This window comes from Leptidea sinapis, chromosome Z, assembly GCF_905404315.1.
Source record: "Leptidea sinapis chromosome Z, ilLepSina1.1, whole genome shotgun sequence".
Classification (NCBI taxonomy): Eukaryota; Metazoa; Arthropoda; class Insecta; order Lepidoptera; family Pieridae; genus Leptidea; species Leptidea sinapis.
The window spans coordinates 2,340,334-2,596,703 of NC_066312.1; the positions used below are offsets into that span (position 1 = coordinate 2,340,334).

Below are 256,370 nucleotides of genomic sequence, written 5' to 3' on the forward strand. Positions count from 1 at the left end.
TATTATGAATATAATATGTTACTATGTTATTAATTTATATTACTATCAACTATTGTTCGATCCGCGTATTGAGTATTGAGACCTTCAAGTTGACTCTTGAATAATAATTTAGTCGAAATATTTCAAGTGCTATATTATTCACCCATGAAAAAATTAATAGCGGAAAGCATTTAGTTGCTTGGGCAAGGTCTAACTAATACGGAGCATGTCGGAAGGTTTCTCAATATACTGAATGGGTGGTAGTTATTAACATTCAAGTGATTTTAAATCCTTATTTGAATAATAATATTTGAATATGAACCTACGTACTGCAGTGTTAAAATGGTTTCTCGAGCCTTGTGATACCTCTGGTTATCATGAAGCAATAATATAGTAGACCCATTGGGGCTGTATTTCTGAGAGTTTTGTCATATCGTTGTCCCAGGTTGAGTAAAATAGACACATGCTGTTATTGCTGGACTGGATATAAGGAAAATGTAGTGAACTACACTATGAAGTGCACCATTCAGTTACCATCACTTTTCTATAGAGATGCTTCGCTTAAGGCATTGATAAGGTATGATGAGTCACTTTTTAATACACGTCACAATTCTCCCCAAAAACCCTTCATTTCTGTGTAGATTCAACTTGGCAAGGTAGAACGACAGGCCAGGTTTATTACTTTAGTGTGCTGTCTTAAACTCCGCGAAACGTCAGTAAATATGTTTTAGTGTGCGTGTGTTCCTGAAATAAATTATCTCAGGGGCGAATATTGTTTTTTCGTGCCGCAATTTTTATTTTATGTTTTATATTGTATAATTTATTTAATAAAACAAGTTATTTTGCCTCTGACACTTTTACTTCCCATAAAGTAAGACTACTTTTCAGAAGTCAGATTACCCTTAGGTTAAGTATTGTTCTCCGCTGCGCTCCAACTACATGCAGCAAGCTTAGTCGCAAAATGCGGCAACAAATACGAAGCCCAAGCGGGCGCTTAGAGCCAGTCTCGAACAACATGAGACGTTGACATGTTCTGTTAAGCTTTGCTAATGGTTGCGTAGTAAAACTTTGTAAAAATACACACTAAAAATACTAACTAACACATAATAATACACTTTAAGAAATAAAAAAGACACTGGGGTCACATATCATCAGTAAGTATTTTGTTTTTTTTTTTTAAATAACTCGAAGTGTATGTTACAAAATTTAAAGGATGCCATCATGTGTCCGGATGCTACGCCCACAAGCATTTAATAGTTGCCGTAGTAAAAAAGCTATCGTTCTTAGGTAGGAGCCCAGTGGAGTGCAATCCTTAGTCTAATCTATTCCGTTATTATTACTAATTATGCCAAAAAGGATAAAAAGCATTGGCAGGAAAATTTTGCTATCCGCTCATTATGTTAGTGAAAGGAGAATGACTAACAAAGCTCCACCAATTGAAAATGATCGTACACGTATAGCCGCCATGTAAGTCAAATGGGGTTACCCAGAATCGATTTTTCCCAGTATCAGGTAGTCTGCAGGGTCAAAGTATCGTTCAAACTTCAAACTACCGACGACTGGAATTGTTGAGTTTTCAAGTTATCAGTTAATCAAGCACCACCATGATCTGCTATTAAAATGAATTCCTACCACTTCATAAATTAAACACTAATTATTATTTTTAATTTATAAGTAAATAATGTGAGGTTTAGTAAGCTTCTTTCGAAGGTTTATAAGAATCATCATTTAATTTTATTAATTCAGCAATAGCACTAATGCGCGAGGATGCATCAACCGAGACAAAATAAGTATAACTTCGAAAACATATACCAGTATAAATATAAAAAGCATAAAGTGAAAAAAAGGTTTTCATCACATTTCATGGAATTCAAAATACCATTGTATTGCAATTTCTAGATAAAGTGTCATCTACCGAACCTATACAACATTAAAATGTTCTTCACGTAAGCAAAGAATTTTATACGAACAATTAAATAAACCACGCCACAGATGTCGCTGCTTCATTAAATAAAGTTTAATTCACTATGACTTTGACCATGTCTTCCTGGATTGCTTCGATTCACAATAATTTATCAGTAATTAGTAATTTATTAGTCCTGGGGAGATAATATCTACTTTCCTGCTTTCTGAGCCAAGTATTATATTCTTTTTATATATTCTCAAAGTCTATTCTATTTTATTTCATATTTCAAACAATCGTATGAAACGAGCCCTGGTCATAAATATTGTTGCAACTTAAAAACTACACATTTAAATTTGGTACGCGATTATCATCAGAGACTGAGAACATTAAATAAAACTGAATTGCTGTGATTCCATTGCGCAAAGTGGGTAGGGTATAATATATTATCATTACTAGAAAACCCACCAAACGTTGTTTTGCAAGGTTTTGACGTACAGACCCACCAAATATATCGTACATAATACAGGGTGGCGCAATAGAACGTGCATATTTAAAATATTGATTAAAAAATAAATACAAAAGGTATAGTTAAAATAAAACTGAGGTATTATTAAGAAATAACTGAAGTTTATTTTTTAATAATAACATCGTCTAAATGATGACCTCTCGACGACGACACTCCTCTAATCGCAAACGGAAGTTATTGAAAACTTTCTTCAGTAATGCTGGTGTAATTGCTGCCATTTCACCACGGATATTCTCCTTGAGCTGATCGATGTTTTTCGGATTATTGCTGTAGACTTTGTTCTTGAGGTATCCCCACAAAAAAAAGTCAGGAGGCGTCACGTCTGGACTACGTGGCGGCCATGGGATATCACCTCTTTTCGAAATCAGTCTGCCAGGGAACATCTGTTTCACAATCGCCATGGAGTCATTTGATGTGTGACAGGTAGCTCCGTCTTGTTGAAACCAAGTCCTAGAATTCACTATTCTTGAATTTTCAAGCTCTGGAGCCAAAAAACCTTCCAACATCGCAACATAGCGTTCGGTATTAACAGTGACTTTTTGCCCCCGCGCATTTTCAAAGAAAAACGGTCCAATTATTCCTCTACCAGAGATTGCTGCCCATACTGTCACTTTAGGACTAGTGGTTTCTGGTGCTTGAGTTTGGGATTCTCACTGTTTCAGCAACGACAATTTTTACGGTTTACGAACCCATTGATATGGAAGTGGGCCTCATCTGAGAAAAGGATATTGTCAAAATTGGAAAATCGATTAAGCATTTCATTAGTAAATGCGAGCCTTGCTCCGAAGTCAGACTCTTTCAATTCTTGTGTTAACTGTAGCTTGTAAGGATGCAGTTTAAGATCCCAGTTTAAAATTCGTTGCAAACTTCGTCTCGATAAGTGTAAGACAGACGATCTCTTGCGAGTAGACATTTGTGGATCTCCTCGTACAGACTGCATAACTCTCTCAATATTGTCGTCGGTCCTAGATGTTCTTGGACGACCTTTTGCTTGTGGTTTAAAAGTTGAACCAGTCTCTTCAAAACGCTGTACCCATATTTTAATTAAATTAGCACTCGGAGCTTCACTAATTTGCCGTAGTCCAAATTCGGAACAATATAAACGCCTAGTAACGATGTATGAACGAGAGTTCTCGTAAAATGCGCGAACGCAAAATGCGCGACGCTTCCCGTCAAAGTGACTCATAGTGACTAAAACTCCATGAGCCCGCCTACCCAACGATGCAGACTCCCCCCGCCCGCGCACTTTCTACCCTGCGAAAAAAGATGATGCAATATGCACGTTCTATTGCGCCACCCTGTATTTATTTAAAATTATTGTATTCGTCGACATCTTGCAATCCTATTGCGGATCTATGGATGGAACAGAACTCTTTTAGACAACTCGAGCCGATTTTCCCGATTGAGCTTGCGGATCAGAATTTCAAAGCACCTCTAATAACTTTCTCTTCAAAATATGATTAAAATGAAAAAAAAAACATGCAGATTTCAGAGACACAGAAGAAAGTTACATAACGCTTATTTCTTGGCATATAGATAAATATTTATTCAGAAAATCCAAATCAAATTGTATTCGAAGCTAAGGCTATCCTTAACCTAGCTTGAGGAACATCTTATGTCTCAAGGTCCTGCACTCAGATCATAAAAAAAAAATCGTTCGAGGTTCTACAACATTTTTACATTCAAAACTTTATTTTCACATTCAATACTGTCAGAATTCCGATTTAGAAAGAATATAATAAACGCAGCTTGGTGAAAGTTGAATTTCTAAATAGAGATGTTCCATGTAAAACTTATAAATGAATGTTTGAAACATCGTTTTTCTCGATGTCGGTCAAATTCCCGAGCAGTGTAGAGGCCGGTTGTGAATATGTCAGAGTGAGAAACTGAGAACATAATCAGTTTACTCTGCAATTTGCTTTGCAATTGGTGTACGGATTACAGTTGGTTATTGCCAATTGGTTAGTTAATATAATAATTTAGTAGCCGCTTTGTTCGCGAGAGTAAAAGACGCGAGTTGAAGAACTTTTGAAACAAATACACGATGAAATACAACAATCTCGGTACGACCGGGCTAAAAGTGTCCCACATTAGTTTAGGTGGTGCTGCATTTAGTAACATATATGGGTATGTGTACGAATCACAGTTAAATGATTTTTTTTTAGTATAGTGCAGATTATCAATTATTTTGTCGAAAGTCGTATTTATCGTACATTAAATATATGTATGCGCATGATGTTTTTATCTAATATTGCTTTTGTTTACGTAAGTATTCGTTTGTTATCATATTTGAGAAAATCGTAAACATTATTATAAAAACACATTAGTAATTTGATCAAATGATATAAGTAAAGAAATCTTTCACATTGAAAAAAAATATCAACTACGTGGATATAAACAAACATTGAGAACACTCAATTTATGAAATAATTCCGCTAATATAAGTTTTTACGTTTTTTTGTTGTTTTTACGTTTTTTAAAAAAAACCGCTGAGTTTCTTGCGCCCATTCTTCTCAGGTCTGAGGCAGTCTCTTTTGAAGGGGTGGTAGTTTTTGACGTTCAATAAGTGATTTTAAATCCTATTTTGAATTAAAATATTTTAATTTGAATTTGAATTACGACAATCGCGATAATCTTGGATTATTTGTGGAAGTCTAGAGATGGACTAAAGTGTGAATAAATATGAAAATGCTCAGAATTAATTAAAAACAACAATTTTGTTTGTCGTTCAGAAATTAAATTGAAAGAATAGTTTAAAATAAATAACTAATTAGAATTTATATGTTTCTAACTTTCTCAGGAGATAGAAAATAATCTTAATTTTGTATACAAAACAATGTCTGTCGGGTCAGCTCGTAATTAATAATTTTTTCTCCAATGTAGAGCTCTCTCGAGTTCCGACAAATCTTTGTAATGATCGTACTCACTTGATGTTAGTACCTGTATGAATAAGCGTAGAAATAAGTTATAGCCAGGTAATTGAATTCAAATTCAAATAGTTTTATTCAAAATAGGATGTAAAATCACTTATTGAACATCTAACACTACCATCCATTCGAAAATGCTTCAGACCTGAGAAGAACGGGCGCAAGATACAAAGTCATGTGTGTTATAGTATAACACCGCCTCGCTGGGAGAATTTTAAAAGGAAATAAAAATAAACAATAAAAAAAGAAGCCATAAACCATCTAGGATAAATTTCGCACCGAAATGTGGTAGTTTCATGTTGATACAATCAGTGGTTTAGACGTGATTGAGCCTCAAACAAAGACCATTTTCATTATATATATAGATTTACCACAAACATTTTTTAACAATTCTTTTGAATATCGTAACACTTTTTTATGTACATTCTCGGGGGTAATATTGTAAAAGTAAATACTAAGAACTGAAAGTTATCTAAAATGACACAAATACATGGAACAATGCAATAACTTTGGAAGGTCTTCAATGACAAATTAATCTTATACGTCAGCAAGTTAATAATTGTTAGGACGCAGTAGAAACTGTTATTACCCAACTGTTATGTTATTTTCAACCGGCTTTCAAAAAAGGAAGAATTTCTCAATTCAACTGTATTTTTTGTTTGATTGTCACCTCGTATCTCCGCCGTTTATGTAGAGCTTTTAAAGGAGACTCGGCAAAATATATAGATATACAAATTTTTGAAGTGAAAACTTCCTTAGCCGCGATGGGCATTTTATGGTAGGGCAAAATCTTATGGGTTCGCGTCACCGACATGCTCATGACGAGCACGCGATAAATAAATAATTAAAAAACAAATATAAATATATTTAGTAAGACACTTTTTGATTGCTGAAATCTCGTGATTTCGCGTCACCGAAATGCTTATAGCAGTGTATCTGTAGCTATACAGCTGACGTATTGTGCGACATTATTGCTGTGTAGGTATATCTTATAAGTGAAATTGAATGGATTTAGTGAAAAGTTGAAGTTACCAAAACTCCTCCTAAACGGGTGAACCAATTTGTATAAAATTTTATGTGCAGATCGGGTTAGTCTGAGAATCGGCCAACATGTATTTTTCATCTCCCTAAATGATAAAGGTCCGCCCCTAAATATATTTTTTTTTTTATTTGACTTTTTTTTATTTTATTATGATTCAGCATTGAGAAATACATACAACTCAACTTTTCGCCGTTCTACGAACTACAACTATTTTTGTATCGCGGTTTTTATATTATTCTGTTCCATCCACAAAATATCCACAAGATGGCAATCGAATACAATCATTGTAGAACGACCTACCAAGGTCTGAGAATCGCTTGCATGTATTTTTAAACCCCAATTTTTTTTTAAATTACTTTATAATTATATATGTTACTCAGTACATATACATTTGCTGGGTAGACTAGTCTACTTACTTAGTAACTATATTATTCTGTTCGACTAGGCAACAACAATGCTTAAAAACTATACTTACAATACTATGATTACATTAAATTAAAACTGTCGTTACGGGAAGTGTACTAAGATTACTGGTAGCGCTTCCGCATTGGATAGCCAGACTGATCTGTTGACCGAAATTGGGTTGAGTTTCCAGTAGCAAAAATAATTTATTAAAAACTTTGGTATTTTTGGTTTAAAGAAATAATAGGGCTATTGACTTGAGCATAATCTGATTAGTTTATCGCACACATTGATAATTGTATTGATTACCTTGGACCAACACACTTTTACTTATCACGTACTAATGTGTTTTCAGTTTACCGAATTTATATTATGTACATGTAAAGCGATAACAGATAACGATTTAATTCCGATGCAGTTCAGTCAAGGTACCTAAACTGAATCGCTAAAGTTCGTACCATGAGGTGCCTATAAGTGAATGCCAGAATCACTTATGGTGGAATGAACGAAAGTAATTTGTCTGTGGTCCGCGGTGTGAGATAGAGATGCCTCTGTACAGTCGTTACCTCATGGTACGATTCGATTTCCGACATGATTTGAAGTCAACCTAAATTGGATAGCTCTAATGACGTCGTGATATGACATAGCAAAGCAGGTCATTTTAGGTCGTCAATTGAATCGCAATAACAGTTCATAGTAGGCCCTCAGGCCCCGACTGCATTCAACTCGCGCGATATCTGTACGTTTATTTAACGCTTTTACGGTGAACAGTAACATCGTGAGGAAACCACACACACTTGCTAATATAATATTAAAAGGTAGTATCACATTGGGTGTTTATCACGCCGTGGCTTAGGTACCTACAAGAACCCTCGAGGTAGATAAGCGGTCGATTGTCAAATGAAACATTAAACCCTTTTTGAACATAGACAATTCCTTATTCTGTAAGTTAGTTTGTATTTGTCAGTTTTGTCCTCAATTTTGCACCCACAAGTAAAGGAAACTTTTACCTTTAGCAATACTGACTGCCATTAAATTAATAAAATTCTCGTATTGCTATTGTGTATGTATCTAAAATATAACAAAAAAATGTGTGTTGAAAATTCAATGCATTTAACTTTCCAGAAAATTCGACCAAGAAAAAGGAGTAGAGCTTGTGCGAGAAACATTAATGCGTGGTGTCACTTACCTGGAAACAGGTCCATGGTATGGACAGGGCAGTTCAGAAAGGACCATTGGAAAGGTACTTTAAACTAAGATACCCTATCACAACCTTTACCGACAAATTTAAGATTTCTACGTAAGGAACAGAAACTAGCATACCTAACGGTCACCTGGTGGTGTGTAATCACCGCGATCTTTACTCTTTCAGGTAACACCAGAGGAATTACGTAATTTACGTTACGTTTTGAAGAATTCTTTTTGTTCAGCACAGCCTCATTGTAGCATCAACTCCCAGCTATCGTACTCCTGAAAATATACTACTTAAAGACCTTCAAGCCACTTATCCCAACCTTAAGGGCCGGCAATGCATCGCTTCACCTCAGGTGTTGAGGAAGTCCAGTGTGGCTGTTTATTCACTTCCATTGCGCCCTCTCATATAATAATTTTTCACATTTTTCTAGGCATTAAAATCCATTCCAAGGGAATCGTATTACATTGGAAGTAAAGTTGGGAGATACGAGAAGGATACAGCAGGAATGTTTGATTTCTCCGCCGAGAAAACTGAGGCAGGATTAGATAATACCCTTAATCTGCTCGGTTTGGAGTACGTTGATCTAATTCAGGTAAGATAAATAAAGCAATGTTGGTGTTACAAGCGAGTATGATCTGCTTACAGCTTTCCTTTCCTTACACTCGTTTGTTTTTGTCACTGTTTTACAGGTTATATCATTCAGCGCACTGACCTGTAAAAATAAAATAAATGCCACTGGACACGCTGTTCCATATATTTGACAGCAAATTTTGTGTGCCTATTTGAAGCGCCACTCGCAAGCGACCAGAGAACTAATTTTGACGTATAATACAAATGGCTGCGAAGGAACGTACAATACTCTGAAGTATTTTTGGAAATATTATTAAAGAGACTGTCTACAATGACAAGGAATATCCGCTGTATGATAGAAGAACGTGAGCAGTGTGTGTGTATTATTTGTAAAGTATCAAAACAAATAAAAACTGCTGTCCATAGTAACTACTCGTCCGCGTGGATATTGTTTTTTGATTTTGTGGACTCATCGATGAAATAGTATATAGTTACTACTCCTACGGCCTTACAAAGAAACTTGGTATAAAGTTATAACTGATGATAAAGAAAGAAAAATGCAAAATGTTTACAATATCGTTCACAAAACTGTCAATACAATCATAATTCTGAAGTTTTCCTAATGACAAGCTGCCTAGCAAATAAACGCGGGAAACGTTATACAACCGAACAAACCATTCGTAAGCAAAATGTCTATTTGTAAACATTTTACATATTCCTGGTTTATGCTTAGTTATAACTTTATGCCAATTTTATTTGTGAGTTTTATAACTATATGGGAGGACACATTGTATAAAAGAGAAGTGTACGGTACTTGCTTATTTTATTAGGAATCATGAGGGTAGTTGTAAGTGCTCCGTTAGCCGATAACACAAACCCCGCTTGGGTTGACAAGCGTACAGAGGCTGACCACATCCTGTGTTTAACTCGAGTGATATCCTGTGGTCATCAAGTCTACCACAAGCTTCGTGACTCTCCACCACTGTTGACGTTCAATGCTAGTGTCTTTACGTTATTATTCGTACAAACTTTGAAAGCTTGCGATCGCCAGTGTGACGTTCACCTCGGAATACCAGAGTCAGGACCGTTGGAGCTGCTTCGAGTGGAGGTTGGTGGAGTGCATATTACTTCATTCCTCATGATTCTTGGTTGATTGAAAGTGCCTACATAAATACATTCATTAAACTAGAAAAAAACCAGGGACCCTATAGGAACGTTATTACAGGCCCAGAAGAAGAAGTATTAGCCAATAATTTACAGTTTTAAATTTATCAACCAGGTCCATGATCCTACGTTCGCCCCTGACTTATCTGTAGTGTTAAAAGAAACTTTGCCAACCTTGGAGCGTGCGGTGAAAGACGGAAAAGCGCGTTTCATTGGCATAGCCGATTATGACATTGACTTGATGAAGGAAATCGTTGAAGAGTCTGACGTGAAGATCTCAACTATATTGTCCTACGCTAAATCGACGCTTTGTGACAATCGTCTTCAAAACTACACCAAATATTTCAAGGTGAGTGAATTTTAACAAGTCGTACTTAAATATAGGTTTAAAAGAATTTGTTGCTATTCTTCTTTTTTGTCTGTTCCTGCCATAAAAGTGCAGGCTTTTCTTTGCTTTTTTATGGTAGCGGCAGGAGATGTTACATGATCACCGTCGTCCACACAATTCGACAAAACTAGAGTATTTTCGGTTTTCGAATTCATAATATGTACGTTTGTTTGTACGACGCTTTAAAAGGTAGGCTACGTTCCTGTGATTCCGTTGATGTTACTCCAAAGTATGGGCTGCGGTGATCACTTACCATCAGTTGATGATCCGTAAGCTTATTTGTCCTCCTCTTCCATAAAAAAGCTATACATTAGGCCGAGTCGTATCGTCATAATATATTTACCACTAAATGTCCGTTATACTATTTTGACTTGATCTTGATTTTAATGTAAATTTTGTGGTACGTATCATAATGAAAAATTTCGCTCTAATGTTTATTATGGTTCAAATATTTAGTAAAAGATATTTAATGATGATCTTGGCTACATGTCGAATATAGGCAACCGTTCAATGACTCCAGCGCAATAAACATTAATAATATAATTCATATCAAAATTTAGGACAGTTAACTCACTTGGCGACGACGGTTTGGTAACATCGCCAATTTAGAACCTTAGTCACCTCCGCGTCAGCGCGCTGTGTGGTGTCTGGAGACTTGGAGTTGGCGACGTCGCCAGTAAAATATTCACGAGCAAGCTGCGTTCACTCTGCCAAGAGTTTCGCTTAAGTTCACTTAAGACCCACATTGGTTTGACATATTTAGCTATCTTCGCGCCTCAATAAGGCTACTGGAAACCCAAGCGTTGGCAGCTATCTCGGTCAACGGATCAGCCTAGCTATCCAACGCGGAAATGCTGCCAGTATTCTTGATACGCTTCCACGTAATGATAGTCTTAATTTTATGTAATCATAGTACTCGTATTGCAAATATAGTTATAAGATTTGTTTTGTTTGAATAAATATACTTTAGCTATGATTACAAATCGAATGAATTGTTCGGTGCCTAAACATCATACCATACAGAAATTAAAAATATGACGGTTGATAATTATGACAGATGGATACCATCTCTATCTCTCCAACATGGGTCAACAGGGGAATCACTGAATGAAAAGTTATCATTCTATCAGGAATGAACTAAATAACTATAATTTGAAAATATCAAGATCACATTCAATATAATATTATATTATTTACACGGAGTAACCGTGGCATCAACAAAAGTATATGCTATCACCGTCAATTGTGTCGCAACAAGTGATAATATAGTCACATATCGCGATTGAGAGCGGCTTCAACTAAGTTGGCGCGACTCAGGACGAAAGTGTGGCTACCTCGACTTATGTACCTACAATCTGGAGGGCAAAGCCAAGTTGGCTTCGAAGAAGCTGGGGGTCATCAATAGAGCACGGCAATACTTCAAGCTTGCCCACATTCTAGCACTCTACAAAGCGCAGGTCCGGCCACACATGGAGTATTGCTGTCATCTCTGGTCTGGCGCACCCCAGTATCTGCTCGATCCATTTGACCGCGTGCAACGCAGAGCAGCTCGAATTGTCAGGGACCCAGTGCTCTGTGAACGGCTGGATCACTTGGCATTGCGTAGATACGTCGCTTCATTGTGTGTCTTCTACCGCATTTATCACGGGGAGTGTTCCGAAGAGCTGTTTAACCTAATTCCTGCCGCCGAATTCCACCTTCGCACGACACGCCACAAATTAGGATATCATCCCCACCATCTGGATGTGTGGCGGTCCTTCACAGTGCGGTTTTCAAGGAGCTTTCTTCCTCGTTCTACTAAGCTGTGGAATGAGCTTCATTGTGCGGTGTTTCCGGGACGATACGACATGGGTACCTCAAAAATAGCGCGTACACCTTCCTTAAAGGCCGGCAACGCTCTTGTGATTCCTCTGGTGATGCAAGAGAATGTGGGCGGCGGTGATCACTTAACACCAGGTGACCCGTATACAGTAATGATGATGTAACAGCGATGAAACGAGACAATCGTGTGTGGCGTTCCATCGCTCATATTCGGCACAAATACGACACAGCAGATTCTTGTTACCAGTGAAAATTAACCAGTCTTGTGTCTTATAACTTGAAATTAATTTGGAATGAATTTAAACGAGAACTTATCAACTCAAAAAAGCATGTTCATAAAAATAACAATTGAGCCAATTTGAATCCTTTTACGAGAATTGGCTATTGAGAGATAGCAATCAAATAAAATCAAATCAAATCAGAATTATTGAATTAGTCAAAAATTACAACTAAGAATATCAAAAATTATATATTTTAGCATTCATCACCTTTTTGAAGAGGTTGATCTTTAATGAGAAGAAACAGCAAGGATCTTGTTACCACTCTATATTACATTCTCTTCATAAAATTTACGTGTAGCGATGCAACAATAAAAAAAAAAATTTACAATAGAACAACCGAATTCAAAAACACTTCCAAAACAATAGATCCAAATATGCACTAAAAAGTATTAAAATAATTGCGTATTTTTATACAATACGATTCGGTATTGGCCGACAAAAAAGTTTGATGGGCTACACGATTGCCTTCAAACTGAACCGTCAGCAAACTATCGGCCGACTGTTAAATCAGTACAGCGCTCTTCTAGGCGCGCACACCACCGATTGTTTAGTCGGCCAGACTCATCAATAGCCGATTTAAAACTAATAGCGAATCGTCCCTAAAACTGTCGGCCGATAGTTGTCTAGTATGCGCACTCATCACAGACCCAACTGTTTAGTCGGGCCAGTGTGCGCACTTAACAGCCGAACTCAACCAAACTATCGGCCGATCGAAAGTCTGCAGTTTGCGGGGTCTCTAAATATGTGTAGATATACTATATTTTTCAATGCAGCAATCAACGTAAGCGCTTAATTGAAGAGTTCCGTTACTTTGCTATGGATTCCGTTATCAGAACCTATCCAAACTCTCACCAAACTATCTTTGAAGTATATCCTTTCCAATAAAAAATCATCGAAATCGGTTGGCGCGATATTGAGTTATTCGTAAATTTAACATCCACTTTGCTATACGTATGTATAGCAAATTTAAGAGTTTTATGGTTTTCTCATGGATGCCATTGTCAGATCTGGACCAAATTACAATGCCAAACCAGCTTTCAAATAAAAAAAGAATTATCAAAATCGGTTCACCGAGTCGAAAGTTTAGAGGTAACAAACATAAAAAAAACATACCGACGAATTGAAAACCTCCTCCTTTTTTGAAGTCGGTTAAAAATACTCAAACTTCATTATTACACTTACACGAAGAGTAAATTATTTATTTAATTGTATATCTGTAAATTCTAAATAAATTTTTAACTATTGAGTTCAGTAAATGCATAAATCAATCACACACACTGTATATAAATAAAGGTATTATGGGAATATTATTACATTATCAAAATATTATATTATTATTATAATCATCATCATTTCAGCCGGAAGACGTCCACAGCCGGAAAAAGGCCTCCCCAAAGATCGCCATGACGATCGCTCCTGCGCTGCCCTCATCCACACTATTCCGGCGATCTTGACCAGATCTTCGGTCCATCTTTTGGAGGGTAGGCCCTCCAAAAGATGGACCGTTGAACAATGTACCCTGCCCACTGCCACTTAAATAAATAAATATAGATAATTGTGATAAATAAAAAGGTGGTAATTCATTGCAGAATAAAGGCATAGGTGTTATTAATGCAGCTGCAACCGGTATGGGCCTGCTGTCAAACCACGGCCCTCAACCTTGGCACCCTGCTAGTGACGACATCAAGGCTATCTGTAAACAAGCCTCCGAATTTTGCAAGGTATGAGAAGTAAGATTTGATGAACTAGCTATATAAAACATAATTATACCTATGTTAACATACTGTTCTGTGGTGTAACGCATGTTTGTCCAAAGAACATTGTTATTTTTGGAGTACTACATACGGTAGGTGAGATGTGCTTGACTCATGTGAGGGCCGATATCGATTCCAAAAACTAGAACTATCATAACTATCACAACTAGAATTAGATTTATTAATGGGATTGTATAAAAATACACAATTATTTTTTTTTACTTTTTAGTGCACATTATATCTATTGTTGTGAAATAGTGTTTTTGAAGTCGGTTGTTTTTTTGTTATTTTGTTACAACTGAAGCAATCTATTGGTGCGATTTATATACTTAGCTAACGTGTTATACATAACGTACAGCAAGCACATCTATCATTTATATTTGGCGATACTTCGATCCAGTTACATGGATATAGGATAATCAACACGGTGGGATCTGACTTGATAGTATCCAATGAGCATACACACTAAACACATGTCCTTAGCCATAGTGAGGAACTTGTGATTATATCAGCACATATCCCTCAGTCCTCTATTGTCCATGTAACAGTAAGTTTATGGATCGTATTCAGGTTTATGCGCAAATTCCCTTAGCGTTAATAAAAGATGTCGAATTTTTATACGTTTCTATCACATGTGAAAGAAATGATTCCGAAATGCTATTTGTGTTGACTCTGACCACCGATTATTTGAATCACATAACGTCACCCTTCATCGCTACTCACTACTTAAATTCTTCGATGCAGAACTCAATAATATAAAAGACTTCGTATTTTCCTGACGCTTGAACAATGTTCTTGTCAGAATTTTGCAAGAAATCGTGGGTAGGGGTGATAACTTTTGTTCTGTTAGACTAATTGCTAGCTCATTGGTTTTTCTATTTCATTAGAAAATCATGAAAGACGGCCTTGGTTATGTATTTTGTTAGAACAAGGAGGTCCGCATCTCCAATGATAAGATCTGAAACATCTGGGCCACTACACAAAATAAAAATGTGTGGCAATTTTAATCATTACTTGTATTCGAAGTAAAATGTACATCCAATCTACTAAATACTGTCAAATAATATGTTTCGTTCTAGTTCGTGGGTGGATGATAAAATAAATTTCACCTGAGTCACTCCACCTAAATCGAATCAAAGAGACTAACAGTCAGCATTTTTTTTATGAAAATAAGGGACGAGACGATCAAGACGTCAAACTGATGGTAACTGATACGCCTTGCTCATTACAATGCAGTGCCGCTCAGGATTCTTGAAAAACCTAAAATTTCTGCGCGGCACTACAATTGTGCTCGTCACCTTGAGACATTAAATGTCTTGTCTTGAGACATAAAAGTCTGATTTGCCTAGTAATTTTACTAGCTACGGCGCCCTTCAGCCCGACACATAGTAATATTTGCTGCCACGACAAAAATAGACGCTGTTGTGGTACCCATAATGTAGCTGGCATCCTGTGCAACGGAGCCTCCCACTGGTGTGCATTGGGTAACCCTGAATAATTGAATTAACTTTCAGGAAAGGAATGTAGAATTAGCGCGAATAGCTACTTGGTATTCGCTGAATCAACCAGGAATCGACACGAACGTTTGCGGCTTCTACAACACACATCAGATGTTGGATACGCTTGATGTTTTGGATAAGGGACTAACAGATAAGGAACAGGAAGTACTCGCCGAGGTCCAGGCGAGGTGTGTAATAACATTATGAAAAAGCAATAATACTACATTATTCACTAAGGGGAGAAAGTTAGCGATTCCAACGACGGTATCATTTAAGGGCACGAGTTCAGCAGATTATCCTCGATGAACCCGAGTATTCGCACCTTGAGTGATACATATACTACACTACACCTACCACGAAACAATAGAAAAACTGTTATGATTTTAGGAAATAAATTGAAAAATCAATTTTGTCGACAATGTTTTAGCTGATATGCTTTTCATTGCTCATTCTCATAAAAATATTATATTTCAACTAATATTTTCTTTCCATGATGATGCTTTGGTTTGTACTGAAATACGAAGAGATAGATGTGTGTCGGAACGTCAAGTTTGTGGCTTGTGCGTCTTCTACCTTGAAGACTCTCTTGTTGTAAGAGAACATGGGCGAACGTGAATCAGGTTTTTACGGTTTTCCGATAATTCTGGTGTGTGCAAAATGACAAGAAGTGTGAAAGATTCAATTTAAATACAAGTGCTCTGGATAATGGTCTGATTTATTCAGTCCAGACCTTTACAGGTTAACCGATATTGTAACTGAGTAGTAATAAATGCTATGTAGCCCACTTTATACCTGGGGCAAACATAATAAAAAATAATTAGTACAAATAAAAACAGGCCATACAACGCTTCTAGGTACTTTACATCCATTTTCATTTTTTACTAGTAACAAATCGATTGGTTTATATTTTGTTTGACTTACATTTTTATCATAATTCTGCTGAATTTAAGAAGTTTTCTTTTACATCCCTGCTGTAATCTATATTTTAATCCCGAGTTATAATTATCTGGATTGTACAATGTTTGTATGCCAGGAGATTTTCTTCTAAGCATTTCATATCTTTTACCGAAATTAATAACCGTATATTCTTGTGGAAGTAGTACCATTGGTAGGCTCCTTTGCACGTGATGCCGGCTAGATTATGGTTACCACAACGGCGCCTATTTCTGCCGTGAAGCAGTTTTGTGTAAACAATATTGTGTTTCGGTCTGAAGGGCGCCGTAGCTAGTGAAATTACTGGGCAAATGAGACTTAACAAATGATGTCTCAAGGTGACGAGCGCAATTGTAGTGCCGCTCAGAATTTTTGGGTATTACAAGAATCCTGAGCGACACTGTATTGTAATGGAAAGGTCGTATCAATTACCATCATCAGCTCAACGTCCTGCTCGTCTCGTCCCTTATTTTCGCAAAAATAAGCAGATTTTTATGTATGTTTAAACGGTAGAACTTTTTTCTATGTTAAGCAATTTACCTACCTCCTCCAATGTCCGCAGATGACTTTTGGGATCCCGTACCTTAAAATGAAATTATTCACGACACTTTTGTATAATTAAAGTAAGGTACTATACAAACCGATTGACAAACCGTGGCTTAATTTTCTCTTAGAATCAAGGATCGAATTCTCTTATCGAACTCAGTGTGTTTTGAATACCATATTATTAATGTTATTATCTTTTAAATCGATAGATTCTAGGCCAGCTGCGTCTAGATAAACTTTTTCTAAGGTAGTCCTTGTTGTGGTTGTAATAACCATATTATTATTTTTCAGGTTCATTTATATACTATCTTGAATGCTTCATTTTTGACATTTTTACAATTTCAACCATATTAGAACGCTTATAATGTGCTTTAAAAAGTTTACATAATAATAAATAATCGTTTTTTATTGTTAATAAGTGTGAAACATTTAGATTTGATCTGTTTCTTCTCTTTGATTTTTTTCAGTTGAACTGCTCCACTCGGTATAAAAGTATTTTCACAACTTTTGATTTGATAAGGCCAATCGTTTGACTCTATATTTGATATATCGTTTCTGAACTTCCTAGCAAGCGCACTTGTTGCTACTGCCATTAATCTTTTTTTATTCTTGGGAACCTTATGACTTTGACTTACTCGCAGTATAGGGCCTGCTGTCACCTCAACTGTTCTTCTTACATATACCATTTTATCATTTATCATATCTTTCTAATGCTTATCGAATCGCTTATGGTCTGTCATTATAGTAAAAGTGTATTGATATGGTCAGAAATTATGGTATTAATGAGTTATATACAGAAGTATTACTGAGTTATTTATTCAGCCTTATTAAATGTATGGATCACTCTGTAATATTATTTTTATCGAAAAATCGTGGTATTGTAGAATGGGTTATTAAAGAATTAAAAAAAAGTATTTTTTTAACATTGTTAAGTCCAATTATAACCACACCACACCGTCCTATGAGACGGACATCCAAATATCTCTGGTACGCCCGAGGAAGTACCACTTAAAACAGTCGTCAAAAATCAGCTATGCCATTGTATTTCATTTACTACCTCTGAAATGACACATTACACTATAGATTTCAAAAAGACTGCTCCAGGACGGTACCAGACAAAGCATTCTGGACAATACAGATTTACAGAGACAGCCCTGGATGTCCGAAATCAGGTCCTGATTGTAGAAGACATCTAGGGACATCCTGTACCTGATCATGGATGCCCGGTCTACTCGGCGTACTCCGGAAGGGAATACCGAGTAACAGTCTCAAACCTACACATTTTTTTTGCATTACTAATTGGTCGTCTCCAACATGTATTGTTATGCGGATTACGTAGAGGCAGTATTAGAGATGCCGTATACACCGGCATGCAGTTCTCCCTCGGAAAATCTTCAACCAGTACCGGAAGAAACTCGTGTCTTCTATCGAGTCCTCTTTTAGGTCGCCGAAGGTCGTAAAATGAACCAATTTTTACCAGTAAAGAACCCCATTTGTCGTATCACCGCTCTTCGACAACACTTCCCTTAATGCATCGCCTAGCATTGGAATACTGGGTCTCGAAATCTCGAGCGATTGCCGATCCCGTCGATATCTGGAAGGCAAAGCCAAATAGGCTTCGAAGAAGCTGGGCGTCATTAATAGAGCACGGCAATACTTCAAGCCGGCCCACATTCTAGCGCTCGACAAAACGCAGGGTTGGCCACACATGGAATATTGCTGTCATATCTGGTCTGGCGCACCCCAGTATCAGCTCGATCCTTTTATCCTTTTGACCACGTGCAACGCAGAGCAGCTCGAATTGTCGGGGAACCAGTGCTCTGTGAACGGCTGGATCACTTGGCGTTGCGTAGAGATGTCGCTTAATTTTATGTCTTCTACCGGGGATTTTGGACCTTTATCACGGGGAGTGTTCCGAAGAGCTGCTTAACCTGATTCCTGCCGCTGAATTCCACCTTCGCAAGACACGCCACAAGTTAGGATATCATCGCCATGATGTGTGGCGGTCCTCCACAGTACGGTTTAAAGGAGCTTTCTTCCTCGTACTACAAAGCTGTGGAATGAGCTTCATTGTGCGGTGTTTCCGGGACGATACGACATGGGTACCTCCTGTGATTTCTCTGGTGTTGCAAGAGATTGTGGGCGGCGGTGATCACTTAACACCAGGTGACCCGTACGCTCGTTTGTCCTCCTATTACATAAAAAATATATTTTTATATTTTTCTTACCTTTTTTAAAACATTGGGTATATTTATTAAATTTTGATACATCAACTATTTTTATGTTAGTATTAAATGTAGTAAATAAAACAACAACCATTTTTTCAATTTAATAACATTAAAATAAATATAATATATTACAGGAATAATTACTTATATACAGTAATATTAACACCATGTGAAAGATATTGTGGTAAATTTAAATTTGGATATTTTAATTAAAGAATGTATCGTCGAGTTATCTAAATCTTCTCATCGTATTGTCGTTACCACTGTTTCCCCTGCTGCATTTCGTGTGAGCAATACCTCCTTATCTTCTGTTTTTTTATTAAATAATTTCCACATTGTCCGTATTACATTTGTAGTTTTCGTTTTCCTGTATTACAAGCTGTTGCCCTCAACTTCAGTTCATCAGTGTAACCATATTAGTTGGTTCTAAAATGCTACATAAATACAAAACAATAATATATCTCTCATCGTTAACGCAGCGTACGTTTTTCATTTGACTATTTTTTTCTCTGACTAACGTTGCAAATCCGAGTATCACAAAAATGACTTTTCATTTTTCAAATAATGTAGCTTTCCATTGGTAACAGAACTTTCATAATCGGTCCAGTAGATCATGAGATTTCCTCTTATATCCTCAAAAACTTTACCTCTTTATAATATTGGTACAGATAATTTATTATTTTTATTACACTGTATCATTTATTTCACTGCACAAGTTAAAAGTGTTCTAAATCTGGCACCGAGGCACACAGGAATCCGCTGCGTTGCGAGATTTGCCGATCACCCAATACTCGGTGACATCACGACATGGCGGGGTGCGGGGAGATTTAGTTGACACACTTAATTCATCAAACTATTTACTATACAGAACCTAATACATTACAAATTAACCTCTATACTAACTATACATAAATATGTGCTATGTATGTAATGTGGTGGTAACATATACATAAATTATATACTTAAAAGTATGTTATTTTAATATTAAAAATACAGCTTTTTACTCAGTGCCTATCGTGAATGCTTGTTATGTTTCCGCCCTAACGTCAAAATTTATAATTTCAGGTTTTTCGACAAAATTACTCTGCACTGGGATGATGTTGAACTGCCGGCATATAAAGCCAAGCTAAATGAACTTCAGAACCAAAATTGATGGTGAATTGAAAATTTTCAACTTCAATCTTCAAATATTTTATCGTGCATAAACTGTTACTGTATAATGTGTTTATTAAACTTACTGAAATCTAGCCTCTATTCTTTTCATTTCTTGATTCTGCTGTGGTTAGATTTTTTTATAAAAATAAGGGCCGAGACGAGCAGGACGTTAAGCTGATGGTAATTGATACGCCCTACCCATTACAATGCAGGCCGTTCAAGATTATTGAAAAACCAAAAAATTCTGAGCGGCACTTCAATTGCACTCGTCACCTTGAGACATCAGATGTTAAGTCTCATTTGCCCAGTAATTTCACTAGCTACGACGCCCTTCAGACCGAAACACAGAAATGTTTACGCATAACTGCTTCACGGCAGAAATAAGGGCCGTTGTGGTACGAATAATCTAGCCGGCATCCTATGCAAAGGAGCCTCCCACTGGTGAACTTTGATAAAAACAATGTACTTTTTTTGTAGCAATAGTTTAAGGAAACTGTCAAAAAATGGTCAAAGAATTATAGCCTCATATAAATTATAAACATGTCACTGTGTTTAGAATGGTCGAACTCAAAGACTTACAATATACTAGCGTATATACAACCTGGCAGCCCGATAGTAAGTGACCAAATTTGATTTTATCAATGTGTGCGTTAGTTGATCAATATGCAAAATACTAAGGAGCGCATTCCAAGCATGGCTGACTGTTTACGACTTGTCAATCAAAATCGGTTACAGTTATTATAGATTTCCATTTCTATCTTGACGTATCTCCGTTAGAGATGTTCTTCTCTCCTGTGTCTACGCTTCGACTTCGTTTCGTACTGCTTTAGTGTTTTCGGTATAGCCTATAGCGTAACTGTTATTGTACCTACTTCAAATGATAATTCAGATTGAATTGGCCTCATAATTTAATATTTAGTTCCAGCAACTGATTTCAAATAGACATTGTTAGGAGCATCTATTTTATTTTTAAAATAATATATTGTTTTCGGCTGTCGGCACTTTAGTGATAACGCCAAGGAGATGAAGATATTTTTCCAAAACTATAATCTTTCATAGAAATGGTGCATTGTTATATTGAAATATAAATTGTTTTCGCACGAATACCAAAAGGCAGGTTAAATATTGTAAAAAACTCATTTAGCTAATTATTTGACTTGTTCATAGGTATGTAGTTGATGAACATCTAACTTATAACCATTTAAAAACAGTTAAATAACGTAATACATAAAGTTCTAAGAATGGAAAAAAAACAAAAAAATACCGGGATATAATATTCCTGTATCACTGCCAACGTGGATGTACAATTTCATGACAGTTTTGGGTACCACAACGGCGCCTATTTCTGCCGTGAAGTAATAATGTACAAGCATTACTGTTTAGGTCTGAAGGACGCCGTTGCTAGCGAAATTACTGGGCAAATTAGACTTAACATCTTATGTCTCAAGGTGATAAGCGCAGGTGTAGTGTCGCTCAGAATTTTTGGGGGTTATCAAGAATCCTGAGCGGCACTGCATTGTAATGGGCAGGGCGCATCAATTACCATCAGATGAACGTCCTGCTCGGCTCATCCATTATTTTCATTAAAAAAAAACATACGCAAGTGCACATTTATCATAACGTTAGTCTGCAAATAACAAATAAGTTATCTGTGTGTGCTCGTGGTCATCACAATAAATAAAATTCAACATCAAACAGCTCATAATTTGTGTTATCACATACTCTTACCAAAAACAAACTTTTATCACAATCGGACGAGGCATTAATTAATTATAAAAGGTCACACAGACCCACCTACAGATAAATTATAGTATATTTTGAATTAATATATAATTAAATCAAATAAAAAGCGGCCAAGTGCGAGTCGTACTCGCCCATGAAGGGTTCCGTATCAGCAAGTAACAGAATATAACAGTTCATATAGTTTCAATTAAGTTATTGATAATACGATTTATGACGTAGTAAAAAAAACTACTTACTCAATCTCGTTCAAATCAATTTTCGGTGGAAGTTTGCATAGTAATATATATATTTTTTAGTTTTAGCATTCTCTTATTTTAGAAGTTACAGGGGGTAGGACACACATTTAACACTTTGGAAGTGTCTCTCGCGCAAACTATTCAGTTTATAAATAAAAATATATAAGAAACCTCAATACACGTACACTAATGAAAAAAAAAATTGAGTTTCAGTTCTCGGTGTGAAAATCTTAATGCGGTTTTCAGAATACATCTACTAACCAAGTTTCAACAGTATAGTTCTTATAGTTTCGGAAAAAAGTGGCTGTGACATATGGACGGACAGAGGGGTAAGGGAATAAGGGTTCCGTTCTTTGCCATTTGCCTACGGAACCTTAAAAACATATTAACCTTGTATAGGAGAAGTCAGTGGGTTTTCAGAGTCACAAGAAATAAAAAATACATCTGTCCAATAATATATATTTATTATTCACTGTAAGCGTAAAGTATTTATCGAGAATGAACAGCTAAAAATGTACTCTTAAGTACTTAAGCAACGAAAATGTATTTCCTTTACAAAAGATTGTAAAATTTACCAAATCACACACTGTTAGATAATAATTTTTCGTATTTCTGAAAGCCGTTTTGAAAAATTCAATATAAAGGCAACTTACAAGCTTCAAAATATTGATATGTAAGTGGTGAATTGGTAAACTTTAGTTTAACAATCATTTAGTATATTATATTTTAATATCAGATCTGAAACTATCTAATGCGACAGGTTTGTATCGATACTGAAATTGAGATTATTTATCAAATGATATTTCGTAGAATGATATAATGTATAACCTAGTTTATCAAATAAATTCATTGAAGTACTTCATTTATATTACAAATTGTGTTTACTAATTGTACATTTACTATTTGCTATTGAAGTTGGTCAATATTTCGTCCAAAAGTATTTACGGAATATGCGCTCTTAGTTTGAGGGTCTCTTTGTTTGGTATAAAAATAATAACTTATCTATTAGCACCCGTATATATTATAAATTTTATTAGCAATTTACGTTAAGCAATTCAATTTGAGTTAGAAAGTCATGGTAAATGTTTTTGATTGGCTAAAGTTACGATGGCGTAACACGTCTGTAATATGTAAATATATATATATATAGGTTATTTTACAAAAACATGAGTAAGATAAAAAAGAAAACAAATACAAGAAGAGGCACGGGGGCGGCTCTTATTGTCGTTATTTTTATTAAATGATTTGTTCCATACTCAAAATAAGTTAAACATTCCTACAACAGCTTGATTAAGCATTTAAAACTAAAAATAGTTTTAACCACAAACTATTGACAATAATTTGTTTAATTTTTTTTATCTTCTTATTTTATTTTATTATTTATTTTATTTTATAGTTAACTGGTGTGTAATAGTTATTATTGCAAATGTTGTGTAATAAGGGGTATTAAAACACGAATGTGGGTTTATCAGATGAGTGTTTTAATACCTAATTATCAACAGTTGCATACATGACTTTATATACACGCATAATATGAATCCTCAATAAAATATTCTGAAACTGTTTACTGCTAACATTAAAAATGCCAGTCCTAGTAACCATAATATCATCCAAAGGATTGTTATTATGAAAACGGATGATATAATGTTGTACTGAATTTCATTACAACACTCGTTTGGATGATGTAATGGTTATTAGGACATAGGGTGTTTTAATGTTTGCAATAAGCTAACTGTTTTAGAATCTTTAATAGAGGATTTAAAGCATGGGTGTAGATAAAATATAATAATATGTATATGTTATAAGGACTTCATTCACCTTGTAGCTGCAGAACCTAAAACTACTTATACCATACTCAAAATATCAAGCATATACTTTTTATTAGGTACAAAGATATCACACGATAATATAATTAATAGTTAAAAATTTCTTGTTTTAAGATTACATTGATATCGGAACTTGCATTAGATCACTTTTTAAATAATCTCATTATAAGTAACGATACAAAGTCATTCACCGTGCAACCAAATAAGAACTACATCAAATGACTAGGTATGGAGATTTATAGAAATTTATCACATAATCATAGTATTATTATATTATATTGTTATATATCTATCTAACTCACACTGGACTTCACTGTGTATTAACGAATACATATATTATAGGTATATTAACATAGAAATCTAAACAAGAAGGTATTCAAACTTTAAGATTTGTTTTAATTTATTTATTGGCATGAGATGCAAGTCCATAGGCCAAAGTAATTTATGTTCTAGAAGAGTATTGCCAAGTCAGAGTTTTAAATGTTGTTTTTATGATGACCAATATAGCCGAATGGTTAGTGACCCTGACTGCTAAGCTAGAGGTCCCAGGTTCGAATCCCGGTAGGTGCAATAATTTATATGATTAATATGGATGTTTGTTTCCGAGTCATTAATGTTTATTGATCGGCATCCTAGTATATATTTATGTATCTTTAAGTAAGTATATTGAATTAAATATATCGTCGTCTTGTACCCATAGTACAAGCTATGCCTATTTTGGGGTAAGACATTAATTTGTGTAAAAATTGTGTCTGTATTATTATTATAGCAAGACTTAGTATCATTACCATTAATCAACTAAGTGGCCTATTAATTTTATTACTTTCTCATTTAGATTTCTATGGTTACAATTGTAATTATACTAACTACTGACTTACTCAATAGGAAACTGTTCAACTAAGATGACATATAACATAATAAATCTAGGCCAGATAGATGAATGAAATAACCTAGCTATAAATAACAAATTACCATAATTATTAATAAACCCATACCAATAGTGAGATACCATGAGTTCATCAAAGTATTGGATTTTATGATACCTATGGTGCAATACATCTGTGATAAATTTTGAATTTCAAAGATAATCAATAAAAATTTCAGCTGCTCAATTAGGTTAGCTTCATCTTAACAAGGACTTAGTGTTCTAACCGCCAGTTTACCATTCATAGGCTTTTTTTCTGTAGTAAACCAGCACTGTGCAGAGATTATTGTGTTAGAAGGGCGACGAAGCTAGTGAAATTACTGAGCTGATGAGCAATAGCATCTAATGTCACAAAGTGACGACCGCACTTTTTTTATGCCAATACGGGACGAGACGAGCAGGACGTTCAACTGATGGTATTTGATACGCCCAGCCCTTTACAATGCAGTGCCGCTCAGGATTCTTGAAACCCAAAAACTCTCAGCGGCACTACAACTGCGCTCGTCACCTCGAGACATAAGATGTTAAGTGTCATTTGCCCAGTAATTTCACCAGCTACGACGCCCTTCAGACCTAAACACAATTATGTTTACACATTACTGCTTAACGGTAGAAATAGGCGCCGTTGTGGTACCCATAATCTAGCTGGCAACCTGTGCCTCCCACTCCACTCCGAGATGTCGCTCATAATTTTGAGTTTTTCACAACCCTAAGCGACACTGCAATCTGCAGGTCATATCACTGACCATCAGGTGAAGATCGCTAGTCTCGTCACCGTTTCTGATGTGGAAACATCGCGCAAGTTCAATCAATCTGACATGAATAAGTGATTAATTTAAAAATTGTTTCTAATTTCATCGAAACCAAAAAAATTATTCAATACGATGCAAAATAATTTATTATATATTTAGTTCGATATATTTTTAATGATATTAATAAATATTAGTTATGCATCCGTTTTTGGATTCCGAGAAGGATGCAGTCCGATTCAGTGATTATTTACAATATGTTGTCTTTAGTTTAGTGGTTTAGCTAGTTGATATGATAATTTAAAATAAAAAAATGTAAAAGGCATAAATGATTTGCATGTTAATGAGTATCTTTAATGTACCAACTGTAGCATCAATAGTAACTTTTTAATTTCAATATTTGTATTATTATAGTAGTGAGTATATAGTATGATACCGCTGTTTTTCTTCAAATAACGTTAGATGCCAACCGGCGATGGGGCCCCCCATATAGACAACTTATCGAACGGACTTAGTTCTGCTGCATACACAGTAAAAAAGATTCCTTCTCTAACGAACATTGAATCTGCAAGATTCTATTTTAGTTACTTTCAAAGCATTATGTCAAATGTTACTGATATTGATTCTATTGCTGATATTGATTCTATTTTGCAGAAAAAAGCTTTTCAAGCAATTTATAGTATGAGACTAAGAGAGTCGCTTAGATCTAAATTAATAATCGTTGTGCTCGTGAACTGGCACAACTTATGGTAGAAGGAAAATCTTGTCTACCAAACACTCTGCTTCTGCTTTTAAAGTGAAAGTTTACATAACGTTTACATATACTTGTTAATATTTTCATTTTCTTTTTGATTGCTGATATAATGTTCACGTATTTTATTTATTTACAGTGTGGGTGGATTACTGTAGCCAATAACTCTTGTGTTACATTTAAATGTACTTTTTTGACTTACTCGTGTAAGGCATTGACTATTTGACGTTAGAGTATTTTGATGCATCACTTTACATATTATACTTTCTTGACAATTTGCTATAAATATATCATGCATTTTATCACTAAAATTATAATTTTGAAGGAGTTTAGTACTGTACCTTTGGCTACATGTAACCAAAAACCCTTCATTCGGTTCAATCATGCATCATTCATTCGTGAAATAATAAACTTGCGCGCCATTTCCCATAATTTTCATATTTTGTTTGAACGATTTATGCAATACATATTTGCTTTTCCATGCAAGTGTGTCGAAAATGTGCTTTTGACACTCATGAGCAAGTTGTTTATAATAACAAATTACATAAATACAAATAAAACATAATTACACAAATTAAATAAAACAATTTATATTATAATAACAGATGTACAATGTACAATTTTCATTTATTTAGTTTCATTTAAAGAAGAAGCAAGACCCAATGGTAAGTAATGCATCCAACTACAGCGAATACAGAATTAATTTGTAATAATAAAGCTATAGCTTCGAACGAAATAGTTTAATAAAATAATGTCCTTTTAATTACATTCTAAATAATATTATAAATACATTTTTTTTTGAAAATACGGGACAAGACGAGCAGGACGTTCAGCCAGTGGCGTGCATTGGTTTTATAGTAAGGTAAGCACTGTAGATCTAACTAGTCGTAGAACCGCGCTCTAGTCTGACAGTACTAGGTTTTGAAACCTACATACTGGAGTTGTTTGTGTTTCGCATGTAGTTTCCGTACCATATGGTCAACCTGATAGTTTAGTTTGTGTCATTCGAGGAACAAGTATACCTTAAACTGCTTTCTTATTTTATCTCAATAGCCTAAGCATGCGTTTTTATTTAACAAAAATTATTTGTTATTAAAATTCTAAGATTACACATATTTTCAATTTTACCGCCATCTAGCGGTAAACACCCATACTGCAATCATTTACTGTCAAACCTAAAATTTCATGCGTTTATTGATAATATTTATACCTTTAATTACCTATTATTTAAAACTCTAAATAAAGTAATATTATTTTGAAACGTTTGTGGCTTCGAAAAATAACTTTAAACTCAAATCACAGAGGACCTTTGTATAAAGCCTCAAATTATATAATTTTTTTGAACTTATGACCTCAAAATAGCACAGCGCTGTCGGCTTCATAATTCATATTATAATTATTTTAGCTTTTCTAGATAATATTATTATACCTACTTGATATATATATATATAAATTCTCTTATCACTTCTTTTGCCGGTTTTTTCGGGCTGTAACTTGTTTTGATTACATAATAATATATAATAACAATACCATTAGTTATGGGCCGGACGGCACGAACACAAATATGTCAAAAATGCTTAAACATTACCTACTCGTAAAAGTACGGGTCTATTAAAAGAAACAATTTTTATTTTATTTATTATTGAAACCTGTACCTATATCATAACCGGCACACTAATTTAATTTCTCTATTACTTATATTTTTAAAACCCAATACCTATTTTAAACACAAATCACACATCAACTTTTTATCACAGTAAAACTTAACACAGGTCACGGATGACGGAGTGAACTATAATTAAAATAAAATACTATTTATTAATAAATGAATATACCTATTTACTCCAATGATTCTCACGAAGACAAAAAACCGAAATAGCCATAAACTCCTAATATGGAGGGAGTGAGACAGATGTGGGGTAATCGGTTTATCTCGCTACACATCGTAAATAGGCATGCCTACCTAGCCGCCCATACATTGCTGAATATCGTTTAACTGTGACCAATACTTTTCTAAATACGATCTACGAAATACCTACTCGTTGTGTCGTATAGGCATTTTTGGTACTGCCTTCCGTACGAATGTAGTATGTATATAGCGTAAGGAAATATTGAATGAGTCGGTGTTCAATAAAAGTTTGGTTATAGAATAACGGAAGCAAATTAAACTTAATCAACTTTACTATTTAATATTTTATTTTTATTATATATTGAGTAACTGTATTTATTTATTTTTTATAATACTTTCATAACGAGGTAGGCAATGCCTAAAGACATATATGGAATGCACGCCCCTGGGTAAGCTGATGGTAATTGATACGCCCTGCCCATTACGATGAAGTGCCGCTCAGGATTCATGAAAATCCCAAAAATACTGAGCGGCACTACAACTGTGCTCGTCACCTCGAGACATAAGATGTTAAACTCATTTGCCCAGTAATTTCACTGCGGCCTTCAGACCGAAACACAGGAAGGCAGAAAAATAGGCGGCGTTGAAGAAGCTGACTGGTAAATATAAGACGTGTGATCGCCCCTGAAGAATGTCAAGGTAACGGAGTGTATTCATAATGATAAAATATCGGGAATATTATATAACGTTATGTGGCGGTGTGTAATTGATTATCTACTAATTTACTATCTAAAGCAGTAATTACATAATATTGAAAATATGTTTGGCAAAAGCTACTGCACTTGTAGTTTATCAAAGAGTATTTTTTTTATCATAAAACAAGATAGTAATATTATATTGCTAGCAAATTACTAAAAAAAAAAAAAATCTAATGTTTGTATATGGTTATATACATATTGTTCTTTTTACTTATTGTCATTGTGTTAATATGTACATATTGTACCCTTTTTAAGGGCCACTAGGCTTAGGTTTTTGTTTAGGTAAATACCAGTTAGACAGAGAATTATAGAAAGACAACTGGCCACCAAGTCAGGACCTATAAATATCTATATTGTCCACTATATTTATATAAATTAAAACAATCTCCACACTGTCCTTCAATCAACGATAGTACTAGATGTTACTAGCTGCTAGTTTTATTTCAACGGACATGCAAAATGTTCATTTGTTAGGTGATTCATATTTAGCGAGGTATAAAAAGCCTTCACTGTATTTATAATCGCGAATGGTAGCTCATTTTATACATTAAATTATTGTATGATGTAAGTATCTAGCTGGAATCGAACCTGCGACCCGGTTAGATAGACACAAACCGTTTGGAATGATTTTATTAAAAAGAAGGACAAACGAATCATATGATGTTAGGTGATCACCGCCGCTCATGGTAGTTGCAACACCACAGGAATGTATCCATATCGTATATTCCTCCATATAAACAAAATAATAAGGAACAATGATTATAATATTTATATATTAAATATATCTTATGGCTAGCTGTAATGAGTACTTTCGTCGATTAAAGGATTATTGCATTTGGATTTGCAATAAACCATAAAATAATTTGTTCTTAAACTTAAACATACAATAGATAATTAAACTTTAAATTCATATTAAGTCAAATCTTTGTCATCATATTGCAATCAAAAACATTGCTAATTTAAGTTTTACAATAACTAACAATCTATATTATGAGATGTGTTTGTCGTGGAATATGATATACAACTGTTTGAGTCATTCTACATACAATATTTTAAAGTACATAGAATAAAGAATTTCATCAATAAAAAATCATCTAATAAATAACGATTATCATAGATAATAAAGAAGTTTATAGGATTTATGAAAACATTTTACAGGTACAATGTGAAAAAAAATTGTAACTCTGTTTACCTATTAGCGTATAACATAAACTTAATATACTGGCGTAATAGACAAACACTCTCCTCATTACGGCGAGACTAAATTTAAAATGTTCATGTGTGCTAGTTTTACAGATGTGTTAGTGAATTGTGTAGTATTTTGCTTTTAGACAATCCCTATGACAAATATTGATAAACGGCGTCATATTCACGGATACAATATTTTATTATCTTACACATATTTTTTAAAATTAATATAATCTTTACAAAATAGAGTAGGTATTTACTCCGTATTTAAAATGTAATCCAAATATTTAAGTGAATATGTTCTACGTAAATAAACACCACGAAAGTAGTATGTAAGAATCATTATTTTCCTGTGAAATGTTTCTTTATTTGGATTGTTGCTGTATATAACAACACAATCTATTACACACACGGTCCAATTCGCCAGGAGACTAATGGACACTAAATTGTTTAAAAACGGTTTGATGGTCTTTATGTAAGGATAGTTATCTCACTTTCAAACAGGGTCTATTAAGCTAGTATAGTAACTTTATGGCTTACAACATCTAAATTAAAATATTATTATGTTACAATTTATGTACTTTTACATTTAATAATACATAATGTGATGTACTGTTTTTCTCAGAGAAAGTATTTAAATACCCATAAAAGATTGCTCTATGTAGGTATATGTCTTAACTTAAAATTGTATCTAATTACAAGCAATTCAAAATAATTGAAAATCAATATTATTATAGACCTGCTAAGGTTTCATATGATTTACGATTACGAGTTATATATGTCTTGGTTCCATCCGTTTCACTCAGATTTGCCATACCAAGATTGCAAGTTTCTTTGAGTAGATTTGCAAAATTTTTGTATGAAGAATACCTATCTAATTTTTGTATATCTAACCTTAAAACCGGCTTCTTATATTTAACAGTTTTTGTATGCCAAACTAGTACCTTGGAACAATTGGATGCCAGTGGTTCAATATCTTCTAATTTGAGTCCTAGGCTTATTAAGAATCTGTCTTCTTCATGGCCTGCAATGTAAGGCATACTAGCTGATGGCTTCAGGAACTCTATGTTCACAGCAAACCCAGCCATGTCTACAGGAAACAGTCTGGAACCGGGCCATGAATCAAAGAAACCCACAACCTAGAACACATTATAAAATGGTGTTAAATCTTATTATTATTTACTTACTACGGACTCTAATGAGCAGAAATTCAAAAAATAATTTGTAATAATTTATTGTAATCTTTGACAAATATATGTTTTTGTCACCCACTATATATAAATATAAGTAGTTGGTAAATAAATATATTTATATTTCTCATTATTCTTTAAAACCTGTGTTCCTTTTTATTGCTCACTAGACTTTAAATATTAAATATTATTCCTGATATACAAAGTAATGTACATGATTATTTTTTTTAAGCAAATGTGTAACATTAATAAACTGTAATGGTTAATTATTTAAAACAGACAAACTGAGACAAAAAGCCCAAAATGTCACTTTGCACTCTTCAAATTGCAACTCCAATACTTCTTGGACCATTTGGAAGTAGTAAAAGAATATAGGTGGTACCACAAGGTATCTTGTGATGATACACGTCAAACCATGACAATATCATTGAAACATTTCATATTTACATGCTGGTTAAAGCGTAAATGAATTTATTCTACTTTTTCTTCTGAATCAATAAAATCAGTGCTGCTGAGTGCAGCTGCATAAATATTGTCAAAGCTGCTTGGAATAAGTGAAAAATATGCAAGTGATCACTGATCACAGTTTGAATAATATCAAAGAAAGTAAATACATATTCATTTAGGGATGAGTGAATGCCTTAAAAAAATACTATTAATGAATTTAAACAGTTATCCACTCAAAAGAGTAGATAATTTTAAAGACAATACAGACATTGAGAAGGGACACAGAGTGTTGTTGACAAATGCTAAAAAATATTTTAACAAAAAAAACAATCAACTTCAAAAACACTATTCCAAAACTACAATTAATATGCACTTAAAAATAAAAAATAATTGTGTGTTTTTATACAATCTAATTAATTAATTGAATTCTAGTTACTATTATAGTAATTTTGCCAAGAAATGTTTGTAACTATATACATATTTATAGGTGAGATGTGTTTGAGTAGTGAGGAGGCAAGAGGAGAGAGTGGGTCGCGGCAGAATGACATTGAATAATATGTAGTAATAAAATGATAAAGATTATTTAAATTTTTTGTGTAAAGAGCTTTTACATTACAACTTTATATTAAAATTGATATAGTATGTTATTCTTAAGAAATAGACATATGCCATCACAGATTTTTCTTATAAGATACACAATTTTACCATAAATTTCTTTGTTATATCTCAAAGGGTTTAGACAGTGTTCTCGTTGAAACCTTCCAGATGTCTGTTGATGTTATTTTTTACGACACCTTCAACATGGTTAAGGTTAATGTATACAAAAACTTAACAAATCATATACTAAAAACCTTTCTTGAAAAGCACACTACGTTTTTTAGTTTATTGCAAACAGACAGACAGACACTAACTTGATGGAGGACTTTGTTTTATAATATGTAGTATTTAGTGTTTTATTTTTAGTCCTACCTTTCCGTCCTTGACAATAGGAGATGATATTCCGTAATCACCAATTAAGCCTACTGGGAACATGGATACTTTTTTTGTAGCTCTTATCTCAGCAAACAGTTGCAAGTCAACAGTATTATCATCATCTCCAAAGTACAAAACACCATCAGCTACATTTTCCTGCAGCCACTTCAATGCAGCCCGGCGGTTTGCAACACCTCGTGGAAAATTGGTATTTTTATAGATATATGGCTTAGGACTGGATATGTGAGTATATGGTAGTCCAGTACGCCTGTAATTGAAAACAATTAAAGTGACAATGGCTGTTACAAAACAATATAACCTCAGTCAATACATATAATACAAAAGCACACTAAAATTATATGGCAATAAACCAGATGGTATATTGTGTGTTTATAGACCTGGAAAAGGCTTAAGAGAGGGTGAATAGAAAGCGCTATGTATGGGGTGGATAATTTTCTGATGACAGCTCTGAAATCTCTGTATAGGAATTATAGAGCCTATGTTCGGATTAATGATGCCTATATTGACTGGTTTTATATCCCTTAAGGTGTGAGACAAGGTTGTGTAGCCTCACCTTGGTTGTTGCGTAGTACATGTGGAGTGAGACTGATTGACAGAATTCCAAAAGCAGTAATATATATGAGCGTGTTGTGGCCGGAACTAATATATAGTGACATGGATTTAGAAAGAAATGCTGAAATTGTTTTGACATTGTGGGGCAAATGAGTGAATAAAGACTGACAAACAAAATGCATAAGGCAAGTGTGTATGGGACATTGTTCGCTGAACACCTCATATACCAAATTGGGGATGTATTGCAAAATAGTAAAGGTTCAAAACACTTGAAACCGGCAAGCACATATGAAAAGAGTAATGAATGTAGAGGAAGCGCCTGAGGTTTGTAAGGAAGCAAGTGGTGCTCTATTGTCTCCTACGCTGACGGGTAAAAGTTGTGAGTGTATGTATGTATTTTTACACACTCTAATTTTATGGTATAAATCAAATTAAAAGTAGTGTTGTTAGGTCATGTTGTGAATTTCATATACACACCTTTGTTGCCACACTGTGTTGTGTAACTGGCTCATACACAGCTACATAATATAATTGTTGCTATTTCATACAAGTCTGTCATGAAGTTATTTCTGTCCCTCCTTATGTTGTAACATAAATATATAACAAGGAACAAGTTTCTAAGTACATTATTTAAATTATAATGGTGATACACAAATACTAGTTTGAATTAACTATTTTTTCTTTAAATTTTGGGCTATGCAACCAATTATATCCATGGACACAACAAGATATTTCAGATTGATTGTTTCCTTGGCAATTTTACCCACACAGCTTTACCTGCCAGGTCCATTGCTTCTATGAAACTGACAATAGCTTTGAGGGTTGGAGTAAAATAATAAATAAATCAGATCATTAGTTGGTATTTGAGATAATATTTCAAATCAGCTATAGCAATAATAACAGCAAACAACAATTTACAAATGTAAAGACTTTTAAGTGTGATGAGCGTTTTTCAGACTCTGTTTGTGAATCTGCACATTATTCACTTCACTTTATAATTTGATATTATGGTACATTATAATTCAAATGAAAAGAAAAATCAATTGTTTATTTCTTGCCTATTCAACACATAACAAGACTTACACCTAGTAATTAATATTTATATATTGTGTTAGTTGAGATACTACAGAAAACTGCTGGTAACACTGAATTTATTGCATATAATTTTCAACTTAGCACACATGATTGAGAGGATTATTCAGTTGGCTAAGTAGAAAACATAAATTATTATAAGCAATGTTATGTAACATAATTATACCTTAGAATGTTAGCCACTTCTTCAGTGCACAGTGGTTGATCATCAGCAACTATCCAGTGCAATCGGGGCACATGCATTAATGTATGAGCCAATCTTGTTAACTCCGGAATTTGTTCTGGTCTCGGATAAGTTGGAGTGACATAATAGATCATTTTTAGGTCAGTATCATTATTAAGGTGCACCCTTTCATCTTTGTGATTAACATGGCAAAGCTTATTTTTCACTGTGATTGGAATCTTTCGAGGATCAAGAGAAGCTAAGCTAAAATGAAATATTTAAATAAGTAGCTATATTTTCATTCCATCTCTATCTCAAACATTATTGATTTTTGATAACCTTTATATAATATGTATATTTATTACATATTTATGATTATAATAAGCTTACCCAAAAAAACCAACATCACCCCATATAAATAATAACCACAAAATACTAAGCGCGATAACCATTGCGTAAATATTTCTTAACATTCTGAAGTACATCATCACTCATAACTGCAATACTTATTACTTCACTTCTAAAATCTGATTATTATTCATGTACTTCAGCTTACATAAAATTTAGTAACTATGCTAGTTAGATCTGAGTTCCGACGTAAAACTGATTTTTGTAGTTTCCAATTTTACAAATAAACAGAATGCCAGTTTCGACGGATGAGGGATTCGGTTAATGTCAATTGCCAATAAACGTCAATGAGGTTTGACAAGGCTTCTTTGACATTTTGCCGTTCCATCGCTTGATGGTAGTTCATAAAGTTAGTTTTCCAATTACAGAGCATAATGCGACTCAGTGACGCACAATGCCGAATTGCGCTGATCTAGATCTGGAACATTAATTAGTTGTAAAATGCACCAGCAGAGTGCGTGTGTACTAAGTTCAGTGTTGAAAAAAAATATTCATAGAGGCAGCAATCTAATAAGAAAATAAAATGTTGTCTTATTCATTTTGATAAAAATGTCTATTTCCACGAAAACATTTATGATGTCTGCTCATTAAATGATTCGATCAAGCCATTGCAATGTTGAAAAAAGTATATTTCTGTTCAATAAATTTGTACATACTTTAGAATTCTAAAATGAAATTGTATTCATATTTTAAATATGCTATAAAAAATTAAATAGTCAATGTTTGTACCTTCATTAGTTTTAGTTTTATTTATTTAGAGTATTGGTAACAAGACCATCAGCTCAAACCAAAATACAATAAACGAAGAATATTTTAATCATTTTCGATAAATTTGTACCTTTATCCAAACTTACATTTTTTTTAACATAGTCTGAATTAAGTTTAATTAATTCTAAAAAACTACGACGATACGAAAACTTTCTAATTTTTTTCAACAATAAGCAATATTTCTACCGATAGTAAATAAAATTTGGATCAATGCCAACTTATAGAAAACATACACGTTAATTTTCTACCACTGAGTTCTATCTATTCTACGCATCATGCGAAAGCAGTACTTTTGAGTGCTCGATTGTGCAAAGCATTGCTGCAGTTGGAACACTCAACGTTGAGTATTATGCCGCATAATGCGCTCTATTGCTGTATTTTGAAAACAGTCAAAGCTATGTACATACATTATAATATTATGTACTGTGAATATGTAGATACATGGTTACTAATGATAGATTAAAACAATAAATTGTAAAATATAGTACGTGGTTAGCGTTCTTAGATTAGACAGCTCAAATTGTTAATTCGGCAATTGTAAGTAGTAGACGAACTTTATTTAATTTTTTATTAATACATGTTATGATGTTAACATATTATCAAGTTCACTGCTTAAGACGTATTGTATACAGGAAATCGAATTATAGACGTAACTAGTTATATACAATTTTGGTTTTATTATTTAGTTTTGATCACGATTCTTCATTGTGGCTTAGCCGTATGTAGTTACTGGTCGAAACAGTCCTTTAAAAGGTTGCTTTTGTTGGTAAGTTTAAATACTTTTATCTCAAAAATATTTAAAGTTTAAGAATTAATATTTTACATGTTGAATAAGCCCCGATTTCACCAATGATATTTACTGTGATACAATGATAAAACTGAGTTAAATAAAACTCAGTTTTACGTAAACGAGTTGAAATCCCAGTCTTGATCTCGATTAATACAAAGCGATTTCACAAATACCTTTTGAGCGTGTTGACGTAAATTAAGTTTACACGTCATAAACAAAAGAATGTTTCAAATACCTGTCAAAAATGTCATCGATAAGTATGAACAAAATCAAAATTGTAAATTATGTTAATTTTTCTATTACGATAAGGACAGTGACAATGACTCTCGAACCGTTGGGTGATTATCAAAGAGTATAATAATATATGGGGAAAAGAGAGCCCTCTCTACGCATTATGAGCTGTCTATTTGAAAGCTGGCGCCATCTGGAGATTGGCCCCGAAAATAACTATATATAAACTCGAAATTATAAAATTCATTTTAATGTTCTGACGCAATTAAATAACTAACTCTACTTTTTAATGTAGGTATTGCAATTTTTTACTATGTTGAAATTTCACGTAGAGTTTGTTATCTAATTTTGTCACAAAATGGAACATAAAGGATAGATTTAAAAAAAAGGCATAAAAAGACATTTATTTTCTCAAAATTGATTCCTTTAGAATTCTTTTTGATGTCATTTCTTATACTACTAGATACTACTACCGCTTCGGAAACAAATGGCGCTCTGAGAGAGAAGAAGCGGCGCAAGAAACTCTCATTATTTTAAATATAAATTTGAAAATTTAGTAGTGTAAATATGCAAAATGGAACACGAGAGCTACATACATGTGCAAACGCTAGGCGTAGCCGCCATTTTATGACCAGTGGCCAGTAACACAAATAAAGAAAAGTTGAAAGGTTTCAAAGCGAGTGACAGCTGCCAAAGCTTTCATTTTCGGGCCAACTAACAGATCTGGCACTACAGTCTTCTGAAAACGTCACTTTAAGGCGTCTGTCCCACCCCTGGTGATTATTAATGATTGCTATAATCGAATGACGATACTAATTAGTATTACTAATCCGATTGTAAAAACTATTGTTGTGGTATTTTTAATAATGAAGAGAATTTGTACTCATTGAATTATTTAGTTGTGTACCTTAGGTTAGACTGAAATCCCAACACTCATCATGAAAACCATATTTTTAAAGTATTATAATGATATATCTGTTCGTTGCAGCTTACGTGTATAATATAATTTTAAAAAAGTCAGCTGCAACATTATTGTATTATTATAGTAGGTAGTAGATACAGTGTTGTGACGATATTATTTTGTGCGAACGCCGTTAGCGTGGGGCATACTGTTATCCCCTTCCTTTCCACGGTATGCTACTGCCACAACAGATGACTTGACCGACGCGACACGGGTTGACCCGACCAACCATCATGCTTAGTCGCTTTGATCTGCACTCGCGGACATAGTTACCTACTAAATCAGTAACTACTAATTTTTTTAATCGATATGTCACGAGACATTTTTATCCGATCTTGAACGCGATTAAATATGTTGAACCATCGCATCGCAGTTTTGGTGGAATCGCTTTGTGGTTCTATCTCAATAAAATGTTTAATATGAGAATAATCATGAGTATGTATGTACATGCAGGACATGCCTGTCAGCCATTAAGTTGGCATATCGACATCCCATTCAGCACGGACGCACGCTAAGTTAGGGAAGATATTAGTAGGATTATAATTGTAAGGTTTCGGTACTTTGACAATCTTTAAGATTATATTCAAATTCAAATATTTTTATTCAAAATAGGATTTAAAATCACTTATTGAACGTGAAAAACTACCATATATTATATACAACCATTTTAACAACATTTTTTGCCATATACTTACGTACCGGGATTGATTTTAATATTCTTCTTTTATTGAAGGTATTTTGGTTTGAGCAGATGATCTCGCTATCAATGATCAAAGTAAATAAAAAAAAATTACCTTGACAATCATGACGTCATATATTAAATGAAGAGTTTAATTTTTTTTTTGTTTTTTCGGTCAATTATAAAATAATACTAAGGTAGGTAAGTACTTACAACACTTCATCTCTATCATAATTGATAGTCTCCAGTTTATCGTTAAATAAAATATTTAAGAGCTCATGTTTTAATAAATAATGCTTGGGTACTTATTTTTTTTTAGATTATTGTAGACCTATCAGGTATAAGATTTTTCCGTTTGAATTGTTGTATAGGAAGGGACCAGTCATATTGATTTTTTTAATGTATAAAAGTAAATATGACAAAAGACAGGTTGAAGTCAAATAGGGACCGGGACGGATATGATTAATTCATTTAATCGCTTTAGTGTTCAACTATGTTCATGATGTGTTCTTTCAATTTAGATGGATTGATAGGTTAACAAAAAATTAAGCTAATTTTTAAATGTAGGAAGGAAGAGGGTAGTTGAAATTCAGTAATATACAAGGATTCTGAATTTATTATAAAAACACAAGATATAATAGGTATAATTTATTCTTAAATATTTAAAAGAATAACATTTTGCAAAATTAGTAAAACATTTTACAATAAGAGGATTATAACTGTTACTGAAAATATAAAATCAATACGGGGAATGGTATAGGCATGCGTGAAATAGAAAAATTAGATGTCGGTGTCCGTGAACGTGAAGTCCGTCGTCGTGACGGTTTCTCTATCTGATAATGTGGAGAATTAATTATTTTGATCAGGATGAGCTAGATTTTTGTGTGTGATTCTATAAAAACTGAACTGCTGTGGTGAAATAATTGGATTTAGGAGTAGATACGGTACATAATTTAATTCATTTTTTTTATGTAGGTACATTCAGATTATGTTGCTTGTATTGATTTCGTCTGTCAACAACTTCAGAGTGGTGGTGCGGTAGTAATAGGTTCTGCGCGTAGTGTTATTGTTTTGTTGAAATAATTGTGAAATCTAACTAAACGGTGGTATATTAAACATAAACTATAACGTTTTTATCATTCATATTAAATATTAATCGCTTTTTGTGTGGAATATGTCACTCTTCAACGAGGTAAGTAACAATAATAAGCTATATCAACATCGGTCTAGGGCGGTGCATTTTCGTACAAAATTCTATTGTTTCACTGTAACATGTGTATTTTATAAAAAAAATAGCCGTATATGATGAAAAAACATAACAACTTATGTTAAGTTACTCATTTGCACGAAGATATACTGCTTTGATCCACTTCGATATTTTTTGGTGTAAGCCATCCTCCATATTTTACTGCTACGTGCATGGTACCAACTACATATATATAACTGTCTATAGGTACAAAAAATTTGATTTTGCTTTTAATTGCAAAAGATTTAAGTTTTTACGACATTATATTATTACATTTGATATATTTTTACTTATAATTTCACTTTTATATAACAGTTTGTTTAGGGGTACTGTTCGATAAACCAGAAATTTTCCGCGCGTGCCATACAGGAATGCAGGGTTGAACAGGTACCTTCGTACAATTTTTGAAAGTATTACAGAGAAATCGATATTATCAAACCATTTTTTTTTTAGAATTTACTTATCCTACTTATTTCTTTCATCATTTTTCATTCTAAAGGTCATTGACCACCAGACATAATTTTAATCATTTAGCTTAAAAATTATTAAAATATTTTTTATATGCCTTATATAGTCTTAACTTGTGTTTAAATTTGTGACAGAATCTTTCACCATAATTTTTTAAATTTTTCATGTATCAAGCACCCGACAACAATTATTTTAATAACTTTCACCTGCTATCCTAACCAGATCAATAAAAACATGTCAACACAAATACAATATAAGAAGAAATTGATTCTGTTAATTATTAGAACTGTTTAGTTGATAAAATAAACTTAATTAAAAAAATTTGTAAAATATGAGAAAAAATATTTTAATTAGGAATTAACCATGGTCGCTATTTCTTTCCATTTCATTTTGACCTGCTTATTATTCCACTTTGGTCACAATGATCTGTGTAACAGAGGTGGAGTATGTGCTCCATTCTTTTGTGGTTATTTTAATTAGGTACTTACTACTTCTAGTGCACCCAACTAAGCTGTTTGGCTGCAGTGATTGTACAGGATGGATGCTTCAATGAGTACAGGAGAAACATATAAATATAGATTATGTACATATATATTTACTGCAATTTTTGGTTGAACCTGCATGACAGAATTTCTTGTATGCATGTTTATGGTGATTATGATTTGTACCTAATTAAAAAGTTTTAAATGTGTATGTTATTTTGTTACCTACTTTGTATAAATTACATAATATGTTTATCATTTTAAATAAAATACATACCTAATTTGCTATGTTAACTTTTTCTAAGTGTTAAAAACAAATAAATTTAACCACCTTGAAAAATAAAAACTGAGGGCTTAAGACCACACAACACAAGTGAACTCAGTGTATACTTATATATTATGTCAGCATTAGAAATAAAGTGTGACGGCTAAGTCTAACTTAATAATATGAAGTAAAATATAAAAAAATATCAGTATATCACTGGTGTGGCCTGATCTTGAAGACTTGGATGATCCTATAATGGTTTTTTCATTTGGACATATGAAACCCTTATTGATATTGACATGATGTAATGAATTTTTTTTAATATACTATAATAATTTAGGATCTAATTTTAACACTAAGCTTATGAGGATTTAGAGTGGCGGCCATCTTGGATTTAAATATTATCATTCATCATTATATTCATTCTCTGCAACCCTGAGAAACTTTGAAACAATATTTATATTGTTAAATTATCATAATTTTAGTATAATATATATAAGTATATAAAGAACATTATATTTGGTTTTCTTCTACCTTAAACTACATTTTTACAGATTTTAAATTACTTATAAAGGTTTGTTAATATAAACTGGTTAAGAACTGTATCAATTCAAGCAAAATTTCAATTTGAGAGTTAATTTATAATCACTTGACCACATGAGACAAGTGCATGACAATGTGCATCTTTGTTTGTTACTTGTCTCATATTGACTCTTACAGAACACTTTCCTATTGATAAAACATTCCTTTGAAATACTCAGAAAGAAATGGGGCTGAACCTTGATTAAATGTTTAATTTAAAACTGGTTCCAAGCTTTACATCTTCTTTCAAATCAGGGTCCTAGACATGAGGCCACATAATCAATAGTGAATGTTGGCCAGATAATTTGATCAATAGTGTATAAAAATGATTATTCATTTTTGTAAATAATAAATATATGTGATAATTAAGGCATTGTATTCTTTATTTATTCAAAACAATGGATTTACAGCCGATCTTCACACTGGCCCCAACAATTTGATAACAGCTCCAATATTTTTTAAGGTTGATGACATTTTCATAATATTCTAGTCAATATTTAATATCTGTCTAGAATACAATTTGAGCTAATGTTTCGGACTGATTATCCAGTCAGTCCTGTGATGCACTCATCCAACACATTCTGACTATCGGTCAGTTTGTCCATCTTGTGGGGTGCCTACCAACACAGCATTTTCCATTATGTGGTCCCCATTCAAGGACCTTACTACCCCAATAGCCGTCTGCCCATCAAACTATGTGCCCTGCCCACTGCCACTTAACAATCACTTGGGCTATGTTGGTAACTTTGGTTCTCCTATGGATCTCCTCATTTCTGATTTGATATCTCAGGGAAACTCCAAGTATAGCCCTCTCCATTGCCCTCTGAGCGACCATGAGCTTTCTCATAAGGCCCATAGTGTTATGGGAAAAGCTCATAGTTCTCGTTAGGCGTGTCGTGCGAAGGTGGAATTCGGCGGCAGGAATCAGGTTAAACAGCTCTTCGGAACACTCCCCGTGATAAATGCGGTAGAAGACACACAATGAAGCGACGTCTCTACGCAACGCCAAGTGATCCAGCCGTTCACAGAGCACTGGGTCCCCGACAATTCGAGCTGATCTGCGTTGCACGCGGTCAAATGGATCGAGCTGATACTGGGGTGCGCCAGACCAGAGATGACAGCAATACTCCATGTGTGGCCGGACTTGCGCTTTGTAGAGCGCTAGAATGTGGGCCGACTTGAAGTATTGACGTGCTTTATTGATGACGCCCAGGTTCTTCGAAGCCAATTTGGCTTTGCCCTCCAGATGGCCACGGAATTGGCAATCGCTCGAGATTTCGAGACCCAGCATTCCGATACTAGGCGAGGCTTTAAAGGAAGTGTTGTCGAAGAGCAGTGATACGAAATATAAATTACTTGTAGAAATATAAATTACTTGTAGTACATGATATGTATATGGATATTACAATCTGTACAATCTTACAATGGCAAATTTAGTTTCGTGGACCTGATTATGAAGTAACAGTATATTATTTACTTAATGTTCATTCAATATAAGTAACTTTGAAGATCCCGTACTGTCAGAGGTTCAAGGTCAATTTATTTTTAGCGAGTACGTATGCTTAATTTGATAAGAGAAATTTTCCTTAGTTATTGTTGTATAAATAACGTTCATATTCTCGAGAATGCATCTGATTACGTAACAAAAGATGAAATAATATATTGTAGTCAATGCATTCATAATTATTGTGCATAAAAAAGAACTTGACAATATTATTGAGACATCATCTGGATTATCAGGTGAGTCGGTTTAAATAAAGATAAATGAGTCAGTTTCTGTTTTGATGGGATCATAATTTATTACGGATGATTAAAGACTAATCACACAACTTGATGACAGTGAGTACTTACTATATAGCAAGAGATTTTTTTTTTATATTCGTTACAACAAACTTCTATTTCATTTGTCTTCACAATAAGTTTTACTAGTAGAGACGCAATATACATCGAATAACAGCCAGAAACACGACAAATATATTCTATACTGAAAGGTTAAAAGATCGTGGAGATATGTAACCTAGTTGTCAGAATAGAATTAATCTTATATACTTAGACGAGCAATTCTACCACATGCATATATATATTTGTATAGACGATTTGGATGAAATTTATTGGACACGGGATTTTGTGGGGGAGGTGATAAAACCATCTAGCTGGGTTTGTCTTTATCCCCTAGTGAATGTTTATTAGTAAAAAGTTAAATCAGACAATATGTGATCTACCTCAACTTAAATAATACATCATTCCAATTATCCGCTCCCTGTATACTGAGACCCGGCCGGGATTATAAACAGGCAGTAATTGGTGTTTGCTGATAAAATAAACTCATACATATTATATTATAGAGCTCAGTTAGTCACCGAATTTTCGTCGAGAAATAAATGTGACACTCAGCCACATCCTGAATCAATGTAGTCCATTCAACAGGAGCCGGCCTATTATGGTTTCACAATAACGCCCTCAACTGAGGACATAATCAACTTCATTGAATCTCTTGGTCTGAGCATATAGGGATGGGGAACAGTTGTTTTCCAGTCTGGCAAAGATAATATGAAAAAAATAATACATTCCCGACAGTTGACTTTATCAGTCACATGTCACAATGAGAACGGGGCCGTTCATTAAGCATTATGCATGCTGTAAAACAAATGCGATGTTAGCGCGTTTCCTATAGAGGCTTACTATATATTAACCTCACTGCTTTCCACACGTGGCTTCGGAAGGATATTTGTTGGTCGCTTTGCTTGCTATAGGTAACTGTAGCAAGTAAATAACAGCAAATATTAGCAACAAAACACAGTGGACAAAATATATAATTTGCCCAGTTTAACATGTTAACTAGGCACGTTATTTAACTAATTCAGAATATGTTTCTAAGTTTAGGAATATAGATATTAATTTTGGGCCGTGAGATTAGAAAAAAATATTTGATTTATCAGTGGACTGGCCTCGTGGCATCTTCCCAGTGCTAGAAGTGTAAATGATAACTTATCATCATTTTATATAATGGGTTATCACATATCATAAAATAAGTGCCGTACTCATCCCTAGCCATATGACAAAAAAGTTAATAAGTGACATAGACTTAAAATATACCAGACAGTCTTATAACTCGTGACCCATTTTGATTGGTTAATGTGTCTGTTAGCTAGTTTAATATTCAAAATAATAATGAGCTAATGCCAATCGTGGTTGACTGTTTACGACTTGTCAATTAAAATCGATCAGAAACAATAGCTTCGCTTTCCTTGTCTATCCTGCTGTATCTTCGTCAGGGATGTTCTTCCGTCTCGCACGCTGTGCTTGTCTATAAGCTATTGTAAGTCTATGGTGAGTAATGTTTCATCATCATTAATTTCGTCGTCAACTTTGGTATTAAATAAATCCAAAAACAACGCAGTAGTAGCACAAGTAGGTGCAATACGACGCAGCAGACGGGATAGTTTTTTTGTGGACCACTTACGAATTGTTGTGGTATTGGCCAATCAAGTGCCATCGGTACCTATTATTTGCTCGTGGAAACTTCCAGAATAGTCTACACATAACCAGTTGTTTTTTTACTTTTGTTTACTTTTGTATTGTGCATATATGGTATACCGGTCTGCGTTGGGTATTTTCCAAAACTACGCGGCTATCTACCATGACCTTTGTTATGCTTAAAGATAAATTTGGATTCTGCAATAACAAACGCGCTCGGTGTATTGAAATAATGCAAAACGTTTATAACTGTTGCTTGCATGACAAGGTACGTCTTACACTTGCGATACGTATGTCACTTTGTTACAATGTGCGTGAGTGTCTGAAAATAGAGGCCCACAGTTAGCCTCTATTTTTACCGACGTGTTCACAGCTGCCACAGTCTATCTTGACGCATAAATCATCCTAGATCATGACAATAAAATGATTGGTGCGATAAATTTCAAACTGTGAAATTAAATCATATTATACAACGCCGTGTTACATATAATTTTTCACCAATTGCAATCTAATCAAATATGAATATGCATTTGTTTAGGTGATATGAAGCGCACCGGCTACCAGATAGTATTATAATGTATAATTGTAGTTAATACTTACTCTTATCGGCACTTCGCATTATCGTCCGTTTGGGCGCTATAACAATTGAAAGAGCTACCAATAGAATTAGCAATAAACCGACCGCAAAAACATGAGATCTTTCGAAATGTTGTACATTTTTTTTTACTTTTTAGTTACCTTGTTACACGGTTTTGATATTAGCTTCACCTGTATGTATGTTTGTTTATAACCGACTCAATTGGGCGCGATTTCGACCCACGTTAAAAGGCCAGATTTCGTTCAAACTTCGTAGATTTATCGAGGACCGATGACATTACATTAATTTGATAAAAATTATTTTATTTATCAATTTGCAAAATATTTTTTTTTTGTTAATTTGTACAAATTTTTCATCTTCGATAAGGCAGGAATTGATGTTCATTTTAAATTTCAAACATTGTCTTTTCAACCAAAGCGTATTTTTTAGTTTTTCTTAAACTATTTCTATTTTATATTATATGGTTGTCTGAAGTCAGTTTGTGTAAAAAGAATAATTCATGTTTCAATATATCCAAACCTCGTAGGTAAACTATACACGTGTTTGTGTAAGCATTTAACAAGTCACAAAATATTGTATTTCACAAATGAGCAAAAACGACTACCTAATTATTTCAATGTATTTAGCAAAATATTATGTTTATTATTTAATTTTATTTCTGAGCGTTTATTATTATATCTATTACATGTTGCTATCGGGCAGTGTTGTAAAGTGTGCCACCTAATCTAATCCTCGAAATCAAACCAAACAGTAATATAAGCTAACAATGGAAATTCGAAAAGCGAACAAATATTAACATTACAATAAATTATTATTTATTTATAATGTCAACACACCAAAAAGGTTTTTTATGCATATTTTTGTTTAAGATGTATATTATAATTTTAAAATATCTAATTTTCATCAATAGCGTGAAGCGGATGACTTAAAAAAATCAATGCAGTAGTTTTTTATTTATGAGAGTTATCTGTGACTCAAATTATTGATACGAACTAAGGGTGTGGTGTTAAGAGTCTAGTGCGCATGTTAGAAAACAAGATGGCTGAAATCAAAATGGAGTCATGATGAAATTCCGCGGCTGAACTGAAATTTAAAGAGCAACACTTTTCTTTTACTTATAACTAAAATCAACAAAATACAGTAATGATAATCAGATATAGATCGACTTCGTAAAGTTTTTGACCCAGATTATGAGTCTCAGTCTATATTATGAATTTTTTTTAATTAGTACGATTTAATTTAAATGTATTGCGTAAATTAAAAAAAATACATGAATTAAATCCGTATTTACCGAAGAAGATTGTTTAAAACTTACACTTTAAATGCATTTGAGTGATAATATTAAAGTAGGGTGTTTATGAGATTATGAATAGGTATAAATAATAATATCAATAATAGCTGAAAGAACATAACTAGGTTAAAGCATTGATATACATTTTGAAATTAAATAAAATAAAATTTAAGTAAAATTATAATAATAATGAGAATTAATAATTTTCATGGGGAATGATGATAAGTATTTTAGTAAAATTATTTAAAGGTTATCAATTTTGATCGACATATGGCTACTTAAAAATAAATTATTTCTGAAACGCAATAAGAACATGTTCTCATAGAGCTATTTTAATTGATCAACTGGTTTGCGATTTGAACCGTCAGAACAGAATTTCAACAGCATCCGAACGATACAAAATAATATGTTCGGCAAAAGTTTGAAATATTTCGACGTTTACCGTATTCACCGCCTTCAATTTATATATGTTTATTTAAACCTATATTCTAAACACTAATGGTGTTATTACAAAAAAAAATATTTAACCATGGTTCAACCACAACCACAACGGCGCCTACTTCTGCCGTGAAGCAGTAATGCTTACTACTTTGTTAGGGCTCCGTGGCTAGTGAAATTACTAGGCAAATGAGACTTGACATCTTATGTCTCAAGGTGACAAGGCAATTGTAGTGCCGTTCACAATTTTTAGGTTTTTTAGGTTATTTTTAGGCAGGGCGTATCAATTACCATCAGCTGAACGTCCTGCTCGTCTCGTCCATTAATTTCGTAAAAAAAGTCTTACGTTTAATTTATCTGATTACTGATTAACATAGTCCAGATCACTTCTTGATGACCCAATGCGGTTGACACTATTTATTTTATTTATTTGTTAAATTGTTATTGGTAAAGTACACCACATCATATACAATACAATTATCCACATCGTAATACGTAACAAATTGTTGTTCTAAAATTTGTGACAATTATGGCGAACATAAAAATTACAAAAAAGAAACAAAAGAACAAAGAAAAGCACTAATTATTATAAACTTAACCTATTAATTAAAAAAATTACTTATTTGTCTAGTGCAGATGGAGTACCAGCCAGTTAGGTGGTTAACAACACTTCTTTAAACCTAACCAGCCCACTACCGAATATGACTAAATGTTGCAACAAATCAACGCTATTCAAATTAGTTAAACCACGACCTCTGAAAAGATACAAACTCAGCCCGGCTACAGAATAGTAACAGAAATTCGTAGCTGGTTGAAAATTTTAGGTTCAGAAGTTTTTTCTGTATTATTTAGTTTGAAACTTTTAGCTCGGTTTGAAATATACTTCTACTTTACGTGTAATTAACACTGATGTAATTTATACTTTAAACATCCCCATTGTTGGCACCAATAAGCACCTTTATCTAGGTAGTGATAGTTAAGATAAAATAGTTAAAAACTATAATCTAATATATAAAATTCTCATGTCGCGGTGTTTTGTAGTTAAACTCCTTCGAAACGGCTTGACCGATTCCCATGAAATTTTGAGTGCATATTGGGTAGGTCTGAGAATCGGACAACATCTATTTTTCATCCCCCCTAAATGTTAAGGCTGGTCCACGCCAAAACTTTTTTTTTTAATTTTTTGACGCATTAAACAAGCATTAAAATATACATACAACTTCAAATTTTCACCCATCTACGATCAACAGTTACTTTTGTATCGCGATTTTAATATCGGCAATACGACGTTTGCTGGGTCAGCTAATAATAATATAATTATTATAATAACAATGCATTTGCCACAGACAAAAACAAAATTTAACCGTAAGTTGTTGGTAGCTGTATCTCTCTATACCCTCCATTGATGAACAATTGGTTAAAATACTGTTATTAATTATTTATTATTTTAGAAAGAGTTTAAAAAAGGGTTCGTAGGAAATTATTGCTGAGGGTAGCGAGTAAGATCCGTTTTTCGTTTATAGGAAGAGGATATTGGTAATGAAATCTTTCCACATCAGTATGTGAGGAACACTTGCCGTATCAATATAAATTGTGATTCAAGAAGCACGGAGTTCGCGAACATCATAAAAATATTTACTATAGATCTTTTAATTTCAAGAAAAAATCAACAGATATATTATGTACTTAGTAAGCAGGAGAATAGTTTTTATTGCAGTTCTAAACGTTTTTAATTATTTTTATAGACATGATTTTGTATTTTAACGTATATGCAGGTAGACATATATTTATTTGATAACGGTACACAAACAAACGAATAATAATATTTCTACTTACGTGTGTGTATATTTGAAATAATAACAGTCGATGTATGTAAAATTGTAAAGCTTGTTTCATATAAGATCTACAGTATGATATCAATAAACACCCATACATACATATACACCCTTATAAGTTGAAAAAATAATGAATTAGTAAATAAAATATTCTATTAAATTGAATATGTATATAAATCTGTCGAGGCTAACAAACACTTAAATACACCACCGATAAATGAAAGTAAGACTGTTCAACTCTTTAACTTGTTACAGATTACGGCGACAAACATGATCTGTAACAAGTTCATAATAAAACTTAATTGATAATCACAATACCCATATCAAACCTGCAAATGTCGCCGTTCTAAATTTCTAAAGGATTATAGGAATCAATTTGAATATTGTACGGTGTAAAAGGTTACTTACGTTATAGCTGGAAGGTTGTGTCGTCATTCCATCCCATCACATAATACACTCTCACGTCACTAGGTTTTCGGCAATATAGGGGAGCTTTTGCTATTATGTAACGCGAATGAAAAGGACTTGCGTCCATCACAAAGCGAATAAGAGTCTCGAGTGTAGAGGTGAGACCGTTATAATTTTGAAATGCTAATATTAAATATTCACTGTATTCTAACACAAGTACTTTACGAGGTCGCATAATATCACTAGACAACTCTGACGTTCGAATACGAAACGAATACGAACGTATTTAGTTTAGTCGAGTGTCCTATATGGAATTTATTCTGTACAATTCGAATAAATAATCTGTGCTCTTGTGTTGTCTTTCTGTCAACTGTTGAAAACTTCAAAATTGACACAGAACAAACCTGCTACTTATTTGATATATAATTAGCGAGCCGTGCCCGCAACTTCGTTCATGTTATTTAGGGTGCATTTGTATGAATGCCTTTGTAATTACTACTAATACAACCAATTAAGCGTTCCGAACAAAAATTTTGTTTTTCGTTCATCGATTTCGATCAAATACAGCCGAAATGATGTTCCAGTCTACGCTGAAGGCATTCGTGAATGTTTCAATAGTCTGTCCAGTACTTCCAGATATTAGCTTTTAAAGAATCACAGACATACTTTATAAATTTTAATTTTTGTGTTTAACTTAACTCCCTCTATCACATACATACATAACAGTGGGAGGCTCCTTTGGACAGGATGCCGGCTAGATTATGGGTACCACAACGGCGCCTATTTCTGCCGTGAAGCAGTTATGTGTAAGCATTACTGTGTTTCGGTCTGTAGCCGTATCTAGTGAAATTACTGGGAAAATGAGACTTAACATCTTATGGTTCAATTTTTGGGGTTTTTCAATAATCCTGACCGGCACTGCATTGTAATGGACAGGGCGTAGCAATTACCATCAGCTGGACGTCCTGCTCGTCTCGTCCCTTATTTTCATAAAAAAAATATCGAATGTACATCACGTCGACATTACAGTTTTATTATAATATTGATTTTTAGAATATATACGTTATGTGAACCCGAACAGAAAGCTTGAAACAGCGTTTTTCAGCGTTAACGATTAAAGAGGTCCTTGAGTTATTTCTATCTGCTAGTAAGCATTGAAAACCTCATGTGTTCTTACATTTTTTATGAGCTGTGGCTAAATTGCTACCTACAGGTATCGCTTAGAAACATTTCAAAAGGGTTTAAAGAAGAAGTTAAAAAAATTATTTCCATATAATCCAAAGTACTTCACTTGTTGTAGCAGATGAAGTTTCAGTAGAACATTATTTAGATGAATCTCAATATACAAACGTGTTGCCCAAAGGTGAGAATAATTATTAATTTATATTATTTAATAATGGAATATATTCATATGAGTTAGCACTGGAAAATATTACTATTAACTTATCCCTAGTTAAAAGACAATTTAATACCTGTTTTAATAGGCGCCCTCTCGCGCCCTTATTTCGTCGTTTATATATTTTATACTTATTGTAATGCTCGCCAATGCGCTTCGAACGCAGGGGGCCTACCCCTAAAATCGATATTCAATATTTCGTGGCATTAGTCGTGTCGAATCCTACTCTTAGTTACATCGTATTCAATGTTGAAACGATGATTGAACGAACGAAACATTTTTTCGATATTATCGGTCTAGCCCTACTCTTAGTTGAAAATGTCAGAGACGAATATTCGAATTCGATAAACAATAATTTGCGCATAATTCATTCACTCTAACATCGTAAAAAAAATCAAAATATTAGTCTATGGTTACGATGTTGTTACGATAAACGATATGGAATACGAACATTTGTTAGAGTAGGGTAGGTGCGATATATTCGTGTTATTATCGTATCGTTCCGAATGTATCGTTGTCGATTTTGCGAGTAGACCTCCAGGGTTCGATCCGCGCATGTCGTAATTCAAATTCAACGGCATCGCTCAAGATCCTCGGTCACATAGCCACAAAATAATCTATTTTATCGATCTGGACGTATTTTAATTTTGTGTGTTGGATTAGTAGGAATTAAAAAGATAATGTAGATTTTGGTCGAAACAAGGGTTGTTAAATTACATTTTTTAGAATTATTATTATGAAAACATACAAATACAAATGTATATAAAAGAAAAAACAAACAATAAAAACAGTAAATAAGGTCAAAGGTAAAATAACAAAAGACAGAGTAGACTAAACGTCTTAAGAGAAAAAGTTGAGTTGAAAATATAATTTTACTTTACCTACAGGTCGCCAAAAGGCCGCAGTTAGAAGACAGTTTATAAATTTTTCAAGTTATAACATATTTGGTCAATAACGCATAACCACTTTAAAGCCCGGTATCCATTTAAGCGGAGAGGAGAGGCATTTTAGTAACCAATCAGATTTCGTTATATCCACATCACCTCTCCGCTTATCTTCGATGGAAATGGATCAAGTGGAGAGAAGATATCTCAATTTTCTATAGACTTTAGTGCCGTGTAGAGCTATCAAGCGGCGTGGATGAGTGGAGATGCGTGTAGGCGGGTGGCATAGTTTAAATATTGAATAATTAATTGTGTTTCTTCACCCTCCAATTCCTCTTCCTCAAGCAAGTTAAAATATAACTTTTGTAACGACTTGACTTCTTCCTTGACTGATTTCGGGCTCTTACAGCTCACAGCTCATATCTCTCCGTTTTGTGGGAAATAACCTGACAGCTTATCTCCTCTCGTCTCCTCTCCTCTCTTGGACAGCAATACTAGAACTAAACAATGATTGAATCATATAATTTTAATACAATCTTGTTATTATGTTATACGTCATAGCTTAACTGGGACACGGGCGATTCGAGGCCCAGCCCAGGCGTTCGCAAAACAAGCATCTTGCATCGAAGCTCTAAGGATGACACTCGTACCACTCTGCCAATGCGCTCGTTAGCGGCTTGATAGAGTTATGTAGCTAGCACATCGTATTCGTACATATAATGTTTACTGCGTAAAGCCGGAAATCTAAAAAGGAATTTAGTTTGAATTTGAATGTGGACTCGTCTAAAGTCAATACTACATGGCCACTTAATCTCTGGACCTCGTTGGAACGTGAAGCTCCCCCCCGTTCCCCTTTCACCCCTCGCACTTGTCCTGTTGCGTCAGTACGATTTGCAGTTTCATTACCGTTAGGTACATGTCGTGATACACTGATTTGTTTTTAAAGTTTTCATTGTTACGTTTTGACTTTTGTTGTTAATAGTTCTGTAGTTTCTGTAATTCTGTGTCGCTCTACCAGAATAATAAAATCTTTTTTACTCAACCCATCGATTTTTCATCATTATAATAATAATAATAATCGGCATCACAACACAACACCTTTACTTCAGTCTTTACTGAAAAAATAAACCTTTTTTTATTTATTGGAACTATTAATAGCTTAGTGACGCTTATTTTGCACACTGTAATGCGACGATGTGACGTCATCGACGTCGGGTCCAGGGATAATGTAACCGGGTGGAAGAGTTGAAGTGACATCGCTCGATCGGCGTAATAAAATTTAACTAGCTTATACCCGCGGATTCGCTCGCCAAGAAGTCCTTAAATTTTTTTTTTGTGATAGTATAAAATTCAATGTTGTTTAAAAAACTAAAGAACTGTATTTTCTAATACATGCCGGGGTAATATGTGTGTTAGTAAAGGAGGATGGATATCTGATGTTGCCAAATCAGCAAATTTTGAGGATTTTAGGGGCCAGTCTTCACGAGTGGGAGGCTCCTTTGCACCGGATGCCGGGGTGAAGCAGTAATGTGTAAGCATTTCTGTGTTTCGTCTGAAGGGTGCCGTAGCTAGTGAAATTAATGGGATGGGAAAACAAATGAGACTTAACATCATATGTCTCAAGGTGACGAGCGCAATTGTAGTGCCGCTCAGAACTTTTGGGTTTTTCAAGAATCCTGAGTGGCACTGCGTTGTAATGGACCTTGCCCAAGTATCAATCTCCATCAGCTTAACGTCCTGCTCGTCTATTCCCTTATTATCATATAAAAAGACACTAATGCTCATAAATTCATCAAGACAATACTTTATGTGTAAACTTATATGTGAACTATCTCACCCGACAGACGTTATTCTGTTCATAATAAAAAAAAATGCTTGCACATGGATTTCGATAAATCCGTTTTTAGCTAACCGGTACTCGGCGAAAGGAATATTCCTACCAAATATCAAGTCTGCGCCTTATTGTGCCAGATGAGTGAATACAAAGGAGGAAATCTCATATTTAAATATATTATATTTATAGCCTTTTCGTTCCGTTGCCAAGAAAAGAAAATATTCAATTTTTCCTTTATAAAACATAAATTATTATTTCTAAAGTTTGTTTGTCCGTAGTGTTGCAAACTACTAAAGTAATCATTTCATTCATTTATCTACACTAATATTATGAATCTCTGGATCTACTGAACCGATTTTTGAACATTCTGTTACAAGTGAGTGTAAAGACTATATATTAACCCGCAAAATGAAAATACATTTTCGATATAGTCGCATTTGTAAAGTAAGCCGGGCAAAAAACAGGCATACAAAAATCTTTCTTACGTACACTGTCTTAACTTTGCGAGATATAATATGATTGTTTTGTAATATGGTAACACTATAGATGCGAAAAAAATAGTCGCGGGAAACAGCTAGTTACTACTTTATATAAATAAGCACTTCGTTATAACCAATTCGACTGACTCAAAATAAGTACTAATGTCATTTATTTGTAGAAGCAGTACTCTATGAAAAATGTTATTAAATTTGAAATAGTGTCCAAATAATTCTTTCTTTTCAATCCAATTCAGTAGAGGCGGCAGCATTTTTCAGAAATGTATGTTATTTATACGATGCAAGAGTCCGTTATCGTACGTCACACAGCACCTATTTCATGTACGCATGTGCTTTGCACCCGATATTTAACGGGCTGCTGGCTGTGAGCTATAACACTTTAGTGCCCTGGACAGGATCGCTAGGATCGCATCTCGCACTGAGACGGAACGTAGCGCGAACGGTGCGGTTTTAATTACAAACTCATTTGTCCAATCGATAAATTAGTACCAGTGCAATCTGTCAGAGGGCGCGGTAGTTCTTCACTCTTTGAATGCATATATGGCGCAGGTCTTGTTGGTCGCTCGCAGGGCTGTCGTTAGTCAGTGATTTTAGTCGGGAGCTATCCGTCCTGTGCATCGGCCATCTCATTCGAAGCTGCAGTACCGGCGCGCATCGTCCCGGTGCAATACGTGTTGCCGAGTCGCTATTGACTTGGTGAATTTATTTAATTATCTACAACAGTGGGAATCCCTTGTGTCCTTTTATGTTTTCGACTATCCTATTTAACACTTTTTAATTACTATAATATTTTGTTTTGTCTCTAACCCGTTTTAAAAAATAATACCCAAAATTCCTATTTCGATTTCGCGTTTTTATTAATTTTTATTTATCATGCCATATTTCCAAAATTGTTGTGTTAATTAGATCAGATTAGGGACTTCGCGCACAGTGATTAGGTGACATCAGGAACACCGAGTGCAGTTACCTGGTAAAGTACCCAAAATGTTATGCAAGTTTGATATTTGTTTTACTGACTCGCTTTTTATGTCTGTTTCGTTTTATTTTGGTAATCAGTGGTCGCCCGCGACTTTGTCCGCGTATATTTCTGCTTAATATTGTCATTTTTTGAAGTGTTAACTTCTTTAGATGCGTTGAACATTTTTTTTGGTGAATAAAAAGCGTAAAATTCGCGCCATCGTCACCGCATGCTTCCCATGAGCTATATGTATAGTGTGTATATATTATATATACCTCCGTGCGTTATTAGTATACATTTCTATATAATATTATCTATTGACTCATCACGATATCTATGGAACCATATGGTGTAGGAACTTAAACTTTGATAGGAATATTCCTTTCGCTGAATCAGTTAAGAACGGATTTTATGAAATACCAACAGCAAGAGATTTTTTTTATTATGAACAGCACAACGTCTGTCTGCTAGTTATATATATATATATATATAGAAAGGGTATATATCTACATAAAATAAAACAATTCAATGCTATTATAATTCACAAGTTATTTAGTTTTCACTACCATCGGCGGTCCCCAAAGACTACCTTTTCTTTTTTTAACCGAATGTAATGTGACAATACATAATGTGTTGGGGATTTTGCCTCAATACATATGTGCGAAAATTGCATCAAATTGATATTGCCATTTCTGATATCAGCGTACTATTAAATTATTTCTTTGAGCCTCGTATATAGATCATTCTTGGAGTGACTACTATTTTTGAAAATTTGAATAACACGACTTTTTGACTATTTTAGGAGTCCAAATCCGGACTACAAATATGTCTCATAAATTGTTAAGAAATTAAATTTTACAGCTGAGGCTGGACAGCTGAAAGTTTAACAGAGAAAAAAATAATTGTATTATAACAAAAAATCACAAATAGCAAAACGGTTGCCATGCGATTAAAAAAATCCGGTCAAGTGCGAGTCGGAATCGCCAATCGATGGTTTTTGTATGATTTAATTACAATTGTATACAAGTAACAAAAATACAAATTATAGATTCAAGATACTTATAAACCTGAGTATATATAATTTAAAATGATCCTACGAGGGTTTCGTATTATTCCATTTGAGGTACCCTAACTACCTTGTGAGGAACCTAAAAATATTTCTTGTACAGGTGTGTTTGAAAGAGCTCATATTATGTAGGTAGGTAGGTACGATGGCGCGGAGCCCTTTGTGCGGACCGGTATTTTTTAAAGTTCGCAATTTAATCTAGTTTGTGTTGTAGATACTTACGACGAATATAACTGGCTTTATTGGCCGCTATTTTGACAGTGTGGTATTCTGCATTGAGTGTATTATTACTATCGATTATTAAAATTACATTATAATGCGTGAAATTAAACAAAATGATGACCCTTTTTTTTCTAGATCAGATTTCACTCAATTCTAAGTAAAATATTTTTATTCAAGTTGGTATAAAAAACAATTCAATCAATTAACTTTTTTTTACGCTACCACCGATGCGATGGGTAAAGCTGCTTATGTTATGAAGAATCAGCGAGCTCAAAAATTGCTCCCTTTAATAGGTGAGACGTTATCCTGTTGCCAGGTCGTCTATACGTTAGTATAATCTACTACCCGGTAACATTATCCCCGGACCTATCGTCAATGACGTCACATCGTCGCTTTATTACGGTAACAAGCATCACTAGGATCTTATTATTAATAACTATGATTTATTTTTTCGGTATTTTATTATATAGATAGGATATTATATCTAATCTTAATATACGTGACACGTTGTTTATCCGCGATAGACTCCTAAACGAATGAACGGATTTTAATGGGGTTTATATCATGGAGTGCAGTTTGGTCCAACTTGAGAGATAGGATAGTTTTTATTTCGATTTGGGACCCATAATTATTTTTATTTTCAATATTTGTTTTGTTTGGACATGACAGTTCCGCTGTGAAACAACTTCATTAAAACAACAGGGATCATTTTTTATAAAATAATTCTTGATGTTTCGAAATATTATTGGCAAATTCCTATAAAACAGTATATTTTTTACTATCTACAGAACAACGTCTGTCGGGTGAGCTTGAATATTATATATATTACTAGCTGATTCGACAGACGTTGTTCTGTGCATTATAAATAAAATACTGTTTTTTATGAATTTGTCAATAATATTTCATAACACAGAATTATTTTGTAAAATATGCTCCCTGTCAATGATTTTCTATATTATGTATAGAACTATAATGAAATTGTTTCACAGCAGAACTGTCAAACCGTGCGTCAATAAATTCTCTCATAGAAAATATGTCCATACAAAACAAATATTGAAAATAAAAATAATTATGGGTTCCAAATCGAAATTAAAACTATCCTATCTCTCAAGTTGGACTAAACTGCACTCCATGAAGTAATCCTCATTAAAATCCGTTCATTAGTTTAGGAGTCCATCGCGGACAAACAACGTGTCCCGTAATCGCTTAATATATAAAATTCTCATGTCGCGGTGTTTGTAGTTAAACTCCTTCGAAACGGCTTGACTGATTCTCATGAAATTTTGAGTGCGTATTGGGTAGGTCTGAGAATCGGACAACATCTATTTTTCATTCCCCTAAATGTTAAGGCCACATGAACTTTTTTTTTAATTTTTTTGACTTTTTTAAATTTGTTTGATTATGAGTCTGCATTAAAAATACATACAACTTCAAACTTTCACTCATCTACGATCAACAGTTACTTTTGTATCGCGATTTTAATATCTGCAATACAACGTTTGCTGGGTCAGCTAGTTTATATATATTAAGATAGGAGGTATTATATATAGGAGGATAGATTGATGGCGAGGTGTTGTGAATCTAGATTAAGTTTTTTACTTATTTATGTTTCTGTCAGTACTGTATGGTGTTGTGATGTGATGCTGATTTTCATTTTTATAATAATGACAAAACAAAGCAGCGATAAGATGAAAATATCACGACATGTAACGGTAATAAAACTGCAAACCGTATTGACGCAACAGGACGAGCGTGAGGGGTGAAAGGGGAACGGGAGGGGGATTCACGTTCCAGCGAGGACCAGAGGTAATGTAGCCGTGTAGTAAGTCTGAAACTGCATGAAAATTACACCTCAAGACTACTTTTATTTTATTATAATATGTAGGTATAGACGAAATACATTAAAAATCGGTGAAGCGCCTGTTGCAAATATTAAGGGCTCAGAAAAGAAATACTTACCTGTACTTAATTTTGCAGAAGATTTTTTTTTTATTTGCATGTCAACCATTTTGGACTTGGTTTTTTATTATTTGTTACTATAGGGACCAGGCTTGTCATGCTCGCTTGAATGGCTCGTGGCGGCCTCGTGAGACGGGTCTTTACCTTCACAAGGGCATGTGCGAGGGAAGCGTAGGTTGGTCTGTGCGTCATGATTGTCATCGGGTGCTGCTTGTGGTGCCTGTTCGATGCTGCTTTCGGGGTCTTTTATTTTTTATTTGATAATATACCATTTTAAGTTTTTACTTTGAATATATACCTACATTATACATAATTTCTCGCACACCTTTACTTATTTACAGTTTATGCAAATTGATACATCTATAACAGCACTCTTTTGAGTTTTTTAATTAGTCACTTTTTCTTTTTTTTTTACTTACACAAGTAAAATGTTGCAAGTGTAATGCTGAAACTGTAAATATACATTTAAAAGAGTGGCATAGAGTTTCTTGCCACTTCTTCTCATTAAAGCTCAACTTTTCCGAAGGGGTGGTAAAATTTTTGACACACATTAGATTCATTTCTACATAAGTGACTTAATGATTTTTTTCCCCTTCTCGGTTTTTTTCTTTAGATGTTTTCACACATTATATTATATAAATTAATAAAATTCCTGCAGTTACCCGTTGGTTGCAGAGTGCAGACCCCAACTAGCCTATCTGAAAGTGGTTGGTTATTTTCTTGTGTATTAACCGCACTTAAAAAAATTCGAATACATATACATACACGTACTATTTACATATTTGCAACGTTTATAAAATGATATTTTGAAAAAAGATTATACCGACTTGATATGTTAACGATTTTATTATGTACTAGCTGATACCCCGACGTCGTCCGCGTACATTTTTTAAACCTTGGGTTACGTTAAGGGACTATTAGTACGAATACATATTTTTTTGAAAATTTAATATAGTCTAGAAAGAATTTTTGAAATCGGTTCAGTAGTTTCGGAGCCTACTCATTGCAAACAAACGAACAATCAAGTCTTTCCTCTGCTCGTTGGGAAGAAGTGAATCTGTACCTTACGGTAATTGCGATTGAATCCTTCGTGAATACAATCCAGTTGGATTGGATTAGACATTCCTTTTAATGTGATGAACTCGTCCATTGTCATCAACGTAGTGTACGTTGTCGGGAATGGGAGTACTGCAGGACTCAAAAGGAGTTCCGTATCATAATAGAAGATGTAGCACGATAGAATTACACTTATAAGTAAATAGTTTTAAAGTGAAACTTTTATTCAACGCCTCAATTTTTTTTGTCCACCTGTAGCATGTCGAATTACAACCGTCCGCGTAGTAGGTGTGAAGTGGAATCATTATCATCATGAAGAAAAAAAATCTCTTTTAATGTTCCCCGAACCTCCCCAGGTTGTTAACGTACCTTTTATATTCCACATTGTATTCAAAACTATGCTAAAAACACATTTATAAGAAGATCGTGAAATTATTACAATGACCAGCTTTGATATAATTTCGTTACCATTTCACAATAAATATAAAAACGGTCCGGTTCCTAAACACTTGCTAACACCAGACAAATGTCATCTTTTTGTACCTATTAATCTTATTACCTATTAAATATTAAGTTGTCGATCTTTTTATTACCTACAACTTTGCTGTTCAACTTTTTTCCAAAAAGGACTTGTAGTTTCGCCGGAAATGGAGATCCCCACTCCCCCCCTCCCCCCCTCCCACTTCCTGACCTCACATCGCCCGTAATTTATTTTTCATTTCATTTTTGTTATAGCCTCTTATTTTCCAATGGGTTTCATCCTACTGTTTTTTTTTTTCACTTTTTTATAATTTTCAAAGCCACACTGCACTCGTCTAATAGTAAATGGAACTGCTAGGTCTATTTCAATTATATACTATGAAATTTTGATCGAATATGACTGTTTGTTTTCTGAAAATAAATTATTTTCAACTACTTACTGCTTATATGTCAAGTTGGCTGAGCGCATGGTTTAAGGTCTGGTTCCCGAAAGGCACGCGGGATTTTTTATTACATTATTTTATTATTTTACGAATATGTTAAGTGTAATATATATGATATATATACGTTTTTATTTTCTATTTATTATTTTACTTGCATCGTAGTTTCATTAAAACCGCACTGTTGCTTTTTTAGATCTGATTTACTCCATTTATCGAGGTTCTGTGCCAGGTCCGACCAGGTCTTATTATAGGCATCCAGATTGTCACGCCATCGTTTTCGGTTCGATTTCCAACATATTGTTTTTATATTATTTACAGTTGTAGTAAGTAAAATTGTAGCTGTCTCACTATTGCGGACATAATAAGTATCTCCGCAATAGTGAGACAGCTGACAGATGGACGGACAGTCGATCTTTGATTACGAAGTCTTATAATAGTATACATTTTTTTTCGAGTTTTTGCTAAAATGCCCTTGTTTATAGTCGAATTATTTTATACAATGTCGATTTATACTTATACAAAATGAGATTGTATAATATTAATTACTTTATTACATAAAGAAAAAACATCGACATATACTAAAAGGAAGAAATTCAGCTTTTTTAGTTATAAGATACGTACTTTTGTTGTTCTTTCGAGACTATAACACGAGAAAAAAAAATATTTAGTCAGGCTTGATAATCCAGTAGAAAAATTAAACTTTTTAGTTCGGTTTTCTAATAAAGGGTTTTTGTGTTCTATATTTATTTTATGTCCCACGGCTATGTCACACGGAGGGGAATTATTAAACCTTATTGTAGATCTAATATTTTACTAAAAGAAGACTTCATTGTCATTTAAAAAAACAAAACTACTTCCATATATTTTAAATAGTTGTCCGATACACGAAAAAAAAATACCCTGTAGCGTTATATTTGCTACATAACATAGCATCAAAAATAAAAAGGATTCCATGAATTTTAACATTTGATGATTAACAAAAATGAAAAGCTGTCATTGCCGTCAGGAAATACAAGTGAAATCCTCTCACATCATGTTCGATTCGCGCTCCAATCTATGAATACAGTTTAAATTGTTTTTATATTAAAATAAAGTCTCCATTCAGTAAAATGTTATATCGACAATATTTATGTACTTAGTATATAACTAATATATAAAATTCTCGTGTCACGGTGTGCGGGGCGGCGACGAAACGGGTAGGGTAAACCCCCTAAATGTTAAGGGTGGTCCACACTATTTTTTTTTAATTTTTTTGACATTTTTTTAAAATTGATTATGAGTCAGCATTAAAAAATACATACAACTTAAACTCACCCATCTACGATCAACAGTTACATTTGTATCGCGATTTTAATATCGGCAATACAACGTTTGCTGGGCCAGCAGGTCTATAATATTAAAAATCATTAATTTTCAGGTGTTGTTTAATAAGGGCCACTGCCTCCATCGAAGTGGCTGTCATTACGTGTCGCTGTTGTAAATTAGACAGCGCTCGTTTAAGTATAAGAAACACCGAGGAAAAGGCGCCACGTGTGGGCCTGCGTTCAACCGGGGGCGGGCGCTTAGCGCCGCCCCACACCTTCGTATGTGAGTAATGTCTCATTTATATTATGTTTATGTAATAATTTAAGTCTTATACAACATTAATTATATACATAATAATAATAATTATATTTGCATTGTCTCTGCCATGCGAGATTTCAATATACGACTGCAGCGCACTTTTGTTTTCATTTAATCTTTCCTTTCAACGTTCAACAGCGCCGAAAACCATTTGGTACCTCAATGATTCGATGAATTTAAGTAGTTTATTTCCATTAACGAAATTTTTGGTTGTGTTGTATGTAGTTGGCCTATTAAAACGGTATTCGGCGTTACAGGCATCTTGGTTCGTGTTTTTTTTTTTGTAAAATCAGATCCTTTAAATGTTTGGGAACTGGTTGAATTGTAAAAAATGTATATATTTATAGTATGCGTGACTTCATTGCGTTAGAATGAGGGGGGAATCTTCATAGACTGCGAATATAAAAAAAAAATCTAGCAAAATATCACTGACTTTACTGGAAATTATTCCTATCACTCTCAAACAATGGCAAATTTTTTTGTTATTTTTGTCGTAATATAAATATATTAACAATTCTGCGGCTATGCGAAAATGCTGCTGTACATTTTTTGATAAATTATCTCGATTGTTGACTTGCCTCATGGCCGCTCTAGTCTAATATTATTTAGAATCCAGAAACATTTAATGCCATCGATAAATCGATCCTGAATGTGTATTACAATATGTCTATTTCAAATACTAACCTTATATACTATAAAATCGTCTGTCACATTCAAACAAATTATATATAATGAAAATGGTCTTTGTTTGAGGCTCAATCACACCTAAACCACTGATCGTATCGACATCAAACTATACCACCATTCGATGCGAAATTTCTCCAAGATGGTTTATGGCTATTTTTTTATTGTATTTGTAATAAAATGAGTAAAATTTAATTAATTTCCTATTAAAATTCGCCGAGCGAAGCGGGCGGTAACGGCTAGTATAATATGACAACAGATCATGAAATCCTAACATAGGTTACTGAAATACCAAAAACAGGCATATAGATTATAATAGTTATGTGAAATGTACTATAGACAAAATTGATTTAGGATCTACATTGCTGATAATTCTTTCAAAATCTTAAAAATAGGATTATATTTGGACGAAAAAGATTTATCATATAAATGGCGGTTGTGGTTAACAGCTACTTAGGAAATGTATGTTCAAGCGAATTTCTACCTACATTAAGGTGGGTCACATTTCAATTTTGTCGATAGTACATACCATTTTTCCATAAACACGATATAGATGTCTACTACACGGCCACATTATCTCTGTACCTCGCTGGAACGCGAAGCCCCCTCCCGTTCCCCTTTCACCCCTAGCGCTCGTGCTGTTGCATCAGTACGGTTTGCAGTTTTAGTGTCGAGATATTTTCATGCACTGCTTTGTTTTTGAAGCTTTCATTGTTACGACTTGACTTTTTGTTAATAGTTCTGTAGTTTCTGTTGTTCTGTGTCGCTATAATAGTACAGCCAGAAAAATAAATACTTTTTACTCAACCCAGATTCACCACACCTTGCCATAAGACTAAAAACATATCGTAGTTTATTTATTGATAATAATATCCTGGTGATGCATGACGGTGTGACGTCATCGACTATAGGTCCAGAGATACTGTAACCGAGTAGTTATTTTAATATATATTAGTGACACTATTTAACGGGTTATGTAGCGCTCACTATCCAAGGATTATTGTGTTTGTCAGATATATGCAACGCTATTTCTGCCATATGATTTTTTAGAGGAATTTTAATGGACTACGGAATATTCGAATTCACCTAGGAGCCCTTCCCCAGTGGTAGTATCAGGTATAGCTCTACGATTAATCGTAGATTCTTTGTGCAATCATAAATGTAACTTATTGTTCAGATTATAAACACAGCATAATCAATTCCTAGTTTACCTCGACTTTAGAATCCGAATGTAGATGAGAATCTCTCATAGGCGATGAACGAAAAACGAATGCGCGATAATATTATATAGGGTACTAGTGTATGCACTCACGACCTTATGCGGTTCGATGTATGCGCATGACCTCCTTAGGCGGGCCGATAATAAATAATACAATTCAAATTGAATTTGGTGGCTTAATTTTTTGAGATGATTATGTGAAGTATTGTGGGCACGACACATAGCTCGACGGACAGATGGCCGGTGGGGCAGTAAAGTCCTCGAATGACGACCACGTACCGGAAGACGCTGTGTTGGTAGGCCACTACAAGACGGACGGATGATCTGGCCAACATCGCAGGAATAGGTTGGAAAAGGACAGCACAGGACCGATCGTCATGGAGATCTTTGAGGAGGAAAATAACAAGAAAGTTTAATCGTGAATTGTACTTTATGTTACGAGGATATCTAACTTGGTCCTATGAATTGAGATGGCGGAAAGTAGATTATTTTGGGAGGTGTGCGCACAACTTTCAAAAGGTTTTTAAAATGAAAACGCTAATTAAGTACCTGTGTGTATGACTAATTAGGACCTGTTGGGACTAGTCCAAGTTACTGAGGCGGCAATAATTTTATACCATAATATGTGTGTGAAACGTGACAACCGCTAATATGCGAGCTATTGATGTACAATTATTGTACGTCTCTGATCTCCAACTCGGGCGGATATGCAATTTATTTGCTAAAAATAAAATGATTTGTTTTTAGCACTGCGTATCACCTGGGGGAACATGTGATTCCACTAATTGAGTTGCACCAGCGTGAGGAATTAACTTTCTCCCGTCGGTTTTTTTTAATGAAAATAAGGTACGCGACGAGCAGGACATTCAGGTGATGGTAATTGATACGTCCTGCCCATTGCAATGCAGTGCCGCTCAGGATTATTGATAAGTGATAACCCAAAAATTCTAAGCGGCACTACAATTGCGCTCGTCACTTTGAGACATAAGATGTTAGGTAAGTCTCATTTGCCCAGTAATTTCACTTGCTACGGCGCCCTTCAGACCGAAACAGTAATGTTTACACATTACTGCTTTACGGCAGAAATAGCCGGCATCCTGTGCATAGGGGCCTCCCACTGGTACGATTTATTTATGCGGGTTTATTGCAAATGAATAGCTAAAATGAATGATTCAATGCAATTAAATCTAAACTTGAAATAGGAAGTACGCGAAAGGCTCGAAGGACCACAAAGTTTATTGACAACTTTAGTGGAGTGTAAGACGGGAAAGCCAGTTCTCAAGTGTGCTTTTAAATTCTGGTTAGGTTCTATACGTTTTATTTTCGTGGGACGGAAGAATTAATATGTAATACACAGAATTTTTAGACTTTCTGGTATTGCTTTGCGGAGGACAACGTTAGCAATGTGACCAGTAGTTGGAACATAGACATAACATAAGCTTACCCCGTTAGGTGTTGTGGCTCGTGGTGAATTCGAAGGGTGGGTTTTAAACAAATGTTACAATGTGTTGATTTATTATTTGTGTAGTACTAAGATGTAAATGTATATTAAATATATAATAAAAAACAGCAAATGAATACAAATGTGTATTTTATTTACCTGCAAGAAACATATTGACAACTAGTAATAGTAGACAACAAGAAGATATTAAAACATGTACTGCTGAACTACCAACATGACAGGATACGATCATTTCATTCGCCTGATAATTAGCGACGAATGTGAGGTTTGCCTGATGGTAGCCTTATGGGCAAATATCAGTAATAAAGGATGTTTTGTTTCTTCTTTGGAATTTAATTTTAAAAATCAATAAATGTCAAATACTAGTAAAATCGTGACATGCCTGAAAATTTGTTTCTTTTTGGTTAAATATCATTACTATATAAATAAAATCTGGCGCATGCATTAATAATACGCATTAGCAATTGGATATATATAAATAGTTTTACTAAGTTATAATAAGGTACTTAATGAAGCGAAGTGAATTTTTAAGCCGTTTGTTAATAATAAATCTACATTTATTTATTATTACTTTGGTCTAGACACGCGGATGATATTTTGACGAAGGATGTCAGTCATCATGATGTAGAGTTGGATCCAAATATCAACCCTCCTGACCCATATTGGATCAACGAATACATAGATGTCTTTGACGCGGATAATAAGGATCCGCTGACCCCGTAAGTATTGTATACTGTTATAAAATGTATTTAAACATACGGACAGAATATAGTCATCGTATTATGTAGATATATCCATAATATAAAAGGATCTTACTACACAACTATTTTTATTGAAATCGTGTAACCCGTTCTTGTGTTATTAAATGCATCTTAAACAGTCAGACAGTTGAACATACCGACGGATGAAAATTTCAATAATCATAGAATTAATAATAATATCTTTATTTCTCACCGACAACCAAAATAACATACAATTTAATCTTAAATACAGGGGACACAAAAGTTTTGGTTGTGGATGCCTGTGGTAGGTACGTAATAAAATACCTGTATTTACTGGCCCCAAGGATACCACTTTTACACAGCGACTGAAAAGCTTGCTCAAATATCAGGGTTATATTTATGTATCACAAAATTACAGACAGAGCCTACAGATTTACATAATATAGATAAATAGTAAGCTAATTAGTACTTGCTTAAAACATTAACGAATTGATATTAAAGTATATATTTGTTCTAGGATTGACGAACAAAACACGATGAGCACGGTTGATGATGACGTATCGCCTGGCATAAATGGAAGACTTCGGCCCCGAAAATCTAATGTCTCCAGCCCTAAACTGAAATCACTCCGCAAATCTGAAGCTAGATCTGCCTCAGAAAAAGCTAAATCTATCACTACCCCACCTAAAACGTTGCTAAATATACCAGATGATCTCTCTAATAAGTCTGAATGTACTTCTGTTATCGATGTTCTATGTCCTTATTGTGATAAAAAGTTTATATCTAAACAAGCAGTATCAAAACATACTCGCCGTACTCATTTGACTACGAAGCACTGTACGCCGCTGCACTGCATATATTGTAGTCATATTGAAGCCGAAGCTGTTGACATCATCCGGCACATGATTGACACTCATTCCGATGAGTACTTTGCTTGCCTCGATTGTTATGCTCGATTTCCGACCACGACGGAATTAACCGAACATCAACTGAATGATTGCGAAAAATTAAAGCTTTCGTATAAAAACAAACTGCGTCAAAAGTTACCGAGAAAGAACCGAAAAGTTCGTAACGCAGTGGCTCAGAAAAGCTTGAGCGATGAAAATAGACGTGGTTTCAATGGAGTTGTTATATCTTGTGAGTTGAAACCAGCGCACGGCCTCGACGATAATGATATTGAAGATAAAATAACTACAAATCTAATTTTGCCTTCAAATAAAAATCTGGTGAACACTAGAGTTATCGACAAAAACGCTGTTATAATATTGGATGACTTACAGTGGAATAAACGTATACCGCACAACTTTTCATTTCACAACACAGACGCTGATCAAATACTTTCACGATTAGGAGTGGTGCATAGGTCCCCTAGAACCGCAGAGTCGACGCGAAAGGATTGGTTTAAAGCTATTGACGAACCCACTCAGAAGTTTGAACGATGTTTCGATACTGGATTTTATTCTAGAGTTGCAAGCAATGTTCAAGAGAATCTAGCCAAATTTCTTGATGGCTCTTTCAATTTCAATCCGGATCCAGACAAGACTATTAAAACGAGAAAAGCAAAAAATAGTGTCCCTATCAACACCGTTGAAGGTTTCCCAATACTGCTAGCTTGTGAACAATATTCTCGTAATATTTTTGATGGGTACATGCCCCGTGCGATAGCCCCGAAGCATAAATGGAAGTGGGAGAGTACAGAAGAGAGGCACCTCCTGAATCCAGATCAAATTAAACGCGATAATCATGTTAACAATTGTATTGTCACGTTGGTGTCAAGTTTGGATATCTGGACGCAACTATGCATGAGACGCAAGTTTGAAGAAAAATATAAATGCACACCTTTAGAGAAAAGTGTTGTCAAACAAAATCTGATTGGATTAGAATTAAAAGAGATTCTTGAAAGCAGAGAGTTGCCGTCATCATCATCATCATCATCTAACATTGTGCGAAATTGCAATCCAACATCTTCAAGCCACGATTCATATGGGTTTCCCGCGTCATTAGGACTTTCACCTGCTGTTCCTAAATACGAAGTCAAGCAATCAGTTTTAAGTGGAGAATGGGTGAGACCTCGATGCTTTGTCTGCTGTGCGTGTGGTTTCCAGACAACTGATTCTAGAGGATTAACATCTCACATGTCAACAAAACATCCAAATGCTCAAGTTCAATACTATGAGATAGTTGGAGAGCTTTTATTAAATTCTGATATACTCAAGCATTTGTACGTGCCACCAAGTCAGATCCATAACAAGACGAGACCTTTACGTGGTTTTCGTGAATGCACGAAATGCAATAAATCTATAACTCTTGAAGATCTTCATCAACATATGCTTGATTGTGCTGGTGATCTGCCGACAGTGCGAAGAAAATGCCGGTATCGACCGTTTGGTGTACGAAAGCGAAAGACTAGACTTCCTGATGGTAGAATATGCAAAAAAATACGTAAAAATATACACCGACAGGACATACATAGCATTCGTAGACAAAGCGACAGACCAAGACCAAAGATAAGATCTGAAGTTGGTGATGGTGAGTAGAGCTTGTTTTAAATAAATTTACTACAGTATTGTATTATTCAAATAAAACATTTTTTCATGTTTATTTCTATTTGTTGCAGCTGAAACAATCAGAAAAATGTTAGCCGACTTACCTGCTAAGCGCCATCGTGTTATGGTGAATACTCTAAATCCAATGTTACGGTCAGCAACTAAAATAAAACAAAGAAACAAACTTGTGCTAAAACAACGAAAAGTTGAAGAAACAAAAACTACGAATTACGATCCAGGGAGTGCATCACACGAAGATGTGAAAATAGTAAATCATACTATGCATGGAATCAAAGAGCAAGATAAAAACAGAAACTTCAAAACTATGACACGAGTAAGGAGAAGAATATCCAATTGTAAAGATATACTAACAAAACATAATCCTAACAGATTACGATCACGAAAGCTTGCTAGGTCAAAGGAAATATTGGAAAGTGTATCACCTACAGAAATCAAAGACGATGATCAACCAGCAAGTGTAATTGTATCTTCGAATCAGTTTAAAATCGATCAGTTAGTTACAGAGGCTTCCTCCAGTAGGGTGAATGTTAATTCTGGCCCAAACAATACAAGGGAGCAGTCAAACAGATCCAATGACAATGGTTCCAATAATCGCGACAATCAAAACCCAGAACAAAATGATAACAATGGTAATAATCGCGAGCAAGGTGCGCCTAATCAAAACATACCATTAAAACATTCAATTGCTAGACTAACGGCTGATACAGAAACCCAGGATAAAGCTGTACAATTCCATCATCTGTTTTTAGTACAACAAGAGTGTAATAACGTTACTCAACATGATCCATCAGGCCAGCCAGTTCTATTTGAGAAAAAGGCAGTAGCAACGAAACTAGACAAACCACCTTTGAGTGTCGATACCAAGGAAGATAAAATGGAAAAACATAACAATAAAAACAATAAACTAAATAATAAATCACGTAAGGGCTTAAATGATTGCATTGCCATGCTAAAAAATAAACTCGTTGAACCCTTAAAATCTCCTGAAGTATCTATTCAGTGTGAAATTGAAAAATATGAAATGGAATCAATTTCTAAACAAATGCCAGACTTAAGCGTGAAACAAATAGACAAAACAAGTCAGTGTCTGGATAATACCAAGAAATCTCCATTGAAATCTGTTAGTCCAAGTCTAAACAAAAATATCACCAAAGATTCCATGGTGACTGTAATACCAAATAAAAAATTGGTGAGGATTGAAAATTCACAAGAACAAAAAATAAATACACCTAAGTTAACAGTGCAGCAAATAACTGAATCATCAAAATGCTCTTCAGTGGTTGACAATAAGAAGCAATTTAAAAATGATTTAACTGGGACAAAATTGAGGAATAAGAAGAATAAAGTTTTGACAGCTGATCATGTTTCAGATTTAAATAAAAATAACATTACTTTGGCAAAGATACAGATACATTCAGATAATAACAATGTATGTAATGATATACATAATAAATCACGGTATAGAAACGACGCAAATAAAGTATATTGCAGCCAGTTAAATATTAAAGATCACCCAAAAAAAATTATTCCACCACAGCCAAGAGTTATCTCTAAAGTTCATGAAAAACAAGAATTAATATTGAATAGTAGTAGGTCTCAAGTCATCACCACAACGAAAGTTTCTGAAAGTCTTCTATTGGTTTCCCATTCTAAACCTACACACATTGAAAATGAACAAATAAGAAGGCAAAATATTTATTCCGCTAGTGAACTTCCCCTCCAAGGTGGTAGTATTGTAGAACCCAGTCTAACTCCTCTGGACTTATCCGAAAAACCTTATATAAACCACGTTATTGCCCATTGTTCCTCGCAAATGCTTGATACAATAACACCTATTGCAAATAACACTATCACTAATACCCTTGAGACATTAGACTTGTCACAGAAAGGGTTTTACAAAGGACAAGACTATGGAATACCATACACTGAAGAAGTTGTAGATCTTAGTGTAAAAGTTGTAAAACCACTGAATATTCCCTCTAGCTCCGCAGCTCCAGAAAACACAAACTGTGATAGCTCTGACTTTGCAACAGATCTATCACTGAAACATGGCGATGAAAATTGCCTCCCAACTGATTTGTCACTAAAAGGAAAATTTGTTTCGAACTGTAGCTATAGATCACAAAATAGGAGTGAAACACAGCACATAGATGTGGTGAATTCAGGTCCTCCTAGTGTGTGTCTGAACTTGACTGCTAAGTCGACAGATGAAGACATTCCTACTGATTTGTCAAAACGGGCTATTTCAAAAGTGGTTGATTCACACTGTGTCTCATCAAGTTATAAGACGCCATATACAAATGCATCAATGAGCAATGTTACAGTTAATTTAAATACTCCAGATCATACAAATGGACAATGTTTTTATAAGCAACAAGTTAGCAATAAATTGCAAGCTCTGTTATCTTACAAATCAAATGAATCAACCACTATAAATGACTTGATTTCTAATAAAATAAATCAACCAAAACCTGCATCAGTAGAACCTCGGTATGATAATGTGTATGGTGCAATCCAACAGAAAAGAAATACATATTTAAATGAAGAATTAAGATCTGAAATTGGTTTAACAATGGGGTTATCTAAACCAAATTCTTCAACATATACAGACCAAAATCAATATGAATCAAACCAACAGATGCATTTTTATAACACTTCAAAAACAATTGGTGAAGTGAACATGCAGAATAATACTGTAATTCATGATCTCAAAAAAACACAAGCAATTGTTACAACCCCTTTGCAGCAAAGTAAACCATCTCCAGCTGATTATTCAGTGACTAAAAAGAGAATGGAAAGATCTGTTTCTGTAATTAAACAAGACACTTCAAAACTTGTGTGCACTGTCAAAAATAAATGCAGTCCCGTTTCAAAAGAAAGTTCTCATTCAACAAATATAACGAATGCCTTTTTGAGCTCAGCTAATTTAACCAATTGTAATTTAAGTTCAGTCTATACATCAGCAGGAACATCTAAAACTGGAACATGTAATTTTATGCCATACACACAAAAAGTACATAATTCTGCAACAAATGCACGAAGAGATATTATAGTCTTAGAAGAAAGGCAATCTCATGTCCCGTTAAGTACAAATAAATTAGCAGAAGTGGAAAGAGATGATATTGTAAAAATAAAAAATATTTGTAATGATCATGATGCTGAAACAGCTAAAAAGATTGCAATGTTACCTCAGGAAATTGTTGATATATTAGGAAACGTGCCTAAAGTCCAATTTAACCAGTTATTAAATGTATTACCAAACTACGTATCAACATCGACAACCTTATCCTCTCCGAAAAATCTGAAAGAAAAAGATCAGAATGGACCAGGTGTTGATATGTCTGACTACCCAAAACACTTACCTAAACAGACATTGGAATGCAACAAAACTCTATTTGATGGTGAAGAAATTATTAAGCCACCAGTTGATGATTATATGAAATCAAGCCAACTCCTACATGAAGGACGTACTCATAGTGTTAATATTAGTATTCCGACTAAAGAAAATATAGTTTCTGATGTGACAAAAATTACAAAACATACTTCTTTGGACGGTACTAGTTTCTCTAGTGATATAATTGATTTGACTGATGACTGTGTGGATATATCAACAAATCTGAATTCAATTGCTGTCTCTTCTAGTAACGAACATAAATTAACAATTTCAAAACCTACTAGCCAGAAGACCATTAATGAAAAAACAGCCAGTCTTCGTGCGGTGCGCATTAAAACACCATCTGAACGTCATAAAGAAATTATGAAGACAGAAATAAATATTAATAAAACTTTTCAAGAAAACAATAATGATATAAAACTTTTAAATCTAGACAACCAAAGCAACCAAGCTAAAAAAGAGGAAGAATGTGTTAACACTTCTATTATTGAATCTCTAGCTGTCCCTGAAACTGACAAAGAAAAATCTCGAGTCAATCAAGATATAAAGAAAAATACTGATATTGTAGCTAAAACATCAAGCAATCTTCAAATAGATCCTATAACTACTCTCAGTACATCAGCTGCTGTTGTGAAAAGCAGGGAAAACAATGATTACAAAACTTGTGATGAGGATCGACTTATTTTGAAACCGTCGTCTTCTTTATCTGGCCTTGTTTCTAAAGATAATAATGAAGATGAAGATTCAGAAGATGATGTATCTCTTGCCATTATTGTAAAGCAAAAACAAAGCGATGAAATAAAAACAATTAATATAGTTAATAATAATAACATACAAGTTAATGACCTGGTTGATGATAATAATGAAAAAAATGATATGGTCGTACGAAATAGTTCAAAATCAAATGTCAAAGAAACAGCTGACGCTGACAATCTATTACCTCAGAGTGTTTCAACTTTGACTGAAAATATTTCGAAGGAGAGCTTATTCTCTATTGAAGATGGTGATCCTAAAAAGTTGTCTTCTCAACAAAACCGCAACAAAATGATTAAGCAACAAAACATAAGTCATCGTAATAAGATTGTTGGTCCTATTGAGCACATGTCTGAATTCGAAAATGCTTCCAAATATATTAAAGGCTGTTCTATAGAATTGCAGAGTGAACCAGATAAACTGCAAATCCATAATATTGTATCAAATGAGGGCATTATCAGTAAGCATGCGGTTGATGAAAATGATTACAATAGAGTTGAAAAGGCACAGTCAAAAAGCAACTTCAAAGTTATCAACAACAAACAAGGCTGTGATACTGTAAATAATGAACCAGATAAACAGCACGCCTGTAATACGGTATCAAATGAAGGTATTATCATCAAGCATGCAGTTGATGTAAATGATTACAATATAGTTGAAAAGGACACAGTTCGCAACTACAAAGTTAAAGAAGGCCAGAGCCTTCTTAAGAATGCAGTAAAAAATGATAAACAAGAATGTATAGGAAAAACATACGATAAAATAGAAGCTGAAATGAAACGTGACAAGTTTAACTCAAAACACGAAAACAGTGAAAACATTAGTTCTGGTGCCGATTTGTCAATTGAAACAAAGATGAAAATCAACATAAATGAGACAATTCCACAATATGCAAAAAACATTGAAAATGAAATGAATACTAAAAACTTAACTGTTGAAGTTGAAAAACCTGTAGCGTCAGATAATGTACAAGCGACCACAAGCAGTGATTCGCATTTTAATCAAAATAACATGACTTCACATGGGCAAAATACCAAAGTAATGCCACTTCGGCGAAGCCGCCGTGGTAAATCTCTATTTGTAGACAGCAGTGAAGTTAGTGCTGATATAAACATTAAACTAGATAATGTGGAACGAACTCCCTTTACAAAAAAACAACTCATATTTTCAAAGCTGCTTTTAGATGGCGAGACAAAGGAAACTAAACAACCAACAAATGATATCGTTGCTGAAATTACCAATAGCCTAGATAATAAAAATGATATTATATCAGGCGCAGAAAAAAGCATTGCAGGAAATATAGAGGAATATCAAACACTCTCTAAAAAATCACGCAAACGTAAGCAATCTCCACAAATTATAAAGGATGGTAAAAGAAATAAATCAGATAGAAAACAAGTACCCGCGGAATCCATTAACAGTTCAAGCATAACAAGTTCAGCTGTCAACGAAAAAGAGTCCACAGAACTTGTTGAAAGAGTGACAGAAAATGTTGTGTATGAAGTTCAATGTAAACGTATAAATGAAGACCACGGATTTCTAGATAAAAGTAATGAATTTAATGAACAGAGCAGTAAAAAGCTTAAAAACATTAATGAATGTAATGAACACCTTAAAGAGTTGGTAAAAGTGGACAAATCTGTAGAAACTGATTGCTTGGAAAATGATGCTATATTATACAAAACTAAAACTAAAAATACAGATAGTGACAGTAATCTCAAAATCTGTCAACAAAACGACTCAGACATCTCGACATTGAGTGAGAAACGGAAGTCTAGTAACAAAAATTATAAGCACTTGTATAATAATGATGAAAAAAATACAATATCTACAGCAGATAATCCCGAAAAGGTTGGAAGCAGTGAGTGCGAAGAAATCAGCAGATGTAGTAAAATGCACAATAATAATAAAAATAAACATGTTGTATTAGAAGAGGAAAATATAAGTGAGGTTCTGACCCCTACACAAAACGAATGCAAAATAAGCACTGAAGTAGAAAAAAATGTCCATAACGTACAATTTTGCGAACGTATTCCACCCAAGAATCTTACTTGTTATAATAAACCTGCGATGCGCAAGGGTAGATCCAAATCGGTATTTATAAAGTCATCAGAATTCTATGATCCCTATGATATTAATTTAGAAGATATGGCAGAAAGTACAGTGCCAAGTATGAAAAAAGGATTTTCTAAAAATTTTGGCACGAAAAAAGGTAAAAAAAAATCTACTTCTGAGAATGACAATATTCCGTCAACAAGCAAATTAACGAAATGCAACGACAAGAAAATAAATATTAACAACCAAAGCTTACAAGTTGAAACTATTATCGATACTAAAGGTACTATTAGTGATTCTGATGACTCATCAAAAAGTGACATTCCATTGAAAAAAATTGTTGAGGAAAAGCAAAGAAAATGCACTTCTAAAGAAAATCAAGATAATATTAAGAAAAAGGATTATGATGTAAAGAAAAAACGCAAGGATACCTTATGCACCAATTTAGAAAGAAAACGGAATTCATTATTAGAAGAAAATGAACGGTTACGATCAGAAAAATTTATGGAGAGTTTTGGATTTTTTTCGGAAAGAAAACCCCGAAAATCAAATTTGCTTGCATCAAAGAAGATATCTGAAACCTTTCATAACATTGCAAGTGACAATGATGAGGGACATTGTTCGCAGAAGAATAAATATTTGAAAAAGTCAATGCAGAATGGCAGCAGTAGTATGGCTGCAGGTAGAAAAGATTTAAAACGTGGGAAACAAAAGAAAAAATCCCCGGTAATGTTGACAACTTACTGTGAAGAATGTAGGAAAGACTTTGGTAGACCTGATAATTTTCTAAGACATCAGATGTTACTAGCACATGCTCTAAAAATATCCGAACTTGATTTAAACTTTAAAATGATGATGACTCCTGAGTCTGTGCCAAACTTTTTGATTGCCGTAAAACAACAAATGCAAATATTAAAAAAAATACAACGTAAAATAAAAAAGAAAAAGAAATATTGCAAAAATCTTGAGAGAATACCGGTGCCATCATTATATAAAATTATCGTTGATATTACACAAAAAATTAGACAAAGCCAACTAGCGCCAAGAGAGCTAAGTAGAGATGAAGCTCTTTTTCTCGATTGCTGTGAGCTTTTGAATGGCAGCCATAAAGAAGATGGACAAATAGCTGATAGGTCATCTGCTGTGAATAGACATTGTGTTGGATCTGACCCTCATTGCTGTTCATGTAATAAAATAACAGCCGACTGTTTAGATTTGTTTGAAAAACAAGTAAATGATTGCCTTCAAGGTAAATTAGATGATGCTGACCTAGACTCCATTGCAGCTCAAAATATTATGGAAAGCGAGGAAGTGCGTAATTTAGAGAACGACTTGATTTCCGGTTTGAAAGAGGCAGCATGTGCAAATTATCCAGGAACTAAAATGGACTTTAGTAAAGCTTTAGATTTAAAATCGACTCAAAATCAATATAACGTTGTTTACTCAAAAGATAAAATTAATAATCCTGAATTTACTACTTCATCAATGAAAGTCCATGAGGTAAAAGAAAAAATGTATCCGGATGTTATTGAAGACATTGACATGTTTGAAGATAAATTTGATAAGATCAAACGAAAGTGTAGATCACAAGCTGCTGCAGTGAAACAGAATCAGTATGTAGCAGATGTACCAATAAGGTAATTAATATTGGTCTAATTTTAAGGTTCTTTAATTTTGAATTGATTCATTTAATTTTATATTATTCTATTCTATTTCAGTTGCAAAAGCAAAAAGAAGTCTGAAAAGAGAAAAGGAAAGAAACATTTAAAGAAAAGTTTACAAATGCCAGTTCCTACAAAAGGAGCTCTCAAAGGTTACGATGGTGTTAGAGTGTCTATATCGACGACGAATATAAATATATCGTCTATTATACCCCCGATTATTACGAGTAAGAAGAAAAAGAAAAGAAGCAATTCAAAACGTAAAAGGGATAGAAAATTATCCCAAGCTAAATATGATTTGGATTCAAAGAATATTAAGAATACATCTCAGAAGAAATTAGATGTTTACGAATTTATGGATAATGAAGATGTTGAATTATTTGAACTAAGACCATCAACATTAATGGAACGATTCAAAAATATTAGTAAAGATAAGAAAATTACATCCAAAAGTGAAATTCCTGTCGAGGAACCAGAGGAATCCAGTGAAAGTGTATCAGATGGAGATGATTTCGTTTATATGTCTGACGACTATGTGTGCAGTGATGCCGAAACTGAAAATAGCTTGATGTCCTGTGAATTATCTAGTGCAAAACTAACGAATGACACGAAAAAAACAATTCCTTTTGTAAGACGAAAAGAAACAACTGAGAAGAATGCGGTAATGGGAAAAATATTTAAAAACAATGCTGTTCGCAGTGAGAAAAGAGTTAGCATAACAAAAGAATCAGTTAAACCAAAAGCAAACCTAGATCAACTGTTTGATAGTCTCTTAGAGGATGAGCCTAACTCTTCAACTCTTGCTAATTGTTCACTTTCGCCGAAGAGTCATAATGATGACCACATCGTAATAAGAAAACCAGAGGATGACATTAAAAAGCAAAGTGATATAGTGGAAACTTATGACAAAGAATACCTTGACAGATCTAAAACAAAAAAGGACAGAAGCCCCTCACCAATTCCCCTGCCCATGACAGTGTATAAATCAAAAACAGGAACATCTGTGAGCCCTATGAGAAAATTAAGCATTTCACATGATGAAAGTGATTATTCTTCCCATGCAGAACATCGAAAACATGCCAATAAAAAGAAAAGTGACCACAACACATCTAAAAGCAAAGAAGCATTAAATCATTGTCATTATGATTTAAATAAAGATCTCACAGCTAGAAGAAAGAGCAAGAAATCCAAGCACATCACCATTTATAAACAAACTAATCTTGAACATAAATCAAAAAAGAAATCAAAAGAGGATTTATCATCAAATTCAAACGAAAGTGATTCTTCTGTTAATAGAGATGATTCATTGCTTGATAATAATAATTATGATGGGATATTTATTAAACCGAAATCTAGAGAAAAAGTTTTGTTGAATCCACATTTCAAAGACGATATTAAATCATCATTCTGTAACAAAAATAAGCAAAAAACGCAATATTTAAAAGAGAAATATCCAGAAGAAGGAAGTTTACCAATACATAATAGTGATGATGGCAGTGCTATTTCTACAACACCCTTAAAAATTTCGAAAAACCACCACAAATCTAGTATCACTAAAGATAGTGATGATATTTTGAGTCATCGAAAACGTAAATCTTGTGAGGGAGATTCTGTGAGGATGGTCAATAAACTATCAAAGAAAGATATCATAAATGATGAGATAACCTCAGATGATGCAGATAAACACAACAAACATAAACTAAAATCATCAGATGAGCCACATGACTTTTATTCGCGTAAGAGAATGTCAAGAGAATATGAATTTAAATCAGAGGATTCTTTATTTGATGATGATGATGAAGAGCTTTATACGAAACATAAAATGAAGGGAAACAAGAGTGGTTTTGATTTGCTTTATGAGGATACTTACAAAAGAAATAAAACAAAAGAATCTAGGTCAAAGATGCAGAGTAGTTACGATGACTCGTTGCTTAAAGAAAGTTCTTTATCACCCAATGAAAGAGACTTTACTGTTAGAAAGCGAGACTTGAGAGATAAGGAATCAAGTGAAAAGATATTGTTGGACGAGGGTATTGTGTACCGCAAGCCAAAATCAAAAGATGATTTGAGAAGAAGTGATGAAATAAAACAAACTGGTTTTGAATTTAAAGAAAGTATGTTTGATTCGACTGTCGATGCTGGAGTCGCGACGCAACGAGCTCGAAGAAACTGTACACTAGGCAAACAGAACATTTTAGCCGAGACTTGGAGCTCAGAATCCGAACCAGACGGTATTCCGCCACGACCGAGCAGTGCTGAATCTACATTCATTGGACTAGGCAGAAAGAAGAAAGGTAGAAAAAAAGATGGCTCCCACCGTAAAGGCAGTCGCCAGAATTCAACAAAACGTAATGAAACAGACAGCAGAAGTTATCATAGTCGTAGTGAGGGCATCGTCCCCATGACTAGGCCCAGTGCCATAAGTGTGAAGCCAAAACCACGAGCGACCTCAAATTACTGGTCTGATGATGAACAAGAACGTGTCGAGCAGCACGGCTGGATCGTTGGCGATAGTCATAAGAAATTAGTTACGATGTTAGCTCACGCTAAGGGTAAGAGGAATCATGACGACAGACGTCATTTCGTTGATTAAGATAGTCTTTATATAATTGAATCCAATCCAATTAAATTGTATATAAGCTGTAAATACAAATTTATTTCATTACAAAGTGTCGGTTTTATGACATTTCGACCAGATTTCTTATGGTTCAAATTTTATATTATTTTATATAGTTTTGTATATAATGTGTATGAATTAATGAATTGATTTATATGATTATTTAGTTAAAATTATTATGAGCCCATGTGTTGTGAGGACTGGATTTATTTTATGACAATGCATACACTGTCGCAGAAAATTAGATTTATTAATATTTGAGTGTAAAATTATTGTTTTTATTATATTAATATATGTATACTATATCTAATTATATAATAATATTATGTAATAGCCAGAGATGTGAATGTGCATAATCAAGTTATTAGTATGAGCTTCATTGAAATATTGTTAACACCAAGAAGTTAGAATGAAAATTTTGCAGTTTCTTTTAACTATTGTACAAAATTATTTTATTCTATTTTTGCAGCAAGTTCAAAATTAAACTTGTGATGATTACTTGATTCTGTAATATTTAACATGCATTTGTGCACTGTTGGATGTTGTGTGTGTATATAAAATATTAATATAAATTCTCATTCAAGCATAATAGACTAAAAGATTTTTACAACTATTTGACAAAATATATCTACTTTAGTAAGTTAAATATTAACAATATACAAACAAGTGATTGCCAATCTTTTTTGTTTTATAATTGATGATAAACATTGTCTTTTATGTTCGGTTTTGTTTGGAAGGGGCTGATATCTCGGAGTCTGCTTGTCCTGTCTGTCTACTTGTGTTACTTGATTTGTTAACTATTTTTAAACATAAGATATTTTTTTGCTTAGTCAGTTTACATGTGAATTCACAAGATTTAGTTGTTGTTAAAATATCTAGTCCAGCGTGTAAAAGTTAAACCAACTATCAGCCTCGTTACTAAACGTATTTGTGCATTAGGAATGTGACATTCTGACTACTGATTTATCGAAATTGAAAAAAATTCAATTATCTTCGATACCACGTGCAATCATAGACCGTTTTTGAGTAGGGAATCTAATATGTTGCTAATAATTTAGCGTATAACGTAATCATTTATTATTCGTAATGTAGTATATTGAAATATGTGTTAGAAGAATGGTAACAACTTCGAGATTTATGCATAAATATAATCATTCTCGAGAGACGATTGACGTAAGAGTAGTGAAACTTATATTCATATCATTGATCGTAATTTCTGCGTGTTTCAATGCTGAATACCTACACGTACATATGTACTTCATACATATGCACCTGTATTGTAAATGTTCTTAAAGTTAATTTTGACACCTTATCATTGTACTACATTTAGATGAACCCTTGTATGTCCACAAACAGAATCCCTGAATACCCTTTGTCGTCGCTATATTTACATACTTTGCTGTCTTACTATATGTATTTGAGTGTCAAGGTATAAATCAGTGTTTACTTCTAAGATGAATAATTATGGCTATATACTTTTTAAATATATGTGGTATCTAGAGTGCGTGTTTTTTATTTCTCCCGTCCTATTATTTATTATTATTCATAGAATTGAGATATCAAAACCTTATTTTATGAAGAGGTTCTAAATTTTAAGTAATGGAAAGCAAAGAGCGGTAGATATATATATCAACAAACGATACAAGATCACTTCCGTATCGTCAGGGGTAGGTATTTACAGGGCGCTTCCAAAACAGTGCAAAAATACAAAACGTGTTTCTACGTCGTAGCCACACGTGCAACACTCAGCCCTTGAAAGGTCTAACAGCAGCTGTGCAGTGTCCATCACGCTTGTAGGCCTTGTATCCACCAAAGCGAAGACGCGAGGAGATAACTAGAGAAGTTGTCAGGTTACTTCCACCAAAACGGAGAGGAGAAGTGAGTTGTGAGAGATGAAAATCAGTCAAGTGATGTCTACGAAACGAATACTCGACCACAGAAAAATGAAACATCATTCCTTTCCGGTTGATCCATTTCCACCGGAAGCGGAGAGATGTGGAAATAACGAAATCTGATTAGTTATCAAACCAACGCTTTTCAATACATAGCGTGTCAGTCGAATTGTAGATTGTACAAAATGAGTAGTAGGAACTTCGATTCGATCGATCGTCAGTTTCAGAAAACAAAGCCTGGCTGAAATCGCTTAAAAATGTTTAGAACAACAACTCAATTTCTCATATAATAATAGTGCGTTATATTTATATCTATATAGATTCGTGACCAGACATATTTAAAAGCTTGCAATAAAGCCAAGGGTATGTAGTAATTTTGAATAGAATTATTGTTTATATTGTTCGGATTTAATTAAATAAATATTCATTAGTTTTATTATGATTACATTACGTCATTAAAATAAATTAATTTTTATTTTTAACGGGGCTTATAGGCCAGACTAGGAATATCGGCGGATAGTCAAGTTGAGGGTTACATTGTTTCTATGGTCAAGTTTTACTCTCTGATTTTAACCTGGAAAGTGAAGAAATAAAACAAGTAAACTTAGGTAAAATGTAAATTTATTTAATTTTAAAAGTCATAGTGGAGCTATTTATTGTAGTGGTCGGTTCTAGCATATTTGCTTTGTTTGAAATTTGTGATGAAGCCTGAAGGCCATGCAAGTGTAGACGGGTTATTCTAAAATGGAAATTAGGTCACTCCGTAGTGTCAATATCTATTTTATCCCGTAGTCCTTGGACCAGTTAGTCTTTGAATAAGAGGATTGCTGGTGTTATCATCTGTATATCTATATAGGTACGTAATATGTTGATGCAAATATGTTTCATCCAATAACTTGTCTGATACATTAACCGTGTTCGAAATTTACGAATAATCTGTGTTTATATTATGCCTTGTCCTTATATAAAGAAAGATCTCCGTTCTCTTTCACAAGCCTCGCCACACACATTCCTACTTAGGTACTTATCAACAATATGCCGCTCACCAAAATATACGCTAAAAGAGAATCATATAAAAATTGATTAACAAGCTTAGGTTCAATTTAGAGGGTGATTTATTAAAATCATTTGGCAATGTTACGTCGTACGTATTGTACACACTTTTCTTATTGCTCCATTGTAATTTTGTTTGTGCCGAGATATATTTATTATTTCATCGTCACTTCGACGACAGTCTTTTTTCTATGAAAGTTGTAATAAGAGTAATTTACGCAAGAGAATCTCTCAACATTAATAAAAAAAGGGCGATTAATTTAAGGCATTTGTTCTAATCGGTGCAGTAGTTTTTGAGCTTATCGCGAACAGACAGACAGACGCAGCGGAGGACTTAGTTTTATAAAATGTAGCGATAGCGGCATATTTTTATTAATCGGATAATATTTAGTTTATCTATACTGGAGTAGGTACGTACATGACGTTACTCGAGTCCAAATGAATGCTTCATACTATCCTAAGTGTTCACATTGTGCGTGTTAGCAGCCGTGCCGTGAGATATAGGAGCATAGGGAACAAGGCAGGCCATGACTTCTCGGCCGCAATGATTAGGGAGTCTTCCCACTATTATTTTTTTACATCAGTTTGAACCTGGCAAGTGATCACTAGATATCTGCTAATTCCACGTAGTTATATCTTTTGGGGAGCTTCCCTGTGCAGTATTTCTACCTTACCTTGGTACCTTAAAAAACGAGTACAACTATCTAAAAGGCCGAGAACGCTCCTGTGAATACTCCGATATTGCAAGAGAATGCGGGCGGCGGCGACCACTTAACATGAGCCGCGCTTTTGTCCATCTCTTTCATTAAGAAAAATATCGTAGAAAACTGGAAAGGCTGCTAAAATTGGTTCCATAGTCTATTACTTATTAGTATGACTTTCCTAAGAACGACGAGAACAGCGTGAAGAAGTATTGTGTCATCTTTGTGTACAGATTCTGCTCGGGGTGACTGGCCGATCTCGTTATCGCGAACATTACTTATATTTGTTAGTTAAAAGGTTATCTTGACATTTCATTTGTTATAAAATGTTAAAATAATAATTTTAGGTTATGGATATACTTCAGGCTGTTAAGGACAATCCAGGCAACACCATATTATTTACCAAGGCCAACTGAGAAGTACTTACTGTTCATCGAGAAATTCCTGTCGTCATATTCTTCATGATTCTACCGGATTCCTTGTGGAAAATATACGCCTAAAATATTTATAAAGCAAAAGATGAACACATTCTGCACACCTAAGCTAACTGAATGGCATTGCTTGCGGCGGCGTCGTGAGCCGGGTCCTCTCCTTCCCTCAAATATGTGCGAGGGAAACGATGGCTGGTCCATGTGTCAACTCGTGAACGGGCACTGCTTGTGGGCACCACAAGGTCGACCTGATATAGTTAATAAATAAGTCATTGTATTTGTCGGATGCCATTTCTAATTGGGACAGTTATCACGACCATCATGCTCACGAAGCATCCTTACACCAACATTGAGTTCAAGCTCTAAAGCGTCAAATATACGATAATTTATATTGAAACAGTTTTTATATGTTCTTCTCACGAGCTCAACTTTTTACGAACATATGGTAAACTCAGTAATTTAAAAGAAATATTTGTAGAGACGATTCAATAGCGCTTGGCTTAAGCCTAAATAAGCTTTAATTGAATAAAGTTTATTTGACTTTGACTTTAATAATTCCTAGACTGCAGCAACTACAGCATCAATTATCCCTTCAACTGTGGGAATATATAGTTATCACTTGGGGCTAGGTTTTATTTTTTATGACAATAAGGGATGAGACGAGCGGGATGTTCAGCTGATAGTAATTGATATACGCCCCGCCCATTGCAAGGTAGTGCTGCACAGGATTCTTGATAACCCAAAAATTCGGAGCGGCCTTACAATTGCGCTCGTCACCTTGAGACATAAGATGTTAAGTCTCATTTGCCCAGTAATGATGTTAAGTCACTTGTTACAGCGCCCTTCAGACCCAAACACAATAATGTTTACACATTACAGCTTCACGGCAGAAATAGGCACCGTTAAGGTCGGTTAAGGCCACTGGTAAGGTCGGGTGAATATTGGGAATGCTCAAGTATTTCGAAGCCAACATCTTTGCAGTCATTCCAACGGCGAACATGCACGCTGGTGTACCTTGATAGAACAAAATAATTTGGCAACATGTTTTTTTAGTGACCCTGACTACAAAGCTAGAGGTCCCGGGTTCGAATCCCGGTAGGTGCAATCATTTATATGATGAATATGAATGTTTGTTTCCGAGTCATGGATGTTTATATGTATTTATGTATGTTTAAGTAAGTATATTGTATTAAATATATCGTTGTCTTCTACCCATAGTACTATGCCTAGTTTAGGGCAAGATAATTTGTGTGAGTGTGTCAATATTATATCATATTATATTATATATTATTATGCAATTGCCAATATTAGTAGCTTCATCGAGACATTCAATTATGAATACTTCTTTACTATCCCAAAGGAGCTTATGATCTTTCTGGCTGAACTACACTCTTATAGTTTGTTAGAGGTTGTAGATGATGTACTTTTATTTTTAGATCATAATGGTGAAGCTACGTTTGATAAGAAATGTTCAGGATCTTTTATTGTGCATAGATTTTGAGAACCCAGCGCACGGTAAATGATTTCATCCCTAGTTCATGTTAAATACTATGCACAAAGTACACTACCATTGGTAATCTTTGTTTCTTTTGCTATAAAACATCCTGTAAGACGACGTTTTGCAAAAATAATATTTTTTCAACTTTTGAAGCAATTGTTCGGTCACTACCATTATCGAGCAACCCGAGTGAGGGTCACCTTCGGTGATTATTCTTCCACGCCTAACTCGGCGCACCAGAGTGTACCTAACTGTAGAAGGCGATGGAGCACTTGCACCTATCCTTTAAAATAATGTTGAATGCTTTGTACTGTACTGAAATTTTTCAACCTCAAGCAATTCTATGCAATTTCGACAACACGCTCTCACAATCTGGAAAGAAAAGTCATCCATTTTAAAAAATCCACTCTAAGATATACTAATTACTTCTCTTTTTAATCTTACTTTTAATTAAACTAGTAAAACATTTTTAACAAAAAAAAAAAACAATCCGAATTAAAAAAAAAATATCCCGAAACAATTTAATTCGCAATAATTCTTCAACTTATTTTTAGAGTCACGAAATAAAAAATATTTGAATATTGACTAAAAGCTAATCAAATTATGTATTACGACAATATAATGTAGTTACAATTATTGTTACTTTTGTAATCGGTGTCCCCCCCGCCGCAGCCCCGCTCTCGCCTCGCCACGTCGCGCTTGCGACTCAAGCACATCTCACCTATATATGTAGTAGCAAACCTACCTTGGCTGAAACCAACCCTAAAACAATTGAAATAAGAACCTCCTCCAAATACTCTCAATCAATAGAGTAATACAGTTTTGCTATCCAACGCGGTAATGCTGCCAGTATTCTTGGTACGCTCCCACGTAATGATAGTTTTAATTTTATGTAGCCATAGTATTGTAAATACAGTTAAAAGATTTGTTTTGTTTGAATAATATAGGTTACACAGACACAGTTAAATGATGTACTCAAAAATAAAAACAGCGTTTATTAATACAGTTTATTTCACCACACCAACTGCAATCATTCATAAATTAAGTATTGTCAATACAATATTCATATTCATAAATTAAATATTTGTTATTAAATTCGCTTAATGTGTTATTACTGTGTACTTCTGGACAGATCAGAGTCGCTACTCTGTCTTCTTTTACCAATCACTAGCAGTACAATACCAATAGCTGTCAAGAGAGCACATAAAGATATTATAATGGGTATTAAAATACTTAATAAATTCAGTGATCCCAGAAGTCGCCGTTTTATCATGTCTGAGAATTCCTCTGTTAGCTCCGAACCCTAAAAAATAGACAAAAATAATAAATTAATTCCTCACACATATTATAATGATTCAAATTAAATGTAAAAATATTCCGCCTTTTTATATTCTTATGAATTTGGTGTGTCCAAAGTGTTTTGAACATATCCTTTCAAAATAATAATATTTATTATACGTTAAAATTAATAAAATATCCATTTCAGCCGGAAGACGTCCACTGTTGGACAGAGACCTCCTGCAAAGATCGCCATGACGATCGGTCCTGCGCTGCCCTCATCTAACCAATTCCTGCGATCTTGACCAGATCTATGTGCCCTGCCCACTGCCACTTCAGTTTCGCAACCATCTGGGCTATATCGGTGACTTTGGTTCTCTTACGGATCTCCTGATTTCTGATTCGATCTCGCAGGGAAACTCTGAGCATTGCCCTCTGAGCGACAATGAGCGTTCTCATAACGCCCATAGGTAACGACCACGTCTTCGTTCCGTATGTCATCACTGGCAACACACACTGGTTAAAAACCTGAGAATTGAGAAGCTGTATTGAGGCCATCGAGCATATGGCTTAAGTCTGCCATGGCCTCCGCCACAATTACGATATCGTCTGCGAATCGAAGGTGAGTGATGTATTCGCCGTTGATATTGATGCCCAGTCCGTTCCAGTCCAGATATATTTATTAATTATTATTGATCGTCTGAAGCGTAAAAACAACAAACATAAATAAATTATACATCCTTTAATAATATCATAATACGATTGTTGTTGTTTGTTACTTTATTTGTTTGTTACGCTTTCACGCTATTATTACTTATCCGATGATCATGAAGTACATGTCAGGTACATTAAATAACAGTATACTATTTATCCCTAAAATTTTAAGGCTTCCCGAGCGAGCGTGATTGAACGCCGATGAAGTCTCGGGTAAAAGCCTTGTATAGTATAAATATGTTTATAAAAATGTTATGTGCGTTTACACACATAATAAATAAAATAATTATCGTGTCTGTACATTAAGTATTTAAAAATAAATTATATACATTGTAATCAATATATGCCATAAAAGAGTTTTTAGAATTTTTGTCGGTTCCTTTATTAAGCCTATTTCAATGCGAAATTGTCATCGGTGAATTGTGACAAAGTCCACGTGATAAATGTAGTGTTCACTGTTGTCGGTATACCAATATTAGCAGTAGTGACGAGGTGTGGACGATAGCACTTACTTCTTCAATCCAAAATATTGGGGCAAGTGTGACCCGCAAGTTCTGTGTCGCTGCTATAGACGAGACAGGCTTCAGGAAGAGGTTGAATTGTGCTCTCTTATTTCCCCTTACCACGGTACCTGTATGCTGAAATTTCACACGTTTCATAAGAAAATCTATCATTAATAAATTAATTATAAAATAATAATTTTATTTTAAATATGCACATATATAAATTTATAAATTATAACAAAACTGATTGTTTCCTGGAAGATTTTCTTTTAAGTGTCTTAGATTAAATTAGATGTTTTTGAAATGGTATCAATGTATCCATTAGTGGAGAACTCTTATTGATTATTTTGAATGAATGAATGTAAATCTTCCTGAATTGTTTTGAAGCTACTTGAAATTTTACTCATTTGCTTATCATATTTCTAAGAAAATATGCGAAAAATATATTAGTTTGAAGATGTTCTGTTGACTGTCCGTAAAGCAGGTAATTACATGGTTATGATAATGATATGAAAGGAAAACATTGATAATAATTACTGGGTCAAGATCCACAAATATCCGGTGATCTTCAACATTCGGATGCATTCCCAGAACACCATTTCTGTAGATGTCGTCAGCAAAGAGAAAATGTGGGTAGGTCATGACTAAGAATGCTCCTGAAACAAATAATTAAATTGAACGGTGTTTTCATGGTGTTCATACAAATGTTATGGTCAGAATACTTCTTGATGTTTGGTTACATAAAAGCAGTATTGTAAACTAAGAATTTATTAAAAATACCATTTGATAAAACTACAGTTTTAGGACCGCCGTTCCTCAAATTTGGTATGATTTATATAGCTCAAAGTTTGTAATAATTTTTTTAGTTTGTAATACTCTATTTGATTGAAAAAAGTAGGCGTTGAGATTTTTCTGTGTTCTTCTCACGAGCTCAACTTTTTCTGAACATATGGTACATTCAGTAATTTAAAAGAAATATTTATAATGACTATTCAAAATCTCTTAGTTTAAGCCTAATTGTTTATCCAATTAGGCATTTACTTGACTTTGACTAAAGTTTAATCTTAGTTGTTATGTGAATAACATAAGTAACACGCCAGAAACGTCTCTGATTCAGCATCGAGTTATACAATATGATAAGACTATTTACTGGACCCGTTTGTACACGTGATGCTTTTAACAACCTCTGGCGACACGTGGTGACGATTTTAACTAAAACAACACGTGATTTCTGTTGCTCGAAGGTGGCTTAGTTTTTTTAGAATAATTTATTAATTAAATAGAAATAATCTTTAAAAATAATTTAAATTCTATATTATTATTAGTTTTATTAATTTTAATTGAAATTATTCTTTTAATTTCAGAAAGAGCAGTATCAGTAATTTAATTTGTGTGCTGATTTTTCTCGACAATATTAAAAATGTAATTGAAGATCCAAAAGATTTTATATAAACTAAAAACTATACAAATACCTAATTTTGAATTGAAGGCTGAAATCTATAGACCGTACTTTGCTCAGACTTTACTTACATGAAACTAGCTAATGTGATAAAACGTGAACTTTGACTTTTTGCATTGGTAATAAAATATAATTAAATTAAAAAATAAGTGGCATAAAAACGAAAACAAAGATTAACTAAGCTGATACTCGGCTAAGTTTTACATAAGTAAAGTCTGAGCAAAGTTTAAGTACGCTCTATAGATCTCGGTCTAAGTCTTAGTAACCCATTGGCCATCACCGCCCTTCTCAAAAAACCACCCTGTATACAGCAGTAGGGTTGTGGTACCAATCTAGTCTGTATATACTTGCGTAAAGAAACCCCCAAAGAATATAATATGTAGTTTAGTGAATAAATATTTCAAAGTGTTATTCCTTATTCTCTGCTAAAATAAGATATCTTAAAATCTATGAATATACGATCTATTGAAACTTTTAGCTTTGAATTTTACATAACAATATCTAATCCTCGTGTTCAAAGAGTAAATAGATCTATTATAAAGACTCTGTGAATATCATTGTATTAGCAAGGTAGGTTTGAGATTGCGCATTTTAATATAATATATAATATTTAAATATTGATACATATCTAGTACCTATCTATCACCCATTTGTATTTACGTCACAAATATCTATATTTAATATTTAACATTCACAGTGTATTCATACACAAATTGATATCGTTTGCTCATCGTCGAGTCATAGCATCATTAAATATAAACTGAATATATAATATATATACTAGGTGCTCCCCGCGACGTCGTCCGCGTACATACCTACTATAAAGCAGCACAAATACTATCCTAACGTGATAAAAAATAGCCTTTATATTGTCCCGATCTCTTATTATTTATTCATGCAAAATAAGAAATCTTTTACGTAGTTTTTTCGTTTTGCCTGGACGTACAGACAGATACAATATAAAATACTTTTTTGTCTTCCGTATTGTTTATGGAAGCGAGTTTTCTTGGGCAAGTGCATCTTGCATTATTTTATTTACTTTTCACTTATAATATTTATTCTTCTTAAAAGATCATACACTAATCAATAGGTTATAGTTATTTGAAGGAACTGTCTAAAGTTGGCTTAGATACGTTTACTTGTATCGATTAAAACTTAATAAATTATATATTATATATTATATATACACTTAAATAACTTGTTAAGTTGAGTCTATAAGTCTTGTACAACATGATTCCAGAAAATGAAAAAAAAAAACGTCCGTTGTGTCCCTTGTGCGTTCATCTCATGTCTGAGGCATCATTTTCGAATGGGTTTTTGATGTTCATTAGTGCTTTAAAATCCTATTTTTCTTAATAATGTTTGAATTTGAAAAATATGCCAACACTTAAATAAAAGTATACTTTAGAAGTAAGGTAAGGTTGAGATTTCACAGGTTAATGTTAGTATGTATTGATGTATGTATCTATTTATGATGTCTCGGAATACTGGACCAAAATGAACTAATGACGAGTCGGTCTCACTCTTTGCCTCAGGTGAAAATGACGTCTGTCATGTTTGTCGTAATGTTTTACTTTTCCGCGAGAACCCGACACTTATATAGTATTTACAAATTTTATAATACACATTATTTGACCATCAATACAAGGTTTTATAACATACATATATTATATTATAACATACTAAATTATCTGCATAATTTGTTGTGTACTTTTAGCTGTATAACTTTTGTAAGCTGTAAAACAGTTCATTTGAATTTTGTTATACATTTGTTTTGAACATTAAAAAGTAAAAGTTTATACATCGCCCAATAAAAGACTTATTTACGCTTGTCCCTTGCGATAACATTATGGTTATAACAGTTTCTAGAAAATATTGTCAAGAATATATTAAGAGGCAACAGTTAGGTCAGTTCTTTAGAATGTAGGTTATAAATAGCTCGAATAGCCCTCTTCGGTCGGTTATCAATCGCTTGACACGTGTGTACTTTTTATTTGTTTATTTGATCGAAGTAAAAGTTATCTTAAACATGGATAAAAAAAATTTTTTTTGGTAATGAAGATAAATGTAAACTAATTACACTTAGGTATAAAAACAATAACATAATGATACAAGTACTATATGGCCAAATTATCTCTAGACAAGCTAGGTCTAGAGATAAATTTGGAATGTGAAGCACCCCTCTCTTTCCCCTTTCACCCCCTTGCGCGCAATGTCCTGTTGCGTCAGTACGGTTTGCAGTTTCATTACCGTTACGGACATGTTGTGATGTTTTCGTGCTAGGTATCACTGCTATGTTTTTGAAGTTCTCATTGATATGTTTAGCCTTTTTTCGTTAATAGTTCTGTAGTTTCTGTTGTTCGTCGTCGTTTCTATAGTACTACCAGAAAAATAAATACTCTTTATGCTTTCCTTGATTTTTTATCATTATTCTAATAATAATAATCATAACAACACAACATCTTTACATCAATCAATAATACAGAAAATATAATTCGTATTTTATTAATTAGTAATAATATTAGGATATTATTAATTAGCAATGCTTGTTTTGCACACCGTAACAAAGCACCGGTATGACGTCATCGACGACAAATTTAAATTATATAAGTAATGTAACCGGATAGTAGGAAATTCTTTCTTTTGTTGTGGCGCCTTGGCGTTTTGGCATTATCAAGTTGGTCGTAGTTGACGGCCACAAGTAGTCAAACAGGCAAAATACCACAAAAATGGTGTCTTCTGTCTTTTTTTTCACGCCTCATACTCAATACTCCATAAGTAAATACCAGTAGATCGAAGTGTGCGTGAATTAATAATTTATCCTTGTTGAAATTTACGCAGTTACAAGTGAATACGACACAAAATGAATCTTTTTTAACGAGCGTTTAAGGTAGGTATTTCTTTAAAAGCTGCTCATGCTGTAACTCGATTTTGCGACTTACTTGTGAATGATTTCTTTTTTAACTTTTAAAAACATGCGTATTACTTGCTGCAAATGGATGTAGGCAATATCTTGAAACAAGTTTTTGTTATTTCATATTTTGAGCGTCTAGACGAGAATGCATCGCTAAATATATCCTCGACAAATAAAGGAGTTGACCTACTTTTAGTATTTATTCCACATGCTATTATTTTGGCATAAGAATATAAATGATAACTATGTACCATAGCTATCATACATACCTACTGTATTATAACTATTGTGCAAATTGCTACATCGCTAGATCCTGCAGAAGTTACAACTACTTGTTATCTTAATTTTTTTTTATGAAAATAATCGACGAGACGAGCAGGACGTACAGCTGATGGTAATTGATACGCCCTACCCATTACAATGCAGTGCCGCTCAGGATTATTGAAAACCCCAAAAATTCTGAGCGGCACTACAACTGCGCTCGTCACTTTGAGACATGTGTTATCAAGTCTCATTTGCCCAGTAATTTCACTAGCTACGGCGCGCTTCAGACCGAAACACAGTAATGCTTACACATTACTGCTTCACGGCAGAATTAAGCGCCGTTGTGGGACCCATAATCTAGCCGGCATCCTGTGCAAAGGAGCCTCCCACTGGTAAATTATGTAGACTTTGATATATTTTCTACATCTAGCATCAAACTAAATCTTTAATAAAATTATCGTGTCGCGGTGTTTGTAGTTAAACTCCTCCGAAACTGCTGACCGATTCTCATGAAATTTTGTTGGCATATTGGGTAGGTCTGAGAATGGAACAACATCTATTTTTCATCCCCTTAATGTTAAGGGTCCATCCCTAATTTTTTTTGACACTTTTTTTTTAATTTTATTTAATTATGATTCAGCATTCAGAAATAGTTTTAACTTCAAATTTTCGCCCTTCTACGATCTACAACTACATTCCGTTCCATCCATAAATCCGCTATAGGGTTGCAAGTTGGCAATCTAATTCAATAATTGTAGTACGATAAATTCTGTAGGTCTGAGAATCAGTTGCATCTACTTTTTTCTACCCTAAAATAATTTAATTACTTTATGGCTATACTACGTTTGCTGGGTCAGCTAGTATAATATAAATTAATAAGTTCTTACAGAGTAAGTTATTATAGTTAAGTTAGTTTTAAAGCGTAACATAACATCCTTATAATAGTTTTATACTATATATTATGTATGTTGAAACTTTTAAGGCTAGGTTGCACCAACTAAGTAGGTAGGTATAGCAATAACAAACTTGTTTTAGTACCGGCTAACCAAAATATGTGTTGCATCATTTGACAATTTTTTCAACTCTCAAGACACGAGTCTATCTATAAGATCTACTTCATAGTCGAAAACATGCTAAAATGTACTAACAATAGTTTTCTCAAGTTCATTGGACTTGAGAAACCCACTTTCAAATTACCTAATTTGTTTGAGAAGTACCTACACAGACTTTATATTTTTTATCATTAATAATAATGTTTTAAGTTATATTTCCATACTCAATACACAAAATCAAGAAACCAGTGCTAACGTGAGTTTATGGCATGTTTAATATCTAGAGTTTAAATCTTAATATATATATTTCGTCTCCTAAACGGCTGGACCGATTTTAATGAAACTTTCTGTGTGTCTTCAGGTGGATTCTAGAATGGTTTCGATTCACAATCGAAGTGCTTCCTAAACGGCTGGACCGATTTTAATGAAACTTTCTGTGTGTCTTCTGGTGGAGTCGAGAATGGTTTAGATTCACAATTGAACTACCTCCTAACGGCTGGATTATTCAAATTTAAGATGTGTGTACAGGACAACGTCTGTCGGGTCCGCTAGTATATATAGATATACAGGCTGTCCCAAAGTTATGGGACATGAAGGGAAAGTACCTTAAATATCGAAGATACGCTGTTTTACTGAAAGAAGACTTCATGTTATTACTTATTGTTAGTACTTCTGCATTCAAAGATTTTCTAAAAATTACTTGCCTCGTCTGGGAATCGAACCGACTGAAATGTAAAAAAACACACCCCTACTTTTAGAATGCCAATCGAAAGAATGGCCAAAAACTAATAACTCTTCTTAAGTAACATAGTATTTTAAAAGAAAGGAACAACGTAAAATGAATTTTTTCCTACTTGGATTGGTACGAATGGACCGATTAGATGGCCGGCCAGATCCCCGGACCTTACACCGTTAGATTTCTTCTTTTGGGAATATGTGAAAGATATGCTATACAAAAAACGATACGAGAACGTGGGCGAGTTACAAACAGAATTGTGCCATATCATATCGAGTATTCACCATAAAATGATAAAAAAAATCTTGAATGAGTTCATTCATTCATTCTTTTAATGAGTCCGCTGCCTGTTGAGTTTCTTATCATTTTATGGTAAAAACTCGATATCTAGTATATTAAAAATGACATCAAAAAGAATTGTAAAGGAATCAATTTCGAGAAAATAAATGCTTTTTAAGATATAATAAGAATATATCACACTGTCGGACACATGACCTTTGACATTGAAAGGTGCGCGTGTGTATTTATCGTGGACACAAGGGCGTCCAGTACGCGACAACTAAAGCCTGTTTTTCACTTGGGAAGTACGTAGGTTCCTATCAAATTAAATGATAAACTATCGGTATTTATTATGATATAACTGTAGATAGCTGATGATAGCAGAAAGGGTACTTATGCTTATGTATATAATTCAAATGGTAGTTTGATGAAATTTTTTTGGATATGTAAATTAATTTTTAAAAGTACAGAAAATTTGTAGGTATAGGTAGGTTCGTTTTAACTTATTTTTAAAGTAGTGACGTGCAGATATTGATGACGTGGTTTACAATCTCAAAGACAGTGCTTTAAAATTTAATATACGTTCACAAAAACATCACCTTTTTGCTCTTAATAATGATTTTCATTATTATAACACTAGAAATAGTGGATTCCTTGTAAAAAATGGCTTTGTCGTAAATCCTACTAGTCCACAGCTGAATATCTCAATTCTAAGTGATCCGACAGCCTGGGACTAGATTATGATAATTTGTATATATTTTCATTTTATTGTATATTTCATTAAAAAGAGCGCAAAAAAAAAGAATGCAGGGAGAGTTTCTTGCCCCGCTTTTTCTCTCTCAGAGCGCCATTTGTTTCGGAAGCGGTATCTAGTATATTAGAAATAACATCAAAAAGAATTCTAAAGGAATCAATTTTGAGAAAATGGCTTTTATGCCTAACTCGGGACTTGGCTCGAATGACAGTTTTAGGAGGTACGGTCAGCAAGAAAAATCCAGCAAATGCGGTTTAAATCATGTAGGCCAGTAAAAATTTAATTTTCGATACTCAATAACTCTTGTGTCTTTAAGAATTAATTGATATATACATTTTTGACTTACTCGTGTAATGTTTTGACTGTTTCACGTTGATAATATATACTACTAGCTGACCCGACAGACGTTGTTCTGTGCATAGTAAATAAAATACGGTTTTTTATGAAGTTGTCAGTTATATTTCATAAGACCAAGAATTATTTTGTAAAATATGCTCCCTTTCAGTGACTAATCACGTTCTATATTATGTATAGAACGTCATTGCTCCCTGTTGTTAACTATAATGAGATTATTTCACAGCAGAACTGTCAAACCGTGCGTCAATAAATTCTCTCATAGAACATATGTCCATACAAAACAAATATTGAAAATAAAAATAATTATGGGTCTCAAATCGATTTAAAAACTATCCTGTCTCTCAAGTTGGACCAAACTGCACTCCATGCAGTAATCCCTATTAAAATCCGTTCATTAGTTTAGCAGTCCATCGCGGACAAACAACATGTCACGTAATTTATATATATTAAGATATTGTTATTAAAATAATGTATAAAACGATGAAGCTGTTAATGTTGATTTGAAAGAGTGGCAATGAGTTTCTAGTGACTTCTTCTCATTAAAGCTCAACTAAATCCGAAATGGTAAGTAAATAGTAAGTAAAATTTTTGACATTCATAAGTGTCATCTCCTCGACCTACACGAATAAAGTGATTGATTTGATAAAAAAAAAGTTGTACACGCCTCATCTTTTATTACCCAAATCACCACAATTACCCAATTGACCTCTAAAATATCATACTGTACACCGTCAACCCGCACGAGGCACACGAATCTACTATATGAACCACTACACTATACAAACTATTCCAAAAACACTTTCATATCACGGGCAATACATACTTACAACACAACCTTCAGTCACGTAGATCTTTTCAGCATAAATAAATCTAAATTCAAATCAGAACTCATAGCTACTTTCAATGATACATCTAAGTAACTGATGCACTAACATAATATATTAATATGTTTATTTATTTTACCACATATAGTATACATATTTATGTATTACCTTTTATGTATATATTTAGTAACAGTTTTTTTTATGTAATGAAACGACCTATATAATCTCAAGATAAATCTCATTTTTGTTTAGTAGGTATCGCACCATGTTGAAATTTTTCGGAAACCGTAATTTAATATAATATAATATAAGGGAAACCTGTTATTGGCATTATTATTGTAAAATATTATTAGTTATTTATCTAATCTGTAATATGCTGTTGGTTTTCTTAATAAAATAAAACAAATAAAACAAAACCATGTGCATCCGTCGCAGTGCGGTTTTACAAGTAACTTTCTTCCTTATACAACCAAACATAATTATTATGCGATATAACCAGGTCATTATGCACCTTAACCTTCAAAACGTGTCTTGAGGCCTTGAAGGCTAGCAACGTTGCAAGTACATGGAGGAGTGTACTTACTGGTCCAGTTTTAAGATATTATAATATGGTTATTGACAATATATACACTAAACAAAAAAGAATAAAGCTCTTACGTAAATTGCTTTTGGATGTAACACTAGGAACATACATAAACTCCTTATCCCTACCACTTGGTTTATTTGAGTTAGTAAGTCTTTTGTGGGGCGATGTATATGTATATGCTTTTAGAAATTCGAAAATATTGTTAATTATATTTGACTTTCTTAATGATACCACAGATTGAGACTGATCCGTTGACCGAAATCCCGGCCAGTGCTTGGGTTTTTTGTATTTTCTTCGCGCATCTGGACGTACAGGCCAAGTGTCTCAACGCCAAATAGCACAAAGATGTAAAGCATCAACCACTTGGCAGAGAGTAGCAAATATGTCGGAGAAACATGAGACGGACATATTTACGACGCTTGCTGTCTTCGACAGTAGTAGCAACAGCCCCAGCCCCAACTGACGTAGCTTGGACATGAGAAGGAGCCAGACGTTTGACGCAAGTCGCGTCCTACACCAGTGCCCTTCCCCGTGCCCAAGCCACCAGGGTCATTCCATGAGGACTCATTGCCGCGGCTAAGTTATGTAGAGAAATAAATCAATATTCCCAAACGGTTCCAAAATTTTGTGACAATCTCAGGTACGTGACCTGTGAAATTAAATAACAATCGAACTACAATTTTTTTTTATGTATGTATGTAAAATATTATAATAATAATAAATATGAGTGTAATTTTGTTTAATATGTTAAATTATGTTTGTACACACGATGTCAGGGGTACTTAATAATATAGGATACATTTTATACCTAAAATATTTAGAATTCCTGATAGACCGCGCTACGAAATTTAATAACAAATAGTTTTGAATCTACTTAATCTGATTTTATTTTATTTTCATATATTGTGTAGGTATCATAGTTTCCGTCCATTGTATATCAACATAAAAGATAGGATGTTTAGACGCTTTCAGGTAAAATGCATTTAATAACATTTCCTTGTTGAGTCCTTGAGTCTCCGCACTTCAAAGCATTTTATCTTCTTGCAGAAAAGGTATATTTATGAATTTATAAAGTATTCCTTTGTCTAAGAAAAGCACTTATTTCATACTCCACAATATTCACGCAGCACTTATAATATAACCTAGTTTTAGTAAAAGGCAACGTGATGAGAACATTTACTACATATTTTATGTTAGTATTTTATCCATTTTGATATTATGAATATAAAGAGAGCCATTCTTGTGATATTATCCATTTAGAATGTACTGTTGGAATATTACATTTACGTTTTATATACATACATCAATGATTATAAATTAAACTATGTTCAAAAGTGGTTATCAATGGGAGGTTCCTTTGCACAGGATGCCGGCTCGATTATGGGTACCACAACGGCGACTATTTCTGTCGTGAAGCAGTAATGTGTAAGCATTACTGTGTTTCGGTCTGAAATTAATGGGCAAATGAGACTTAAGATCTGACGCCTCAAGTTGACGAGCGCAGTTTTAGTACAGCTCAGAATTATTAGGTCTTCTAGAATCCTGACCAGCACTGCATTGTAACGGGCAGAGCATTTTAATTACCTTCAGCTGAACGTCCGGCTCGTCTCGTCCCTAACTTTCATAAAAAAAAGTGTTAGCAGTTAGCATTTCGTTGCTTCATTGCAAGCGATCAAAAAACAAAAAAGTTTGTTTCATGCTACGTTTATATAAAATCTGCTAGTTCAATAAATACAGTATTGCAGGAATAACTAAGTTTCCTGTTCTGCTTCTGCGAAATATAAAAAGTTGCAGTGTCAAGGCTGCAACAGTACTTTTGATACACAATGACATTATGACTAACAATTTATAATGATTGCTGTTAACTGTGCTCCTTGAGAGTTATGAAATATGTGTGAGGCGTTATAAAATCAATGCTATTGTAAAATAAATATCTTAATTATCTATATGTAATTAACACCACGTAAGTTTCTATAGTAATACTAGCTGACCCAGCAACCATTGTATTGCCATATATAAAGTAAATAAAAAGAAAATTAAATAATTAAAATTTTTGCGGTATTAAAAATAATACAGTAATATAAAAATTGCGATACAAAAATATGTAGTTGTAGATCGTAAAGGGCGAAAATACGAAGTTGTAAGTATTTTTCAATACTGAATCATAATAAAATAAAAATAAAAAAATGTCTAAGAAATAATTAAAATATATTTATAGGTTATAAATATTAATTAATTTATATTTATAGGGCCGCATTCTAACTCTTATCAATAATAGAATATGTTGGCCGACTGTCAGACCTACCCGAATTGCATATGCACACAAAATTTCATACAAGTATTTTCAGCCCTTTCAAAGGAGTCTGGTAACAAACACCTTTAAACAACATTGATTAGATAATTTGACAATTGGTTCAATCAAGTGGACTAAATATTATTCTAAATACTTTTTACGGAAGATTTTTTGTAATATTAGAACGGTACTAGAAACGGTACGAGACCTTAGAAAAACACTAGATATTAATTGATTTGCAACAAACGTAATGTTACATTGTTAAAACGTTGGGGTTGGTTAAGTATTTCATTTCAAATTACGTTAAAACAAAGAAGAAAGTCATGCATGAATTAATGTAAGAAAGTTTCAGTAGAAAATTAAAACGAAGGCCGCTGTTTGCAAAAATTAATATGCATTGGATGAGGGAAAATATTAGCTTCCATTTAAAATGTATGGAGTTGTTTGTCACGCAAATGCAATCATCTAGTCTAGATAGAGTCTCTTGTTGTTAGACAACTGATGAAAACAGGCCAGGTTTATTATTTTACTGTGCGTGCCAAGCTACGTTTTAAACTCGCGATTACTTTGTGTGCGTGCGTGCATTGCTCAAAATAGAGAATAGAGATTGACTTATTCATAATAGTCTGCTAACTTAAAGGATTGCTAATTCTCGCTCTGTCTTCTTCTATTGACCTAAGTCAGAATGAGAAAAAACACTCCTAAGCGTTTGTTTAAAGTTAGTGGACTATTATGAATAAGGGGGTAACTGTCTACTTCAATTTATTTCGAAGTCTTCATATTACGAGTTGCAGATTCTGGTATATTACCAGTTATAATTAATCAGCTACACAAAAGTGTTTTCTGTTTAAGCATATATTTAAAAATACAATTTGAAACGGCCAATGGTTGACTTTTAATGTGCGTCTGATTTATTCATTTAGTTTATGAATTGAACTTGATTGATTCGTGGATTGTGAATGTATTTGAATGCTTTGATCGAAAAGTATTATATTTGGTGGAAATTAATATGTCACCTTAGAAAGTAGCATTACATTGATGTGATACTCGTAACTGGGTCGAAACTGTGTCATTTAAGGCTTTTAAATTAATATTGTTGCATAAAGGTGTCAGAAAGACCTCAAATAGTTCTTAGTTTAGTCGAATTCGCATTATAAAATTGATATTTTCAACTTTTTTTGTTTTTTTTTGACAACACCTATAGCCCAGTGGTGAGTGACCCTACCTACTGAGCTAGAGGTCCCGGGTTCGAATCCCGGTAATTGAAAACATTTATAAGATGAATGTGAATGTTTGTTTCCGATTCATAGATGTTTATAAGTATTTATGTATTTTTACGTTAGTATATTATATTAAATATTATATCGTTGTCTTGCACCCATAGTACAGGCTATGCCTAGTTTGGGGTAAGATAATTTGTATAAGAGTAAGTCAGTATTATTTTTATTATAATTTATTTGCCAAAATTATAGCAAGTGTACTCTAGATATAGAAGTAATACATGCATGTCGTAGTAGTACCTACTCGTATTTATTTGTTCGTTAGTTGTTCCCGATCTCGTGTGTACTACAATAATATGGAGGAAGTACGCTCGCTACAAAAAGTAAAGAACTATTTTGTCTGATTAAAAATATAATTACACAAGCCACAACCACGCACATATAAAATATATACTATATAGTCTATACACACAACATAAATATATGCCAAAACTATCTTATTTATAGTTTATACTATTATCACTTCCATATTTCGTGCGTTGTCTCCCACTGTCCTGTCCAAAGTCCCTGTAATGATCTCGATGATTGGCAGATTGAGTAGGTACTGAACCAAATACGGAAACCATTCTTAAAATGTTCACAGCTGCTGACAGGAAACATAGCAACAGAACACACAATTATTGTAATCCCCCAAAAAAGGCAATAATAGTCGCATTGATTTTATGCCTTTGGAAGAAGAAAAAGTCCGCTATACATAATATTTTTAAAGCGAATTTTTAACTTAGATATCACCTTCACGTCATTTTTGCTGTCGAATTTTGCGAATTCTATCCGTACTTATGTATAAATAGACACAAGCTAATAAAAAATTATATGTTTGATAAACTGTGCCACTTATATTTAATCCATACGCAACAATATTAGAGTCTGCAAAAGCTTATAGAATACGGCATGAAGCATCAATAAAATATATATGTGTGTACGAGGGAGTTTCATCTGACTAATATTTGATTCTAGTTCCAGACAGAGAACTAGAGGAGTCAAAGGATATCTTGTGTGTTCATGTTTCCCTGTCTATTTGATTGGAAATTGTTGAGTAGTTGCAGGCATGCAATTAGTAAAGTTGAAGTTCGTAGTGCTAACTTTATATGGTAAAATATATTGCAATTCAGTGAAACATATATTGTAATTTATTTAGCTCCGTACATATTACATCATAAGAATCGAATGATTGATTCTTATAAGGTTTAGCCATCTATCTGCCCCTCTGTCTTTTAGGGAACAGTTAGAGAGACAGTGGCAGATTAAAATTTGAATTAATATAAAATTCAAGTAGGTAATCTAACGTTCATGTTACGTATGTTTTTTTCATATAAGAGAGCGCAAACCTTTTCCTTTTACTTGACATAGCTTAAGTGTAAGTATTGTGTAATATGTTATTTTCTCGACTTTCTTAGAGGCCAGTTAAGTTAATAGTTAGCAAATGAGATAATTATGTAAATTGGAACAATTTTTTACAATAATCTACGCATCTTTGTGTAATGTAATAGTTACGTTATTATCGCTAGTGCAAGTCGTATAGACTCTTTACCATTTTAAATGATAGCTTCTTAAAGCGCGCTGTGCTCTTTATTTGTTGAGTATTAAATGAGATTGTGACGCACGGAATAGTACCTCCTTGTTATTCTATGGGTATGTTCCGATATGCACTACGAGCACTGCACAGTGCTATCACCATAGAAAAGTTCGTTCCGTTATGGACTTCCAGTATACTGCCGCAGCACCCGAGGGAAACATATGACGTCATAAATCGCCGCCATATTCTACTGTGAGCACTGGCATTTCCGAGGTAAGGTACTCGCAGTACTTTGATCACATGATCAATCAAAACCACTCGAGTGCCTAACGTTGAATCCCAAATATTTTTAATTTGACAGTACTCCAACAACAGTTTTTTTTAATGAACTAGAAAACTTTAATACACTCATTTGAATGCTGCGTCAATGCGGCTGACAGTGTACGGGATTGCGTTCGTTTTAAATAGTAACCAGTATAACTGGCTGTAAAGGAACGGCATCACAGTATACTAAACTGACGCCACACTGTACAGTGGTCGCAGTGCCTATCGGAAAATACCCTAAATGACATGTTTTAACGACATAAAACCGGTGAATCTCCGAATCATTCAAAATAAATTGCAAATAATAACTTCTTAACAGATTTTTGACAAGAAATTATTGATTCTATTGTATCAGAGTGTCAACAAATATAATTTGTTAAAAGTATTTGAAAATTTATTCCCTTGACATTATTATATTACCTTGAAATGTGGCATGTATTTGGTTTTTGTTTGTATTGATTGCTGATATCATAATATTATTATATGATATGTGAACATATAATATGACGAATCATGTCTATAATCTTGCTTTATAAAAAGGTACCCTTACGCCCGTTTTCAATAACCTATCTATCCTTAGTTTAACTAACTAGAGGTTGACAAATCTATTCTTTTACGTTTACTAACATTTCAATAACCTATCGACAGAAAGCATTGGACTATAACTATATTGTACATTACTATGGATAGATAAGATCTTGTCATTAAATGGTGATAGCAATGTATCCGTTACTAGAGATACGTTACTGAAAACGGCTGTTAGTGAATTACTAGCAAAAGATATAAACTTACTTATTTACTTTTTTGTTGAAATACTTTTATAAGTACCACTTATCGTGGAAAATTTCGATCTATTATTTGTGGGTTAAGATGCAAATTATCCTTTCAAATATTCAAACGAAACCTTTCTATTTATTGTTACGTATCACATCATGGGGGGAAAAGCTAGTGAGTAATTATAAATCGATGATTAATATTATCTTTAATTGCAATGCTAATTGCCCTTGTAGATGTATAAATGGACAACTTAGCACCCATCACATAATAGATTATGGATTGGACTCCGCTGCGCTCCAACTAGATACCGTACTACTATTATTACAACATATATTAGATTAAAATCTGACTACGCAATCTGGCATTTTAATTTCAATTATAAGCAAAGTTTAACAGAACATTTGGCATGTCAACGTGACGTATTGTTCGAGACTGGCTCGAGTATGTCCACTTGGGCGTAGTATTAGTTGCCTCAGTTTGCGACTACGCTTGCGGTATCTAGTTGGGGCTCAGCGGAAACAAATGTAAGACTAGACCCTTTAAAATGCTTTAAAATAGTAGTTCGAAATATCTTCCAGGTATGTAGGTATCTTCTCCTATCAGATAATTTATCATTGGAATTAAGTTCCTACCCAATTTAGACAACGACTATTTATATTTTAAACTAGTAACGACTATTTTTGAGGCAATAATTACACTCTTTAACATTCTAAAAATTAAGATGTCACAACATGCACAGTCTTTCGTGACACCAAGAAAACAAAATAAAGCAAAAATTATAAAATCACGATACGAATTTGAAAAGAAGGAAAAAAAAGAAAGAAGAAGAAGAATATTAATCATATTTTGGCGCCTAACAATCTCGTAATATTTTTTTTAAAAGCAGGTAAAGAATCTTTAAAAATATCTACTTCACCACAGATGGAGTTAAAAGTTCTTGATAGACATATGGGAGAAAATTGCTTAAGGTTAGTTTTGGCAAATGGCTGATGGAACAGGCCAGCTCCGACCTGCGCACGCCTTGGTACTCGGCGGGGAACTCGTAAGCTGATGGAGTGCACGAGTGATGGACTGTCGAGCTGATTTCTAATTATTTTGTATAAAAATATTAGATCTAGCATTTGTCGTCGAACAGAAAGACTTTTCAAGTTAAAGTGTCTCAACTTATCGCAGTACGATGGCAATTGCTTATGTACCCCACAAGAAAAAGCAAGGTGCCATAAGAACCGTTTTTGAATGCGTTCAACTCTTAATTGGTGAATGTTGTATTGAGGAGACCAAACGATGCTACAGTATTCTAGATTTCTGCGCACATAAGCATTATACAGGGTTATTTTAGTTGTTGGATTGCGGTTTTTTTTACAGTTACGGATGATGAAGCCTAGCATTTTTGAAGATTTATTAATAACATTATCAATATGAGGCAGAAACGTTAATTTGTTATCAAAAGAAACCCCTAAGTCTCTGATATCAGTTTTATCCTCTAGAACTAAACCATTAATGCTATATTGAGTTCTGAGTATATCTTGGTTGCGAGTGAATGTGATAGAGTAACATTTACTTGTGTTCAATGTCATTTTATTACTAGCACACCATTTGTTTATTGCATTAAGATCTTCTTGTAATAAATCGCAATCTAAAGGGCTTGTTATAGTTCTACATAACTTCAGGTCATCTGCAAAGAGATAAGTGCTACTGTGCTGGATGTGAGATACAATATCATTAATGAATAAATTGAACAGCCATGGCCCCAGATGAGAACCCTGAGGTACTCGTGAGATCACTGCGTAAATGTCGGATTTGAAGCCCTTCACCGCTACGTATTGAGTTCTGTTAAATAAGTAGGAATTAAACCATTCCAAAAGTGTCCCGCCTATTCCATATGACTTTAATTTTTGCAATAAAATAATATAGCTAACTCTATCGAAGGCTTTTGCAAAGTCCATGTAAATAGCGCTTACTTGTACACCAGCATCAACTGCATTTACTATTTCATTATGGTATACAACCAAGTTAGTGCTCGTTGAACGGGAACATTTAAATGAAAAACAAATTCGTTTAAAAATAAATCGTAAGCTTGAAAAAATATTATGACCATCCGTTTTTAAGAGACAGAGCAATGCTACTTGTATAAATTATTGTTCTAATCCCCAATCTTCGACACATAGGCTGCACTAAAAGTATCGGGAATGGAATATTTCCACTGTTCCTGTCATATTAAAATCTTTTTAATTGAAAACTCCTTGGTTCTAAAAATCGAATACCATTTATTTATTTTAATAAATGATTCTCGGTCTTGTCACAAGGTTTTGTCAAACTTGTTTAGTCGTTGAGAAAATGGAATTGAGTCGAGAAAATTCTAGAGCGATGATTTATTATGACTTTCGAAGTGGTTTAACACAAAAACAGTGTGTTGACCGGATGATTTCTGCATTTGGTGATGAAGCCCCATCCAAAACCACAATTTATCGCTGGTTTGCTGAATTTCAACGTGGACGTGTCAAGTTCAGTGATGATCCCCCTCAACGTCGTCCAAAAACTGCAGTCACCAAAGAAAACGTTGATGCTGTGCGTAAGCTGATTGAGGAAGTGTGACATGTGGGAACATGTGACATACCGCGAAATTCAGGCAACTTTAGACATTGGCATGAGTCAAATACAAATGATCTTGCATGAACAATTAGGTGTAAAAAAGTTGTTTTCCCGATGGAAACCGCATTTGCTCTGTGAAAAGCAAAAAGCGGCTCGCCTTACTTGCTGCGTCAGAACTCTCGAAAGATTCCGCGCAGGATCCTCAAATGCTGTATACATCATCGTATCAAGTGACGAATCCTGGATATACGCGTACGAACCCGAAACAAAAAACCAGTCACGAGTTTGGGTGTTCGAAAATGAGTTAAAGCCAACAAAAATTGTTCGTTCACGGAGTGTTGCAAAAAAAATGGTTGGTTGTCTCCAAAACCGGCCATGTTGCGACTATTCCTCTTGAGGGACAAAGAACGGTTAATGCAGAATGGTATGCTAGCATTTGTTTGCCACAGGTCTATTCTGAACTCCGTAAAGAGAACTGCAACCGCCGCATCATCCTCCATCACGACAATGCGAGTTCTCACACCGCGCACAGAACAAAAGAGTTTTTAGAGCAAGAAAACATAGAATTATTAGACCATCCGCCGTACAGCACCGACCTAAGCCCTAATGTTTTCTATACTTTCCCTAAAATAAAGAATAAATTGCGTGGTCAGAGATTTTCATCACCTGAGGAAGCTGTGGACGCCTACAAAACGGCCATTTTGGAGACCCCAACTTCCGAATAGAATGGTAGCTTTAATTATTGGTTCCATCGTATGGAAAAATGCGTCAAATTTCGCGGAGAATACTTCGAAAAGCAATAAATACATTTTTATCAGTTGATTTGTCCTTGATTCCCGTCATTGCCGCCCTCGTAATACAAAGTTTTGTGCTAAGCGCCATCTAGCGTCAACACCATGATAAAACTAGAGCACGCTCGAAACCCGCATAACAAGTTATTAAAAACTACTTGTCTTAGTTCCCAACTTATGCGACTGCCCACTGTCGCTCTAATTCGATTAACTTCTTTTCATAACTCAAGATCACAAAGGAATTTTTCTCTGTTAGTGTACAATGTACATATTATGTATTGTGTAGAGTGTAGACACTGTTACTACAGAAAAATAATAATCTAGACATATTTAGTAAAAGTTTTGGAAAATGCAAGACGCATAATTGCGTTAAATAATCGTTAACAGATTATGATTACATAGAAATAGTTCAATTTACAATATTGTCATTTATTTTTCAGTATATATTTGTTTTATTTTCACGTTTAAGTGTAATTGCGTAGCATACTGTGCATGCAATTAGTGAACTACACCAGATTATTGTAAATATTGATATAGTAATAGCAGTAACATACTATTCTTTTTCATATATTGATCCATTTTTCCACATACTTATTATCTTGCACCAAAACAAGGCATAGCCTGTGCTATGGGTTTACGACGATATACTTACTTAAACATACATAAATACAAATAAACATCCATGACTCGGAAAAAAAACATCGATATTCATAGTATAAATGTTTGCACCTATTGGGATTCGAACCCGGGACCTTTAGCTCAGTAGGAAGGGTCACATAAACTGGGTTACATGGTAATATTGTAAACTACATTTGTTTAATTTATTGTAAATGTTTGTGAAATTAAATAAATAAATGAATAGCCACAAAACAAAGTATTCAGCGACATCTTAAAATTCAAGTTAACACTTCATAAAAATTAATTTGCATTTTACTATGTATTAGTATAGTGTGGGTTCTTGTACCTATAATATTTTGAAACAAAATTGGCAAGGCGAATTTATACGTGGCAAGCAAGGATTCCTTGTTCACTATGAAACTTTAATGTGTAAACCGCACGTTGTTCGCAAGCCACTTAGCACTTGGCACTCGGCGAGTTGGCCTTCCGATGACCGGTATTATGCACGGTCAGCCGATTTGAATAATAATTACGTTGGCTTACATAAAAAATAATCGAACGTCGTAAATAAGATAATGAATATGAATCAATTCGTAAGACGATCTTAACGTTAATTAATTTAATCAAGAACAGGTTACGTTATTATATGCAATGGTCATTTTGATACAAGGAGCATCTTCATTCGACTTGTTATAGGCTAGAGCAGAAGATAAGTACTTTGAATTTTATAGGAAAACTCAATGACATTTTTTTAAAGTCTTGTTTCATTTAATAAAATATATGTAGGTACACATGCTCGATTAGTTTTTGCCAACTTGCCAACAGCCACTGTTAAGGCATTATCTATAAATAAACTAAAAAAATAGCTATGTCGTAAAACCTACTACAAGTTGTGGGGATTACCCCACAACTTGTAGTAGGTTTTATTTATATTAAATTTATTAATACTAGTTTTATTTCATATTAATGAAATCAATTGTAAAACCATTTCTCTGGCAATAACATCATATATTCTAAGAAATTTGATTTTACGAAAGGTCGTTAAACATCTGATGCTGGTATGGTATGCTGGCGTTGATTCGACACATATTTTAATGCTTGGCAGAGATCAGATAACGCTATAGGAATATTCTGTGATTTTTCGAAAGCATTTGATGGCGTAGACCATTTTATCCTTTTTCGTAAGCTCAATTATTATGGAATAAGAAGCTAATCACTTGTTCGTATTGCTTCATACTAAGCCAATAGAACTCAGTAAGTAATAATTAATAAGGGACATTCATCAGGATCTGTACTGCTGATGCGCGTGCCTCACGGTTGATGCCTAGGACCTTTCTTATTCCTCGTCTACATTAATAATTTGCCATTTGCAGCCTCGAAAGAATGACAGCAGACTACACTTTATTAGTTTGTAATATTGATAGGCATTCACAGAATTTATTATTTATAATAGCAAGAATGAATATATTCAAAATAAAGATAAAGACACCATCAATACAAGAAATAAAAATAAAATCGATATTCCAAAATTATCTCAGTGTGCAGTACTTTAATAAGATTCCAAATCGAAAAAAGAATCGCCTTATTCTAAAAGCCTACTATACAATTAAAGAATATAATATAGAGAATGAAGAAGTATGGAAAGTAGATGCTCCTGGTCCACCTAATAATTCTTCATATAAAGATTGTATAATCAAATGTAACATGAAAATATATATTGTTTTGGTTTATATAGAATCCACTGTAATTGCATTATATAGAATCATTTGTGGGCTTGCTTTGTAAGCATCAATCTTGTAATATTTAGTTATCATGCGTAGGTATGCTATAACATGGTTCGTCATGCTCACTGAATGGCATTACTTGAGGCAGTGTGGTGTTCCGGGTCGTCTCCTTCCTTCAAATATGTCTGAAAGGACCAATGGCAGGTCCATGCGTCATGCCAGGTCGACCTGTTATAGTTAATAAATCATTGTATTTGTTGGATGCAATTACTAATTATAACAGTTATCACAACCATCATGTTCATGAAGCATCCTTATACAAACAATGAATTCAAGCTCTAAAGGTTGATGCATTTAATCGAATATTTTATAGATTATATATAATAATCCCAACGATAAATTATATTTATACAGGTAATTATTTACTACTTTTTATTAAATAATTTGTATTATTTAAACACGACTAATATTTTGAATGCAGTACCTTACAAAGTCATTTTTTATGAATATTACAGCTATTGTAAAATATTCTAATAGATTGAAAAGAGTGGCCGTTGAGTTTCTTATATGTTGTTCTCGCGAGCTCAACTTTTTACGAACATATGGCAAATTCAGTAATTTAAAAGAAATATTTGTAGTGACGATTCAAAAGCGCTTAGTTTATTCTTTAAGCCTTATTGATAAAATTTTATTTGACTTTGACGTCAAACATACACAAATACATACAAAAATCCATGACTCGGCAACAAACATCCATATTCATAATATAAATGTTTGTACTTACCGGGATTCGAACCCGGGACCTCTAGGCCACTAACGTACTTACAAGCAGCTTATATGGAACGTCAATTCAAAAGTCAATAAAACTTACCTCGAGACATTTATCTAATTCGTTCTCATGGGTTTCCTGATGGTAGTTGATCTGATGATCTGATGTACAAAGGAGCCTACGATTCACCTGATGGTCAGGTGACAACAGGTGCCCATGCTCAGCCTTCTAGGTAGGACCTTTTTTGAACGAAATACCTGGTAACATCGCGTAATTGAGCTGATTCAATAGTTTCGTTGTATGTGAAAGAATGTTCTAGAAAACCGCGTTGTGGAGGAACGAGAAGTTGTGGAGTTTGACGAAACAAAGCTAATGATTCAAAGTGAACGTTTGTGTGTGGCGAGAGGATGAGTTGGTATTTGTATGTGGAAATGCCCGGAGCGATGTTGGAATCGGGCAGCTTGAATCAATTCAAATTGCTACTAATCGAACACTCCCCGTTGGATGTGGTAAAAGACACACAATTAAGCGATTATTTATTTATATACTTTATTGGGACCAACAAACGCCAATATAATAACATTTAAGTATAACTGGCCTTAATTAATTGCGAATCCAACTACATTAGCCACAGACGAAATATACAAGAGAGATAAACATGTACATTTATATAAAACAATCAAATTTTTGTGTTTGGTAACTATTAAGCATTGTACAGCTTATGAGTTCGGCCGTAGATAAATCTCTAAAACAAAAAAGTCGCTTCATATATCTTCTAATAAACTGCAAAATGGATTGGAAACCAGCAATGCATTGAGCATATAAAAGAAGTGTGAAATTGGTAACTTTGTGCCATTAGTATATTGTGCAACTCGGTGTGGGCTTGAGTGAGTAATCGACAACGTCGCACGAGTTGCAAATACTATTTTGTATTTCAAATGCGACGATTTATGTGGGTCCATTTATAACTTCCACTTTTTCAGGATTTCAGGTGGTGTGGATTCGTCGTTAGAACTTTCTTCAGTATCTGGTATTATCTCCGACTCCATATTCAATTGAACTTTTGTAACTTAAATTATAATTTTATTTATTGAGTAAAACTGTCACACGCGTCAACCTCAATTCAGTTTTGATATTTCGATTTTTTTTTTGTTATTAATTTATTTATTTTAGCAATTTTATCCAAATTTGCATGCGCCAAGTATAATTTGCGTGCGACAAGTACACTTTTTGCACTCAGACAACAGTTTCATTTCCGAATAAACTCACGCGTAATTTTAATATGGACGTACGCCTCTTTTTCAACCGCAACAGTGAGCGCCGCATGAGTAATACAAAAACTTACAGATAACGAGCGAGTCATACAAACCAGCGCCAGCGGTGTTATTCATGTAATTTCAATCGTTGACGTTAAGGTCCGCCGTATTGCCCTAGATTAGTATTCTCATATCGTTCTCTAAGAATGAGAATGGAAGGGAGCCGCGGACATTTTACACGAGCAAGCTCGCACGATTTTACCAATATTGTTCTACAAAATCCAAAATATTTCTACTATTATTAAAAGAGTTATCTATGCTCTATACAATGACGTTCTATATGGACAAGGATATATCATTCGCAGTCTGACAGTGGAATGGCAAAAGTGTGCTTAAAGACAATGTAAGCACACTTTCTATTTAGTCGTGTGTCAACTGTGTGTCAATCAACAAGCCTAAGTGTGCTGTAAAAAGTGCTTAAATAATACATTAACGACTCAATAAAAGATGGTTAAGAAGAAAGAATTATCATCGGTAAGTTTATTTTATTTATATAAGATTGATATGCAAAAAGCTTAAGTAATAAAACTAATATTTTTTCATTTAAAAAGAATTATCATCGGTAAGTTTATTTTATTTATATAAGATTGATATGCAAAAAGCTTAAGTAATAAAACGAATATTTTTTCATTTAAAATGGTATTAATTATTGACAAGTCCCCAGACAAGACCCGCTTGTCAGAATGAGACAGATGAAAGAACACAGTCAGAAACGAAAACAATAGAGTCGCTCTTTTTAACCGACTTCAAAAAGGTGGATGTTTTCAATTCGTCGGTATGTTTTTTATGTTTGTTATCGCAGAACTCTCGACTGGGTAAACCGATTTTGATAATTATTTTTTTGTTTGATAGCTGGTGCTTCCATGTTCTATGTTACTAGAATTAGATTTATTAAATAATTATTTTTATATGTATACGTGTATATTATATCTATGTATTGGTTTGGAATAGTGTTTTTGAAGTTGGTTGTTTTTTGTTAATTTTTTTAAAGGCCTAGTGAACAATGATTAGCATTATTGTATTTCGTGTGATGTGAACGGCTTACAAGAACGTGAACGCTTACATACTAGTGCCATTTACACGTTATCGCAGAAGTATTGTTACCTAGTGATAATTGATACTTATTTACATCACAAATATGTAAAACTAATATTTCTCAGCTTTCCCGAACAAGAGATAATGAAAGAAACTTGGCGCCAGATCGTAGCAAGAGAGAGATGTAAAGAAATTTACAAACTAAATAAGCATATTTATATTTCACTGCTAAAGGATTTAAATTTTTGGATTTAACTACATTTCCAATTTGACAAAAGCTGTCATACAAACAAATGTTGATGTCCACTTACACTACATATAACAAAAAGGTACCCTGGAAAAGATATCTGAGTCTAAAAGACAAATTTAAATTTAATTCAAGGAACTCAACATTTAAATAACCAGTTTAACTAATTATTTTATGTAAATAAAATATTATATTTGAGTATTAGTATTTCTCATTAAAGGTTACCTTAAATTATTAAATCCAAATCCCTTTAGAACGTAAAGAAGTAACAAATATAAACACAAGCCAATAAATAAACATACAAACTTTCCCTTTTATGATATGAGTGTTATTTTTGATTAAAAACGTCAAAAAACTCCGACTGAACAGATCTTGATCGGAAAATGAGACAGACTGACGAACGTGAAACTTATAGCAAACCACTTATTCTTTTGGATTTAAAAAAATACCTAACTCCACTGATGTCACTGTCCAAATCTTATTATTATTGACCAATAATATTTTAAACAACTGGAGTAAACGCAGAAATGTATAGCAGTCGAAGGTTATTATGGTGTCATTTGTCGCATGTGCCATATTTGGGCTTTGATTTTGTATGAGGTGCATTGTCTATATGTATAGAACGTCATTGGCTCTTTAATATGTTTTAAGTGATCAACTCAACCAAACGTCAAAATTTTGCCGAATATGCATCTCCAAACGTTTGACGTGTGATCTTGTTACGAGATTACGCATCATACGATTTCTCAAAATCGGAACTTAACTTCATCGCAGTCGGAATTTAACCGTCTATGTGTTACAAGAAGACGAAATAAACTTTTTGACATAAGTTCGTTTCGATCCTATTCTCGTTTTGTTACGAGATTACTTATGTTAGGCTACATGTCCTACCTATGCTCATATTATTTGAAAATACAGCAATTACTATTAAAAAAAAAGAATTTTATTAGGTATCTCATTCACAAAAATAATTCAGCCCATAAACTCTGTTCTAAGTATTACAAGCCTATTTCTGTTCGCATTAAAAATGAACAACTTTTGGTCGACCATTAAAATAATAAATATTTTGTATGAATTCAAACTACCTGTTAATTAATAATTCGTAGAATGTTAATAATATTTAAAAACAAGAAAAAGGTCAGAGTTCGTTGCAAGGTCGGGTAAATATTAATAAATTTCTGGTCAATATATTATTATTTGAGCTATAATATGTTATTAGTGAACAAGTCGCCAATCTAATATTATTTACATATTTGAGATAATTTGCATTTACAAGCAGTTTTTATGTTGAATAATCATTATGTTAAGATTAGTTAATTATACTAGAATTACGAGATATTTGTCTCATTTAAGATAGAATAATATGAAATTTAGAATAATAACAAATAAAATCAAAATCAAAATTATTTCCATTATAAAATATGAAAAAATTATATTATCAATATTGTGAAATGATAGATATACCTAACAATATAAATATAAATATACTATTATCAATACAATTAATAAATACATTGTATTATAATTATCTCTATGTTTTTACTTTACATAGAGAGCATTCTTTAAAAAAAAATTTGACATTTTAGTCACACGTGTGTTAGCTATAAGGCTGATTGAGCCTGGAGATTTTTTTTGATTTTCGCTGCAGTCTGATACGTATAATATAGATTTTTCTCCACATCAAGGTGTTGTGATGTTAGGATATTGGCAAATGTTTAGTCAATAGCACAGAAACAAAATACGAAACAAATGATGATATTAAGATTATAGATTAAGTTAAGTCATAATTATTAAAAAAAAAAGATTATAATATATTTAATAATTGTAAATGCTTTTTGGTTTAATCCTAGAAATATTGAGCACATTATATTATGGCAGTGTAGACGATTACATTTAGAACGCTAAAGTATCGTAAAATTATCTCATGCATTTCTAATAAAGAGAGGCGCTGGTGTAGTTGTGCCGCCGGAAAATATTTTTAACTTAAACGGGCTATCCTTGAATACGGGAAAATTATAGGTGATCCGAGGTCGCTGGGTGGGGTTCAGATATAGATCGAAGATAGATTGTGTTGCTTTCTTTGTAGTCGGCGTTGATACCGTCGTAGTTAGTGGTGACTTTGTTAACTGTTTATCGTCGCTTAGCCGGCTGGGTGATATTGTAGATCTTCTATGTACTGTAGTCGCGCCGTCATCTAAGTAAATACGAGTGGCTGGTGTCGTCGACTTCGTTGTTGATTCAGAAAACGTCGAGGTTACCGCGGTATTAGTGCTTGTTTTAGTAACAGTTGTTGTATTCATTCCATCTGGTATTTTTGTAGATTCAAGTTTTAATCTGTTATTTAGATTTAATGTTTCATTTCCGGCAATCGATTGAAAAAGAGGTCTTAATGTATATCTTCTTCTTGTACTTTCATTTCTCATTGCTTTCAATTGTTCGTTGTCAGTTGTTTTCGCCGGAACATCTTTTGTCGTACTTCTGTTCATTTGCGGTGCCCTATTCCGTTCTTTATACAGGTCTTCTTTTTCTAATTCTTTTTTCTGTGTATTTTCCGTACTAGTAGTTGTTACATTAAAACTGCTCCTACCGTACGAGTTTGAACTGAGGCGCGGAGTCACTGTAGATTGAAAATTATATGTTAAATATTTTTTGGTGTCCAAAGTCTCGTTATGAAACTGTACTTTAGTTTGTAATGATATTTTCTCGGTTGTCATGATGTTATTTTGTGACACATTCTGTGAATAAGGCGTTGCATGAGCATGAGTACTACTAATATCTAAGGCAGTTTTTGTAACCAAGTTGACTTCTTGGCTGTTTTTTGTATTTTCAATTACCAGCGGTTCGACATATGGCAAACGGTTATTTGAACGGAAGGTGTAGGATGTATTCGATGCTGATATGCGCACAGGAGACGTAGGTTCCGTTATAGGTACGACGTTGGTTTCTATTCTTACAGTTTTTTTAGTTTTATCTGTTTGGTCCATAGTTAAGTTACTATTATTAATGTCGATTAATTTACGACGACGGAATTGATTTGTTTCTAATCTTCGAGGGTTTGGCGGCTTAATACCTATTAGTTCTGGATCAACTGTTACACTTGCTTTAGTACTTGCTGTAGTTGTTCGTAGAGTACTTGTAGGTATATTATAGTTTATTCTTTCAGATTCACGTGACGCTGTCTTAAAGAACACAGGTGGCTTAAGATCATCTATATTCTTTATTTTCTCATTTGATATCTTAACTGTATCATATTTAAGCAAATTTGAATTTAACCAAGGGAATGGGTTCATGTTGTCATTTATTTTGTTTATATTTCCAACGTTAATTTGAAACTTTTTATTTAATTTTCCTCCATCATTTTCAGGTTTGATTTCAAACTTAGTAAAGTCAAACTTATCACCGCTGTGCTTTCCGGAATTGAAACCAGGTAAAAATTGATTTATTGTTATAGACGGTGGTTTCAAGTCATCAATATTTGGAAATTTTCTAAAGTAAAGATCATTGTTATTTTGGCTTTGTGAATTATCTTTGAGAGACCTGCCTCGTCCTTGAACTTTGTATGGGGAGACATCTTTTAATGAACCTTCGCAATCAGCAAGATACTTTTTAGCATTGTGCTTACAGTGTTGGGGGTACACCACCCAAGCGAGAAATCCGTTTCCTTGCAGCCGCGTATGTTCTTCGTAGATCCGTAACGCACATTCTACGTCGTTAGATATGTCCTCGTCCCGAAACGCCGAGCACGGAACACCACAAGCCTTCCCCGCACCACACCAATACAGTTCACTTATTTGCAACAATCCATGATCACCACTGTAAGGGTTACGAGCCGCTGTATCGAAGCGGGACTCGTGGAAAGCGATACACACCCACGTGGCAAGCTGGTCCTTACTAATTCCGAGTTGAATGAGATCGCGGGCGAGCTCGCAACGCTCGTAAATACGAGCCGCAGAGAACGCAAGAAGCGTGCTCGTCAAGAACACGACACGGAGCATTTCAATGATGTGTTTGCGTTTATCAACTGTGTGCGCTTTTTTACTTGATGAAGCCTCCCGCCTCAACCGATTGCCCTCACTTAAACCGTGTCATGCCCGCATTTAACGTAATAATAATTGAATTCCATCCATTCTGCGCTAATACATTCATTCATAGCATAATTAAGTAAAGGGTGATGTTTTTTATTTTAATTTATTATTTTATGGAATAATGTTTTTAAGGGCCACATACGTCAGCGTCAATGATATGTTTATTAAGATGCGCTCGTTTACCTTGTAATTGACTCGACATCGGACCAGAGGTGGACAACAATTATTATTATAAAATCAAGATGAGTCAGTAGCCTTTAGTTTCCTTGTTAGTAGTACATAAGCAATCAGTCACACAGTCTTACCACTTATAATGTTAATTAAACAGTTACCTGCGTATTGCGAATATTATTTCTCATATTCATTTAACTTCACATTACTAATTATTATAAGTGGATTATCAGTTTAATTCAATTCAATAGAGAATATTATTTGTACGTATAACTGAAAATGTAATGAATGTTTCCGCAACAGGTCAATAGGTGATGCCGCGTCGGCCTTACCTGTCTTTTAATATTTAAAACTATCAATAACATTCACTCAGCTGATTGGATGGACCTTCTTATTAAATAACATTTTGTTTAAACGAAATATAGCGATGAGTGTACCTACGTAATGATCAAATTTAACACTTAAACATTTTTTTACTTTTTTGTTAGACTATCGAAGCTTTTTCTTTAAGCGTTTTTAGTTGCGGGTATCTCTCGGGAAGAGTAAATTAATACTTTCCAAAGGGGAAAAGCAATTTTTTTAAATATCACGGATTTTTGCCATGATGTGAACTGTGAAGTAATGTAATAGAATTTTGAAATAGAAACTCCATTAGGACGGAGCATTTATCACGGAGGCTAAATGCCATGAGCAAAACCTATGCTTCTCAGTTGATGTATATCATAAAAAAATTAAAGCGGGTTGTATCACTATCTATCATAAAACAAAATCCTCCGCCGCGTCTGTCTGGCTGTTCGCGATAAACTGGAAAAATAATTTTAACCGATTTTTATGCTGTTTTCACCAATGAATAGCGTGGTAAGTTTTGGTATACATTAATGATATTTGTTGGAGGTGTCGAAAAAATTAAGCAGTCTGGGAGTTTTCAATGAAAACGCTGCCGAAGTCCCTTTGAGATATAACAAAATAATGTATGGTGGAATTGTGTATCTTTTATATGTCTACAGAAAACTCTGCGATGACATATGTCTATCTCTTAAGGATAACATACTATATCCATTTTAATACTTTAAAAATGGGTAAAGTTGTTTACACAAATATGATATTAATCCTTACCATTTTATTACTACATAATAATTATTATAAAATCATTCAAAAATACGTTTTTGTTTCATTTTTAACTTATTTACTTTGATTACACATTTCCGATGGCTTTAGACTACATTATTACTTACATATTTTTTCTCTATATATTCTGTATAATTATAATCCGATCATACATTGACAAAAACCGCAGCCGCAAACTAAGCTTATAGCTGTTCATTATATCGGATGTTAATTAAGGCTAATGTAATGTATCGCCAGAGTGTAAATTTAAAATATTTTAATGCAGAGAACATCGATGCAGGCAGCATTTTATGCAACGCGACGAGATTTGACGAGAGAATTTTTGTACGTATTGTGCTTATATACACAATGGAAAACTCCAAGAGTATGGGGTTCCGTGATTATATTTCGGACTTTCATTACTACTAGTTGCTTTTACAACATGATTTGATGAATTTGAAGAAGTTAAAATATTTTATATTTTTCAAGAACATAGTACAATATACCTCGTCACTTTTGCAGACAAATAAAACTGAGAACATGTTGCAATTAAAACGTAACGACCGAAGGATTACGTTTTGATTTGATTTAGCAGATTTCTTGCCTTAGTTTGATTGGAATGTAGCAAAGGATGGTGCGCTGTTGCATGTGCAACGCAGAATTGATCGAATCGAATAGTCGAGAGTCGAGTCCATCTACTAGGCTCCGTAAAATTGCTAAATCTTTAAAAGTGGACTATGATATATTTTATAAAAAACTACCAAATCATATTAAAATATTACTAATTAAAATTATTTAATGTATCGTAAAAAATAAATTAACATCTAAGGCCTATTATAATGTGAAAGATTATTTGAATGATGATAGTTGGGATTAATGTTTCTAAATTTATTGTGAATGAATATTGTGCCACTCATTTGAATGCTATTGTAACTTTTGTACATCATCCTGACTTGCACTAAAAAGTTATAAAGTTTTACAGTGAATAAAGATTTTTTTGAATTTGAATTTGAAATCTATTTATGACTCTATTACTACGTCAAATGGCGTGGCTTCTACTGAATTTGATACACAGATCTTATTACATATTACGGCCATATTATGCGCCGTAAACAGTAACTACCAGAAGACTTATTTAACTCCTAAAACTACCTCTAAAACTCTAACGAATTGCCAGCGGGCATTTCATGGGCAACAAATAGCTGATGTTAATGAAATTTTGCCACTTTTGGATTGAAACATTTGATTTATTTTGACTCTAGCGGAATTTTTGTCAACCGTTTAGGCGACCGTGAACCAATTTTTGACGTACTCATTAACTGAACTTATACATCTATACTAAAAAAGTGGCCAAGAACGATTCGAACTCGCCCGTGAAGGGTTAATTGCGGTTTAGGTTTTATGACGTATTAAAAAATTTTTGAGTTTCAGTTCTAAGTTTGGTGATACTCCAAAATGTTTGTTTTTCTATTTTTATTATTTTATTAGTTTCAACAGTATAGTTACGGGAAAAAGAAGCTGTGACATGTGGACGGACAGACAGACATGACAAAGCCATGATTGCTTATCCGGAACCTATATACTGGACGGGAAACAACGTGGAAATATATTGGATTTCAGTATATCTAACAGCGGAGACTTAACCTGCTAGTATCTGAAAGTCTTTCTTTAACTAAACTGTCACACGGACGAGTAAAAAAAGAAGGACTCCGCGCCGTGATATTAGCAAGTGAAGCACCGTTAGCTGCTAGTGTGTGTGCGGTTACGGGGAATAATAATAACACAATTATTTCTCCCTAAAATAATCATATATGGCTACAAATACTTATATAGTATAGTTTTTATACTTTAGCATTTTTAAAATATTTTATTGAGACGCAAACTGATCTGTCACAGACGATGACAATTCTCATAATGGCCGCCTATCAGCCTGTAGTAGTGTAAGAGTATGCGTGGGGCTATGTATTTACACGTTAATCGGCTTGTTTTGGAGCTACACTGTTATGTAATGACACGGAGTCCTTATTTTCTTACTAGTCCGTGATCTGTCACTGATATTTTTAGATATCAATGAATACATTCCTTGCTGTATGAACGAAAATGAGAACTATAATATCTTAGATTATAATCATTTCACGATACGTTTGCTGAATAAATATTTGTGTTACAAAACATCTCATCTTCAAATCTGCATTGCTAATATTGAAGATTGCTTATAATAAGAAAATTTAATCTACATTTGGACATGACAAATTAAATTGCATATAAAGATGGAAGGCTGTAGAATTTATCCACGAGCATTCAATTTCTTCGTTGAAGCGAAATTTTGTTATAAATTTTATGCTGGATTTGATCTTATATTTTCTTGAAAACTTTTATTACTCGGGTGGTTCTTGGAAGTCAGTTCTTTCAGACTCCAACATGGATGTAAACGAAATTAAATTATTGATTACAGAAGATATGATATTCAATTCGAAGTATCAATATTTGAGACCATGTTGGTTGAGATATTATTTGTATATTTTATATATTAATTAGTTATGAACTTATATATTTTATTATTATGATTGTAACCTCTTACTGACATACGATGAGTGATTCAGAAGTAAACATATGACTCTTTATGAGATATTTTATTTTTTCGAAATAAAGATAGTTACAGCAATAACGGCTTTGGTCGCATTTGCAATTCGAATTTGTTTAATAATGTGTCGGACTGTTTCGTTCTTTTTGCTTATTGTTGCCTGATTTTATTTGATGACATACGAAACGCAGACGTGGCGCTAATTATGGGCCTTTTGAGGAAGCTCATTGTTGCTCAGCGGGCAATGGAGAGGACTATGAACTGAAGTGGCAGTGGGCAGGGCATATAGCTCGACGGACAAATGGCCGTTGGGGCAGTAAGGTCCTCGAATAGCGACTACGTACCGGAAGGCTCAGTGTTGGTAGGCCTATCACAAGATGAACCGACGATCTAGTCAAGGTCGCCGGAGTAGGTTGGATGAGGGCAGCGCAGGACATCATGGCGATCTTTGGGGGAGGCTTTTGTTCAGCTGTGGACATCTTTCGGCAGAAATGATGATTTTGTCTGATTTGTGTAGTAGGGTTCTGTTTGTGATCTGTATGATGAAACCGTTGTACACTATTTGAAGTACTCTAGCACTAACAAAACCAAAAATTTCAAAAAGATACAAAATGGAGAGACACAGACAAACGTAAAACAGAATTAAAAAAAAAACATTGCGTACATAGTACACATGTCAGTAGTGAAACCTGCATGGTGCATGAACCTCTAAAATGCATATGAATTCCTGGTACGTGTACACATGATTTCAACCGCTATGAAAGACATTCCTACCACCACTATTATATTTAATAATATGTTCTCCTGGTGTCTATGTAGTAATACGTCGTGCGCTTGGAGTCAGAATATATTAAGGTAAACTCGCGCCATACTTACGACAATCTCTTCTTTAACTATGATCGCCTGGTACCAAAACAATGTATTATGCTTCCTATCTCATTATCATCTCCCATGTTATTATGAATTGATGTGACTGCTCTTTTTACTGTTGCTTTTTCGTTTCATCGACTTTCAAATCACAACAACGATAAAGAAGTTTTCACTTCAATAGTATGCATATTTCTGTCTCATTATTTGCCGGCTTCATCCTACATATTTTTGTATTTGTGTCTCTTACCTGTCATTTTGTCGTTCCATCTGGTTTGAAATCACAACGATTCTAAATAAGTTTCACTTCAAAAATACTTTTTGATATTGTCTGACGACATGACTGACCGCCTTAGCATTAGATGATTAATGCTTAACAATTAATTGTAATCATTACTTTCATTTATATTTGTTATATTATAATTATTATGTGTTATAAAGTTAGTTTAAATATTATTAATTTAGACTTAATTAGATTATGAACCATTTTTTTTTGTTGTTATAAGTCGTAAGTAAGTAAGGTGCAAACTTCAATGGTTTTTATTGCTTTGAAGTCATTATTTAAAACTTAATAACTTAAAAAGGTAAAGCTAACATCATATATATACAACTTATATATATACTTGAAAATATCAAGGATAAAAGAGTCGACAACGTTCGTATAGAAAAGTTTCCACTAACGTTTCATTTTAAGCCAAGTTTTGGAGTCCACAGAGTATATTATATACGCAGATATTGATTATGGTTATAAGCCTAAATCAAAGTACTATCTATGGGCTTCAATATGGCTACTGGAAACACAATCGCTGGCAGCTATTTCAGACAACGGAACAGCCTAGCTATCCAACGCGGAAATGCTGGCAGTACACAGTCTTGGTACAATTCCCCGTAACGATAGTTTTCATTTAAGTTATCAATTCGATCGGTATTTTTTGATGTATGTACGCCGATTACTCTGAGATTTATGATCCGATTTACGTAATTCTTAAATTTTACATAGTTTGGCCCCGTAGTTTTCATTTTATGAACATTTATATGAAAATTTTCATCTACCTGGATGACATAATTGTTTTCTGTGTAGGGCTTTTTTTTAGAGTTTTCATTCAAGTTGATTATATATTATTATTAACTGACACTAAAACGTAAAAAATAAAAAATAAACTACGTTTAAAAAAACCGACTTCAAAAACTGAAATGTATCAAATAACTAAAAATTTAATAATCTTTACCTTTAATAGTAATAAAATACTATTATTTGTATGTGTTACATATTGATAGCTTTGAAGTCGGTGCCAAGCTAAATGAAATAAAGGTACCTACACTCGCCAAGCGTGACTTTGAGCGGGATAGCTTTGTCTAGAAAAAAAACAACCCAATAGGACAGACACGCATGGCCAGACAACCTAAATAAATACAGTAAGTAAGCTGTTTATAATATTAAGTTTTATTTTATTTAGGGCTTGGCATTGACTTAAAACCTATCAATATGTAGCACATACAAATAATAGTATTTTTTTAATATTAAAGGTTTAGTTATTTGATACTTTTCATTGTTTGAAGTCGGTTTTTTAAACGTAGTTTATTTTTTTGTAATCATAGGTAGTATTGTAAATAAAAATTAATTACAGATACACAAAACTTTCAATACTTTTGACAATTTCATTTGGAATTAAGTGGTAGTGTATTAGTTTGTTTGTTATTTAGCCATAACTGACGCACTACTACGCACGCGACAATACATAAGTACATTATAAGAACTCCTGAACGACCGTGAATAGTATGTCTTACATGTAAAAGTCAGTTTCTATACTCACCAACGCAACTATACAGCTCTTGAGCCCCGTTCAGAAGACAGCCATCATCTCTGGTGATGCCGTCCGTTTCATTGATACAGAAACATCCCTCGTCGTTGTCCAAGAACCACTCATTAGCTGCGAACCGAGCCACCGGGATGCCGTCATACTCCGTGTCGTACTGATATCTCAACTCCACAGACCTACAAGACAGGCCATCATCAGCTGTGTGTTCTTACCGAAATCTGTGAACGTGACATAAGACCGCAATTCGGACTTCGCGTTTGTCATTATTGCCTCTTCGTTGGTTACAACTGCAGAATGCCAGCTTAAATAATTTATAAATGAAATAGAGCAGAATAGCGGAATTTATTAAAATCTTTATTAAATTTGCCAATAATATTTCGCATTGCATACATGAATACACGGAATATGGACATTTTTATTATAAATATAACATTAAGTTACTTGAGATGCTTCTTCAGAGTCATTTCATTGAACCGATAATAATTTAATTTTGTAATTATTAAATAAAATGAAATAAAATTTGTCAATGCTTAGAGTAAGTTCATTTTGGGAAACTTGTGAACTCCTAAACTAATGAACGGATTTATTTATAGGGTTACTTCATGGAGTGCAGTTAAGACTTGACATCTATGTCTCAAGGTGACGAGCGCAGTGGTAGTGACGCTCAGAATTTTTGGGTTTTTCAATAATCTTAAGCGGCACTGCATTGTAATGGGCAGGGCGTATCAATTACCAGGTGAACGTCCTGCTCGACTCATTCATTATTTTTATAAAAAAAAGTCCAACTTGAGATATAAGATAGTTTTTACTTCGATTTTTCGACTAAATTTTTTTCATTGTTTTGTACTTACACGTAAGCAAGCGTTAGCAAGCGACTAACATCATTTCTAGTTTGTGTTATGAGGCGCTAATTATATTATTCATAATAATTGTAAGTTAAGCAGAAAACAGAACTCAGCGACAGCACTATACCATTTTTAAAAATGATAATGATTTAAAAATGAAAAGAATGATGAACACATTTGAAGTCTTATTTTCATTGTATATTTTTGTTCTTTAAGATTTGATTAAAAATTGCGAGCAACAATATTATATTACGTCGAAGCCATCTCACGTTAAAACAATGCACTGATTGTATAACAAGTCAATAAATATTATCATATAAATTGAGGGTACATCAACATTTAAACTTTAACCAATCGGTCGGTCGGTTAGGTTCATGTTCAATCTAATCGGAATATTTGCAGTCGGTTGTTCTAGATGGCGATTTAATTAAGTAATAAATACATTCACAATATTTTAATTTAATTTCACTAATAAGCAACTAATTATGTATTGTTTTATTTTGATTATAAAAACCGTATATAGTATATGCGTATATTATTTTTTTTGCAATGTGTAATATGGTCTAAGCTCAGGTTTCACATACTCTGGTAGAACACGCTAACAATATTTTTTACCCAAGTTAGTATATATACAAATCGTAGTGATATTATGTTTGAGGAGTGCGTTGGTGCACAGTTGGTAGTACGGTGTAATATAACATAACCATGCTGCTTATAACAAATGTTAGTAATTTTAACAGTACACCCTAAGTGAGTAAGTTATATAATATTATATACATACATACACACGGCACCTCAGGAAAATATTGAATTAGTTCAAGCCATTGTTGTAGTCAGCGTTACTCCCTTATTTTGCTTTTTTTTTGTGAAGGATTTAGGTATAGTTATTGGTGGTAACGTCTATATTTTTTTAACTTGAACTTAAGCGCTTTGAACAACCACGAGCAATAAGGTATAATATTCGCGTCACATTGAGCCCATTATTAATTTATTTTATATAAATTAGATATAAAGCAAATTCTCACTTAAATACTTTTTAGCTTTAATTGTTTTTAAGATGGTCTTACGATGAAGAGAAGTCTTACGGAGTAGACGAGTTCTGGCTTTTGTATTGGAGATGTTGCCACATTGGTTAATTGATTTTTTGGACAAAAATAGGTGATTTTTTATTCAAAATAGGGTTCCAAATCACTTACTGAAAGTCAAAAACTACTACCAATTCGGAAATGTATGCCTCAGACCTGAGAAGAACGAGCGCTAGAAACTCAGCGGGCATTCTTTTTATGGAATAGGAGGACAAACGAGCGTACGGGTCACCTGGCGTTAAGTGATCACCGACGCCCATTCTCTTTTAATGCAATTGCGATATAATGAAATTATATAGTCACTCTATTTCAAATTACGTTTATGTGGTATTTACCACATTTACATTTTTTAAGATCTTGTTTTAAAATACATAGCCCCACAAAAGACTTACTAATTCGATTTAGCTGAGTATTAGGCATAATAAGTGTTTTTTCCTGGTGTTAAACACAATTATGATAGTTACTAAAAAATTAACTTAAGTGCCTATGTACATTTATAATATTATCAAGAATATAGTGAGAGGCGATACATAAAATGGTTATTTCTTTCAACTTGTTCTCAATGATTCTTTAGGATCTAGGTTATTAATAACGCAAATTATTTGTTATAAAATTTGGACATCCGTTTTTATTACACTAAAATAGTATCATTATTTAAAAAGTACTAAATGCTTTATGTGTACAATAAAAATCTTTTTATAGTGTTGCTTTGCACCTACATCCAAACTTCAAGATATTCGCATTAAAAAGGTTCCTGCAGGTTTTTCAAATGCTTACCTACAAATATCAAGGTTAAGAGCATATATAGAGTTATCTCTGTCGACAAAAGGAGGGAAAATCGCTGCGTCCGAACCGTTGATCATGTTACAAATGCCTTTGCTGACTTCGGCGGTTTCGGTGTTATTTTTCATTGAGTTATCATTATCCGGCTGCACCCAATAGTCGACGTAAGATGACCCGTTGTAAGCTGCTATAATGCCCAATTTTGTGTGATCTGCTATACCTCGATACACCTCGTAAGTCTCGGTTGGCTTGTCTTGTTTCTGTTTAAAATAAAGTCAGTGTTATAATTATTTTGATAGTATTTTTCAAATGCAATTAGGCAGTGCCTACCTCGTTATTAGCCTAAATAAATACAGCACTAGTGTTAAAGTTTATTTAGTTAAATTATATAATAATGGACTGCACCCACTCATTAATTTTTTATTATTATATCATTAACGCTACATACTAACCCCCTTATTCATAATAGTCTGCTAAATTAAAGCATTGCTAATTCTCACTCTGTCTTCTTCTACTGACCTAAGTCAGAATGAGAAAAAACACTCCTAAGCGGCTGTTTAAAGTTAGCGGATAAGGGGTTAAATACCTAAGGTAAACAATCTTTTCATATTCCAAAGCTCAACTACGACTATTTAGATCACAGTACCTACCGTACAAGAAAATCAATGCACGCCCCTGCATAAACATATTTTTTTTACATAATATACGATACATTTTTATTTATTATATAATTAGGACTACTAACAGATATAAAATACTGAATATATAAATTATTAGAACCAGCACTGTTAGTCTCCGAGCGATTTTATATTCAGAAATAAATAAATATTTGTTCTAGAATTTCTGAGATTTCGACCTGTTTAGGGTTGAAATAAGGGATGAAAGTAAAAAAAGGAACGTTAAAAAGTATTTAACAGGAGAACTTTAAGAAAAACGAAAAAATTTTCACATGGGAAACTTTATGTGGCGAGCAAAGGATGGAAAAGAAAAATATTGTATTTTATAAAAATGTATTAAAATAAACAATTTATAATTAGCCGCAGCAGTTTTTATTTGTATTATTTGCAAAGTATTCTAAAAAATAAAATTTGCTGCCCAATTGAATTGGTATTGGTAATTGTACCAATTCCACTTACCCCGCGGACGAAGTCACGGGTAAAAGCTAGTAAGTAACATTTATAAGTATAGATTATTCCATTTTAAAGTATGTCGTTCCATATGACTTAGTAAGGAATATCCTCACTGCATATAGATCACAGTAAATTTACGTTTGTGTTATTACTATTACCAGAGCTTACGACCTTACGAGCCACCTGAGAGTCAGCGAGGACAGCCTCCGTGCGATCTTGCAGCCACAAAGGAATTACAAGATTGTTGCTGGACTTGCGGTAGTAAGTATATTGCAATGGTTTCAGCTACTTGCGAAATACATAGAATTATATACATAAAAGACGTGCTCAACCAAAATTATTACTATCTATAATATATATAGAAGTATAAAGTACCTATATGTATAAGAAAGGTTTTTTTTCTTAGTTATTAAAAGGTATGTAACATACATAAATTTAAGATGGTAAATTTTATGAGTGCGAGACAAAGTCGGGCACCGAGTGTGATTAAAAATATTATAATCAACCACCAAATGAAAAACAAAAATTTATATTATATTTATCATAATTGATTAGACTTAGTACACACTACCACAGAGTAGGCATGGATACTTTCTGATACCTACCGTACACATTTTCTTAAATCAAGCTGCATTATAAGTTTTTGTTAGTAAATTCATGTAAATTAATATCGACACAAACTTAACCGAGATATTTTTAAACACATAAACGGCCCTAGTGCGCGGTATGTGTTTAATATCTTGATTTATCTTATAACTTTAAACGAGCAATTCTTGTATATATATATAATCTGAATCTCGGAAATGGGATTTTAATGAAATTTAGTACACAGATAGTTTTTAATAAAAAATAAAATGGTAGGTTTCAATTTTAAAAATATAGTTTACAAAAAAGAGTTAAAAGTTAGAATACAAAGGTAAATTTCGCCGGTATATACAAGACTATAATAACTCAGATGGGACATTGGGTGATCCGGAAAGCAGAAGAACCCGGTTAGAATCCAGATGTCCTATTAGTTTTATTTATTTTTTCAAGTTTTGTACATTCTTAAAAGCGTCTTTAAAGCGATGCAATAAGCGTGTTGCAAAGTAAGTTATTATACTAAAAGACACACTTACATAATCAAGAAGAGTAAATGTCAGCGAGCCATCTTCCTCTTCCCTCAAGTTCTTCACATCGGCGCCAATAGTCTTGATCTGTCCACAGGCAATCGTAGCCACTAAACCGGGATTCTTACAAATAGGAATTCCATCAAAAAGCAAGTCACCGATTCTGACATTCAAGAAGGGGCCATTGTGTTCACCGAATATTCCATTTAGAGCTAAGCTCAACCCGAACATAAGACCGGGAAATACCTTCTCTGCCATTTGGAGAATACCCTGAAAAACAAAATAAACTCATTTTCGTTGAATTTATTGTTGATAAAATTTAAATGCATTTTTTTTCTTCATATTGAATATGCAAATTCGTCAACTTAGAAGTCGTTCATCTCAATATTATTGTACAGCACTTTGTGAACAATAAGTGGCTAGATTATGGGTACCACAACGGCGCCTATTTCTGCCGTGAAGCAGTAATGTGTAAACATTACTGTGTCGGTCTGAAGGGTGTCGTAGCTATTGAAATTACTGGGCATATGAGACTTAACATCTTATCTATAAAATTCTCGTGTCACAATGTTAGTTACCTTACTCCTCCGAAACGGCTTTTTACCAAACTTTTTTTACTGATTTTTACCAAATTTTATATGCATATTCAGTAGGTCTGAGAATCGGCTACTATCTATTATTCATCCCCTAAATGTTAAGTACAGCAAGGAAGTCCACCCCAAAATTTTTTTTTTAATTTTTTGACAATATTTTTATTTTTATTTTATTATGATTCAGCATTGAAAAATACATACAATTTTAAATTTTCGTCCTTCTACGATCTACAACTATTATTGTATCATGATTTTTATATTACTCTGTTCCATCCATCAAACCGATATAGGGTTGAAAGATGGCAATCGAATACAATAACAGCAATAACAAATCGAAGACCTACCAAATATATAGTACTACGATATATTTGGTAGGTCTGAGAAGCGGTTGTATCAAAATTTTAATAATTGATTTTTTTAATATGTTATATGGCAATACGACGTTTGCTGGGTCAGCTAGTATTATATATATATAAATTTAATATATATATATATATATATTAAATCTATATTATGTTATAAAAATATATTATATCTATATTTATATACTATATACAATGAGTATTTAAGTTAACCAAAATGCTAACTCTAAACTAAGTACTAACTAACTTAATTCACAGCCTTCTAAGGCAGTCTTTACAAGGAAATCGTGGGAAAAACTCTGGTAATCTGTTCCCTCAAAGAAAAACAACTTATTCCTATTTATAAAATTGTATTGATTTATACGAGACATGAAAACTAAATATTTTCATTCCAGCCAGTAGAAGCCAGTATATTTTGCATAATAAACACATATTAAAAATAAAAGTGAATAGTTAGGTGCTTATCAATAAATTTTCAAAGATTTGATGCCCGGCTGAACCAATTTTGATGAAATTATCAGATTAGACTGGCGTCTACCATTTCGAACTTTTTATTGCACTATTAGATCAATTTAAATATTGGGTGTACATAAACTAACTTATTATAGTAAATAGGTTTATCTGTTATAAGTCCTACACCCCTGGTGTCCCCTACACCCGCCCTATAAGTAATTTCACTAGCTTCGGCGCCCTTCAGGCCGAAACACAATAATGTTTACACATTACTGCATCACGGCAGAAATAGTACCATAATCTAGCCGGCATCCAGTGCAAAGGAGCCTCCCACTGATAAATTATATAGTTTAATACTATAGTATATTCACATATTATTATCGTTGTGTTAATTACTACAGTATAATATCACTAGTATCACAAAGAAGGGATAAATTCTTACACATAAATCATTATCAGATTACGTGCAACCTGCAGTTTAATATATGTAACTGTAATTATTAAGAGTTATCTGAAAATATTAAATGTTCATGAATTTTAAATGGAAAAAACTATTGCGATCACACTACGAACTCAACTTTTGAAAGTACGTGATAAATTTGTGATAAACTCAATTATCCGACAGAGAGCCATGTCATTGGAATAAACTTTGGAACAGTAAGTAATTCGGATGAGTTAAATTTGTTTCTATTCAAAATGTGTAGGCTTATTGAGAAATTAAACCCGTTAAAGCGATCATTTTTATAACAATAAACGAGTGTGCTTTAGACCACCGACGGAAGTAAAACCAAATATTAATTAATAAATTTGTTCAAGAACGAAATGAAATAGCAAAGTTAAAAAAAAACACCGTTCGCGTAACGATCTGCATTCACCAGCTAACCACCAGCACCCCAAAGTCAAGCGTGCGTATAGAAATTTTACTTCAACAAACAGACGGAGACTTTGTTTTAAAATATCTAGAATGTATAACTGATAATTACAAGTATCTCGACCAATTTTCATGACGCACTAATTTAGTTTTGCCTTTGCGTAACATTATGTTTTAAGTAGATTAACTATTGAGTGGTATTTATATATATTTTAATTTACTCTTAACTGTAAATAACACTCGACGTTTGCAGTTTTACCACTAATGTGTAAACATTACTGTGTTTCGGTCTGAAAGGTGCTAGTGAAATTACTGGGCAAATGAGACTTAACATCTTATGTCTCAAGGTAACGAGCGTAATTGTAGTGCCGCTCAGAATTTTTGGGTTTTTCAAGAATCCTGAACAGCATTGCATTGTAATAGGCAGGGCGTATCAATTATCATCAGCTGAACGTCCTGCACGTCTCGTAGTTACCTTATTTTCATAAAAAAAAATAAGTATAGACATATCTCCTCTATAGAGGATATACTTTACTATAAGTAAGTACAATTCATAATCTCAAAGTCGATCAACCACCTTTTAAAATAAAAAATTATTAAAAATACCACTCTCGGATTCAATAATCAATTTATCACAAGTTACTTAATAATAATCATTTATCCACGTGACATATTTTTATTTTCGCAATGTAGATAAGTGCATATTACAAAACAGAGATAAGATTGAAGGGATCAGCATTGATAATGGTTGATAAATGAAACTGAATGATATTAATTAAGACTGGGTTATAGTCATAAAACCCACTTCAACGCTGGCCAAATGAAATTAAACTTAAATAGTTTTATCTTAGAGATGGAGTTGGGATACAATTAAACACTAAATAATATTATGTACCTTAAGGGTGATGAAGGTTGTGGCGGTGTGTTTGAGAGTCGAGCGTTTGAATTAAAAGTCGAATAGTACAGAATAATTATCACAAACGACATTTTGTCACTTTATATTAGGTTCAAGTCGTTTCAAGAGTGCTTTCGCACTACGTTCGATCCAAATTCGATCCGTACCCGTGAAAATACGGCCTGGTGCAGTCGTATAACTATTTCTATCGATCTATAGTTGACGGAAAGAAATCGGATGACGGAAGCCGGATCTAGTTGTTAATTGTTCTACGACTACTTCGGACCGTGTTTTCACGGGTACGGATCGGATTCGGATCAGACGAAGTGCGAAAGCGCTCTAAGGTTCAAGCGATATTCATAATGCACATTCACTCGCGGTTTTGAATCCGAGTCCTAGACAATCAAATATTGCTCCCCAGATGGTAGTATATTTTATAGATGTAAAGGGTAGGAATTAATCAAAACGAAATGGACCCTGAACGAAAAAACATAAAGTCTTTTTCATAAGAGGGGGCAAAAAGCTCACGTGATGGCGAGTGAAAAACCAACAGCCCATGCATATCCGCAACAACATGGCACGTGACGTTGTTCTGTTAGATGGGTCAGTTGATGTGGCTGACTCTCTCAATCTTATCAATCAGTGGGTCTCAGTAACCGAGGTACAAAAACCCAACAAGCGATCTGTCGTCTCAACGATGTCTTGTCGCTGGTCCATGCATCAACTCATGAACGGGTGCTGCTTGTGGTTCAAAATTAACTTGTGATAGTTAATCATTGTATTTGTTGGATGCAATTACTAATTATGACAGAAATAACTTTCATCATGTTCACGGAGCATCCTTACACAAAAAATGAATTCAAGCTCTAAAGGTTGATGCATCGAATATACTTTATTCGTTTATTCTGTATTAATTTTTATGAATTTATTTATATTTTTTTAAACACGATTCATATATTGGATGCAGCACCTTACTAACATATTTGTTTTGTATATTACATATTGTAAAATACTCTATTTTATTGAATATAGTGGCCGTTATGTGTCTTGTATGTAACTATTGGTGTATTGCCTCGAAATTCTAGCCTGCACGTACAGGGCACTTACTGATAAGTTCATGTTCATAATCAAGATATCATTGAAAGAGATCTAGATTGTTCACTTTGCCATAAATATTATTGTAGGCACCAAATTTTTCGATGAAACACGAACATGCCTAACTTGCCATGCCTTTTGTATACCGGTCTTCATTTATATATTAACAGCTGAATGGGTGTGAAAATGTTGTTCTTATTGAAACAGCTATCACTATTCTTTACTAGACAGTCTCTTTTTGTATTTGTGCTGGGATTTCATCCATGGTTTTAGTTATCCGCACTTCGTAGAGATCAGTGCGGTTTGGTCATAGTTTTCAGAATTTGAAGCATCAGCATAAGTAAGCATATTTTATGTTGGTGAATTTGATTGAATAATAAATATAAATGGTAACGCCTTCTTCATATTAACAGCAATGTGCTGCAAACCAATATTGATCATTTTCTATTATTACATTATTGCAAATAATTATCTCAATTTTTGTATTAAATTACCATATTTTAGCATTCTTCTGATGAATGTCATTTAAGAGTTAAATTATTACAAATGTGTTACTTATTCGATATATTTTGAACAACACAATACTCAGTTACCTACCGTTGAACTTTAAAATGATACAATCTGGTCATGTCCCTTCAAAAATACTTTCTATGGAAAACTATGAAATAAAAAATTTCAAATTGGTGGTTGCAAAACGTTTAGAATGAATTTTAAAAGTACGTTACAATTTCCGCCTTTTGACATACTGACGAAAAAAATTTACTAATTTAATAGTATTACATACCTAGCTTATTTGTTAAGAATACTGAAAATATGTAATGTTCACCGCTGGCCCAGCTAATACATAACTCTTAATTAAAATATAAGTTAATTAATTAATACACAGAACGAATATCAATTAAACACAAATTTTAATGAACTTAATAAAATCGCTGAACGAACTTTTCAATTACAAATATGCAATATGTATTGTATTGTATGTTGGAAAATTAAAGGGCTCGAAATCACATGTCTCGCCAGTCGCCACATTGAAACACAAAGCCCGAAGGCTTAATAGATCGCAGTCGAAACATCAAAGCGTTCCGTTCAAATTAATCAAAAAGTGATATAGATATTTAGTATAGTTAACATTGATTTTGTGCCGTTTAATTAACATTTGGTAAGCCTATAGCATTGATAGTTTGTCTGTCCTGCGGTTAATAGGATATCAGTTGCACAATTAGTATTGTCATGTCTGTAGCTGAATGGTTTCCAATTGTGTTCCATTATGTAACCAATACTAAGCAGAACTGTTGTCTGATTTGTAATAACACAAATTTCGTAAAGCCTTGATTATAACAATATTAATTTTATTGATAGTGCTGTGATTTTTAGTCGGTCTTCGAACTATTATTTAATATAATACAACATGATATAAGATAAAATATATAATATTGGAAGTAAATTAATATAATATTATACCAGAGAGCAGATAATTGTTTTATTCATCGAGGGGTAAAATGGGTATGGTATTGTGTATGACTAAAATAAGAAATAACAATAATTATGTTTTTATATTGTTTTTTTTTTTAAATTAGCACGATCAACCACTAAGATCACAATGTAAACCAAAAAATGTTAAAATAATTATTATTACGTACCAATAATAACTATTAAATTAAAAATGACAATTATGATGTATTAATTGAGTTTACTAAACACAGCGACACAACAGCGAAGGGTAGCTGACTGTATCTTTCTCGCTCTGTCATTACGAGCCTTTCACATAGAGCGTGACGGATCAGCCGTCCCTACTATCTACGATAAATGTGGATGCGGTGCGATAAAAGAAGTTTCCACTTTCATTATTCAATAGATTTGCCAATAAAAAAAAAGTAATCTTGATTTCTGTAGTGGGGATTAACTTTTGTTATGAAAACGGTAAAATGATTTCAGCATATTTTCAGCTAGTTATTATTATGACTACATGTCGGCTTATTGAATGCAGACATAACAATTATTTTATTACTATTATTGAAACAAGGATTACAAACAGATTTATGTAATCTTAACGTGTTGAGAGGGTAGAGGAACATGTAGATATTTTTTGATTTCCTACCAATAGATTAATTATCATTTTATTCATCATTCATGTTGTCTGTAAATTTAATATGCAAATATGTAAATTTAAAATACTCTACAAGAAATTCATTCGTATGTGTATCGTTTAAATGTTTTCCTTTTTTTTAGTCAATTACAGGTTCATAATATATCGTAATAAAATAAAATAAAATAAAGATAAAGAATATCGTGGTTTTCGTGGTTCCTTTGTTTTTTCAAAAAGCTACTTGTGAAATAATATCCATGAAGAATGTTTTGTTGCTAGCACTTTAAAAACTCCAATTTATAAAGCCAGATAGATACAAGTCGCTCTTATTTTTTATTATATTGCATATTTCATCATCATTTGTTTGTATAATTCTTCAGAAAATTTAACTATTATTAAATTATAAAACTATGTTTCACTATCCTCACTACATAATATATTAACCTTTCTGACCAAACCTAACGTAATCTTAGCTAACAGAACGGGGGGCTATCAATTATACATTTCGGCAACTGTCTCGTACATTCTAACTATAGGATTTACAATATACAAGCGTAGAGAGAAACAATGTCTGCGAGGGAGAAGAACTAAAGGAGATATAGCCAGATAAGGTAAGTGGATCTGTTGAACATAGCCGTCCGTTGAAAAGTCTTTAACAGTCAAATGTATTCCATCTAATGAATATTGTGCAATAAAATAAAGATTTTCATTGTCAATCTAGTTTCCATCTTATGTAAAAACTTTTTTAAAGTCCCATCTGGTTGCCCTCGTCGTAGTTCCACTCATTATAGGGACTTATTATGGTTGGATGCATCTACAATCAATCGACGTTCTCGTTTCTAATGACGATCGAAAAAAATTACCACAGATTTTCCAGAGCTCAGAGAAGTAATGTAAAGGACTGAACAATAATTGTAAATTTTCATAAGATAGATACTACTAAGATGTTTAAAATAGTTATTTCAATTATAATTTAAGTCAGCTACGCTTGGCATTAGCTCTAATATTATAATAGTTATTTATGCAACAGCTGTTGTGGGGGTATAAGGGGTATTAAAACACAAATGTGGGTTTATATAATAGTATCATATTATGAGTGTTATAACATCTAATTATCAACAGTAGCATGCAAGACAGTTTTTTTGTTGTTTTTCTAACTGTTTTAGAATCTTTAATAGAGGAAGCATGGGTGTAGATAAATCCCCTTATTCATAATACTCTGCTAACTTAAAGCATTGCTAATTCGCACTCTGTCTTCTTCTATTGACCTAAGTCAGAATGAGAAAAAACACTCGTTAGCGGCTGTTTAAAGTTAGCGGACCATTATGAATAAGGGGGAAAGAATATTAAACTTTAAAAATGGCCACGCATTCTGGCAGGCTGTCAGGTTATCTATAAGCAAGTATATTGTTAGTTTAAGATTTTAGCCTTCCGACCTATTAAATAATTGCACTGGCAATGCGGCTTATTTGACAATCTTGTGATAAAAGTCTTTCTGAATAAGAAAGCATTTTTTTAATTATACTTATTGGGTATTTATTTTCTAAGGCATTTATTTTCTCAAAATTGTTTCCTTTAGAATTCTTTTTGATGTCATTTCTAATTAACTAGACACTACTAACGCTTCGGACACAAATGGCGCTCTGAGAGAGAAGAAGCGGCGCAAGAAACTCTCCCAGCATTTTCTTTGCGCTCTTTTTAATCAAATATAGAATATTGTATTGTCATTGCTATTGCTATAAAATAATCATAATCTAGTCCCTGTCGAATCACTTAGATATTCCACTGTGGAGTTGCACGATTTACGACTGAGCTATTTCTTAATAAAACTTAAATATATACATATATATATACTTACATGGTATGGTATATTGACGACAGTCACAATGTCATCTTCAGTGTAAGGGTATGATGCCTCTGCGTCGAATTCAAAAGTCTCCCTGATGTTATACTTAATCAAGTCTTCCTCCTCGTCAAAGCCTTCGACTATCCTCCGATTTTGTAACCTTAAGAAACGATTTATGGGTTAATAAGTATAATATAAATCAATATGCAGAACACTAAAGTGCCAATGGATAGGACATATGTTAAGAGAAAAACAAGATTAATGGACAAAAATAATAACCGACTGGTATCCAAGAGATGGTAGTAGAAGAAAAGGGCGACAAACTAAACGCTGGGGATGAAGTAAAAGTGTAGCTGGGCCTAAATGGATCCGAACAGCGACAGACAGAGAGGCGTGGAAATCTTTAGAGGAGGCCTTTGTCGAAACACAAGCTGTTTAACCTAACATATAATTTAGATTTAAGTTTATATTTAGTTAAGTATCATTTGTAATATTTGTGAACAGCAATAAAGGCTTATTTTATTTTATAAGTAAAAGCATAATGAATATAGATTCTATGTTAGTGAATAAATCAAGGCGTAAAGTATAATAAGATATTATTATATGAGTAGGTAGGATTATATGATATATTGAAATACTTATTACATTTTTCCTACATAGTAATTTTTATGCTTGTGTAAAGTAACCAACTTGAGACTATTTTTAAGTTAATAACTTTAAAATATTATTTTTTAATGTGAAACTTTTATTACATCGTCTCAAACTTTTTCGTCTGTGTGTTGCATGTCGCGTGACGGTCGGGCGGCGTTTCATAAAACCACACAATCCTTTTTCTTCTTGTTGTTGTTGTTTTTTGAAGTTATAGTTCTTTAGGCGCGTTATGAAAAAATTATGAGAGTGAAATTTTTAGATGCACGCGCATCACTGTAACACAAAGGACCAGGTTGAAGTTGGTTCCTAAAATTTTCTGACATTTGCGTCATTCGTTATTAATTTTTGGTTTCTTCGTCCATTATTAGGACAGGCAAAGGGCTCAAGCCCATGCAGCCGTATTTATTAGGTAGCTAATAATTAATTTTCCAAGGCATCTTTGCAAGATTTTTACAAAATAGTTCCTTCTAAAAAGGCCAAAGAAGTATAACTTGTTGCGTGCACACATAAGTTACACACACACTTTTTTTTAAATATATTCGTGATGGTATGTCAGTAAAAGGATTATTATGCACATTTATGAAATGTCGACTAGAACTAGGTGGCTAGGACAATTAAATAAAACCATTTTTATTTGATTTGATATAAGCGCTTATAACAACTACCGGTTATAACTTGTGGTCGTTTTCAAAGTTTTCACGTTGGCTTTATCAAATGAAATGTACTGCATGCGATGTAATGCCACTCAAACAACTCAACTCTCCACTCAAACAATGTGCTTTTGAGCCTTTGACGGCTTAATTCCTAATACTTTAAGGCGGGGTTTACACTGTCCGAGCTTACATGCTACAAGTTTATTCAAATAACAACTCTGACTATACCCGTGACGTGTGAACACGTGATCCACGTACAACGGCGTAACGCAGATAATAAATAAACAAAATAATAATAATATTGACACATCTATTATCTTGCCCCAAACTAGGCAATCTTTCATCATATAAATGATTACATCTACCGGGATTCGAACCCGGGACCTCTAGCTTAGTAGTAAGGGTCACTAATCATTCGGCTATATGGTTCGTCAAATGACCACGTCACCACAGAAAAATTAGAACGACCTAAGAAGCAGACACCTATTTGGCAGTCACACCTGTTAGAGGCATACTACTTTCTGTATTTTTGGTGGAACTTTCTCGATCAGTTCCTTCAATTGTTCGATGTGAGAGACTCTGAAACAGTTTTTAATGATTGTTAACCATATAATGGCCTGATGAGAAAGCTCATGGTCGCTCAGATGATGATAAAGAAAAAAAAACTAGATAAAGTCTAGTAAGTACAGGTGTACTGTATTAGAAGTGCGCTGGGCTTGTGTGTACTTTAATAGTGTAAATCCCGCTTTAGATAATATTTCAGTGCAATTCTAAACCATGTCAGTGGGGATTATCGAGAAATGAACAGGGAACTATTAACTAGGCGAGGGAACTCCAAAATCCCGCCAGAGTAAAGCCGTTTAAATTCCCATATGCATCTACTCGGCAACTATTTCTCCTTCAAGCTTATGATGCTAATTAATTCGCTTCGGTCGAATGTCAGAAATAATTTACCTAATCTACGGACCTCGATAGAGTTTGGAACGGAAATAGTTGGAATATGTTCTATATAATTTATATCATTATTATCTTCTTATCAAAGTGAACTCTACGACTCTAACAATAAGGGACGGTTCCTATATTCTATGTAGGCGTATGTCACTCCGCGCTTTAGTTAAAAAAATATAACAATGGTTGCGCTGAAACCTCGAGGTAGACATGTAGCTATGGTTATCAATCACTGAGGCGTACGTGCCGCTTTTATTCCAGTCATACTAGGCACATATATTTCTTTCTTTGATGTGAGTAAAAGTCTTCTCAAACATGGAGAAGTATGAAAAAATCTAAGACAAACTAAAGAAACCTAAACATTTCACATTACACCGAGGTACCTAATTAAGCAAAATAAGTAAGTACATAATTATTTCTACTGTATTGTGCAAGTTGTAAGCTTTGGGTTTTAAGGAAATGGCGCCGCAACGACCGCCGTGCGTAATATAATTTGACAATGTATCATTACTTCACTGCATTTATTTATTTTTTTATATAAGAGGGGGCAAACTGGCAAGAGGCTCACGGGATGGGGAGAGGTGAGGCAACCGCCCATGGACATCCGTAATAACAGGTATCAAGAAATGCGTTGCCAGCCTTTAAGGTGGGAGTAAGCTTTTTTCTTGAAGGTCCCTAAGTCGTATCTGTTGGGGAAAACCGCAGCCGGTAATTGATTACACAAAGTGGAAATTTCTTGCAAAAACGCGCGGTTGTGGAATGCAAGACGTCAACGTGATGCGGGTGGTACAAAAATTAAGGAACTAAGCTTATAAAATGAATCTTATTAACAGCCGCATATAGTAGCTATTCCTTTGAAAGGTGTTATTGAGTGAATATCCTGCTCTTTTTTCTGTGTTCTACAGTGTCTTTCTTCTTAGTTCTGGTTAAAATCGACTTTTGCAAACGCTTACGATTACATTGCTCAAAAAGCTGTGGTATTCAATAGTAATGTTGTTAATTAAAAACATTACCATTATTATCGGCTGAACTAACATAGATATATGTATATTGTAGAAAATGAAGGGAAAGAGGATGATTAACTAGCCATTGTGTCATTTGTCTTAGAAACTTATTTTAGTTTTATAACATTTGTCTTAATGTATACAGTTTGTGAATTTAAATTCCTTTTTGGTCTTATATTCTAGAATCCATATAGATAGGTATAAATAACACATGTATATATCTTATTATTTAAAATTGATAATGTGATGAAAAAATGAAAGGGGAACATGGACATATCGCTTTATGCGGGTTGGGAATGCTAAATGAGCCATTTTATTTCCTACGGTTATACTACGAAAATTAATGAACCGATTAGAATAATCATAAGAATCAGCGTGGTGTTTCGGAGAAGGTTTTAGTACATGATATGTTGGTGATTACTTCTCCAGAAACTATATTTTTTTGAGCTAGAAGTACCTATTTTATATTCGCAAAACAGATAATTAAGTCAATAACATTTCATTACTTATGATAATCCTTACAATAAGCGGGCGGCCTATTACCAAAATTTAAATACGAAGTTTCGGCTGACGAATTGTACATTTTCATATTACGAAAGTATTTCGGATCCGAATATCGATACGAAGTTCGCGATTAGACATTTTGTCTTTCGTTTACCTTATTTCCAAATTCACTTGACATTATTATGATCGTAATTACAACTTCGCTTTATATGGTTATGTCTATGGTTCCGATACGAAATCTGTCCGCACTATTCGGTTTCGAAGTACTTTCGTAATAGGATTTAATTCGAAGTCCGTTGTTCTTTCGTTTCGGACCGAAACTTCGGCTTTCGATTTTGGTAATAGACCATAAAACTATATAATTAATAAGCTTACCTATATACGTAGGGCCCCACTTCTCTCATTATAGGTACACCATTTGACAGAACGGTGTCCGGATTTGTAACGTTGAAGATTCTGACTTTGAAGTGAAGAGGAAAAGGTATCTCCTCAAACCTTTCCATCGCTTCCGTGCCATTTCTCAACACGACTTCCTACAAATTTAATATGAAATTAATCTAAACTCTTCATCAACCATCACGTTCATGAACGAACCCCCACACAAACAATAAATACAAGCTCTAAAGTTTGATACATCCAATATACGATAATTTTATATTTATACAGATTATTCTTTATTACTTTTTATGATATAAATAATATTTAAAACGCTTTTAGCTTTTAACACGATTCATATATTCGATGCAGCACTAAAGGTGCAAGACATCAATGTATTATACCACGATATACATACTTATTTAAACATACATAAATGCAAAATGTTTGCATCTACAGGGACTCAAACCCGGAAAGTCTAACATTGTGGGCAGGGTCACTAGCCACTGGGCTATATAGCTCGTCAAATGATGTGAGTCATAACGCATCACAAGAGGCGAAGTGTACCGAGATACGACCCCGACCATATCAGCAGAGTTTGAAGTTAAAAATAACCTTTTTATGTGACTCTGATATTATTATGGTGATCTGTTACAGAATGGTTCTGTTAGTAATATCGACGACCCTAGAACAAAATGCCTTACTAGCATATTGTAAGAGCTAACGTAAAGGACTTTCAGAGAGCAGTTAGTGTAATTCGGGATTCAAGACGCGCCACAAAGTCAATAATTTTATTTGCATAAACATGTTAGATTGATGATACATAAATATTATAAAGTACATGTTTGCCACATTTATGTCGTGCAAATTTTACAAAATACATTTCTAAATCATTACTAACAATAATATCAATTTAACAAAAGATTAGTAGCAGTATTATTTATAATGTTATTATATTATTTTAAAAAATATTCGTCTAATGAATATAAGCAGTTTTTACTAAGGTATATTTTCTAATCTATTTCTAATTCTACTATTTCCATTATTGTATTTCAATGTATCAATTTGTGTGTGCAAATAAAATCCTTTTTAAAGAAACAAATTGATTATTCCCGTATAACAGATCACTTATCATTAAATCACACAATAGTTACTGTTTATCACTAATGACAATCGAGGCAACAACATCGGGCCACGTAGAATTTCGCAAAATTAGGGGAATCCATTCCAATGGCCACACCGAGGAAGCGTTACGTTATTTTCTAACAAATGCGTAAATTAATATCCTTTCTGTATAGTTATTATAAAAGCCTTGATTATGTAATTGAAAGATTTTAACATTTTATGATTTTGACATTTTAAGATTCAATTTAGATTGGGTGAGTCACCAGGCGGCTCCAAAACTTGGAAAGCCAATTGCAATCCTTATTGGAATTTCTGGTCACTACACATCCTGAGAGTTACCAAGTCTCTGTCTCAGCTTGGGAAGTCTGCATCAAACTGCATGGTTGTGAAGTAACTATCCACAAAGGATGTCACAAAATCAACATAAAAAAACGGAAATCTAAATAAAAGGCCGACAATGCGATATCTATGATATTGCATTAAGTGTAGGCGGTGGTGATGCTGTAAGCTAGTCCTCCTCTACCATGAAAAAGAATGAAGGTGTCGGAGGTGAAGACACATCCGTTAACGGTTGACATGAAAAAATAATTATCTAACTTTAGCCAAATTAAAGAACATTTTAAGTATAAAAATCAAGGATTTTTCACTATCAAAAGGTTGCGTTAATTACTTAACATAACCATTCTACTGAATGCCTACTTCCTTTATTGACTGTAAAATGAATTTGGCAAAAAACATCTTAAACTACCTATAGAAGTTACACTATGTCTTACAGACATAAAGAAAAATATAAGATGCATTGCTTTGTGTTTTTCTAAAGAACTTTCAAATACAGTTATGTGATATTACAAGGTACCAGCATCTTAAATAAATAACAAACCATAAATCACGTCCTCCTCCCAGTAAATTAACGTGTACTAAATCCGTCAATGCCTTAATTTGCGACGATCCTGCTATATTTCACTAGCTTCTTTCAGCCACACCTAAGCCATTCATATAAGCTCTCTTATTTATGAAACTCTTGGCTAAGCTTATTATTAATATATTATTCTAATATATAAGCATAGGTTGACAAACCATATATAATTTGGTAATGGAGCTAATAAAGCAACACGACATTAACATTAATATTTTATCTAGCTGTATATATAACTTAAAGTTTATGGAAGAATTATATACAAAAGTACATCGAGGAAATGGCAAACTGTGGTTCCAAACACACACAATATAACTAAAACAAAACTTCGAAATATCGCGCATGGTTACAGTTCCATATCGATACATCCAGTTTGTAATATTTATTTGCATGATTGCGCCTCAAAGGAAATTATCACAAGTGAATAAATAGGCATATCAGTTGCAGCACTATAAATATAAAAAATAATAAAATATTCATTCTTTTGAAACAATATTTTGATACATTTATACACATCAATATACCAAAATCAAAGTTACAAATAAATTTGTACTCACGTTCAATATAAACGTATCGACGATGCCAGGTACAAATACAAAACTAATAACACTGCTAGCAACTACAAGTATAACACCTAATACGGTACTTGTTATACCACATGTTATAAGCGAACACATTTTCCTATTTTCTATATAAAATGAGCGGGATTAACACCCGACGCTGAAATGGTTATAAAAGATACTACTATAATTTTCATTCAATGCTTTAATTGTTGATAATGACATCTTTTTTATATCTGATTACGGTTATTCAATACTTATAGTAATTAGCTCAGGTATTTATCTAGAATCTAGATAATATTTTTATTTGATTTTACTTCATGCTCAAATTGTATTTGATACAAGCTCATAATAACGTGGAGAAAAATAATCAATACTTTCATTCAAATAAATGCGATCTATATCTAGACTGACCATAAGATTCATTTCGTATAAAATGAATTTAATTGTGTCAGCTTAATAAAAATTATTTTTAATTAGTAAAGTCTCAGCAATTAATAAAAAAGATTTCTATTCGAAATGACAGACGTACAGCACAGTAGACATAAGTACCTATGGCTTTAATGCAGCAAGCCTGTCTGTTCACGAATTTAGGCTATGCACTGTTTCCATGGGAAATTTAGTCACTGCTTATAGCAGACTATGTAAAAGTGAACAAAATTTGTACTCAAACTGTCTTATTAATAAACGCAGATTACAAATAAAGTTTTTAAATCTTTGTAAAGACAAAGAATTATAGATTAAAGATACATAATTATTACATGACAGAGAGAAGTAGTTTTAAGGCGACACTAAATGCCAGCGACCTTTAGCGATATGAGTTCACCGCTGCCGGCCCGCCATCTGTATAACAATGCCAATATTTTCAAAATTCTTGCGTGGAAAACAGTTTATATGCTTACAATTCTCGTTATTCACTACTTATCTGAATAAATGAACCTACACAACAAAGTACAAGCTATAAGAATAACTTTTATGAGAGAAGTACTAAAAAAATGCGTCACGCCATGTCAAAAAACTTGTTTAACTTCAAAGAAAAGTGGTAGTTCATAAAGGCTCGGCAGTGTTAACTACATATAACCAACAGCAAGCATTAGCAACCTACAAATAAGACTTCAAGATATGTGTAACAGGATTAAGTAGTGTTCATAGCTCGAAATGCTATACTTTCACCACAAAACTTGTCTAAAACACCATGTTTGCGTGTTTTCTGCTTACTCTTCGCCTTAAACTTGGAGTAACTTTACGTTGCATTCATTAATAAGATAGAAACTGTGTTATTAAAAAAGGCGAACCAAATTTAAAACTTTTTGTCTTTATCTTACCTTTGTTACAATAGAATTACATGACAGGGAGAAGTAATTTAAAGCTGGGGATAATTTTACATCGCGTTTATTAATAAGATAGATTGGGATTAAGATCTGGGCGAGACGAGGGCATTAAAACTCCCAATAAAATCTGAATCGTTGACTTCCAGCTAAGCGTAGGTAGTTCCTGCTTTTAGACCACGATCTGGCGGTCTCTTAAGAATTTCTCACTTCTTTTTCATAAAAATGAAATTGTGGGACTCAGTGTTATAAGACACCCTCCAAACCATGACTGTTGCAATATAATGATGATGATGCACTTTTCTGCCTACTTGTGATGCTTCTTTGGAACACTGTCATTTTGCTTGTTGAAATGATGTACCGCGTACCGTGATAGTATGCATTTAATCCAGCCATTCTAACTGTAGGTATTGTTTTAGGGCATGTCCTGTATATCAACTAGCACCAAGCTTCAGTTATTTTTGATGATACACGAAAGAGTCCTAATAGGAACTTCTTTACTCGCGATATTTTTTTTTTCTTAGGATCTAGGCGAATTATGGCTTTAACCACCCCGATCTTTTATGGTCTCCGACAGAGGATGTGTATATCGATGGCACGATACACGAACATCCGATTGATATATACGTGGATACGTATCTTGAGGATCTGTCACGGCTCCCATGCTCACAAGGTTTTTTTTTATGAAAATAAGGGACGAGACGAGCAGAATGATTCAGCTGGTGGTAATAGATACGCCCTGTCCATTACAATGCAGCGCCGCTCAGGATTCTTGAAAATCCCCAAAAATTCTTAGCGGCACTACAGCTGCGCTCGTCACTTTGAGACATAAGATGTTAAGTCTCATTTGCCCAGTAATTTCACTAGCTACGGCGCCCTTCAGAATGAAACACGGTAATGCTTACACATTACTGCTTCACGACAGAAACAGGCGCCGTTGTAACCATAATCTAGCCGGCTTCCTGTGCAAAGTAGCCACTGGTAAAAGCTTCGTACTAACTTCGGCAGTATACTCGCTAAGTACAAGGAAATCACTGCAATTCTGTTTTCTTTAATACCCTATTCCAATATCTTCGAAATTGTGAAAGGACGGGAAATGATTCTAAATTAGAAGAATAAAAAATTAAGGTTTTAAGTTGAATCTATTCATGGCCAGACTAGTTATAGTTATATATAAATATCTATCTGAATACGTATGTCTGTCTACGTATGTTTCTATGGACTCTACCAATGCACCGAAATTCAATCCGTTAAAGTCAAAGTATGTGATAATAACAGTCAGTGATAAAAATAAGGCTCACACTTCACTGGTATTTAATACCTACTAACGCAACCAACGGTTACCAAATTACCCGTAAGTCTGTCTGTCAGCGGTCTGTATCCGACAAACCGCGGCAGTAAGAAATAAGACTATGAAAATGTTCCTCAAAGAACAAGGGTTTCAATATGTTAATTTATAAATTAAATTTATTCATATATTCCATTGGAAGTATGAAATATTTGCATCACGTCTTAATTTATACGACAATTATGTCACATCTCATGAGTTCACTTCGCACATCTGAAATGCCATGTAAATAGATTGTTAAGTGAAGCAAAAGCTTATTCTTTAGAAGACTAAAAGGTCAAGCGAAAATTGACACTTTATTTTTATAAACGATAGCAAGATTTTATCCGACACTCAGAATACGTATTTGTTAAATTATAGTTTTGCTCTTCATCCTGACTTGCACAAAATAACTTATATATAAAAATGAATTGCTGTTCGTTAGTCTCGATAAAACTCGAGAATGGCTGGACCGATTTGGCTAGTTTTGGTCTTGAATTATTTGTGGAGGTCCAGAGCAGGTTTAAAAGGTGAATAAATATGAAAATGCACGGAATTAAATAAATCAACAACTTTGTTTTTCCTTTGATGTGTCCCCCGTCGTTCGGAAGTCAAATTAAAATAGTAGTTTAAAATGAATAACTAATTAGAATCTTTATATCTATTTAATTTTATCAGGAGGTAACAAAAAACAAACTTTAATTTAATTATTGATTTTTTCTTATACTATATATGGCAATACGTTTGCTGGGTCATCTAGTAACTTATAAAGTTTTAGAGTGAAAAAAGATTTTTCTAGATTGAATTGAAATATGATTCCTATACGTAACCTGGAATAACGGTTGACACTCGAAGCTCGTGAATTCCAATACCTATTTCATTCAATTCACATACTTTGTATCTTTATTGCGCATACAAGTGATAGTTAGCGACAAGTCATTATCACTGCGTTCTCATTAAAATATCTTTCGATTTGTTATCTAATAAATATATACAGAAAATGTAATTACAATATGAACTAGCACTCGGTGTAAAGACTTCATATCGCGGGATTAACGATAAAGAAAATATTTTGTAATTAATATAATTATTACGCAGCTTTGTATGTACTTTATTATCCATATTCATTAGTAGGTCATGTTGTACTCCATGAATATTTTCTCAATTCTATAATTTAAGTGAAATTAAATCGACTTTATTTTTCCCTGTGCTTCTCCGGGGCACAAAAACTGAAAAAGAATAGAGAAGTTCCAGGCCCAAGGCTGTCGTAAGAGGCGAATAAGGGCATTTCTGCCGTGAAGCAGTAATTAAACATTATTGTGTTTCAGTCTGAAGGGCGCCGTTTGCTATTCACTACAGTGATAAACCGAATGATTTCTGAGCTGCACTGGATTGTAATGGGCAGGGCGTATCAATTACTATCAACTGAACGGCCTGCTCCTCTCGTCCCTAGATGTCATATAAAAGAATTGTTACCTTATATCTCTGCTGTTTAAGAAATGTATACATAACTCGGCACTTAGTATTAGGCATAGCGTTTTTGTTTTTTCATCATCATTCATCGTGAAGGGTTTCATATTTTTCTATTGTTATTTTTAGTGCTTCTCTAGGTATAGTACAGATGTGTAATGTTTTAAGAATTCTAATCGTGGCAGTGGGCAGAGCCCATAGTTCGACGGACAGATGGCCGGTGGGGCATAAAGTCTTCTAATTGGTAGACCCTCCGCAAGATGGACCGACTATCTGGTCAAGATCGCCGGAATATGTTGGATGAGGGCAGCACAGGACTGATCATCGAGGAATCTTTGGGGGAGGCCTTTGTCCAGAAGTGGATGACTTCCGACTGATACGATGAAGTATATCACGTGTGTTGAAAGCTCAAATTCATATATTTTTCTTCAAAGTAGGATTTTCGCGTTTTCTTTGCTATAAGCAACTCATAACATTAGAATTTTTGATTTAGTTAGTTCAAGCAATCCTGTGCAACCTCCCGGCATAAAAGAAAAGGGACGTCCCTGCCCCACGGGTGTATGACATCTCATGGCGATTAATGGCTATTTGATGTGGAATAGTCATTACGACAAATAGCACACACGGGCACAAACTGAACTGGTTTATTACCAAAATTGCACGGCGTATGCGATAAAACTGTGTTTCGCATAAGGTAGAGTCGATATCCGGCGCTCATCCCCCATACACCACAAAATGATATTTATCTTCCAAGTGACATGGACCCCAGAAACTTCCTCGACAAAGCTTATTTCTCTTTGGCCACGCCAGGCAAGCCGTCATTCTCATCAAGCCCATGATTCCATGAGTAAACTCCAAAAATATATTTTTTTTTTATCTTTGTGGCAAAGTGGACGAAGAACGGCTCGAATCATCGACGATCTCAGCTCTGATTGGCTTGATTATTTTTTTTCGTAGAGATGTGGGCTCTGTCGGCATCTCTTATTGCATATATCTCGGAGAATGTTCAGGTTACTCTAAGAATAATAACCAGCAGCTGTACTTCACCGTCTGACTCAGTGAATTTTGCCGGCGGCTGTATGCCGGAATCGATCCGACTTGGAGACTAACAAATGTAGACCATACTCTGGTTTAACGACATGAGCTGATTTTCACTTTCCACCAGGTAAGACACTTGTCCATTACGCATTCATTGGAATGTCTCATTATTTTATGGAAGAGGAGGACACACGAGCGTACGGGTCACCTGTTGTTAAGTTATCACCGCCGCCCACATTCTCTAGTAACATCAGAGGAATCAAAGGAGCGTTGCAAGCCTAAACTCATGTACACCATATACTTTTATGTGGTATGCGGAAAAAGATGGTGGCAGCACAGTCGCACACTGCGCATACATACAGTTAGTTAACAATATTAGGGAATTAATCATAATAAAACTAATATAATAATAAATAAAACCATCAATTACGACATTAATAATAACTTTATTTAGTAATATAATGTTACGTTAAAGATAAAAAAGACAATGTTATTAAAACAAATGATCTTATAAATTTTATAACTTTATTTAAGAAGAACTTACATAAATGAATAAAAGCTGTTTCTGTGAGATCGAGTTTCAAGTCAAAATTAATTTTTAACAACCATGATAAAAGCAAAACTACTCAACAATTTAATTTATTTGCTGAAAAGCTCTCCATAATATTATATGAAACCAAACATATAGTATTGTGACTTTTTGTCGAAAATATCTAGACGAGATAAGATAATTCAGTGCAAATAAGATAAATAATTATCATGGTTTGGTCACAAACATTGCCAATTGCCAAAGTAGTTTGCAAAATTCGTAATAAATATTCAAATATACCAATTACATACATATAATACACCAAATATACCAAAATAATCAAATCAACATTTAAATAAAAAAAAATCAATGTCATTTGATTCATCTTCCGATCTGTATTGTTCCGGTCTGTTTGTCTTAAGAATACTAGAAAACCAGAACTTAAAAGTGTGAAAAAAAAAATATACCGATTTAAGGCCGGTTTTTAATAAAACATTATCTTTGGTAGCACATACATAGTATATAGACACAAATGAGTTTAACACAGATTGCTACACATCGAACACCAATCAATGTATATAAACATGTATAATATTACGATTGCAAATGTAACGTTCAATTTTAAATGCGATCTCTTACGCTGCATTTGTTAAAACTAGCTGAAACATGGAATACGTTATATCAATACTATCGAATACATAGCCCATAGACGCGAAATGCATAAGATGCATTGATTATATTTGAAAATCAAAATCAAATATTGTTATTCAAAATAGGATTCATAATCACTTATTGAATGTGAAAAACTACCACCCATTCAAAATAGACTGCCTCTGACCTGAGAAGAACGGGCGCAAGAAACTCAGCGGGCTTAAAAAAATAGTTAGTTGCGATTCCTACTAAAGATTGTGCGTACGAGACATTCTCGGATTCTATCTTGTCATTACACCTCAGATAGATGTTACTGGTATCAAAATTACGCCGAAAGTGCGACATTTATTTGGTACAAAAATGTGAGCGGATAACTAATGGAACTTCACATAAGAATGAAGTTCCATTAGTGACGAGGTTAAGCTGACAGCCAATACGTAGGTAATACCTGAGGTTATAGTCTACAAGCCACGTGAGGTGCTAAATCTTTTTAAAAGGCTGTTACCAAGAGACTTTTCAATAGCTGTCTGCGTCCAATTTATTGACTTTGCGTCTTTTAATTTCCTCGTAGGTGTCGTATAGAGCACTATGTGTCAATTAGGGTTCTCCCCAGGCGTTCGGCGTTGTCTCGCGCCTTGTTAGCGAATCGCGAGTATTCTGTGACCGGTAACACAATAAGATCTAAACTCTAACATATACTCCGGTGAATGTCTGGTACTATATTCAGTGCGCGTGACAGCTGACACTCATCAGACTCCTATTGGCTATGTGTTCGACGATTAATATATATTGTTACGCTAACATTTATCTTAAATACTTTAAAGATAAAAAAAAAAACTGAAGTGTAAGTACACCTCGTACGATCAATAAGATATAATCTGTAACCTATTTTACGCAACCTACCAACGTCATAAAACACAAAGCACAAACGTTAAACATTTCAGTTGAAACAGTTATTAATATTTATGCATTGGTTTTTATAAGATAAAAAGAGTCACAAATTAAATTCAATGTTAATTAGTTAAAATTATCTTAACGCGCTAAACGAGGATTCACATCGAAACAGAAAAGCGTTATACAATAATATATCTTGGTTAGCGTTAAATTTGGTACACAATAACAAACATTAAACGTCGACAAATCGAATAAATACAAATGTTTAAAATAGATTACGCCTAACACATGAACATCCAATTGAAAAACATTTTTTTCCCCACTATCTTTACGATGGAAAAGTATTCATAATGTTGTAAATATTTTCCGAGACATATTGTAGAACTCCGCTACACGTAACATTCAATTACTAAGTCGAATTATCTGCACAATATAGTTCTTGCACTTTACACAGGTCTAAAACCGTGGCACTACCAATTTTTCTTTCACGTTTGCCGATTAAAAATATTAACAGACTAATTTTTTGGTCCTCGACTACAATATATTTACACTAACTAACTTTTATTTAAAACGAGAGAACTCACACCCATACCAGCTTACTCAACCCTTGCAGTATCAACTACAACGACATTCTTACCCCAATATATTCATAACATAATATACGTCAACAGATTGATACTACAATCAACAAAATTTAAGCTTTTATTGTTAGTTACATGAGGACTATCCTCCAATAATATTGGAGGCTTATAGAAAACTCATAATATCACGCTGTACCTACATCTCGTAAATAAATATTTAATATTATCGGGAATTAATTCCTTCGTTTACAGTTGTAGTAATGACGTCTTCATACGTTATGAATAAGGGGACCCGCACAATTCAGTCAGACCCTGCGAAATTTCCAATCAGTCTTCAAGATATAATATACAATACAAAGCATGCGTTCGAAAGCAATTAAGCCCTAATATGATGGGCACTTATATATTGGTTAAAATATTTCACTTATAGCTACTAGGCTTAATTATGAATCAATTTGCTGCGAGGCAAAATGATTAATTCGTCCAACATTCTCGAGTGCGGGCCTAATTAACCCTTTGCATATTGCGAGCTACAATAATCAAATTAAGATCGCCCGCACTCGCCACTCGGAACACTCGACAATGTCGATCAAAATATCGTAGTATGAGACCGACCGCCACAGCTTTGTGGGAGCCGCAATTGTATAACAATGCTCTTAAAACACAGTGGCACAAATACATAGCCGTACACACATCGTCAATACACCAAACAACATATAAAGCTAAATACAATTTCTGAATATGCTTCTATATAGCACATATTCAATCTGCAATTGTAAACAAATAAGAAAACACTGGCTTGAACTGTAAGTTGAGAGGAAGTCCAATTGCATTCACTGCGTCCAATCGTTTTCTTTTCGAATTAAAAGCGAACGAACGAACGCCGTGTGACGCCCTGCTGGTCGAGCGTTGAAAATAGACGAACTCGTTGTGACACAAAGAACAAACGAAAATCGAAATAATTAACTCAAGCACGGCGCCTACCGAAAGTAACACACACGGGGATGTGCCCAGTAAATGATAGCAAAGCCAAGCAATATGTTATATTTAAAAGGGGTGCCGTCCCTGTTTCATTAGTGTGCATCGCCCAGGGCAAATTAATATGTTGTCCGCAGTGGCCATACGTAATTGCGTCAAAGCACTGTGTAGTGACATATCAGATGAAATGAAGCAGTTAAGTCAACATAGATGGCCATCTATTTATTATGAAAAAAAAGTTTACTACAGATTACTTTTAATATTTATGATTTTTTTAAGTTATGTTATTAAACTGATATGTGATTTGTTCTGTGAGTACCTATGTGACATATCTAAAGTATAATATTGCACAGAGGCATTGGGCGTAACACACGAATATGAAAGTGATCAATGTATTTGTGTGATCATTGTTTTTCAGACTTTATTTTAAATGTAACGTACAGGGACTATTTCGATACATAAAATAACAACGAATACCGTCGAAATATTAGATAATAAAAACCAACTTATTATACATTGTAAAATAATTAATTTCATTACATATTTCGTACAGGTTAAACGTTTTGAAAGATCTATTGCATATAAAATGTACTGTTACCGTTTCAAGGCTTTACACTTAGGAACTAACACTTATTACAGGACAAGCCACGACAACACACATTAACTGTAGATTACTATATAAAAAGACAAATATGCTTAACATGAAACCTTTAAGTTACGATACAATTTAACGATACACAATAATGTCTCACAGTGTATGTTGATAACACTCGTCAAAAAATTCAAGAGTACGCACACTTTTCGACGGTAAATTATGTAAAGGGTCCAAAAGTCATCATCCCTAACTTACACGTTACGAAGAATGTCCACTTGTGCACTAATTAATTCTAATTAAAGGAGTCTGCTGCTTTCGCAAGCCCACTGACGCCAGAGAAAACGCGATCACTCTTCAAGTCCAATGGATCGGTTACGTACACACGCGACTAAGTATAAGGGTACGAAGGTACAGTGGGAGTTGAACTGGGACAGTTATAGAGTCTAGTCGTACTTGAGTATAGAGTCGATGGAGAAGTCGGGTCTACGGCGCTGGTGCTGTTGGTGCTGCTGTTGCTGCTGCTGTTGTTGTTGTTGTTGTTGGAACTGTTGTTGTTGGAAATGTTGTTGTTGGAAATGTTGTTGTTGGAAATGTTGTTGTTGGAACTGTTGCTGTTGGAACTGTTGTTGATGGAACTGTTGTTGTTGGAACTGTTGTTGTTGAAACTGTTGTTGTAGTTGTAACTGCTGTTGTTGTTGGAACTGTTGTTGTTGGAGCTGTTGTTGTTCGAGCAGTTGTTGCTCTTGCTCCATGTTTATGTATGCTTGGACGGTACGCAACGGGTCGGCTTGGAGACCGGTTACACCGCCGCCCTGCTCATTTCAGCTGGGCGGCTTCGGCTGTACCTCCCGCATTATCAGCTGGTAACACAATAATAACAGTGATGTTAATTCAAGACTTAACATCTTATGTCTCAAGATGACGAGCGCAATTGTAGCGCCGCTCAGAATTTTAGGGTAATTTAATAATCCTGAGCGGCACCGCATTTTAATGGGCCGGGCGTATTAATTACCATTAGCTGAACTACTCGTCTCGTCCCTTATTAAAAAAAAATATGATCAGACTTGAAAAGAACGGGCACAAGTAATTCAGCGGGCATTTTTTTATAAACAGAATTTTCATTACAATATAATTTATTAATTTAATATGGAAGTCATTCGCTCCTTTTCAAAGGTCTGGTATCATTAAGAAAGACATTAATGTTAAAATAACCCTTATCACATTAAAGTTCTTTAATAATTCTTTTTATATTTTCGGGTATATCATTTGTAAAAAGCATATACATCGCCTATCAAAACTTACTCGACTTAATACAGACACAACAGGTTTATGCTTTTTCCTGGTGTAAAGTGCTGTAATGGTTCTTCAGATGTTAACATCAAATGTTTTGTATTAAAATTACTATCAAGGCTTTCTTATCATCTAAATAATCCTGTGGATGGAACAGAATAATATTAAAATTGCGATACTAAACTTGTTGAAGAAGGGAAAATTGTTGAAGAAAAATTGAAGTTGTATGCATTTTTCAATGCCGAGTGATAATCAAATAAAAATAAAATATAAAAAAAATATTTAGGGGTGGGTCCGCCCTTATCATTTATATGAAAAATAGATGTTGGCCGATTCTCAGACCTACCCGATATTCACACAAAATTTCAAACAAATAGATTCAGCCCTTTCGGAGTAGTAACTTGGAAACAAACAACGGGATACGAGAATTTTATACATAAAAAGGCATAAAAGGCATTTATTTTCTCAAAATTGATTCCTTTAGAATTCTTTTTGATGTCATTCTAATAATATTCTATAAGATATACAGATCAACGTCTGTCGGGTCCGATAGTATATTATATAGTTGTAGGTTAGTTAGATACATTTATTGCATCTGTCGTTTTCACCAAGGCTAGAATAGGCCAGTAACAGCTGGTTTGTCTTTATCACATGTCATAAATTAATTTACATTTAATGGACATATACCAAATTTTCAAATATATATTAATATGATTGTAAGGCGATATTTGAAAATGTTTAAATATCATAGGTCTAAGTGACCATCTTGATCTCATGTCAATGTAATCTAAAGACGAATACAGACCTAGTCGACATTAATTGATGGCACATCATAGCCTCAAAACTAAATTATATCATAACAAGGGCACGTTTTCAATGAAAGTATCGCGAGCTATATACTTCAACAAAATAAGGTAGTTTACAATAGAAACCCTAAGAAATTTGATAGAGAATAAATTTTAATTTTAATATACTTCGTTGGAAGAATTTACAGTAGAATAGCAAATATTAAAATTAGTTTTGTTATGTGCGGGAATCGAGCCCGTGATATCCCGACCGTCCGAGCGCTCTTCCACTGAGCCAACCGTTCGAGTGACGCATAGATATGATATGTCTTGTTCAACTCTGATTTGTCACTTGTATTTTTTAACAAATTGATTAGTATTGTTGTCATATCTGTAAATTTATAATTGATTGGTTACCTGGTGTGGTCGGTCTGCGAGGTTTTCAGGAGCGCGAACTGGGGGCGGAGGTCTCACCTGAGCGGTAGCCTCCCGAGGACACCGGGCCGGCTCTGGGGGCCCGCTCGGAACTGCACAACGTTCTTACATTAACTTTATCATTAAGATTAATTGATATTTTGTGCTCGTCATTTGGAATGTTCATTTCATATAAGTATTTGAAAAGTAATACGATAACATTATTCAAAACTTCTATTTTAATTTTTAATGTACTTTTTTCAATCTTGATTGTGTTTATTAATTTTTAAGCTTCTTATATCATAGAATAATTAATGTAAATCTTATATAGCTTAACTATCTCAAGATTGGAAATAATTTGTGGTTGACAGTGCTGGTGATACTATCGACAAAATTGAAACGTGACCCACCCTAATGTTATTTTCCTACAGACATAATAATCAAGTAGGTCGAAATTAGCTTGAAATATGATTATAATAGACACTTACAGTTCACCAATTGTTGTACAAGATTTTTCGTACAAATATAAACCTTACTGTTTTTAAGATTTTAAAATAATTATCAGCAACATGAGTCATGAATTAATTTTGTCGGGAAATAGAATGTTTATTGCTCTCAATGATACTATAGGACCTAGGTTATAAATAGCGCGAATAGCCCTCTTCTGCAGCACAAGAATGGTATTAATATCGGTACCATTGCGCCATAGATAATTAGCGCAATCCTGTTAAAAAAAACTATATTAATGTGTATAAAGAATTTAATTTGAAAGTTCGATAGGCTTAAAACACGTTTTAAGTAATATATAGCTTCTTCTTTAATAAGAACTTTATTATAAATAAGGCGGTGAACATATATAAGTACTATTAATCAATGTTTATCCAATTTTCGTTTAGTTCTATACTGATGCCTTGTAACTAAGTATTTGTAAGCATTTTTTTTTTGTTTGTATGTGATTTTTTTAAGTAAATAAGTAACACAAATTGCCTTCGCTGAGCTTGTTGAATCTAGTTCTATTGCAAAGGCGTAGATGATTTTGACTTGACTTTGCATAAATAGTAATCTTATTAATGGGACTTGTTGAACTTAATCGAATTAAGTAGCATTTGTTGGATTGTGTTATACACATTAAAAAGAAATAATGAAATAAATAGCAATTGAAAGCATTATTTTAAGCAAGTACTCCGATACACTGTTATTTTCCTAAATTATAAGAGATAATGCTATCGCGCACCACATATCGATATCAGATTTAATTACATTAAACTGTTACAATCGGATTAAAGAATTAAAATTTTCTAATCACTGTGTTTTTAAGAATTCTCGCTACGTTACCGAATATTTCAAGAATAAAGCTGCGAGTAGAAGGAATCTTGTGATAAACATCGCCAAATTATTTTTATGGAAGAGGTTGATAAACGAGCATGTTACACCTGATGATAAGGTATCATCGGACCTCGCACCAGATGGTATCTGGCAATTCCATAGGATTCATACTAGCGCGAGCGTTGTCGGCCTTTTAAATATCCACCTAGATACATCAAACAAGAAAATGTTATTTTTGTTGTTGGAAATTAGTTTACTGTTAGCCGCACAGTGGATTTGGTTGAACATGAAGTAAGTTCTCTGTAAGCCGCATCGTGGATTTGGTTGAACATGGAAGTAAGTTCTCTGTGAGCTACACTGTGGATTTGGTTGAACATGGAAGTTAGTACTCTGTGAGCCACACTGTGGATTTGGTTGAACATGGAAGTAAGTTCTGTGTGAGCCACACTGTGGATTTGGTTAAATATGGAAGTAAGTTCTCTGTAAGCCGCACCGTGGATTTGGTTGAACATGGAAGTAAGTTCTCTGTGAGCTACACTGTGGATTTGGTTGAACATGGAAGTTAGTACTCTGTGAGCCACACTGTGGATTTGGTTGAACATGGAAGTAAGTTCTGTGTGAGCCACACTGTGGATTTGGTTAAATATGGAAGTAAGTTCTCTGTAAGCCGCACCGTGGATTTGGTTGAACATGGAAGTAAGTTCTCTGTGAGCTACACTGTGGATTTGGTTGAACATGGAAGTTAGTACTCTGTGAGCCACACTGTGGATTTGTTTAAACATGGAAGTAAGTTCTCGGTGAGCCACACTGTGGATTTGGTTGATCATGGAAGTAAGTTCTCTGTGAGCCACACTGTGGATTTGGTTGAACATGGAAGTAAGTTCTCTGTAAGCCGCACTGTGGATTTGGTTGAACATGGAAGTAAGTTCTCTGTGAGCCACACTGTGGATTTGGTTGAACATGGAAGTAAGTTCTCTGTAAGCCACACTGTGGATTTGGTTGAACATGGAAGTAAGTTCTCTGTAAGCCGCATCGTGGATTTGGTTGAACATGGAAGTAAGTTCTGTGTGAGCCACACTGTGGATTTGGTTAAATATGGAAGTAAGTTCTCTGTAAGCCGCACCGTGGATTTGGTTGAACATGGAAGTAAGTTCTCTGTGAGCTACACTGTGGATTTGGTTGAACATGGAAGTTAGTACTCTGTGAGCCACACTGTGGATTTGGTTGAACATGGAAGTAAGTTCTGTGTGAGCCACACTGTGGATTTGGTTGAACATGGAAGTAAGTTCTCTGTAAGCTGCACTGTGGATTTGGTTGAACATGGAAGTAAGTTCTCTGTAAGCCGCACTGGATTTGGTTGAACGTGGAAGTAAGTTCTATGGAAGCCGCCCTGTGGATTTGGTTGATCATGGAAGTAACTTGTCTGTGAGCCACAATGTGGATTTGGTTGTGTGTGGAAGTAAGTTGTCTGTGAGCCACACTGTGGATTTGGTTTGTGTGTGGAAGTAAGCTCTATCGAAGCCGTACTGTGGATATGGTTGAACGTTGAAATAAGTTCTCTGTAAGCCGCTATGTGAGAGAGCCTGCCGACTTCTGTAAAAAAAAACAATATATAATCTTAATAAATAAATTAATGAGCAATTTATTTAAAAAATGGAGCACAATCGAGCCTGCTGTCATGTCATCGTGTCACGTTGTTTGTCCGCGATGGAGTGCAGTTTAGTCAAACTTGAGAGATAGGATAGCTTTTAATTCGATTTAGGACCCATAATTACATATTTTAATTTCCAATATTTTCTATGAGAGAATTTATTGACGCACGGTTTGATAGTTGTGCTCTGAAACTATTTCATTTTAACAACAGGCAGCATATTTTATTGTTATGAAATATTATTGACATTTCATAAAAAACAGTACTTTATTAATTATTATGTACAGAACAACGTCTGTCGGGTCAGCTATTATATTATAAGTATTATTATATATATAAGCCGATAATTTTCACAAACTTTTATAACACTTAAAGTTGCTCAAGTAAAAATTTTATTGGTCCAGTTTTATCCAAAAAAAAACATTTAAGATTCCTTTTCACATCAGGTCTTTTTTGATGACGAAAGCGTCAACCTTCATTTTTTCGCGATTAATTTTGCTTCTTTCTAGGATTTGGATGAATTTTAGTATTAACAGCCTTTTTTGATTTTCCACAGAGGCCATTTTCGTACATCATACTATAAATACCTATCTATTAAAGAGTCTTTAAAATGACCGACGACAACGTAAATATTTTTATATGTAACTATGTTTATATGTGTTTTCTGTCGCTGTCGTATGATTATCGTGTGTGATGACGTGAGTGACATACTTCCTAAATCACTCCTGACCAAGACGTGGTTCGTTGGTTGGTTTATATTTGGATTTTTAGCCTCTTGCCTCTTGCCCAGAATCTGTGTTACGTTGGCTAATTCCTTCACAGTCCTTGCTCTTAAAGATTAAAGTTTATGTTCGTTATAGTTAATCTTCTATGTCTCTAGTTAGTATATTAATGAAACTCATTTACCACAAAATAAATAATTTAACACTTACGTTAATACTCGCCACCAGGTACAGCGTATCCACACTTACTTTATGCGTCCGTAACACCTGAGCGCAAACTGGACGAAAATGCAGCAGCTGGGATGGGGATTCCTTTGGAGATAGTGAGTGCGGCAACGTCGCAAAATTCGTTTTAAAAAAAAATTTGCATAATGTACGACTGGGCGTAAAAAATGTTAATGATGCATGCCATGATTTTGGAGATCAGAGAGGTATAGCAATAATAGGCCAATTTTTGAATAGTTTAATATGTAATTATTCAGTTATGTCCTGTAGAAAAAAAATTAACATATTTACGATCTCGTTAACTATTCTATATTTTTGTAAATTAATAATAACTCGTAATATTGAAAGATAATTTTTACTATCATAGATGACAGTGGTTTCGTAATTTATTTCAACAACTTATGTACCTACGTCGAAAAAGTTGGCTAACATTATAGATGTTTAAGTTTAGAATTAATTTGACTGTTACTAAAAAAATTGATAGATTTCACTTCATCAGGCCAAGTTAATGACCTTAAACAGGTATATTCTTATATTTCTAAATAATAAATGGAACAATAAAATAAAACTGATATAATATTACAGTGAATTAAATTAAGGTCAGGTATTATCTAATACTGCCTCTGGTTTTTTAATAATTGAACGTTCCGTGTTTACGCACATTCGTGCCGTACCGGAGTCGTTGTTGAATGACCATTTCTCTTATCTTTATTCTTTAATAAATTGATACATCCGCTGGAACGTCCATACTATTTGTTCACGTTCGTTCGCTAGCGTTGACTTTCGATTTTTGGGCCTGTAGAGGAAATTCGACGAGCTTGCTGTCTCTTTCGTTATCTTTTTTCGCCTATTTTTGTGAGTGGATTACGCGCTCTCAGACAGTTGAGAGCACACAGTTGTTGACCCACGCACACACAGCTTACCGCCGTCACAGCGTTATGTACAAAGACTCTATCTTCCTTTTTACGTATCTTTCCTCCACTCAAGACGAGTTCAAGTCTCGAAAGGTTCAGTCAAACCCAATTTACTAGCTAGCTACTGTTGGTTAGTACAGTTAGTTAGCACTCACTCAAATGAATCTAAAAGCAAGCGAACCTCTATTTAACAAGCATTGTTAGGAATTACTTGGTACAACGAATATTTGGTAAGCCTCTTCACTTTTTTATATCAAGGTTCACTTCACTGTATTAAGTGAGGCAGTTTTCTGGAATTCTGTACCAATTTCTATGCCGGCCATTTTGAAAATTGCCATCTTGGTTTTAATATTTGTACCTATAGCGGCAATAAGTAATACAGAGTCTGTCAGAGTCATAAGAGCTTTGTTAATACTTCTTAGCCCTTCGGACTTCCGTACTGGACCCTCAGCAGAAAGTGATGTGATGTGACTCACCAGCCGTGAGCGGTATGGCAAGTCTTGCGTTGACCGCCAGCAAATGGTCTCGTCGTTGCAGCAAGTTACCGACGTGTTCTTCAAGGCGCACGTTCTCGGTCCGGAGCTGATGCAGACACGAAAGTAACGAGGCAACTGCACAAACAAACACACAACATCCATCTATAAACTATAAATATTTTAAAATCGTAAATGTATTCAAACACGATGCACTTATTTATGTAAGCGAAGCCCAAAAAATAATATTTGTGTTTGTTTGTGCACGATAACAACAGGAAACGGCTTCATATATTTTACACTGACATATACATTCATCTAAACATATATACCGTGCAACTATCTACATATATATAATTAATTGAAATAAAAATAATTATCATGAAGAACAAAAAACACCAATTAATGTCAAAGTTTTACTTTTAGCATTTACCATCAATGTCGTAGACCAACATAGGCGAGGTTTACTTATCTTACTTAAGTTGAGAACTCATTTTTTTCTACACTACATTATACATTTCGGTTCATTCACCTACTTCTATTTTGGCCATTCTCTTTACAATGCAAATTAAGGAGAACGTCTTTTTTCTTAAATATGTTATTATTTTATAATGTCATGTTATTTAATTTAATTCAATCTAATGTTGATTTAGCCTATATTGAGTCTACAAATTTACATAAGATGATCGGACCAACGTAACTTTTTTATTTTGGAACCAATTGTATTGAGTATCAATGTAAAATTATATGTAACAGTTAATCGCTTTTAAGTTTGAACATTGCCATGTCGAAGAGCAATACATTACATTTTTTAGGCTGATTTCGCAAGAAAAAGAAGCGAGGCGATCGAAATAGAATGGAAATCTTTCCTGGCTTTGATTCGTCGTTCTTGTTTATGTGTATAAGACCATTTACTATCAAATTCCTTTGCCCCAAGTCGTGGCGAGCGACTTTTCCCAGTTTATTGAACATACGCCGTAAAATTCAGCATACAGTAATTTCAACCGTCTAGCTATTGCTGTAAACGGTTTGCTATTGCTCGTAGAAAAACATAGAAAAAGAAGGTATCACAGTAATTATACATTGGCGCTCATACAACTTGGACTGTGGACTGAAAATTGCTACACGATAGTAGCAACGTTAAGAGATACCAATATGCTGATGTTCGCACATCGCGTGTGTTGAAATCGAATCGAGACGCATTTTGTTTGATTTTGAATTAATGTTTCCTTATATTTACGCATATAAACGAGTGGTATTTGTCTTCTTTTCTTATTTTTTAATCACGTCATTCTATTTTATATCATTAAATTATACCTGGCATCATTTTGTGAAAAAAAAAATATTAAAGTTGCATTGTAAGTCTTAACAAAAGCTTAACAATTATTTTCTATATATATCTACATATCATGGGTCTCCATTCGCACATGTTCTGTTCCTATGCCTTCTTAGGTCTTCTTTAGGCGCCTTTGTTTTGCCGGATCCTCATGGAAATCATTTTGACAGCTTCATTAATCGTTATGAATAATCTGTCCCTAGACGTTTACAACCATGAACTGCACCTGATTGACACTCTAAGGGTCCAAATTAACATTAACACCTGCACTCAAAATGCACAACGCGTCAAAATGCATAATTTCACCGGAACCACATTCATGTTCACACTTTTCTCTCTCAGAGCACCATTTATTTCCGAAGCGGTAGTAGTATCTAGTATATTAGAAATGACATCAAAAAGAATTGTAATGGCATCAATTATGAGGAAATAAATGCCTTTTCATGTATGGGATTCTTACGCAAGAAATTTCTTATCTAGCACAGCAACGTTATAGAAACATCTGCCGGCTTTAATTGTATTCACAAATAGTTACGACTTAGGGAACTTCAAGATCACACTCTCACCAAGACAGGTAACGAAACTTTTAACCTCTGCAATAGCAGATATTCCTGATCATGTTTTCACTTTCCGTCGAGTAAGAAACTTATCCGAATTCTTCCACCTAAGATAAAAACATCTAAACCTATACCGAAACGTGTTTTGAACTGCTCGCATTAAATTGAAGATATTTCGTAAAACCTTTGTTCCTAACAGTACCAAATGTTCGATAAAAAAATATGAAAGTTGTATACATACTGTCAAAATGCTGAGCCTGCTCCATAAGGAACTGTGAGCCCTGTTCCCATTGCCTCTCGAGCAGCTGGTCGAGGCTTTGAGCGCTAGAAACACCGCTACGACCGCTGCCTGGACCTCCGACCTACACAGTAATCCGGATTTAGGTGTTTAATAACAACTCTAAACATTAATTATCACAGATTAAAGATTTTCCTACTCAACAAACTAGCGGAGCTCATATAACATTATATGATAATATACCTTCGTAGTCCTAATTCTAATTAAGACTATTTTAGTGGGTTAGTTAATAGGTTAAGATGTGATGTGTTCTTATTATTTTTATTATTCCATTAACTGTGTCCTATAGGGATTTCTAGATGATAAGTAAGTGTACTTTTATTAGCTCAATTTACATGTTTCGTGACAAACAAATTAAAAAATAAATATATCAATACTAAAATATTATAATTACAGATATAAATCTAATATGACGATATAATATTATGTAAGATATAAATGTAACATTAATATGTCATAAATTGATGATGTGTTTAGAGATCCATTCATGAATAAATTATTTGGAATAATTACTTAGCAAAACAATTATTTCTGGAGCGTGTTGATTTAAACGTCAGAACCGCTTATGCAAATGCATTTTCACTGAATGAGAGCTGTCGTCCTACGCAATCAAATAGAGTAATTTATTTTCCATGCTTTGATATCTATGAAGGTCTTCAAATTTAATAAAATTAATATAAACATTTCACAGATCAAAGGGCGACTGAATAGCCAGAAGCTAATAAATTAAATATAAAAGCTTTTGTATCTGTGTCGCTAATTAATTTGATGTATATTCGCATGGCGTAATTGTACTGCCGCCGCATAGAGGTCAGACAACTTTTACCCCTAAACGAACATCCAATTAATTTATATTATGTTCTACACACATTATTCACAAGAACTGTCACTGCTCGTGATTGGAACCATATCAATCAAACCACAGTAATACGGCATAATAATAATTGGTTTCTAATTTCATACATTCATCTAATTTTTTAAACCAAATTAATATCGACATCATTCTTGAATGTTTAAGGTTTTCGGAACAAAGAAATTTAGCACGACGACCATAAGATAAAAAACAATAATAAAAATTATTTACGCACTTTCACACAATAAAACACAAACCAGCCCCAAACTAGATATAACCTGTACTGTAATATGCCAGAGAAACGATATATGAGAATTATTTACAGGAAACAAATTAGAAAAAAAAGGCTACATTTCAGTGTAAATAAACTACTCTCCAATAAACAATACGGCTACACTAGGGGTCGTTCCACAATCGAAGCTAAACTTTAACAAAGTATGTATGTAAAGCCTGGGAAGATTCGTAAGGTGCGCTTGTACTCTTGTTGCGACTTATCTAAAGGATTTGACTCTGTTCACCATCAAAATCTAGCTGAGAAAATATATCACTAGAGTGAAAGAGGTCTGAAATCTCTTGAGTTGCAGAATACAGAATGTTGAAGTCAATGGTTTGAAATCAGCGGGTTTAATTGTCACTATGGGTTGCCGCAGGGTTCAGTTCTGTATCCCTTTCTCTTTCTTATTTATATTAAATGCTTGTGTTGTTTGCTTATGATGATGATGACATATCTTTAACTTTTTATACGACTAACTAATCGTAGGCAATTGTGTATTGACGAGTTGAATGAGCCAATTTCTAGGGTAGTTTATACAATTTAACTTTTCTTCTCTTAGATTAGAGCTGTAGCCAAGCCGAGCATTATGACAAAACGGAAGAATAGTAATACCAGAGGAAATTACTTTGTTTATTTGTAGAGAAATAGCCTTGTCATATTCTGAATTTATTAACATAACGTAGAACATAACAGCTATACTTTATATAAATTATTTTCAAGGTATTCCAAGTGTAGTTAGTACTTAGTTTAAGGGTGGAGTAGAGTTGTGATAAAATATTTTATTTGTAAGGCTGCAAATGTTTAATTTATGAACAGAAAACATACACTTTCATCTTTCAAGCTATTACTGTTTACAAGTTGCAGCACGCTTAAAAAACAGCAAAATCATTAGTAAAATAAGCGGAGGCTCCTTTGCATAGGAAGCCGGTTAGATTATGGGTAGCACAACGGCGCCTAATTCTTCCTTGACGCAGTAATGTGTAAACATTACTGTGTTTCGGTCTGAAGGGAGCTAGTGAAATTACTGGGCAAATGAGACTTAACATCTTATGTCTCAAGGTGACGAGCGCAATTGTAGTGCCTGAGTGGCACCACTTTTGCGTTTTTCAAGAATCCTGAGCGCCACTGCATTGTAATGGGCAGGGCGTATCAATTACTATCAGCTGAAAGTCCTGCTCGTCTCGACCCTTATTTTCATTTAAAAAAGAAGTGGTTGTCTTGTACTTACGCTGGCTGCCTTGTTGATGAGAGGCGGCGGTATCAGCGGGTCGGAGCCGCACGAGCCGGTCGCATGCGCCGCCAGTTCCGCAGTCAGCTGCTCTTGGAGACGCGCTGCAGCTCCGCTCTCTGGGTTCAACTCGTTACCGAGCATGTGCGGCGCGACGCAACTACCATAAAGCGAAAGCAGATTAGACACACATTTTAAAATCTTATTGCTTGTGGCGATTTCGGTTGCGTGATGTTAGTTTGGACAAAAGCTTTATCAACCTCTGTTAAATAAACGTTGAAATGAAACATATCTCCATTCATATGTTTAATCATGTCTGCACTTTAAAATACGATGGTTTTATGTTACTATGTCCAATATTAGGCGCTGGACGGTAGCCGTTGGGTTGAATGTACCTTGTGGCGTTTCTTGCTTTGAGCTCTAACGCCACGCATTTATAGCTCTTGTGTGATTGAGGCCTATTATATTCGAATACATGGGGTGCCTTTTCAAACACTCGTCATCGTTCCCTTTTTATTCAAACTTCAATGGATGGGTACGTTTGATTCTACAGATTATCTCATTTGTATCAAATGTTTATAATGTTAAATAAATGAAAGCATTACTACAATGCTTTCATTTATTCACTATACGCTTTCGTCGAGAACGTCTTTGCTAAGTTTCATAGCAAAATAAGTGTGTTTTTTGTGTACGTACTTATGTATGCACGCAAAAAGTTATTTTGTGTATCGAAACAAAAACCCTTAAAAAATTACTCCTCACGCTACTTTACATTTGTAGAAAGAACAATATTCTAAAAAAAGAAGTTTTAAACACAAGCAATTAAAATATTATTATACCGCGTAATTAAGCTAAATAACATTTGTTTAAAAAGCATTCAATTATTATTTTACAACAAATTTAACATTACATTAACTATAACATTACAACTTATTTGTTTAATTGTGGTCCATTCGTTGTGGTTCAATATGAGTTACAATAGCATACCATTTGTATGGACGGGTGTGTGCGCGCGTATATATAAAATTCACTCTGATAATTTTTGCCTAACGCGCCACAACAAGTATAACTTGATTCATTACAGAACGCTGTACGATGTTTATCTATTTTACACTATTACAATTTACAAGTTAGCAATTTTATAATTATTTTAAAATGCATCCCAAGTGAATCACTGATAATATAACATTCTACTGAAAAAAATTTTTATTATCAAATACTTTTGGAGTGACTAAAAATAGTAATCGAATAATCAACGAATAGAATGAGTTCATGTCTGAATCAACCAGTGCGATTTGAATCATTGTTGTGTTGTAAAAATATTTTTGTGAAGTCGGAAGGTTAATCCATTAAAAACTGGTAAATAACGTATCTCACTCGCTTTAGGTACGAAAACATAACATACAACCTACGGGCGCACGGCAGCGTAGAAGAAGACTACTAAACTCACAGCCGGATGAAAATCGCTCAAAACAGGCGTAGCCATTAAAACTAGGTTTCAAGTAAATACCTAAGTAGCGTGAAAACGGCGTCCGAGTAGATAGTGGTGTGTGTAAACGAGCTTATCAATGTAGGTGTTGTACTCCAAGCTATGGACTGAATGCAATTTAAAGTGAATCTTATTTTCGTGCAACTAAAATAGCTATTTCTTAAGGAGGCGTTGACTATGTGAAACTTCTGCACTACTCCTCTTTATTCTGTGCTGCTACATCCGCCTACGCTAGCGTTCTAAAAAAAATACTAAAGCTTAGTACAATAAAAATCTAGATTATTACATGCCACAGACATTTATTTATGCAGTTGAAAATAATATTAAACATTGAATTATAAATAAACTTACTTTGAATCGTACTTGGACTTCAAGTGACGCTCGGAACCTGAGAAAAACTCTAAAAATAAATTACTAATTCACATATTATATAACATTTAAAAAAAATCATCAATATTTTGTGATACAATATAAAATAAACTACTTTTTGTATTAATGTTTTATTTCTGAACACAAACTGCCATTAACGGCGGTCCCCAATATTCAGTCTTTCCCTTACTTAAAAATAATTAGATAAAAATCGTAACTATCGCTGACTTTTCTGTCCCAATAAACTTGTCGACGGTTACTCATCTTATCCGTACACGCTGTCTATCAATGGGACGACGTATAGATTACCAGCGGTAGAAGTTTGTATGGAAATTGCAATTTAAGTGTCCCAATATAAGGCGATAAGAATGACTTATCGGCTATACAGATTATTGACAGTAGAAGGTAGTAATTATATTATATAATTATGGTAGTAATCTATCTGTAGATAGTATATTGGAAACGGCCGTTAGGCAAAGAGACCTTAGGAAGAAACTTCAATGCTCTTGAACTCTATCTTTTTGTCTTCAAGATGAAATTATAATTACAATACACCTTTATGAAAAGTTACTCATACTGATTGGTCGGTAGTGAAATAGTATCTATAATATGTAGATTTATCGACGCTTTATAAAGTTGGCAACGCTCCTGTGATTCCTCTGATGTTACAACAGAGTATGGACTGCGGTCGTCACATACCATCAGGTGATCCTTACGGTCGTTTGTCCTTCTCTTCCATAAAAAAATTGATTTGACAAATGGGCTAAAAGGGAATCATTTGTCCTATATCAATATAAATATGCATGGAAAAAGCTGTACGAAAATCCATTTCTGTGTTTTCCGTTTCTTTGTTTTTATTATAACACTTAATTATTTTTTTAATTAACTTATAAATCACTATGAATGACGCGTCAAAATATTAGATTCTCTACTGGGTCGGATTGACGCTTTCGGATTCGCCTCGTGGCTTATTAAATGCATCCTCGTAGGAACCTCAATACATACATACTTGTTTCTCGTTTGAATCTTAGACAATTTACACATCTAGATAGTCTCTGTTAGACAACCGATATAAAATAAGGTCAGGAATATTAGTTTAGTGTGCGTGACAAGCTACGTCTTACACTCGCGATTTGTATGACACTTAGTGTTAGTGTGCGTGCATTGCTCAAAATGGAGGTTAGATCTAAACTCAGTGTTTATCTATATGTATAAATGATCTAATAAATGTTTTACAATTAATAGATAAAAATGGTTTGTACTTGGTGAGCTCGGAGGCGATTCCTTGAAAGAAGTCTCGTGATACATCGGAGGCGGCGTCGGTTGAGGTGCCCGGCGTATACTAGCCAAGTTCTGGGGAGCCGTTTCTACAAACATCATATCAAATTAAAATATTTTTATTCAAAATAGGATACAATATCCCTTATTGAAACTCATAAACTACCTCATATTCGAAAAAATATGCCTCAGACCTGAGAAGAACGGACGCAAGAAACTCTAAGGCTTATTTTTTTTTATATAAAATATAGTAAAATCATTAAATAAAACTTATTATTTAATAGCCTGAGAGCGGTTGCTAAATCCCAATCTGTCATCATTAAGAGAGTCATTAATCTTTTAGTTACCTGTACCACACAAACTTTTGAATTACGTAATACATTTGTTTTGAATATTTTCTGGGATCTAATTTTTTTCTTATAAAAATAAGGGACGAGACGAGCAGGACTTTCAGCTGATGGTAATTGATGCGCTCTCTCTGCCCATTACAGTGCAGTGCCGCTTAGGATTCTTGGAAAACCCCAAAAAGCGGCTTTACAACTGCGCTCGTCACCTTGTGACATAAGATGTTAAGTCTCATTTGCCCAGTAATTTCACTAGCTATGGCGCCCTTCAGACCGAAACACAGTAATGCTTACACATTACTGCTTCACGGCAAAAGTAGTAAAAGCATATACCCACAACAGATTTACTAATTGGACTTAGCCGAGTAGTAGGCATTATAAGTTTATGTGTGTCTACTGTCACTATCTCTTTAACTTACAAATAAACCAAATGTTGTGAGATTTCTTGAGTGTAAATTCCGCTAAGACAGTCTCGTGCGAGCATTTGGCGAGTGAACATCTCCTGAAACCTCTTGCAGAGGCGAAACACGTGTCGAATTGATTGAAGGCAAATATTAACGGAATTTACACTCAAGAAATCTCACAACATTTCGATGATAATGAATTTCCGAGAAATAACTTCATTATTAATTAAGTAGCATTTATAAATAGCTTTGTAACTAGGAATCGTTTCGATTTAACCTAATTATAGGTTTGTACTTAACATATAGTTAAACTCAGTAGTTGAGGACTAGTTGTGCTTAGCATTAGTTAACATTTAATTCCGAATATTTAGGGTTCCATACTCGAAGGGTGGTAACCGACAGGAAAGCGATTAGGTACTAATACTTCACTGAAGTCGTAAGAAAGCAGATTTTTCGACAGTGTGTATTAGACTATTGCTTACAAGATACTAGCGTATATACAAAGTTCGTAAGTGAGAAGAACATCTCTAAGGACAGGTAAGGTTCCGTATTATCGGGTTGTCAGATAAATGAATTCCAGTGTAAGCCGAGCAAACGCAAATCATTTAAAAAGTAAATAATATTGTATATTGTATGACTGTATGGAACTTTTTGATTTTGGACTAATATTTGCAAAAGCTCACGCCAGTCTCACTCTAGAATTCCGCGAGTCAACATCTCCGGAGGGTGCCTCGTGCAGGCGATACACATACCAAATTGGTTTAAGACTAATCTTAGTGGAAGTAACACTTAAGAAAATTCATAACATTTGGATTATTATGGATGTATAAATAACGCCTAAAAGACCTACGCAGACCGGGACGGCATGACAAGGGATTTCAATTGTTACCCATTAACATTCAAACTTATGCGTTTAGAAATAGAACATAAATTGCTATGCTTTAAAATAATGCCGTGGCATCGAAAGGGATTTCTTTCACGGCATTGAAAGACGCACGACGGACTCCCGCGGCGGGATACCGTGGCGTACTACGGTACGCAACGGTATGCAAAGGGACGCCGCCGGCGCTCGCTGTGACATACCACGAGGTGAGGCGGGGGTACCATTTTAAAACTGAGGCACATCAACACTCAATCAAACATAATTCCCTCTACTTCCTACAAGCACACAGCCGGTCCGAGCTTCGAGTCTCCTTAGGAGATGCCCCGCGACTGTTGTTGCGTAGTCATTGCGGCCTCCACGGCCCACGTCCTATGTCGCTGTAAAAAAGCCTTCAGGGCTTACGGCATAGAGGAGGTTTTTAGTCGGTAGGGGGTATCTGCTTACGTTATACGTAAATGTATTTTCCTCCTCTCCAAAAAAAAAACAATCAAACATAGGGGGCAGCAGGACCTACCGAGGCATGCTTTGTCGTGCACGCCGTGCCATGCCGTGGGAAGACGCTGGAATGCCGCGGAGTACGTCAGCAAAAAGATCTTTTGCCATCCCGTCCGGTGTGCGCAGGCCTTTAGTCAATAAAACAAACTTACGTATGTTGTGTTGCGGGGGCGCGTTCGTCATCGCCACTACGGAGGTGGCGGTATGCGCCGCAATGGCTCTCTTCTTATTCCGTAGCGCGGCGGGCGCCATCGGTCCCATGTTGGACCCGTGCGGTTCCTTACTCTGCATACTCATTCCGCTCACACTGTTGACAACATCACACTGATAATAACGTTCTTATCATTACGATCAAATCTGTATAGATAAAAAAAAAATCGTCTTCTTCTTCTTCTTATCGAGTTGACGGTCACCTCAAATACGGGCAGCCAAAAAGCCGCAACCGTGATAACTCGGTTGTTGGGCACGCAGGGCATCCAGTCATGTGCGCAAAGGTCTGTCTCGGATGACCGCAGATACACTCCGTATAATGTCCAGATATAAAACCCCACCTTGCTAAGTTTACCCTTGATTATAGGGGCCGTTTACTGCGAGCTTGCATCTTAGAGGTGGCCATCGTGGTGAAAAGATTAGTCAGCCTACTGGTTTTGTTTCTGTAGTGCTGCTTGTGATCGGGTCAATAAACGTCGTAATGTACATACATACACATATGTGAATATCTTTCAAGCAATTGTTTCGAATTGGATCATTCAATGTCTTGTATTTGTTATTATTAAGACAACGATTGGAATTTAGAAGAAAATTTTATTCTTTCAACCTCGATTCGGACACATTACACCATAATATGGTCCACATTCCACATTGCACATGCATCCACAATTCTACCCCATTCTACACATAAAGGTGAGGTTACTTTACTCATGGCTTTCCCCCTTTCGGAGGAAGCTATATTAAGTTTAGATAATATAAAATGTGTTTTTTTTGTTATTTCTATCATTATGTTTTTTTTGTTATTTTTATCATTATATTCACTCTGTGATCAAACCCTCTATAAATAAATAAAAATTGAAAAAAGACAACGTTAAAAAAAAATGTTTGTGTACTTATGTATCTACGCAAGATGTTATGATTCTATGATGAATAAAACAAAAATCCCTAAAAAAATATTTCTTGCACATTTAACGTTTGTAGAGATAACAATAATGTAATAAAGAATGTATTATTATTCTACATATTTAAATTAATTTAATTCGCGTCCAATGGTTGTGGTTCAGTACACATATTGTGAGTTACAAGTAGCTGAAGTATGATATAAATGGTCTAGTTGACCAGCTATCAGGGTATGTGTGTGCGCGCATATCGTTAAAATTAACTCTCGTAATATTCCCCTAACGCGCCAAAACAAGTATAACTTCAAAAATGTACGAGAATTGTCTAAGATTGTCGGGTAAACTCTATTGAAACCGAGCACAGCGGGTCCGGGACCGCTACTAATAAAAAAAATCATGTCGCAGTGCGGTGTGGTTTTACTCGCACTCGCAGTACACCACTACTTACGTCGTATTGTGATGCGTAACATCTCATATTATAGTATAACAGTCATGAGCAGACCATGTCATCAATTAAAGCATTTATATTTTGTATTGGTTTACATCGCATTTCATTTGTAAAGCATATAATAGAATATACAACATAAATCAAACACAGTAAAGAAATTAATCTCGCTTTAGCATGGCGCACTGTATTGTTATAATTATTCGCAGCAAGCATGTAAGCTCAGTCATTGTACATATTTTTTACAAAATCGAGATAATATAAATACGATAGTGACAAACATTGATATACGAATGGAACAACAAAGCGATAGTATTTATTTTTACATTTATTACTGTTCCTATGATAAATCATAAATTTAATAATATATTATAAAATCTTACAAAGAAATGTAAATAATATAATTGTACACAACAGCCATTGAGTTCATCTATATTCGATATTGACGATACAAAGGTGCTTACAACGCAAAGCCTTACTGAATAAAGATTATTTGAGTTTGGAGTGAATGTTAGGTTTTATTATCATATCTTAAATATTTATTTATAATCATGACGAGACGAGCTAGTCTTAACAGCGTAGTAAGTGTTGTTCTAGTTGCCGTGAAACATAAAACGTTATTAATTCTTAATATCACACTAAAGCTAGTCTTTATAACTGTTTTATATCTTTCTGCCATTTCAAATGAACATAGAGGAACAAACAGGGTCAATGATTGGTTGATATGATTATGGAAATGGTGGTAAAGCTATAAAAGTAGAAAAGACACCGGTGTGGTATCCGGCTGCAATCTTCCCGGAAAGATAACGTCGAATATTATTATTTTTCGCCGTTAGACGTTTATTGTTAATGGCCATTATACAATCATTCCATTGGAACTACCATTCAGGACACCCTTGTGTCACCGTGACAAGATAGTTATCATAAAAATTTACAGTAGGTACCAGGCTTACGCACACAATAAAATAACAGAAACAGCTGAGTCTGTAGGTATTATAAAAAAAAGAAAGGCTGCTACAGAAGAGTAACAAATTAGAAATAAGCTATTTTTAGATTTCGTTTTGTATGTCTATCTGTTCTATGTATTATTTGATTATTAGCGCAAATCTCACAAACTACCGAAACTATTTTCATGTAAACTTTCCGCAGGCTTTTGATCCATTAATATCGGATATCGTATAAAAGGTTCATATTTTACCTTCAAACTTAGGTTAGAAATAAGCATAGGATATACGAACCGGACCGAGTATTTTGCAGTCCTTAGATTCAATTCCTTGACAATGTGCTTATAATGTATGACCGCCAAAATAATGCGCAAGATAATAAATATGTATTTGCAATTCGATAAAAAGCAGTGATATTATGAAAAGTAAAAATAATCTATTAAATAAATATAACTGTTATATGCTCTTAATAAAAGAGGCGGAATAATTGATTTCGTACTTTCTTTTCAGGTCTGAGACATATACTTTCGAATATGTGGTAAGACACGGAATTTCAATAACTACTAAACAGTTCGACGGTCTTCTTAGGTGCAACTGTTAAGTCTAAGCTTCAAATGGGGACCGCACATTGACAGCTAGCTTGATAAGATAACTAGCAAATAAACTTAGTTCTGCGGCATATGCAAAAATAAAAAATTTAAAGGATAGGTAGAGTTTACATCAAATACTTTCATAGTGTCATGCATGACATACGATATTCTACTCTGGGGAAATGCTGCTGACATAAACATCATCATTGTGCTGCAGAAGCGAACGTGCTAATTACCAACTCAGCCCCAGGGCTCTCAGAGAGTTTAATGAAATAAATATGTCAACTATGGCATCAAATTAAAATTCAATTATTTTTATTCAAAATAGGATGTGACATCACTTATTGAAAATCAAAAGTACCGCTCATTCCAAAACGAATGCCTGAGAAGAATTGGCGCAACATACTCAGCGGGCCTTTTTTTCATCGAAAAAATATGTTTACAAAGTAATATTGTACAATAAAACTTATTATTTAATAGCCTGAGGGCGGTCGCTCTACACCCAATCTGTGGTATCATTAAGAAAGTCATTTATGTTAAAGTAACCTTTACTACACGAAACGTTTTTCAACAATTCTTTTAAATAACGTAATATACTTTTGTTTTGAACATGTGCTGGGATCTTGTTGTAAAAGCATATACATCGCCCCGCAAACGACTTACTAACTCGACTTGGCCGAGTAGTAGGCATTATTAGCTTATGTCTGTTCCTGGTGTTAACATTATGGTTATGACATAATACTATGCAAGTAGCTAAAGTATACAAGACGCGCCGATCTATGTCAATTAATTGTCTAATCTTTTTAACCGCGTATGCTGCAGAATTAAGACTGTTCGCCAATCCTTAAAAATGGGCGCCCCATTGTAATTTGGAATCCAGAGTAATAAAATCCCCATACGAATATGAAAATCTATTTTATTTTCATAAAACCATCAGAAACTTCATCAAAAAATGACGTTCACAAAATAAATAGAAGAAATAAACATAAGCTCCAACTGCATCACACACGTCTCCACAAAATTAGTAATTCGTTTACGAGCCAGTGTATCCGCTTTTACAAGTTTCATATGTTAATTTAAAAATATTATTTAGAATATTCTATGTAATAAAGGGTGTTATAAAATGTATGATTATCTGGAAAGTTGCGTAATAAATACAAATATAAAATACATAGCATATTAAAATATAAAAAAAATAGTTATAATATAAATTTAAGAAATTTTGTGGCCTTCTAACAAATAAATATTTTGAATTGAATATACCTATAGGACATTAATTATTATTTATGACTTACTTCAGTTAACACATCCCTTTATTTAAGACTATACTAATATTTAAAGTCAAAGCAAAATATTTACTTACAGTAAACATACAAAACTAAGTACACAGTACAATTTTTTAAGGATAAACATGAAAAAAGATAATATTCTGGTTAATTTTGAAATAAACAGTAACAACGAGGTTTAATATTAATTTTAAATTTAGCTCAACTTACCCAGGTTTTCCAGGATCTTGGAGTTCGTAGGCGACGTTAAGACCGCCCCACGTACCTCTCCCTGCCATGTGACCGGGAACACTTTGCTCCATCGCGGCCTGATAATAAAATCGACGCATTTGTACTTTTCTTGACATGCGCAAAATCAATTATTTTAAATACGAAGTTATTCGTTAGTGTTACAAGATGAGTAAAACACACTAACATTAAAATGCACACAGCTACAATATATAAACCTACAAATTGTTGATTGTGCATTTTTTACATAGTTGGTTATGTTATGATGAGTAATTATGCCATTGAATTGTAATCATTTATATTATATAACATACTTACGCAAAATGTTGACTTTCAGCTATACGAGACTGAAACCTTATTCCAATGTTTTTACACGATCATTGCACATTGTTTGTATATACTGACAAATAACACGTGCGCGTAAATATAATACACAATTTTTATGGACACGGTCTTCAAACATCCAAATTAGAACGAACATTAGTAATACAAGACATGTGACCGTATGCGAATATAGATATTAATAAATTAATTACATCTCACCATTTTATAAATTGATCTATACGAAACTCCGCGATCGCGTCCAAGTTATAGAGATCAAAATCGCGCGTTAATAGCGTGGGTAACACACTGATTGAAACGAACACATTGTCGGTATGCTCCCCTGCTCCGACAGATGTTCTCCAATGGAGGGTTTTGGTAAGACTGAATTGGAATACGATTTACGGGTATTCTGAATGAATGGCGGGATGTCGGGATGGCGGCTAACAGACAGAAGTGCAACAAGGGCAGGTAGCCGAGGGGTTTGCCCGCATGGGGCGCTCGCCGCAGGTACTAAGTCGCAAAACTTCGCCTAGGGTGAGCTAGATAACGCACATCACTTCGACGAATTATAAATATTTATTACCTCGACAAGTAACTGTTGCAGGCAGGCATTTCAAATGTTATTCAATATTTACGAAAACAATAATCAACTCTATAAGTCGCGATTACGTGCTATTAACTTATAAGGCCCGTCTTAAACGTAGGTACGTTTCGTATTACAGAATATACATTATTAGTAATAAATTGCGTTATTCAAGTAATTCACTCAACTGAAGTTTTCACATTTACTTATTTATTGATCTTTTATGATAAACGCGATAAATTGCCATTTCTAACAGTTAATTATCGGATACTCGTCTTTGAGATCCAGCGTCTAAAACTGGGCGTCGGTGGTGCAATATGTTGAACCGTTGCCTGTTACCACGGCGTCTCCGGTTCAATTCTCGCCCGCCACGTGCTCTTGTGTTTTCGGCTATCGAAATCATATGAACGTTTAGGCGATACTTTATAAGAGCCCCTAAAAAAATAAAAAAGGTACCAAGACTAGTAGAGCACGATAGAGTTTTCTAGGAGAGGAATATAGAAATATTAATACGAAGACAATATTGTAAGTGCTAATGACTTGCGGGACGACGCAACGGTCACTTACTATAATATCGACAAAATTGAATCGTGACCCACCTTAATATTATTTTCCTACAATATACATACTACATATTAAACAATTAAGTTGAAATTAGCTTGAATATACATTTTCTAAGTAACTGTTATCATTTTATTAAACACTGACAGTCCACCAATTATCATACAATCTCTTTAGAGCAAATAAAACTGTTATAAAAGAATTAATCAGCAAAGTGGGTGTTGAATCAATTTCGTCGATGAAAATACATGGCGACGTACGCTTGAAACGCTCTGGATATAGAGAGACATGTACGAGTACATCGATGGCGTGTAAAATGACCGCAGTACGAATAAATTACGAAGCTCATAGTAAGTAGTGGGATGTGTAATACTGAATGCTAGATAGGTGGGTAACATAGCGGCTTCTTTTTCCTGCCGTGAAACAGTAATGTGAAAAGCATTATTGTAATTCGGTAAGAAAGGTGCCATATCTAGTGAAATTACTGGTCTAATGACACTTAATATATTCTGATGTCTTAAAGTGCCGAGCGCAATTATTGCGATTAGACTGCTCAAATTTATTTTATTGACAGAATATGTAATAACTATTTCTACGATGAAAAAACCAAAATGGCGGACAATGACGATCAAATATGTAAGGGCACATGTAAAAAAAAGTTTATCATTGGAATACTAACCAGTTCCGCAAGCTGGTAACGGTGTTTGATAAAAATAAAATAAGTTCTAAAAAACTACAGTGAAAATAATGTCACTAGGTCACCCCTTAATTTTTTATCAGGCAACACATATTATCAGATAACATACCTGCTTCTGCGCATGGTGAAACATTAATGTGGATGTTCCAGACAGGTCGGACGGCCCGGGCATCTAAATAGTACAAGTAAATGTCAGTATTTGTTTTACAAAATATACATAATTACATATAATTACTACAATCATGCTCATATCTGTAACAAAAACGACGATGCGGGATGCCCTGAAGTCTCAACCCAACAGTTCTTATATATTAATTGTATACTTTTCTTACTGTTTTATATATACAAGAGCTGACCCGGCGAAAGTTGTTTTGCCATAATATAAATTAAATACCCCACGCCAGCTCATTGTTCCAATTGTCATATGTAATAAAATGTCATAGACAGAAACTACTCAGTAAATAAATATAGGTTCGGACACGGACTACTAAAAAATAAGGACTCCGTGTCACCTTACATAAAAGTATAGCACTAAAACAAGGCGATTAACGTGTTAATACATAGTCCCAAGCACACACTTACACTACTACAGGCCGATTCAGTTGGCGTCTCAATAAATTATTTTAAAAATGCCGTCGTGCGTTGTGAAAAAGTGTAAAAAGTATATAAGTATTTGTGGCCATATATGATTATTTAATGGAGAAAAATTTGTGTAACTAGTATCCCCCGTAATCGCACAAACACTAGCATAACGGTGCTTCACTTGTTAATATCACGGCGCGGAGTCCTTTTTTTACTCGTCCCTGGTTCCGGATAGGTAATCACCAACATAATATTATCATATACTAAAACCTCCTCAGAAACACTCTGCATCTTAATGATATAAGTATGTAACGGAACCAAAAGCCCAGACACTTGAAATTTGGTAGGAATATTTCTTTCATCGAGTAAAGATAAGCTAAGGGTTTTAAGAGAATAGGCAACTTTGTGTGAGTCTTTATTCCAGTGTATCAACTTGTGACATATTATGCCATTTTAAAGGTAATAATCACCATCAACGATGAGATATTTTTAGGTGTTTTTTTAATTTGGGTATTCACTGAATAATTTAGCGTAAATAAGTATTATATTAAAGGTAATTAGTAATTATTAGGTATATTTAAAATAAAAATAAGCTGTCTTATGCTGCTTTTTCACATATGAATTAGATTGTCTCGAACTAGTGGTTGGCATGTGTACAACTACGGATCGCGCGGTTTTAGGTTTTCTTTTATTTCATAAGCAGACAGAGTCTGCATATGTTCCGGAACCAATTGAAGCCATATTTTATTCTCTGCACCGATGTCACATATACTTGACGTTACGGGGCCACATGCAGCAACAACATCTGATGCAACTATTATCTCCAGATCAATACATGAAATGTGGAAATTATAAACGGTAGCTTTAAACGAGATTTAAAAATATTAAGGCATGAATATTTTAACAGAGTCCTGCCTCACATGTTTGAAGACGTTCGAATTGCTGCCGCTCTAACAAATACTTTTAAAAAGCCTGTGGCGAATACGCCACATGCCAGCCAAATAGTAACCATAACAAACGAAATACTACATAAGCCAAATCCTTTGAGTGATTACGTTGTCGAGAACAATATCAATTGACAAAGGACAGCGTTCCAAACTATAACCATGGACGCTGTTCGAGATATAATATTTCCAGAATTAAGCGAGGAATATCTTGTATTAATAGCACCTACCAAATAAAGCTCGCACGGTCTTATTTAAGCGAGCATATTAGAAATGGTGTATATAGCATCGAAATATGTGAAACAATGATTCCCGACCTTACACTATAAGGAACTAATGTCGACGGATATCTTTTAAGAGGTAGAGTTCAATCCCGTCATGTATCCAATCGAAACATTATGTAGTTAATACAAGTACAACTGGAAGAGAGTCCGTCAATCACTATTACTGTTCGTACCTTACAGGACGGACGAAGAACAATAGACTCATGTGTCATCATGAGGATTATATGGTATTTGGGCTGGGTAAGGAAGCAAACCAATATTTTATCGCCAGCACTTCTCTCGATGAAATAATTGATGTCGATTATTAGTTTCATTTGGAAATATATAAAAAATATTATTACTGCCATTATTGTTGTTTTATTGTATTCTTTTTGAAGTTATACTTAATTTGGGCACTTTATAAAAAAATTATAAGGGTGAAATTTTAAAATGCACGTGAAAGAAAATGCAAGGTGAAGTTGGTTCCTAAAATTTTCTAACGTTTGCGACATTCGTTTTTTTTTGGTTTTTTCGTCCATTATTAGGACAGGCGTAGGGTTCAAGCCCATACAGCCATATTCGTTAAATTTGAATTTAATAATTAATTGTCAAAGCCATCTTGTAAGATTTTTACAATATTGTTCTTTATACAAACGTAGAGTAAAGTAGCAGGAGGAATAAAGAATTTTTAGGAATTTTGCTTCGTTACGCCAAAGAAGTAAAACTTGTTGTGTGCGTGCATAAGTACACACACACTTTTTTATACCCGATTTAATGTATTGTTTAGTTACAAAACTACCTACCCAAAAAAATGTGAAGTCAGCGAATATTTGCATTATATACTCTCACGACTATTTTGGTTTCCAATATTCTTATTATTATAATATTTTATGAAAAAATAATTCAATAGGTGTAAAAGCGCAACACAGACAAGCTCAAGTTTGAAAAACATCGTAAAATCTAAATTATACTGTCTTAGTCTTTACGGCTTTAATAAAATTGAATGATTTCATTGTTCTTTCCCTGCACGTCTCTCAGTGTCATACAATAAAATGAAGCTATTATTATGATCTTTCAAATGGCATATGTCACACTCTGGGGACGAAACAGCCCATTCTCCTTTGACGAAATTTCACCTGCAAGGGGTGTTGCTAAGGCGTTAGTACATAATGTATGGATCATTCAGACATACGTTTTTGTTTCATCTATTTTTATTTTGTTCGTTGGTTTATATGACAAATTTATTAGCTGTTTTCATTATGATCAGAACAACTTTTGGCGGGTCAGCTAATACAAAATATAAATTTGTATAAAATATAATAAACATGTCGAGATTTACGAAGGTCTGTCAACGGACTATTAGCTTGGCTGTACTATTGGCTTTGGAGGCGCGGTTCGAATCTCGCAACGTCCATAAATTTCGACACAAATATAAATTTGAAAAAATTCATACCTACCTGTTCTGTGCGAAGTTAGAGAAAACTTCAAAACAACATTTGAAATAAAGAATAGTCTGACAGTTATTATGTACTGCTTAGTAAGAAAAATAGTAAGTACATTTCTGGTGATTATTATATAATAAGCGAAGAATGAATATTATAATTATTACTGAACTTTAACACTAATTATTCTGAATATCATTCCAGACACAACCAACACCGCGTGACCACACAGGTTGTAAAATATGCGAAAGGTTGTCAAAATTACACAATATTGATATTCGTAACAATTTATGTCAAAGTTCATTTATAATTCCATGCATTTTAATTCTTTCAAAAAGTATTAAATGATATGTAAAAAATCCATATGATATTTCCTTAGACAATTTATACGCTTAGATAGAGTCTCTTGCTCTTAGACAAGCGATAAAAACAGGCCACGAATATTAGTTAAGTGTGCGTGACACGCTAGGTCTTACACTCGCGATTTGTATGACACATTGTGTTAGTGTGCGTGGATTTCTCAAAATAGAGGTTGGCTCTAAACGTATAAATGATTTAAGGATATCTCCATTAGTCGGACAACAACATACAAATAGGCCGTTGATAACGCAAAGCACATTATATTAATTTGCACAGGCATGCTCTTTAACAATACCAAACAGACGCTGCCCCGTACCTACACGTCATGACGATTTCGACACCACACACATGGCTTAGACACTTGTTTAAACAGAGACCTAACTGTAACAACGTCAGTGACCTCACAATAACGACGTCTAAAATGGAGTTCATCTTTTTCTATTACAAAACGGTGTTTAGCTTGTGTTTAACTAAAACGTCGTTAAGCACGACATAAATTGAACTGTTTAAGAACAAAAGGAATGGAACGCAATTCTTGTCAGCTGTCATCTATCTGTCATCGTATAATCTAAACCTTCCTTGAATGTAATCTATCCGTATAATAAGCAATGTCTAAAGATTTGTTAAAACGCTAAACAACAGAAAGACACGCATTTGTGAGAGAACTTTTTTTAAACATGTGTTCACCACATGTTTAACTTTTTTGTAATAACACAGGTAGTGAAAAAATATTGAGAAAATATTTTTACGCATTAACTAATTTAAAAGGTTGTCGCAACTCAAAAAACTGACAGAGTATGAAGTGAAAACTTCATCAAGGACGAAATACATCAATTTGTTTTTTTTAAATCACATAATAACAAGTTTTCCAGTAATGTATATCAACACCAGTTGACTAAGCGCGAACGAGAGTTACATAGCCAAGCGTGACACCTCAGTCTCATTCAATAATAAACACAAAATAAAGCGCTCATCGCGCTTGCACAAACATTATTTTTCACTTCGAAAATTCAATAAGCCAGCATTGAATCAGTGGTTCATTTAAATGTATTTACATTTAAATAATACGACAAACACGGAGCCGGAATTAAAACAAGATACATGAAAGGGCGTGATTTCTTTTCAATTGGTAACAAAATTGTTGCTTGGAAAATTAATGTCCGTATTGTGTCGTCGTGATATATTTTCAGTGGTTGTTTTAAGACAATTAGTAGGTATCAATATTATGTGAACGAATTGTTAATAATAAACACTAGTGGTAGTAGTAAATACAACACATTTGTATGTGTGTGTGAAAGTATAAATTATAGAATAATATTAACAGGTACAGTATTCGATTTGTATCAGCATCGACGTTCGACGACATACTTGGAAGCAATCCCCTCCATTTAATATGAAACGTATAGAATTTTACGTATAATTGCTACATTGTTAAAAATTCATATTTTAATCTAAATATTCGAATTCCGAATTCCCTTAGTTGCTCTCCCGCTAATATTTAAATTAAATTACTAAGTTAGCATACTGAATGTGAAGGAATTTGTTATTGTGAACCGAAAACTGAATATGTTATTAAAAATATAGCACTCACGAAAGAACGTAAGCGAAGCATAACTTTAGCTTACGGAGAAATGCAAGAATGCCACAATTTAAATATTACATTTTGCATAATGCTTTTAATTTTATTAAATACTTCATCCATCCTGTACGCTTTTGTAATTCTACTCAAAGAATTTTAAAACGTTAGGGATAAACACTAAAATAATACTTATTTTTAATACCGCTTCAGACATTACAGTTTACACAATACACTGTACCTATACGAAAATTGAATTTTTCATTAATAAAGCGAACTGTAATAAAAGAGAATCCGACATAAGTGCCACTAATTGGCAATGATCCGTCCCTACTGATATATAGAGATAAAAACAGTTCACGGCTCAATAAATATTGTATGGCACGGCTGCTAATTGAGAGTTTGGACCAGACAGAGCATCGATACACCCATATCTAACTATAATAACATGAGTGTATTGTCACGCTTCGATATTATCACTAATTATATTGTAACAATTACATTTATAAATTAACTCAACTATTGAACTCTTGTTTTTGTTTGGAATATTTCAAGCAAGGTAGTTGTTACTCCGTAGCGGCGAAATAATTTTAATTAGATTTCTTTCGTAGACGTGTGTCTTCCACAAAAAAATTGTTAAGGCAGGCGGGCGTGAGAGCTAACCATACCTACTTCTGCGATTAATAAAATACAAAATACCTACATATAAAAACGGAAAAGGATTTTTCATTCGTCGTCATAAATCGAAAACTATACATACATCATAAAAATAATTAAAACCCCTTAAGCTTGTGCCAATGAAGTCCTTTCATACGATACCCTAAATGACACGGTTAGTTCTATTCAAAATTCGCTCCCCAGGACATGAAAGACAAAATACTGTCCCAAAATGCACTGACGGTCCGAAGAAGAAAATGACAAAATGTGGCAATTGTCCAAGTCAAAATCAGCAAATTACGTAAATGTCTCTACGATGAAACACTTCAACGTCAGAATATGAATTTTACGTAAAGAGCGAATGTTAGAACCATCATAAGCTTTAATGTTTGAATGACTTAGTGCCGTAAGATCATTTCGTAGTTTAAACCACGCGAAATAGTTAAATCTTTTCACATCGATTATTTCGTAAGATCAATGGCAGTTAAAAGAATAAAGGCAGTTTAAACTATAGATTAGAGTAAACCAAGCCAGAGGGCCGTTCTTCCATATGGGTTGTCTAGATGTCAATAGCGAATTGACGTATGATGATTGACGTGCGTTATATTTCACCACTGGCGTGTATAAATACCACTGGACAGGCTGTTCCCACGGACGAGTAAAAAAATAAGGACTCCGTGTCACCTTACATAACAGTGAGGCACCAAAACAACGCATACACTTACACTAATACAAGCCGATCGGCCGCCAATATGAGATTTGCCATCGTCTGTGACAGACCAGTTTGCGTCGCAATAAAATATTTTAGAAATGCCGTCGCGCGTTGTGAAAAAGTATAAAACCGATACTTTATAAGTATTTGTGGATATATGATTATTTAAGGGAGAAAAAATTGTGTAACTGGTATACCCCGTAGCCGCACACACACTAGCATAAAGGTGCTTCACTTGCCAATATCACGGCGCGGAGTCCTTCTTTTTCTACTAGTCCGTGGCTGTTCCAACACGACAGCAAACTTTTTGTAGCGCCACTCGAAAGCGTCCAGAGAACTAAGGTCGTTTTCCGTGTTATTTATATTTTATACTTTAAGAATCAACGAAATAAAGTACACATTTTTTTTGTAAATAGTTTCGCGCCACCTATCGATTTTTGCTGAGGTTTTCATTACTGGCATTAGTACCGCAGACTCCAGTTACATGGCCAACAGCACCAAAATGGCGAATATCAAACAGGCACGAAACCACTTTGACAGCCGCTAGTCCAGTGGTATATAGTAAAGGTCAGTGTATTTCACCCACCGTTATTTTGGATATCGTTTAAACCAACGGTGACGCGTGCCCTTCGTACTATTAATGATATAGCCTCACAGACGGCTGTTTTGTTGCACTCAGGGTGAATTCACGAGAGTAGCATTATTTATAATATGTTATAAAATTTAAGGATGTAAAAAAGTGAAATATTGTATCTACCTCTATCGCATTGGAATATACTGTAATGATAGTGTGTATTTTGATAAAATAAATAAATAAATAAACCTATCTATTTTATATCTTCATCCTGCGCCTTTGTTTCTGCTTAGTTAATAATGGATGGTTACAGTGATTCGGATATTGAAATTTGACATGAGTTGAATTATATATAAATAGATATTATAGTAAGCCATACGTGGTACGAACAAGAGATAATCATTGGGAGCAATGGGATGAGTTTGAATTACTACGCCGTTTTCGAGTCTTCAAAGCTCAAGAGCTTGAAATCAAAATAAGTCATCCCACGGCAAGGCAAATTTTCTTTCATTATTGTCATTAAATAAGTGTAAATAATATCAAATAGTTGTAGTAGTTTACCCAAAGCTGTATTGAAACAGAGAAACATACATAGACATAAAAACAAAAACAATTGTGTACTTTGAAGAAGGACGCATAGGCACCCGAGCGAATGAAAAAAGTACCCAAAAGAGGAAATAAATGACAATGTAAAAGATAAAATATTTTGTTTGTATTCCAATAATTATTATTGTTATCGTACCAACGTAGCGCACCATCGCTTGACTGTGCACACGTCCGCATACAGTCTCAGGGAGGAAATATTTCTGAACATGTTAGAAATAGAAATGGCTATTTCTCATTAAATGTTCAGGCTATGTGCGAGTCAAACTAATAATTTTTGGATTTAGTGGCTAGATAACTAACTATTTCTTATCACCTTTGGAGAATCTTGTGACATCGACAGAAAACCTTTACTCAGTGGGTCAGTGGTCACTGGGTCTCATATTCGGACAAGAAATTATATCGAAAGGTGTTTTGGAATATGGAAAAGACGCGCCCCGGTGCTCTCTATAGGCATGCGAGTAAATATAGAGCTTGTTCGAGACCTACTAGTTGCTTGTACCATATTACATCTGTAGAACAAACAAAAAAGTTATCAGAGAACGTTGACATTCTGGCCCTGCAGGAGACTTGGCTCCTCCCACATGATTTAGGTTTTGTGAAAGGAGTCAGTCAGCACCTCAGTTGTTTTGCTAAATCAGCAGTGGATAAACTCGGCAGGAATTTATAAGGATCGACCGTATGGGGGATTTGCACTGATGCGGCGTAAGTCACTCTTTCCGAGTATATCTATCATAGATAGCATTGAAGCGTGCTCAGTGACAGTGACGTTGAAGCTATCTATGTTGCGGTACTAGATTCGGTAACAAGCTGCTTGCTTTCTGCACAGACTATTCACTCGTGTGCGTTGACACTGAAGTTCTGATTCCGGAAACGTTTACACATATTAACGATATCAGCATCAAAGCATTGGCATTCGCAGTGATCTACTGCGTGGTGCATCACACGGCTGCATCGCATGAAACAGTAATTTTCGTTTGTGTGGATCTTGACGTATAATACTGGTCTGACCATTTTCCTATTCTACTTAATTGTGAAACGGATATACTTCCACAAAAAATAACGATATCCATGGAAAATAAATCACTATCTGGAATTCACCGGGGTAACAGAGACTTGAACGAAACCAATAAGTATAATATCCATTGTTGTGATAACTTGAGTGATATTAATTTATCTAGTCATTTTTGAAGCTGTACAGATTGTAATTTTAGTAATTTTATTTTATGTAATGAACAATAATTATTTTTATTAGACCGCTATTATGACAGTATTGTTAAGGTTTTACAAGCCGTTGCCAAAAACGGATGGAACTAACACGTTCGTGAGAGTCACCAAAAAGCGAGGTATTATTTAAAATATTGGCTATGGTATGGTAAACCGCAAACTGGTGCGATTTACGATAAAATGGCGGACAATCGTAAGATTTTTAAAAATAAATTAGTTGGTGCCAAAATAACGTGGACCAGATAATGATGGACATTCTAGCCTCGCATCAGGCAGATAAAATCTCTCTAAAATGTAAGGCCACGAATCGTCTGATATGTATCAGACGCTTCGTAGATCTATGTAGATCATATTTACCTGCGAGCGTTGATAAAGAGCATGAACCAAAACTCATAACGAAGATATAGAACGGGAGCATAGGGCTCTGGATGTTTGTTGCATATGCTCGCACGCCGGTTTGCACGGTGCAGTCCTAAGGGGAAGATGACACTGTTTAGAGCATATTTTCAATGCTTCTACACGTGTCAGCTTTGGGTCAACTGCACTAAAAGTGCATGAAACTAAAAATGCATCAGAGTGCAGTATAATAATGCAAACCGCACTCTAATGAGACTGCCCAAATATTGCAGTGTATGTTTTCCGACGCCAGAGTCCACGATTATTTCGCAGTGATAAGATCACGAGTTGCGGCTTTTTGGTCTCGCATTCGCGAATCCGAAAACGAAATTCTCAGTGTATGCTCTGAGCACCCGGAGAATCCTATACTCCAATACAGGCTTTCGGTGCATCGTGACAATAACAGGAAATAGTTTAATCAGTACATTACTCTTTGTACGAACCCCCCTTTGGGGCCATTTTAGTTTTAAGTTATTTTATTAAGTACTGTCATGTACCTATAATAATTTTATAGTTACATCTTATTCTATATTATTCAATTAATTGGTCTCCGCTGCCCTCCAGCGAGATACCGCACTACCTAACTAACGATAGCTTTTTTATTACGGCAACCATTCGATGCTTTTGTGCGTGGCATCATTGTCACTCAATAACGCTTCGTGTTATTTTACATTGAAATACAAAATACTTACTGATGAATGGATGATATTATGTGATCCCAGTGTCTTTCTTATTTCTTGTAGTTATTATTTTTACAAAGTTTTACTAAGCAACCCGGCCTTTTAGTTTCATTTAGCAAAGTTTAACAGAATGTGGCACGTCAACGTCACACACTGTTTCAGATTGGCTCGAGTACGCGCACTTGGGCGTAGTATTAGTTGGAGGCGCCTATAGACATCAAACATACCCCGAGCCGCCAATTACAACGCGTCTAAGTAAAGGTTATCTTTTAATATTAAATGTTTGAATTGCTCGCAACACGTACTGCTTCTCCCTGGGTGTCCCGAGTACCTACCACAAAGTCAAATAGATTGAAAAATTTGAATTAGGTAGGTACTTGCATTTTGATTAATCTAATGCTGTTGCTAGTTGTCCGCCAAACGGACGAATAAAATAGATCCGCTAAATTGAATATAGGAAAAAGGTCCCTGCCCCTCCCTAACTTGTAAATGGGGAGGAAAGAAAAGGAAAAGGGGGGAAACGCCAACAATTCTGTTCTGGCAATTGTTCAAACATAACCTAACTAATTTCTATACTCATCTTATTGTCGTTTACTTTTGTTAACGTCTCATTTCACAATAATTTTAATTTACAATAATTGACAGCTATTAGCCTCCCGCCGCCATGCCAGCGCTCTGTAGCGTTTTATTTACGTGTTTTACCCGTTTTGAGATTATATATTTTTTTCGATATAATTAAAGTAGTAGCACTATAATCGTGGACTTCACACCTATATCACCTACAAATTTTTTAACCCCAAATTCGTGCTGTAATGTACAAACTCCAACCCGAAATAACTGATAATTCCCAGTTAATAAGTAAGTTTTATTAGAAATTAAAAGTGATTTTACAACAATTAAGTAAGTAATTACATCACCTAACAGCATATATTTAATTTTATGTTTTAGGTTGTTTATTCATTCGATAATCGGACAACTAATTTTGTTCGTCCTTTGGCGGACGACTAGACACTTATCTTCTACGAGTATGAGGATGTGAAAGTTCAATTTTTCCAAAACATATTGGCTATTGCACATTTTGACGTTGAAATGTTCTGGCTATCGCGTGATTTGAACGTGTTGCCGCTACATTTTGCTCATTGCACATTTACACGATAGAACATTAGTGCGTTTTAAGTTTTGACATGTTATTCATTAGAATCAATTGGACACTAATCACACCTAAAACTTTTGACAATTGCACATTTTGTCGTTTTCTTCTTCGGACCGTCAGTGCATTTTGGGACAGTAGGTACCTTTTATGTCCCGGGTTAAAAATTCCGACCGCCGTTCAATGCATAAAGACCCTGTTTTTTATGATTTCATTCAAATGTATAGTTTTCATACTATTCCCTATACTTATACTATAAGACGGTATTACTTGTACGCTAAAGAATATAGTTTTAATTTCAAATTGATACCTCAACGCGTACCCGAGATAAAGGGTCTTGCAAACAGACGGAGAGACGAACGGATAATTAAATAATCCTAGAAAGATTATCCTTTTCTTTTGAATCACAATCAATAAAAGTAGAGTCTACATCTTAATGTCCTGTTAGCTTAAGTTAGCTTATTTATTATATATTTCTTTACGATATAGATGTAATATAACCAAATGATCGGATTAATGTGGCTAATCAATCATCGGGAGCATACTTACGATTTTGGGACGAAGTTTATATGAAACGTAATTGGCATTATTTTTGGCACGCATTTCATAACAGTACTTCGGTCTATATAAACCTATATTTTACCAATGTACAAATTCGCAAAAGTAGCGTTTTCCTTAACGTTTGTTGACCTAACAGCTTGAATGACAAAGAGAGATTTTTAAAATCTGATGTCATACAATATATACTTTACCGTGAATTGTTTACTCATTGGATTATCGGTACCTGACCTAAAACATGCGATAACCGGATCTATTGAGCTAGGAATAAGAAGGAATTCGTCTTGCCAATGGATATATGTATTCTTTCAACGGCTAAATATGCACAACAACAAACTTATTCTAAGCGAATTGCAAAATAAAAATAATTTTAGTAGATAAGCAGGTATTGTTTGCCAGCGCGATTGACATTCTACAATATAATGTTCTTACGACTACAAAATCATGTTCTTTTTCAGCTTTAGTCCAAACTTACACTAGGACTTAGGAGTTTAACTAAGAATTAGTTTTGTATTTATAATATTACTCACTTCTGTTAACGAATTCAACCGCATTTAATTTTCTAAAAATTTCGAGATAATTTGAATAGTTCATGTATTACTCAGAGAGTAGCCTTCTTAGCGTAATAATTTCTTAAGTGATGGTTATATTAACAACGATACATAATACAAGACAACCTCTCACAGCATGTAAAAACATTAAAGGTTTTAAGAAAGTTTCGTCATCGCACTCTTACAACAGGGTGTGCATTTTAAATATTAAAAATTTGTGCTTATGTTGTGTTATGTTAAGCAAGCCACACTATACGATATCCAATAGTATAGCTACATATTTACAAGATTAACTGGTGCTATAAAAATAATATAATAATTAAATGAAAATGTTCTTATCAAAATGTGATGTGTTTTAAAACAAACACTCATGATTCGCTCTATAAGTGTTAAATTTGTTGCCAATATTTAATTCAGATCACTGCACCAATTCTCTGTATTTTGCAATAGTAAGCCTGATAAAGAATAGATGCTTGCTTTTTAAATAATATTTAAGGGCTAATCTCAGCGGAATTAATTATTTTCATCACTTCAGTTAAATATCTAACCGTTCAAAATTCCGTAACCAAGACCCGAGCCGAGAAAATTACATTATCAACGGCCATAATATTTACAACCAGACTGCGACAAGATAGCACGTATAACTTATAATATATTTTTATTAGTGCCGAGATATTTATAATACTGTTTGCGATAACCTCCGTTAAGTCATTAATTAAAATAAACTTAGATCTTAACCATTCGGCGAGGCACAGACATGACACAAAATGATAATATATATTTAACATTTATACGTAGAGACAAGTAGGTATTATATACAGGGTGTCCATGAAAACGTATCAGCTGCATGTTTTAATGATCACCAAATAGATCTCATTACTAATGCATTATTAAACGATAAATCCTATTTCAATCCAATATTTAAATACTATTTCTGAATTAAGTAATGTTTGTCAGTTTGTATGCAGTACCATTTTAATTTTTATTACAACATTAACTCGCATGTTCTTCATAAGCTGATTCGTTTCTTAACTGCGAAATCCGTCGTTGACTGTAATTATTCAAATTTTTTTTCTTTGGGCGCGTTAGGGAAAATATATCAAAATAGAATTTTTGCGATGTACACACCGTCACGCAAATTCGACACCCTGACGTTAGCTGGTCAACTAGACCATTTGTATCATACTTCAACTACCATGAACCTCTTGTACTCTTTATATGACTACCGAACCACAACCAATGGACGAGAATTAAATAAATTTCAATATGTATAGGTTGTAAAAAAATAACATCTTTCTAATTGTGTAGAAATAATTTAATGATATTTAATAAACGTTATAATTAAGTTAAATTGAGCGGTATAATAATTTTCATTGGTTGTATTAACACCATTTCTACAATCGTAAAATATCACAAGGAAATTTTTTTTTCTTTATTTTGTTACGTCAGAATAGCATATTTTTTTGCGTGCGTATTTAAGTACACACTCACCTTTTTTATGAAATATGTGGTGTTCCGTAGAAGATGTATTTTTAAATAATTGTTTAAATAATCAAGAGTGAAAGTCAACAATGTGTAAAAAATTTTAATTACAGTAATAAGATCCCGATCATGGTACGCGTTCGGCAGTCTACAAATTAGAAATAATCAGTCCATATTACTTCTATGAAATGTACTATGTTTTCGACAGCTGCGGTTTTCATGGACACTCTGAACGAGGAAGTGTGTGAACCTGTGAGTGATGGATGAAGTGAAGACTGTGGCTCACCCGCAACGGCACCGACACAACGAGGGAGGCGCATGTCTCGCGATCCTTGCCGCCCTGAACAACGCACGCGACCTCAAAGACACAGTTTTAGAGGAAATGACGGACCCAGCAGGTGGCCCATGTGATGTTTACACTTTACATCAATATCTCACAATGCAAATACTTTAAAACATAGCGTACCGTGACTGAGCCTTACTTGACCTTCGTTTTTCGACAATCAACCCAATGTCCATAAAACCAAATCAAGCAGCAATTCAGCAACCAATCAAGGCTCAGCTATCATCCCCGCGCGTTGAGGTAGGAACAGGCCACCAACTTGTTCGCGTCAGATGTAAAACCACCAATAAAAACAACCGTTTTGACTACTGAGTGTGTTAAAACCCCGCAGAAATTAAAACCGGACAAGATTCCGTCATAGTTCCAACAAGTACGGGTTATTACATTACGTACTGCAGATCCACAGACTAATGACATGCAATCCACTTTAAAACTCTCATATAAGCGGGTGGCTCGTTGCCATTTCGAAATTCATGAAATAAATACTTTTATTACGGAATATAAACACATGGATTTTTTTTGGAATACTCATATTTGAACCTTACCTACTAATTAACCCGGCAAACATTGGCCATATAAAGTGAATATTTTTGTTACCGAATCTACCGGTCAAGACGTTTCGGAACAGTTTGGTGGGACAACGGTACCTGTATCTAGCCATCCGTAAAACAGTTAAACCAACCTAATAATGTAGGATGGTAATAATCAACTAACAAAGACGGAGCAAATACATACAGGCTTTGTGTTACATTTATCAATAAACATACCAAGGCAGCGTCATAATGTGTTATGATTAGTTTAGAGTTAGATGATTATTAATTAGTATGAAAGACCATCAATTATTATATAAGAATTATATGATTTTATAATAATCCAAGCGAAATCTCCCGTATGTACCTTAATACTATAAAAAAATAAAGATGCACTCGAATATAAGTATGCATACTGTGATTAAACATTTGATTGAACCTATAATGTTATGGATATAGTGAGATCTATGTATATAAAATTGTGTGAGTACAACATGCTTTAAAGCAAAATTATTTTATATGGTATGTATTAAATGACACGTTATATATGCGATCATTATTCTTCAAACAGTTAGTCACAAAATGGTAATGAATTAATGGAATTATTTAATATCAAGTTTACAGTATTATTACATTTCATAACTTACTTGCATATGCGACGGTGAGCGTATGTTGGAGAGTTGGTTCATCCCACTAGGGCCAGGCATCGGGTTTGGATGGAGGTGCCTATAAAAAGACCTTGTATTAAACTGTGTATATTAATTAAACATTATGAATATATTTCAAATGATGAATTTTCCTCATAGCTATAATATTATAATATTATCGTTGCTAATGCGTTGTTTATTAAACGCTGTAATTAGAACAGGAAGATTAAATTTAAATAAACCGGTTTTAAAAACAAAAATCATATAGTCTCGTCGTATCTAAGCTTGTCTTGAGCGATATTGATGAAAAGAGTATGCCTGTAGTCTGTATAGGTTGGTTCATCTGGGTTTATTGCAACGTGGCGGTAAGTCAATCACGTAAACTCGGTAAGGAATCACAGGAGCGTTGCCGGCTGTTTAGGTGAAAGTCGTAAGTCGTGCATTCCTAATATAATTTTAATCAAATTTATTTTTCCAATTTTATAAAATCTTTACAGTATCCAATACGTATGTATAATATAAATATCTGGACGACCAAGCCTTGCTCAGATTTTAAAGAATGTACAAAACTTGAATAAAATAAAAACTAAAAGGACCTCTGGATTCGAACCGGGTTCTGCTTTCCGGATTTCCCAATGTCCCATCTGAGCTATTATAGTCTTGTGTATACTGGAGAAATACCTTTGCATTCTTATGTTATTGTAGCTGTTTCTCATTAAAACACGGAACGAAAAATACATTTTTTAAAATTGAAACTCGATCTATCACCCCTGAAATCCCCTGTATACAAAATTTTATGAAAATCGTTGAGTCTTTTATATAGTTAATGCGATACACTAACATAAACATGCATAAATAAAATAAATGTTTGTACCTGTATCGAACACTCTCTAGGCTCAGTAGTCGTCAATATCGCATAGTCCTGGAAACATCGCACAAGGATATGTAAAGGTTATGAAGAAAGATTACCTGGGGCTCGGTTGAGAAACACTTGGACCAGAGTGTGCCGGAGGCGCAGACTGCTGGCTGATACTCGCGAAGTGCATGGGAGCCTGTATTGTATCGGGACCATCCATCTTAGCCTGAAGAAAAGCAATATTTAAATAGTGCCGAAATGATGCGTGTCTGTCGGTTGATAATATATTCTTCTGACAATGTTATGTCCATAGGCACATAAAGTGAATTTGCTAAAAACTATCATACCCATAAAACACCAGGAATACACAAACTTATAATGCCTACTACTCGGCTAAGTCGAGTTTAGTAAGATGGGCGTTGTATACGCCTTATCCCAGAAAATTTACAAAACAAATGTATTCAAAACAATTGTTAAAGAACGTTTGCGTGGTAAAGGTTACTATAACATAAATGACTTTCTTAACGATACCACAGATTGGGAATGGAGCGACCGCCCTCAGGCTTTTAAATAAGAAGTTTTAATGTACAATTTTACATTGTAAACATATTTTTTATTTATTATTTAAAAAAGAAGCCCGCTGAGTTTCTTCGGTCGTTCTTCTCAGGTCTCTAACTAACTTTCAACAAGTGATATCATATCTTATTTTGAATAAAATAATAGTTAGTGGGAGGCTCCTTTGCACACGATGCCCGCTAGATTATGGGTACCACAACGGCGCCTATTTCTGCCGTGAAGCAGTAATGTGTAAACATTATTGTGTTACAGTCGGAAGGGCGCCGTTGCTAGTGAAATTACTGGGCAAATGAGTCTCAACATCTTATGTCTCAAGGTGACGAGCGCAACTGTAGTGCCACTCAGAGTATTTTGGTTTTTCAAGAATCCTGAACGGTACTACAATGTAATAGGCAGGTCGTATCAACTACCATCAGCTGAACGTCCTGCTTGTCTCGTCCCTTATTTTCATAAAAAACAAACAAAAATCTATATTGCGGTTGAGAGATAGATGAATGGCGTCACCCTAGTATTAGAAGCGTTAGGGTTTCGCTGCAAGCTTCTAATATCTTCTTTATTTTATTGAATCTTGTGAACTTGCGACCTCTTATTATAATTATAACAAAACACATACCTTTTTTATAACTTTTTCCATTTCGGCCTGTGCATCGCTTGTCGCGGTGGATCGGCTTTCCCAAGGGCTCAGCGGCGGATTATGATCCGTAGGTGGCGGCTGTATGAAATATTTAATATTATAATATAGGCATAGACTAAAGAACCATTAACATATGAACTATATCTTACAAATTCAGGTAAGTCCCGTGAGCGATCATATTAACTAAAATCCTTTTAAATAAATTGAAAATACAATAAGAATTAGCCACATGAGGCGGGTTTTTAACTATACTCGGAAATGTAATTCGAGTTCAAAAATGTAAACAAAAAAATGTCGTTGTCAAGATGACAATTCAGATATTATCAACATTTTCCTAGGTAGTTTAATAATAAACTTATTTTGATTAATAATACATAAAACATCAAAATATAATATATAAAATATTTACAAATGCCTATACTTGATAATGGTTACCGAAGATAAAATAAATAATTCCATATCAATATTAATTTTATAATAAATTTTATTTTCCGCAGCCAACTTGTCCCCAGCAAAAGTTTGATAATTCAATTTTTCTCTTTTCACGATGTCTAGTAACTGTGCTTTTATCATATTTTCCTCGTTATTTATATTTTTGGATGAGTTATTTAATAATTTGCGCTTTCCGTCGGGCAGTTGTAGAGTGGTACGGAACATTAAAAGAAATACCGAATTGGTTTTTAGCTTTGGCAGTATGCCCTTTAACAACTTTTCATAATGATCTATGTTTCAGTGTTTTTTTAGCATTCGAATAATAATAATGCTCCATCTACAAAACCGCCCTCGCTGCCTATATGAGATACTATAAGACGCCTTCCTTTTCGGATTAGAGCTTTTAAGCCTGAGGTTAGGCACACTAAGAGAGCTTTAATTTGAGTTTGAGCTTTAAGGGACTTTTTATTTGAGTATCAAACCACATTTTCGATGTTGCGTGACAAAAGTGTTTACTATTATTAACTCTAATAATAAAATCTTCATATTTTATAAAAGCAAAATATTCACTTTCCTCTGTTTTGCAAATATAAGATTCACAATATACCGCTACATAAACTTGCATATAGTATATGTTATTAACACACACCTTCATTGACCCATATTTATTATATAAACATATAAAATATAGTTTAATATATAAACGAAAAGCAAGAAGAGCACATTCAATCACGATTATCTTCAGACAACGAAAGAACAAAACAATATGGCAACCAGGCATGCATGTCACTACGACCAAGATTTTTTGTAACATTATTTACGTATTTCTTCTGTAAACGAGCCAAATGTTTAGAGCCTCTAATTGCCAGTGTCATAGCAAATTTTGAAAAAAAAAAAACAATAAATTTTCATTTTAAATATTGGATGTATATTATGTTATATTACAAAGAGAAAACATTGTGCAATATTTAATTATATGTATATAGACTACACTTATAATTTTAAAAATAAATTTATTATATGAAATATAATATATAACACGCACAATAAAAAAGGTTATTATTTGTTGTTGGCAACACCCTAGTTTACATTTTTGATCTCGAATTATATTTCCGACTATAGTGTGCATTATAAATCCTAGCCCCCTTATTCATAATGGTCCGCTAACTTAAAACAGCCGCTACAGAATGTTATTTCTCATTCTGACTTAGGTTAATAGAAGAAGACAGAGTGAGAATTAGCAATGCTTTAAGTTACTATTATGAATACGGGGGTAGAAATCTACTTAACAAACAGAACCATCAAGCCGACATACTTTACTAATGTAATTATTATTGTTATCTATACTAATATTATAAAGTTGCAGTGTTTGTTTGAACGCGCTAATCTCTGGTACTACTGGTCCGATTTGAATGATTCTTTCAGTGTTGGGTAGTCCATTTATCGAGGAAGGCTATAGGCTATGTTTTTTTTTAATATTAGGGATCCGTAATAAAATTGCTATTTTGTAACACAAGGTGTAAAATCGAAAACCTATTTTTGCGTGCGCTGCAAAAACTATTGACAATAGAACAAAATGATGTACATGCTATAATATAGGCAATATTTTATTACTTATAAAACTATCGCGTGAATTATACTTTATATGGCAAAACAACGTTTGCCGGGTCAGCTAGTTTATAATATAATTGGCTACATTATTGGTAACATAACGGCGCCTATTTCTGCCGTGAAGTAATAGTGTGTAAACATAATTGTGTTTCGGCCTGAAGGGCGCCGTAGCTAGTGAAATTACTGGGAAAATCAGACTTAACATCTTATGTCTCAAGGTGACGAGCGCAATTGTAGTGCCGCTCAGAATTTTTAGGCTTTTCAATAATCGTGAGCGGCACTACAATGGGCAGGGCGTATCAATTACCATCAGCTGAACGTCATGCTCGTCTCGTCCCGTATTTTCATAAAAAAAACCTTTTAGGTCTTGTTTCTAGTGTGTTAGCTTACCAAAGGATTGTGTGCTTGAGCTTGTGCCAGTGCTTGTGCGGCGAGCTCGGCGTTTGCCGTATTGACGGCCGTCATGGCCTTCCGTTTCTTCGTCTGCTTTGTTTCCATGGCATCTGTGTTTGTGATAACAGACTCTTGGAACGCAGGCTTGGGCGTCGCGACCTGAACCACAGACGTTGTCGCAGTGCTGTTGACAACATTAACATAATTAATAATAGCGTGATATTTTATTTATTTATTTATTAACTAAGAATACTACATTTTGATAAATATACATTGTACTCCAAAGCCGTCTAGAAGGTTTAACTGCGGGATCGTACAGTCTCACTATATAATTTAATAACTATAGATATATAAACATTTTAGCAACAAATACTTTCCGATAGATATTTTTAACATATTTTTAAATTTAATTTTGTTAGGCTCGGTTCTAATATCCTCGGGCAAGTGAAGTAAATAGGGATGACGTTTTTTAAAAGTTCATCACCTAAATAATTACTGACCCTAGGTACATAATATTCGCCCGTGGATATTATCCTAGTGTTATGGCTTATATTCCATTTTATAACTGCCAGATAACTACATAATTTTTTTATGGATGACCCTTTTAGGAACGTATAAGCGGTTCTGTCCTCTTCCCAGTATACGAGTCGGACCAGAAGACTGAGGGATTCTACAACTCTGGCAAAATCGGCGACCTGCTAAGTTAACTTAGGTCATATTTTGGTGGAGGGATGGGGAAGATTGGGTGACGGTTACGCAAGTAATATCACGCGTTTTTCAAGTAATTTTTGCCTCGCACAGCCACTTTGTGGAACCTATAAGACTTACAAATCTTCAAGAATGGAGCATACTCCCACCTTAAAGGCCGGCAACGCATTTCTTATCCTCTTGTATAAAAAAAATGTACTCTTAACGAAACATCAGATAAATAATGTCAATATTCCAATACGTCGATTGTTGAAATTCATTTACAATTTAATGCGTTTTAAGCCTTAAAAATATTTTGATAATTACTTATTGTTATGATACCTTTGTTGCAAGCATGGCTTATTGCTGTCAAAATACTGCACGGCCATATTATTTAGCTTGGAAAATTTTCCCGTAGGCAACAATAGCAGCAAATATGTCAACCATGAATAGCCAAGAATCGTAAGTACCTTGCCGGCGGCGGTGTTATAGTCGTCACAGTAACAGCGGTTGCTGCAGCAACTGAACTGATCACTCCCACGGCTTCCATAGGCGCTGCGCTCGGTGAAGCCAACGGAATCGTCACCTTCGTACCGCTTGGAGTAGCGCGACCTGAACCTACAGATACAAGAAATATTATGTTAATGTAGCATAGCCTTTATGATAATATGACAACTACAATTAAAAGGACATTTAAGCTAATATCTCTCCTCCTTTATGTTCACGACCATGTCAATATAATTAAAACACAGGCTTTACACAAGTTTTACAACGCTTGTAACTGAAATATTTAAGCGTAATAATATGCGAAAATAAAAATATATGATTGGTTTTGGGGCCTCTCATGTGCTACTTAGAGACACCCATCACTTCTGACAACCCTTTAATTTGCAATGCTAAAAACCGTTTTTTTTTTATGGAATAGGAGGACAAACGAGCGTACGGGTCCCCTGGTGTTAAGTGATCACCGCCACCCACAATCTCTTGCAACACCAGAGGAATCACAGGAGCTTTGCCGGTTTTTAAGGAAGGTGTACGCGCTTTTTTGACGGTACCCATGTCGTATCGTACTACAAGGAAGCTCATTCCACAGCTTTGTAGTACGTGGAAGAAAGCCACACATCCAGATGGTGGGGATGATATCTTAACTTGTGGTGTGCCGTACGAAGGTGGAATTTGGCGGCAGGAATCAGGTTAAACAGCTCTTAGGTAGAAGACACACAATGAAGCGAAATCTCTACGCAACTCCAAGTGATCCAGCCGTTCACAGAGCACTGGGTCCCCGACAATTCGAACTGCTCTACATTGCATCCGGTCAAATGCATCGAGCATACTGGGGTGCGCCAGACCAGAGATGACAGCAATACTCCATGTGTGGCCGGAGATGCGCGTTAGTTCCAGGAAGTTCGAGATTATTTTGAACGCAGGAATGCCTAGGTATATCTTCTGGATGAACTTCATAAAATGGATGAACGGCAACGCTCTCCGATTTCTATGATTCAGTTCTATTACACGGCATTTAATATTTTATATACACACATCGTACTTCTTCGTGTGTCGGCGTTTATGCACGCGAGCACCATGTAATACTTGAAAAAAAAATTACATAAAAAGTTCCTTGAAATAATAGTATTTTGGAGATGTTTGTGACGAATTAGCTTATATATTTGATATCTGTAATGTGTAAGCCTATGGTTAGTAGTTTATTAAAGTGAAGTCATTAGGCGCGCAGAATACTTTGTTTTGTCGGTATTTAATAAGACTAAGGGAGAGCGACCAGTCGGAAGCAAATATTCCCCAATTATTTTAAACACACATTAACAATTACACATATTGTAAATGTTATTAATTTAAGAATTATTAAAATACATTATAAGAAATAACTAATTAATTAAAGTAGCTTTCTCTATAAGTAAATATATGTAATATTCTTGTGAGAAATAAAGTTCTTAAATTGTAAATCGTAGCTTTTAGTACAAAAGAATAAAACCCATAATTGCGGACGACAAAAACAACGAGTACTTAAAATATATGTATTATTTAACAGAGTCCTAGATTTATATCCATAAACACATCCATTGTACCATATTATGCAGTTTATTAGTTATTAGCAATCTCATTCCAACAAACGTTCAAACGTAGTTTTTTTTGAATGCCCGTTACACTTACAGTATACGAATGTATTATGAAAAATAAATATAAAAGTAAGCTATCACGGGTCGGCGGTCTGCAGCTGTAAAAAAAAGCAGGAAATATATATATATATTTTTAATAAAAACTAAACAGCATTAAATATGGAGTAATGTAATTAAAATAACAGTTCAAAAAAAAATCATATAACTCTTATTTATTAGGCAGTCCAGAGCCGTGTCGTCTACGACATTACGACATTATAAGGAATAACTTATAAATTGATCAACTCTTATTTATTAGGCAGTCCAGAGCCGTGTCGTAGACGAGCATGATGGTATGGGACAGCGTTTAGACGTTCGCCATGACGGCAGTTTGGTAGAGTTAGCGGGCCAGTTGTACCAATAGATGTTTCAAATCAAAATAAAACTGCACTTCAATCACCGCATGCTTAAATGTGGTCGCCTTACCTTTGCTTTGGTCTTGCCCTGGATCCGGCGTGCTTTGCGGTGACGGTGCGGGGGTACTCGCTTTATTCTTCGTGGCTTCTCCTATACGACATAAATACAATCACGCCTCAGTCATGTGAACGTTAGAACATTCGCCATTGTCCTAACATACTTCCCTGACATCTGCCATTCGTATTTTACACTTGCACAGTTGTAATCGATTAGAATTAGGTACGCATTACCTAATTCTTTTGCCGCGTTTTGAAATAGATAATGTAGAACAGAGTATATATGTTGTACGGTTCCCTACCCAAAGGTCAAATGGATCCTTACTACTAAGACTCCACTGTGCGTCTGTACACCTATCAAGGCGTTTTTAAATGTCAATTTATGACTCGATATCAAACGTTTGCTGGTGGTGCAATACCTGGGCGTAGTTGTAGTGGAACGCAGATAACGCTGGTATTACCTCCAACAATACTTCCGAATATTCTCTGATATAATTTAATTTAATTAAAGATTTGGAATATTTTCAAAAAATTAAGAATTAAAAAACAATAAATCCTCCAGCAGTGTAAAAACACAATGTAATAGAAGTACTAGAGTAATTAATAATTGTAAAATTGCAAACCAGAACATGCAAGGATTTTAATGTAAAGAACTTGAACTGGAGTTATTTATAAATCATGAAGATATTGATATTTTATGTTTAACAGAGCACTTGCTCAGAAAATATGAGCTCATCTTTAACTTCTAAAATATTATTGATGACTGGGAGGAATCGCAGAATGCATTTGATACCTTATGTGTTTTATCTAGCTTTAGATTTGTTAGATTGTGTTTAACATTCAACGCTGGTCAGGAAGTTATGTCATAAAAAGAACTGCGCTCGATCTTCAATTTTCATATCTAAACAATAGAATTCAGAAGGTCGACGTGAATAGGAGATCTCCTGGAACTCCTTTCAATATGGTGGTTCCACAAGGGTCTATTTTTGGATCGTTCTTCTTCCATATCTATATAAATGATCTTCCCAATCTTATAGAAAAAAACATAAGGAAGTATTGTTTGCGGATAACACTTCACTTCACTGATATTCAAAGTGAAAAGAAACCAAGTTATGTATGACAAAGTAAAGGATATTTTATCTGACATCGTGTACTGTTTTAGCGCGAATAACCTATTGTTAAATAGCAGGAAAATAAAATAAAAATTACCATACCAAATGTCAAAAATGTTGATGCAAGTGTTTTATTAAACGGAGACGTGATAAAACCGCTGGAATCTGCTATATTTATTGGCATTACTCCGGATTCCAAATTACAATATATATATTGAAGGATTGGCGAACAGACTTAGTTCTGTAGCCTACGCGGTAAAAAAGATTAGACAGCTATCTGACACATACGGCGCGATTAGTTTAGTTATTTTTATAGTATTATGTCTTATGATATATTGTTATGGGGCACCGGTCAGAATATTTATGTCTTATGGTATATTGTTATGGGGCAACGGTGAGAATATTAATACAAACTTTGTGCTGCTGAAGAGTTAGGGAAGGAGTAAATTTAAATTTAAGGAAATTAACACCTTGACTGTTACTGCTCGATATATTCTTGATAATTTTATATATGAAGGCACATAAGTGAATTTACTAGAAACAGTCGTAACCATAATGTTAACACCAGGAACAGACATAAACTTATAATGCCTAATACTCGGCAAGTTGAGTTATTAAGTCTTTTTTGGGGCACCACATCCGGATACCACAGATTGGTTATGGAGCGCCCGCCCTCGTGCTATTAAATAATGAGTTTAATTGTACGATTTTTCTTTATGGCTAATATTTAAAGAAAAAGAAGCCTGTTGAGTTTGTTGCGCCAGTTCTTCTCAGGTCTGAGGCATAGTTTTTGGAATGGGTGCTAGTTTTTTTACTTTCAATAAGTGATATCACATTTGAATAAAAACATTTGAATTTGATATATTATGCGGTAAAATATAGGAAACCCTACATTGGTTCATGCAAAACCGAGATAAAGGAGACCAAAGTTACACCTTTGTAACACAGTCTTGACACAAAATAAATGATGCTCTTGTGTTTATCTTAATCAAACAAAAATAATAAATTACCTAGGGTTAATAATAGATGAGACACTATCAAAGAAACCGCAAATTTTTAACTATCAGAAAGAACCAGAAAACTTATTGTCGTCTTGAAGCCTAACCTCAAACTGGTGACTTCACTCTTATGTGAAATGTTTGCTTTGCATTAACACAAATTAATACACCTACCAATTAACTTAATTCGTTATCCGACTTGTGAATTATTCCAGAATCAGTAACAATACGACGTAAAGATAAGGTCTTTCCGACAAAGAAACAAGTAAGTTTGAATGCTAATTTGGCCACCTGCTCTATAATAAATTATACAAAATTATTAATATCTACTCTCAAAATCAATTTAAGAAAAAAACAAATATTCATTTATTTAGTAAATAGAATTTGAAGGAATTCCCTTTTAAGTTCGCAGAACCTGTGTTAGGGAAGACCGCTCTTTCCAACGGATAAGAATGCTAACATATTTAACAAAAACATAAATACTTAAATAAACTAATCTTAAGCATAAAATAAACTAATTAAAAATGGTTTTAATAAACTATACATTTGAAAACAACTTCAATTGTATGATTAGGTTAGTAGCTTGGAAAAAAAATAAAAGTATGATGAAATTTCAAATTTATTTACAACTATACATTAAGTTCACATCACTATCTAGTACAATTTACCTTACCGATAGATATAGGCACAACATACAGAAAAATATTTTATTTTTCTATTCCTTTTACACTTATATTTAAAAAACCAATGTATGTTTATTGCTTATCTGTCACATCTACAATACAAATAATATATATGTGTGTAATAATAAATATTTAAAATATAGGCCCAGCCTAGTTTTATGCTAGTGACAATCGAAATAATATAAATTAGTTAAGTATTTATAAGCACTAATTATCTAAATACATATTGCTCTGTTTTTTATGTGGGGCCGAAATTGCGCCTTTTACGCTCAGAATGCATAAATCTTTTTTAAATTTAATTTGTAATATTGGTTTTTGAGATTTATTTCCTAATAATTAGTTTTAAATTTCCTCATAGGTATAAAGCACAATGAATCACTCCAGAGAAAGTGCTATTCCGGTACTAGAGTGCATTGAGTAGTACCTTCGTAGAAATCACTACCATTTTCTGCTTGGTGAACAATGTTTAATTGTATTTTATATCTCAACCAAGGAAGCACGCCAAAAACGTCAGGACAAAGAGAAAAAAAATGATTTCACAATCGCTAATGTTTAAATTAAATCATTATGTATGATTTAATTAACGATTCAATTTAATTAAGAAGTGATAAAAATACTTTAATTTGAATGTAAAGAAAATACTTTGAAACATAACAGAGGTGCTTACCTTTTTGCCCTGGAGTGTCAGCAGAGTGCTGGGGCGAAGGAGCTGGAGTGTTGTTCTTGCTGCCGCTCCCGTCACCGGCCGCTGATCCGCGCCGAATCGGTGACGATTTCTTCTTATCTAACATTGTATTATTCATTAAGTATTATCTGCAAGTTGCAAGTCTTAGCTTTAAAGACAGAAATATTACTCCTGGCTCATACTTTTCTCGACGAGCTTACTTAAATGGAATAAATACTAATAATTAAAAGAATATACGAAATGCAACTTTTCTCGACGAGCTTACTCAAATGGAATAAATACTAATAATTAAAAGAATATACCTAATGCAACTTTTCTCGACGAGCTTACTCAAATGGAATAAATGCTAATAAATAAAGGAATATACCAAATGCAACTTTTCTCGAGGAGCTTACTCAAATGGACTAATAACTAATAAAAAAAGGAATATACCTAATGCAACAATTCTCGACGAACTTTCTCAAATTGCATAAAGACAAACAAACAAAGAAATATACCTAATGAAAAAATTTTTGACGAGCTTACTCAAAATATTGGAATAAAGACTAATAAATAATTATAGTTAAGTCATCAGTAGACAAGTAAGATGCTCTTATATTGCGCCAATGAAAGAACGAATACATATAAAATCGAATCGTGAAGATATTTGTCATAAACTGAGTACAAAAGCAGTGCGAACTTCACACGCATTATATTTGTGAAAATTAGTTCAATGGTCTCCATTTCAACTTTATTTTGAAAAACGATTGTTGGCGAAGGGCAGTCAATATAGGTGTATTTACAATAGCTTTTTTTGCACATTAAAGTTCTGTGGGGCGCCTATACATATTCCTAGGGTATATTTTATTAATATATTTCCGATTACTATAATTTGAAAGAATGTATTTAAATTTATAGCAAAGTGAAAATTTAATAACGGTACGCAGACATGATCGCTAACTATGGGCCTTATGAGAAAGCTCAGAGGGCAATGGAGAGGGCTATGCTCGGAGATTCCCTGCGAGATCGAATCAGAAATGGGGAGATCCGTAGGAGAATTAAAGTTACTGACATAGCCCAAATGATTGCAGGACTTAATAATTAACATAATTATGTAGTGATTCACTGAACCTATGTTACGTTTTAATTGAAGGATACGCATTCAGCAATAAAATTCAAGGTTTTAAGGTTATACACATATATAACTGTTATAACTTCAAATACATTCTTTCAAATAATAGTAATCGACAATACATTAACAAAATTAATCAAACCCAATTAAAAAACTTTTGTAGGTATTTTTAATTTCCCTCTCATTTAGGACGAACAGTCCAAATTTTTCCTATATGGGGTGCAATATTTGGTATGCATAAGGGCCAATACATATGAATATCAGATTGTAAATAACTACGACGCGCATCGTAAAATCTTTATTAGACGTTTTTGTTTTATTACATTTCTCAATCACGTGTTCTGTATCTATTATAACATTATGAGAATAATTCCAAGATATCACATATGTCCATACTGATATTAATGTTACGATGCATTTCGCGTGTACACATTATTTCATAAAGTACCTTCGAACACGTATCACAAACATGCTGTTAAAACAATGGATGTTCATCAAACCTGTTAGTTTATCTCAGTATTGAACAATATTAGTCAAAAGCATGCACATGCCTTTTATACCTCAATAACAATAATGTAATCTTTATAAGAAACTAACCCATGTATAAAATTTATATATTACTAGTATGTTCTCAAAATGTGTTAACACAACGAATTTCAAGGTTATTCAACCGAATGAAAAGGTAATGATAGATAATACAAATACGTGCAATTTCCAGCAACTTCTTTGAAAAGCGATACTTAAACCATAACGCTCACAAGATTAGCACTTTAAACATAATAAACTATCTTAGTTTCCAAACACCGCATAACTACGGGCAATCTATATTAAAACCACTTTTATTTCAATGCAAGCTTCGACTGATTATCGTGGCACACATAAATTACGTATTATCATCCGACAACAGAAAAAAATGTATTATAAACACACATTTGTCCGTGGCCTTATGTTTTTTGCTCGCTGGCTCGAGCACCTCTTGATCTGCATACAAAATGTTTAAATAATTAATGTTATTTCTTAAAGTAAAACATGGATATACAAGGGTAGTGATCACATCTGCCGCCCATGTTCCTGTTGCGTCACTGGCCTAAATTACATTTTTTTACCTCGAGCAAAAATCTATCTTGCTCTTTCTGTATCTAATTGTTAATATTTTCTATTCCCTTTTTAGTATGTACATTCTAAGCACCCAGACAATGCTCGAAATAATATAATAAGCACCAAAACATAAAATATATATTTGTTATAAAATCTGTTGATTCAATTTATTTTCATCAAAGCTGAATTTTTTTTACAATTAAGACTCGATAGAATTTATGTTACCTTTAGTCCTTAATATAGAATTTTTCAGTTGATGATCAAGACTTTAGACGTACAGTTTTCACATCAGTTTGTTAAATACAGTCAGAATCAGACATATTATGACCTTCTCAAGCAATAAACAAAATTATGTTCATACAAAGCAAAACTACAGCATATTGTTAGTATGCAACAAAATATAACATTTTGTTAAATCTTTCAAAAAAGGTTGCATCACTTCATTTCCTGATTTCCCTATTGTTAATCAAACTATATTAAACTACATTGCACCATATGTCTATTTTTTTCATTATATTATTTAATTCTTTATTATTCAAGTGTACTATAGTATAGTATGATTGTTTTTAAATTTTGTAAATATTGTTTAATATATGGATCAAATCATGTAATCGTTACTACAATCGCGCTCGTCACCTAGAGACATAAGATGTTAAGTCTCATTTGCCCAGTAATTTCACTAGCTACGGCGCCCTTCAGACCGAAACACAGTAATAATTTACACATTATTGCTTCACGGCAGATATAGGCCTCGTTGTGGTACCCATAATCTAGCTGGCATCCTGTAAAAAGGGGCCTACCACTGGTAAAGATGATTAGATGGCCGAAGATGTGTTATACAGTATAATTACTATATTTCTGATTGGACTTACCTTGGGTTTGGGGAGTATTTCCCGTTGCCTTTGAAGATGCTGGTGCTTTTCCTGGCGCCGAGGAAGTATGTGATGACTTACGTCCAGGCTGAAAATAACATAATAACGGATAAAATAATCAATAAAAATACACCTAACTGTGATTAATAAGCACCAATCAATTATTGTTATTTATTAGTAAAGATTCTTAATGGGTTTTCATTCTCATTTATTTATCTATATGATTTAATTGAAATTCACCAAAACACGAAATTTTGTTAATGAAATACTTGAATTATAAATTGGGTTAGTTACACAGAATGTTAAAAATAATAATACAATTTTATAGCGTGTAGCGATGATGCTATTGCATGTATATCAATGTTTAACAATTCTATCTTGGTAAGTATTTAGATAATATAATAATATGAATACATATTTTGATACACTCTGACCAAATTAAAATATTGCGATTTTGTGAATCTGTCGAAAGACATTTTTTTTATTTGAACGTATAACATGTTATTTTTTTGGTTTTCCTTTTGAATAATTTCGTCTATTGGTGAAAATTGCATGAACTTAATCTTAACATAACTATGGCCGATGTTAGATTTTATTGAATGCCATCATGAAAAAGAGATAATATGTGGGTTGAAGTGTTATTTATGAAACAAGTGCTATGAGAACTTATGTTAAGCATTTTGCTTAAAAATTAAGAAACACGTGTTCCACAGATTTTGTAATACGAAAACCTAAGGAGCTAAGATTTGAAAATTTTATATATTTTGACGCATTACGATCCTGGCTAGGAATTAGCTGATCAGTTCGTTGACAACTGGATCAAAACTATGTTTTTATTTTGTATAAACGATATATGAAAATCCATTTTTGTTTTTTGTGATGTTTGTATTAAATAATTAGAATATTAGTATCAATTTATATACACATTATGACAGCTTAAATTGTTTTTAAAGTGCCAAAATATATTACTCCAAAGTCTATGCCTTCTATGGCTTGATTCTCCCCATAGGTGTAGGTACGGGTATAAGTGCTTCTCCTAAAAGATGCTGCCTCGGGCACACCAACATCACCATGTTGCGCATCCCTAACATTCGCCACTCCGTGAGAACAACGTAAGTACAAATGAATAAATTGAAAAAAACAATGAATAAATTGATTTTGATTTGATTATAGCAGAATATATAACTGCTGTTTTGGATTAATTACTACAAGTAAAACTTCTGGATATTTTTCTATTTACATCTGTGTATGTATATATTTAAAAGCCCCTTGCAATTAATATGAATTACAGCTAATTGTTAGTAACATAAGACATTAATAACATCAAAGCCAAACACAGATAATGTAAACAAAAAGGAATACCCCTTTAGACTTTGCGTTAGTCGATGTACCGCTTCCGGTGGCCATAGACGGTTCACTTTCCTTCTCTCCGCTGGAGTCACTCGACTGACTGTCGACTGATACAGGCTTGTATGGCGGTATCGTCTTCACATTACCGCCCTTTTTCTGCGCAACACTTAAAACCTCCACTAATTGTGCTCTTACATTACTTTATGTATGAATTAATGGTATGAACGAAATAAAATTTCAATTGAATAATCAGTTAGGTAAATTACTTGGATTACTTTCTAATGTTGAATTAATGCTAAAATCTGATAATCTGTAACCATGTTTCTACAGTATCTTCGAACCAACAGGTAACTCAACAATTAAGGTAATATAGTAGGTAGTAAGCAGATAACACCAATATCTGAGCTAACACCAGTATCTGAGCGTTTCAGAGCACCAGACTTTGAAGGGCACAATTCACAGCGCTAAACCAAATGAATTTGATACATTTAAAGAATTTCTTTGTTAGTCCATAAGCATGAAATCATACGTGAAATATACTTGTCTACTATCGTTTATGCAAGGTCAGCTTAAAGAAACTTTGCTCTTCATTCGGCCAAAATTCCATTCTTGACAATGTATACTCAATGTTCTTATTATTATTTTACTATCTATAAGTTAAATACTTGGTTATACAACTCTTGGTATATTAATGTTTGTATACCATATTCCAGCCCAAAAACAAAACTAACAAATTAATCAGATTCACAAACGGAAAACAAATAAGTATCTCATATAAAAGTATTAGGAGTCTTTTAAAACTAAATGAAACAATGAATGCTAATTATAGTATAACATACCAATTTACTGTAATGATGCTGGCAATAACCACAGTATTTCACGTTATCCAAATAATTGCCAGCCTCTTCACACAATAAGCCAAGAGCTTGGGCACATGTCACGTGAAACTGCTGTCTACAACCTGATAAAAAAAATGAAATAAAATAATATTAGCATATTATGTTTGATATCTTTATATACATATGTATCACTATCATAACTATAAATATTCCTTTAACACAATTTATTTATCCGAGGGCAGGGTGGTGTGAATCATAGCTTTAGTCTGGATGATGCTACAAAGAGGAAATTTTCAGGATAAGCACAGCACCAGCTACAGGATAACACCTAAGCAGCACTTATCAATGATGATGAATGCATTGATGATCATCAAAACCTGTAAGATTCCCCGAAGACTTCATATATTACCTATATATGAAGTCTTCGGTAGATTGTGTTTTAGCCTAGGAATTGCATATTAATAACAGAATATAAACTCAAAAAGTGAGAGCATATAACAATAGAGAAACCTCTTTTATGGAAAATTAGGGCAAACAAGTGTACCGATGTCACCCGATGGGATCACTCGAATTTTATGAAAGTTGTATTGTCCTGGTAGGGCGCAAACAAGAAAGTTCTTTGAAATCCATACTATGCCTCCATACCGCCGCTCCGGTGATGAACTTTTCGTAAGAAATTCTGTGATAAAGACCTATAGGCACGTTTTATGTATAACTTTCACCAATTTTACGATTTTGAAATGTTTGTCTGTGTGTTCTTCTGTAACTCGAGAATGGCTTGCAGGAACAGAAAGAGAACTGTGTAACAAAGGTTATTGGAGAATCTAGATGTACACTAGCATTGCTTGTGCCTTGACATATGGAGGTATCCAATCTTGCCACTTGATTTACAAACACCAAAATACTGGTGTTAATTCTCATACCAACGGACAAACAAAGACATATGGTGTATTATCTTGTATTAACATGCTGAGACAGATTCAATTTAACAATGAACACATAATAACAAAAGCTTTTATTTACCAGATTTGTTGCACTGCATACACGCTCCAGCATTAGCGCGATTTGTTTTGCCTTGATCTTGACAGATATAGCACGTCTGAAAATGTATTTGTGATATAATAATAATAATATAGACACTCTTTTACACAAAATATTATTCCCCAAACTAGGCATAGCCTGTACTATGGGTACAAGACAACGATATATTTAATACAATATACTTACTAAACATACATAAATACAAAAAAAATATTGAAGTAGGCGTTACTTTGCAGAAATCCATAATAATGATCTAAATGTATTGACTTTTCTTTAGTGTTAATTCCGCCAATATTTGTCCTTAAACAATTCGACTAGTGGTACTCCTCTAAACGAGGCATCCTCAGGAAATGTTGACTGATGTTGTAGACTCGCCAAACTCTGGCACGAGTCTCGTGACATTAAAACTCAAATCATTTGAATACATAAGTACATATAAACATCCATGACTCGGAAACAAACATTCATATTCTTCTCTATTCTTTTATTGAAAAGAGCGCAAAAAAAAAGAATGCTGGAGAGTTTCTTGCGCCGCTTCTTCTCTCTCAGAGCGCCATTTGTTTCCGAAGCGGTAGTAGTATCTAGTAGTATAAGAAATGACATCAAAAAGAATTCTAAAGGAATCAATTTTGAGAAAATAAATGCCTTTTTATGCCTTTTTTATTCATCATATAAATGATTGCGCCTACCGGGATTCGAACCCGGGACCTCTAGCTCAGTAGGCAAGGTATGTATATGAACATTATATTAATAGACACACCATGAAATTATTGTTTCAAGCAACCTAAAAGGATGTTATAAATATAAAATAATATACACACCTTATTAAAGCGCTCTGAGGGGATAAGTCTCAGCACAATTGGCTCCATAGACGTGACATTTCCAAATCTAACTTCGGGGATATAAAGAGCACACACCACATGGGCCCATCCGCCAGTATCTGAGCGTTTCAGAGCACCAGACTTTGAAGGGCACAATTCACAGCGCTAAAACAAAACAGTACCAATTTTTTTTTAATTGCCCTGTAATAATTGTAATAAGTAGACAAATAATGAGTATGCTTTCATCTTCGTAGTGAAAACTTCTTTAGCGGCGTAGAGCTTTTTTCTTGGGATGTCATTTTATATGATTGTTCATTTAGTTTTCTCATTTTAGCGCCAATACAGTGTACAATATTTTGCGATATTTGGATGGAATCGAATTCTCCATACGCTCGATATTAGTAAAATGTTTGTGTACTTGGTCATTAATAGGTACAATGAGACCACGTAATGTTCGTACGCAAAAGGTGGTCAAGCAGTAAGGGAAATAATTCTAAGAAATCCTTGTCCTTTCGGACGCAAAAGATTTTATCTCGGGAGATGAAGATAGCACTTAGGACTTGCAGACTATAAGAAACGTACTGGTCATTTCTTAACTGATAAGCGGTACGCAAAGGGAGGTCACAGAAAAAAAATTACAATTGAGCAACATTTTAACAAACAAAATGACCGTATTTTTGCTTAAAGCTCTAAGGAAGCCAATCAATCCCAATTAGTCAACAGAAAGCTACGTGGGCACTATCCAACTGCAGTGATGGTTTGGTGAAAAAGGTGTCAAAACATCGGCACAAGTGTATCAAGATACAATTCTTGAGAAGGTAATGAAGCCTCTTGACAAAACCATGTTCAATAACCAAGAATGGTCCTTCCAGCAAGACTCGGCGCTGGGTCATGCACGGTCTAAGAAGTCTTGGTTGGAAACGAACATTTTGGACTTAATCAGAGCTGAAGACTGTCCGTCGTCCATACCCGATCTTAATCCGCTGGATTAATCTATGGTCAGTTTTAGAGAATACTGCTTGCTGTAAACGGCTTGATAATTTGGATTTCCTAAAACAATCCGTACTATGGGCAATGAAGAATTTTCCCATGGAAAGAGTGCGTGCTTCTATTGATAACTGGCCTCAACATTTAAAGGACTGTATTGCAGCCAATGGAGATTATTTCGAATAAACTTTTTATATTTTAAATTGTTTTATATTTATTTATTAAACTAACCATGGATGACTTAATCCGTATGCTCCATGGCCTCAATACAGCTTCTCAAGTAGTAGGTCTCAAAATGAACATGGACAAGAGGAACATCATGTCAAATATCCATCTCGTAACTACTCCCGTAACAATTGGGAACTGTACTCTCGAAATTATCGATAAGTACATCTACTTTGGACATATAATCCAGTTAGCCACGTCCAATTTCGCGAGAGAGGTCACTCTTCGAATCCAACTCGGATGGGCATCATTCGACGAAGGACGAAGGTTTTCAACCAGTGTGTGTTGCCAAAATCAGAAATGAGGAGATCCGTAGGAGAACCAAAGTTAACGTTATAACCGGACGGACAGTTAAGACCTCTAATGGCGACCACGTATCGGAAGACGCAGTGTTGGTAGGACCCTCACAAGATGAGCCGACGATCTTGTCAAGATCGCCGGAATACGTTGGATGAGGGCAGCACAGCACCGATCGTCGTGGAAATCTTTAGGGGAGGCCATCATCATTCATTTCTGTTTCAGTATTTATAGCAAAACTAGGTTAATGTAACTGTACTTATCTAAGGCTGAAAGGTGACCTTAGTTATGATGATTTAATTAGTTACAGCCGGGAAAAGTAAGACTCATTAAGGTCACAAAATTTCTGAAAATTTAACAAAAACAATTATAATATGTTAAAACTAAATAATGAAATAATGTACTTACAACTTTGCCTTTATATTCTGGGCACTCACACTTTCTGCAGAACCATGGTCCTGTGGGAACTGCGATTATTCCATAGCAGGCTGAAATATTTTTTGAGTAGATTATCTTTAAAATAGAAAGGGTATTTTATATTTTTAAATTGCATAATATATCATAGAAAGTCTTCACCCTCAACTACATATTATATTGATTAAATTATGATTGCTCATACTCATTTAAGTAAATTTGAAAATGTATATGGATAAATGTGATAAATGTGAGGTACTATACCTTGATGGACAGCAACATTACACCCATTTCCGTCACAATATACCAGCGGGTTGTCAGGCCAACCACGCTCATCAGAACAAACACAGCATCCTCCTACCATCTCCTTCATATTGAATTCAGCATTATTACCTCAAAACCTGCAAATTACTCACATCAGGTAATATTAACAAACATGAATAAAATCTTTATAAATGATAATGTATTGTACTATACAATTCAATTCATAGGCTTTGGATACTACGAAATTCCAACCTAAACCTCAAAATAAGGACTCTGGTGGTATATTAAACCTACAAATTTTTGCACAAATAATAATTGATTAAAATAATATTCTAATTCCATAACTGCAGATATCCACATAAAAATAATATTAAGCATTTTGATTATTCTAACTTAGAGTAGCAATACAAAAGAAAGCCACCAAAAATAATCGAATGCTGAGGAGGTGGGAAATTCTGAAAACTAAATAATTTTTTCTTAAAATTTTCTACCTCACAGTATACACTATAGATTAACTTAAATTTTTAAACAACTATTTAGTTTAAATGATTTTAACTTAGACACAAAATGAATGAATTCACTTTCAATAACATCATCAATAAATGATTTTAATGACTACTTCAAATTGTTTGCCGTGTAAACCTATTTCTATTGATAAGATTAATTTCTTCAATGTAAATATTATTGAGAATATTACAAATAAAAGCGTAAATTTTCCATGCAGTTTGAATTACATATATAAGCCGAATAGATTAATGATTAAAGTATATAGAAAGAAAAAGTAAGTTAATATCAGAAGTACATATTGTATCTGAGTAATGATATTGTAGTAGAATACTATATATAATAAAAATATATCACAATAAAATTAGAATCTATACAGCATATAATAGTCTATACCAGGGGTTCCCAGACTTTTTCTGATTATGGTGCACCTACAGGGTTAATATTTTGTCTCGGCGCCCTAGCTAGTCGAAATAGTAGTACAATAGTTTATGAACTATTTTGCACCTATGGATACAAACATTAAAACATCCCTAACTTCTATATTCATACTAGCTGACCTGGCGTACCTCCAACTTATCTATATACAGCAGGACCTCTTTGATCCGAACTCGCAAAAATTCCCATTTTGATTCCTGGAGCTTTCGGATTACAGTACAGAAAATCTACACTATAATTTTTAAGAAATAAAACAAATAGTATTGTGAAATAACGTACCTATATTTATCTAATCATTCAAGGAGAGCAGTATTGTTGGTTTCCGAACGTAAGTATCTATTGCCGAGTGAACGACACATGTAGGGCAATTTGAATTGTTTCCTTTTTAACCATCTAAGATTAGTTTTCGGAGAATGGTAAATAGGAAGAGCCTCACGGCGCCGTGGCGCACAGTATGAGAATCCCTGGTCTATACTAATATTATAAAGAAGTTAAGTTTATGAGGTTGTACAGGATAATCTGTTTATCTTCAATACAGTAGTTAAACATGGCTCCAACTACTTTCAGAGGTTATGATAACTATGATTAGAAAATTAAATCTTTCCTATACGGGGACAAGACTTTCTTTTATGCACTCTATCATTACTTTTACAGATGTGTTTTAAATAAGTCATACATCTTATCAGCTTAGAATTCACTATTCTAAAAATTATTTTAAATGGTTGTTTATTATATTTAATAACATGTTTAAATTAATTATTTTAACATCAACATACGCCAATAAATATTATGTCATATATAAATTATTTCCATCTATAATACTGAGCAGAATAGCACCAAAGAATTCCAGTCCAGAATATTCTACAATCACTCACATCCATACTGTTGAGCAAATAATTGAAAAATATAAAGAATCCAACAAACCAGTTTACATAGCTTGCATAGATTATTTAAGTGTTTGACAGTTTAACACACTAATCTATTTGGAAAGCACTAAAAACAATAAAGTAAATTTGAAATATGTAAACATACTACAAAATATATAAAGTAAAGGAGTAAGTAGAATAAAGATGGAAAATAAAGGGTGAGAAATCCAAATTTAAAGAGGTGCAAGATAAGGGGACCCAATCTCACCAAAACTCTTTACAGCAGTCCTTGAGAATGTATTCCAAATAATATAATAGGGAAATAGCGGTCTTAGAATACAAACACCTCCAACAACTGATGGTTGCTGGGAAGATAGACGGATGACGCCCCAGAGGATGCAGCCCTATAAGATGGTCTGACCAAATCCACACATCTCGGGATACCAGACATCATGACACACTGCATGTAGCCAAAGACAGACACAGATGGGAAACTATTGTCAATAAGTTGAACCCTCAGCAATGATGAATATGATGCGAGAAGAATTCTCTATTAACTAAAGTATTCTGTTCAACAAAAATGGGAATTACTACTATATTGACCAAGCAAGAATAATCCTTGCTCAAAACTTGGATAATAAATGCAATGACAAAAAAAGAATTTCCATCAATAAGGTGGTGGTAGTTGGCACTGTTAAGAAAATTATAACTGTAACGAATTGACTAAATGACTTTAAAGAGAATACCCCCAGACAGAAAATGATTTTCCAGTTTTTTAAAACGACATTCAAGTATAGCGGCATGTTTTGCAGAATCTGAAAGCATTTCTAGAAGTCTGGTAACAAAAACTGCTTTTAGAAAGTGGCATGGTAGTTTAAAAGAATACCAAGTCACTGAATGAAATGCAGAGCTTCTCATTTAGTAAATAATTTTCTTTTTATTTTGACGTTTTTTTCATGTTAAATCATAAATATTTTGTTGCAAGTTATAATTTAAGACACTTGTGTAATTGACATGAATTGCTTAATAAGGATCTGTTTATTAAATTACTGAAACAAAATTATGGGCCTAAAATGTTGTTTCAGTAATTTAAGTATGAGATGAAATTTGTTAAGTACAAAACTCATTAGTTTTTTTAATATAAAAATTTTCTTCATTAAAAGCAATCATTATATTTACTGGTTCACTATTGGCACTAATGTCTGGTCTATAGCTGGTATAGTCTGGTCAACCTTAGGCACAATGTGACTTTCCACATTCATTTTTAAATAAAAGGAAACCTAATAGCTATTAAGAAAATCGGAATAAGAGACATGATTCTATGGTACACAAGGATTGCATTATTTTTTTTCTTGAAAGGATTATTGTAATAATTGAGTCACAAAGTCAAAATTACTTTTAAAACTTGCCTTAATTGATTTGTTACTGGTACACCCACCCTAGTACACAGCCGGAGAGACACTTGCACAATTTAAGTAAATTTTCCACTGACTCGATAACAAGATATAATTAAGTTTTGAATTTATACATTTGTTTATGAGACATTGTTATTGTGAACCAATACATTGTGTGAGAAACAATGTAACCAACACAGACTCAACAAAATGATAAGGGTCCAAAACAAACATATAAATCTTACACAAACTATTAATACAAGACCCTTAGCGAAAAGGTTATCTTAACTTAGTACTGTACTTTGAGTTCATTAAAATTAACATTCAAAACACCAATGCACAAACACAAAATGAATACTGATGACGATGTATTAAAAATGTTGGTCTTATAGTATTTATGTTTTTACTATCTATAACTTGCAAAGGAAGGTTTGATGCATAATTAAAATTAATAACTCACAAGCAGTTTTTTTACTGTTTGCAAAACAATTTTTGAAATACGAAAAAAATTCGTAAACAGCTATTTATTATTATGCTTTGTGTATTTTTAAGCGAAACAAAAAATGTCTTATTTAAAAAGATCAATAACGCTAACATAGGGTCACGAGTTTATATCTGCGCAGGTATATTGAAATACATGAGCAAATATTACATAAAAACTTATTTGAAATAATGTTAATTCCTGAATTTTTTAAATAATAATTATACACCAACAATAATATTGACACATCGGACAACATAATATGTTTGTGTTTTCGACAAGCGTCGGCTTAGACGCAAACAATTTGAAGTGCCATGGATGCAAAAATGAAGTGCTCAATGAGAATGATTTAACATATTTCCTCAAAGCTGCATATTTACCAAATCAAATAAAATCCTTTCATTGTTGAAGAACTACAAAATCCAGGAATATAATCATTCATTCATCTTTTTTCCAATTTTATATACTTTTAAAGAATAGCACCTCACCTGCGCGGGGCAGTATCTTAAAACGCAGTTAATACACAAAATCGTAACTCATTGATATAATAAATATAAAAAATAAAATAATAAATAAATTCTAAGTAGTGTGATAAAATAATATAGGATAAAATTATATTCAGGTAGGCTTAAATTTCACAATACCCCCACCGCATCACAATTTATCAAGCTATCTACCTATCTGCCATGTTGAAATTCGAAAAACAAAATTGATTGAATGCTAGTTCTTTACCGTAGACAGAGAACAGTTTAGTTTTGCTAGTATACTTTTTTATTTGATATTAAATTTTACTGATGTTATTTTTTATTATTAAGAACGACACATCAGCGGCATTATGGCACAAAAATCGTATATGACTTGAATCACCTATAAATATGATTTTTCTCATATACTATAACTCATGTAATATTTACATTAATTTACTTTCTAAAATAATCTGAAAATTCACTATAATTACTGCTTAACAGAAATTATATATTATTTGCAATGACGTTCTATACAAATTGACATATCATACGCAGTCTGATAATAACTGAACGGCAAAAAAGTGCTTAAAGACAATGTACGCACACTTTTTTCCTAAATCTTGTGTCAACAAAAAAAGATGGTGTGACTTATCATCAGTAAGGTTATTTTATTTATATAAGATTGATATGCAGAAAGCGTAAGTAATTTAACAAAACGAATATTTTTTCATTAAATATGGTACAATTATTGACAAGTCCCCAGACAAGATCCGCTTGTCAGGATGAGACAGATGAAAGGACACAGTCAGAAATATATACAATAAAGTCGCTCTTTTTAACCGACTTCAAAAAAGGAGGAGGTTCTCAATTCGTTGATATGTTTTTTTATGTTTGTTACCTCAGAACTTTCGACTGGATGAACCGATTTTGATAATTCTTTTTAATGTATTTGAAAGCGGGTGCTTCCCCTGTGGCCCCATTGCAATTTGGTCCAGATCTGACAATTGCAACCTTGAGAAAATCATTAAAGTCTTAAATTTGCTTAAAGTATGTGCACAACAAAACGAATAAATCAATATGGTGCCAGCCGATTACGATAATTCTTATTTTATTGGAAAGGATATTATATTTCAGAGGTAGTTTGGTAAGGATCTGGTTATGAGATCCATGACAAAGTAATGGAACTCTTCAATTGTTAGGAGCAAATTAACGATACTCGGCCGAATCTTATTTATGCCATCGAGATATTTGAATCACCTGCCGTAACGTCGTTATGGTGAAGTTATTGTCGTAGTTGAGAATGATGATCAATGGAACTTCTTATCGACTTACAATTAGGGTGCGATCTGTAGCAGAACTATCTACAATAAAATTGTAATGCACTTACGTTCATTGCTACATTGCAAAGTTTAGTAGATCTACACAAATTTAGACAAGTTATTAGTTAGTGTAGTTCAGATTTACTAAAAGTCTAAAAATAAAAAAAAAATAACAAAAAACAATCGACTTCAAAAACACTATTCCAAAACATTAGATATAATATGCACTAAAAAGTATAAAAATAATTGCATATATTATGTTGATGTCCGCTTTCACTACATATACCAAAAATACCCTGGAAAAGATATCTTAGTCTAAAAGACAAATTTTATTTAATTCAAGGAAGTTAACATTTAAATAACCAGTTAAACTTATTATTTTATATAAGTAAAAATGTTACATTTGAGTATTAGTTTCTCTCATTAAAGGTTACCTTAACTTATTTAAACCAAATCCCTTTAGGAAATAAAGATTAACAAATAAAAACACAAGCCAATAAATAAACATACAAACCTTCCCCTTTATAATATGAATGTGATTTCTGATTAAAAACGTAAAAATACTCCGACTGAACAGATCTTGATCGGAAAATAGGGTTAGACTGACGAACATAAAAGCTATAGCAACTCACTTTTTTGTCTGGGTTTAAAAAATACCTAACTGCTACCCCACTGATGTCACTGTCCAAATCGGGTTCTAAATTCAAAATACGCAGCTGAAACTGAAAAAGTGTTTACATTGCTGCCTATTGACCAATAATGTTTTAAACTACAGGAGTAAACGCAGAAATGTATAGACATAGCAGTCAAATATTATTAGGGTGTCAAATATTATTAGGGTGTATATTTTGTGGTATGTGCCATATTTCGGTTTTGATTTTGTATGAGGTGCATTGTCTATATGTATAGAACGTCATTGACTATTTGAAACTGCACAGCGAAGGGAAGCTTGTTGATTTCTCTTTCTTTACGTTATCCTAAGCCACAGAAAGAAGCAGTATATATTTTGTTAATAATAGAATTCCCACATTTGAAAAATTTATTAACGACTTTGACGAATATATTAAACATGTTTTATTGATGACGTAAATAACACTTTGGATGAATATACTGGGGAAATCGCTATTAAATATATCTAGCGGACTTTATTTCTTTTTTTAGGGAAAAGAAGGACAAATGAGCGAACGGACTAACTGATGTTAAGTTATTCCACCAACCCCCGACACACTTTTTCTGAAGGTACTGAATCGCTAAATTTTCATTTTGATTTTATCAGTATTAGTGTAGTATATTAGTGTAAATTATATTTATATTTAGTGTTAATATATTAGGTTTAGTGTTTAGCTAGAGTCCAGGTTAGTTTTTATGTATATCATAATATGAACAAGCCGCCTGACTTGACCGCTCCGGGGGCTGTGATAGTTCCCCCGGCGGCTAATTTTATTACTGTATCGATAACTAATGAATCGGAAATGGACACGGATAGTTCTGTTTCCTAGCGTACAAGTCGCAAAAGATCTCATTTACATAAAATTTGCAAAACCTGTAATATGAAAGAGAGGAAGCACGCTCCGGCGGTGGGTGGTAAGACTGGATGTCGTTGTGGAGGCAATGAAATTAGTGATACTTCAATAGAAATTACAAATAAACCTTTGGAAACGCCTAATATCACTAGTGAAAGTAATCCAATAATTCCCTCAATACCCTCTATTGATTCAGACCCCAAAGCCTACATTTCTATTGGAAGGATAAAGTACAACGAAAATGACATAGCTCTATTTATTGTTCACGTATAAAGAGACACAAATTCACCAAATGACAGTATCACTCTACACCCTGTTTCATTTGGCAGGTTCCTTAAAAAAAATATTCGAAATATTATTAATGGTTCATTAAATAAAATAGGCAGGAACAGAATGTCTTTATCTTTCTCAAGTTTTACTGATGCTAACACCTTCATTGATAATTGCAACTTAGAAAAGATGAACTTAGTACTCGACACGATCGCACTGGTGGCGCACGCGTCTAGCGACAACTAGTATTTCTTAAACCTCTCGCGGTGTTTTTTGGTTTGCTTTAAATAATTTACACAATTATGGTTATGGCTGTGGAAGTTTTGGTCAGGAAGCATGAGACTGTGTTCAATGCAGTTCATGTTCTAGGCATTTTGACTACCAATGCTCAGGTATTATCGAGGCCGGGTACTGTAAACTGGTATAGAAAGGCAGGGAGCCTGGAGATGTCCTTCCTGCAAATCTGGAGGATCAGCTGTTTCACCTCGTAGAATTTCAGGAGAAAGCGGCTTATTACCCAAGCCAGTGACATTGGATCAAGTCATGCAAGAGCTCAGAAATATCAAACGCACAGTGGATTCGATGTCAAACATTGTTGCGGGTATCGACAGCATTAAAAGTGATGTCAGCGATTTGAAAACCTCTATGGGTCAATTCACATTAAAATTTCAAGGTCTAGAAGAAAGGATCCATGTTATAGAACAAGCCCAAGCTGAGGTTCTGAAAATGTTCTAAAAATCAAATAGAAAACTACAGACCTATTAGCAAGTTATGTTTGTTAGCAAAAATCTTAGAGCGTATTGTGTACAACCAGCTATACAATAATATTAAATCAACTTTTATCCCTCAACAGCACGGTTTCTTGAGAGGAACGTCAACTGCGACAAATCTAATTACTTTTAATGATTACTCAACATTTCATATGGATAAAGGTTCTCAGGTTGACACTGTCTACACTGACTACAGCAAGGCTTATGACCGTATTGACCATAGTATACTACTGTCAAAATTATATTCTCTAGGCATCCATGGTGATTTGTATAGATGGTTTTCTTTCTACGTTTTAAATAGGTCTCAAGCGGTTGTTCTGAATGGTTATACCTCGGCGTGGGTTAATACTCCGTAAGGCGTTCCTCAGGCATCATTGTTGGGACCCCTGCTATTTGTTATATTTATTAACGATATCAGCTCATGCTTTTCGAATTCAGAGTTTTTATTATTTGCTGACGACATGAAAATCTTTAAGACTGTTAACAATCTTCATCATGCTTTACTTCTCCAAGATGACTTGAACAGGCTGGATAACTATTGCACACTCAACAAGTTAGATTTGAATGTCTAAATGCTTTTTTATAAACTTTTCACGTAAACGAAACGTTTTTGAATATAACTATTATATATTATAAAAAATATTAAAGATATAGGTGTAATTCATGACAATAAATTAATGTTCGATGACCATGTTAATGCCGTAGTAAATAGAGCCTATCAGGCTTTTGGATTTATTATTCATGCTTCACAGAATTTTAAAAGAATGAAAACTATAAAAATTATCTATTGCGCCTACGTACGTAGTCATCTAGAGTACGGGTCTCAAATTTGGAATCCCTGTTATAAAATATACTCAGACAACATCGAGAGAATCCAAAGGAAATTCACGCGTTACCTGTCATATAAATTTAATATACCAATGTTTGAATATCCACAGCGAAGCCTGATGTTCCATCTACTTCCATTATATTAGAGGCGAAACATGTCTGACATCGCGTTTTTACTGAAATTAGCCCAAAATAACATTGATAGTCCAGAGCTTCTTAGCAAAATTAATCTTAATGTTCCTACTCGTAGTCTTAGGAAACCGGCTTTGTTTAGCATCGATTCCAGCCACACTAACTACCGGAAAAATAGCTTTTTTCCTCGTTGCATGCGGCAGTTCAATAAGCTTAACAATGATGACCGTTTTGACCTCTTTACTTGTAGTCCTCGTGTAGCTAAGAATGTGCTTACCAAAGACAGTGTCGATGTAAGTCTAACATAAAAAAAGAAGCACATAATCTCATAAGTTAGAACCTATTTTGTGTTACAGTATTGTTTGTGTTATATAGTAATCTGAGCTTAAGCAATTTAAAAACATATGAGGAAGCTTGTAATTAGCATTTATTAATCTATTTGTTGTGTAAAATTTGTAAAAATGGCTGTAAGTTTCCCAAATAAAAAAAAATAATAAAAAAAAGCATTTATTCCATCCCCTAAATCAAATAATGGCTATGAACAAGAGGTTTTTTAAAATATAATCAAAGAATATCACACTCCTGCAGCCCAAGATGACTACATCAGATATCATTCAAATTCTCATTCAGACATTAACCCAGTCTAATTTTTTAAATACCGTACAACCTTGCATCTATAATCGATATGTTCAACAATCCACAAACCCTTAAAAATTGCAGTACTTCAAAAAAATCTACAATGGAACTGTAGAGGTGCAGTTTCTAAAAAATCTGAAATAATATACTTCATAAACAAGTGTAAGGTAAATTTATATGCACTCTCTGAGACTTGGCTTAATCCAGGCTCCCCTTTTAAAATCCACGGATTTTCTTGCTTAAGGGATGATAGGTCTGATGAGTATGGTAGTGCCGCTTTACTTATCAGAAACACTATCTCTTTGTATCCTCTATCACTTCCTACCTATAGTAATTTTTCCGTAGTAGCAGCATAGATTAATAATATTTGTGTAGTTACTATATATATATATTCCTTCCGCTTCTTCTTCAGCTCTTCACAACTTTAACAGTCTTATCAAACGGCTTTCTCGTCCTTTTATAATTTTAGGAGATTTCAACTCCCATCATATTTCTATCTCTACATATTGTGGTGAAATGTTATTAGACATACCTGATTCTCATAATATTTATTTAATTCTGGTGCAATAGATGCAAAGACGCACAGGACCAAACGAAAATATTAGTGCAATAGATCTTTCTCTTTCTTCGCCAAGTTTAGCTAAGGAAAGGGCTTCAACATGGATCTGTACTCAGTTCGATACTTTTTAACCTATATACTCATGAGTTGGAATCTTCACTTCCAAACTCTATTAACATGCTTCAATATGCTGATGATTTAGTATTATATGCCATGGGTAAAACATTTAGTTCATTATGTAGCCGAATATCAAATTCCTTAGATTGCTTAAAACTTTGGATGGTTGAAAATAGTCTCAGCAATTCACCTCTTAAAAGTTTGGTAGTTATCTTCACGCGTCAACGTTTACATCCTCCAATTTCCATATTTTACGATAATCGTCGAATACTATTACCCTGTCAAGTTTTTAGGAGTCGTTTTAGATTCAAAACTGACAGGAATGGCTCATTGTGAATACGTAGTTACTAAATGTGAAAAGCTTCTTAATGTAATGAGATGCCTCTCTTGTGTTTGGTAGGGTGCACATCCGTTTTCCCTGAAGCTACTTTACAATGCTACAGTACGGAGTATCCTTGATTACGGAACCTTCTTGTTAGAGCCCTGTAATTTAGCAGGTGTAAGAAAACTAGATTCTATCCAATCAAAAGCTATGAGAATAATAACTGGATCCATGAAATCTAGTCCTTTGAATGCATTACAAGTAGATTGTAACGATCCCCCGCTTTATTTAAGGCCCCAGTTTTTGTCTGATCGTCTATTTTTTCGTTTTTTACAATTTTCAAATAGCCCCTTTATAACCAAATTAAAAACCCTCACGGATCTCATTAAATCATCAAGTTATTGGAATAACAAGCCACTCTCTTGTTTGGTAAAAATCTCCAAAGCTTGATTTATTTCAATGTAAATATGAAGCCTTATCTACCATTCCGACTGAATTATATTGCAAATATAATAATATAGCCAATAATTATTTTAATTTTGTTGTTAAAGAAAACTGGCCAGGATGGCATCATATTTATACCGATGCGTCAAAACACAATTTAGAAGATTTTGTAGGAGTAGGAGTTTATCATGCCCAATATTTATTGAATAAGGCGTTACTTTGCGGAAATCCATAATTATACAAATTATTTAAGTTTTCTTTAGTGTTAATTCCGCCAATATTTGTCTTTAAAACAATTCGACACGTGTTTCGCCTCTACACGAGGCATCCTCAGGACGTGTTGTCTCGCCAAAATCTGGCACGAGACTGAATCAAATGAGCCGGAAGCCGCTCTTTTATACCCTCGCCCCATGAAATGACGCGCTGTGATTGGTCGGCTGTTGTGACGTATTACCCCCGGAAGAGACACGTAACAAAGGTGATGGGACTAAATTTGTTTGTTCATTCAACAATGTAAACATATTGTTATTTTTGTGTTTTATTATTTCTAATTGCTCTAACACATTTAAGCGAAATCCTTTTTCACATGTATGCAAAATATTAAAATTATTATTGTTTCCGAGTGAGTGACCTGTATCAATTAAATGTTTCGCGAAGTTTGATTTTTCGGGATGATTATTCGTAAATGCGGCAATATGTTCCTTTAATCTAATTTCGAAATTTCGACCTGTTTGACCTATATATACCCCGTTACAAGTGTCACAACTTAGTTTATAAACGCCGGATTTTTCGGAATTATTTATCGGAATCATCCCGAAAAATCAAACTTCGCGAAACATTTAATTGATACAGGTCACTCACTCGGAAACAATAATAATTTTAATATTTTGCATACATGTGAAAAAGGATTTCGCTTAAATGTGTTAGAGCAATTAGAAATAATAAAACACAAAAATAACAATATGTTTACATTGTTGAATGAACAAACAAATTTAGTCCCATCACCTTTGTTACGTGTCTCTTCCGGGGGTAATACGTCACAACAGCCGACCAATCACAGCGCGTCATTTCATGGGGCGAGGGTATAAAAGAGCGGCTTCCGGCTCATTTGATTCAGTCTCGTGCCAGATTTTGGCGAGACAACACGTCCTGAGGATGCCTCGTGTAGAGGCGAAACACGTGTCGAATTGTTTTAAAGACAAATATTGGCGGAATTAACACTAAAGAAAACTTAAATAATTTGTATGCCCAATATTATATTGTTCAAAAAATATAATGCCCATCTAACACGTCAGTTTTACTGCTGAATGTCTTGGCATCGCCAAAGCATAATTTAATTTTATGTGATTCCAACAGTGTTTTACGGGCTCTTTTGCGATTTCCCTTCAAATCAAAATCATATTTTCCTATTATAGTAGACATAAAAAGTAAAGTAAAAAGTTTAAAATATATACTTTGTTCTTTCTGGTCTTTATCTCAGGGACTCATGGGGTAAAGGGGCAGAAAGTAGCCAATTTAAAGGCAAAAATTATAGCGAAATTCAACAAATAATTCCTAACAAGTCATGGTTCTCTGTCATTAAACTTGATAAAATCATTACCACCATATTGATAAGAATGCGCCTTGGACACACCACTTGTCCGGCCCACCTTGCAAGGTTTCATTTTATAGATAGTCTATAATGTGAATGCAGACATGAGTTTGGAGATATGGATCACTTATTCTTTTCCTGTCCTGAATATGACCGAAATTCTTTTTTAGATAGTTTGATATCCATCTGTGTCGCTTTCCCCACTTCTATAAAAACCATTCTGAGTTCTGTTGATCCCATATTGTATAGTATACTTTCTAGATATACTTAAAGCAATAATACTAAATTGCAAATAATGTGTAGTACCTAATATATTTTATCTAAAAATAATAGTTTTCATCTATTTTTTTTTTGTATATATTTATTTACCTACATTTATCTTAACCATATCAAATATCAAAATTCTTTTGTAACGTGATTCGTTTCCTTACCTTAAAATAAATAAAAACACTTTGAAGTAAAACATACAAGAAAACTTCCATTGTGAATCGATGAAAGAAAACTTGAAGCTGGCGGATGCATGAAATGTGCAAGCCTCCAAAATGGAGTGAAATTAAAAAAAAAAAGCATACGTCGAAGACGAAGTGGTTAAAATTCTCTTTGTATAATTCCTCTTTTCCCCTTTGCCTGTCCAGATGGACGAACAGAACCAAAAAAAAAACTCTTTGTTTAAATTTATGTTTATTGTATGGTGTATAAACTTTATTTGTAATGTGAATATTTATATTATTTGGAAGCAGCAAAAGGCAATAAAAATAATGAACCTATCAAGAGAGATAGAACTTGTTATGAATAAAGTCAAACCAAATAAACTAAAGCACAAAGAAGTACACTCGAAAATGTTTACAGATAAAAAAATTATAATTTGAAGGAATGAAGAAGTAAACCCAGACCTTATGGTGAATCAAAGAAATAAGGAAAGGTGTTTCTATCTGCTCAATCTTATGAAAACAATGAAGGTTATGTACTTTAGCATAGAAAAACAGAAATCTGGTTAGCTGTCAGAAAGAGATGAAAAGTAGTATTTAAAAATAAAATGGTTTGATATCATAGGGTCCTGTTCGCTCTGTAATGGGGTGGCCATGTAGCACATGAAATATATTATGTTGGCTCTTTGGGGAAGTTCCTAAAATACGTCACACTTAAATCAGCTTTTTTTGACTTGCACTTTCTGTGACTCCCCCTAGAAGTATTTCGTCAAAAAACGCCGCTAGAGTCGTGCCACAACGATCATGTCAAAAAATAATAAAAGGCACCCTCACACCCAGTCCACCCTTGTCACACTCAGCCAGACCCCTCCCCAGCCCCTGGTATGCGAACATATTTTATGAACGGCCCCTTAGCAAGTGGAAAGATGCAGAATGATGTAATAATATCATACCAGCAGCTGGAAAAAAAATAGTCAATAGCTAAATACACAAAAATGCATCATACTTGACCCTACAACAAAAGGTGTCCTTATGCAAGAAGTCATCATGTGGATATAATTCTGCAATTCGATTGACAGAAGGTATGATTTATGTAAAAATGACAAACACCTAGCTTTTGAAGTGTGTTGAAAATAACCGATGCAGTTGGAATTCTGTTTACTTTAACACCTCACTGCATTATTCTGATTTAATATTAACATCAAACAAAGTATGACATATGGCAGATTGACAAAATGATTGAAGTTTATATGACACATTAAAATTGTGAATTCAAAGCAAAGAGTTTCAAGTCTAACCAACATTTTAACAATACGAAAATTTGCCTGTTATATAATATAAGGGCTGCCAAGACTAGTTATATAAACCTAATATAAACTTTTTCAAATGAAAAACATGTTATTTTGTATGTTTTCCATTAAATTTCCTTATTTTTCTAATGCCATTTATTTACTAATTTCTGGTGACTGCTGTGGTCTGCCTCACCGAGACAAATGAATAATTTATACAAAATTTCCTATGAACATTTTAAATATTCTTACATTACAATAATTATTTTGTTGTTCCCTGTTCTTCTAATGGAATAATGTCACAGCAGAACTGATAAACTCTGCATCAATAAATTAATTTTTAGAATTATTCATACAGAAATAATAATTGAAATTAAAAAAATAAGGGTCATGAATCAAAATAACAACTATCTAATCTCTCAAGTTCGATCAAACTGCATTTCATTTCCATTACATTAGCAGCAAAAATTGTCTGTGTTCAGGATAAATTTTCCACTCCTTACTGTGATGTTGTAATCTTTTTATTTTGTGGTTTTTTAAAATCCAAGATGGCCGCTGCGCAATATTATGGATATCGTATCGGAGGTTCTGGAGGGTGCAGAGAACAAATTTGGGATTGTTTTTTAAATCCAGTGTCTATGCATGACATTCTTATCCAAGAAGAGAGAGGGGGAGATTGAGACCGTTTGAGATAGACTGAGAACTACTAGACTACTAGTGTTATATCGTGCAGGTATAGCGCGTGGCAGCGAGTAATTAGAACATCTATTAATTTTTAATATTGACAAATAACATTTGGTTTAGAGAACAGATTAAGATAAGTGATATAAACGAGATTTAAAAATTAGTTTTCTAAAGAAGTTTCACTTCTCACATGTGTACTTTGTATGCACACCATTTTTTTTATTCATTCAATATTGTTTGACCAGAACATATTACAATAGGTAATGCCTATACCGTTGCCTGACATATTTTTAAGAGTATGTATGCCACATACAGCCATGCCCATGTTTAGGTAAAACATTGTTTTCTCATGTAGGTACTATAATTTTAGTGTGGTTGAGAAAAAAACTTGAACATAACTTGTATAATATATACATTGTATAATATACTTTATGTACATTGAACATGATAGTAGTACTTTTTTAAATGTATAAAAAATAATAGTATTATTTCGTATTATTAACCTTTCCTTGCTGTTTTTTTACATGACAGGGCGCAAACGATCAAGAGGCTCACGTGATGGAAAATGCAACTACTGTCCCATTGTTGTCATTACCTCCATTTTCTTCTATGTAATGCCAGCCCTTGAGATGCTAGAGAGGCACTAGCTAATCAGCGACTGCTAGTAAGGTTTCCGTCAGGGTCGCTCAGCTGGTGATTTTCTTGCATACCACACCCATAAAGGGGTTGGGCGTAAGCGGTTGTTAATGGGTCTCTAGCTTTTTGGCGAACGGAGCATCAACGGTGCATGCTCCGACTTAAAACCCTTAAGCGCTAGTGTCCCGCATGGCTGCGTGCTATCACATACACTGTTTCTTCTGCACATCAATGATGCAAACGACAGGACAGAGTATGTTTCCTACACCGGCTGTGCCAACATATCCCGGGATAGCGTCGACAAGAACCGGAACAAACTAGTATCTGAAATCGAGACTAATCTTTGCAAAGTCTCGGAATGGGGCCTACAAAATTTAGTCCAATTCAAGCACAAGAAAATACAAGTTTGTGCGTTCACCGCTTAAGAGAAGGCCCAACTGGCTTCCAAAAAACTTGGTGTACTCAGTAGAGCTTGGTGTACTAAGTAAGACAGGGCGTATATAGGGCGCAAATTCGGCCTCACATGGAGTACTGTTCTCACCTGTGGGTGGGCAATCCCCAGTACCAGCTTCTTCCATCCCGAAAAAGTCTTTTTTTTATTCCTCAGGTATATATTTTTTTTCCATACGGAATGATAGAAAACTTAAATTTGAACTTGAATTTTTAATTATGTTTTGAAAATTTTACTGATTTTCAGTTGTTATTTTATGCACCTTCACTTTCATTTTTTGGTCTATATTGGACTAATAACAATATTTCCACAATCTAAAAAAACATTCGTTCCTGACCTTTACCTTATGATTATACTTAGATACTTTAAACATTATTAAGAATATATTACGAGGTAACAGCTAAAAGATCAGGACCTTAGCACAAAGATGGTATCAGATAGTCGGTATCGACTACATTGTCCCATAACAATATACCATACCACAAAATGTTGTGAAAATAACTTATGTAAATTAGCCGAGACATATCTATGTCAGTTTTCATGTATTCTTATAAAATAAACGTATTAATAACAATTTAATTGCTTTATTAATTTCCCGCTTGAAAAATTTAATTATTCGGAAAGTTATTGGTTTTACCCAGTTTGTCGATAATCGAGTTTTCATCAGACCTGACGTTTTAGGTCCTAGGGTCCCTAACTATTCCCGATGGTGTCCGTCTGTCTGTATGTGTGTATGTGTATGGATGTATCCATCGACTTTTGGCTCGACCGATTTCATCGCGGTTGGCGCTATTCGAAAGGACTCGACCAAACATAAATTTTGAATACAATTCGGGTCGGTATATTTTGAGAAATCTCAAAACAAGTACGATTAACTGCGTGAAAATTGGCGGTTTAAAAATTAATATAATAGAGTTTTATTTAATTTTTATCAGACTTTTGAGCTCGTACACTTTGAAGTGTTTAGATATAGAATTAGAGGGAAGTTGCAGGGATGGCTATTAGGGTCCACCGTTTTCCTAATTTCCGTAAATGCCGTTTTTTATGATTTTGTGTTCTACCATATTATGCACTGACTCTATCAAACTTTGGTGTACACATGATTAGCTGTACTAAACAGAAAACGTCTATCTTCCTAATACCATGCAACTTTTCCAGAAGGACAGAAAAATCCGTGTTTGCGAGTAAGGGAAGTATTATTGCAGCGCTTAAAAAGTAGCCACTTACTGACTTTGTTACTAATAACATGTACTCTTTATATATTCTTTGCTAATAGCTTAATAAGCTAATATTAAAGATTATTCTAAGCTGCGTTCCAAATAGATACCGCAGGCGTAGTAAATGCGGCAACTAATACTGCGCCCAAGTGGGCGTACTTGAGCTAGTCTCGAACATTGTGTGAAGTTGATGAGCCACATGTTTTGTTAAACTTTGCTAATAATTGAAACCTAAATGCTGGGCTGCGTAGTACAAGAAATAAGAAAAATACTGGGATCGCAGATACTGATCTGCGATCTATTATCTATTTATCTCTATCTAGTAAGTATTTTGTATTTTATTAATATCAATGTAAAATTCGAAAGATGCCACGCGCACAAGCGTGTAATAGTTTCTGTAATAAAAAAATATAGTTCTTAGGTAGTGCGGTATCTAATTGGAGCGCAACGGAGCACCAACTCTTAATAAGTATAAGATATAATGTACAATATACATAGCTACTATTTATAACAATCTACAAATACGACATGATAAGAACTTGAATAAACTCTAATTAATAACAATATTTAAAATGAAATTAGGTGAAGGTTAGAAAGTGTGGTTTTGGTATTACTTATGTACATATTTAAATTATTTGACGCATCTACGAGTAGGATATTCTTGCGTTACATTATCTCTATTACCTACACGTTTTCATGGAAGAGGAGAATTAAAGACTACGGGTTACCTAAAGTATTATCCTATAGAGAGTGATGAGGGTGGGTCATTTGAAGGTAGATCATGGGATAAGTGAATTACCGGATACGGTTACGGAGTGCCATATGGCGACGGAGGAACGAAATCTATTCATATAAATACAATCGGAGTATCTGTTTGTAAAATTGAAATAATCGTTTTTTACTACACGTATATGAATACATATACGGTACATTATACACCAAAAATAACTTTTTTTTTTTACAGTTTGTCTGTCTGTCTGTTTATTCCGGCTAATCTCTGAAACGGCTGGACTGATTTTGACGGGTCTTCTATTGGGAGGTAGCTGATGTAATGAGGAGTAACTTAGACTACGTTTATTTCAGTCAAATATAGTAATGCTGCAATGTCCAAGAAACGGTCTAACTCTAAAATATATATATATGGTAAAACAACGTTTGACGGGTCAGCAGGGTAATAATACTCGAGCAGCCTATTAGAAAATATTGGATAAGGCCTACATTCACCAGGGGCCCTTAATGGAAAACTGTATATAAATATATTATAATGTAATGTTACAATTGTATAATATAATAATACTAGCTGACCCAGAAAACCTTGTATTGCCGTATAAAGGAATAAAAAAAAATCAATATTTAAAATTTTTGGGGTATAAAAAATAGATGACGACCGAAATCTCAGACCTACCAAATATATCGTACATAAATTTTATCGCACTAAAATTATTACTGTATTCTATTGAAAACTTATAGTGGATCTGTGGATGGAACAGATTAAAATCGTGATACAAAAATTGTATGTATTTTTCAATGCTGAGTCATAATAAAATGAAAATATTTTTTTTTGTCAATAATAATAAGTAAAAAAATTTTGGAGGTGGGTCGTACTTACCATATAGGGATATGAAAAATTCTAAGACCTACCTGATAGGCACAGAGAATATCCTACAAATCCGTTTAGCCGTATCGGAGGAATAACAAACACCGCGGAATATTTTTTTAATATATTACGCACTTGAAAGCTACACTAACATTAAAACTTAAAAAAAAATACGGTATTATCCAAATAATTTTTTCTAGAAAACAAGTAATCCAACAAAATTAGGCATTTCTTATTGAAATGAAGGATAAAAAAATAATAAACTATTTAAAAGTTATTACGGAACACTTTCTTTTCGTTACTAATTAAAATTTAATAATATAATACAGTAATACTCACTCAAAAAGAAAATATGGCGCAGTTACTTCCCGCAGAATACAGGAATCAACCGCTCCTAACGTGGTCAACCGCGTTACTGGGAGTGGGTTGTCAGAACCCGTGATACATAGCCTCATATGGCTATTTCACATTGGGCGACAAAGGAGTAAAGCGATATCGTGGCAATAACAGATTTATACGTTTTATTGAGAATTATTTTCGCACTGCATCGTTATCTTTATAAATAACGTTGCCGACAGTTATGTCGTGCCGATTTCGACGGACTCAGTGCGGGTTCGTTCCCACATTTAAACGAGACATTTTTTTTGTGGGGGTAACAGGCAAGAGGCTCACGTGAGGGGAAATGGTGAAGCAACTGCCCATGAAGATCAGCAACACCAAGGGTCTATATGATCAATGGCTGGCCGGCCTTTACATTAGGAGTATACTCTAAGGTCTACTTTAGGTATGCTCTAAGATGCCTAAGTTGTATCGATTCGGAGAAACTGCAACCGGTAATAATTGGTATCACAAAGTGGCTGTGCGAGGCAAGAAGTTCTTTGCAAAACGTACGATTTTTTTTTTTATGGAATAGGAGGACAAACGAGCGTACGGGTGTTAAGTGATCACCGCCGCCCACATTCTCTTGCAACACCAGAGGAATCACAAGTGCGATGCCGGCCTTTAAGGAAGGTGTACGCGCTTTTTTTGAAGGTACCCATGTCGTATCGTCCCGGAAACACCGCACAAGGAAGCTCATTCCACAGCTTTGTAGTATGTGGAAGAAAGCTCCTTGAAAACCGCACTGTGGAGGACCGCCACACATCCAGATGGTGGGGATGATATCCTAACTTGTGGCGTGTCGTGCGAAGGTGGAATTCGGCGGCAGGAATCAGGTTAAACAGCTCTTCGGAACACTCCCCGTGATAAATACAGTATAAGACACACAATGAAGCGACGTCTCTACGCAACGCCAAGTGATCCAGCCGTTCACACAGCACTGGGTCCCCGACAATTCGAGCTGCTCTGCGTTGCACGCGGTCAAATAGATCGAGCTGATACTGGGGTGCACCAGACCAGAGATGACAGCAATACTCCATATGTGGCCGGACCTGCGCTTTGTACAGCGCTAGAATGTGGGCCGGCTTAAAGTATTGCCGTGCTCTATTAATGACGCCCAATTTCTTTAAAGCCAATTTGTCTTTGCCCTCCAGATGGCCACGAAATGGGCAATCGCTTGAGATTTCGAGACCCAGTATTCCGATACTAGGCGAGGCGTTCAGGGAAGTGTTGTCGAAGAGCGGTGATACGACAAATGGGGGTTTTTTAGTGGTAAACGAGCACACTTGAGTCTTCTGGGGGTTAAATTAATGCCAGACTTTCGACAGAATTTCGTCACATAGCTGCAGGCGGTGGCTTGTATACAATATATTACTTAATTATTTAAGCCGCGTAAAAGGCAGCAACACTCCTGTGATTTACGCACACATCCACCTATAAATGCAATTAAATATTGTCTAACAGCTATTAAATTATATAGCGCTACATTCTTAGCTTTTGTTGGTGCATCGTACACCAAGCTGACGATTTAATATCATCGTGTGTCCTGTCGTTATATCGTCGTGTAATATAAAAACGGAGTATGGCACAACGCTGTCCTATTTGCACAAATTTTTGCATATTTTTAAATTCAATGTATTTTGATTTGTTGATATAATGCGAGTGTCTCGTGTTATAATCAAATTCAATGTAAATGAAGTCTGTCGTATCGTACATTATCAGCTCGATCCATTTGACCGCGTGCATCGGAGAGCAGTTCGAATTGTCGGGGACACAGTGCTCTGTGAACGGTTGGATCACTTGACGTTGCGTAGAGACGTCGCTTTGCTTGTGTGTCTTCTACTGCATTTATCACGGGAGCTATGAAGAGCTGTTTAACATGATTCCTGCCGCCGAATTCCACCTTCGCACGACACGCCACAAGTAAGGAAAACATCCCCACCATTTCGATGTGTGGTGGTCCTCTACAGTGCAGTTTTCAAGGAGCTTTCTTCCACGTACTACAAAGCTGTGGAATGAGCTTCCTTGTGCAGTGTTTCCGGGGCGATACGACAAGGATACCTTCAAAAAAAGCGCGTACACCTTTCTTAAAGACTGGCAACGCTCCTGTGATTCCTCTGGTGTTGCAAGAGAATGTGGGCGGCGGTGATCACTTAACACCAGGTGACCCGTATGCTCGTTTGTCCTCCTATTCCATAAAAAAAATGTTAATTATTACAACTATCTACATTTCAATTATATCACGCGGCTCAATTAATATTATTCCTAAATTTAGTAGCTTGCACGTGTGATACCTTACTGAAAACGGCAATATTGAGCTTGGCAGATTTACAATAATTTTCAAAGGAATAATATGTTGATTTATAATTTTCAAAGGAAAACTTATTCAGACGCGCGAGTCTGTGCGTCATGTTGTTTTCGTATTTTCATATGTGCAATAAATTTAACTATTTTGAGATTGACGACAAATATCGGTAAATACGAATACAACGTGACAGCTCAGACTAAAAGAACTAGAGACTAAAAGAATAAGACCAATAGTAGCGTCGTAGCTAGTGAAATTACTGGGCAAACGAGACTTAACATCTTATGTCTCAAGGTGACGAGCGCAATTGTAGTGCCGATCAGAATTTTTGGGTTTTTCAAGAATCCTGAGTGGTGCTCCATTGTAATGGACAGGGCGTATCAATCACCATCAGAACGTCCTGCTCGTCTCGTCTCTTATTGTCATATAAAGAACAATGTCTCGGCGTCTATTTACGAAAATATTAGATATGACTATCTATTATATTGACGTACAGACATTTCCAGCACAGTTAGTGCACATATTCTTCCCTTCGCGGCCCTCCACAAATGGCGGGTGGAGGGGATAGCCCGAAGAGTCTACCCCCGATCGCACTCAGGACTGGAACACGCAAGTTCAGGTCGTAGTCGAAAACTGCTCTTGGTAACTGTAACCAGATATGTTGGACACCTCCAACATACATTGGTAAGCAGACGATAGCACTGGTGATGCCGTATACACGGGCCATGCAGGTCTCTTTCGGGAAATCGTCGACCAGTGCCGGGAGATACTTGTATCGATCGTCTTCTATCGAGTCCTCTCTAGAGAAGGTCGCGAAATTGGGTAAATTGAACCTTTTCCAATTTAACCTCCAGAAGACTCAAGTTTGCGCGTTTACCACAAAAAATACATACGACACCGGTATCTTCGAAAAAAGTACGTACACCTTCCTTAAAGCTGGCAACGCTCCTGTGATTCCTCTGGTGTTGCAAGAGAATTTGGGGGTGATCACTTAACTAAACCAGGTGACCGGTACGCTCGTTTTTCCTCCTTTTCCATAATGATAAAATAACGAATGTAAAATTTTCCTTCCATACAACTGATCGTAAATCTATATAGCCTACATATGCATATGATATTACATACTACTTAACATATTACATTTTTTTGTGAATTTTTGTTAACCTTTGTGTCCCACGGATAAAAAATCCATTAAAATTTCATGATTTTTCAAGTATTCATCTGTCTGTCCGTCTGCTTGTACTTCAATAACTCAAGAATGGCTTGAACAAAATTGGTGCTTTGTAAGATCATTTGTGATGACCTTATGAATAGGCTATATATACATGATGACTACATCCTTTGTTCAGTATTTTGTTTACACATTTAACAACAATAATGGTAACTGATAAGCAAGTACTTATTGATATTGACACGAGAGTGGGTCAGGGATTGGAAATAATATTCCGCTTATAGGAACGAGTCTTTATTTGCGTTCACTTTTCTGAACTTGAACTTCACCGGTCTGCCGCTGTTCCTCTTGTCGGCGGCGTTACCTTCAACAGATCACACCGCACTGAACGCTAGTTCTCTTCTATCTTCTTCTTCTCCTGGATCACTTCCTACTTCTCCTGCTTTTCTTCCTTCTTTTCCTTTACACTTTCCGAGTCCTAACTAGAACTGCCATAGGCCATAGGCTAAGCAACTACGGCTTATATACCCCCGGATCTATTCTGTTTTCAAAATGATTCTCTTCCATTCCATCCTTAAATTTAATCTCTTTACATTATGCTTTAAATATTAAATTGTCCATCCTATTTTCTCTATTTAATCCTCAACTTACTAGAAAATTCTATTAACTTTACAAAACCCAAAAAATTCCATACACTGGTGTATCGAACCCGGGTCAGTAGTAAGCACTTTTCCGCTGAGCTACTACTACCTACTGTTGACGGATCTGTCGAAATTATCTATACCTTGAGGTTTAACTACTCTCGTCAACGTTACAACGTATACGTTGCTGCACGACATGTTGTTTGACAACTCTCGTCATGTACGTCGAAGCGTTGCTACGCGACAATATTTTTATTTTTATTTAAATAACAGATCACAGATCCTCTTATAAACGACCCTTTTGGTCTTAAATCTACCTACAATACAATAAACACTATATTTTCTATTAATGGCTTCATTTTGCGCACCAGATGGCATACCACCGGTATTCATATCTAACTGTGCCAAGGCTCTAAGTTACCCACTAGATACAATATTCAATTATTTTCTTCAGACGGGAATCTTCCATTCTCTATGGAAATGTGGCAACTCAATGGATATTGCCGAATACAGGCCTATATCTCTGTTGACAACTCTAGTCAAAGTATTCGAATCGCACATTCGTCCTGTGCTTACAGCTCACGTAAAACCAGTACTTATATCCGAGCATCATGGTGTTCACCCCAAAATGTCTACTGCAACAAACTTGACATGTCACATGTTTCCAATTTCTGCGGCATTCGACAAAGGTTTGTAGGTAGATGCTGTCTATACTGACACAGCAAAGCCTTCGATAAAGTTGACCCCTACTTGTTTATATGCAAACACCAGGTGACGCTCGTTTGAACTCCTATTCCATTAAAAAAACATATATTAAATATATATTATATAAAATTAGTAATAGTCCCTGTACTCAGGTTTGTTGCAAGATGAGAAGAAGATCTTAATAGAATAGTGGTCTGTAAAAAATTAACATCTTCTTAACAATTAAAAATGCAATTACATTTAAGGATTGCAGGAAAAAGTAACTCGTCAAATCCTCCTACCCAGAGGCGGCGCTAACAAATGCGAGGCTCCGGGCAGCAGGTCTTTGCGAGGCCCTTAGTACCTACTTCGTGAAAAGTATGTGATGCGAATGGAGGTCTAGTTGTTGGATTTAGGTATTTTTCATGTTTGAGGAGAAATGCTAAATATATTCAAATAGTAGATAATGAATTTTTCAATTATGTTTTGAATGAATTATTAGTTAACTAACATCAATTTAATTTACCGTTATTTTATAACCATAATAAGTAATTAAGGATCAAAATGAAAAGTTTTAAATAAAAAAGTATAATTAAAAATCGAATTTTTTAAATTTGCTTGGGTTGTTGGGCGAGGCCCCTGTAAGAGCGGGGCCCCGGGCGATTGCCACGTTTACCACCCACTAAGGCCGCCTCTGCTCCTACCATATCAAAGGCTACAAGCTAGACGATGACACAAAAATTAGAGACTTTGGCGTTACTTTTGATAATAAACTATTCTACATTATTTGAATACAAAACTGGGATTTAACTAGGTTGAGACCAGTCATATTGATAAAAATAATTCGATTTCGTGTAAATATTGCGATTCAATAGTTTGGTGTTAAAAAATACAACACCCATAGTTGTGCCAATAATTGCCCATAGTAGATAATAAAAGCATGTATTCCGCTACCATTCCAGTTATTTCATCAAAATTCCTTAAAACATGTTAATTTTTCATTATAATGACATTTATTATGTAATGACAAATTGAATTTTGTCAGGAATTATACAAAAATTCATCCAAATCATGTTCATATTATGTCTAGCTCGCAGTATACAGAATAAAACAGACGGAGTGTTCAATGACACGACGCGGACGGTCGCATTTCAAAACCTAAATAATAAACGTTAAAATTTAAGTGCATGTTACAATTTTGAACCCCCTTTCTAACTTGTCAATTGAGAGATAACAGTAAGATTCCTGTGGTAATGAGTTTCATAAGAGCACTTGCTAGGTTTTATCACTTTGTGATTTTGGTTTATATTGCGTGTTGTACTGACATTTGCTATATTATTTAGAGGTATGTTAAATTCTACGGCTGACATTTCAACGCAGCGAAAATTAATGGAAAATGTGCTACTTACATATGAAATGTAATCGATTTCTTCGCATTCCTGGTAGCATTTATGTAAGTTAGAACTACATATAAAGGCGTAATTATTTTAAAACTGACAACTGCAACAAACAGTACGTGGATCGACAATTAACAGTTCCTGTTTTGTTCGAAAATATGATTCGACGACTAGAGCAAGTGCTCGTGCAAGATATACTATATTAGGTTCGCATACCCACTCAAAATCAGGGCATGTCGGAAACAAACATCCATATTCATTTATATGATGAATATGCATGTTTGTTTCCCAGTCATGGATGTTTAAATGTATTGATGTATGTTGATATGTATTTATGTATGTTTAAGTAAGTTTATTGGGTTAAATATATCGTCGTCTTGCAACCCATAACACATGCTATATTATACGCCTAATTTGGGGCAAGATAATATGTGAAAAAGTGTGTCAATATTATAATATATTAATGTCCCATGGAACACACCCCTTCTAATGCAACTAGATAAAAAAGATAAAAGAATATTTTAAAACACCATCAACCATCACCCCCAAAATTTATTTTTACTTGCAGAATTGAGCATTGGCACCCAAATCAGAATAATAAGAAAATCAACCATCAACATAAACGTATAATATTCACACGAAAAAGTAAACATATTCCATACATTTACATTCTAAGTATTGCATGATGGCATCACAATATGACCATATGACCATAATATTATTATATACCTATATAAATACATAAGTTTTCATATTTGAAACAGAGCCATTTCCAATATTCGCTGACTGTATACTTGTCCATCAAAATCGGTTAATGTAACAATACATCTGCTTTCAAATTCCAATATTTTTATTAAAATAAGGATATGAAATCATTTCTTCAAAGTCAAAAATATAATATGCAGTCATGAGAAAAACGGGCGCAAGAAACTCAGAGGGCATTTTTTCATCATCAGCAGGGCATCAATCAAATTGTTGATAAAAATAAGCCTTATGGCGGTAGCTCTATTCCCAATCTATGGTATCATCATGAAAGTCATTACCTCACTTTATTTCTCTATCTTGCTATATCTCCGTGAAATGTCCTGCTCTCTCGCCGTCATTTTTAAGTCTATGGTCACCATTTATCGTGATCGTATGTGTCTTTTTATTATAGGCTCTTTGGTACGGTGTGCAAAACAAGCATCACTTGCAAATTATTATTAATTAAGAAGCAGCGATATGTTTTGTCAGATTTATAGATTGATGTAAAGGCGTTGTATTATGATGCTGATCATTATTATTTTAATAATGAAAAAGCCAATACAAACAAATAAAAAAAAAATATATAAATAACGATGTGATAGCACGTTAATATCACGACATCTGCCTAACAGTAATGAAACTGCAAACTGCACTGACGCAACAGGACGAGCGCTGAAGGGGAAAAGGCTTCACATTCTAGTGAGTTCCCGAGATAATGTGGCCTAATACAGAAAACGTAGACCTGTCACATATTTTGAAGTTATTTCTTTTACAATTTACATTACTGTACAGAATTAAAAATATCCAAACATAAAAATGAAGAAGATGAAGAAAAATGCATTTCAGGCGTAGAATTGAGTATAAGTTGCTTTTCGTATAAAAATAAGTGGCGCAAATAACTTCAATGTGCGCATTCCTAAAAGTTTTTCTTCCATTTTGAAAGACTGAGAAATATTATTGGATATTGGACTTGTTGTTCAAGTATGCAGGTCATTAACAAATCAGTCAGTTTACGACGTGCCCAATTAACAAACACCAAAACAATGGTGTTAATTGTTATTCTATCGGACAAACAAAGCCATGTCAAGGTATATATAATACAACAAGTTTAGTTTTATCACATAATAGTTTGGGGAAAAAATTTTCTTCGTTTTTTATATGACAACTAAAGACATTATTTCCTCTCTTGATTTTAACCTGCCACTGCCTAAAGAATTCTGAAGCGACCGCATCAGGTGGAAATCTGTAAGTGCAAGATCAGAGCTTTATATCATTTATACATATGCGATAGCTCTTAACACGTTGAAAAAATAGCGGCGATCTATTAATTTATATTTACAACAAAACACGCACAATAAAGTTATTACATTACTTAACTTAACTTGCCTTGTTCTATTTTTTTTTATGAAAATAAGGAACGAGAGAAGCAGGACGTTCAGCTGATGATATTTTTTTTTATGGAATAGGAGGACAAACGAGCGTACGGGTCACCTGGTGTTAAGTGATCACCGCCGCCCACACTCTCTTGCAACACCAGAGGAATCACAAGAGCGTTGCTGGCCTTTAAGGAAGGTGTACGTGCTTTTTTTGAAGGTACCCATGTCGTATCGTCCCGGAAACACCGCACAAGGAAGCTCATTCCACAGCTTTGTAGTACGAGGGAGAAAGCTTCTTGAAAACCGCACTGTGGAGGACCGCCACACATCCAGATGGTGGGGATGATATCCTAACTTGTGGCGTGTCATGCGATGGTGAAATTCGGCGGCAGGAATCAGGTTAAACAGCTCTTCGGAACACTCCCCGTGATAAATGCGGTAGAAGACACACAATGAAGTGACGTCTCTACGCAACGCCAAGTGATCCAGCCGTTCACGGAGCACTGAGTCCCCGACAATTCGAGCTGCTCTACGTTGCACGCGGTCAAATGGATCGAGCAGATACTGAGGTGCACCAGACCAGAGATGACAGCAATACTCCATGTGTGGCCGGACCTGCGCTTTGTAGAGCGCTAGAATGTGGGCCGGCTTGAAGTATTGCCGTGCTCTATTGATGACGTCCAGCTTCTTCGAAGCCAATTTGGCTTTGCCCTCCAGATGGCCACGGAATTGGCAATCGCTCGAGATTTCGAGACCCAGTATTCCGATACTAGGCGCGGCTTTAAGAGAAGTGTTCTCGAAGTTTTTTTAGTGGTAAACGCGCAAACTTGAGTCTTCTGGGGATTAAATTGGACAAAGTTCAATTTACCCCATTCCGCGACCTTCTCGAGAGAGGACTCGATAGAAGACACAAGTTTCTCCCGGCACTGGTCGACGATTTCCCGAGAGAGACCTGCATGGCCCGTGTATACGGCATCACCAGTGCTGTCATCTGCATAACAATGCATGTTGGAGGTGTCCAACATATCATTGATATGCAGAAGAAACAGCGTAGGAGATAGCACACAGCCTTGGGGCACTCCAGCATTCACGGGCTTCGGGTTCGAGCAATATCCGTCGACAACGACCTGTATGCTACGCCCAGTGAGGAAGCTGGAGGTCCACTTGCACAAGCTCTCGGGAAGCCCAAATGATGAAAGTTTTGAGAGGAGCGCCTTGTGCCAGACACGATCAAAGGCCTTCGTTATATCCAGGCTAACTGCCAGGCCTTCCCCCTTGCTTTCAATAGCCGCCGCCCATCTATGTGTTAGGTATACCAGAAGATCACCTGCCGACCGTCCATGGCGAAAGCCGTACTGTCAGTCGTTGATCAACTGGTGACCCTCTAGGTATACTAAAAGCTGATGGCTAATTATGCTCTCCATGATTTTGGAGAGCAGGGAGGTGATAGCAATAGGCCTGTAGTTCGCCGGATCCGAACTGTCTCCTTTTTTTAGGATCGGATGGACAAGGGCTGACTTCCATGAGTCAGGGACTAAGCCTTTGGAATAAGAGTGCCGGAATAAACGCGTTAGCACCGGCGTCAACTCAGGGGCACACGTTCTAAGCACGATTGGAGAAATGCCATCCGGCCCGCTCGACTTCCTGACGTCCAACGAAAACAGAGCTCGCCTAACAGTTTTCTGTCTGAACTGTACTTCAGGCATAGAGCTCTGACACCGCGGGATGGTCGGCGGTGTTTTTTTCCGTTGTCATCAAGAGTCGAGTTGGAGGCGAAAAGAGCGCACAGGAGCTCGGCTTTCTCTTTTGCCGTATGGGCCAGGGTTTCATTCCTCATGTGCAACGGCGGCATGGACGGCTGGTTGAAGTTACCAAGAGCAGCTTTCGACAACGACCAGAACTTGCGTGTTCCGGTCGGATAACTGGAAAGCTGCTCGCTCTTAAAACATAATTGTTTGCGGCAGCCCTCTTGGATTTCGAAAGTGATCACAGAATTGTTCTCTGCACCCTCGAGAACCTCGGACTCGATATCCATATTGCTAAAACCAAAATTTTGTGCGGCGGCCATCATGTATTTAAAAAATAAACACCAAATCGATCTCTGCAACCTCGAGAACCTTGGGTACGATATCCATACTGATGAAATCATAATTTTGTGCGGCGGCCATCTTGGATTAGAAAAATGATTACTAAATCGTTCTCAGCACCCTCGAGAACCTAGGATACGATACCCATAATTTATTTATCATACTTTTGAGCGGCGGCCATCTCGGATTTAAAATTGATCCCAAAATTTTTTTCTGCACCCTCGAGAACCTCGGACACGATATCCATATTGCTGAAAACATAATTTTGTGCGACAGCCCTCATGGATTTCAAAAATGATCACAGAATTGTTCTCTGCACCCTCCAGAACCTCGGACACGATATCCATATTGCTAAAATCAAAATTTTGTGCGGTGGCCCTCTTTGATTATAAAAATGTTCACAAAATCGTTCTCAGCACCCTCGAGAACCTCGGATACGATACCCATAATGTAGTTATCATACTTTTGAGCGGCGGCCATCTTGGATTTGAAAAATGATCACAAAATCGTTTTCTGCAACCTCGAGAACCTCTGGTACGATACCCATAATGTAGTTATCATAATTTTGAGCGGCGGCCATCTCGGATTTAAAAATGATCCCAAAATTGTTTTCTGCACCCTCAAGAACCTCGGATACGATACCCATAATCTAGTTATCATACTTTTGAGCGGCGGCCATCTCGGATTTAAAAATGATCCCAAAATTGTTTTCTGCACCCTTGAGAACCTCGGACACGATATCCATATTGCTGAAAACATAATTGTTTGCGGCAGCCCTCTTGGATTTCAAAAATGATCACAGAATTGTTCTCTGCACCCTCGAGAACCTCGGGTACGATATCCATATTGCTGAAATCATAATTATGTGCGGCGGCCATCTTGGATTAGAAAAATGATTACAAAATCGTTCTCAGCACCCTCGAGAACCTAGGATACGATACCCATAATTTATTTATCATACTTTTGAGCGGCGGCCATCTCGGATTTAAAAATGATCCCAAAATTGTTTTCTGCACCCTCGAGAACCTCCCACACGAAATCCATATTGCTGAAAATATAATTTTGTGCGACAGCCCTCTTGTATTTCAAAAATGATCACGGAATTGTTCTCTGCACCCTCCAGAACCTCGGACACGATATCCATATTGCTAAAATCAAAATTTTGTGCGGCGCCCATCTTGGATTAGAAAAATGATTACAAAATCGTTCTCAGCACCATCGAGAACCTCTGATACGATACCCACAATGTTGTTATCATAATTTTGAGCGGCGGCCATCTCGGATTTAAAAATGATCCCAAAATTTTTTTCTGCACCCTCGAGAACCTCGGACACGATATACATATTGCTGAAAACATAATTTTGTGCGACAGCCCTCTTGGATTTCAAAAATGATCACAGAATTGTTCTCTGCACCCTCCAGAACCTCGGACACGATATCCATATTGCTAAAATCAAAATTTTGTGCGGCGGCCATCATGTATTTAAAAAATAAACACCAAATGCTGCTCTTAAAAAATCTGGAGGCACGGTTATATTTCCTCTTAAGAACTTTGCAGTTCGGATCCTTTGTGCCCAGCGCCGCAACCCAAGTTCGATACGCCTGTTTTTTGCTGTCAGATGCTGCTTTAACTGACGCATCGAACCAGGGTTGTGATCTGCCACCGATCGGTACTACAGAGCTTGGTATAAAAATATCCATGCCCTGCAGTATCACATCGCCTACTGCAATGGCGCAGGCACTAGGATCATCCGAAGGGAAACAAACCTTGCCCCAAGGGTAGGATGCAAAAAAGGAACGCATCCTATTCCAATCTGCTGACTTGTAGTGCCAAACGCGGCGGGTCGCTGGTGGTCTGCGACGTTGGCGTCGGATAGGCACTACACTCCTGACCAGGCAATGGTCGGACGTTCCGAGAGGGGCGTCGACAAAGACCTGGTAACCATCGGGATGTGTAGTCAGCAGAAGATCTAATAAGGACGGCATGTGGACACATCCGGAGCCGCGTTGGCGACTCAACCAATTGGGACAGACCATACGCCAATGCAAAATTATGCACAGATCGCCCTGCGTAGTCTGTGGTACGTGATCCAAGCCATTCGGCATTGTGCCCGTTGAAATCACCCAAGACCACGATTTCAGCGGAGGGGATCTGTGGAAGCACGACATCAATTGCCGCTTGAACGCAGCCCATGAGATGATCGGTTTCTGCGTTACCACTATGGGACCTGTAGACACACGCATAGATACGGACTCGGTCGTCTAAATCTACGCGGAGCCAGAGAGTAGACAGGTCCCTACCCTCAAAATTGCCGAGACGGCGACAGCAGATATCCTCCCTAACGTACACACATACCCCGGCATGAGGCAAAAAGTTATGCTCAATTTTGTACCCGGGGTACGTTAAATATGACGTATCGCTAGGTCGAGATATCTGCGTCTCCGTAAGGAAACACAAGGCCGGCTGCGCCGTCTCAAGGTGGTGGTGGACGGCGATTAAATTGGAGTGAATTCCCCTGATATTGCAAAAGTCCACGTTGAGCGTGGAGCGGGGTGCCGTGGTGTTACTGCCTCGTTTGTCCTCGGTCATGCGCGGTTCTGTGCCCACCCCAGAATACGAAGGGCGGCCCGAGCGAGAGTGCTCGGGGAGGGATTCTCCGGCTCTGGTAGAGCCGGTACCCTCCTGGGGTAATATCTTTTTACGGACCACTCTCATCATTTGTGTGGGGGGGGGGGGGGGGGGAAGGGATGGCCTGCGGTCCTCGACACTAACCTATGCGAAACATAGCGGTACTAGGCCGCTACTTCACGCCGGTATTCTGTGCGAGTGTGGTAATTAACCCGGACGAGTCTGGCCCGATTGTGCTGACGTCATAAGACGGCAGCGTGACTCTCCCACTTCTAAAAAGCCCTTAGTCGCCTCTTACGACACCCATGGGCCTGGGAAAGTACAGGGCAAATTGATACGCCCTGCCCATTACTATGCAGTGCCACTCAGGATTCTTGAAAAACCCAAAAGTTCTGAGCGGCACTACAATTGCGCTCGTTACCTTGAGACATAAGTTCAAATTCAAAAATTTTTTTATTCAAAATAGGATGTGACATCACTTATTGAAGTTCAAAAACTGCCACCCATTCCAAAACGAATGCCTCAGACCTGAGAAGAGTGGGCGCAAAAAACTCAGCGGGCTTTTTTTTCATCGAAAAAATATGTTTACAAAGTAAAATTCTACAATTAAACTTAATTAATAGTTAATTAATAATAATAATAGTTAATTAGTAATTTTTCATTTAATAGCCTGAGGGCGGTCGCTTCATTCCCAATCTGTGGTATCATTAAGAAAGTCATTTAGTTAGTTTAGTCATTTCAGTCTCATTTGCCCATTAATTTTACTAGTTACGGCGCCCTTCAGACCGCAACACAGTAATGTTTCACGGCAGAAATTGGCACCGTTGTGGTTGGTACCCATAAACTTGCTTTTATCCGTTGCAAAGGAGCCTCCCACTGGTAAATATATGTTGTATTAGTATATGTTGACTAACAACAAGAGACTCTAATATGGATGCATTAACACCTCCCAGCCAAACTATATAGTAAAATCAATCGTTGGCACCTATTGATGATTTCTTTTTTCATCCCAGTTGTTGATGTAGGTACTTGTATAGCTTGGTTTGAGAAGCGTTTTCCATACAATAAGGATTTGAAAATATAATTTCAATTGTAGATTGACATATTGAAATGTAAATTCTGGACTGATTGATGGATGGTTAACTCGATCTGAATCGTTAAATTGACGTTCTCTGAATTTCAATTTCGAATTTATCCTTGAATATTATGAGCGCTCAAAATTCGCTCCTTAGATTTGTTATAGGCGTGGCGGCGCGTTTGTTGCGTCAAATGCGTTGCCAACTTAAGTTTTTTCACTTCGTCCAAAGATACCTGTCAGGATGGCAAACAAATCTCTTCTGAGGGTTTCTGCCGAGAAAGAAATAAAAATTGTTTGTTGTCGAATACGCCGACTCATTCATTGACACTCACTTGAAATGCGCTCCAGGGATTTACGTAAGCTGATAGTAGACACTCAGACGCCAGGAGCGATCGATCCCGCCTTCGGTTTGAGAATAGATACAGCTGGTAGCCTTGATCTAGTATCGCTTTGACGTCATACTCTCTATTGCGAATACCTTGCGACAATAAACTTCGATAATCTGCAAACTCGTACACAGCTTCTCCAAATAGGAAACTAAAAATTCAGCCATACCTATAAAAGCTAGTGATGTATCTGTATTTTTTTTCTTTCAACATCGAATATTTACAACAAACAGTTTATAAAATTATTTCTGTCACCTAGTCGAAATTACACCAGTGGGAGGCTCCCTTGCACAGGATGCCGGCTAGATTATGGGTACCACAACGGTGCCTATTTCTGCCGTGAAGCAGTAATGTGTGTTTTGGTCTGAAGGGCGCCGTAGCTAGAGAAATTACTGGGCAAATGAAACTTAACATCTCATGTATTAAGGTGACGAGCGCAGTTGTAGCCGCTCAGAATTTTTGGGTTTTTCAAGTTTTTCATAAAAACATTAAGACTCAAACGGAGTTATATATAATGTTACCAATACATCAATCTATTCAGCAAGGGATACGCGATAGGTTTACCGGAACCAAAAAGCTAAACAATATTATAATGCACGCAGCTTTGTCTTGTGAAGCCCCATAAAATCGATACTTTATTTTTCCAAAGTCTAAACCCCTGTAGTCCTGTACGCATAGTAACACTATGTCATGTGGTACATATTATCGGCATATACCCCCAAAAATATATTTGCCCTGCATCTACAAATGTTCTACCCTCAAAGGACATGTTGCAACCACAACAGTTTGTTTAAATAACGACAAACTGCCATGATCCAATTCATTTGTAACTTTATCTTAAATGGATCTAGTCGTCCGCTAAACGGATGAATAACATAATTTAGTAGTGAGTATTTTAGTTGACTAGGCACTGACCCAATGGTCGAGCAAGTTGGTCTTATTCTGTGCCTGTTGCGTCTTTATCGTAGTTTCTAAAGCCTGGAGGTGGGCATGCTCAAAGTTTGGGCCCGCCATGGTGCCGCCAACAATCAGGATTACCTTCTGGGAACTTGTTGCGGCAAGCATCCCACTCCATGGAAAATAAATAGTATTTTTTTTTATGAAAATAAGGGACGAGACCAGCAGGACGTTAGGCTGTTGGTAATTGATACGCCCTACCCATTACAATGCAAATGAGACTTAAGATCTTTTGTCTCAAAGTAACGAGCGCAATTGTAGTGCAGCACAGAGTTTTTGGGTTTTTCAATAACCCTGAGCGGTACTACATTGTAATGGGCAGGGTTTCTCAATTACCATCAACTTAACGTCCTGCTCGTCTCGTCCCATATTTTTATAGAAAAAAAAAACTTAAATTAATTTTGTTCCATATAAATGAGCCGTGGCACTAAACAATCGAGCGCAGTTAGGTATACGGGGGATTTTGTAGTTTTTGTTTATTAAAAAATATTAGAATTTGTTTAGTTCATATATTGCTGCTTTTATGTCTCTAATAAATTACCCAAACAATAACTTAAATTTTTGTTCCATAACTATCCAGTACCTACGAAGCTAGCTTGATAGAAAGCTAGCTTGAAAGAACTTAAAATAGAGCCACATTCAGAATTTTTATGCACCATGAAAGAATGGGTTCTATAAATATCTAAAAATCCGTAAAAAATTATCATATTATGAACTAAATTATTGTTTGAAGTTTAAACAATTTTCGTTTCATGCCCTATAGAGTCCTCTTAAAAATACTTACTGTATGTACTGACTGACTTTTGTAAAACTGACTTTTTAGTTATAACACAGTAGGGATGGTTACTTACGTGTTATATAATAATGTAGGTAATTATAATAAATAGAAACTTAACCCAATTTGAAGACTTACAAACTCATCGAAAAAATTACATTTGATTGATAATTGTGAAATCAGTATCATCTAAACACAAACATTGACGTCTTTTCATATCTAAATAATACATAAAATAATTAGTACAATCAACGTTTTACCCGCGGAAGTGTAATCAAGTTGAATGCACACAGACTTAACCAAACTTTTTAATTAGCATTCATCTTATCTAAACCCAAGTCTAAACCATATTACAAACATAGCACACCCACATGAAAAGATGACGCAATTAAATCTATTGAAATAATGATAGTCGTGATAAGAGTATGGAAAAATCACGCGGCATGTGACGAAACGTGAATATTATACGCATCAAATTATAACCTACCTATGTATCGCCCGGATTAATTCGTGCTACGTAAAAAGAGTACTGAGGGGAAGGGTAACGGGTGTTTGCGTCTGAGAAGTCATGCATAGGTAAATATAATCTACTACACACGCACATTTATTTTCCTCATGAGAAAGCTCATGGTTGCTCAGAGGGCAATGTAGAGGGCTATGCTCGAGTTTCCCTGCGGTATCGAATCAGGAATGGGAAATCCGTAGGAGAATCAAACCACATAGCCCAAATGATTGCGTGGACTGAAGTGGCAGTGGGCAGGGCACATAGTTCGACGGACAGATGGCTGTTAGGACAGTAAAGTCCTCGAATGGCGACCACATACCGGAAGACCCAGTGTTGGTAGTAATCTTTGGGGATAGCCTTTGTCCAGCAGTGATAGGCTGATGATGATGACACACACACACACATGACACCTACAGCAGTTTGATCGATGGTGTGTGAAATATTATATTATGTATATTGTTTTAAATTATCCCAAGCGTTTTTATGAAACAATTTTTTTACCTCATTCCGCAACTGTCTCGAGAGTATTATAGAGTTATAGCTTACCATTATATGACCAGCAGGCTCATTCATTCTCCTACTCCAAGAAACAACTAATCAGTTCTCAACGCACTTAATATACGAATAGGAAATGGTATATTTGAGTAGCCTCCTGAACTCGAATTTTGTATACGTACCTCGATAGATTAATTGAGTTACCTCGTGTACCAACACAACCTCCTAAGTTTTACTCTTTTACAAATACGTAAAAGTGGAGATACCGTAAGGTGGGAACCTCTTCTCGTATCAACTGCATATACGTAGGTAACTAAAGGGGATTAGTTGGAACCCGGAACAGATGGCGGCTCATCGTTGTAACTTTAGTCGGAACTCCTTGTGCGGTTTGTTTCCAGGGTGATCTGACATTGAATAAAGCATGTATAACTTTTAATAAGGTTGACATCGCTCTTCAAGAGAATATGGTTGGCGGTGATCAGGTAAAAACAGGTACAGGTAAAAACCCGTTTATCTTCCTCTTCCATAAAAAACACTTACCCCGAAAACAAGATGGTTCACGTTATTTTAGAGGATTCACAAATAACACTTAACTAAAAATGTTATTAGAATTAGTGTTCACAAATTTTCACTAATTCGCTTCGCATAGACTTCGCTTTACAGTAAATCGTCGCTTCTTCTTTTCGCCTTTTTATGCAATAGTTAAACAGACTAGCAGCGGGTTGCCTGATCGTATTTTGCATCACCATAAAAATCGTATGAATGACACAACTTAAAAAGATTGAAGTTCTTATACGCAAACTAACCTCGGTGCGGACGCCGATGCCAGTATTTGTTACAGATACATAATTGTTATTAATTGTGAACAAAAAACGTACTAGCATGACGAGCGCACCGGGAATTGTCTTGTTTGTCGTATAACCTCTCTCGCATTGGATCATGGACGCAACCCATTCATATTATTTACGTGTGTGTGACGTCATTATGAAATTGGTAGTTTGATTGGTGACTTTTAAAGTTTATGTTACGAGATATGCTTTTATAACTTCGTATTAGTATAGGATCCCGATACAAAACGACCTTCTCTGAGTTGGTTATTGGATAAAACATATTTTTTATGAAATTTAATATGTCAATAAAATATATTGCATATGGGTTGCCTAGCAAATTTCTGTCCAGGATACGATGAATTATTAATTAAAAAAAATTTAAACATGTCACCGGTATGTTTAATATACGAATTCTATACCAATCGAAAGTGTGCAGTCCATAGTATATTATGCAAAAGTTAGGTTGCCTATTTTATTCCTGTCACAACTCATGAGTGGCCAGGTATGAACAGGTACATCGATACCAGTAACTTGCACCGTTCTGGTTATTGAAAGAAAATTAAATAAAAATAAAGTTTATTTCATTACAACACGGTGATATAGGGTTGCCTGCGAAATATCAGTCCCGAATATCGGCTGCCGAATTTTAAAGGCTAAATACTGTTAACAGACGAGTTTTGGGCTAAGTAGTGGCATGATCATCCTTATATTTTTTCCAGTTTGTTCCTTTTTCAGGCACTGAGATGATTCTCAAACTAAGGTCGGAAAATACAAGCTGCTCTAATGAAATTAACTGAATTATTAATTACACGTGGAATTAAATTAATTACTTTTCAAACGGATCCTAAGGCCGCGAGATGGCAATACTTCAAGCCGGCGTATATTCTAGCGCTCTACAAAGCGTAGGTCCGGCCACATATGAAGTATTGCTGTCATCTCTGTTCTGGCGCACCACAGTATCAGCTTGAACCATTTTACCGCGTGCAACACAGAGCTGCTCGCATGGTCGGCGATCTAGATTCTAGTGCTCTGTGAACGACTAGGCGTTGCCTAGAGACGTCGCTTCATTGAGTCCTCTATCCGCAATTATTATGAGGAGTGTTTTGAAGAGCTTTTTGACCTGATTTCTCCCGCCGAGTTCCACCTGGTACGACACGCTACAAATGCAAGGATTAAAAATTTGAAGTTCATACAAATATTATAAACAGTATCTATTTTCGTCAGTCAAGTTTCCGTAATAAAATCATAAACTAACCTGGATTGGTAAGATCAAAAGAAGAAGGGTTGCATAAAATGAGAAATAAATAGGTTAGAAGTACAAGCTCTGTTTCTTAGAATAAGTTGGAAGTATCGAATTAGCCTTTGGCTCGGGGATTCCCTTTACTTGTTGTTGTTTACAGGGGCTTAGTCTACACACACATACAAGTTATTGATACATTTTATAACTTGTTTATTATTAAAATATGTAGAGATAATTACTACTATGTAATACTAATTCCTTACGATCTCACTTGAACGTGGCACTTAAAAAAGATTGGAATGTCTTGGTGAAGTGTTAACCTAAAAAGAGTGATTAATATCTATTTAATATTAATAGATTCGAAATTTAAAAAAGATAATATTATAGGCTTTAAATGTTGTTTTTTTTAGAGAAAAACGCATTTAAGATTTTCTTTCATCCTCTTAATTGTGATAATATTATCATCATAAATACTTAAAAATAGTTTGGTTAATCCCAAAATTCATGGTCTTTGTATCGTATTTTTATAGCACTGTATAATCTAGAATAAAGAATTGTTTCAAATCAATACCTAATTACTAAAGTCACTCGAAAGAGTAACTAATATCATTAAACACGACATTTTATCAAGTAGGAATATTCCGAAACCAGCTTGAAACTTAAAACAATCATCAGTTTCATGACTAAGACTAATTTACACCTTTACATACATAATATTAATACATGACTAACTCGCGTTAAAGCGATTACTTCCTTAGTTACCTATCATAAAGTTAAGTTTCCTGAAGCAACATAATACATAAGTAGGTACTTCCTACTGTAGCACACTTAAAACATAATTATTCAAGTTTACATGCATTATCTGACTGAAGGTTAATTTTTATGAGAATAAGGGACGAGACTAGCAGGACGTTCAGCTGATGGTAATTGATACGCCCTGCCCATTACAATGCAGTGCCGTTCAGGATTCTTGAAAAACCCAAAACTTCTTAGCGGCACTACAATTGCGGTAGTCACCTTGAGACATTTTTTTAAAAAGGTTTATTCACTTACATTCATAAACTATAATAAATAATACAAAATTAATAATTAAAAATAAAAACCAAGAGTATATTATAGAGTCTGCCAGACGAGTTTATATTTACTAATATTGTGTTACTCATCTACACATTTCTAAGTGACGTGATAGAGCTCCTATAATACTACCAAGTTAAACTGGTAAGCTGTTGGGAGTAGCAGGTAATTGATCTCCGGTAGCTGCAGTCTTGTTTGTACAAATTATTTTGAAATTGGCGGCTTCGAACAAGTTAAACCAAACAGTAGGTACAATAATATAAGGTTCATTGAAATCAATTCACAGTCTTCAGCAGTCTTTGAACCAGCTTTAATATAAAAACGAATTGGTGGGCCTAGTATACTTTAGTTATTTCCATAGTATTATGTGCTATGGTATATTGCTATGGGGCAACACTGCCGATATTAATACAATATTTGTACTGCAGAAAAGAGCTTTTTGCGCTATTTATAACCTAGGTCCTAATGAATCATTAAGCGCAAAACTCAAAGATATTAACATCTTGACTGTTGCTTCTCAATATATTCTTGATAATGTGATATATGTTCATAGAGACGTAAGTGAATTTTCTAGACTCTGTCATAACGTAATATTAACACCAGGAACAGACATGCGCTTTTAATGCCTACTACTCGCCTAAGTCGAGTTAGTAAGTCTTTTGTGGGGCGATGTATATATGCTTTTACAACAAGATCCCAGAAAATTTTCAAAACAAAAGTATCACGTTATTCAAAAGAATTGTTAGAAAACGTTTGTGTGGTAAAGGTTACTATGACATGAATGGCTTTCTTAATGATACCACAGATTGGGATGCATACCACAGAATGGAGCGACCGTCCTCAAGCCTAATTGAATTTGAATTTGAACGTAATGTACTTAATAATTGTTGAATCCATCAATACTAAATTCATTATACCAACAAATTAACCCGTATTTAAAATGTTCGGTTATCAATAATATACCAACTCGCGCAATATTCATATTACTGAAAATTCTGTCTACTTAATGATTTTTCATAGTATTTCATAGAGAAATCAATGATAAATTGATAACAATGTGTATAAATGTAACGTCGTAATATTGAATTCACTCACAAGAGTATTAGAAAACCCTTTTATTACAGGTACTCTACTAATTTAAAAAAGAATGGTTTTGCCAAAACAAAATAATCTAATGGCGATTTTCCAGGGTTAAATATCGAGTCATTGGATCGTTTCAGTTCTACATAATATAAATTTGAAAAAGCGATATTTTTGTCCTGAAAAATGGATTCTCCGATTAATCGATCTCCGATCGCCATCCCCAGCCAGAGGTGTAATCTTAATCAGAACGAGATTTATAATACCAACTACAACGAATTTTGTTTGCTATATTCATAAAGTTATTTACGATAGTATTATATATTATTATGTTAATATTTATTGTTAATTCGGCTCTGAAGATCACGTTCCCTTTAGTCAACTCGAGACAACTCCATAGTGTCAAATAGTTCGTACCTTCAAAGATAAGTAAGGCAACAATTATTGTTGAGATTATAAAACAAACATTTTATGGAGGTATTTGAATTATTTTTTATTAAAAGACTGTGAACACACATGGCTAGCTGTAACATAGTTTTGCATAAATTAAATCTGGCAATTTCAAATTACACATTACTTGGCTTACAAATGGATCTTCATTTATTATATCTCAATTTCGGTAAAGCAATATCATATCAATACCAAGGAATTCTAAAATAATGTGTAAAATTAAGTATATACATGAAGTACAGATTGCACGTTTCAGTAGACAATTAGTAATAAAAACTCTATTCATAATCAATTACTAGGTTATCAATGAATATATAGATTATACCAGTTTATTCTAGATTTCTTCGACGTTTACAAATGCGTAGAACACAAAATATGTATCGAGTTTTCAATTTTAATGAGGCATTGAACAAGCAAAAGTACTATGTTGATATTAAACTGATACATTGTTATGTAACGCGACTCAACAACAAAGATGGTACGTGATTTGTGACATATGAAACGAACTACTTAACATTATCCAATGGTTGTATTCGACGAAAGGATATCATACGATATGTACCTAAACTTACTGCACGCTACCAATTCATAAATACATCAACAAATATATTACAATACTTTTTTTATTATGAAAATAAGGGACAAGACGGGCAGGACGTTCAGTTGATGGTAAAGGTGTTACCTTATGTATCACATTTCATAGTCACATTTGCCCAGTAATTTCACTAGCTACGGCGCCCTTCAGACCGAAACGCAGTAATGTTAATTGTTTGCATATTACTACTTCACGGCAGAAATAGGCGCCGTTGTGGTATCCATAATCTAGCCGGCATACTGTCGGAAAGAGCCTCCCACTGGTATACAAAGGTATTAATTGATATTTAAAAACTATCTATAGTATATAGAATACTGGCAGCATTTTCGCGTTAAATAACTAGGCCGAAATAGCTGCTGGCGCTCGGGTTGCCAGTAGCCCTATTGAGGCGCGTAAATTTTTGTACTTTGTACATTCTTCGCGCCTCTGGCCATAAGGGCCAAGTTTCTCGGCATCAAACGACAGAGAGATGCGAGAATCTACCGATATATTACTGTCTTAAACTGTGGAATCAGCAGCCCCATCACTTTGGACACGAGAAGGAGCCAGTGAGTCGACCCAAGTCCACTTTGTTCAAAAAATCTACTTCTATTCATTACATTACAACCCTTTTTTAATTTACTAATAACAAAATATCTAAACAAACTGCGATCGAACGCTGGAATTGAATAGAATATTTCTTTCTTTGAAATTTTCAAGTTGCAACATTTTATTTTACTTGAGAGTATTTTTAAATACTACTTATTTAAAAATACTAGTTCTAATACTAGTTCTTTCCAATGACGTTCTATACATATAGATGTGCTTATTTTCTTCCAAGACTTAAAAAACACATGTGTCTTTCTCCCTTACTCTAAGAAAAAGAGTGAAGACAATGTCTTGTCACCAACTGATACGTCGACAATATCTACCGATGCTCATATTTTGTCCGTTTATAAATTTAAGCAAGTGTAGGTACAAAAATGATCCATTCAGAATGATATTAGTCTGTGTCCTTCAAACACAGACTGGCAAAACTTCCATAGGATTACAATAATAAAAACATTTACGACCATTTCAACTCTTGCATTCAAAACTCCACGGAAAATTCCATTGAACAAAATATGGCGCCGAGAAATGATATAATACAAGTTAACGGCGCTATAAACTATGTAAAGGAAACGAAATTTGTGCTTATCCTGGCCGTCAAAACACATTACATTGTGTTCGAGTGTGTGGTCATTAATCCAAATTAATTGATATAGTCGTTCGTAGCATTTCAATGCGGTTTCATACGCGTGTAACAATTTTTTTCATAAATACTTATTGTTTGATTATGAGAAATAAATAAATAAATATATAATCCTTTTGAATAACATGCTAAGGATCAATATGTTTTTAGGGTAATCATTTTTTAGCAAGTATTTTTTATTTATGGTTTCTAAACAATTAAAACTACGCTGGGAATATTAGTAACCATTTCGCCAATCATGTTAGATGACCTATGCAATTTTTAGACGCTTTTTATTAGCTTCACCTGTATGTATGTTTGTTTAATTTAAACGGCTAGATTTCGTTCAAACTTTGTAGGTTTATCGAGGACCGATGAAAATACATTGATTGGATAATTGGGTTCCATTTTTCAAATTGCAAAATAAGATTTTTGTTAATTTATATAATTTTCATCTATCGTCGATAAGACAGGATTTGGTGTTTATTTTAGATTTCTTTCCTAATTTTTAGTTTGGTTTTCTATAAAAAGCGTGGTATATAGTTTTTTTTAGACTACTATTTGTTATTATAACTCCAGCTGTCATAGATAGAAAAAGAATTACACAAATGTGTTCTACATAGATAATTATTAATCGAATCATTAATATCATTCAATAAAGGTACCGCTACTGCATTTAACTTATCTATATTCGATATACCTAATATTATTAATGTACTTATCGACGTGCAACGTAATTTAGGCGTGCTAAGCATTTTTTGTGTGGAATTGAATGAAATTTCATTTCCCATCGCGCAGGGATATGTAACGAACGTTCGATTAAAATCAGATCGAGATATCGAATGATTCAAATGATAGCACAACAAAACATGGAACAAATCTTCAATGAATATTCATTTCATATTTTAGTAACCACAAGCCTATTGTTTCATTTTTATTGTACAAGTAGTACTATAGAAACGACGATTAGTCAGAGTAAAATTGACTAGAGTAATGTAAACACAATGAAATTATATAATACTAGCAGACCCGGCAAACGTTATTTTGCCATATAAATTATTTTCTAGAGTTAAACCGTTTCTTGGACATTGTAACATTACTTTATTTTTCTAAAATAAAAGATTTTTTCTAAAATAAACATAGCCAAAGTCTGCTACATACTGCATAAGCTACTCCTTATTACATCAGCTACCTGCCAATAAAAGTCCCGTCAAAATCGGTCCAGCCATTGCAGAGATTAGCCGGCATAAACAGACAGAAAAATTGTAAAAACTTTATTAATTATTTTTAAAACTTTATTGGTTATTTCAATATCAGACACTCCTATTTTATTTATATGTATGTATA

At 34.5% G+C, this 256,370-nt stretch overlaps 6 protein-coding genes across 14 annotated transcripts; 2 read left to right on the plus strand and 4 right to left on the minus strand.

Annotated features, from left to right (window-relative positions):
- The first annotated feature begins 4,347 nt into the window (after window positions 1-4,347).
- LOC126978408 (uncharacterized) lies at window positions 4,348-20,408 on the plus strand. The gene is made up of 7 exons (XM_050827180.1): window positions 4,348-4,538; window positions 7,908-8,025; window positions 8,408-8,569; window positions 9,827-10,060; window positions 13,791-13,922; window positions 15,470-15,642; window positions 20,227-20,408. The coding sequence occupies exons 1-7, from the start codon at window positions 4,456-4,458 to the stop codon at window positions 20,312-20,314; spliced, it is 990 nt and encodes a 329-aa protein (XP_050683137.1). The 5' UTR covers window positions 4,348-4,455; the 3' UTR covers window positions 20,315-20,408.
- An 8,617-nt stretch (window positions 20,409-29,025) lies between these two features.
- Window positions 29,026-35,418, minus strand: LOC126978405 (galactosylgalactosylxylosylprotein 3-beta-glucuronosyltransferase S-like). Its single transcript, XM_050827179.1, has 4 exons — window positions 35,169-35,418; window positions 34,782-35,042; window positions 32,948-33,218; window positions 29,026-31,480 (listed from the first exon to the last, which is right to left on the minus strand). The coding sequence occupies exons 1-4, from the start codon at window positions 35,264-35,266 to the stop codon at window positions 31,073-31,075; spliced, it is 1,038 nt and encodes a 345-aa protein (XP_050683136.1). The 5' UTR covers window positions 35,267-35,418; the 3' UTR covers window positions 29,026-31,072.
- A 4,101-nt stretch (window positions 35,419-39,519) lies between these two features.
- LOC126978382 (uncharacterized) lies at window positions 39,520-80,759 on the plus strand. The gene is made up of 6 exons (XM_050827140.1): window positions 39,520-39,807; window positions 61,918-62,087; window positions 66,070-66,207; window positions 66,728-68,739; window positions 68,828-76,616; window positions 76,698-80,759. Exons 4-6 carry the CDS (start codon window positions 66,747-66,749, stop codon window positions 79,231-79,233), a joined length of 12,318 nt encoding a protein of 4,105 aa, XP_050683097.1. The 5' UTR covers window positions 39,520-39,807; window positions 61,918-62,087; window positions 66,070-66,207; window positions 66,728-66,746; the 3' UTR covers window positions 79,234-80,759.
- A 5,066-nt stretch (window positions 80,760-85,825) lies between these two features.
- Window positions 85,826-142,506, minus strand: LOC126978395 (sensory neuron membrane protein 2-like). 2 transcript variants are annotated; one of them, XM_050827165.1, is made up of 9 exons: window positions 142,355-142,506; window positions 139,757-139,914; window positions 135,634-135,781; window positions 127,430-127,690; window positions 125,176-125,441; window positions 122,463-122,644; window positions 87,865-87,983; window positions 87,337-87,462; window positions 85,826-86,135 (listed from the first exon to the last, which is right to left on the minus strand). In XM_050827165.1, exons 1-9 carry the CDS (start codon window positions 142,472-142,474, stop codon window positions 85,944-85,946), a joined length of 1,572 nt encoding a protein of 523 aa, XP_050683122.1. In that variant the 5' UTR covers window positions 142,475-142,506; the 3' UTR covers window positions 85,826-85,943. The 2 variants fall into 2 exon arrangements, with proteins under 2 accessions (XP_050683122.1, XP_050683123.1); XM_050827166.1 differs by lacking the exon at window positions 142,355-142,506 and adding an exon at window positions 141,762-141,779.
- LOC126978390 (putative uncharacterized protein DDB_G0268590) lies at window positions 113,606-115,841 on the minus strand. The gene has a single exon (XM_050827159.1). It carries the CDS (start codon window positions 115,827-115,829, stop codon window positions 113,757-113,759), a length of 2,073 nt encoding a protein of 690 aa, XP_050683116.1. The 5' UTR covers window positions 115,830-115,841; the 3' UTR covers window positions 113,606-113,756.
- Window positions 142,507-147,946: 5,440 nt separating the features above from the next.
- Window positions 147,947-216,337, minus strand: LOC126978386 (protein AF-10-like). 8 transcript variants are annotated; one of them, XM_050827151.1, is made up of 26 exons: window positions 216,145-216,337; window positions 211,974-212,110; window positions 211,704-211,783; window positions 209,787-209,951; window positions 208,948-209,023; window positions 207,925-208,046; window positions 207,098-207,241; window positions 205,736-205,823; window positions 204,696-204,746; window positions 202,637-202,753; window positions 199,190-199,270; window positions 197,060-197,207; window positions 195,900-196,086; window positions 193,446-193,544; window positions 192,370-192,482; window positions 191,401-191,479; window positions 176,233-176,295; window positions 173,941-174,038; window positions 169,509-169,663; window positions 167,215-167,319; window positions 165,935-165,971; window positions 164,095-164,254; window positions 161,683-161,803; window positions 159,552-159,686; window positions 154,241-154,350; window positions 147,947-152,608 (listed from the first exon to the last, which is right to left on the minus strand). In XM_050827151.1, exons 2-26 carry the CDS (start codon window positions 212,080-212,082, stop codon window positions 152,570-152,572), a joined length of 2,682 nt encoding a protein of 893 aa, XP_050683108.1. In that variant the 5' UTR covers window positions 212,083-212,110; window positions 216,145-216,337; the 3' UTR covers window positions 147,947-152,569. The 8 variants fall into 8 exon arrangements, with proteins under 8 accessions (XP_050683108.1, XP_050683105.1, XP_050683106.1 ...); XM_050827148.1 differs by having other exon boundaries at window positions 165,935-165,983; XM_050827149.1 differs by having other exon boundaries at window positions 165,935-165,983; window positions 216,037-216,162.
- Between the last annotated feature and the right edge of the window lie 40,033 nt (window positions 216,338-256,370).

Excerpts from the sequence above, each read along its gene's own strand:
- LOC126978386 (XM_050827148.1), bottom strand. The coding sequence starts at position 212,082 with ATGAAGGAGATGGTAGGAGGATGCTGTGTTTGTTCTGATGAGCGTGGT. Across the intron at positions 202,754-204,695 it reads ACATAAGGCCACGGACAAAT|ATAAGAAGAAATCGTCACCG; the intron begins GTGTGTTTATAA and ends ATACAATGTTAG. Across the intron at positions 176,296-191,400 it reads GCTCACCGTCGCATATGCAA|ATGCCCGGGCCGTCCGACCT; the intron begins GTAAGTTATGAA and ends TGTACTATTTAG.
- LOC126978390 (XM_050827159.1), bottom strand. The coding sequence starts at position 115,829 with ATGCTCCGTGTCGTGTTCTTGACGAGCACGCTTCTTGCGTTCTCTGCG.
- LOC126978405 (XM_050827179.1), bottom strand. The coding sequence starts at position 35,266 with ATGATGTACTTCAGAATGTTAAGAAATATTTACGCAATGGTTATCGCG. Across the intron at positions 33,219-34,781 it reads GAAGTGGCTAACATTCTAAG|GCGTACTGGACTACCATATA; the intron begins GTATAATTATGT and ends TTTCAATTACAG. Across the intron at positions 31,481-32,947 it reads CTATTGTCAAGGACGGAAAG|GTTGTGGGTTTCTTTGATTC; the intron begins GTAGGACTAAAA and ends AATGTGTTCTAG.
- LOC126978395 (XM_050827165.1), bottom strand. The coding sequence starts at position 142,474 with ATGTGTTCGCTTATAACATGTGGTATAACAAGTACCGTATTAGGTGTT. Across the intron at positions 122,645-125,175 it reads CTTAACCTTGATATTTGTAG|GTCTGTGGAGTTGAGATATC; the intron begins GTAAGCATTTGA and ends CCTGTCTTGTAG. Across the intron at positions 87,984-122,462 it reads AGAGCTGTATAGTTGCGTTG|GAGCATTCTTAGTCATGACC; the intron begins GTGAGTATAGAA and ends TATTTGTTTCAG.
- LOC126978382 (XM_050827140.1), top strand. The coding sequence starts at position 66,747 with ATGAGCACGGTTGATGATGACGTATCGCCTGGCATAAATGGAAGACTT. Across the intron at positions 68,740-68,827 it reads AAGATCTGAAGTTGGTGATG|CTGAAACAATCAGAAAAATG; the intron begins GTGAGTAGAGCT and ends TATTTGTTGCAG. Across the intron at positions 76,617-76,697 it reads GTAGCAGATGTACCAATAAG|TTGCAAAAGCAAAAAGAAGT; the intron begins GTAATTAATATT and ends ATTCTATTTCAG.
- LOC126978408 (XM_050827180.1), top strand. The coding sequence starts at position 4,456 with ATGAAATACAACAATCTCGGTACGACCGGGCTAAAAGTGTCCCACATT. Across the intron at positions 13,923-15,469 it reads AAGCCTCCGAATTTTGCAAG|GAAAGGAATGTAGAATTAGC; the intron begins GTATGAGAAGTA and ends ATTAACTTTCAG. Across the intron at positions 15,643-20,226 it reads CTCGCCGAGGTCCAGGCGAG|GTTTTTCGACAAAATTACTC; the intron begins GTGTGTAATAAC and ends TTATAATTTCAG.